The 288,358-nt window shown below is 44.8% G+C and overlaps 1 protein-coding gene and 1 pseudogene across 1 annotated transcript; both read left to right on the top strand.

The window, feature by feature from the left end:
* The first annotated feature begins 31,110 nt into the window (after positions 1–31,110).
* Positions 31,111–242,515, top strand: MMRN1 (multimerin 1). Its single transcript, XM_040327875.1, has 8 exons — positions 31,111–32,137; positions 150,838–150,957; positions 152,741–152,847; positions 195,208–195,309; positions 197,667–197,843; positions 198,914–200,878; positions 203,608–203,754; positions 241,783–242,515. The coding sequence occupies exons 1-8, from the start codon at positions 31,287–31,289 to the stop codon at positions 242,202–242,204; spliced, it is 3,891 nt and encodes a 1,296-aa protein (XP_040183809.1). The 5' UTR covers positions 31,111–31,286; the 3' UTR covers positions 242,205–242,515.
* Positions 242,516–287,926: 45,411 nt separating this feature from the next.
* Positions 287,927–288,358, top strand: part of LOC120932263 — a 2,707-nt pseudogene continuing 2,275 nt past the window's right edge.

A 288,358-nucleotide genomic window follows, 5' to 3' on the forward strand; every position in this document is an offset into this window, starting at 1 on the left:
ACTCCTAATGTTCGACCGCCTGCTCCAACAAGAAAAAGCTGTCAACGAGTATTTGTATGACTGGGGTGCTAGGACAGCCTCTGCGCAGCTGGGAATTTTTTTGCCACGTTACTGGACGCTCATGCGCAATGCCTGTAGGCTCATGCGTCCTTTTGAGGAGGTGACAAACCTAGTCAGTCGCACTGAAGGCAGCATCAGCGACATCATCCCATTTGTTTTCTTCCTGGAACGTGCACTGCGAAGAGTGCTGGATCAGGCCGTAGATGAGCGAGAGGAAGAGGAAGAGTTGTGGTCACCATCACCACCACCAGAAACAGCCTTATCAGCATCGCTTGCTGGACCTGCAGAAATGCTGGAAGGGGAGTGTGAGGAAGAGGATTCAGAGGAGGAATGTGGCTTTGAGGAGGAGGAAGACCAACCACAGCAGGCATCCCAGGGTGCTCATTGTCACCTATCTGGTACCCGTGGTGTTGTACGTGGCTGGGAGGAAGAACAGACCTTCAGTGAGATCAGTGAGGACGAGGAACGGGACATGAGTAGCTCGGCATGCAACCTTGTGCAAATGGGGTCTTTCATGCTGTCGTGCCTGTTGAGGGACCCTCGTATAAAAAGGCTGAAGGAGAACGACCTGTACTGGGTGGCCACGCTACTAGACCCCCGGTATAAGCAGAAAGTGCCTGAAATGTTACCGAATTACCGGAAGTCGGAAAGGATGCAGCAGTTCCAAAATAAATGAAAAAGTATGCTTTACACAGCATACAAGGGTGATGTCGCAGCACAACGGGAATCTAACAGGGGAAGAGGTGAAAGTAATCCTCCTCCTACCATGACCACGCCGGCAAGGACAGGATGCTTTACAGACGTGTTGTTGATGGAGGACATGTGGAGCTTTTTCAGCCCTACGCGTCGCCACAGCCCTTCGGGGTCCACCCTCAGAGAACGAATCGACCGACAGGTAGCAGACTACCTCGCCTTAACTGCAGATATCGACACTCTGAGGAGCGATGAACCCCTTGACTACTGGGTGTGCAGGCTTGACCTGTGGCCTGAGCTACCCCAATTTGCGATAGAACTTCTGTCCCGCCCCGCTTCAAGTGTCCTTTCAGAAAGGACCTTCAGTGCAGCAGGAGGTATTGTCACTGAGAAGAGAAGTCGCCTAGGTCAAAAAAGTCTAGATTACCTCACCTTTATTAAGATGAATGAGGCATGGATCCCGAAGGGACTGACAGTGGGCGATACATTTGACTAAAGGCCTGATGAGATGAGCTTCCTTGGGCTACAAATGGTCCACACGCTGCTGTATTTTATCTCTGCCGGATGACTTGCGTGGCTTATCCGCCACCAACTAGGGTTCAAGCCTCAATGTTTTAGTGCACTTTCTGCCTGGAAAACGTCAATTTTTCTGGCAGCTGCTACAGCAGCAGCTGCAACAATACCTGATTTTTTTAGACATGTGTACATGCCTCATTTTTCTGGCCTCTGGTGCTGCACTGTGGCTGCAAAAACAAAACAAAAAAAAAGGCACAAACATGTGTCAATTCCCCTTCGTGATCGCTACCTTGTTGTGGTGAAGGGGCTTGCGTATCACAATGAAGTGACCACCTCTATGAGTGTGTTGGCAATGACAATGCTGGCACACCCAAGATGATAAGGTCGTTGCTTCATTGTGATCAGATCAAAAGTGATCAGCTGGATAATTTTGCATAGAAAAACCATTAAATTTCTTTGTGATCATCTAAGGTGATCATTAAAGCCTACTAGGCCAACAATGGGCCCACACTGCAGAATCATTGTTTTCTGGGTCACTTAACCACTAGCCGACCAGCCGCCGTCATTGTACGGCGGCAGGTCGGCTCTCCTGGGCGAGACCACGTCATTCTACGTCGGCTCTTTGAGCCGCCACTAGGGGCGCGCCCGCGCGCCCCCCGCTCGCCCCCGACTCCCGTGCGTGTGCCCGGCGGGCGCGATCGACGCCGGGCACACGCGATCGCTCGTTACAGAGCGGGGACCGGGAGCTGTGTGTGTAAACACACAGCTCCCGGTCCTGTCAGCGGGGGAAACGCTGATCTTCTGTTCATACAATGTATGAACAGAAGATCAGTGTTTGCCCTAGTGAGGCCACCCCCCCCCCCCACAGTAAGAACACACAAGGGACATACTTAACCCCTTCCCCGCCCCCTAGTGTTAACCCCTTCACTGCCAGTGGCATTTTTATAGCAATACAATGCATTTTTATAGTACTGATCGCTATAAAAATGCCAATGGTCCCAAAAATGTGTCAAAAGTGTCCGAAGTGTCCGCCATAACGTCGCAGTACCGAAAAAAAACGCTGATCGCCGCCATTACTAGTAAAAAAAAGATATTAATAAAAAATTACATAAAAATACCCCCTATTTTGTAAACGCTATAACTTTTGCGCAAACCAATCAATAAACGCTTATTGCGATTTTTTTTAACGAAAAATAGGTAGAAGAATACGTATCAGCCTAAACTGAGGAAAAAAAATGTTTTTTTATATATTTTTGGGGAATATTTATTATGGCAAAAAGTAAAAAATATTCATTTTTTTCCAAATTTTCGCTCTATTTTTGTTTATAGCGCAAACAATAAAAACCGCAGAGGTGATCAAATACCACCAAAAGAAAGCTCTATTTGTGGGAAAAAAAGGACGCCAATTTTGTTTGGGAGCCACGTCGCACGACCGCGCAATTGTCTGTTAAAGCGACGCAGTCCCGAATCGCAAAAAGTACTCTGGTCTTTGGGCAGCAATATGGTCCGGGGGTTAAGTTGTTAACTGTCACTGAACTACCTCAGAACGACCATAGGCTTTGAAAAACCCCCATCGCCTGCAATCTCAAAAACGTTCATTGACGTCAGTGAGGACAAGGAACGGGACATGGCTAGCTTGGTATCCAACCTTGTGTAAATGGGGAGTTTGCGGTTGTGCAAATGGACTGTTTGCAGGTGTTTGCGGTGCGTTAAACGGGGAGTTTGATCTGTCAGTGTTTGGTCTGTCACTGTGAACCCTAACCCTATTACAGACAGGGTTAGGGTTACAGATAGGGTTAGGGTTACAGATAGGGTTTGGGTTAGGGTTACAGATAGGGTTAGGGTTACAGATAGGGTTAGGGTTATGGTTACAGATGGGGTTAGGGTTAGGGTTACAGATAGGGTTAGGGTTACAGATAGGGTTAGGGTTAGGGTTACAGATAGGGTTAGGGTTACAGATAGGGTTAGGGTTAAAGATAGGGTTAGGGTTACAGATAGGGTTAGCCTGGAGTTGCAGCCTAAGATCCAACGGTGTAACACAGTTACACCTGTCAGATCTTAAGGATATCTATGCGTAACTGATTCTATGAATCAGTCACATAGATACGACCGGCAGAACTACATATACACCGTCGTATCTCTTTGTGAATCTGGCCCATTATATATAAATAAAACACTAAAGTAAGGCCCCTTTCAGATGTGCGGACCGTATGTCCGCTTTTTCATCCATCCGTTTGTGGATGAAAAAGGAGAAAACATTGGTCCCTATGAGATTGCGGATGTCAGCAGATAAACATCCGCTGACACCCGTAATCACCCGCCTCTGCAAAGATCAGATTTTGCGGACGGAAGAAAACCCTATTTTTTCTTCCGTCTGCAGATCGGATCAGATGAACACGGACACACGGTCCGTGTTCATCCGATCCCCCCATAGGGAAGAGCGGAGAAAAGACAGGGTGGTCCCTGCACAGTGTGTGGGGACCGCCCTGTCAGCCGCCGGCTCAGCAGGGATATACGGAGCGATCCCCGCTGAGCTTACGGACACACGGAGGCGGATCATTACTGATCCGCCCCATGTGAAAGGGCCCTTAGCACGATTTTTTTTGTATACTAAGCCAGTGGCCATCAACCCTGTCCTCAGGGCCCACTAACATGCCAGGTTTTATGTATTACCTTGGGGAGATGCAGACTAGAATGCTGCAATCACTGAGCAGCAAAATATATGACCTGTGATGTATTTCAGTTATCTTGCAAACCTGGCCTGTTAGTGGGCCCTGAGGACAGGGTTAATGACCAGTGTCCTAAGCGATGCTTTAATTTTTTTTACAGGTTACATGTTTAGAGTTATAGAGGAGGTCTAGTGCTAGAATTATTGCTCTCGCTCTAACGATCGTAGCGTATGTAACCTGTGTGTATCTGGCTCTGATACTAGCCAGGGCCTTCTCAGGACCTGCTAACCTGTGGATGGGGGAATTACTCCTGCAGTGTTATTGTATTCTGTCTGTGAATACAATGATCAGTGTTGCTAACTATAGCTGGCAGCACTGATTGTTTTGGGAAAAACCTGACAGGCTGGTTGTACTCAAGTCAGATAATAGATTGACTTGTGTAAAACCAGCTAGCCCATACATAGATCGACTATGGCTGGTCTCTGCCTAATTGGCGTAATTTCAATCCATGTATGTACCGCTTAACCATTACGCATTTCCTAAACATTCTTCCACAAACCTTTAAATTTTTCCTTCCCAGATTCCTTCATCCTCCTCACCTGTACATACTCTCCACACTCCTCTCCTATACATAGTGCCCACTGTCATACCCTGCACACTCCTCTCCTATACAAAGTGCCCACCATCATACCCTCCACACTCCTCTCCTGTACATACTGTTCACTGTCATACCCTCCAAACTTCTCTCCTATACATAGTGCCCACTGTCATACCCTCTACACTTCTCTTCTATACATAGGGCCCACTGTCATGCCCTCCACATGTCTCTCCTGTACATACTGCTCATTGTCTTACCCTCCACACTCATCTCATGTACATACTGCTCAGTATCAGACCATCCACACTCCTCTCATGTACATACTGCTCGCTCTCATACCCTCCACATTCCTCTCCTGTACATACTGCCTATTGTCATACCCGCCACACTCCTCTCCTGTACATACTGCTCATTGTCTTACCCTCCACACGCATTTAATGTACATACTGCTCAGTATCATACTGTCTACACTTCTCTACTGTACATACTGCTAACTGTCATACCCTCCACACTTCTCTCCTGTACACACATTCATAAACTCCTCAATTGTACATAGTGCCGGCTGTCATACCCCCCACACTAGTATCCTGTAGATACTGCCCCATCATACCCTCCACACTCCTCTCCAGTGCATACTGCCCACTATCATACCATCCACACTCCTCTCCTGTACATACCACCCACTGTGATACCCTCCACACTCTGCTCCTGTACATACTGCTCACTGTCATACCCTGAACACTCCTCTCCTATACATACTGTAACCCAACCTTACCCTTCACACTCTACATATTGCCAACAATCTTTCTCTCCACATTCCTCTCCTGTACATACTGCCCCCCATCATACCCTGCACACTCCTCTCCTGTACATACTGCCCACTGTCATACTCTCCACATTCCTCTCCTGTACATACTGCCCACTTTCATACCCTCCACACTCCTCTCCGGTACATACCACCCTCTGTCATACCCTCCACACTCCTCTGCTGTGCATACTGCCCACTGTCATACCCTCCACACTCCTCTCCTGTACATAGTGCCCACTGTTAGACCCTCCACATTCCTCTCCATCACCCGCACATACTTCCCAGTTTTATACCATCCATATTCCTCTCCTACGCCTCTTACTCACAAAAACAGTTCTTTAAAATTATACAGAATATCCTTAATATTACCAGCTCTAGAATGGGCACACTTTTGTTAGTTCAACTAAAGGAAATCTTCTCAGTCCTCATATTTGTTTTTTCCCATTATTAGTACTTATTTAATTTTGTGATGACTACTGTGATGTATAGAGGAACATCTCAGCTACTCTAAATATAGCACTTGTAAAAAAAAGTGTCCCTTAAAAATATTTTTGAAATGTTGGCAACTATGCACTTAGGTACTGCCCAAGGGCCACCGGGTCAGTTGGGGGCCCCATGAGAGGCTCCAGGGGATCCTGTGATAATAAAGCGGTAGTAAAGTTCGCTAACATTACTACTTTTTAGAGGCCCTGAGGTAGGTTATGCCATAGTGTACAAATATGCACAGCATATTAGCACATTAGGGTACACTTAAATTGTCAGACTGAGCCCTCCAGTGCTGCGATCTGTCTGGTGGGTCCCGGGCGCTTCCATCTTCACCTGGTCTTCCTTCTGGACTCTGTGCCTTCGGTCACTTGCCTTGGCTGCGTTGAGATCTCTCTCTCTCTCTCTCTCTCTCTCTCTCTCTCTCTCTCTCTCTCTCTCTCTATCATTGTTTGTATATTTATTTTTTATAAAAGGCCCACCAAAATCCTCAGCACCAGGCCCATGATCTTCTTAATCTGGCCCTGGAGTAACACACAAGTTACTCTGCTCAGTTATCACAGGACACACAGCGATCGGTAATGAACGCTCTCTGTGTCCAATTCAGAAAAGAAAGGGGCTGGTAATTGGCCCCTTCCTCCGCTCTCCATCCTGACAGATTCGCCCCTCCCCCTTCCCCGCAGGGGAGGAGAGGGAAGCAATCAGCTGCGAGGGGGGGTGGAGGGGGAAGACACAGCAGGCGGATGAGGTGGAGGCTAGAGAAGAAGAAGGGGGCTCTGGAGGAGGCAGACACGGAGGACAGTCGGGGATGATCTGTGCAGCAGGGACAGCTGTGAACACCGCGATCCCCCATGCATGGCTTTTCAGGTGAAAGCCAAAGGGAGAGAAGGAGAAGCGGCTGATGAAAACCATGCATGGGGGACCATGGTGTTCACAGCTGTCCCTGCTGCACCGATCATCCCCTGACTGTCCCTGGACATACACATGTGTGCAGAAGTGACAGGGGCCGTGAGCGCGCTCTGCTTTTTCACAGAATGTGCTCTGTCACTCCTGCACATGCACGCCAGTCTCAAGGCTCGTTCTCGTAAACACTGGTTGGGAGTGTAGTGATGGGCGGAGGAGTCCTCTGACGTCATGACTTCACCCACCGAGGGCCAGAAAATAACACGCCCACAGATTCTGCAATATTGCGGGGCTCCAGGCAGGTGTGGGGGGGACTTTTTGAATATAAGGGTACATACATTCGGCATGTATAGCATTATAGATTTGAAATGTGCTAATGATATAAATTTGATGACATCCATTTTAATGTGAGATAATAAATTAAAAACCCTTTTCTGTCTACAGTATAGTTTGTAATCACCCAAGCACATAGAGGCAGCCTTATTTGCCAATAAGAAATAATACCCCCTATGCACTAAACTGATAAATACGTAGTATATATTTATGCATATAAATCCCTAATGAACCAGATAATATTCATAAAATATGTAAAACACCAACAACCAAAATCGCTTTGGTATATACAGTAATAACCCCAAAAAGTAAAACATTAAGTCTATAATGCCTCATATAATAATAATAAAAAAAAAACACTTAAAGTAATCCGAATAACATTGTGTCAATGAAAACATAAATAAAGATAAAATAATACAGTGGTGTCCTGTGCTTCCATAAAATAACAAATAACAATAATCAAATAAAAAAATATAAAAATGTCATTTGGGTACAGTGTTACGTGACTGTGCCAATGTCAATGTCATTCAAAGTGTGGCAGTGCTGAAAGCTCAAAATTGGCCCTGGCAGGAAGGGGGTAAAAATGCTTGGTATTGAAGCTGTTAAACTGAGTGTTTTACAAGATAAGGGTTCACATATACTTTAACAGCATGATACATACTCGGGATGAGCTTCGTATTCGAGTCAAACTCATGTTCGACTCGAACATCGTATGTTCGATCGTTCGTCGAATTACGAACGTTTTGGGCCGTTCGCGCCAAATTCGAGTTCCGTTTGATGGCCCATAATTTACTGCAGCATCGCAGTGCATTTCTGGCTGATGATTGGCCAAGCATACACTATGACCCGCATGCTTGGCCAATCACAGCTTCCAAAAATGGAGAGCCATAATTGCCCAAAGCCAGGGTGGCTTTGGCCAATTATGTCTCAGGGGGTTTAGTACATGCCCCACACTATAAAAGGCAGCCTGCAGGTGTCATGAATATGCATCAAGCCTGTCTGCCTACCTGATCTCCATGTGTTCATTAGAGGCAGATCCTGCTCTGGTTCCCCTTTTTATCACTTCCTCTTCCTGTATGGCTCCACCCTAGTCCATCCCAGGAAGCCTATATTAACCGTTGCTCTACAGGTCTGCAGTGCTGTTCAACAGTGTTCCATGCTTAGTTCCTGTCTGCAGTGTATTGCTAGTTCCTGTTTGCAGAGTGCTACGATCATCTTCCGTGTACCGTTTTGGCTTGTCCCCGACTTCCCTGTCTGCCTGTGCCCCTGACTATTTGCATGTTCCACGGTTATCCTTGTCTGCCTGTTGCCCTGACCTCGGCCTGTCCATCACCACTGTTTGGTCTGCTGGCTGCTTCCCCCTTCTCCCTGCGGAGTGTGACTTGAGGAATCTCGGGGATGCGACCTGGACCCAGTAGCGGCCAAGACCATCCTTACCATCAAAGGCTCTGGTGAATACAATACTGGGTCTTAGACTCCGCGCCCTGGGTGATCTTAGGTTCACGCTTCGTCTCCGCTAGCAGCAGTCGGCCATAGGATTCACCACCCTGTGGTGCATCCCTGACCCCTACGGGGTGCACTTGTCACCTGGCTACGGGTGACCTGACAGCAGGTCAGCCTTGTGTAGTGTGTTGCAGTAGTTAAAAGAGAGAAGACAGAGAGAGAGTGTCATTTTTAGTAGGTAGATAGAGCAGGCAGGCAGGCAGGCTAGTCAGTTAAAGTTACAGTGTGTAAAGGATATATATGCATCCCAGGTGTTGTATACATATTTATACACTGTATAGTTTAGCTAGATCAGCTCTTCCTAATTTACTGGCAGGCAGGTGATTGTGCTAGCTGCAGTATTCTCATGTGGTGTATTGCCTCTGTCCTCTGCAGTGTGCACTATAAAGCTACTTGGTGTGTACTGCCTTTGTCCTCTGTAGTTTGCACCTAAAGCTACTTGGTGTGTACTGCCCATGTCCTCTGTAGTTTGCACCTAAAGCTACATGGTGTGTACTGCCCGTGTCCTCTGCAGTTTGCACCTAAAGCTACGTAGTGTGTGTACTGCCTTTGTCCTCTGCAGTTTGCACCTAAAGCTACTTGGTGTGTACTGTCCGTGTCCTCTGCAGATTGCATCTAAAGCTACGTGGTGTGTGTACTGTCTGCGTCTGTGCTATTTTTCTCAATATTGCAGGGACCAGACATTACATTAAAGCCGCAAGCAGTTTTAAATTACTTTTTCCTTCTAGTAATGTCATTTTGTGCAGGGACAGTTCTAAACACGTGCCACTTCACAGGCATACTATAGACACCCAGCAGGTACGATATTTAAAATAATTTTTCATATTTATTTTTTTAAGCATCATTAAAATCACTGCTCCAGAAAAAACAACCGTTTTTAAAACTTTTTTCCATTGATACATGTTCCCTGGGGCAAGACCTGGGTTCTCAAAGACGTTTTCCGTCAATAACTTGCATATTAGGCTTTAAAATTAGCACTTTTGAATTCGAACGTTCGAGTCCCATAGACGTCAATGGGGTTCTAAATGTTTGCGCGAACAGTCGGTCTGTTCGAAGGTTCTGGTGCGAACCGAACAGGGGGGGCGTTCGGCTCATCCCTAATACATACTAACAAACAATCTAAACAAGATTTGCTTGCATGAAAGCCCATTTGTTTTACATTGATCTTCAAATGTCTTCAGATTTCGACAAAACAAAGAGAAATATTTATCATGCAGAAATAGAAACCTCCATTAAACAAATTAAATAGGGCTGCGGAAATTAACGATTAATTGTTCGATTAATCGTTAATTTCTTTGATCGACTAAAAATATTTTGATCGATCACGATCCGCGGAGTGAGCTCCGCGGTCTCGCCCATAGGAAAGACCGCGGCTTCAGCCTAGCTCCGGAGCCGCGGCCATCTTGGTCCACCCGGCGTCAGCCGAGTAGCGGCGCACTGACATCATCGTCACCTGCCCGCCTGCTCGTATCATCTTCCCTTTCGCACGTGTCAGCTACTCTGCGGATGGGTCTGCCGCCTGATGTAGGTAAGAGAGCACAACCATCCATATTAAAGCATGGGGGCAGATGTGTCTATTAAAGCATGGGGGCAGATGTGTCTATAAAAGCATGGGGGCAGATGTGTATATAAAAGCATGGGGGCAGATGTGTATATAAAAGCATGGGGGCAGATGTGTATATAAAAGCATGGGGGCAGATGTGTATATTAAAGCATGGGGGCAGATGTGTATATAAAAGCATGGGGGCAGATGTGTATATTAAAGCATGGGGGCAGATGTGTATATAAAAGCATGGGGGCAGATGTGTATATAAAAGCATGGGGGCAGATGTGTATATTAAAGCATGGGGGCAGATGCTGTAATATACAAATCTGCCCCCATGCTGTAATATACACATCTGCCCCCGTGCTGTAATATACACATCTGCCCCCGTGCTGTAATATACACATCTGCCCCCGTGCTGTAATATACACATCTGCCCCCGTGCTGTAATATACACATCTGCCCCCGTGCTGTAATATACACATCTGCCCCCATGCTGTAATATACACATCTGTCCCCGTGCTGTAATATACACATCTGCCCCCATGCTGTAATATATACATCTGTCCCCGTGCTGTAATATACACATCTGACCCCATGCTGTAATATACACATCTGTCCCCGTGCTGTAATATACACATCTGCCCCCATGCTGTAATATACACATCTGCCCCCGTGCTGTAATATACACATCTGCCCCCGTGCTGTAATATACACATCTGCCCCCATGCTGTAATATACACATCTGTCCCCGTGCTGTAATATACACATCTGCCCCCATGCTGTAATATACACATCTGTCCCCGTGCTGTAATATACACATCTGTCCCCGTGCTGTAATATACACATCTGTCCCCGTGCTGTAATATACACATCTGCCCCCATGCTGTAATATACACATCTGCCCCCATGCTGTAATGTACACATGGGGGCAAATGTGTATATTCTTGCAGCATGGGGGCAGATGTGTATATTCTTGCAGCATAGGGGCAGATGTGTATATTAAAGCATGGGGGCAAATGTGTATATTCTTGCAGTATGGGGGCAAATGTGCATATTCTTGCAGTATGGGGGCAGATGTGTATATTACAGCATGGGGGCAGATGTGTATATTACAGCATGGGGGCAGATGTGTATATTACAGCATGGGGGCAGATGTGTATATTACAGCATGGGGCAGATGTGTATATTACAGCATGGGGGCAGATGTGTATATTACAGCATGGGGGCAGATGCTGTAATATACACATCTGCCCCCATACTGCAAGAATATACACATCTGCCCCCATGCTGCCCCAACCACATTTACCACTGGCCAATGCAGAGTTACAATGCAAGGAGATCAGCTAAAAGTAGTTGTATCTGTATGTGCGTTAATTAATCGAAATTAGTCGATTAATCGATTAAAAAACAAAACGATTAATCGAACACAAAAATTTTAATCAGTCACAGCCCTAAAATTAAATATAATAAATGTAAATACACTTATTAAAGTTCTTTACATTTGAAAAGTTTTTCTAAAAGGACAGACAGTAGTCAATTAAAGAATGCTCATTGCAGACACCAGTGAATATATATATAAATATTTTTAATAAAAGAACAAAATATAGAGACAGGGCTACATCTTATTCAGATCCCCTACAATTTAGAGATATGTATATATTTTTTTAATTAGCAGGGGTTTTTTTTGTACAAAGCTGTTCCATACTCGAAAAGAAGGATGATTCGCTCACAGAAAGGAAATTCTCACATTGCGTAATAAATTACTATAAAGTCATGTATTAACTATTATACTCACAAGAAACAAGTGAATAAAAGCAGGCATTAAGACATAAGTCTGGTCCGGACCCTAGTAAACTAAAAGTGCTGTATACACAGGAAAGCACAGTCAGTTCACTCTGTGTGTACTGGGACTCCTAGACAGCGGCTCTGGATAATTCCACTCACACTGTCTCAACGCGTTTCGTCACTATGGCAACTTCATCAAGATGATGACCCGACAGTGTGTAATTTTTACCAAAAACCACCTAGACTCTCAGAGCAAATACATTGTAATACAGCCAGGCAGCATGTGCAGCACCAGATGCTGCATAAGTACAGCTTTCATTAACTCAGGATGTAGATAACATTTTTTACAATTACATGTTTTTATAAATATCCAAACATAAAACCAAATAAAAGTAAAAGACCCGAAAAAAGACCCATCTGAAAACGACATACTGAACAGAGGCTCTCATGATGCAATTTAAAGCGGGGGTTCACCCGAATTTTTTTTTTAACATTAGATTGAGGCTAATTACGGGAAGCAGAATTGTGTGTTTTTATTCAAATCGATGCAGTACTTACCGTTTTAGAGATAGATGTTCTCCGCCGCTTCCGGGTATGGTCTTCGGGACTGGGCGTTCCTATTTGATTGACAGCCTTCCGACGGTCGCATACAGCGCGTCACGAGTTGCTGAACGTGGGTGCGGCTCTATACGGCGCCTGCGCACCGACGTTCGGCTACTTTCGGAAACTGGTGACGCGCTGTATGTGACGTTTGGAAGGCTGTCAATCAAATAGGAACGCCCAGTCCCGCAGCCCATACCCGGAAGCGGCAGAGAACATCTATCTCTAAAACGGTAAGTACTGCATCAATTTTAATAAAAACACCCGATTCTGCTTCCCGTAATTAGCCTCAATCTAATGTTAAAAATTGATTTTTTGGGTGAACCTCCACTTTAAAAACAATAAAATGCATAAATATCTGAACAGCATATGCAGCACCAGAGACTGTAAGAAAACAACTCACATGATGCAAATTAATAACCGATTTTGCAATGATAAATATTTGCATATATCAGTGCAAAAAAGCTGGTTATGCTTCCATGTGCAAAGTATAAACTGAAAGGTTCACTACAACCTTTCTTGCCTGGGTATAAGCCCAGTTTTCTAGCTTTTTTCACTTGCTACATGCTACCAAACCAACGCTGAGCATTATTATTTTCGATCTCTTACATTTTTCTCCTTTCAGTAGCAGAATCTTCAAAAGGAAAAGATGACAGCTTTCCTTAGTCTGAAGCTCACATGTCTACCGTCACATTTGCTATCACAATGTAGTGAGACTAACATGACACTGCTGCTATTTTAGTGCTGGAATTACAAGTAAATCAGCTGAGATTCACTCGATACATTTTTTTTTCTCGATAATACATTTCGCTATATCATTATCATTTTTCAAGTGTCACAGTGTGGTATGATCAGTGCAAAATATAGTTTAGTGCTCAGGTAATATCCTAGATGTAGTACAACAATATGCCTGTAAGAAGCCATATCCAGAATAGCTTGCAACAATTGTAAAAGGTCAGCAATCCTGAGGCTCTATTTATAGCATCTCTAAGTTAATACTTTCGTATCTCTCTTGGCCTCAAATACGAATAGCTTTCCCTACGGATTACATGCAGTTACACTGTCACAGACCTTTAAAGGTAACCCTTGAAGCGCCACTTGCAATCATGTAAGAACAAGTGTTGCTTTGCTAAAATGCTATCGCTTTGCTAGAGCCTAAATTAATAAAATACACCCGTTAGGAAAGAATTGACAATAAATATTTTAAGTACCCCCCTAGTGGGACTTTAGAGGCAACAGTGAAAACACAGATAGATATGAATATCAGAAATTAATTACAAATATAAAACAGGTGTATACATCACCAATAAAAACGTGAATAAATGAACATTTGCAAGATGACTGTTATGACAATCTTGATCTTGCTCCTATGCATCCGACGCGTTTCGGGACAAGGTGAGACCCTTCATTAGGGTGTATATGCATAGAAGATAATAAACGGTTCTATAAGAGAGCATTCAAATACATTAGGACATATAACAGAGAAAAACAGGAAGCAGATTAGAATGTAACAGAAGACAGCGAAAAAAGGACAGCATACCAATAAAACAGCCAGCAAGGGGTAAATGTGATCTGACAGTGAAAAAACGCTGTGCCAATTAGAAAGAATCCTGCATTTATGTATGGACAGGCTGAATGTACCAAGTTGATCTATCAACTTGGGTACAACTAGCATGCTGCGGTTTTACCTGTGATTACCTGTCTTCTCCTGGTGGGGAGGACTTCCCCCACATTCCCCTGCCGGGAGAAGACAATGGCCTGGCAGGAGAGATTCTGTCTGTGTTGATGGGGGAATCAAGCTAATTTCTTTCCTTGCGTTTCTATTTGAACCTCCTTCCGCCTGCCGTATAGACAAATTACGTGGGCGGATCCCCTCTCATTCTGGGTGGGCATGCCACGCGGCGATCATGAGCATGACATGTTCCCCAGGACACGGCACAACCCTAAACTCGGTAAAGAGAAAAATGTGACGTGGCTCTTTACCCATGTGATCGGCTGTGTCCGATCACAGCTGATCACATGCAAACACGGAAGTGCCATTTATCGACTCTTCTTGCCTCACACTGACAGAGTGTGAGGAGAGAAGAGCCGATCAGCGACGTCTCCCCACAGGGGAAACCTGTACAGATAATCAGTGCAGCCCCAACAGTGCACAGCAGTAATGTCAGTCAGTGACCATTGGTGATACCAATCTGTGCCCATCAGTAGGACATATAACAGAGAAAAACAAGAACCAGATTAGAATGTAACAGAAGACAGCGAAAAAAGGACAGCATACCAATAAAACAGCCAGCAAGGGGTAAATGTGATCTGAGAGAGAAAAAACGCTGTGCCAATTAGAAAGAATCCTGCATTTATGTATGGACAGGCTGAATGTACCAAGTTGATCTATCAACTTGGGTGCAACTAGCATGTTGTACCCGCGTGGCATGCCCACCCAGAATAAGAGGGGATCTGCCCACGTCATTTGTCTATACGGCAGGCGGGAGGAGGTTAAAATAGAAACGCAAGGAAAGAAATTACCGTATTTATCTTCATATAGCGCGCCCCGGCGTATAGCGCGCACCCCCAACCTGAAAGGGAAATTTCAGGAAAAAAAGAAAATACTTACAGTTTGAATGCCCCTCGTCGGTGTCTTGCCCGGCGTCCATCGGTGGCCTTGTCCGGTCGGCTCGGCTCCTCTCGCATAAAGGCTAGGAGGCGGCACAGGACGTGACCGCCAGGGGAGCTGAGCCTGGCCGAGTGTACCCAAGTGTACTGCGCTTGGTATATGTCTGCGGCGGCATTCAAACACAGCGCGGGAAGCGGGGATCGGCGTATATCACGCACCCACGATTTTCCCCTGATTTTAAGGGGAAAAAAGTGCGCGGTATATGCCGATAAATATGGTAGCTTGATTCCAAACTGTTCCCATCAGTGATGTCACTTTGTGTCCATCAGTGATGCCAATCAGTGTCCATCAGAAATGCCAGACAGTGCTGCCTTTCAGCGAACATCAGTGCCTGATCACCAATGCTGCCCATCAGTGCTGCCCATTAGTGCCGATCATCAGTACCTATCGATGCCACCTATCATTGCCCATAAGTGCCACCTATCAGTGCTCATCAGTGCTGCATATTACTGCCTCCTTATCAGTGTCACCTCATCAGTGACCTTCAGTGCCATCTCATCAGTGCAGCTTATCAGTGGCCATCAGTGCAGCCTCATCAGCACACACATCAGTGAAGGAGAAAAATTACTTATTTACAAATTGTTCTGACAGGAAAAAAATCACACGTATTAGCCTTTTTTTTGTTCTTTTAGCAAAACAATAAAAAACAGAGCAGTGATTAAATACCACCAAAAACAAAGCTCTATTTGTGTGAAAAAAATATAAAAATGTCATTTGGGTACAGTGTTACGTGACTGTGTCAATGTCATTCAAAGTGTGACAGTGCTGAAAGCTCAAAATTGGCTCGGGCAGGAAGGGGATACAATATACAGTTTTCTTACAGGTAGGCAAGTAGAAATTATATATCAAAGTTCTTCACCATACAGAATCAAAATCATGTTTTAAGAAGGAGCATATAGGATATTAACAATGAAACATATCTCCATGTATTTCACCAATTTCACTGTTATTGCCCCCTAATCACCTGAACTCTAGGTAATCCTAAAATGTTCACAAACAATTATCATCTATCTCATCTCCCCATGACACTTCTAGCCACCTTGACCATGCAAAAGTCCGCTGTGAGTCCGTCGGAAGTCCATAGGTAAGAAAGAAAACAGGTTCTCTATCTAAGGTCAGTCGGACTTCCGACATAAAAAGTCAGATGGAGTCTACACACAGCAGGACTTTCTGAGAAAAAAAGCCCGTCTGACTTTTTTTCCTCGGAAAGTCCGGCCGTGTGTACGAGGCATTAATTGCTTGACCTCCAGAAGATTTTAGCAGCTTCATGACCAGACCATTTTTTACTATTAAGCACTGTGCTACTTTAACTGACCATTGCTTGCTCATGCAACACTGTACCTAAATGAAATGTATATACATCTTTCACACAAATAGAGCTTTCTTTTGGTGGTATTTAATCACCACAGGTTTTTTTTGTTTTGTTTTTTTATCATATAAATGAAAAAAATACCAAAAATGTGGAAAAAGAAAAAGGTGGCAAAAATGAGGTGACACCAATGAGGTGGCACTGATGGGTACTGATGGGCACTGGCAGGCGGCACTAATGGGTGGCACTGATATCCAGCACTGATGGGCATTGATAGGCAGCACTGATGGGCACTCATGGGTGACACTGATGGGCACGAAAAGGCTGCAATGATGGGTACTTATGGGTGGCACTGATAGGCAGCACTGCTGCGCACTGATGGACATTGATAGGTGGCACTGCCTGGCACTGATGGGCATCGATACTTGGCTCTGATGGACACTGAAATTGCGGCACTGATATGCAGCACTAATATGCATCCCTGGTGGCACTGGTAGGCATTGTGGGTGGGCACTGATTGGCAGCTGCCTGGGCATTGTTTGGCAGCTGCCTGGGCACCGATTGCCATTTCCCTGGTGGTCTAGGGGGGCATACCTGGTGGTCCAGTGTGGTAGCCATCCTGGTGGTCCTTGGGGGGGCTGTGCTTAAAAAAACAATCAGCACAGACCCCCCTGTCAGGAGAGCAGCCAATCAGCTCTCCTCTACTCGTGTCTGTCAGACGCAAGTGAGAAAAATCCAATCCATGGCTCTTTCTGTTTACATCGTGATCAGCCGTGATTGGACACAGCTGATAATGTGGTAAAGAGCCTCCGTCGGATAACTGAACCACCGCCCGGCCGTTATTTTGCTATAGGTCGGGCGGGAAGTGGTTAAAGTGGTACTAATATTCAAAACCATATGTCATCACTAGTGCCATAATAAAAAAAAAAAAGCTGATGATCCTAGACAAAGATGACATGGTTTGTAGCTATAAAAAATAAACAAATAAAAAAAACAAACACAAGAAGGCACCTCATCTTGGTGTAGCAATTTATTAAAAAAAAAAAGTATAAAAGACAATAAAAATGCACTCACTAGATAAAAGTGTATCAAGGCCATCGTATGGCCCCGGTAAATGCCAGTTGGTTTCCAGTGAGCGCAATAGCTTATTAATTTTCAATGGTTTGTGGCTACCTTGTGCATTGTGGGTGAATGACATCATTACAGATTACACACAGTCCTTATCAGTGAAATAACAGAATACATAGTTAGTGGAGCCTGCAGGGCCGTCTTTAATATGGTTTGGGCCCTGGGCAAACATTTTTTTTGGGCCCCCCTCCAGCTTTTTTTGGGCCTGGCTGGTTCACATGTATGTTTTGGCGGTCTTCATTTGTGCAGGTACAGCAGCCCATTGATTTGAATGGGCTGCCATGCCTTTATTTCCTGCAGAAAAAAGGTGCATTCAGCATTTTAAAAATACAGTTGCCTTGAAATCCATTCTGCTTTTGCACCATGCTACTTACCTGCAGTTCTTGCACACACAAACGCACTGTGTTTTTAAAAGCGTGACCTAAACGTCTAAAAATGCAGCAAGTTTGACAGTGCGGGAACTGCAGATAAGTCACAGCAGACAGCAGAATGGACAGACAGTGCTGTATTTCAGTGCTTAATGGGCATAGGCGTGCCGTGTGCGCAGCCTATTACATGAGGCATGCGCTTTTCTTTGCAGGAAACACAGGCATGGCGGCAAATTCAAATGAATGGGCTGCTGTGCCTGCGCAAATGTGGGCCGCCAAAACACATACATGTGAACCAGCCAGGCCCAAAATAAGCCCATCAAGCAGTTAAATACAGACAGTAATGCCATGTACTCTGAGGCTTTACTGTGATTTAAAGAGTTCCTCTATTTTACACATGGCATGGGGTCCCATGGTGCTAAAGCAGAATGGACAGACGGTGCTGTGACCCCATGCCATGCCATGTGTAAAATAGAGGAACTTTTTAAAACACTGACCAGACCTGCAGTGAATCATCAAATATTATAAAGACTTTGGGCACACTCTACAGAAAACTTCTATTTACAATACAGATTAGCAAACAGTGACATACCTTGAGGAGCAGGACATGAAGAAGTCAGCCTCGGGAAGAGCAAACTGGGGATGTTATAAAATCACATTCTAATTCACTTTTATATACAAGCAGCACCCAGTGGCAGGAATGGAGAAGTGCACGTCTAAAGGGAAGCCAGGGGTGCTGTACATTTTAAAACACTGGGAAGGGAAGCAGTACTGTCACTGGCTGCGTGCCGCTGATGATTTTCAGCCTGATTTGTGGGCAGCACAGGGGCTAAGGCTAGGTTCACATCACGATTTTTACATCCGATAATCGGACCGTTAAATCGAATGGAATCGTATATGACAAAATCGAAAGTAATCGTATGTCAAAATGTATTTTTTAAATCGGATTCATAAATCGCACAGCTAAATTTTCCATCCGATTTTCACAAAAAAATCGGATCCTGATTTTAAATAATGTCTGGCAATGGCCATAAAGTATTATGTAGAGAAGTGCTTTCTGGGAAAAAGAAGATTCTTGAAGTTTCTAGCTCGTTCCAGTGTCTAGTGCGCATGCGTAATAAAAAATCGGGTACGATTTATCGGATAAAAACGCACAGTCATCCGATTTATTACGATTTAGATTGACCACAATATAAAACAAATCGGACACGATTTTAATACGATTTCAAATCAGGACCAAAAATCGTGGTCAAACACGATTTTTGATGCGATTTTAAATCGTATCAAATCTGATGCGGATCAAATCGGATTCACTTGGGGACCTACATTAATATATAAAAAAATATTTTTTTATAAACAAAAGGGGGGTTGTCATCCGGGGCCCTGGGGAACTACGGGCCCCTGGGGACCCCCAAACCTCTAAAAAAAAAATTGGCCCTTTAATAAAAAATGAAAAAAAAAATATATTAAAATTTTTTTTTTTTTTATTTAAAAATAAATAAAAAGGGGGGGTTGCCATCTGGGGCCCTGGGGGCCTCCGGGCCCTTGGGGACCCCTAAAAAAAATTGTCCCTTTAATAAAAAATAAAAATATATTAAAAAAAAAAATTTTTTTTATTTAAAAAATTAAAAATAAATATTTTTTTAAATTTAAAAATAAATAAAAAAAAGGGGGGTTGCCATCTGGGGCCCTAGGGGCCTCCGGGCCCCTCCGGACCCCTAAAAAAAAAAAAAAAAAAAAAAAAAAAATTTTTTTTTTTTTTTTTTTCAAAGGGGTTTGCTTTGGGCCCCCAACAGTGACAGGGCCCAGGGCACCTGCCCCATTTGCCCTGCGGTAAAGACGGCCCTGGGAGCCTGTACAGTATATTGGATGCCCCTGTACATATATATTTACCAGCTATGTATAAATGGTTTGTAAAACAGTAAGATCTTTGTTAAAAGCATTTACATTTGGCTAATCATTTTTACTAATTAAAATGACTACAGGACATCTTTAATGGTAATTAATTGGTGCAATAAGGGAAAAAGATGGACATTCTTCACTCAGAAATAAACCCTAAAGAGGCTTCTATCATAACATTGCTGTAATAGGCAGCTCTATAGACTTTAGCTAACATTAAACAAATATCTATGATTTTTATTTCATTTGGGGAATCGGGATGCACGTTTTTACTTTTTTATTGCAATGAATTGTCCCCTATCTTTATTTCAGATAAAGGGAAAGTGTCTCCACCTATTTTCAAGGTCACTTTTAAAATGTATATTTAATCCATAACAAATAGATTACATTTAGTTGACCTGCAAGGAAATATCCATCTTACGTTTAAGAATTGTTAGTGACAATAGCACTACAGCACTACAGAACATCCATGGTTAGGCAATGTCAGCCTGAATGATTTTTTTTTTTAATTCAGTACTTTATTTTTTATTTTTTTCAGCCTGAATGAGTTGATGTGAAGGTCATTGATCCACCTCTGTACACCCATATTGTAGAAAGAAATGGAGAGGTGGATGTGTATTTCTGGGGTGCCATTTACGAACACATTCAGGCTGCCAGTGCACCTGTGAATGTTCTACAGAAGTGGTAGAGGGGTAAGGCCATATGTAGGAAACATTACAATTCAAAAATGCTTCAACTGACAATGAATTAGAATAGACTCATATTTTTTGTAGGGGGGGTTTTGGAGGTATTTATATGGTCAGTTTATTTAACCACCTCAACCTACCCATATACAGTATATACTGCTAAGATGCAAACATAGAGGGCCAGATTCTCGTAGGAGCGCATAACTTTGTGCGGGCGTAATGTATCTGATTTACGTTACGCCTCCGCAACTTAGACGGGCAAGTGCAGTATTCTCAAAGCACTTGCTCCGTAAGTTACGGCGGCGTAGCGTAAATCGGCCGGCGTAAGCCTGCCTAATTCAAATGTGGGACAGGGGGGTGTGTTTTATGTTAATGTTCTGTGACCTGACGTGATTGACATTTTTCACGAACGGTGCATGCGCCGTCCGTGGAAATCTCCCAGTGTGCATTGCTCCTAATACGCCGCAAGGACGTATTGGTTTTGACGTGAACGTAAATTTAGTCGCGGGAACGGCGGCCATACTTAACATTGGTACGCCGCACTTACGCCACCATATAGCAGGGGTAACTTTACGCCGGGAAAAGCCTAATGTAAACGGCGTAACTGTACTGCGTCGGCCGGGCGTACGTTCGTGAATTTGCGTATCTAGCTGATTTACATATTTCGACGCGTAAATCAGCGTACACGCCCCTAGCGGCCAGCGTAAATATGCAGTTACGATCTGACCGCGTAAGAGACTTACGCCTGTCGGATCTAAGGGAAATCTATGCGTAACTGATTCTATGAATCAGGTGCATAGATACGACGGCGCAACTCAGAGATACGACGGCGTATCTGGAGATACGCCGTCGTATCTCTTTTGAGAATCTGGCCCAGAGTATTTTTTAACTTGCAAGTAAATTACCAGGTCTTACTTGCTTCCTCTGGTTATTTACTGGCAATCATTTAAAGTAGGATTTTTTTTTTTATATATCATGTTGCCATTGTAGGGCTTGCCAATGAATGGGATTTACCCAAGAGTGTTAGTCAGTTTAATACAAATTTTGTATATGGAATACAATTTTACTTTTCTATACAGCAGGTATTTCAGCATGCAGCAGTGTGTGCATTTATCTGCATTTTAAACACATATTAATGCACATATTTATGCACATCTTCTGCATTTAATATGCCTGTTTCTGATCTTGCATTATGCCAGTGTTTCTCAATTCCAGTCCTCAGGCCCCCCCAACAGGTCAGGTTTTCAGGATTTCCATTATTTTGCACAGGTGATTTGATCAGTTTCACTGCCTTAGTAATCACCACAGCCTTTTCATCTGAGGGAAATCCTGAAAACCTGACCTGTTGGGGGGGCCTGAGGACTGGAATTGAGAAACACTGCATTATGCAAAGTGAGGAAGAAACATTTAGAATATAATTTTTGCATATGTGTGTAAAATGAAAAAAATAAAAATAAAAAAAATGTACACGTATAATTTCTTTTACTACTCCTAATTAAATGTCCTAGATGTTAAAGTAAACCTGTCATGGGAATATTTGAGGCTGCTACTGCTAACCGCTTATTTTGAGAATGCTAAGCTGGCCATACATGGGTACGTTTTTTTGCATACTAGCTCATTATGCCTTTTGCCTTTCAGGTGTAAAAACAAAAAAAAACTTGTTGCAGGTATACAACCGCTTTAAGCTCTTCAAATGACTACCAACTCCCAAGGGTTCTCTTCAAACTACAGACAATGGGAGCACTAGGCAGACATCTCTAACCTCTGTCAAGCTCTCACCAAACAGCAAGACTAGGTGTGTGCTGGACCAAATAGCTCAGTTCACACAACAATAGTTGGAGTTTTAGTGCAGGATGACAGCGCAAACATTATATGTAGACTTTGCACTGTGGCTGCCTATTGCTTTAATTGCTTCTCCCACTGGACGTAATTAACCGGTAGAACACTGCCTAAAAAGCAAAGTACCTACAGACACATAGCAGGTACCCTTCAATCTCACATCATATGTATCGTCATCCCCAGTACAATGCTGAGGCTTATTAATGATCTTATGCAAATACGGACAAAAGGTAATTTTCAAAAGGCTAGGCGCACCCTCATGCAGCAGTTTTCAGCCCTGGCAAATGGTAGCTCAGGCATACAACTTTCCATTGTGAGATTGGGATGGGATGGGAGCTGGGCCGGACTTACCATTGGGCTTGACTGGGCTCAAGCCCATGGGCCCCGCCCAATAGGGGGCCCCGTCCGTTTACGTTTATTTTTTTTCAATAATATGCCAGTCATTTAATTTTTCATTTAAAGTGTGTTGATTGGTATAACATTTTTACCTGTTCTAGGGACATTGATCATTTTTCCCCTCCGTCCGAGTAGACAAACTGTCTTTCTTTTAGTATTACCCTTGTGAAGCTATTTTTGCAATATTATGCCCGGGGACTGTTGCTGGATGTGGCATGTTACTTTGGCTCCAATTGCTGGATTTGCCCTTTGAATACATTGCACTCTGACTTGTGTCAATGCTTTTTTGTGCCCATGTGCAGTATATATCATGTCCTTTGGGACAACGCTATGTTTACTATTGATGACTAGGCGTCATCATTATGCGACGCGATCGCAATGATGTCATTATGCCCGGTCATTCTTCTGCGCATGTGCGGGCATCCGAATGACACTATTTATAGCTGCGGCAACTACCGATGGACAGACGTGACGGCTCGTACGGCGGAATTATATGATCCCTCTCCATCTGATAGGTACAGCGGAAGCTCTTTCCTTGTCAGGCTCTTTGTGCTGATATTGGGTTATTTATCCCCATACACACATTCATTTTATGCTGTTTTGCTTCCCTAGGCACACCCCTTTGAAGTGGGAGAATACATAGCTTGTGTATGTATCATTTTGTTCTATTTAAAGTAATGTATAGAAGGTAGGGCCCGAAAGTGACTTAAGCCCAGGGGCCCCCACCACCCTAAGTCCTGCCCTGGATAGGAGCATAAACATTTGCCCCATACCTAGGGGCTTTATTTAAGCATTGAGGTTGTGGATATGAACATTAAAAGGTACAATATGTCATCATGTGGTGTCTTCTATGCACCTTTGGGTGCAGTATCCCAGTTCTGCAGTTTCCTTTACCTGCCTACCTAGTGGATTATGAAAGCTTGTGAAATTGTCTAAGTCTTCGCTATGTTTTTAACATCTTGAATGTTACCTGAAGTACTCCCCATCCATCTCCAAGTGCCGAAAGGTTTGTTAGAATGGCTAAAATGTACACCGCAATACAGCCTGACTAGCTCCCCTTGCTGATCGTCTCACTTCTTGTTAAGCCCCGTACACACGATCCGAATTTCAGATGAAAAAAGTCCGACTGACTTTTTCCATCGGAAATTCCGACCGCGTGTATGCCCCATCGGAGGAATTCCATCGGAGTTTAGATAGAGAACATGTTCTCTTTTACTCAGATGAAAATCCGTTGGAGTTCCGATGTGAGTTTGGCCGGGCAAAAGCCTGATCGTGTGTACGGGGCTTTAGTCTCGCTATGAAGGAAATTTGGGAAAGTAATATGAAGACAGATTTCAAAATCAGTTAGAAAATGACAGAGACCACACTAAAAAAATTTTTTTTAAATACATTGAATTGCAAAATGACAAGAAGAAATTATATATAGTATGTTACATTATTTTGTGTGTGTGTGTGTGTGTTAAAAAAAAAAGATTTTTATATAAAGCAAAAAAAAAAACATGAATAAAGTAATATTCATATGCGGTTCCATTTTAAAACACTCACACACTAAGCAGTGCAAACAGTGGTAGACTTTTTAGCATATGTACTCACAATTAATTGTTACTTTGTGGCTCCAGTAGAGAAAGAATGCTTTTTTTAACATCTGCATACGTTTCCCATAAGCTATTGTTTGATTATATAAAAAAAAAACCTGTCTTTCTTTTTTTTATGCTCCACATCTATGACTATTAACTACCAGTAATTATGTAACCATTAATATTATGTAATTATTATTGAAAGAAATTAAATGTGTAAGGAACAAAACTATGAAAAAAGAAGCTATGCGTAAGGAAAAAAAAACTAGACAGCATAACTTTCTTGCAAAGATCAGTCCTCAAGGGAAACACCATGGCTCATACAGCTTCAGGTACAAATAACAGCCCTCAAGGGAAACAGCATGGCTCATACAGCTTTGGATACAAAAAAGTTAACTTATGTTGCCTGAAAATGAAAGCGGTTGTAAACCGATGGATGTCTTTTTTTATCCTGCAAGGTAAAGCCATAATGTGCTAGTGCGCATCGAATACTAGCACATTATGTTAAACTTACCTTAAAACAAAGCTCTCCCATGCCAAAATGTCAGAGCTGGAGGCCGCTTCCATCTTCACCCATCTTGCTTCCAGGTTCGCAGACTTGGACACTGTGACTGGCCAGAGCCACAGTGACGTCACTACCACGGATGCATGCGGGAGCCGCTGTTTACCACACAGGGCTCTGAAGGAACCGCACGGGTGGCCGTTCCTTCAGAGTGCATGCGTCAGTGATGTTACTGGCTGCATGTACAGTAAATATCTCCTAAACAGTGCATGTTTAGGAGATATTTACACTACCTATAGGTAAGCCTTGTTATAGGCTTACCTATAGGTAAAAATCAATAATGGAAGTTAACTTCCACTTTAAAACAAGTAAAACATTTGACACTCGTGATAACATAACATCATCTCAATGTAGGAGGAAACAGAGAAAGGCACTCGAAGAGTTACCATAGGCCGGACTTTAAAGGCATAGGCAAACAATGGGGAAGTAGAAAAAAATAACTATTTTATTGAAAAAAGTACATATGTTCAAAAAGTGTTCAGAATGAAAACTCATGTATAATGATACAGTGTAGTCCCTCTTTAGACCTCGGATCTCTCGACAGGGTCACTTATTGTATGCTCTGCAATACTAGACGCTCTCATGTCTCTGCCTAATAATTCCTGAATTCCAGTGCAAAATTAACCATTTGCGGTCCCTGCAGTCCTTTAGAACCACTCCACATATTGGATCAGGTTGTTATAAACACCCCAGCCACTGGATATCTTTCAAATGAGACGTAGACAGTAGGACTCTTTCTCTCTCTTTGTTACATCTTTGAACCTTGGTTTTGTCCTGAAGAAGCCAAACGGTGAAACGCGTCGATGCACATGGGTTCACTGTACAACTTGTATCATTCTACATGATTTTTAATTCTGATTTTTTTTTGAACATATTATGTACTTTTTTTCAATAAAATTGCTATTTTTTCCCTCTTTCCCCATTGTTTTCCTATGCCTTTAAAGTCTGGCCTATGGTAACTCTTCGAGTGCCTTTCTCTGTTTCCTCTCATGTTTACGGATGTGGCAATGTGAGTGCTCCCTCTTTCTATATTTCATCATCTCAATGTAGTTTTAGTGAAGAAAATAAAATTATGGTGTTATTCATTTCCAAACATGCTACTTTTGGTCACTTTTCTTTCTCAGCTTACAATAACTCAGCGAGGAAGAGGCATAGATGTTGCATGGCTTCCATTTACTCTAAGGCCTTGTACACATGACCGAACATGTCCGCTGAAACTGGTCCGTCGGACCAGTTTCCGCGGACATGTCCGACCGTGTGTACGGCCGACCGGACAGTTTTCCGGCCTAGCGGAAGAGGTTTCCAGCGGACAAATGTTTCTTAGCATGTCCGATGGTCAGTACGACTCATCGGACATGTCCGCTGGCCCGAGAACCCGCGCATGACGTCGAAGTGATTCGACGCATGCGTGGAAGCATTGAATTTCCGGGTTTGCGCACGTCGCCGCATCATCGTCGCCGCCGCCACGTCGCCGCCATGTCACCGCGTCGTCTATCCGCGGGGAATTTGGTCTGATGGTGTGTACAGCCATCAGACCAAATGATCCCAGCAGACATGTCCGATAAAAACGGTCCGCGGACCGTTTTCATCGGACAGGTCCGCTCGTCTGTACGAGGCCTAAGAAGAAATGAGCCAATGTAGGCAAATACACCTTGTTGAATATTTGAGGAAATGTGCATGAAATTAAGAGTGAATGCTTGCACAAGTAATACAGTTGTATATACATAACTTTGTTCTAGTTAATAATTATATACTGTAAGTATGTTTTTCACTATATAGAAGCACAGGGATTATACAGATACCACTTTAAAATATTCTTCTAAAAAATCTACAGGCTTACATTTAACTAAGTAAAAAATGAAACATGTGTTTGCCTTTAGTCATAACTGTTAAGTTTCAATAGCTAAAGACTAACGGTGTCTTCAAACAATAACATTTGGCAAAGAACAGAATTTTTACAGCATATACCTCAAGCATCAATGTGATTGAGCAAATATTGATTTTGCTGCTGACTGTAGGCCCTGCAACTTTAAACACAGTAACGATGATAGAACATCTGAGAATCACTGGATTGTATGTAGGCATGTTTTATAAAAACAGATGTAGTGCTCACCCCCGAAGGAGCCGCTGGTTATTGAATGGGATGGCCTGTTACCTCTGTCACTCCGCTGTCTAGGGTAGTTGATGAGAGCCGTAGTAATAGAATGTCCACACAGCAGGTGTATTTCTCTTGCATTTTTATTTACCCAACAAGGTAAAACAATACAACTTTCTCCTTAATATGCTTTGGGCCTGTATCTCCCTCAGGTAGTTTTGCAGTGAGGTACCGACTGACAGGTGACTAACGTCCACCCTCCCAGTGTCCGGATACCTTGATCCCCAGTGGATTGTCAAGGCCCTATTGGAAGGCCAGCCTCTCTTGGCTCTCCTCAGGCGGACTCCCCACCGAACAGCTTCCCCTTAAAGGAACAACGCTTGGGATCTTCTCAGAATTTGGGGACCCAGTCGATTACTGGGGCCCCGTCACACCATAAACGTTCCAAACCATCATGGTCACGGAACCAGGAGCACCGTGTGGCACGCGCACCCCAGCCTGGTAGGCCATTCCGCCGCGGGCCGTGATGTGTGGACACCCTAAAGGTGGGTGCCACACCGGAAGAAGACCCCACCTCAATGGCGTCTGTTCCAGAAGTACCCTCTCCCAGCATGCCCCGCAAGAGAACCTCTCTCCTCATTGACTGCTGGCAAACGGCACCCAAGCCTCGACTCCACTGCCGCCACCTGTCGCCCCAGGGTGGTATGACACCCCAGCCACAACAGAATGGGCACACAGCACAGCCAAGCCGAAACAGAGACCCTTTTCAGAATTCAAATTGAAATCAGAGTCACTTACACTCTGATCACCCCTTAAATTTTGTCAGCACCGGTACTTAGAAGTAACCCAGCGCTACACAGATATCCCCAGCACATTCTTACTTTTTCCTAGCACATGTTTTTCTTATTATTATTCCATATCAAATACACATATATTCAGAAAACACAGTTTTTGTATTTTGGAAGAGATAATGGCAGTAAAGAAAAGGGGAAACAAACAGACAGTTCAAAACCTGCATTTGTTTTTCACATATTGTACAGAATACATTTTGGACCTCACCCTTTTTCAGGTGTTATTTGCTGTGGTTTTGCACATTTTCTAAAAATAAATCAAAACATTCAAACCTCTCTGTGAAAAAAATACATGTCTCTACATACAAAAACAGTCTGAATCTCCAGGCATCTGGTACTGGTAAATAAACAACACTCAAAGCATGTGAACTTTTGCAGACTTTTTTGGGGATTCTGGCTGGAACTGTAGTGCAAGGCATTTATAAGTCTCCTGAGTGATGGTGGAGACGTTGCAAAGAATACCAAAAGGGAGAGAGAGGCCTAGGAACACCCCAGACCACAGAACACCATGTAGAAATGTATGGTCCCAAAACACCATCCACCAGGAGTACTTACGCTTCGTACACACGACCAGTTTTCCCGGCAGGAAAACTGCCAGGAGAGCTTTTGGCCGTGAATCCCGGCCGTGTATATAAAAATATAGAGAACCTGCTCTCTATTTTCCCCTAGGGATTCCCGGCAGAGTGTGTATGCTTACCTGAAGAGGAAATAAACCGCTCATGCTCGATAACAATTTGACGCATGCGCGGGAGCATAGAATGTAATTTAGCCTTTGACGTCACTGCGCTCTTGCCATTCAAAAGAACGACGGGTCTTTTGTGTGACCATATGTATACATGGAATCCCTTTGGGAAAACTGACGGCTTTCAAACAGACGGGATTCCTGGCCGTGTGTACAGGGCTTTATACTTTTATTTTGATTTATTTTGAAGTCTGTAAATAGGCTTCATCCGACCGACGTAAGTTTCTTGCGCTGTCGTATCGTGGGCGCATATTTACGATTCGAATATGCAAATGAGTGAGATACGGCGATTCACGAACGTACTTGCGCCCGGCGCATTAATATACGCGGTTTACGTAAGTCGTACGTCCGGCGTAAAGTTAAGCCTCATAAAGCAGGTGTAAGTCATGTTAAGGTATGGACCAGAGAACAGCCGTCGTGTTTTACGTAGTTTACGGTAGTAGTACGTGAATAGGGCTGGGCGTTGGTTACGTTCACGTCGTAGGCAGTGATTCGACGTATCTTAGGCATTCGTTCCGACGTGATTCTGAGCATGCGCATTGGGAAGCGTCCACGGTAAGGCCCCGTACACACAACCGGATTGATCCGCTGAAACTGGTCTGCCGGACCAGTTCCAGCGGACAGATCCGGTCGTGTGTAGGCCTGAGCGGACAATTGTCCGGCGGATCGGACAATTTCCAGCAAGTAAAAATTTCTTAGCATGCTAAGAAATCTGTCCGCTGGAAACCTGTCCGTCGTTTTCGGTCGTCTGTACAGACTCACCGGACACGTCCGACCGACCGCCATCCCTCGCATGCATCGTACTGATTCGACGCATGCGTGGAAGCATTGAACTTCCAGGTCGCTGCGTCATCGGCGCGGCAACGGCGCGGCCACGCCCTGCGTATTGTTTAAGCGTGGATTTCTGTCTGATGGTGTGTACAACCATCAGACAGAAATCTCCGGGCGGACATGTCCGCCGAAAACGGTCCGACGGACCGTTTTCAGCGGATTATCCGTCCGTGTGTACGGGGCCTAAGGCGCATGCGCCGTTCGCTCGGCCCATCATTTGCATGGGGTCACGGTTCATTTAAATAGATCACGCTTACTTCCACCTACTTTGAATTAGGCCGGCTTATGCCGAAGAATTTACGTTCCGCTGGCGCAAAGTTGGGAGCAAGTGCTTTGTGAATACTCTGCTTGCCTCTCTGTGTATCAGAATCCGGCCCTATATATATATATATATATATATATATATATATATATATATGGGGCAGACTTGATGATGGACCACTTACTATTTTTTCTGCCATCACTCTTATATGTTTATATATGAATGCTAGAAAATACTAAGTGGCTTAAAAGGGGTTACAATGATTTAGACCACTGTCTACCAGTAAATGCACAGAGCTGTAATAGAGTGTCACGTATCAGATGTGATGTGTGTACGGCACAAAGTGAACCAGACGTATGTAGGTGAAGAAAGTAATAATGTATTAAGAAACGTGAATAATATATAAATGCAACCACCTCCAATATCACACAGTGCACAGCAAACCAATATTAGACAAAACCCCAAAATAACAGTAATCAGACACTTATATAGAGCCAAAAGGGAATACCAGAATCGTAGTCTCAGCCAGGCCAGGGTCATAACAGGAGATCAGCAGATGGGGTAAAAGGAGCAAGACGGACAGGGAGAGGGTGGAAGGGATCAGACAGCGGGGCAGGGATTCAGGGATACAGGACTGACAGGAACAGGTACAAAATAGGTTTGGGATTAGAGTTAGAGTCAGGTTCAGGATACAAGAAACAGGTTCAGAATCAAAGCTAACAGGTCAGGGCACAAAACGAAACCAAGGCAGGGTGTGTGTGAACTTGCCAGGTTTTTATACCATTACCTTCTATAAGGTTCAGGTGATGCTGGACTGCAGGAGGAGATATCTGCTCCACACTGACAGGATCCACCTGCTGGTGGATGCCAGTACTGCAGCCCAAAGATCACATAACACCAGCATGGAAAGGCTCTCCAAACTGCCGGGAGACACCTGCTGGTGGACATCAATACTGCACGCCAAATATCAGATAGTATTACCAGCGGGTGGAACCTTTCCTGACATAGAGGCTCATCCTTGATACTACATAAATGTGTCTAGATTAATGATAATAATCGCAAATACACCAATTTCTAGTAGCAACTGGACATTCGAGAGAAATGTCACAAAGTCAGGAGTCAAAAACTGATATCTTTTCCTTACAGAGTAATAATATGCCAGTGAACATGAAGCTTGCATTATGCACTGGATTTCAAGTGCTTACTTATGGTTTAGATTTTTCCTGTAGTAAATGTTGCTTGCAGGTGGTGGTTGTTGTGACAGCTTTTCATACAAAGGCCAATAATGTTCCACTTTCTCTTCTGTCATTATTTCCTTTTCCAGTCATCTTTCATGCCTTCCATGTAGCTATAATCACAGGGGCGAAAGGTCCAGAGGATTTCACAGTAACAGGAAGTTAAACTTCCTCAATCCTGTAAATGACAAGTTACAACCTGTTTCCTTTTTATCCTGAACGTTAACTGGCATGCAAATTTCAAGCAGGGTGAGAGAAAGAACTAGAGCAATGAGAACATAAACATACAAGAGCAGAACCAGAGGCAAAGTGGGAACTCTAACTGTCTAATCCCCAAGATGAAATTATTATTGCTCTTGGGTATTTTTCTGTATATTGATGAATGCAAAGCGAGAGAATTCGGGGATTCCATAGATATTACTGAGGACCCATGGACAGAACCAGAGGACACCAATATAAGGAGGCTACTTTCTGAGCTTAATCCAGAAATATCCATCCCTAAAAGCCATGACATACCATTTCAAGAAGGGACCACAACTCTACAAACTTCAACTACTACACCTGCTAGTTTACCAAAAGCTAAAAGGAAAGAATATAAAATTTTTGAAAAGATCATAAGAATGCCACTTAGAGCACGACCACCCACAAAGGCTACGAGAGAAGAAGCCACTAAGCCTATTGATGAACAGCTAGAGACCACAAGGAAGACACCACCACCCACAGAGGCTACAAGAGAAGAAGCCACTAAGGCTATTGATGAACAGCTAGAGACCACAAGGAAGACACCATCACCCACAGAGGCTACCAGAGAAGAAGCCACTAAGGCTATTGATGAACAGCTAGAGACCACAAGGAAGACACCACCACCCACAGAGGCTACAAGAGAAGAAGCCACTAAGGCTATTGATGAACAGCTAGAGACCACAAGGAAGACACCATCACCCACAGAGGCTACCAGAGAAGAAGCCACTAAGGCTATTGATGAACAGCTAGAGACCACAAGGAAGACACCACCACCCACAAAGGCTACAAGAGAAGAACCCACTAAGGCTATAAATGAACAGCTAGAGACCACAAAGAAGACACCACCACAAACAGAGAATATCCAATCAGGAACTAACCGATCACCAAGGCAGAATTACAACAAAAATAACAGCCAGAAATCCAGCTTTGAAACGGCGAGAGGAAAGTAAGAGCAGATATTTTTTCTTTATACCTAGTAAAAGATGTTCTGGTCATACAGTGGTATCTGCATTTAACTCCATAAGACAGGAATGTATGACTTAGTAATTCACACTGCAGCATTTCATATTCTAAGAAATTGCTTTGCTTTATTCAAGAGCCAGCTTTATGCAATTGAAACGGCTTAAATGAAATTCCTTTGCAAAGTTTTAGATCCTTTACAATATAACAGAATTTATCTATGTGATGAAAGGCTTTACTGTATATTTATTTAGGGCAGGAGATGTGAAAAGAAGAGAACAGCTCACACCATTCATTTTTATTTATGTGATATGTAAAAAGCAACAGAAAAGGGCTAGTGTAGGTTTATGCAGCATAGATTTATTTGTATGAAGTGAATGCATTCTGGTTATTGCTGTATGATCTTATATATATATACATATTGTATGATCTTATATAGCACTGACAATTAATGCAGCACTTTAAATATTGTAAACTGTACATTCACATTAATCCCTGCCACTAAGGAGTTTGAAATATAAGATGCCTACCCAGCATGCAATATAGACAAGATTCAATAAACCTACCAACAAATCTTTTGGCGTTTGAGAGGAAGCCAGAGTACCTGGGGGAAACCCACGCAAGGACAGGAACAACATTCAAACTCTATAACGGTATTGTCTGGGTGGGGGTGGGGATATAATCCAAGGACCCCAGTGTTGCAAGGCAAACGTACTTACCACTAAGCCAGCCATAGGCAGAGCAAATTTCTTTCCTGCAATCACAGCTTGATTTTCCCATCAACACAGTAAGTACTGATGGGGGAATCCCTCCTTCTGAGCCATTGTGTTTTCCCGGCTGGGGGGGGGGGGAGGGGTTGCCGTCCCTGACAGGAGAACACAGTGAATAATCACATATAAATCTGACAGGCTGGTTTTACCCAAGTTGATAGATCGATCAACTTGGGTAAATTTAGCCTGCCCGTAGATGGTTTGAATCTTGGCTGGTTCCTGCTAAACCAGCTGAGATTTGAGCCGTCTATGGCTGGCTTAAGCCATTGCACTGTTCAATCATCACAACTAAAACTAATATAGTGGGGGTGTTGTGTTTATAACCAGAATGCGTGGGGTGTCTATTGATGGGGGGCGCTTAATTCAATAAAATAAATTGTATAGTAAGCTAAATTTCATACATAAACAAATAAAGTGCATAGTGCTCAATAGATAATTGATATTCTTATGTAGACATTACAATGCCTAAAGCCTTGTACACACGATCGAAATATCCAATGAAAAAAGTCGGACGGAATTTTGTTTATTGATTTAAGCGCCCCCAATGAATACACACCTCACACTCTACAAAGTTTGCAACTAGCACTTTTGAGGGGAGCAGCTTTCAATTTGTTTCCTTAAGCTGGCCATACACCTATACATTTTTCTGTGTATGCTAAACTGTGTGGATGGAGGAATCTCCCACTGGGCCAAGCTTCAGTATCTTGCTAGTCGGCCCCGCTGACTCTCAACCTAAACAATGCCTGCACCCAATCAGAATGTTCAGGTATTGTGAGAGCCAGCGGGGCCGACTAGCAAGATATGGAAGCTTGGGTCAGTAAGAGATTCTCCCATCCACACAATTCAGCGTATATGGAGCAATCTGTTCCATTTTACCATAGAAAATCTGCAGATAATCTATAGGTGTATGGCCAGCTTAAGTAAAATTAATTACAGTTCAATTATAGCACGGGGTTCTTTTATTTGTCACGTTTATAACCAGAATGTCTATACATCTTTCTATCCCTGTTTAAAATAAGCTACTGATCCTTACAAAAACATTTTTTGTAATGATCAGTAGCGTAAGTATGCACAATTAATTTTCCAAATTTTACTGTCATGAGCTGAGCCGGGGTTCATCTAATAAAGTGAAATTAAGTTGTCCTGGGAGGACAATATTGCTGACTTGCAAATAGCTTCAGGAGACACTCTGCACTGCTCTGTCCACAGAGCTGGCACTGCCCTGGTTGAATGTGCTCCTAGATCCTCCCTGGAACAGGAAAGTCTTGTGAAGAGTAGGCTCTTTTAATTGTCTTAACAATCTAGGAGGTGACAGTACGTGTTGATGCTCACTGACCCTGCCTTAAGCCATGCCGGAACCAAGCACAGATTTCATCTTTCCCGAATGAAAAGGTAGCTGCCAAGCAGGCCATCAGAGTTAGATAAACATCCAGGGGATGTAGTTCTCTTGCTTCACATAGAAATATGGTAAGTTGATTTCCTGGTTTACCACTTGCTGACCGCCCAAAAAATGGCTGCAGGGCGGTCGGATAACTCTGGGAGGGTGTACTATACCATCCTTCAGGAATCGCTCACCCAGGAATATCCGTGCCCGGCTGACCGCCAGGTCCGGAGGACCCGGGACATCACAGATCACAATCAGTTGTCAGAGCGATCAGTTGTAAACAAAACGGCGCATACCTGGTTCATCTCTCCCCCCTCTGTACCATTCTGTAAAGTGTGAGAGGGGGAGAGATTGGGTGCAGCAACGCTGTGGGCTGGATCTGTAGTGCCCACAGCACTGCTCTGTGCCCATTCCAGCCTCAGTCATCCCATCCATACTCAGCCATGCCATACATACTCAGCAATCCCATCCATACTCAGCCATCCCAATCCATACTCAGCTGTCCACATCAGGGCCGTCTTAATAGCATCATGGACCCCTGGGCAAAGTAATGCTTTGGGGCCCCTACAATGATGACAGTGCAGGTAAACAGACATCAAGTAGGTAGGAGGCAGACTGCCTCCCCTGTGTATCTCAGTACTCTCAGTACCATCATGGGGCCCCCAATTTCGGGGCAGCGTGGGCTCAAGGACCAGCTGCTTTGGGGAAAGTGCAGGGGCCCCATGCATCTGGGGCCTCTGGGCAGTGCCCAGGTGTGCCCTCTCATTAAGACAGCCCTGATCCACATTCATACACAGCCATCCCATCCATGCTCAGCTATCCCCATCAATGCTCAGCCATCTCATCCATACTCAGCTATCCCCATCCATGCTCAGCCATCCCATCAATACTCAGCCATCACCATCCATGCTCAGCCATCCCCATCCATGCTCAGCCATCCTCATCAATAGTCAGACATCCATATCCATGCTCAACCATCCCATCAATGCTTAGCCATCTCCATCCATGCTCAGCCATCCCTATCCATGCTCAGACCTCTTCATCCATGCTCGGCCATCCCCATCAATGCTCTACCATCCCCATCCATGCTCAGCCACCCCCACTCATGCTCAGCCATCCCCATCCATGGCTCATGCATACCTCATTCATGCTCATCCATGTCACATTCGTTTTCATCTGTGCCACATCCATGCCAATACAGTGCCTCACAAAAGTGTAATAGGTAGTCAAATTCGATTTGAAATTTATGCCCCTAGAACATCCGATGTTGCTCCCTGCACATTGGGCCTCTGTATGTGGCCAGGCTGTGGAAAAGCCTCACACATGTGGTATTATTATACTCGGGAGGAGTAGCAGAATATTTTTTGGGGTGTAATTTGGGCTATGTACATGCTATGTGTTAGAAATATTGTATAAATGAACAACTGTGTGTAAAAAAATAAATAATTTTCTTTCCACATTTTCCAAAAACTTGTGAAAAAAATGACATGTTCAAAAGACTCATAGAATATACAATAGGGAGTTTTCTTTCCAAAATGGGGTAATTTTTTCATCGTTTCCATTGTCCTGGTGCTCCAGGGCCTTCAAAATTGCAAGAGGTAGTCAAGAAATTATATGTGTAATTTATGTAATCCCTGCATGTTGGACCATTCTATGTGGCCACGCTGTGTAAAAGTCTCACACAAGTGATATCGCCATACTCAGGAGGAGTAATAGAATGTATTTTGGGGATGTAATTTGTGGTATGCATATGCTGTGTGTGAGAAATAACCTGTTAATATGACAATTTTATGGGGGGAAAAAAAGAAAAAAAATCTTAATTTTTAAAATTTTCAAAGAATTGTGGGAAGAAATTACAACTTCAAAAAAACTCAATATGCCTCTTACTAAATACTTTGAAATGTCTACTTTCCAAAAAGGGGTCAATTGGGGGATATTTATACTTTCCTGGCTTGTTATGGTATCAAGAAAAGAGGTCGTCAGTGCATCTGGTGTGATCAATTTTTAATAATTGGCACCAGGCCCGGACTGGGACAAAAAATAGGCCCGGGCATTTTAGACTGAGCAGCCCGAGGGGGGGGGGGGGGTTTGGGGCAAGGTGGGGTTAATGATGGGATGTGGGGTGAGATAAAGAAATATAGATAGACAGAGAAAGAGAGAGAGAGAGAGAGAGAGAGAGAAAGAAAGAAAGAAAGAAAGAAAGAAAGAAAGAAAGAAAGAAAGAAAGAAAGAAAGAAAGAAAGAAAGAAAGAAAGAAAGAAAGAAAGAAAAATAGATATAGATAGAAAGATAAAGATAGAAAGAAAAGGAAGATAGATAGATAGATAGATAGATAGATAGATAGATAGATAGATAGATAAAGAAAGAAACATAGGGCCAAATCCACAAAAGGGATACGACGGCGTAATTGCTGTTACGCCGTCGTATCCCTGTTCTTAACTATGGAACTGATCCACAGAATCAGTTAGGCAGAAGATCCGGCATGTGTAAGGGACTTACATTGCCGGATCTTAGGATGCAGTACCCCATCCGCCGCTGGGGGCATTTTGTGTCGAAATGCCGCCTCGGGTATGCAAATTAGCACTTACGGAGATCCACAAAGCTTTTCAGCTTCGTTTTTTCTCCGTAAGTTTTAGTTTGCATACGCAAAATTAGGGCTGCTTTTACAAGGTGTAAAGTTAGTACACCATGTAAAAGCAGACCTTTCTGTCCAGCGACGCGATTTTTTTTTTATTTTTAATTTTTTTTTTCCGGTGTATCTTTTTTTTTTCCCGACGCAACTTTATTGACCCGTCGCAATCCACAAAGCTCGTTGTAACGTAATTTCGCGCTATGCACGTCGGGAAAATGACGTCACGAGCATGCGCAGTACGGCCGGCACGGGAGCGCGCCTAATATAAATGGGAATCGCCCCCATGACAATAAGAACGCCTTGCGCCAGCGGAATTTAAGTTACACAGCCCAAATTTCTAGGTAAGTGCTTTGTGGATCGGGCACTTAGGTAGAAATTTTAAGGCAGTGTAACTTAAATGGAAAAAAATAAGTTACGCCGGATCTTTGTGGATTTGGCCCATAGATAAAGATAGAAAGAAAGAAAGAAAGAAGGGAAGGAAGATAGATAGATAGATAGATAGATAGATAGATAGATAATAGAGAGAGAGAAAGAAAGGTGAAGAGAGAGAAGGGAATGAAGGGCCCCCCTACATCAGTGTACAGTACTCACAGTACTCACTCAGAGGCAGAAGGAACTGGATGGATGGATATCAGACTCCATCTTTTCTTTTCTGTTTGGCTTTAGCTTGAATCTTCCCGCCCACATCCCTTAGGCAGAAGAACAGTGTCTGTCGGGAGAGTGGGGCAGAGTGGGGCAGATACAGGAGGAGAGGAGGGGAGGAGTAGAAGCAGCTCCTCTCCTCTAACTGGTCGTGCGGGCAGCAGGGGGAGGGGAGAAATGTCAGAGCTGGCTGTGATACGCCCAGCTCATCTCTCTCTGGAGGATCTCTGCTATTAGGTAAACTGGGTGTCCCCTCTTGGCCTGCAACCCCTTGGTACACCGGCCAAGGGCGTATGCAGGCCGCAATACCTTTAATACCTTTCTGGGTTCTTTGGTCTTTTGGAGGGTTCTTCTCTGGGACCAGCCCACTAATCCTGTGATATATAATAATGATAAAGTGCAGTATGAGGAAGCTGGCAAAGCCTGCAATATATTCTATAGGGGTTCCCCCAAAGAGCTGGAGCTCAGAAGTGCGGATGCCAGAGCTCCTGGTGGAGCCAGCTAAGGCCAGTTTGGGTTCAATTTATCTCTAACAGCATGTTCCTGACAAGGGTCTAGTAAAGAGCTAAGGCCGGGGCTTGTAAGAGAAGGAGACAGCGAATGAAACCTGCGAGGAGAAGAACAATGCTGTTCATCACCCTCAGGATGTAAAGTCGTCAGAACCTGGGGTTTGCCCGAAGACCCCAGCCCTGGAGGAATGCCTTTAATGGATTTGTGTTACATGATCACTACCTATGCAGGTATGCCTGGGCAACTCACAGTCTGTAATTAGAGTTAGGGAATAGGGAAGTATTATACCTTTTAATGTTGGACTCTGTAATTGCCTTTGCACTTTTCCAAGTAAAGCATGTGAAACGTTGTCCCAGCCTGGTCTGAAGTTACCAGACAGTACAGCCAGATTCGCCACCTCCAATGCAGAGGCAACACAGCTTGGGAAAGACCACATGACCAGCCTTGCTGATTGGACTGTGTACTGGCAGCAGAATACTGTAGTGTCATCAGCTCTACCCACACTGCCTTCTTCTCCTATCAGCACATACTTTTATATGTTTTTAAGAGCAGTTTTTTTTTTGGGCAGAAAAAACACTGAATACTCCTAAACTCTTCTAAAAGCTTATCTTCTAAACTCTCCCAAACTCCTATACAAAAACGCTTTATATGAGTACTTTTTTTCTGCCAAGGAAACTGGCTTTTTTAAGCCCAGCATGCATGGACCCTCAGGGGTTACAAGTGGCTGGTATCAGAGATACTCAGGAACTCACACTAGTTCTATGGAAAGTTACATTGAATTATTTTTTCTTGAATATTAAACCGCATTAACGTGTGTTTTAAAATGAGTCGGTAAACCACAGGCAAGGCAATATTAGCCGCAACAATTGAAAAAAAGCAGATACACCCTGAAATGATTGTGGATGGGTTTTTCCACTCTAATGCAATTGAGGATGATCATATAGGAACCTTGGTAAAAGGAAGGGCTTAAAATGCTCATTTATTTTTTTATTTTTAAATCACCACTAAAACTGCTTTGATAAACATAAATACAATTATTACAGTAAGAAAATATGCTTGTTCAACAAAATAAAAAAAGTTTAAGTATTACCAAGAAATGGTAGCCTGTACCAATACCCAATGTTAGCTGGTAACTCAAAAGGTTTATATAGCCAGAGCTTGGAAGTCCCCTCATTACCCATTGCAGAAGTCAAGCACTCGGTTTATCAGGTCATATTTAATAAAATAAAAAAAAGGGAATGGCTATAAGGAATGACTATGAAAAGATTCCAAATGATCTGGGAACTGTGGGTCACATCCTACCTTCCTTCTACCTTGCATGAGGATACTCTGAAACTAGAATACCTAGGCATTGCATTGAGATTGACATTTTGCAAAACTCTGCCCAATACTCCCCCCCCCCCCCCAATTCTACTTTACCCATCCTCTCTCATCCTTTCTTCCTTAATGTCCTTCTACTCCCCTTCCCTTTGTTGAGTACAGAAGTTTTTGGTTGTATACAGGGGTCAAGTCCTGGGGAAAAAAGTGTGGGAACTCCCACCCAAGATCCACTCCCCCACCAAAAAAAAATGATACGCTCATATGCATAATTACTAAACCGCAAGTTCTTTCTAAATCCCGAGATAACTCGCAGCAGACCTCCGCAATGTCTCCTGGGAACAATGACAAAAGCTCTCAGGAGACATTGCTGCATCGAGGAAGTGACGGAATATCTGCACACTACACGATGAATCCATATAAAGGAAGCGGCCAGTAACATAAAGAATTACTAAGGTTCGCCTGCCCCTGACAGTAACTCGAGCTGGCCATCGCCGCTTAGTGAAGAATTGGCTCGGGCGGCTCGGCTGCTCTAGTCCTGCAAAGGGAACTGCGTTCCTGCTGTGAAAAAAGTGCAGGAACTCCGTTCCCATGCATTCCCGCAGGACTTGAGCCCTGTATATAGCTCTATATCAGTGGTCTCCAAACTGCAGCCTGGGTGCTGGATGTGGCCCTTTGCTTGCTTTTCGCTGGCCCCTGGGCAGGGGCAGACTGACAACTCATGGGTCCCCCGGGCAATAAGAGATTATGGGGCCCCCGGGCAATAGGAGATTATGGGGCGCCCGTGCAATAGGAGATTATGGGGCCCCCAGGCAATAGGTTATGGGGCCACACAGTATACACACAATATACACACACAGCATACACACACAGCATACACACACAGTGTACATACACACAGAATACACATACACACACTGAAAAAGGTACTGGAGAGGCGGGGCAGCTATAATCTTGGGATGTTTTTTTTTAAAACACAGATTTTTACATACTGTCCATGATTTTACTGAAGCTGGCAACCCTGATGGGGCGCCCTAGTGGCATGGGGCCCTCTGGCAGTGCCGAGTGCCTGAATGGTCAGTCCGCCCCTGCCCCTGGGTCACTATTTCATTTACTCACACCAACAATGGGGCACAACAATGGGGCCCAAAGACACTAATGATGGGACACAATTCCTCCCAATAACATCAATGATTAGCACAATTCCTCCCAATAATGCCACGGGTGGGACACAATTCCTCCTAATGACACTTGCACAAACTCTACCCACCCTGGGTTGGGACAAGATTTTTTTATTTATCTAAATGTTGTGTCTACCCTGGTTAAGCTGTCCTCAACTTTACTCAAAATAATCTTACATGTTCTCGTACTAGATTGTTTAAATTTTGGGGGAGGGAAACAAAAATGTATTAAAAAAAATTGAAATTGTAAGATGCATTAATCTGACCTTAGAAAACTACATACAATAAGATGCTCATGGGCTGTATCACATCATCATGGATTTTTATAAAACCTTACTAACAGTCAAAAGGAATTTGTAGTGGACGTTCTTATTTTCCTTTTGTTTGAACATTTCATTACTACATTTAGAAACACTTTAGAGCGATGCCCTCTAGCTCACCTTAGATGAAAATATTTTTATGGAAAGGTACTCTCTTTTATCTTTATATCTCAGCTGCAATTGTTCAAGGCTGTGAGCTTAGACCTGTCCAGAAATAGCTACTCAGGGGATAAAAAACAAACAGCACTTATGCCAGGAAAGTGGGGGACACAATGGGACATCTGGGAATGAGGCAGATACAAGACAGCTTTGTCTTTGTCTATTTTGATGTGTGATCTCACATTGGAAAGGTTTTCAGTTACTATAAGCATAAACATAAATCATTCAAAACTGCAAATTAGCCAGCACATTACAGAAAAACCTTGTAAGCTGTTTAGTGTATTTACAATAGAATGTCGATTTTTATTTGTTATATTGGAGATTATAGTGGTGAGCCAGTGTGAGTGAATTGATTTGCTGAATCGGAGAATTATGGGATGTCAGACTGATTTATCACTGCATGAATAATCATGATAGCACCAATGTATCCAGGCAGTTATGTACATCTTTATCACTTTCAGACCTTTGCAGAGAGACCACTGTTTGCACACAAAGGAGTAACGGCTTTATATGGCTCCTAAGGGTAATGAAAGCTGCTTTATAACTTTACTGCACCGTTTGTTCTAGGCAGTACACAAAGAACAAGCAGATACACCAATACACAGAGCACTAAATAAAATAAGCTAAACTACCCTAATGGGCCCTGTAGTCTTTTTGTCTAAAGCCCTGGATAGTTTTTTTCTACATATTGAAGTGATCACATATATATTTTCAGATCCTCACTCCACTAGAGGTGTATTGTACCATGGAATCGTGGTTGTATTGAAGGCGATTTAAACGAAATCAACTGCACTTATAGCTGGATTTAGGTAGGGCGACTTACTTTTGAGGCGGCGTAGCGTATATGCCGTAAGTCAGAGAGGCAAGTGCTGTATTCACAAAGCACTTGCCTCCTAAGTTACGGCGGCGTAGTGTAAATGGGCCGGCCTAAGCGCGCCTAATTCAAATGAGGAACAGGGGGGCGTGTTTTATGTAAATGATTCGTGACCTGACGTGATTGACGTTTTTTACGAACGGCGCATGCGCCGTCCGTGGACATATCCCAGTGTGCATTGCTCCAAAGTACGCCACAAGGACGTAATGGTTTCGACGTGAACGTAAATTACGTCCAGTCCCATTCACGGACGACTTATGCAAACAACGTAAAATTTTCAAATTTCGACGCGGGAACGACGGCCATACTTAACATTGGCTAGGCCAGCTATTTGTTCGACTAACTTTACACCGGAAAAAGCCTTACGTAAACTACGTAAAAAAAAATGCGCCGGGCGCACGTATGTTTCTGAATCGGCGTATCTAGTTATTTGCATATTCTACGCCAAACTCAACGGAAGCGCCACCTAGCGGCCAGCGTAAATATGCACCCTAAGATACGACGGCGTAGGAGACTTACGCCGCTCGTATCTTAGCCTAATTTAAGCGTATCTGGTTTCCAGAATACGCTTAAATTTACGACGGCGTAGATTCAGAGTTACAACGGCGTATCTACTGATACGCCGGCGTAAACCTATCTGAATCTAGCTATTAGTGTCCTCATCATTAAAACATTTGTTACCCCCAACACTTTATGTTCCTGATATGTGCCTGTGGTACCCCATACTTGTATGAGAAAGTATCCTGTTCTCTTTGTATTGCTTCCTTCATGGTGTTCCTGCCAGTCCCTCTGCTTTCTTATTAAAAACTGACCACAATAAGCAGGAGAACACACTGTGGTCAGTTCTCTAGCTGTGCTGAGAACTCAGCCTGCTCTCCACCAAAATCAGACTTACAAGCCCACTATGAAGGTCCATCAACCACAATATGAGGTGTGTCTAAAAAGTTTGATGAATGGTATCAGAAAACAAACATAACAGAAGATACAAACAAATTACATTAATTGGCCTTCAAAATAATTGCCTACCTTCACAACCCACTTTTGGTAACGTTCATAAATCTTCTGGATGCTGTCAGTAAAGGCCTCTTTAGGAATCGATCGCAGAACCGCTGTCACATTCTTGGATTGCTGCCATATGCGAAAATGGCGCACAGTGACTACGTTTGACTGCCAGCAGCGGGTTTACCATGACAGTTACATGTACTCCACACAAGGTGGTACTTCTTCTGGATGTGCGTACACCTGGCCCATTTTGCCGATGAGATATTGGACCATTCACCAAACTTTTTAGACACGCCTTATATGTTCATTTAGAAATCCTTGTGCCCTCCCAGGTGAGTACCACCACCACTGTAACACTCTGCCTTTTACCGATAGATGAGACCTCCAAATTATAGGTAGGTCTTAACTCACTTTCCAAGCTCATCTAAAGCTAAATCGTTTTTTGTAACCATCTTCAATGATATCTATTGGGTAGTTCTGGCAGAATATTTATTTTGCCTATTAATCATAGTCTATGAAATTGGTACCATTTCAGTATCTCTCAAACTGCCCAAGATGTACATTTCCTAACCAGATTCTGTGTTATAAAAGTCAAGGGAACCATTACTATCAACCTTCGTGAAACAGAAAAATGTATAATGATTATGCTTCCCATATACCAAAAGGGAATAACAATACATTGAGGTACACAATTGTATGTGGTGTGGGTTAATGAGAGCCCTCACCTGTTGTCATTTACTGTACATATTTTATGAAGGAGGATATTAACCACTTAACCCCCGGACCAGATTGCTGGTCAAAGACCAGAGCACTTTTTGCGATTCGGCACTGCGTCGCTTTAACTGACAATTGCACGGTCGTGCGACGTGGCTCCCAAACAAAATTGGCTTGCTTTTTTTCCCACAAATAGAGCTTTCTTTTTGTGGTATTTGATCACCTCTGTGTTTTTTTAGTTTTTGCGCTATAAACAAAAATAGAGCGACAATTTTGTAAAAAATTTACATTTTTTACTTTTTGCTATAATAAATATCCCCCAAAAATATATATAAAGTTTTTTTTTTTCCCTCAGTTTAGGCCGATACGTATTCTTCTACATATTTTTCGTTAAAAAAAAATTGTAATAAACGTTTATTGATTGGTTTGCGCAAAAGTTATAGCGTTTACAAAATAGGGGGTAGTTTTATGGCATTTTTATTAATACTTTTTTTTTACCAGTAATGGTGGCGATCAGCGATTTTTTTTTCGGTACTGCGACATTATGGCGGACACTTCGGACACTTTTGACACATTTTTGCGACCACTGGCATTTTTATAGCGATCAGTGCTATAAAAATGCATTGGATTATTATAAAAATGCCACTGGCAGGAAAGGGGTTAACACTAGGGGGCGGGGAAGGGGTTAAGTATGTTCCCTGGGTGTGTTCTAACTGTAGGGGGGGGACTGACATGGGGAAATGACTGATCACTGTTCATACATTGTATGAACAGACGGTCAGGCATTTCTCCCCCTGACAGGACCAGGAGCTGTGTGTTTACACACACAGCTCCCGGTTCTCGCTCTGTAACGATTGCACCCGCCGGGCACGGGATCAGGGACGAGCAGGGGGCGTGCCCCTAGTGCCCGCTTCGCGAGGTGACGTAGAGCTACGTGCTCTCGCGCAGGGGAGCCGACCTCTGGTGGCTGGTCGGCAAGTAGTTAAATGGGAGTCACCTTCCCTAATGATAAGCAGATCATTTATCATTATTTCTAGAACTTTGCTTTCTTGTTAAAAGGGTTTCAGGAGAAAAAATAAATCTGTTTAAAATTACCCTCATATACAGTTGTGCTCATTAGTTTACATACCCTGGCAGAATTTATGATTTTTTTGGCCATTTTTCAGAGAACATGAATGAAAACACAAAAACTTTTCTTTCACTCATGGTTAGTGTTTGGCTGAAGCCATTTATTATCAATCAACAGTGTTTACTCTTTTTAACCTGATTAAACGTTTATATACTCTTTTTAAATCATAATCACAACAGAAACTACCCAAATGACCCTGATCAAAAGTTTACATACCCCAGTTCTTAATACTGTGTATTGCCCCCTTTCACATCAATGACAGCTTGGAGTCTTTTGTGATATTTGTGGATGATGCTCTTTATCTTCTCAGATGGTAAAGCTGCCCATTCTTCTTGGAAAAAAGCCTCCAATTCCTGTAAATTCTTGGGATGTCTTGCATGAACTACACATTTGAGATCTCCCCAGAGCGGTTCAATGTCATTAAGGTTAGGAGACTGAGATGACCCCTCTAGAACCTTCACTTTATTTTGCTGTAGCCAATAGCAGATCGGCTTGGCCTTGTGTTTTGGATCATTGTCATGTTGGAATGTCCAAATACGTCCCATGCGCAGCTTCCTGGCTGAATGCAAATGTGCCTCTAATATTTTTTGATAACATACTGCATTCATCTTGCCATCGATTTTGACCCATTATCCTGTGCCTTTGTAGCTCACACATCCACAAAACATCAACGATACACCTTCGTGTTTCACAGTAGGAATGGTGTACCTTTCATCATAGGCCTTGTTGACTCCTCTCCAAATGAAGCGTTTATGCTTGTGGCCAAAAAGCAAAATGTTGGTCTTATCACTCCAAATGACTTTGTGCCAGAAGGTTTGAGGCTTGTCTCAGTGCTGTTTGGTGTATTGTAAGAGGGATACTTTGTGACATTTGCGTATTAATGGCTTTCTTCTGGAAACTCAACAATGCAGCCCATTTTTCTTCAAGTGCCACCTTATTGTGCATCTTAAAACAGCCACACCACATGTTTTCAGAGAGTCCTGTATCTCACTTGAAGTTATTTGTGGGTTTTTCTTTGCATCCAAACAATTTTCCTGGCAATTATGGCTGAAATATTAGTTGGTCTACCTGACCGTGGTTTGGTTTCAACAGAACCCCTCATTTTCAAATTCTTGATTAGAGTTTAAACACTGCTGATTGGCATTCTCAATTTCTTGGATATCTTTTTATAAACCTTTCCTGTTTTATACAGTTCAACCACCCTTTTTCCACAATTCCTTCGACAATTATTTTACTTTCCCCATGACTCAGAATCCAGAAACATCAGTGCAGCACTGGATGAAAGATGCAAGGGTCTGTCAGTAGTCCAGAATTCAAAGGCCTTTTATACACACAAACTAATTACAAGCAAACAGATCACAGGTAAGGATGGGTACCTTTAATAGCCATTCAACCCCCTTTGTGTCAACATGTATGCATGTTATCAGGCGAAAATCACCAGGGTATGTAAACTTTTGATCAGGGTCATTCGGGTAGTTTCTGTTGTCATTATGATTTAAAAAGAGTAAAAACAGTTGATAAACACTAAAAACACTAACGATCAGTGAAAGAAAAGTTTTTGTGTTATCATTCATATTCTCTGTAACATGGCCAAGAAATGATCAATTCTGCCAGGGTGTGTAAACTTATAAGCACAACTGTACAAATTGGCTTGGACCAGTTTGTAAATAAACTGTCCAAAAAGACAAAATAGTGTTTTTAAAAAGATGGAATTGTTTCCAAAAAAAAAAAAATAGCTTGGTGTTTGGGCATGAGGTGATCCGATTATATGTATTGGCTTACTGCCTCTGTGTGCATATCAGGTTGATTTTTTTTATTACAGTGATGATACATCTACAGGCAACCAATGACACTGATCTGTCCATATAACATCTTCATGCATTTCATCATAGTTGTATTCTTTAGAAAGGAACATAGATTTTTTTTTCTAATTTCTGAAGATGATAGTCATCACAATGGTAAAGGTGGAATGTTAGAAATTCAATACTTGAAATGATAAGCCTCCCTGGAGGGTTCAACAGACATCTAGGATTTTTTAGAAAGGTGATAAAAGAAAGACAGATTACATTTTTTTTTTGGTGCTTGTTCACATACTGTATAGCGCGGTGGCCAGCATTTTTCTTCATTGGAAGAATGCTAGTCATTGCTAGGACACACAGTAGACAATTGTTTTCTGTGTGTTCTATTCACACTGCAATGCAGCCTGGAGTTGTGGTGCTGTGAACTGTGATAAAATGCAGACATGCTGCATTTTATTGCAGCATACAGAAGGGATCACATATCACTGTACAGCAGCACTGTGAGGCTGTATGGTGACACAAATGAAGCATAACTTTGCGAACTTCACATAAAGTTCATACAGAATAAATAAAAAGGGAGTTGTGTAATGTGCTAATATGTGCTCCACACCGCCTCTTCTGCTGCCTCACTGCAACAGGAATGGCCCACTGCCGTTTAGTGTGTGGGTGATGTAAACTGGTCCATATTCTTAAAATTATTATTTTTGTTTTGTAAGCAAACCTTTCCTACATGCCTCCACTTGCTGCCAAACGATGTACCGATACATTGCTTGAGTTAAAGTGGCTGTACCGGAATGATGCCTGCAGTCGACTCACTTGTAATAGCAGTCAGAGTGGCTAACTAGCCACTCCAGCAGTGGCGGCCCGTCCATAGGGGGCGTCCTGGGCCGCCCCCCCCCCCTCCTGTAGTCATAAAAAAAAACAAAAAACAGGTCTTTAAGGCTTTTAAAATGTCGTTCTGCGGTGCCGCGCAAATAACATACATTCATGCATTGCATGAATGTATGTTAATGTGGCCAGCTGCCGCTGGTCTATTCAGATAGCCGGACATAGGGCGCCGGCTAACTGAATAACGGTAGCTGGTTGGCTGTGCAGAAGTGCCTATCAGAGCCAGCTGCTCTGATAGGCTTTCCAAGTACAGCCCTTCGGCTCCTTGGAACGTACGGGGGCTGCGTCCCTTGGATAAGACTGACGACCGTCTGAGCCAACCAGGTTCACCGATTCTGGTTATCGGTAACCTGATTGGCTGAAGCGTCATTGAGGGCGGCAGAAGACATTGAGGGACCGTGGAAGGAGGATGGCTAACCCCAGAAAGGTAAGTGCCGGGCGGGGGGGGGGCAATCTGACTGGCAGCATTTTACAGGGCACAGTGGGGACAATTGATGTGGGAACAGTGGCTACAATTGATGTGGGCACAGTGGGGACAATTGATGTGTGCACAGTGGGGACAATTGATGTGGGGACAATTGATGTGGGCACAGTGGGGAAAATTGATGTGGGCACAGTGGCTACAATTGATGTGGGCACAATTGATGTGGGTACAGTGGCGACAATTGATGTGGGCACAGTGGCGACAATTGATGTGGGTACAGTGGCGACAATTGATGTGGGCACAGTGGCGACAATTGATGTGGGCACAGTGGCGACAATTGATGGCATGGCACAGTGGCTGCATTTGATGGCACAGTGGCTGCATTTGGCATGGCACAGTGGTGACAATTGATGGGCACAGTGGTGACAATTGATGGGCACAGTGGTGACAATTGATGGCACAGTGGCTGCGTTTGATGGCATGGCACAGTGGCTGTGTTTGATGGCATGGCACAGTGGCTACGTTTGGCATGGCACAGTGGCAACGATTGATGGCACAGTGGTGATAATTGATGGCACAGTGGCGACAATTGATGGCACAGTGGCGACAATTGATGGCATGGCACAGTGGCAGCATTTGATGGGTACAGTGGCTGCCTTTGATGGGCACAGTGAGGCTGCAATTGTCTTTCTTTTTTTTTTCCATTTATTTGCGCCCCCCCCCCAAAAAAAATTTGAGCACCAGCCGCCACTGCACTCCAGTGCTGTTACAAGCAGTGGAAGAGGACCCCCCTTCTCGTCGCCTTCTGCGGCTCTCTCAGGGCTCTCCCGTCCCACCAGGAGACCCAAGTAACCAGCCGGCTGAACACCTGAACAAAGCCAGGATTGGCTTTAACTGGGTCTCCATAGCAGTAACCCGGAAACGATGAGCTGATATCACCTTAAAAAATAAATAAAAAATAAAAGCATTAAAAAAATGCAGATTTTGGTGTTTTGAATGCTTATAAGTGCAGAGGAGGGATTTAAGTTCTTTTTAACTCCAGATCCCTTTATATAGAGACCCTGCCATGTGTCTATTGCTGTCACAAGGAATGTTTACATCCTTTGTGACAGCAATAAATGTGATTAAAAAGCAGCAGTTAAAAAAATTAATAATAAAATAAAAAATTGAAAAACCACTGCCCAATTACCTTTGTGACATGTAAAATTGCAAAACCTACCAATTTATTTTCTAGGTCCTTTGCTTTAAAAAATATATAATGTTTGGGGTTCTAAGACATTTTCTAGCAAAAATATGATTGTTACATGTAAACAAAAAGTGACAGAATTGGCCTGGAGCTGAAGTGGCTAATAAAAGTGATGAAAGCATTGGAGAAAGGGTCTGTTTGGATGTAATACACCAGTTGGTAGTAAGATTGGTCTCCTAGAAAGTGTTTTGCTTCTTTCATATAATCATCCTATATTTCTTATGAAAATATTAGAGCAGTTGTTTTTTTTTTATCTCTGAAACAAGTCATACGTAGGGTCTGAATCAGGGTTAGAAGTTGCCTTTGTATTGGGCTGGATTAACCTCACATAGGCTGGCCATTAGGGATGGGGCGAACACTCCCATGTTCAGTTCGCAGAAGAAATCTCAAACAGGGGAAAAGTTCCAACCCAAACAGCGAATCCCATTGAAGTCCGAACAGGAAAAATCAAAAGTACCCATTTTTAAAGCTTACCATATTTTCTGGCGTATAAGATGACCTTTTGCATGTAAAATAATGGGGGGAGTCTTATACACCGGTACCTGACGGTCAGACGGCGGCCATCCATTATTCAAAAGCCGCGCCTCCTCCTCAGACTGTTCTGTGATAGGCGGGACACTAATTTTCCCAGCAGAGCCTCTGTTCAGTATTCCGCCTATCACGGATGCCTTCTCATCCTCGGCCTCGGACGAGAGGACACCCGTAATAGGCGGAACACTGAACAGAGGCTCTGCTGGGAAAATTAGTGTTCCACCTATCACGGAACAGCCTGAGGTACAGTGAGGTCGGGAATTGCACAGTGAGGCATGTAATAATGGCACAGTAAGGCATGTAATAATGGCACAGTGAGGCATGTAATAATGGCACAGTGAGGCATGTAATAATGGCACAGAGAGACTTTTATAACGGCACAGTGATGTGTCGTCTTATACGGCGTGTATATCCCAAAACCAACATTTTAGCTGGAAAATTAGGGGGTCGTCTTATACGCCCAGTCGTCTTATACACCGGCAAATACAGTATATGCAAATAATTGTCCATAAAAATGGTATGGGGGCCTGAGTACTGCCACGGGGAACATGTATCAAGAATTATTATTTTTATATCGTTTTTTTTTCAGGAGTAGTGATTTTAATGATGCTTAAGGTGCAACAATGAAAATGAAATATTCCTTTAAATATTGTGCCTGGGGGCCCCCCCTTAATGTGCCTGTAAAGTGGGACATTTGTAGCATATACAGCCAAACTGACATTTCTAAAGAAAAAAATCCCATTTAAATGACTTGCGGTTACAATTGCGGGCACCTGTGTCCCCCCAAAATTCATACCAGACCCTTATCCGAGCATGCAGCCTGGCATGTCAGGAAAAGATGAGCGAGTACCCCATCCCTCCTGAACCATACCAGGCCACATGCCCTCAACATGGGAGGATGGATGCTTTGGGGTGGGGGGCTCTCCCCCCACCCCAAAGCACCTTGTCCCGATGTTAATGGGGACAAGGGCTTCTTCCCGACAACCCTGGCCTGTGTACCAGTACCCATTCATTGTACCAGTACCCATTCACCAAAAAAGTGTCAGAAAGTACGAAAAAAGGAGACAATTTATGACAAATCCTTTTATTCAAAAAGAAGTGTTGCGCAATGTAAATCCATCGCCAATCAGGGACCCGAAAAATAAAGAAAAAAAAGTGCAGGGCGAGCAGTCGGTGTGAGGCCTCCCAGAAGACCGAAGCATTTTTTTTCTCTCTATTTTTTGAGGTAAGTCGGGCGTCGTGATTGATGGTGGATTTACATCCTTTAATAAAGGATTTGTGAAAAACTGGGGGGGGGGGGGCGGGTTAAAGGGGGCTTCCAGATTCCGTTAAGCCCCCCCACCCGCAGACCCCGACAACCACAGGCCAAGGTTGTTGGTTGTTGAGGGCATGTGGCCTGGGATGGTTCAGGAAGGTGCTCACTCCCCCCCCCCTTTTTCTTGACCTGCCAGGCTGCATGCTCAGATAATCGTAACACTCTTTATTTAATGCCATTAATGAGATAAAGAAATAAGATAAATAAATCATATGTCAGTCACAGCAGTGGGGGAAGTGGCAACACAAACTTATCTGTGTATCCTTTTTTTATCTTACTACAAAAAGACAAGAGGATTGCTCAGAGCTGGATTAACTCTTTGTGGCAAGACTGGGCACAGATGACTTGACATCCTCTATTGTAGCAGGTAGAAGTCTTCATTAAAACTTTTTTTTCAGGTTTACATCCACTTGTCAACGGGGAAACCAATTGACAGCTAATTATGACAAATCGGTTCCTAAGGACGCGGCAGACGGTTTCCCGGCCTTGTTCCTTAAAAAGCGGCTTACACTGTGCCCTGATTGGGCAAAGCTTTTAGGGCACAGAATGCACTGCGCATTGCAGGGTGTTTATTGGAGCGAACACCCTGCAAATTTGGGTATTCGGCGAACGGCCAACCAGGCAAATGTTCTGCCTGAACTCGCCCATTCCTACCGGCCATACAGTGAGAGAATTCCTTTCCTGCAACCACAGGTTGCAGGAAATAAATTTAATCACTTCCCCCATCAACACAGACAGTGTTGATGTGGAAATCCCTCCTGCTGGGCCATAGTGGTCACTATATATCCTTATCACCTTTTGCATGTCATATCTACGTCTTCTAATTAACAATAATCTTCTAGCATCTTCTAACAAAAATAATATTTTTAACAATAAGGACCAGTTCACACTGTAATAAAATCAATACTGTCACTCCACCATTCACATTTTTTATTCCCACCAACCTTTCTTTTCACCTTATATTTTATAGTGACAGTTTCAAAATGATGAATAGATCAAAGTGCTTTTATACCATTGCTATTATGATCCTCAATATTTTTATACTCTTTTATATATGACTTTTAGTTTTATATTATAGACACGTATATTATTTTGTTATATAGGATAGACTTTATATTTTAAACAGAACCCCCACATAATATTGCTAATGTAGCATCATGTGTGTCCACACACTATTAGGTAGATTCACAAAGAGTTAGGCCGGCTTATCTACAGATAAGCCGACCTAACTCTGAATCTAAGCCGGCCTATGTTTAAGTGTATTCTCTAACAGAGATACACTTAAAGCGGGGGTTCACCCTTAGAGGGCACTTTTCCCCCTTAGATTCCTGCTCGTTTTTACTAGGGGAATCGGCTATTTATTTTAAAATATGTGCAGTACTTACCCGTTTACGAGATGCATCCTCTCCGTCGCTTCCGGGTATGGGCTTTGGGAATTGGCGTTCCTTCTTGATTGACAGGCTTCCGAGAGGCTTCCGACGGTCGCATCCATCGCGTCACGATTTTCCGAAAGAAGCCGAACGTCGGTGCGCAGGCGCAGTATAGAGCCGCACCGACGTTCGGCTTCTTTCGGCTACGAGTGACGCGATGGATGCGACCATCGGAAGCCTCTCGGAAGGCTGTCAATCAAGAAGGAACGCCCGCTCCCGAAGACCCATACCCGGAAGCGACGGAAGAAGATGCAGCTCGAAAACGGGTAAGTACTGCTCATATTTTAATACAAATAGCCGATTCCCCTAGACCGAACGAGCAGGAAGCTAAGGGGAGAATTTTTTTTTTTTTACAAATGGGTGAACTCCCGCTTTAAACATAACTAAGATAGGCTGGCTTGCGCCATTCTATCTTAGGCTGCAATGTTTCTTTTGCCCGCTAGATGGCGCTGCCATTGCGGCCGGCCTAGATTATGTAAATGAGGGACTACACCGATTCCCGACGATTTGCGAGCGTACGCCGGGCCTACACCGTCGAGTTACGTTGTAGGCCGCCTAAAGTTAGTCCACCTATGAGGTGGAATAACAATGTTAAGTATGGCCGCCGTTCCCGCCGTGAGGTTTGAATTTTTTCGTCGTTTGCACAAGTCATCCGTGAATCGGGATTTACGTTGTTTACGTACGCGTCGAAATCAATAGGCCCGTACGGCCTACTTAGCCGCAATGCGCACTGGCAAATGTAGTCGCCCGGCGCATGTGCAGTGTAAAAAACGTCAAAAAACGTGAGGTCAAGCCTCATTTCAATAATACACGCCCCCCTCCCAGTCATTTGAATTAGGCGCGCTTACGCATGCTCGTTTTAGGCTACACCGCCTAAAATTTGAAGGTAAGTGGTTTGAGAATCACTTTTAACCTAAATAATTTAAGGCGGTGTAGCCTAAAAAAAGTAGGCTAGGCCGTCCTAATTTTAGGCGCCCGTATGTGAATCTACCCCTATATATATATAACTGAGGAAATGTACTTGAAGCTTTGTACTCTAGGCAGAAATAACAGTTCATACCCTCTCTACAGGTATGTGGTAAATTGCTATGCAAGAGATGGGACACAGCAGGAAAGGTGAACGTGACACTGAAGGTACTAATGCCAGAAGGTCATAACAGTCATTCAATGTGCATCTCCAGAAATAGGTCATCAATAGCAACCAGCCTCACATTTTTGTGTTTTTTGTCTTGGCAAGTTTACTTGTCTATATTGGAAGGATGAGTGTGCTATGGAGGGTTGCTTTTAGGCCGCGTACACATGACCGGTCCAAACCGATGAAAACGGACCGAAGTCCAGTTTCATTGGTCCAAACCGACAGTGTGTACCGCCCATCGGACTTTTGTCCTTCAGACCAAAATTTTAGAACTTGCTTTAAAATCGAACCGATGGACGGCTGACCATCGGTCAAAACCGATGGTTAGTACACAAAAGCATCGGTTCAAAACCCGCGCATGCTCAGAATCAAGTCGACGCATGCTTGGAAGCATTGAACTTCGTTTTTTTCAGCACGTCGTGTGTTTTACGTCACCGCGTTCTGACCCAATCGGGTTTTGAACTGATGGTGTGTATGCACATCAGACCATCGGTCTCCTTCAGCGGTGAACCGATGAAAACGGTCCGTCGGACCATTCTCATCGGATGGATCGACCGTGTGTACGCGGCCTTACACACCAGCTTCTGCATTCACATTGTTTTCAACTAAAACACCTTCCTTTTCATAAAAATGTAGGTAAAAAAAAAGAAGTGACAGGTGAAACACAATAAGGACATTTTGTTCTGATTTTACCTTAGCATAAATAAAAATAAAAGCCTATACTATAAATATAAAAGCCTATACTAGGAAAATCCACAAACACACAGTCAGCGCAAATTGGACCAAAATTCCATGGCTCATCTTGCAAGCCAGCAATGAAAATTCCCTGCATCACAGCAGTTAGAACACAGAAATGTACTGTATATACTGTAAATTTGGACCCCTTTCACACTGAAGCGCTGCAAAAACTGCTGATCGTTTTTGTGGCACTGTTGAGGCGCTAGCGGTGCGCTTTTTTAAGGTCACATGACAACGTAACCTTAGAAAAAAAATGTAAAAGAGCCATTATATGAGGCTTTTAAAGCGCTTTTAAGGCTTTTTGGTGCTGCCCATTCATTGCAATCGTCAGGGACATTTTTTAGGTGCTTTTTAAAGCACTCCAAGCATGCCCCAAAGATACTGCTTGCAGGATTCCCCCCCCCCGCAAGTGCACCCCCCCCCCAGTGTGAAAGCATCCATTGAACTTGATGGGAGGCACTTTTCAGGCACTTTTGACACTTTTTAGCGCCAAGGCACCTGAAAACCACCTCAATGTGAGAGGGGTTTTAGACCCCTTTCACACTGGGGCACTTTTCCAGCATTTTTGCACGGGCGGCCTGTCCATTATGGCCACGCTGCCCCCTCTCTCACACCACCCCCCTATATTACAGGAAGGGTGAGTCTAATACCCATCACCTGAATGGCTGAAGGCACAGGTGCCACTATTGGACACCTAGCAGAATGAACGAGAGATGCATGGAGGACACAGAAACCGCCCCACAGCTCGCGGTCACCCACTGCCTGACCCGCCACCAAGATGGGGTAAGTGCCAGGCAGACAGTGGGCAGGCAGGGGCCACAGTGGCAGCATTTGATGGGCACACGTGGCTGCCTATGATGGGGCACAATTGGCTACATTTGATGGGGCACAAGTGGCGGCATTTGATGAGCACAAGTGGCTGCATATGATGGGCACAAGTGGCTGCATATGATGGGGCGTAGGTGCCTGCATTTGATGGGGCACAAGTGGCTGCATATGATGGGCACAAGTGGCTGCATATGATAGGACACAAGTGACTGCATATTATGGGCACAAGTGGCTGCATATGATGGGACACAAGTGACTGCATATTATGGGCACAAGTGGCTGCATTTGATGGGCACAATAGCTGCAATTGATGGCACAGTGGTTGCATTAGATGGGGCACACGTGGCGAGCATTTGACAAACACAAGTGGCTCATATTATGGGCACAAGTGGCTGCATAAGATGGGCACAAGTGGCTGCATATGATGGGCTCAAGTGGCTGCATATGATGGGCTCAAGTGGCTGCATATGATGGGGCACAAGTGGCTGTACCTTATGGGCACAAGTGGTGGCATTTGATGGGGCACAAGTGGCTGCATATGATGGGAAACAGTGGCTGCATTTGATGGGGCACAGTGGCTGCATTTGATGGCACAGTGGCTGCATTTGATGGGCACAATAGCTGCAATTGATGGCACAGTGGCTGCATTTGATGGGCACAATATCTGCAATTGATGGCACAGTGGCTGCATTTTATGGGCACAGTGGTTGCATTTGATGGGCACAGTGAGGCTGCATTTGATTTATTTTCCGTATTTTTCAGTTTGTTTGCGCCCCCCCCCCCCAAACAAAATTGAGCACCAGCCGCCACTGAATTTTAGTGCTAAAAATAGCACCTGTAAAAGTGCCTGAAAAGCGCCTCTCAAGACACCCCCGTGTGAAGCCCGAGTGCTTTCACACTAGGGCGGTGCACTTGTAGGACGGGAAAAAAAGCAGCATCTTTGGGGAGGTGCGGGAGCCGTGTATACAACGCTTCCAAAATGCCCCTGCCCATTGAAATGATTGGGCAGCGCTGCTTAAGTGCCTGCAAAGCATCGCAGACACTATTAACCCTTTCTTTGGCCGCTAGTGGGAGTAAAAAGCGGCCGAAAAGTGCTGCTATACCAGTGGTAAAGCTACACTAAAACTAATGGCACTTTACCACTAACTCCCGCACCTCACCAGTGTTAAAGGGGTCTTATAGTTGTACGCACATTTGTAAAGAAGCTAGCTAGCAGAATTCAGTCATTGAATTCATGTTTTTTCTTTAACAAATAAACCAGTGTTAAGTGGAACAATATAATGGAAGCAATAAATGCAGAAACTTTAATGGTTTAGGCCGGGATTTCCGTATAGAAAGTACTATATACTAACAAGCTAATTTTTTTTTGTTTGCCATTTGCCACCAAGCTGCTTCCAATTATCATTTCTGAAGTTTGAATTGTGACAAGGTGACATAAGGAATATAAAATGGTCTTGTTAACACACTTTTTTTTTTTTTTTAATCTCAATACACAACACTGAAATACATATACTGTATGTTTACAGTTTCACCTGTCAAAGTTAATGGTTCAGTGAAGCAAAATCTTATCATTTGCATGACTGCTCCATGGTGCATAGGCAAGCAGGTGACACACTTAAAGTGGTATTAAACCCAAAATCAAAAATGTAATATGTTTTCACCTGGTGATTTGGCCACACTCTGGATGAAGGAGCACACAGGGCACCTTTGCACAACAGCATTGTCAATCTGGGGTGGGGGGGGGGGGTGAGTGCTTAATGGACTAGCAGATGTAAATACACTAACAAATTGAAGTAAAACTCCAGCTCAATAGGAAGTTACAGCATACAGTTATTTTTCCTTTTGGGATAAAGATTTACATACTGTAGGTAAATAAAAGCTGATCATTGTAAGCACCCACTGCTAGTGTTAAATAGTTTGTATCATCTCTGTAACTGATATATTCTGCTGGAGAGCTTGATCTTTTGAAAAACAACAGACTTATTGGGTGAATTAAAAGATATAAATAGAAGAAAAAAGCCCACAAAAAATGAATGCAGGCATCACATCTAAGAATTGGTAAACGGCAATATAATAAATGTTTGTCTTTGAGTTTAATACTGCTTGAACCACTTCAGCCCCGGATCATATTGCTGGTCAATGACCAGGCCACTTTTTGCGATTCGGCACTGCGTCACTTTAACTGACAATTGCGAGGTCGTGCGACGTGGCTCCTAAACAAAATTGGCGTCCTTTTTTTCCCACAAATAGAGCTTTCTTTTGGTGGTATTTGATCACCTCTGCGGTTTTTATTTTTTGCGCTATAAACAAAAATAGAGTCTGTCTCAGCTTGGCTGTGCTGTGGGCTCATTCTGTTGTACTGAGGTGTTCTTCCCACCCCAGTGCAGTAGATGGCAGCAGTGGAGTCAAGGTTTGGGTGCTTTTCCCCAGCAGCCAATCAGGAGGGTTGAGCCTCGCTGTGCATGCTGGGGGAGGGTATTTATGGGGCAGACTCCATTGGTTCTGGGTTTTCTTCGTCCAGTGTGGCACCCACCTTTAGGGTGACCACATCACGGCGCCCCGGCGTTATGGCCTACCTGGCGTGCGTGCCACACAGTATCCCTGGCTCCGGGACCATGTTGGTCCGGAGCATTTGAACAGCGACAGGGACCCAGTGATCGACTGGGTTCCCACCTCTGAGGATCCCAAGCGGTATAGCTGTACGGTGGGGAGTCCGTCTGAGGAGCGCCAATGAGAGGCTGGCGGTCCAAAAGGATTTCAACAAACCACCGGGGATCAAGGTTGCCGGACACTGAAGGATTGATCACCTGTCAGTCGGTACCTGGGCGACATTGAGAAGGAGATCCAGACGTAATTCACCTAAGGAGGATTGTAAAGCGTGGGTAATCTGCGCTTCCTCCCAACCAGTGATCAGTGCAACAAATGCTACAAAGTGTTTCAGGTGAGGTCTAATGAGTTAACACAAGAAGACAAGAACTGTGTGTCCTTCCTCACATTAAATGTGCTACTAGGCGTTTCCAACCTGGCGGAAGGAAAAGGGTGTGGTTTCAATAAAAATTGATAGGTGCTGCAATACTACAAAAAGCTGGAATACACAGCTAAACAAATATGGCAGAAATAGGTATAAAAATGCGCAACCCCAAAAAAATATATATACAAATAAAACTAAACAAACAAAGTGTCCTGTGTTAAGAAAGTGTTACATATATATATATATATATATATATATATATATATATATATATATATATATATATAAATAACCAGAAGATGTAACAATATAATGCAACACCCAGATAAAAAAAGTGCTAGTGAAAATAATACAAAGAAAATAGTCCACTGCAGATGATATGGATTAGATGTAAATTCATCAAACACAGATATCCATAAGATTTTCAGCCGTTGGTGTATATTCAGACAGAGAGGCCGCTTACCAGATTTGATGGACCTCTATTACGGAGGTCATGTAGGCTCATCAGAAACCAGGGGTCACTCAAGGGATCCTCTATGGCTGCACTCCAGTGTGTGATCGTATCTGTCTTAAACTTCCAAGGGCTGTGCTGGATTCTGTACCAAGCACTTTCAACTTCCAATATCAGGTTCTAATATCAGGTTCCAATGGGATGGCGTGGTAATCAGATATATTTTAGAGGAAAAGCAAAAAAAGCTTCATGGTGCAGTATAGCTTTGGGTATTCCAAAAACCCCTTTATTGAAAAAGTAGGTTCAACCGACATCAATTAAAAGCTTGTTTAAGCAGATAAGTTTAAAAGCAAGATAAAAAAACTTCCAGCAATGGCTTCAGCCGATCAGCTGGGGCGTGGTGACGTCAAATGGTCGTTGCTCCGCCCGACGCTGCGTTTCTCCTCAACAGGCATCAACAGGCATAGGAGGCAATACAGCGGACGTCACACACCATGCTATTTGTAGCTATTAGCAGGAGAGTGACACCGGAAACACAGGCAGTAGGGAAGTGTTTCATAATTGCCAAAAAGCAAATGCTCCTATTAAGAACTAGTCAGCCGCATAGCTACAACCACTGCTCAGAAGCAAGTTATGAGACGGGAGCGCTCGTTCTGGTAAAACTACAGTTCATAATGGAGTAAGCACATTCATCACGCTGTAACAGACAAAAAAGCGTGAATTGTCTTTTACTAACACGGAATCAGCTAAAGCAGCCCAAAGGCGAATGGAACTTCCCCTTTATAGTGCCGTTGTACGTCACCGCGCTTTGCTAGATCATTTTTTTAAAACTATGGTGTGTAGGCAACATCGTTTTAATGATGAAGTTGGAAAACGTAGTTTTTTCGACATGCTGAAAAACAAAGTTTTTTTTTTCATGCTGAAAAATGATCGTGTGTATGCGGCATTACACTTGGGAGCAGGACTGTTTCCCTATTGCTACGCCTGAATTTGCTATTCTCCTTCCTTCTTTCAACTCTACTTTCCTCACCACAAGTTATTTGTTTTTACCCGGCTGGGTAATAAAGAGCACAGCAAGAGACACCTGTTGCGGACATTCCTTTACTTCTGCTATATGCACCATTCATCCCTAGGAATTCGGAAGAGCCACGAGGTAAATGTGCCACCCAAAACAATCCAGCAGCTCTTCTGGGGGTAGTTCTACATTTTGGGCTGTATAGCTTCTATTCATTGGAAGTTCTATTTTATGCTATATATGGAGGTTTTCTATTTGTGTTTTTCTTTTTTTTATTGGTTGAACTGGATGGACTAGTGTCTTTTCAAACTGATTATGTAATTCCCCCCAATGTAATGTGGCCTGCTGACCCCTCAAGCATAATACAGGGTATTTGAACCACTGTTAATGGGACCAGAGGCTGAAAACATATATATTAAACTTTTAATAATAAATAAATACACACAAACTGTAGTATGGATAAAAATGTCTGTGGTCCTTTTTTATTGGCATAATAATAAACCAATTTATCAATAAAATATTTTCATATAACCATCGTACTAAATTTACACCAACATAACAATAGTTCAGCCATCACAGCTCGAACTATATTAAACCATTAATAACCAATAGTTCAGCCATTAAAGCTCGAACTATATATAAAATTAATATAACAGCAATCCCCAAACGCCAGGCTAAACTTACATAGCCTGGCACCACACCCGGACCACGGCCAATTCCACACAAGTCTGCTAATCCAAGTGTAGTATATCAAGTCCAATATCTGAAAGATGGACCATATCAGGGCAGTAAAAAAAAAAAAAAAAAAAAAAAAAAAACATACAATCCACCTTCCAAATCAACATGCCTATATGAAAAACCCTGAACAGAGGGCATCAATTTTGAAATAATCCTGTTCACCCTCTTTCTGATATTTTCAATATATAATAGATCAGGATTAACTAACCACTTCAATCATGGAATGATCTCAGAAAAAAATAGAACAGAGGCAGGAAAGATAGAATGTAAATACAAAAATTCTGATTCAATTTGCAAAATCAAATCTAATGTATTATGAACCCCTAAAGCATTACCCCCTAAGTGGATAATAATAATATTGGGATGTGAAGAAGAAAGTAATGTAGTCAACAATGGATGGAAATCAAACCAAGACATGCCGCGGTAGCCGTGCCAATTAATAGAAAATTCTGAATCGTCCAAATTCAAATTATGTCCAGAAACTCTTTCAGAGGCCCGAACGTTAGCCCAGTAAATGAACGAATGTCCTTTTAGTGGACCTAAAATTCAGAAAAAATAAAAAAATAAAACATTAGGCCTCACATAAAAACGAAAACAATTGGACTTCCAACCTCCCAAATTTTAAATATCAGATTTAGAAAACCCCTTCATGGCAGCCTCCGTCGCTACGCCAATACGAAAAGAGTGGCTGGTAACATGTAAATGACTTAAATTCAGGTAATTAGGACACCTATTAATTGTGTCAAGCCAAAAGTCTGTGATGGTAAAAATTTGGACAACCAGGAAAAGGCACATATAGATGAGTTAGGTTATCAATATATAACAATCCACCGGCCCTTACCCAATTGATCAGTCTTGCTGGACCTCAAAAATATCCTGATAAAATCAGGACCCATAGAAACGTCAGAAAATAATAAACCGTCCTATGAGGCTGAAGACCTAGGCAGAAGTTCGGAAATATGGAATGCCCCAAAAAAGAGTAAACTAAAAGAAACCTTAAAAAGTAATTCTTCAGAAGGTGTATAACAAACAAAGGAAGAAGCTGATATTAAATGTTGCAAAAGATGTAAAGTAACTGGAACACGGGTATCACTGCGGAAACAACGCTTATGGTAACCCTTGAGGGCCTGCTTCACCAAGAAAAAGGAAGAACAGGGAGGAAAACCTCGACATTTGAGAAAGAAGGAAATCCCTGCAAAAATTTTCACAAGATGGGAATTGAATAAGAGCGGTGCATTAAATCATCCAAAAAACGAAGGACTAAAGATTCAGAGAAACAATCATAAGAAACATACAAAGAGCTCAGAAAGGCCAGCAGGACCACGCAGCGTTGTAATTCGCACACGGGGAAGGAGCCAAAGAGTTGATCATCGCAGCATTCACAGATTGCAAACCAGTGACCACAAGTGCTCTGTACAAGGTAAACCAAGGATATCCGCCTCTGGGGCCAACAAACTAAATCGATCTAGCTGAAAACGTGAAAGAGGAACAGCAATAACTTTTGTATATCCTGGAATGTATTTAACCTTAATCTACAAATTAAGTTCTAAACATTTAAAAACAATACAACATAACACAGCCAAAACAGGCAATGATTTAGAAGACAAACAATTAATTGCATATGCAACCTGTTTGTCTTCAAAATGAAACAACAAACGAGAATCGTGGAGTCAAGTACCCCAAAGTTCCAAAGAAACTAAAATCAGAAACAATTCAAGGAGAACTATGTTCTTGGTATAACCCAAGGAAATCCAACACTCAGGCCAAGATGAAGCCGACCAATGGCCTTGATAAAAGGCACCATAACCCGAATAACCAGCTGTATCTTTGAACAAAGAAAAAACCAAAGCATTCTGGAAAGGGTTTCTGCCAAAAAGGACGCTCATTGAAAAACGTAAAGAAATCATTCCAAACCAGCAAGTCAGAGACCAAAGAAGAAGTGATATGCACAAAACTATTCTGGGACTTATAGCCAGAAATGGCTTTGTACAATCTCTTAGAAAAAAACATGGCCAATGGGAATAATATGGGTATCAAAGGCAAGTAAACCCAGCTAAGATGGTAACGTGCGAACTGTGACCTTAGGTTTAGAAAGTACAAAATAAATCATAAACCGCAGACGGTCCAATTTAGCCTGAGGTAAACAAAATCCCATCCTGTCCGTGTCTATGGTACCACCCAAGAATTCAATACAAGTAGTTGGCCAAACCAATTTTTCAAGGGCCAAAGGGACACCAAAACGTTGACAGGTCAAACGAAACTCAGTAAACAAATACAAGCATTCAGTGGTGTTAGATGACTTAAAAATTTTAATTATCAAGATAATGCAATATATTAAGGGAACCAGTCAAGAAAGTAACCACCACATCAAAAAAGATGAAAATGACACAAAGTACGTGCAGGACAACGAACAGCCCATGGGGAGGCATTTGTCATAATAATAAAAAACATTATGATGAAAACCCAAGGATTTAAAAGCTGAAGGGTGTGTGGGTAACAAGCGGAAGGCCGACTTAATATCAGCCTTGGCCAAAAAGGCAGATTTACCCAAGAGGTGAAATTTAGAAACTGCTACATCAAAAGATGCACATGAAACAGAACTCAAATTAGGGTCAATTTCATCATTAAGGGAAAAACCAGCAGAAAATGACAAATGGTGTATAAGACGGTAACTATTGGGTTCTTTTTTAGGTGCCAAACCTAAAGGAGAAACCCGAAAAAAAGGGGAGACATACAAATGGGCCTGCAACCCTGCCTTCAGAAACTTCCTTAAAAAAAAATTCAGAGACAACATCAGGGAAACGTTGAACAGAAGCAAGGTTATCACAACAAAGACAACCAGGTCCTGAAAATTGAGGCAAACGAAAGCCAGAGGAAAAACCATCAATGAGAATGTCTGCCATCTGACTGTTTGGCCAAATGAGGAGGAATGGAAACATTGTGGACAGCTTTAACAGTGTGATTCCCAGCACGAAAATTATCTTGGAATGAGAACCTACGTTGGAATGTAATTTTTTAAAAACAACGTGAGGCTCGGTTATTTCCGGAACACGTAGCCCATACATGCTTATAACGACACAAATACTGAAATTTGCATTGCCCCTCATCTAATCTAAAGCAAAAACCTTTCCTAAATTGGTAAGGTTGGGGGGATGGCAATGGTAAAGAAGCCTTATGTGGTATGAGAAGATTTAACCACAGGCCTACATCTTTAGTACCCCATATTCAGATTTTTATGCACAGCCAGTTTTTGACGAAAAGATTCGTCATAGAAAAACCAAGCCAATCCTGGAAAATATTTGCATGCTTCAAGGATAATTTTAAGATGCCTGAACAAACCACTGCATAATTCCAGGTGTCGTTCACCCAAAAGGAATAAATACAAAAGGCATGAAGCCAATTGTTAAGTGCGAGGAGCAGATTTCTTCTTATCATCATCATTCTTGTCCAAATCCTTATTATCCATGCAATTGTCTTTAAATGAAGAGAAACGAGAAAGAAATTCAACATATTGGCCTCTCCAAATTTAGTTTTTGATAGATGGTGACAAATAGAAACCAAGTGGTGAAATCTCACAGGCCATAGCTTCTTTAAGACAATATTCAGGCACTGTAGCAGTCTGTGCAGTAGGCAAAGAATCAGAAGGGGGCGCTGTAGGAAAATAAAGTCACTAACAGTATCATGACGCAAAGAAGACTGCATAAAAGGTGACAATAAATTATCAATCATACCGTACTTATCAGCGTATACCGCACACTTTTTTCCCCTTAAAATAAGGGGAAAATCGTGGGTGCGCGATATACACCGATACCCGCTTCCCGCGCTGTGTTTGAACCTTGCCGCTGACATATACCGAGCGCAGTACACTCGGGTACACTCGGCCAGGCTCGGCTCCCCTCGCGGTCATGCCCTGTGCCGCCTCCTATGCGAGAGGAGCCGAGCGTGCCCGAGTGTACTGCGCTCGGTATATGTCGGCGGCGGTGTTCAAACACAGCACGGGAAACAGGGATCGGCTCAGAAACAGCACGGGAGAAGCAGGGAGGACACCACCGAGGCCGCAGACAGACGACAAGGCCGCCGATGGACGCCGGGCAAGACACCGACAAGGGGCATTCAAACTGTAAGTATTTTCTTTTGCCTCAAATTTCCCTTCTAGGTTGCGGGTGCGCGCTATACGGCGGTGCGCGCTTTACCCCGATAAATACGGTAATTATCATGCAAGTCAGAAATCACTGAAGAGCAAGGCAAATTCAAATTGACTGCCAGACCCATCCGCAAGAGACTGAGATGTGACAGGCAACATAGAAGTGACTTCTGGGGAAGCTCGCTTACCATTACCTTTTTTCTTATATTTCTTGCTAGGCGGAGGTCCCCGGGATTCGATCTGGAGGACCGACTTTCGAGTCACTAACCGAGTGATGCCAGTGTCAACTGCGCATGCGCCGGTCTCCGTCGAATGTTCCGGGCCAGAAACCGAGGAGAATGCATGCTCAGACAACATCATCAAAAGAGGATTCGATGAGCTGTCAATCACAGAGTAGCCTCGGAAACCGAAGGAGGACGAACTGGAGTAGGGGCTCTAGGAGGAAGTGACACACTGGAGGGGCCCGGAAGAGAAGACAGAGCCGAATGATGCTGAGGGAAAGGGAGAGGAGGAGGAGGAGGGGGAAAAAAGTGGAAGGAACAGGGGGATAATAGCAGAAAGGCAGAAACGCATAAAGGAATCCCTGTCTGAAGCAGAGGCCTGGTCCATTATCTGACGCAGATTTTTCATGGTGAGGAGACTAACACAGGAGATGCTTCTTCTTGAAATGCTGCCGTTGGTCTGACAACTGTTGAAATTCATCTGTCTTCCTGTAAGTTCTTCTGGTCACCTGACCTTTTGAGACTTCCAGACTTTTTAATAAAGTTTATTGATAACGGTAGGTAAATAATTATTAATTTACATTAACTGCTTATCTTTTTGTTTCAGTCCCTGTTCCCATAGGCAGGGGTCGCTATTGAGCTTCTCCTGCCTTTCATTCCAACCAACAAAAATACATACAGGTACATGTACATAGGTAAAGTGAGCACCACTAAGTCATACAGCGGTTGATGTTTGAAAAACACATACAGGAATTCAGTACCCAAAATTGAATAATGAGAAGAATAGCTGAGCCAGAACATGGTGTGTACCTATGCTTTTCTGTGCTTGATGTGATATGACGTACATAGATATTTGTACCTATTTTATATTTGTATGTGTATGCCTAATACAACTTTATTACTGATGTATTTTTGTTGTGTGGTTTGTATCTCTATATATTTAAAACTATCAGTTATGACACCAGCCATTTGATAGCTTCAGGGCTCATTTACACTTGCTTTGGCTTTAACACACATTAACAGATAGTTTACACTAGCTTCAAATCAAGGTTTCGGACAGGCTTTGTTAAGGCTCTCTAAATGCTAGTCAAAGCTTCTGTCACTAAATCAAATGGTTAGCTTACAGTCCTGTTTACTCCTGCTTTTACTTTGCTTTGGCTTTGCTTCAAAAATTATACCTCATGTAGCTTTAGTGGTGCTTCAAAGCGTCTTCAAACCCTCCATAAAAGTCTATGGCAAAGCTAGTTCGAAAGCCCCACGAAGCGTCACAGAAGCCCTACCAAAGCCCCACCAAAGGCTCATCAAAGCTCCATTGAAGCTCCACCAAAGCCCCATTGAAGCTCCACCAAAGCCTCATCGAAGCTCCACCAAAGCCTCATCAAAGCTACACCAAAGCCTCATCGAAGCTCCACCAAAGCCTCATCAAAGCCACACCAAAGCCTCATCGAAGCCACACCAAAGCCTCATCGAAGCACCAAGCAAAATCAAGGTGTAAACAGGCCTGTAAGTTAACCATTTTATTTAGTGACAGGAGAGTTGACTGGCATTCCAAGAGCTTTGACAAAGCTTGTCCCAAGCCTTGTTTTGTGTAAACTAGCCCTTATAGTAATTTTTATTTTACATTCATATCACAGAACGTATTATCTGACCCTGATTATTATTTGCTGGGTATCTGCTGATATGCTGCAGCTCAATGCTACTATGAGAATGTTATTGTTATACTACAATGATAGTTAATTCAGTTTCCATGGTGACAAGGCTCTAAGGAGACACAAAGCAGAGGTTTGCTGCTGACAGTCATTCAGATTATAAATGTACTCTGCTGAGAATGTAACTTGCTGTGTTCTCACCCTTTTTTGTGTATTAAAGTTCATACCTTCGGCCTTCTGTTTACACAGATCTTCACTACACATGCAGCAGATTTAATGTTTACCTTGCCTTAAGAAATACACATTGAACTCCCAGCATGCACACATGAAGCAATACATTGAACAATGTCTGCATTAGCACCTCTAACCTATTAGTCTGAATGCTACACTAGATGTTACAGGGTGAAGCACACAGAAAAAGAACTTTCTGTTTGCCAACTATATTTCTAACACTAAAGCCCCGTACACACGGTCGGACCTTTGTCCGACCAAAATCACATCGGAATTCTGACGGAATTCCATCGGAGTAAAAGAGAACATGTTCTCTATCTAAACTCCGACGGAATTCCTCGGAAATTCCGATGGAAATAATCCGATGGGTCATACACACAGTCGGAATGTCCATCTGACTTTTTCCATCGGAAATTACGATCGTGTGTACGGGGCATAAAGCTGAACTCCAGGAATTAGTTAGCCTAGTCTAGATTAGTCTAGATTATCACAATGTAGGCATGCAATTTAGACATGTGCAGAATGGAAAAAAATGTTTCATTTCACTTTGGATAGATGTGTTATGTTACAAATTTTGTTTCGTTGATTCGTTTCAAAATTTGTTTAGTTTAGTTAAATTTTGTTTTGTTTACAAATTTTCTAATGAATTCCAAGTTTTCAGAGTGATATGAAGAATAGCTGGGTGTTAAGGATCGGGCCTGGAAGCCAGCTACTGCGTCAGCAGGCTTCCTCGCTGAGAGCTAAAATGTACACAAAAAAAATGCCGGCAATAGAAAAGTCAAAAATAAGTGTGGGGTTCCCCTCCCAATCCATACCAGTCCCTTTGGTCTGGTATGGATTCTAAGGGTAAAACTACGGCAAAATAAAAAATAAAATAAACAGCGTGGGGTCCCCTAAAATCCATACTAGATCCTCATCTGAGCATGCAGCCCGGCAGGCCAGGAAAGGGGGAGGGGGGTGAGTGCCCCACCCCCTCTCCTGAACCATACCAGGCCACATGCCCGCAACATAGGGGGGTGCTTTGGGGGATGTTGATGGGGACAAGGGCCTCTTCCCCACAACCCTGGGGCGGTGGTTGTGGGGGTTTGCGGGCGCTGGGCTTATCGGAATCTGGAAGCACCCTTTTTTCAAAATTTTCTATTGCCAGCATTATTTTGTTTACATTTCAGCTCTCAGTGGTACCCCGCTGACAGCTGATGAGTCATTGGTTGTTAAAGACGCTACAGCCAGCTTTCTGGGCCGTTTTTTAAAAACCAACTTTTCTTCACACAGAATTCGAATCGTTCCAAAAATTTGGAATTTGTTAGAAAACGAGTGGATGAAACGAATTTCAATGAAATTTGTTATTATTTCATTTGGAGATTTGGATAAATCCAGATCTCTGAATACCCCAAAAAGAGGCTGAATTTACATTTGGACCGAAACTAATTGTACATATCTAGCATGGGCCTCTGGGGAGGCTGGAAATCATTGCAGTAGTCAGGGCTACTACAGTCATATCTGCAATCTTCCGGGGCCTGCTGGTGTTCTGCATGACCCGATTCTCCTCTGCACACTGACCTTCAGAGGGATGCTTACGCAGCACCGCTGTCATTTCTAAAAAGGCTTGAATTTTGTTTAAATGAAAACAAGGCAGTCTCCAATTGGACAAAGTGGAGAGGAAGTGCTGAGACATCACAATTTCCACGTCTCCAATCAGAGAACTCCTTGAATTCCCTTGATAGGGAGAGTTCTCATTCTAATTTGGAAACAGAGATTTTCTTCCCTTATTTAGAAAAACTCATCTGTTACATGCTGACAAACTTTTGTCATAGAAAGATTTCAAGATCCCTTCTATTACCTGCTTGGAGCCAAATGTGTCACTTAGCTATAAGTACCTTCAGTATTTGCGGGGCATTTGAGTAGCAAATGCAGAATATAGTGTAAAAATACCATTTAAAGAGTATTTCCAGGTACGGATATTTCCAAAAATGTCTTCCAGAACAGCTACATGGGAGATGATCAGCTCTACTCTCAACAGGAAACACAATCATGCAATCAGATAAAATGCCCCTCCTTCCGTCTTATCTTTAGTTTATATTGTGTTTCTAAAGCCTCAGGAATTCACATTATAAAGTTTTTTGTTTTCCTAGGTGAGTGATTGTGGTTACTTGCTCTCTCAGGCAGACAGGTTTTCCTGTGGGTAATTATGATACTTGAGCATTGCTTCTGGCAGTGGTGGCATTGCATCTCAGTTGTGGGCTCGTATGCACCTCTGGGACCTACATGCAGAGGATGCCTCAGCATGGAGGGAGGGGAGACTGTGTGGGCTAAGTGGACCATCCCACAGGGAAATCCAGTACATCCTTTGCTGAGACTAGGACTTTTTCATCTGAAGTAAGATGGACTGTTAAAAAGGCGTTATTTTTTTGTGTTTACCTTTTTGGCATAGTTTCTTTCGGTATGTCTCCATAGGCTAATCCAGCAGAGCAACCAGTAAGCCTAAGAGCCGGTTCACACAGGGGCAACACGACTTCCAGCACGACTTTGGGAGGCAACTTGGACACGACTTGAGTATGAATCATCAGGCAACTTCAAGTCGCCTCCAGGACAGGAGGCTTTCCAGTGGCCAATCAAACAACAATAAGCTCTGTGGGAGGGAGGGGGGAGGGAGGGGTTTGCCTGAGAAATGTATGTTATCTTTCTGTATTGTTGCTTCAGTTAAGACAGTGATCAGACTTCTGAGGCAACTTCCATTGAAATCAATGGGTACAAGTTGCCTACAAGTTGCCTACAAGTCGGTTAGAAGTAGTACAGGAACCTTTTCTGAAGTCGGAGCAACTTCAGTAGTGTGTATTTTTTTTTTATAATTGTATTATTTATTGGGTTATATAAAAAAAAAACAAGTAAGACATCACAGTATCATAAAGTACAAAGCATTGAAAAGTTCAACACAATGACGATACAGAAATCGTATAAAGAACAAAAAAAACATGAAAGTAAATGACATATACATAGTGTCCAAGGACGCAGAACACAGAAGTGGTCTGCATGAATTTACAGGCTCATATTAAAACAAACAACTCTTAGGTATATATTAGAGGTGCAATCAGAGAGAAAAAAAAAAAAAAAAAACACAAGGGGAAAACCATATACTAAGGTGAGGGCAACGACACAGGGGTCCCGTATCTCGAGAGATCCCAAGGTTCCCAGACTTTATCAAATTTTGGTATGGAATCGTTAACAGAGGCCGTCAAATATTCCATCCTCCGAATTTCAGCTACCAGGTGTAGAAATCTGGGCCATGGGGGCGGGGAACTAGACAGCCAACATAACGGTACCAGCCTCCTGGCTGCCAGTAAAATATAAGCGGCCAAGCGGTTAGTTTTTCTGTTTAGACCTGGGAATGGGAGGCCCAAAAGGAAGTTCAGTGGGTCAAATGGAAGGGAAACTTCTATCACCTCTTGTACCAGCTGTCTCACCTCCTGCCAAAAGGGTTGAACCAGGGGACACCTCCAAAAAATATGAAATAGAGAGCCAATATCTTTTCCACAACGCCAACATTGCGGCATAACTGAGGGGACATATGTGTGGATAACATCAGGAGTTTTATACCAAAACATGAGAATTTTAATAGACGTTTCCCGATGGATCACACATTTAGAGGATTTAAAGGTGGAAGACCAAATCTTATCCCAGGTTTGGACCGTAATAGGCTTACCCAATATGTGGGACCATTTTCTCATGTAAAGGTGTGTGGTTTCAGAAAGAGGGGTTGACCCATGGAGGATACGGTGAATAGAGGATATTAGGTGCAATTGGTGGGGGCCCTGGGCACATAGAAACTCAAAAGCCGTCGGTTTGTCGAGAGTCAGGGTAGAAGATTTGGATTGAAAGAAATGTCTCACCTGCAGGTAGAAATAAAAAAGATGATTGGGTATATTGAATTTTTTGCGTAAGACATCAAAGCTATACAATCTCCGTGTCACAGGATGCACTAAGTTTCGGAGTTGAAATAGAGGTACGTCGAGCCACGGAGAAATCCTACCCAATGAGATGCTGTCAGGTATAACTGGGTTAAACAGAACATTCGCCAGTGGAGGGCAGGGTGAGGCAAGGGAGTGGCTTTTGAGGCATTTATGCCAGATAGCTAAAGTGAAAGCCATTGGGGCCGTACATTGACGTTTAAAAATAGGATCTAGGGATAAAGGGGCACCCCAAATCAACGAGCAAGGGTGGGCTGGATACAGCACCCCTTTTTCAATGGCGGCCCATTGATTCGGAGCGTGTAGAGAGGACCAGGAAACAACCGCTCTCAAGTGTGAGGCATAATAATATTTGACAATATCCGGTGCTCCCAGACCACCCCTACATGTGGGAGCGAATACCACTGAGCTTGCTATACGATGAGCCCCGCCTCCCCATATAAACCTTAAGAAACTCTGTCGAAGTGCTTTCAGTTGGGGAGAAGGTATAGCGACCGGAAGCGTTTCAAAGTGGTAAAGCAATCTGGGTAGGACGGACATTTTTAAAACGTTAATTCTTCCAAGAAGGGAGAGAGGATATTTTGTCCAGGTCAGCAGAGATTTATTAATGTCTAAAACCAAGGAGGGATAATTAACAGAGTAAAGGGATGAATAGGAGGGAGTAAGGAGAATACCTAGGTATTTAAGGGACTCAGTACACCACCTGTAGGGATATGATCCCTTAAGTTGGGACAGCAATGCGGTTGGGATATGTATAGGGAGCGCTTCAGTTTTGGAAGTGTTAACCTTATAACCTGAGATGGCACCAAAGGAAGATAATAATTTATGTAGAGAAGGGAGAGAAATCAGTGGATTGGTAATAGTGAGCAGAATGTCGTCCGCAAAAAGCGAAAGTTTATATTCCCCCTGTCGCATCACCACCCCACGAATGTCTGGGTGGGATCGAATAGACTCAGCAAGGGGCTCCAAACATAGAATGAAAAGCAATGGGGATAGGGGGCACCCCTGCCGAGTCCCATTAGTCATGGGAAAGCGAGGCGACAGGAAGGACGACATCTGCACTTGGGCTGTGACCGTTGAATACAGGGCCTCTAAAGCTTTCAAAAAAGGGCCCTTAAAACCATACAATTTCAGAGTGGCAAACATATACGGCCAGCTCAACCTATCAAAGGCCTTTTGAGCATCTAAACTTAAAACTAGTGCCGAACGAGTGGTTCTGTCCAGGAGATCAATCAGATCTACGGTACGTCGGGTGTTGTCCCCCGCATGCCTGCCAGGGACAAATCCCACCTGATCCCTATGGACTAGCTTGGAAATTAGCCTAGACAATCTGGAAGCGAGGATCTTGGTAAAGATTTTATAATCTGAATTTAAAAGGGCTATGGGTCTATAGTTATCTGGAATGGAGGGGTCTTTACCGGGCTTCGGGATAACCGAAATGTGAGAGTGAGAGAAGTGAGAATGCGGGGGGGTGCCTTTAAACAAAGAGCTGTAAAGGGTCAGCATATGGGGGGATAAAATATCTATAAAAGTTTTATAATAGAAATAAGATAGACCATCAGGGCCAGGAGATTTATGTAGGGGAAGATCCTTAATTATAGTTGAAAGTTCCTCAGCTGATATCGCCACATTCAATCCGGCAAGATCTGCTAAAGATAACTTTGGGAGTTTAATGTCAGAGAAAAAGGACTCAAACTTATCTTGGGTAAAAGTAAATTGATGCTCTGGAGTCAGACAATTATACAACTTACTGTAGAAGTTGCCAAAAATATCTGACATCTCACGGGGGCAATGTGTTCTAGAACCGTCCGGTTGGAGGAGAAAGTCAGGGAATGAATGAAATGGGCGCGGGTGTAGTTTGTTGACTAACATTCTATGTGGTTTGTTCGAGAACTCGTAAAATTTCTGTTTTGACCAAAGCAAGGACCTAGCCGCCCTACCCATTTTTAAGGACTTGATTTGTTCCCTAAGGGAGGTGACTTTACGTAACTTCGCCACCGTGGGCGCGCACAACAGCCTCTGCTCAGCGAGAACCAGAGCAGACGTCAAGGACCGAAGGAGGCCATCACGATCTTTTTTAAGTCGAGAGCTTTCAGCAATGCAATTGCCACGAAATACGGCCTTGTGCGCCTCCCACAGTGTAGAAAAATCGGAAACTGACCCCACATTGAGTTGGAAAAAATCCTCCAAACCCTTGGCTAAAATTGAACGTGAAGCTTCAGATTGTAACAGATGATCATTGAGACGCCAGTGACAGGATTTGGCGTGGGCCTGGGAAAGCATGAGATCCAACACAATGGGAGCATGATCAGACCATGTGATGGGTGAAATATCAGATCCGACCACATAGGGAATAGTCGGAGCCGAAATGAGAAAATGGTCAAGACGAGAATACATTTTATGAACCGGAGAGTAAAAGGTAAACTGTTTGGAAAGCGGGTGTTTGATCCTCCATGAGTCAAAAAGTTGGTGGGCTCTAACACACCTACGGAAAGCATTGGCTTGGGACGAGACTTTTTTAGATGGAGAGACATTGAGAAGAGTTTGTCTATCTCTGGCGGGAGACATAACCAAATTGAAATCCCCACCCACAATCATAAATGGTTGCGCATGATATTGGGGGGAGTCAAAAAGTTTGTTGAGGAAGGCTATCTGGCCAGTGTTGGGGGCATAGAGATTGACTAGGGTGAACGATGTAGTCAGAAACTCACAGTCCAAAATGAGGAATCTTCCGTGGGGATCAGCATACGAGCTCTTTACCTTAATAGGACATGACCTTTTCACCAGGACAGCCACACCCGCCCTGCCCGTGGAGTCAGAGGCAAGAAAAGAGGTGGGGAAAAATTTAGAGGCAAATTTAAACGAACCTCCCTCACGGAAGTGGGTCTCCTGGATCATTATCACATCTGCGCCAGAGGCCCTGAAGTCCTTCAGGGCCATCCAACGCTTGTGCACAGAACCTAAACCCTTCACATTATATGACAAAATCCTTAAGGCCATGGAAATAGTCTAAATAAACAGGCTTGCGTGAATATAATGAAAACAGATATTAGCACAAAATAAAGGGCATGAACATAATAAAAGGCATAGCGAAATATATAAACATTTCTAGAAAAGACGTCACCTCGAGATCTGCAAGGTATTAAGTAATTCCTGCTAAGGAACTTTAGTGAATCTATACAACAGAAATAATGCAAGTTCAACCTACAGAGTTGATTTACAGACGTGGACACAGTGAACGAAAATAAGGAGAATAAAAATATTGAAAAGAAAAAAATCATAAAAAATAAAAAATAAAATAAACTTTGAGATCCTGAGTTGTAAACATTACTCAGGAGGCCCTGGGCAAAGCCCAGGGTCAGGTAGGGACATAAACGGACTTCCATCAGGAGACTCCGGGTAAGGAGACAGGGAAGGGTCATCTGCACATCTTATGAACTAGGTAGTTACCAAAATGCGTGGAGAAGTCAGTGATCCATGACTAATGAAGGAGGCAGAAAAAAAAAAAAATGTCAGCGCATAGACATGGATGACCAACAACATGAGTAAAACAACCTGAAGAAAAACAAAACCGTTAGTTAGAACTTATCCCATGGGTTGGGAAAGATCCACCCCAAACCAGGAACAGGGTGGATACAACATCTTGTAAATAAAAGAAGGCCAGGAAAAAACTAGTTTCTCATAAAAAAAATAGAAAAAAACAGAGAAACCAAAATGTAGGGTACATGGAGCACCAAGGTATGGATCCAAAAAGGAAACACAAGAAAAGAGACAAAATAAATGGGGGGGGTTAGGGGTGTTCAAGGAGGTTGATTGGAGAAACGTGGACGCTGCGGAGTAGAGAGATGTTTCCTAGATTTTCCCCTCACGGGGGTCCAGATGCGGTTAGGAGTGTTGGGTAGAGGCCGTACTGAAGCGAAAGGAGGATTCAAGTCGTCTTCCGGAAGAGGAGGTAGGCCAAGATTTTTCAGAAATGCTTCGCCCTCCTGCAAGTCACGCAGGGTGTGCTGAACTCCATCTTTGGATACAACGAGGCGAAAGGGGAATCCCCAATAATATGGGACCTTGTGATGTTGAAGGTGAGATGTGATTGGGCGCAGCGATCTGCGTTTAGCAAGGGTGATGGGAGATAGGTCGCTGAAAATCTGCAGTTTTGCCCCTTTATATGTAATTTGGGACTTGTTGCGCGTGGCCAGGGTCAGCGCCTCTTTGCTTTCAAAAAAATGAAACCTCACTATGACATCTCTAGGCCTAGCTCCAGCCGGAGGTTTAGGGCCCAGAGATCGGTGTGCCCTGTCTAGACGCCAATCTATATCCACCACAGTGGGGGCCATAGTGTTGAAGAGACCCAGGAGATATACACGTAATTCAGAGTCACCCACTGTTTCTGGGATACCCCTGAAGCGTAGGTTTTGCCGTCTTTCCCTGTTCTCCAGGTCCTCCTGTTGCAGTTGTAGCTGTGAGACCGAAAGGCGGAGATTGTGGTTTTCCTCCTCTACAGCCTTTACGTAATTAATCATCTCATCAAATTTGTTTTCAAGAGTGTCCGTACGTTCTCCAATTTGATTAATTTCTCCTCTGAGTTCTGAAGCCAGCTTGCTCACCTCAGCTGAAACGTTATTCGTAATCTGTCGGAGCAATAGTTGCAATTTGGCATCAAGCTTAGCGTCTAGGATATCTGGGGTGAGGACTTCGTGTGGAGAGATAGGACCGAAGTCTAGACCCTGGGTGGTGGATGGCGGGGAGTTGTTAACAGACTCCAAATCCAGGGATGGATCCATTGTGGCAAAGGGATCTGTGGTAGGATTAGAGGTCGCAGATTGCGACCTAGTAACAAAGCGTTCCATGTTTGATCCCTTACAGTGTCCAAACAGAGGTTTATAATATCGCTGCTGCTGGCCAACTTTGCCCATGGGGTGACAAAGAAGCGGAGTAAAGGGATAAGCTTACCCCCGGGGCTATAGATATCTAGGGTAGCATTGCGGGGGTCTTGATGTACAGATGGATCCCTGAGCTCACCTAGACGACAGATCACATAGCAAGTGGGATAGGTGTCAGTCTATCAACAAATGAGACAGGTAGTAGCATATAAATGAGTCTAGCAAGGCATCGAGTACACTAAAGGCAAGAATGTGGATTGGTAGGATTGATGAAAGAGGCTGGGAGTATCTGGAGCAGCAAGATGGCCGCCGACTTCCAGAGGTAGGCCGAAGCCGCGGACTTTCCTGAGAGAGGGGGCCGGCCAAACGAGCACTAAGTCCGTGTACCCCCGAGCAGCGATTGAGATCCCACAACCCGCCGCCAGCTGGGCACAGTCGGTGAGGTAGTCCGGATGGATGAGAGGCTTGGGCTCGAGTACTCACTGCGTCCTGGGGGTGGAAGTGATCCGGTCCGTAGGCCCGCAAGATGGCGCCGCGATGTTCCGCAATCCACGGCAAGGCCCCCGGGAGTTCACCCCCCAGCAGAACGGGCAGACCTCGTCCTCCGGGAGTATAATGGCCAGCGGATTCAGCAGCGGATCGCTCCCGAAGCCCGGATCACGGGAGGCAGGAACGGAGGGCCCTGGAGAAAGTACAGGCCGCAAGATGGCGTCGGTGGCGGCGCGGAGCGGACCCCACTGGAGGCCTCAGGGAGGTAAGTTCTGGCCAAAGGTGCCCAAAAAACGTCCGTGGTAAGAGCCGAAAGTGTCCTATAGTCGATGCCGCAAAAACGGGGTTTGATAGACTTGAAAAGGGGGTAGGATGGCACTGGATGTAATTCTGCCTGTGTGGAGCTCAGCATCCACACGTCCTCCCTGCTGTACGTCCGGACACGCCCCCCCCAGTAGTGTGTATTAAGACGGCTCTATTCACTTCCATTGATTTTCTCAACCACACGACTTGGGACAACTTGGGGCGACTTTAAATCGTTTCCAGGTCGCCCCTGTGTGAACCGGCTCTTAGAAGAGATGAGGAAACTGTAGCACCAAGCTTATACCAAGGTTTTATATAAAATATGTATTTTGTTAGTTGCAGGACCAGAGTCTGCTTCTTTGATGAAGGACTTCATGAATTCTATATGGGGTGAGATGGTCTTTACCTTTTGCTCTTTTAGGTAAGCTATTTTAGACTTAGGGCCCCTCAAATCACAGCCTACTCACCCCACAGAACCTAGTCCCATGGCCCTTCCGTCTTTGGATTTACAGACCTTTCTATTATTAAGTTTCTATTATTGAGCAGGGAGAGGATTCCTCATGGGAAGTGAGTTCAGAGGATGAGGAGGCAGTATAAGATTATCCTTATAGTTTCCTTTTTCCTGTGGAAGAATGTAGTGACATGTTGAAAGCCATATATGCATCAGAACAAATAGGAGGATGCACAGCCTGTTCAGTCAGCTCAGGACATTATGTACGCATGCATAAATAAATGAGAGACATGATGTTGATGGAATAGAAAGATCCTGAGAGGAAATTATTTCCAGAGCTCATAAGCATAGGTTTATTTTTAATTAGAAGAATAAATATTTTTTAAATGTCCTAAATTAGATGTTCTCATATCACAAGTTTCTAAGGACACTGATCTCTCTTTTGGGAATTCAGGACTGATTAAGGACCAGATGGATAGGAACGCTGAATACCTAATATAGAGAGCTTGGGATTTTTTTGCTTTTTCCTTGGGCCCGGCTTCGGCATCTACCTGTTTGGCTAGGAATATAAATGTGTGGGTTGGAAGAGTAGGTAATCTTCTTTCATCTGATACCCCTGTGGACCAGATTCAGGAGTTTTTGCCTTTGGTGGCCCAGTCAGTGACATTTCTGGCCGATACATAGTAACATAGTTAGTCAGGTTGAAACAAGACACAAGTCCATCTAGTTCAACAAAAAAATAAATCATACAATCCCATATACACAATCCTTCACCCACAGTTGATCCAGAGGAAAGCAAAAACCCCAGCAGCGTATGCTCCAATTTGCTACAGCGGAGGGAAAAAATCCTTCTTGATCCCCCGAGAGGCAATCAGATTTTCCCTGGATCAACTTTACCTATAAATGTTAGTACCCAGTTATATTATGTAAATTTTGGAAAGAATCCAGGCTTTTTAAAGCAATCTATTGAGCTGGCCAGAACCACCTCTGCAGGGAGTCTATTCCACATTTTCACAGCTCTTACTATGAAGAAACCTTTCTGTATTTGGAGATGAAATCTTTTTTCCTCTAGACGTAAAGAGTGCCCCCCTGTCCTCTGTGATGACCTTAAAGTGAACACCTCAACAATAAGTTCACTATATGGACCACTTATGTGTATGTACATGTTGATCATATCCCCCCTAATTCTCCTCTTCTCAAGAGAGAACAAATTCAGTTCCTCTAATCTTTCCTCATAGCTGAGCTCCTTCATGCCTCTTATCAGTTTGGTTGCCCTTCTCTGCACTTTCTCCAATTCCCCGATATCCTTTTTCAGAACTGGTACCAAAACAGAACTGTATTTTCCAGATGAGGTCTTACTAATGATTTGTACAGGGGCAATATTATATCTCTCTCTCTGCAGTGCATGCCTCTCTTAATAGAAGAAATAACTTTGCTCGCTTTGGAAATCGCAGCTTGGCATTGCATGCTATTATTGAGCTTATGATCTACCAAAACCCCCAGATCCTTCTCCACTATGGATACTCCAGTTGTACTCCCCCTAGTATGCATGATGCATGCATATTTTTAGCCCCCAAGTGCATAACTTTAAACTTATCAACATTAAACCTCATTTGCCATTTAGTTGTCCAATTAGACACTGCATTGAGGTCGGCTTGTAAATTGGAGACATCTTGTAAGGACGTTAATCCACTGTGTAGTTTGGTGTCATCTGCAAACACAGAAATGGTACTTTTAATGCCAGGCCCTATATCATTTATAAAGATTTTAAAAAAACAGGGTCCCAACACTGAACTTTGGGGTACACCACTGATAACCTTAGACCATTCAGAGTAAGAATCATTAACCACTACTCTGAATTCATTTTTTTTTTGACAGTTTTCTATCCATTTACAAATTGATCTTTCCAAACCTGCATACTTTACCTTACACATTAGTCATGTGCAGTGGCGGCTGGTGGTCAAAATTTTTGGGGGGGCGCAAACAAACAAACAAAAACAAAACAATTGTAGCCTCACTGTGCCCATCAAACGCAGCTTCTGTGGCCATCAATTGCAGCCACTGTGCCCATCAAACGCAGCCACTGTGCCCATCAATTGCAGCCACTGTGCCCATCAAACGCAGTCACTGTGCCATCAAATGCAGCCACTGTGCCATCAATTGTCGCCACTGTGCCATGCCATCAATTGTCGCCACTGTGCCAACAATTGTCACCACTGTGCCATCAATTGTCGCCCCTGTGCCATCAATTTTTGCCACTGTGCCATGCCATCAAATGCAGCCACTGTACCATGCCATCAAATGCAGCCACTGTGCCATCATTTATCGCTACTATGCCCATCAATTGTCACCACTGTGCCATGCCATCAAACGCAGCCACTGTGACATCAATTGTCGCCACTATGCCCATTAATTGTCACCACTGTGCCATCAATTGTTGTCACTGTGCCCATCAATTGTCACCACTGTGCCATGCCGAACGAAGCTACTGTGCCATCAAACGCAGCCACTGTGCCATCAATTGTTACCACTGTGCCATCAATTGTCGCCACTGTGCCATCAATTGTCACCACTGTGCCCATCAATTGTTACCACTGTGCCAAGCCAAACGCACCCACTGTGCCATCAATTGTCGCCACTGTTCCCATCAATTGTCACCACTGTGACCATCAATTGTCGCCACTGTGCCCTGTAAAATGCTGCCAGATTGCCCCCCCGCCCGGCACTTACTTTTCTGGGGTCAGCCATCCTCCTTCCACCGTCCCTCGATGTCTTCTCCCGCCCTCGATGATGCTTCAGCCAATCAGGTTACCGGTAACCAGAACCAGTGTACCTGATTGGCTGAGACGCCTGTCAGTGTTAACCAGGGAACGCACACTCCGCGTGTCCCCTGGTTAACTATTTGGAAGCCGATTACAGCCCTTCCAAAGCCAACCAGCTGCCGTTATTCAAATGGCCGGCGCTCACCAGGGGGGCGGCCATCTAAATAGTGGGCGGCAGCGACAATACATGGATTCATCCAATGCATAAATCTATTTATTGTATTCAGTGGCAGTGCAGGAGCGAGAGGGGGCGGCGCTCCTGCGCCCTCTATGGACGCACTGCCACTGGTCATGTGGGGGAACTGTGTCAAATGGTTTTGCAAAATCCGCAGGCAATTGCAACAGAGGATAAGCTTTGTCATGTATTTCTGCTGCAGAAAAGTTTGACTAAGTACAGGATGATAATCACCATAAGGGAACTCAAAAATATCTTATGTAGAAGATAATTTGAATGGAGAGCATTTACTACTAGTGATAAATCTGTTGCTATAAGTAACCTTCATGATTACCCTGGATCTTCAGAGCCGGTTCACACTGGGGCGGCACGACTTCGGGGGCGACTCGGCAAGGCGTCCTGAAGACGACTTCAGAGGCGACTTGCAAAATGACTTTTGTATAGAAGTCAATGCAAGTCGCTCCCAAAGTCGTACAAGAATCTTTTTCTAAGTCGCTCCTATTAGAACGGTTCTATTGACTAGAATGGGACGCGACTTGTCAGTCGCCCCAGTGTGAAACGGCTCTTAAGATGCTTACCTCAATGTTCCCATTCACCAGTTTTATTAGAATCATCTGAGATTTGCCATTCGTACCAGAGAGGGTCTGCCGCTTTGGCAGTTTTAAGCTCTTCGTCTCATCCTGTCCAGAGCACCACAGGTGTTCACCAAGATCCTTTCCAAAGTCAAGGCTTTCCTTTGTATTTACTGGTTTTCCATTGTCCCTTATTTAGATGACTTTCTGATATGTTCACAGGAAGAAAAAAAATTGGACCAATGTAACTATATATGAAATATCCATACCTGGAATTCAACTTTGGCTGAGATGCATAGACAGCATTTAGTATGTGCTATAAATTAGTACAGTACAAATTGTAGGAAGAATAAAGGCAGAATGTTCTTCGCCTCTCTGAGGCCCCGTACACACGACCGGTTTTCTCGGCAGAATCCAGCAAGAAACTCGATGGGAGACGTATTCTGCCGAGAAAACCGGTCGTGTGTACACTTTTCGCCGAGAAACCCGTCGGGAAACTCGTCGAGCCAAATAGAGAGCATGTTCTCCTTTTTCCTCGTTGGGCAATGGGAAAATTTGGCTCGACGAGTTTTTTGACATCCGAACAAGGAACTCGACGAGCAAAATGATGTGTTTTGCCCGTCGAGTTTCTCGGTCGTGTGTACGGGGCCTTAAACTTACATGGCATTTTGACACTGGAAATCTGGTTAAAGTGGATCTAAATATAATTACTAAGGGCCAGATTCACATAGAAGTGCGGCGGCGTAACGTATGTCATTTACGTTACACCGCCGCAAGTTTTACGGGCAAGTGCTTGATTCACAAAGCACTTGCCTATTAACTTGTGGCGGCGTAGCGTAAATCCGTCCAGCGCAAGCCCGCCTAATTCAAATGGGGCGTGTATCATTTAAATTAGGCGCGTTCCCGCGCCGAACGTACTGCGCATGCTCCGTTTTGAAATTTCCTGCCGTGCTTTGCCGCGAAATGACGTCGCACCGACGTAATTTTTTGAACGGCGACGTGCGTTACGTCCTTTCCTATTCACGGACGACTTACGCAAAAAAAATAATAATTTAAATTTGACGCGGGAACGACGGCCATACTTTAACATGGCAAGTCTAAATATAAGCCACGAAATAGCAGCTGTAACTTTACGCCGGGAAAAGCCGACTAGCGACGACGTAAGAGAATGCGACAAACGCGCGTACCTTCGTGGATCGCCATAACAGCTAATTAGCATACCCGACGCGGAAAACTACGCAAACTCCACCCAGCGGGCGCCAAAGTATTACACCTACGATCCGAAGGCGTACGAAGCCGTACGCCTGTCGGATCGAAGCCAAAAGCCGTCGTATCTTGGTTTGAGGATTCAAACTAAAGATACGACGCGGCAAACTTGAAAATACGCCGGAGTATCAGTAGATAAGCAGGCGTATTTCTACTGTGAATCTGGCCCTCAGACTTCATGTGAGCTGTAAAAAGTTGATGTAAATTTTAAAGTTCTTTTTAACGATTTTAAATCTGCAGGTTAGATTAAAAGAAAAACTGGCGATCATGCCATGGAGGATTGTTTTAGGCATTTTCTATTATAGGGTGAGAACTCTGTTTAGATTGTGCTCCTGTGTTATCACCCTGTCACAGGCACCCCTGGGAAACACTGCAGGCAGCTATGGCAACACACATTACAAACACATAGTCAACGTTTATCATTATATAGAAGCTGATGGTGTTTTGTGAAAAAAAGCAATGGTATATTATATAACATGATTTAACAAACTAAATGTCACTCAGTAAGGGTTTAGATCTAAAATAAACTGAACCAAACAAACTAGCTATAATAGTCTTGCATTGTTCAATGCATTAATCGTTATTATCAAAAGCAGTCATTACTCAGATTGGATTTTATTCCAAATTGTGTTCTGTGAAAACAACATGTTCCTATTTGGCCAACTTAGTTGCTATTCTAAAGGGATACAGTATTGTGAAAACCACCCCACATAGGTATCCTTCCCTTGGTGCCCCTTTTCCAGCCTTAAAGGAGAAGTCTGGGATTGTAAAAAACAAAAAAAACATCCTTACTTACCTGATGCAGCATTGGTCTGACACTGCAGTTGTCCCCTGCCTCCTCTAATCCGAAGAACTGAGTGATCATGTGACCACTAATCACTCAGTTCTCAGGTCCACTCTGAGCAGAAAGAAGTGACTGTCAATCACTGCTCTCTGCCCTGCCCCTCACTGGAGCGCCTGGTAGGAGAGGGGGCAGGAGTGTCTGGCTCAGGCTCTTAGTGGCACACTGAGAGGCTCAGTCAGCCTAGTCTGAAATCTGAGTGAATCCCAACATTATTATTGGGATTCACACATGAGAAGCTTTGGGCATAATTCTCTTGTAAAGCTGAACACTAGGGACAAACAACACACATTATTGCAGCTCTGTGTTTATTAAATCCTTAAAGAATATGTCAACCAAGAATTACATATTCCTAAAATGCCTGCTGTACAATGTACTTGTATGAAAAAAAAGTAGCCTGTTCTATGTGCATTGCATCCTTTTTGCCAAATACCTGGCGTTCCTGCCAGCTCTCTGATTTTCTTTTAAAAACTGACCACACTGGGCATGAGAACACAGTGTGGGTAGTTTCCTAGCTGTGCTGAGAACTTAGCCTGCTCTTTCCATGCTGACATGCCCCCCCTTCCCCGCGCAGCAAATTCACTGGGAAAATCAGTGTGCTGCTGCTTTTCCTCCCCCAGCTCTATGAGCTCCTTATGCAGCTGAGAACAGAGGGTATGTAATCAATAATAAAAGTGGGGGAAAAAAAGGTATTTTTTAGAATATATACACACATTTTTTGCCTTTTTATTTCTATTTTACACTGAAGGGGTTGTTTTACAAGGTAAGGGTTCACATATACATTAAGGCCTCCTACACACGATAGGTTAACCAGAGGACAACGGTCTGAAGGATAGTTTTCATCGGTCCAAGTGAGGAGGAGACCTGTACATTTACTACACTACAGCAGAAAAAAATGAGGTCTCCACTCCTGCCAGAGAGGGTCGCGTGGTGTGGCAGAGCTGTGTAAATTTCAGAGCCGGATGAACAAACTCAAATCCTTTTCCGTTAAAACAGCGCACTTACTTGTATTTCTTCTGTCTATTAATCTATTTTCCTGCACTTTAGCTGTAACCGGTTCTAAAGAAAGTGTTATTGGTTATGGAAAGATGGATGGATGGATGGATGAATGAATGAATGGAGTACTGTAGAGATAAATGCAATACTTAGGAGATATTGTGCAAAGCTAAAATATTGGTAACTGTAAGGCCTCGTACACACGACCGAGGAACTCGTCGTAAATGAAACATCATCTTCCTCGACGAGTTCCTTGTCAGGCTTGTGGAGAAACTTGACAAGCTTTCTTTGCGTACACACTGTCAAGACCAAATCTCCTTGTTCTCAACCGCGGTGATGTACAACACATACGACAGCAGGGGAAGTTCGATTCCACTGGCACAACCCTTGGGGCTGCTTTTGCTAATCTCATGTTACTGCGTGTTAAGTAAAGGTTTGGTAAGAGACAATTTGCACTTTTCAGACTGTTAAAGCGTGACAAATGTACTATCTCTATTACAAACGCTGCTTTTACCGAAGGTGCGCTCCCATCTCATACTTTATTCTGAGCATGCGCGGGTTTCTTACCAGGGCTGTGGAGTCGGAGTCGAGGAGTCGGAGTCGGGGGAAATTTTGGGTACCTGGAGTCGGAGTCGGCAAACAATGCACCGACTCCGACTCCGAATCCTACTAAATTTAGATTGGAATAAAAAAAAAAAAAGCAAGTTTAAATGTCCCAATTCACAAAAAGTTATAATTAATGACTTCTCTACTGTAAGAATAAAGACCAATGCATGCAGTGCCTCACGTAACCGCAAAACGAACACGTTAAGTGACCGTGAAGAAGCATGCTTTTCATGTGCTTCACTATATGGCACGCAACGCACAATTAGGAGCTGCAATACTTATACTTTCCATAGTGTTGTGTTCTGCTTTTACAGGGAACGCATGTTAGAGAACCAGTAAGTGTCCAAATAAAAAAATTCCAACAGGAGTTTTATAAAGCACTAAAAGAAGTTGAAAAGTATGATCGCTCATCAAAACTTACTGTTGAAGAAGCCATCCTTGTTTATCCAGAGATCGTTAGTGATGTGGCCAGAATAGTTACTGCAATGCCACCCACCCAAGTCAGTCCTAAAAATAATAAAGTCTGACTTAAGAGCCTCTATGAAAGAGGCAATTCTCTTCCTTAGAACTCTACATTGAATTGATTTGCATTTGCTAAGCCTATAACTACATTTCAAGATTAATATAAACCATTTCTAGGTTTTACAGATTTTGTTTTTGGTTCATTATAGATAAGCTTTGTTTTTGTTCTAAAACAACCAAATAATGTGGTTTGTATTTTTGAACTGGTAAAGATCCTGTTCCTGATGTTTATGCCTGCTGCTACTATCCAGCCACTTGATTGTTTGTTTTCATTGTGTTTGCCTTTTGCTTAAACTGTGCAATACAGTAGACTGTTGGCTTCCCAGCCCGTAGTCCTGTGGTAGGTTGCGTTTCTTTCCCTCAAGGAATGTATAAAATACATTTGCATATTAATACAGAGGAGTCGGAGTCGGGGGGAGTCGGAGTCGGAGTCGGAAGTACATAAAACTGAGGAGTCGGAGTCAGAACATTTATCTACCGACTCCACAGCCCTGATACACATGAACGTGTTTCTCGTCGAAAACCAGCCCGACAAGGAACACGACGAGGAAATTGAGACTCCCGTCGAGGAAAAAGAGAACTTGTTTCTCGTCGAGTTCCTCAACAGTTTCCTAGATGAAAAACATATACACGGCCGTTTTCCTCGGCAAAAAAACTCTGCCACCAAGTTTCTTGATGAATTTTGTCGAGGAAAACGGTCGTGTGTACGAGGCCTCAGTGTTAGGGCTGTTGGAAGTGCTAGTGAGCAAACTGGTTTACAGTTTAGTCTCTTTAGAGAGATTTCCTCTTCCTATTGTATCTACAGGACCCAATGTGAAGGGTAATATCTACAACAAAACACAGATAGAATACAAACTGACAGGGTTTTTACTATTCCCTAAACTATCTAAAAGAAAAACAAATAGGTTTGGCTTTAGATATATTTTATGGAAGATATACCTTGCTGAGATAACATATGTAATGCTGCATACACACGACCGTTTTTAATGTAATGGAAAAAACAATGTTTTTCTCGACGTGATTCTTGTCAAGCTTGCCTTGCCTACACACAATCGTGAAAAAAAATGCTTGAGCAAAGCGCGGTGATGTACAACACGTAAAACGGCACTATAAAGGGGAAGTTACGTTCGATTGGCGACACCTTTTGGGCTGATTATGCAAATTTCCCTTCTCATAACCTGCTTCTGAGCATGAGTGTTTTTTTCCCTGTCGTTAAAGCCTACATGCGACCAAGAAAAATAAGAGCATGTTCTAAATTTTTAATGCCCATTTTTCACGTCGAGAAAAATGCTCTGGAGCCTACACACGGTCGTTTTTAATGACCAATTAAAAAAATAAAAAAATTCTCGTCATGAAAAACGGTCAGGTGTACGCGGCATAAGAGGTGACGCCTCTGATTTTAGATATGTGTTAGGCTTTGGTTTTTAAAAAACAAATATGAAACATTTCACTCATCAGATTTGTAAAGTTCTCTAAATAGCCCATTTTCACCATTTTAATTATTTTGTGCTTGTATAAAATGTTATGTATAATCAGTTTTTTTTGTTTTGGTCAGTGCATAAATCATAATTATAATCATAACCTGAGATACCTGGTACAAAAGTTCCACGACACAATGAGGATACAAGTAGGAATTGTATAAAAATAACTCATAACACAATAGAGTTGTAGTTTTTTTTTCTCGTATCTGTCACATATATTCCCAATTACAACTTGTCTTTGGATAAATCTGTGCTCGAAAAATACTCACTGTTTCATTTTACAGGAAGGGATATGGTATCTCAGGTGACAGTTTCATTATTATATCTATACTTGTACCTGGAACATAAGGAGAAGAATAGAGTATAGGAAAGGCAAGGCATGAAAGGAAAAAAGAAAAAACATAAAAGTAAAAGACTAAAGGGGTAGAGAGAAGTGTAATAAATGGTAAGCAGTAGTAAGAAGAAATAGTGAATTTCTTGAATTTCTACATACTCCATGAGAATTCTTCCCAATCCTGCCTAAAACTCGATCCAGATAATTATAAGTAGGAAGGAAACCCTACGGATGATTTAAAGTAGTCCCATTGGAGCCACACAATTGGATATGGTTCAGATCTGTTCTCCGCTCTATAAATCACGTTTCTATTGATTTAATCTTGTTCATCTCACATTACCAATCCTCTATTGCTGGTATAGTTTCTGCTTGGCAATGCCTTGCTTTAATGGTGCAGGATGTGGATATCAGATGGCAGAAAAGATATTTTATTGTATAATATTTTATAAATATTTCTAAATTATTTAGTTTTCTTTTATGAATAATATAACCCTTTATTTACAAAATAGTTCTGTATATAACACAACCTTCTACATAACAGTTACATCTCAGATAAATATGCAATTTGTTTTGGATTGTTTATGTCAGGGGTGTCCAAACTTTTTTCAAAGAGGGCCAGATTTGATGAAGTGAACATGCGTGAGGGCCGACTATTTTGCCTGACATTCTTTGAACCCATAAAATTCGGTCTAAGGGTGTTCCTCCGAGCACTAATACACTGCCCAACAAGAATTCTGTTTTCTCTGTGGCTGTGTGTGGTGAAGAGGTGAGCTCGGGCGTGTTTTTTGGATATACTGTATATATTTCTTTTGTGTCCCCAACAAATCCCAGAGCGCTGCTCAGGACTAAGGATGCCGTATTTATCGGCGTATAACACGCACAAGCTTACCATTGCCACAAATGCAGCCTCACTATTGCCACGAATGCAGCCTCACTATTGCCACGAATGCAGCCTTACCATTGCCACGAATGCAGCCTTACCATTGCCATGAATGAAGCCTTACATGTGCCATGAATGCAGCCTCACATGTGCCATGAATGCAGCCTTACCATTGCAATCAATGCAGCCTCACATGTGACATGATTGCAGCCTCACATGTGCCATGAATGCAGCCTTACCATTGCCATCAGTGCAGCCTGATTGATGCCCATCTGCAGCCTCGAAGGGCAGAGGGAGGGGGTCGGGACGAGTGCCGACAGTTTACAAACAGGAGAATCTCTTTTTTACTCTGTGGCCTCTTTAATACAAAGTCGCGTCTCCTACGATAGACAGAGCAGTCGTCCAATGGCATCCCAGGAGACAGGACTTCCAATACAGACGCTGCTGAGTAAACAGGGAATTCTCTTCATGTAATCTGACGGCACTCGTCCTGCCCCCTCCCTGTCCCCTCCAAGGCAGCGCCGATAAATACGGTATATATCTTTTGTGGCCCTGGGGGCCACAAACAATATATATATATATATATATCCAAATCCCCAGGGGGGGCCATATTAAATCAACAGGGGGCCGCATTTGGCCTGCGGGCCGGACGTAGGACATGCCTGGTTTATGTCATTGGTGCAAAGGGAATTTTTATTTCTAATGCAGTACCCATTACTGTACAAAGAGTCATGAGAACATTACCTTAAAAAATAATTCTGTCAGCATAAAATATTCTAGAAATTCAGAATCTTGTTAAATAGTTTCAGGGCAGTTTTTACTGCTGAACGGTCTCATTACAAAACCTCCTGAAGCTCAGTTTAATTTAACTGTATTAAATTTAGCAGCATCACTTGTACTGAGAGTTCATCTTTTTCTTTGCAGTTAAAGGAAAGTACATACTGTAGTTATGATCATAGGTAATAATGTACAGTATGCAACTGTCTGCCAAAAAAGTCAGTCAGATCTTCTCAATTATTTTTTTTAGACTTAATCAACAGGGGGCTACTCACCTTCAGTGCATAGTAGTAAATATAACAATGTTTGTGCATAAATACATTTTTGCACGTTCTAAAAGAAATGTTATTTAAAAAAAAAAATATGTACACTTGAATGCATTTATTCAAAAACAATTTGCCCCCAGAAGAAGACCAAAACCGAACAGGTCGAAACGCGTGTAATAAAAAAAAAGTGTAATAATTTAGAAGATAATATCCACACATGTAGTACAGTGATTGGAGAGTACGATTGATTAGGTCGCAATGTAAGAGAGAGAGAGAGAGAGAGGCAGACGAGACAAGTTTTATTTTGAAATTAAAGGGGTTGTAAAGGTACAATTTTTTTTCCTAAATAGCTTTCTTTACCTTAGTGCAGTCCTCCTTCACTTACCTCATCCTTCCATTTTGCTTTTAAATGTCCTTATTTCTTATGAGAAATCCTCACTTTCTGTTCTTCTGTCTGTAACTACACACCGTAATGCAAGGCTTTCTCCCTGGTGTGGAGTGTCATGCTCGCGCCCAGGGCCGGCCTTTGCGGTGTGCGGGGTTTGCGGTCGCACAGGGCGCCATACCAACATGGGCGCCTGGCGACCTGCACAGATTCGGACTGACCGGCACAGATTCGGCGCCCCCCAGGACAAGATAGGACTTAGCGCCGTTAGCGGGCACTGGGTGGCATGCCGTGTGTGGTGACAGGAAGGCAGCCGCACCCGAGCGAGCCGTCAGCACACCAGGGACCCGGCCACAATGATCCCCCTTCCCTGTGCAGCGCCGCGGGTCTGATGAGTCTTCGGCTGCCTGTGACTGTATCACAGTATCACAGTCACACAGCCGAGCAGTGCAGCTGCCTCCCCCTTTTCCGTCCTGTGCTGTGTGTGCAGCATGTGGCTCAGATGACCAGCTTACCAGGTGCCAGGTTTGAAGGGGGGGTCCTGTATTGTGGAGGGGTCTGTATTTTAAGGGGGAGGGGGTTCTGTATTGGGGGTCCTGTATTGTGGGGGTCTGTATTTTAAGGGGGAGGGGGTTCTGTATTGGGGAGGTCCTGTATTGTGGGGGGGTCTGCATTGTGGGGGGTGTCTGTGTTGTAGGGGGGAGGGGGTCCTGTATTGTGGGGGGGTCCTGTATTGTGGGGGGTCTGTATTTTAAGGGGGAGGGGGTTCTGTATTGGGGGGGTCCTGTATTGTGGAGGGGTCTGTATTTTAAGGGGGAGGGGGTTCTGTATTGGGGGGGTCCTGTATTGTGGAGGGGTCTGTATTTTAAGGGGGAGGGGGTTCTGTATTGGGGAGGTCCTGTATTGTGGGGGGTCTGTATTTTAAGGGGGAGGGGGTTCTGTATTGGGGAGGTCCTGTATTGTGGGGGGGTCTGTATTGTGGGGGGGTGTCTGTGTTGTAGGGGGGAGGGGGTCCTGTATTGTGGGGGGGGTGTATTTTAAGGGGGAGGGGGTTCTGTATTGGGGGGGTCCTGTATTGTGGGGGGGTCTGTATTGTGGGGGGGGTGTCTGTGTTGTAGGGGGGAGGGGGTCCTGTATTGTGGGGGGGGGGTCCTGTATTGTGGGGGGGTCTGTATTTTAAGGGAGGGTTCTGTATTGGGGGGTCCTGTATTGTGGGGGGGTCTGCACTGTAGGGGGATGGGTCTGCACTGTAGGGGGAGACTGTAGGGGGTCTGTGTAACATGCAGGGGGTCCAGAACTGTTAGGGGGTGTCTGTGTAACATATAGGTGTCTAGAGCTGTGGGGGGCTGTGTAATGTAAAGTGATGCAGGGTGCTGTGTAATATAAAGGGGTCCAGTGGTGCAGTTGTGGAGAGGGGTACACAGTAGTAACAGAGATATTGAAGGATGCAGGGGGCACAGTAGGGTTTTTAAATTTTACCGTGGGGGGGCAGATATAGGATCCACCCCGGGTGCCAAAAACTTTTTTCTGTAAGTAAATTATTTTTTTATAAATGCAGTGTACTGCTTAATGTCTGTTTTGTATTTTATTATTTAAATAGGGTGTTTCTTAAAGGAACAGTAAATACAAAAGTAAAAAAATACTTTATTGTAATTATGTTTGATATTTGATTGTAAATTTACAGGTAGTGGTATTATACCATGTAATTTACTTTATGTGGCAGTATAGGTGGCGTTATTATACCGTGTGATTTGCAGTAAAGGTGGAGTTATTATGTGAATAAAAGTTGTATTTTTATCATAGCTTGTAATCTGTTTTTTGGGAACTTAACGGAATGGAAGGCTTTAAATGGAGCCGGTATTGGAGAAATGGGTGTGGACACTGAAAGGGCGTGGTTACTGAGGGGCGTGGTTACGGAGGGTGTGGTTACATAGGGGTGTGGCTATGGAGGGCGTGGTCACTAGGGGGCGCTGTAAAGCTTTCTCGCACAGGGCGCCTAAAGGCCTAAGGCCGGCCCTGCTCGCGCCCTCCCTTGGACTACAGGAGAGTCAGGATGCCCACTAACACACAGCTCCTTTCTCTATCTGCAACATAGAGAGCGTCCTGACTCTCTTGTAGTCCAAGGGAGGGGGCGAGCACGACACAGTTGTACAGTGGCTGGAAAGTATGTAAGCAACTTGATTAGGCCACAATGTTAGTGTTAAAAAAAAAACAGGTTCTAGGTCAAAATAATGCTAGGGTTGCACTGAAGCAATCATTACAAATTTAGCGGCTGAGGTCCAGCTGCAAAAACATTATGTATGGTACCTTTACAGTGCTGGAGCACCGCAAAAGTTAGGAGAGGAATAGGGAGGAGCTGGTAATGGTGGCAGACTAGGATAGGTTGCAGGAGCTGGTAATGAAGGCAGACCAAGACCCCTTAAACACTGGGGTGGTTTAAGGTGCTTTGGCGCTGGAAATAGTCTCTGCTAAGTGCCTGAAAATCGCCTCCCATTCATTCAAGTGTGTATTTTCACACTGGGGCGGTACGCTTGTGGGACCTTCCAAAACCTCCTGCAAGCAGCATCTTTGGGGCAGTTTGGGAGCACTGTATTTTGCGCTCTCAAAACACCCTGCTTATTGCAATGAATGGGCAGCATTTCTGAAGCACCTGAAATCGTCACAACACGGGAGTATTTAACCTCTTCTTTGGGGTTGAAAGCGCCCCGCTAGAGGCCGAAAAGCTCTGCGTAAACATCACTAAAGTGCCCAGCGTTAAAGAAGTCTAAGATAGGTTGCAAGAAGTGGTAATGGTGGCATACCAGGGGAGGTGGCAGAATGTGGTATCAGTGGAAGGAGCTGGTAATGGTTGCGGGCAAGGAGAGGTGTTAGGAGCTGATAATGGTGGCAAGCCAGGATTGATGGCAAAATCTGGTACTAGTGGGAGGAGTTGGTAATAGTGGAAGGCTAGGAGAGGTGGCAGGATTTGATAATGGCAACTGTCACTGTTAAAATGTATGGGGCTCATCCTTAACAGCCACATCATTTATTCACAGAGATCTGTGAGTTGGACTTGTGGCTCTTAAAAGAACAGTCCATTGAATCACATATACAGTATGTGCATTTATTATTGGTTTGTAAAAGGTGGAAAAAATGTCACTGATGCAGCCGCAACCAACTCTACTCCTACTTTCAAGGGTATGAGGATCAGAGGCATGTTGAACATTAGAGGGAATACTGCCCCTGGACTGTTATCTGTTAGCATTGTTCCCTGTTATCTTTGTGCCCTACAAAAAAAAAAATGTTCCCTATTATTATTATCTATATTATGGAGAAGAGAGAGAGAGATATTATGTAGACCTAACACACTCCCTGTCCTAGGGTGACGATGCTGCCCAGTGCAGGCGTCACCCTAGGACAGAAAATGAGCTAATGAAAGGCTTACCAGGTTAACATAAAGAAAAAAAAAAAAAGAAAAATTGTGTGAAAAAATAAAACTAATGCCGCCACAACATCTAAGGCCCCGTACAGACGAGCAAACATGTACGATGAAAACGGTCCACCGGACCGTTTTCAGCGTACATGTCTGCCCGGAGATTTCTGTATGATGGCTGTACACACCATCATACAGAAATCCGCGCGTACTCGATACGCGGCAACGAGGCCGCGCCGTCGCCACGACGATGACGCGGCGACGTGCGCGGCCCTGGCAGTTCAATGCTTCCACGCATGCGTCGAAGTCATTCGACGCATGCGAGGGATGGCGGCCGCTCGGACATGTACGATAGGTCTGTACAGACGACCGAACATGTCCGACGGACAGGATTCCAGCGGGCATGTTTCTAAACATGTTTAGAAATATTTGCCCGCTCGAAAAAGGCCCGGCGGGCAAATGTACGGTGGAATCCTGTCCGCTCGGCTGTACAGACGACCGAACATGTCTGCTGAAACTGGTCCGCGGACCAGTTTCAGCAGACATGTTCGGTCGTCTGTACGGGGCCTAAGAAGCAGTAAGCTGCAATACTATCAATTTTTGTTCTCTGCTCCATTAACCACTTAAGCCCCGGACCATTTTGCAGCTAAATGCCCAGGCCAGGTTTTGCGATTTGGCACTGCGTCGCTTTAACAGACAATTGCGCGGTCGTGCGACGTGGCTCCCAAACAAAATTGGCGTCCTTTTTCCCCCACAAATAGAGCTTTCTTTTGGTGGTATTTGATCACCTCTGCGGTTTTTATTTTTTGCGCTATAAACAAAAATAGAGCGACAATTTTGAAAAAAAATGCAATATTTTTTACTTTTTGCTATAATAAATATCCCCCAAAAACATATATAAAAAAAATTTTTTCCTCAGTTTAGGCCGATTCCGTATTCTTCTACCGATTTTTGGTAAAAAAAAAAATCGCAATAAGCGTTTATCGATTGGTTTGCGCAAAATTTATAGCGTTTACAAAATAGGGGATAGTTTTATTGCATTTTTATAATTTTTTTTTTTTTTACTACTATTGGCGGCGATCATCGATTTTTTTCGTGACTGCGACATTATGGCGGACTCTTCGGACAATTTTGACACATTTTTGGGACCATTGTCATTTTCACAGCAAAAAATGCATTTAAATTGCATTGTTTATTGTGAAAATTACAGTTGCAGTTTGGGAGTTAACCACAGGGGGCGCTGTAGGGGTTAGTGTTCACTTAGTGTGTGTTTACAACTGTAGGGGGGTGTGGCTGTAGGACTGACGTCATCGATCGAGTCTCCCTTATAAAAGGGATCACTCGATCGATACGCCGCCACAGTGAAGCACGGGGAAGCTGTGTTTACATACGGCTCTCCCCGTGCTTCAGCCTCGGGAAGCGATCGCGACGGAGCGGCTATAAACGAATAGCCGCGCCGTCGTCCCGGATCGCTCCCCGAGGGAACCCGCCCGCCGCACGCAGCAGGGGGGTTCCCGATCGGACCCCCCACCCGCTAGAAGGCAAGGACGTATATATACGTCCTTCTGCCTGTTCGTGCCATTCTGCGGACGTAAATAGTCGTGCGGCGGGCGTTAGGGGGTTAAACAGCTGACACGGTTATTGTGTAATTATTGAGCCCCCAAGCAGCTGCATGAGCTGTCATGGCTGTAGTTAAATCTAAATAGCTAACTATAGCTAACTACCTCATGGAAGCTGGGCTGGTTTTGTCCATACCAACTAAATTGGAAAAATTGTATACTTTATTTCCAAGAAGCCTACAGGCACACACAGATGACTTTAGGTGCTATTTCACAGAAGCCAGTATTTTCTATCCAGAGCAACCAGGAGCAATGCTGAACAAGAGGAACCTTTGACAAGGAGTTTTCCAACACTATCATTTGCTCTACATATCATCTAACAGGAGTTTATTCAGTGCCAAAATGTATGTACTTCATTTCAGCCCTTGTAGCATTCTGCTGTACCTAGTCTTGCGCAGTAAAGGTACACATCATCTCTGACCACTTCCCAAACAATGAAACTCTCTGCACCACTCCTGACATACGGTGATTAGAAAGATGGCCAACCTCCCCACCACCTATGGTTGCTACCTCATCCCTTTAAACCCAAACACATGTAGCAGGTAATTCTCCAGACTGATCTAATCTGTTAGGAGACAGCTGTCTGCTGCATCAGCGTTGGCTTTTTCACCCCCCTTCTCTCTTCACACACAGACACTCAGGACTGCTTGTTTGGAAACTTCCTATTGGAGGTTGTCTGTAAACTCTCTATTGGAAGAGCCTGAGCCAATCATGAGCCAGCAGCAAAGGACTGTGGGAGAGGATATAAAAAGCCAGAGGAACTAGGTCAGAGCCTTTTTTTGCCTGCACCCCATCAGGAGAGCATCTGCACTCTATGTGTGTGTGGAATAGAGGCCTACCAAGGGGCACACAGCCTGCAACTCCAGCCCAGAGGAACAGATTGTGCATGCAGCTCCAGCCCAGAGAAAACTAATTGTTCATGCAGCTTCAGCCCAGAGGAACAGATTGTTCATGCAGCTTCAGCCCAGAGGAACAGATTGTTCATGCAGCTCCAGCCCAGAGGAACAGATTGTTCATGCAGCTCCAGCCCAGAGGAACAGATTGACAGATTGTTCATGAAGCTCCAGCCCAGAGGAACAGACTGTCCATGCTAAAGGACACCCTGAAACAGTGCAAGGACTGAATGTCACTGCGATACACCTGCATCTAAGATCGATCACTCAGGAGAGGGCCGCTGACTGTGTACAGGATTTGGTGAGGGGGCTTTGCCCAGGAACCTTTAATGCTTTTCATAGAATACCACATCCAAGTATTGTCTACAGAGCTCCTACATTGCCTGTAAAGATAATAAAACGCAAAGCTTTTCCTCCAGGACATTACCGCGGTTGCTATTAAGGGGGACACACCACGGGTATGGATTTCATTTCACTGGCTGGGTACTGGAGGTATCATAGGCCAGCCTGGGGTTCCCCTTTAGCCACAGCATCCCACACACACCAAAAGTTATTGGGGAGTCTATTTAATCTGTACATATTGTTACCTATTGCTTTTGATGTTTGCATAGTGTTCCTGACTGTTTTCTTTAAACTGTTTCAACCAAGTCCTGGGTACTTACACAGGTCCTGGCTGACTAATGTTAACCTGAATTTTACTTTTCTTCAAGTAAACTACAAGAAGAACTGTGTTGTGTATTCCTGCTGATTTATTCCATTAATCACATTGCTAGGTGTGCCAGAGGGGCTGGGACAGTTCATGCAGAGTAGGCAGAGTAACGGACTGAACAAACAAAAGCAGCTCCCTCGGGGGTTTGCTACACACATATGAATCACACAGGTTCTGAGGCTAATTTAATGCAGATAAGGCACCAAGTGAGTTTAACCAGTTACCGACCGCCCACTGTATATGTACGTCCTATTTTTAAAGATTGATATCTCGGTAATGGCAGCAGCTGCTGCCACAACCGAGGTATTCATCTTTTCAGTGGGCGGCCGTGTAAACGATAGCGGCGGTCTCCGTGGCGGATTCGCCGCGAGATCGTCGTTATCGGTGGCGGGAGAGGGCCCCCCTCCTGCCGCTCTCCCGCGCCCTCCGCCGCTTACCGGAGCCGTCGGTAGCGGCGGAGGAGATCGGGTGCTGCTGCCTGATCAGTGAGGACTCGAGTGAGGGCAAGATGGCCTCCACCCATCCTCATAGCTTTGCTGGGCGGAAGTGACGTCAAAACGTCAGTCCCGCCCAGCGTCTTAAAGAGACAATTTTTTTGTTGTCATTTTTTTAAATGACAAATTTTCCATTTTTTTTTTCTTGCATTTTAGTCTAAATATGAGATCTGAGGTCTTTTTGACCCCCAGATCTCATATTTAAGAGGACCTGTCATGCTTTTTTCTAGCGCCCCGTCCTGACGAGCTCGCGCGCAGAAGTGAACGCATACGCGAGTAGCGCCCGCATATGAAAACGGTGTTCAAACCACACAAGTGAGGTATCACCGCGATCGTTAGAGCGAGAGCAATAATTCTAGCCCTAGACCAACTCTGTAGCTCAAAAAATGCAACCTATAGAATTTTTTAAACGTCGCCTATCGAGATTTTTATGGGTAAAAGTTTAACGCCATGCCACGAGCGGGCGCAATTTTGAAGCGTGACATGTTGGGTATCATTTTACTCGGCGTAACATTATATTTCACAATATATAAAAAAATTGGGCCAAATTTATTGTTGTCTTATTTTTTAATTCAAAAAAGTGAATTTTTTCCAAAAAAAGTGCGCTTGTAAGACCGCTGCGCAAATACGGTGTGACAAAAAGTATTGCAATGACCGCCATTTTATTCTCTAGGGTTTTAAGTAATTTTCTAGCAAAAAAAATGTTTTAGTCTTGTAAACGCCGAATCTGAAAAACACCTTCTGTCCTTAAGTGGTTAATTACCAACTAAATCAGCCACAGAACCTATGTGTTTGGTTTTAAAGGCATGAGATGGCAACCCTACATACCACCGCCACCACTCCACCTGCGTTATATATAACAAATGCATTTATATTTAGAGCACTGGTTCAGTTTAGAATAAAAAGGGTCTATCGCTCTTACTTTATTTGTTACTGAAATTATACTAAAATTGCAGGCATCTTTATAAAGTGAACATAAATGTTATGTCTGATACAATACAATCAAGTTCTTATCACCCAATAATTTGGTGATTAAATTGAAATTGTATTTTCATTTGTGAAAAACTGCCTTCAGTCTTAAATTATAGTGTTGATTTGAGAACTTGCTGCTGCAGCAGTGATATGTTGCCATCTTGTGGAGAGCAAAAAAACATCACGCATAGTTTCATTTGATGAAATACAGAAAATAATTCATAATAAACATGGTATAAACCTAACAAGGCAAATCATTTTTTTTTTTAAGAAAAGGAAATGGTGAAGTTTTATGTAATCCCAATCACTAAAATCTCACATAATCTTTAAAATATAGAATTTTCTAAAGTAGTTTTCAATCTACTTAAATATGCAACTTTCATTGAAATTGTGCTTTTCTGTGTAGGCACCTCCCATTACAGGGCGAAAACGTTCTGCTTTATCACATAGGTTTCCAATTGAGACTGCAAGTCAACAATTCTAACACACGGGTATGGTCCTCTGTTGCCACCAGCAAGAGACCCACCCTGAGAAATGCCATATAGCTATTACTGGAGTGAGTGTGTGTTGCTGCAAAGAGGTAGCAGGAGATGAACAGCGCTGAGATGCAACAAAAGTAAAAAAAAAGGTTAAAGTAACAGTTGTACAGTATTTAAGAAATGGCAATATTTTATGGCACACAGTTCCATAGGTGCGCACCCCAAAGCTCAAACACACGTGTGTGAATATATATATTATATATACACTGTACACACACATATATACACATACAGTACATACAAACACACACAAATATACACGCACACTCTTGTAAATAAATGTAAAAAAAAAATGTATTATAACATTTTAAATGAAACACTTTTCAATATAAACACATACTTAATTTTTTTTTAATTAATTAACCACTTAAGCCCCGGACCATTTTGTTGCTAAATGCCCAGGCCAGGTTTTGCGATTCGGCACTGCGTCGCTTTAACAGACAATTGCGCGGTCGTGCGACGTGGCTCCCAAACAAAATTGGCGTCCTTTTTTCCCCACAAATAGAGCTTTCCTTTGGTGGTATTTGATCACCTCTGCGGTTTTTATTTTTTGCGCTATAAACAAAAATAGAGCGACAATTTTGAAAAAAATGCAATATTTTTTACTTTTTGCTATAATAAATATCCCCCAAAAACATATATATAAAAAAAAAATTTCATCAGTTTAGGCCGATACGTATTCTTCTACCTATTTTTGGTAAAAAAAATCGCAATAAGTGTTTATCGATTGGTTTGCGCAAAATCTATAGCATTTACAAAATAGGGGATAGTTTTATTGCATTTTTATTAATTATTTGGTTTATTATTGGTTTGCTCAAAATCTATAGTGTTTACAAAATAGGGGATAGTTTTATTGCATTTTTATTATTTTTTTTTTTTTTTACTACTATTGGCGGCGATCAGCGATTTTTTTCATGACTGCGACATTATGACGGACACTTCGGACAATTTTGACACATTTTTGGGACCATTGTCATTTTCACAGCAAAAAAATGCATTTAAATTGCATTGTTTATTGTGAAAATGACAGTTGCAGTTTGGATGTTAACCACAGGGGGCGCTGTAGGAGTTAGGGTTCACCTAGTGTGTGTTTACAACTGTAGGGGGGTGTGGCTGTAGGACTGACGTCATCGATCGAGTCTCCCTATAAAAGGGATCACTCGATCGATGTAGCCGCCACAGTGAAGCACGGGGAAGCCGTGTTTACATACGGCTCTCCCCGTTCTTCAGCTCCGGGGAGCGATCGCGACGGAGCGGCTATAAACGAATTGCTGCGCCGTCGTCCCGGATCGCTCCCCGAGGTAAGCCGCCCGCCGCACGCAGCGGAGGGGGTCCCGAACGGACCCCCAAACCGCGGAAAGGCGGGGACGTTAATATACGCCCATCTGCCTGTCCGTGCCATTTTGCGGACGTAAATAGTCGTGCGGCAGGCGTTAAGTGGTTAAAGAGGAAGTAAACCCCACCCCCAAAAAAAGGGGGGGAAAATAACATGCAAGAGAAAGGCATAATGAGCTAGTATGCATAGCATACTAGCTCATTATGTGGCACTTACCTGAGATAGAAGCCCCCAAAGTCCTCCTCGTTCCCCTCCGCCGCCGCCGCCATGTCTCCTTGCATCTTCTTCCTGTTATTGGCCGGAGCGGAGATGACCTCACTCCCGCTCATGCGATGACAAAAATGGCTTACAACCTCTTTAACCACTTGAGGACTGGAAGGATTTTTCCCCTTAAAGACCAGGCCATTTTTTGCAATACGGCAATACGTAGCTTTAACTGACAATTGCGCGGTCATCAACTTATTTGTACACAAACAACATTTATTTCCTTTTTATCCCACAAATAGAGCTTTCATTTGGTGGTGATTCATCAACTCTGCGGATTTTATTTTTTGCACTATAAACAAAAAAAGAGCAACAATTTTGAAAACAAAACAAAACATTATTTTTTACCTTTTGCTATAATCAATATCCCCAAAAAAATTAAGAAAACTTATTTCTTCATCAGTTTAGGCCAATATTTATTCTTTGATTGGTTTGTGCAAAAGTTATAGCGTCTACAAAATAGGGGATATACTGTATTTATGGCATTTTTATTATTATTTTTTTAATAGTAATGGAGGGGATCAGCGATTTTTAGCGGGACTGCAACATTGCGGCGGACAGATTGAACACTTTTGACACGTTTTTGGGACCACTGACATTTATACAGCAATAAGAGCTAAAAATAGCCACTGATTACTGTATGAATGTCACTGGCAGAAAAGGGGTTAACACTAGTGGTGATCAAGGGGTTAAGTGCTCCCTAGGGAGGTGTTTCTAACTGTGGGGGGAGTGGACTGACAGAAAATAGAGCTTTATTTTGGTGGTACTTGATCACCACTGGGTTTTTTTATTATAAAAAACGAAAAAAAGACCAAACATTTTGATGAAATATATATATTTTCTACTTTGTTATTAAACCTATTCAGTACAATTGAATTTCTTCATTAATTTAGGCCAAAATGTATTCTGCTACATGTCGCAAGTGCTGGCAGTAATCGGGTTAGATCCTGTAAACACTGCATTTTTGGGGACACTGATATAGTTCTGATCAAGATACTGATCTGTACAGATGCTATACTAGTAATGGTGGTGATCAGCAACATATAGGGGGTTATTTACGAAAAGGCAAATCCACTTTGCACTACAAGTGCAAACTACACTTGAAAATGCACTAAAAGTGCACCTGGAAGCGCAGTCGCTGTAGATCCGAGGGGGACATGCAAGGAAAATAAAAAATCTGTATTTTAGCTTGCACATAATTGGATGATAAAATCAGCAGAGCTTCCTCTCATTTCAGATCTACTCCTCAGATTTACAGCAACTGCACTTCCAAGTGCACTTTGCACTTGTAGTTTGCACTTGTAGTGCAAAGTGGATTTGCCTTTAGTAAATAACCCCCATAGTGTGACTGTGATAGCGTGGCAGACATTCTGGCGTTGACTGACACTGGCTAGGAGGGACACTAATTACGTCACTAGTGATACTGATAAAGTGATTAGTGATAATACTGTACCAATGTCACTAGCTGGGTGACAGGAGGCAATCAAGGGGTTAACATTGTGCCTAACAAGAGTATGGAAGTGTACAGTACATGTGCTGTTTTTACTCACAGATCATCTAGCTGGGTCTCTCCTTGCTTTTAGTTCTGAACGGTAACTGACAGAAGGGAGAAATTCAGTCAGATCTCTGTGCTGTGATTGGCCACCGCCGATCCGAAGGTATACAGCCAAAATGATTGGCTGTAACCTGCTGACAAACTCCAGCTGTGTCCTATCTCAGCCCAGATCAGCAAGGGGCACACACAGGACCACCTCTAAACCAGGAAGCACATTGCAACATATGGGTATGTCGTGGTGCATGGGGCTGCTGGTGGTCATCAAGAGGTTAACCCCTTTGCCACTAAGGGTAAAACAAATGCCTGAACACAATTTTGCAACGTTGATATGGGTTAATAAAACTGTACAACTACCTTGTGTGTCCAGGTGAATTATATATTTTGTTTTTCAGGATGAATTGGGCTTTCTTTTGGTGGTAAATGGTAATGAATTTCTCTTGATTTAATGTTTTTCTTATCAAGGGCAACCTGGCCCAACATTTAGCTGTTTTTTTTTTTATTTTTTTTTATAGCTATTACAAGTGCAAAGATTACTAAAGTGCATTCAGTGCAAGCAATAGTGTATGAACAATATAGGAAATCAATTGCAAAATAATGCATACAAAATAAATAAAAAAATTTATAAAACATGTACTAATTAAAGTGCAATAAGTACCATCAATTGTGCAAAATCTAAAATTTAGCTAGAGATTAGTTTCAAACATAAATACCAGTGTAATATATAAAAAGGGTGCAGATCTCTGCAAAAATCATCACACATGCAGCCCAGTGAGGTTTGACCAGCTGCTGGGAAACTGTCCAACTAGTGGTGTGTCATCGGGCAAGTTTATTCAACTTATATGGCTGTGATGTGTGTACACCTTTATTAGACGCCTTGGCTGCCATCTTGTGGACATACAGGCTCCCTGCATGATTTCCAACGCAGATGTAAGAAAATGGCATGTTTGTGTCAGGGACCGGTGTGACCAGAAATGTGTGGACTGCAACAGAGTGTATCAAACACAGATAGCTGATCTACTGATGGTTTTTGCCACTACTTCCTGGTCTGTTGAGAGCCTTCTGGTTTACCAATTAAGGACACCTGGGAGAGCACCTGGGCTTTTCCTCAGTGGGTCAGAGATCCAGTCAAGCGCTGTATGACCTCCCTGAGTAAGACCCCTTTCACACTGGTGGTGTTTTCCAGGCGCTTTAGCGCTAAATATAGCACCTGTAAAGCGACTGAAAAAAACCTCAGCTGCAATCCCAGTGTGAAAGCCTGAGTGCTTTCACACTGGCTGTGCTGCGCTGGCAGGTCATCAAAAAAAGTCCTGCCAACAGCTTCTTTGAATACACTGCTCCTAAAATACCCCTGCCCATTGAAATCTATGGGCAATGCCGCCGAACTACAGGCAAAACCAAGCTAGAGGCTGAAAAGTGCCGCAAAAATGAGGGTAAAGCGCCACTAAAAATAGCGGCACTTTACTGCCGATGCCTGGGCTTTCTGGTGGTTACCATTAAGGATGAGCTCTGGCGTGTTTGCAGAGCCCACATGCAGAGCCCGCCAGGAAGTCGGTGCTGCGCTAATCATAGGCAGTGAGACATTGTCCTGATCTGCAGCTGCAGAGATCGGGAAATGTTTCACTGCCTGTGATTAGCGCAGCACAGTGCCGACTTCCTGGCGGGCTCTGCGAACACGCCGGAGCTCCTCCTTAGTTACCATTTTTACTTTGGTGATGGGTGTCACACAGCTCAATGTTTGACCATCATTTCAACACAGTTTAGCAATAGACTTTAGTTCTACATGATTTTTTTTGCAGAGACTTGCAGCCTTGTCATATATTGCAATGGTATTTATGTTTGAAATGAATCTTTAGCTGAATTTTAGGTTTTGCACAATAGATGGCACTTATTGCACTTTAATTAGTACATATTTTATTTTATTATTTGCATATTTATTTTTTATGCAATATTTTGCTATTGATTTCCTCTATTGTTCATTAACTATTGATTATATGCATTGTGTTATATATATTATATATTGCAAGTATTTTTAGCGCTGCACTTCTTATTGTGCCTGGTATCTGGGTTATAGTGCACAGCTGCTGTTTTGTTTTAGTTTCTAAGTGTGGATACAATTTTTACACGTATTTTTAGCTATTATCACTAAATCACAACCCAAATACATTTTTTCTGCTCCTGACCATTGCAGCAATACCACATATGTATATATTAAATGTGGTCTGTACCCCAATAGTGCGCATTTTCCTTTTTTTTTTTCTAAAACACACTGACTAAAGCTGGTGCACACAGAATCTGGTGCAGCTGTGCATAGCAACCAGCTTCTAGGTCTTAGTGCCAAAGCTTAAAGTATTTGTAAAGGCTGAAGGTTTTTTACCTTCTTCATGTATTCTATGCATGAAGGTAAATTATCTTCAGTGTTTAGCCTCCCCCTCAGCCCCACTTAATACTTACCTAAGCTCGATCTAGCGATGTGCTAGTCCCCAGGCTCTCCTGGGTCTCCCCTTCCTGAGTGGCTGAGATGCAGCAGCAGGAGCCATTGGCTATCAATCACAGCCAGTGAGGCAGGGGCAGGGCTGAGCCGCACGCTCTGTGTCTTATGGACATGCCCCCCCACCCATAGAAAGCACTCGGCTAGGGGGAAGGGCCCAGATTGCTGGCAGGGGATGACCCTAACATTAAACCTGGTACTGACCTAGATCAAACCTTGATCTAGTCTTTTCTTCCTTTTTTTTTTTTTACACACTTTAGTTTGATTACACCTTTCTCTCAATTCAGGAGAGAAAGAAAACACAGGGGCAACTGCACAGTGACTGATCACTGTTATAGCCAATCAGAGACTATCATAGCGATCAGGTTACTGGGTACTGGGAGTCCCGGGTCCCGATCGTTAGTACGAGACCTAGGGTAAGAGCCCCATCTCTGTGCTCCCAGTAAAAAGGAGTAATAATGGTAATGCGCACGGGGTGATTGGGTGTGACCAGGTACACCCCATATACGCGTCTAGGGTCAGGTGTGTAATGTATAGAATTTGGAAGTGTGTGTACCATACTCAGTTACAGGAATTGGAATTACCGTATTTATCGGCGTATACCGCGCACTTTTTTGCCCTGAAAATCAGGGCAAAATCGTGGGTGCGCGGTATACGCCAATACCCGCTTTCCCGCGCCGAGTTTGAATACTGCGCCGACATATACCGAGCGCAGTACACTTGTGTATTGTCGAGCAGTCTCGGCTCCTCTCAGGAATTCGGGGCAACTTTAGGGGTGCGCACTATACACGGGAGCGCGTTATACCCCAATAAATACGGTATATACAGCTGAGCGCACGGTACTCACTTTGATTACTTTTCCACCCACCCTCTAAACATTGCACCTCTGTACACACATACTCCATACATACACATAAATGTAACATACATACACATACATACACAATAAAACACTTGCCTCTTTAGTAGCATCTTCAGTTCCCTGTGTCCTCGCTCCTGCCAGTGACACTTGTCCACAGGCACAGTCCCAGCCAGGGTTCCTCTTCCGATTTCTACCTCCTCCTCATGTAGCAGACACAGTTCCTCCCAGTCTACTCCCTTCCATTTCATGGTACAAGGCCTAGTACAAGGCTTTCTCTGATTGACTGGTTTGGAGAGTGTAACATCATCTACCCATCTCTCCACCTCAGCCAATCAAAGGAAGCCTTCATTCAGAAAATATGAAGCTTCCCATTAAAGGATAAGCAGCGCTGAGCCCAAACAGGAAGTCCCTATCCTGCTGGCAGAAAACAATGCTGAATACTGTATGTAGTTGATGCTCACAGCTGTTGGTACAGGTGATACTCAAAAAATTTGAATATCGTGCGAAAGTTCATTTATTTAACAAATGCAACTTAAAAGGTGAAACTAACATATGAAATAGACTCAGCTCCTCTGCATTGTTCAGTCTCATGTCTCTCATCTTTCTCATGGCAATGCCCCATAGATTCTCTATGGGATTCAGGTCAGGCGAGTTTGCTGGCCAATCCAGCACAGTAATCCCACGGTCATTGAACCAGGTTTTGGTGCTTTTGGCAGTGTGGACAGGTGCCAAGTCCTCCTGGAAAATTAAGTCAGCATCCCCATAGAGCTTGTCTGCAAAAGGAGAAGTGCTCAAAATTCTCCCGATAGACAGCTGCGTTGATCCTGGACTTCATGAAGCACAGTGGACCAACACCAGCAGTTGACATGGCTCCCCAAATCAACACAGACAGTGGAAACTTCACACTGGACTTCAAGCATCTTGCAGTGTGTGCCTCTCCATTCTTCATCCATACTCTGGGTCCTTGGTTTCCAAATGAGATGCAAAATTGCTCTCATCAGAAAAGAGGACTTTGGACCACTGAGCAACAGACCAGGTCTGTTTTTCTTTAGCCCAGGTAAGGGCTTCTGACATTGTTTGTTGTTCAGGAGTGGCTTGACAAGAGGATCACGACATTTGAAGCCCATGTCCAGGATCCGGATGTCTGTGTGTGGTGGCTCTTGATGCACTGACTCCAGCCTCAATCCACTCCTCGTAAAAGTCCCCAATACTTTTGAATGGCCCTTTCCTGACAATCTGTCAGGGTTAAGTTCATCTGCTGGTGGCACTGGGGTTCACGTTACAGATGGCTGCAGTTCAAGTGTCCACCAGCAGGTGTCTCCCAGAAGCCAGCAGGTTCTGATCAGTCACACCTGGCTTCAGCTGCCAGGTGGATATTTAAGGCTGCTCCTCCCTTCCCCCAGGGTGTCACTATCCTGTCTGATTGCCTCCTTGCTGCCAGATTGTGCCTGATAATCTTCTCTTGTCCTGATCCATCCTGCACCCTTCTGCCTTGTTCCATGCTCTTGTTCCCAGTCATGTTCACCTTCCTTGCATCCCTGTTACCTTTGTCCCTTATGTTGTAGATATTGTATATAGATAGCAGTTAGGTTCATTAGTTATTCTTGTTCTTGTTTGCTGGAGTGGTTTATGCTTTCACTGGTATCTGTGTATGTTTATTGGTGTGTGTTCACTGTAAATAAATATCACTTTAATGATAAATACTTTGTTTGGTCTCAGTTCCTCTGTGTAGCTACGTGTCTGGGGGTCTTAGCTGCTGATCCTGACACAATCCTCTTCAGTCTGCGGTCATCCCTGCTGCTTGTGCACCTTTTTCTTCTACACTTTTTCCTTCCACATAACTTTCTATTAATGTGCTCTCGGACTTACAAAAGAAAAAAAAAAACAGGAGACAGGTTTTTGACAAATCTTTTATTAAAAATAAAATATAAGATTAAACTTCACATATAAAACCATATTATTTGACAATGGTATACATCTTGTTTTGTTTCTAGAAACAAAGGCATTTGCATTGTACATCTTCTCTCAAACAAACATATATTTGGAATTACATTGTGAGCGTCTTTAGAAATTAACGATATATACTAATTTAAATAGCGCCTAAAGCTTAGCCATTTTTTTTGAGTAAAGCAGGGTTAAAACAGGGTTCCCCAAAGTGGTCAATAATGACCTACAAGCATATGACTGGGTGTCAACATGTGGTTGGTTCATAAATGATGGCAGGTCCATTGGGGTCAGTCTTTCAAGCTCTCTGTCAAACTTCATACCAGTCCCTAGTCTTGAAGGCGATAAGTGGCAGGACAATGTTTCTTAGGGTCGGATTGTCAGCAGACAGTAAGAGCAGCCTTGATTTCTTGTTGTGTCTTGGTGAGAGGAAGTAAAGAAAAACCTCCCTAAGGGAGCGTGTGCAGGGCTCTGTGGATGGCTGCCTGAGCCAAGAGCTCTGCTCCACCTGTGAACAGCGGCGCCCATATCTCAAAGCCCAGTGAACGGTTTGTCACCAGATTTGCTGTGGGGGTACCTGAGAGACTGGGGAACAACCCCATCAACTTTTTATAATTTTTGGGGGGCTTATTTAGCGGCAATTAAGCCCTAATTCGCGGCCGAAAATCCAAAATGGCCGCCAGAGCATGGATTACAGTTCCCAATGCAGTTTCCCTCACAGAGCACAGAAATGTCATTGACTCAGCAGAGCAAAATCTTGCCTCAGAAATCCAGACTAGTATACCACAAGTAATTCTCCCCTCACAAATCCCCGCTGTATCCCATGTTACTATGGATGTATCTGGCTCTAAACTCCCCAATAGAGGGACTATCTCTGCTGCTCCAAACAGTGCATTTATGTCAGATATTCACCTCAGAGAACATTCTCTCCAAACAGAAGACCTTTTCCAAAGGTTCTCTGAATTACTGGATAAGGGACTGGCTCAAACAGCCACTAAAATCACCAGGGACCTAAAATCTGATTTTAAAAATCTAGGAGCAAGAATAGATACAATTGAGCATAAACTTGAAGAAACAGTCTCGGTTTCAAATCAACATTCCATGCAATTATCTACAATCCAGGAACAACTTGATTACGCCAATTCCAGAATTGACGACTTTGAAAATAGATCCAGAAGGTATAACATCAGAATAAGAGGTTTACCTGAAACAGCGCTAGATGTTAATTCTGCAGTTCAGGATCTAATCAAGTCATTATTACCTACCATCCCCCAGCAGCGTCTTGAACTAGACAGAGCTCATAGAGCCCTTGGACCCCCCAGAAAGGATGGTAAACCTAGAGACATTATTGAAAAGCCTCATTACTATTCCATAAAGGAAGAAGTTATGAAACAAGCTAGATCTGCCACCCAAATTCTGTGCCAGGGTCACCCTGTCCAGTTATTTGCAGATATTTCGCCCTCCACAATCCAACGAAGAAGATCAGTAAAACCACTATTACTTATTTTGACGCAGAAAGATATAAAATACCGATGGTGTAACGGAATGTCCCGGGACAAACAGAGACTTTGGAAAGATGAGGGGTACTCCTGTGCCAGTGTCATTAATAACTCTTATGTCTAGGGTCACCTTATGTCCGATAGGGCCATAGGGTGACTGAGAAATGATATCATAAATTACAGGACAGGGGACATTACTGATAGCTCATATTGCAATTGGAGATATTGCAAAGTGTTGGTTTATTCTATGACTCATCTCTCTGTGTAGACTGTTGACATGTTAAATAAGGCTGGCTCTTGAAAGGCCTTTCATTGTGTGATAACACTGTTTAAAGCCTATTGATGCTCAGATGTGTGAATACCTTTCATGCGGAGACAGAACGTCTGTCTAAAGATGTGGATTGAGAGGGATTTATTGTGTGATGGTGTTTTGTTTGAATTCTGTTAATGAAGGAATGTGACTTCTCAGGTGCAGAATGTTTAGCAATTAGCCATCCGAAGGTGTATTGAAGCCCCCCAGGGTGTGATGTGTGGGTGGAGAGTTTGATGGTTCCTTTCATGCTTGAACTGTATATAAACTTAAGAGCTAACCATTAAAGTTGTCTTGCATTTGAAACCAGAACAGAGCTGTGTGTCTCGTGTCTGGGGGGAATTCTTATGGGTCGTGTTCGTTTGCCTGATTGTGGAGTGTCGATAAGCTGTCGTGGGTTGATGGAAGGTCGTAAACGGTGGTGACCGTTACAGATGGAATTTCCCTTTTGCAGTCAAGTTTTCTCTAAATGAAAGATCTTATTCCTTCACTAACCTTCAAGAAGGCGAACGTATTCTTCTCCACCTTAAACTCATCTCTCAAGAAGAGAAAATGGACTCCTCTACACCCAGCACTGGTTCAACCAAAAGACCTACCCCAAGAAGCCCACAATCTCCTATTTGGAACAAAGGAAAGATGAAAAAACTCAAGGACAATGGTCACACCTGACTGTACAGTAGGTGAACCCGATTTTGTGTCAATCTCGCTCTCTTTCTCAGCGAGATTGAGCACCTACGAGCCCCATCGCGGGAGCCAGCGCCGAGCTGGCTTGCCGCGATGGAGACAGAGCCGTCATAGAAGCGACGGGAGATCCGACTTGGATTCCCGCCAATTCTACACGTGTGCGGCGTTTGTTATGAATCCTGAAGGGGAAGTCCCCGCCGGATTTTAAATAAAAATCCGGCATGGGTCCCCCCTCAGGAGCATACCGGGCCCTTAGGTCTGTTATGGGTTGTAAGGAGAGCCCCCCTACGCCGGAAAAAACGGCGTAGGGGGTCCCCCTACAATCCATACCAGACCAGTATCCAAAGCACGCTACCCGGCCAGCCAGGAAGGGAGTGGGGACGAGCGAGCGCCCCCCCCCCTCCTGAGCCGTACCAGGCTGCATGCCCTCAACATGGGGGGGTTGGGTGCTCTGGGGCAGGGGGGCGCACTGCGGCCCCCCCCACCTCAGAGCACCCTGTCCCCATGTTGATGAGGACAGGGCCCCTTCCCGACAACCCTGGCCGTTGGTTGTCGGGGTATGCGGGCGGGAGGCTTATCGGAATCTGGGAGCCCCCTTTAATAAGGGGGCCCCCAGATACCGGCCCCCCACCCTAAGTGAATGAGTATGGGGTACATCGTACCCCTACCCATTCACCTGCAAGAAAAGTGGTAAAAACACAAATAAACCACACAGTGTATTAAAATATTTTATTTTTCTGCTCCGGAGGCCGCCCCCTGTCTTCTTTATTAGCTCTTTTACCAGGGGGGGCTTCTTCTTTGACGTCTTCGGGTGGGTGGGGGCCGCCGTCTGGTTCTCTTCCACCGCCGGGGGGGGGTGGCTTTTAAAAAAGCCCCCACCCCCCCGGCGGGTTTCCTCCGGCGTCTTCGGCGGGGCTCTTCTTCTTCCGCTATCCCGACGGGTCTTCTCAACTCTCCGGGGTTCTCCTTCTGTCTTCGCCGCTCTCCGTTGTTGACTCGACGCACCCCGGTTCTTCGTCTCGCTGTCCGGTGTCTTCTTCCGTGCTGTACGTCTTCTCCTTCCGTGCTGTGATGAGTTCTTCTTCCGTGCTGTGACGTCATGTTCTTCACTTCTCTCCTTCTCCCGATGTTGACACGCCGGTCCTCCTCGCTGAAATGACGGATGCGCGCCTTGCATCGGACCTATATAGGCCTCACAGTCCCATCATGCTCTGTACCTACCCATGTGATACCTACCACGTAGGTAACAACGGAGAGCGGCGAAGACAGAAGGAGAACCCCGGAGAGTTGAGAAGACCCGTCGGGATAGCGGAAGAAGAAGAGCCCCGCCGAAGACGCCGGAGGAAACCCGCCGGGGGGGTGGGGGCTTTTTTAAAAGCCACCCCCCCCGGCGGTGGAAGAGAACCAGACGGCGGCCCCCACCCACCCGAAGACGTCAAAGAAGAAGCCCCCCCTGGTAAAAGAGCTAATAAAGAAGACAGGGGGCGGCCTCCGGAGCAGAAAAATAAAATATTTTAATACACTGTGTGGTTTATTTGTGTTTTTACCACTTTTCTTGCAGGTGAATGGGTAGGGGTACGATGTACCCCATACTCATTCACTTAGGGTGGGGGGCCGGTATCTGGGGGCCCCCTTATTAAAGGGGGCTCCCAGATTCCGATAAGCCTCCCGCCCGCATACCCCGACAACCAACGGCCAGGGTTGTCGGGAAGGGGCCCTGTCCTCATCAACATGGGGACAGGGTGCTCTGAGGTGGGGGGGGCCGCAGTGCGCCCCCCTGCCCCAGAGCACCCAACCCCCCATGTTGAGGGCTACGCATTTTTTCGGCGTAGGGGGGCTCTCCTTACAACCCATAACAGACCTAAGGGCCCGGTATGCTTCTGAGGGGGGGACCCATGCCGGATTTTTATTTAAAATCCGGCGGGGACTTCCCCCTCAGGATTCATAACAAACGCCGCACACGTGTAGAATTGGCGGGAATCCAAGTCGGATCTCCCGTCGCTTCTATGACGCGCTTGCTGGGATGTGCTGTCACTATTCCAGTGAGTGTGAGATGTCGGCGAGATCTCGGCACCCTGTCGCCGAGTATCAGCGCGACGCTGTCGTGCTAAAAGCACAATATCACAAACACCTACTGTAATTTTTTCCTATTTTTTTTTCTTTTCCACGTGTCCATTTTTTTATATATATCTCAGACTCAGAGTCTGACCTCAGACCTGTCTGGGTTCCTTTTTTGGGGTTCACCCCATTCACAAATTCATCCTGTATTTATTGTAAGCTCTGCAGTTTCTCAGGCTTGCTTGAATTAACATAACTTTTTTCTCCCTTATTTTTTTTTTTTTTTCAATTTTGTCTTTTTAGATTTGCATAAACAATCGTTTTGCTGTGCTCAAGATGTAGTTTCCTGTTTTACTATGGGTGCCCTGTTCGGGGGTGGTTCACATGTACCTCCTCCTATTCCTTGGTGGCATACGGGCCTCCGAGGGTTAGGTTGTCTGATCCTTTTGGGACCGACCTCTTTTTGTGATTAGTGTATGGAATCAGGAGGTGTCTCCCCTCCTGGTTCTTGGTCGTATATGCTGGGAGACTTCTCTCACACTTCTCTTCTTTTTCCCCTCTCTTTTCTTTGTTATTTTATTTTCCATTTTCCTTCGATTGAGGAACTTCTAAGGGTGAGTGGGGACGTTTTATGTATATGTACCTTTCCGAACTCCCATGGCTAGTTCACAGACACATCTTAAAATTGCATCTCATAATGCCCAAGGTTTGAATTCCCAAATAAAACGGAGAAAAATTCTAGATTATTACAAATCTCCCAAATTAGATGTCATCATGCTCCAGGAGACACACTTTCCTACACAATATAATCCCAAGTATATACATCCTTATTTTCCTCAATTCCACCTCGCTAATGCAGATAATAAAACTAAAGGGGTAGCCACAGTGATTTTTGGGGGAGACTCTAATGTAGCATTTGATCAAGCACTTGATAAATCCAAACCGCTGAAAGACCAGTTAACTCGCCCAACCTGAGAAAGCCAAAACATTTCCAAAATTCTCTCTGCCCATAACCTCTCGGATATTTGGAGGGAGTTAAACCCATCTAAAAGGGACTATACGCATTATCCTCATCCCCATAACACATATGCTAGGATAGACCATATTTTTACTCTTTCACCCATGCTTCCTTTTATAATCAATGCTCACATCAAAGGTATGGCACTGTCTGACCAGAGCTGTGACAAATCCTTTATTAATAAAAAAAATAAAAAAATACAGCGATGTGAATCCACTCCCGGCCCGGCTCCCCGCTCCAACGTGGTCTTCTATCCAGCGACGGATGATCTCTCCAGCGACGAGTGATCAGTGGCCCGGTCCAGCGATGAGAAGATCCATCCGTCCAGAGCGCAGCAGGCAGCTCCTCTCTCCGCTGGACACAGCCCAGCGGAATGACGCGCTGGAGCTGTGACATTTCTTATATAGGGGAAGCGGCCACCCGTCACGTGACTCCGCCCCCTCTGACGCACCCTCGTACGTCACTGGGAAAGACCGTGCTTTCCCAGTGACGTACGAGGGTGTGTCAGAGGGGGCGGGGTCACGTGACGGGTGGCCGCTTCCCTATATAAGAAATGTCACAGCTCCAGCGCGTCATTCCGCTGGGCTGTGTCCAGCGGAGAGAGGAGCTGCCTGCTGCGCTCTGGAAGGATGGATCTTCTAATCGCTGGACCGAGCCGCTGATCACCCGTCGCTGGAGAGATCATCCGTCGCTGGATAGAAGACCACGTTGGAGCGGGGGGCCGGGCCGGTAGTGGATTCACATCGCTGTATTTTTTTATTTTTTTATTAATAAAGGATTTTTTTCTACGATGTCTGTGTGTTTTTTTTTTACTATTTACACTTCCTTTGTGAAATGGTGGAGGTACAGTGTACCCCATTACCAATTCACATAGGGGGGGCCAGGATCTGGGGGTCCCCTTTGTTAAAGGGGTCTTCCAGATTCTGATAAGCCCCCCGCCCGCAGACCCCCACAACCACCGGGCAAGGGTTGTGGGGATGAGGCCCTTGTCCCCATCAACATGGGGACATCCTCCCCATGTTGAGGGCATGTGGCCTGGTGCGGTTCAGGAGAGGGGGGGGGCCGCACTCTGTCCCCCCCTCTTTTCTGCGGCCGGCCAGGTTAACGTGCTCGGATAAGGGTCTGGTATGGATATTTGGGGGGAACCCCACGTAATTTTTTTTTAAATTGACAGCGGGGTTCCCCTTAATATCCATATCAGACCTGAAGGGCCTGTTATTGGAATTTGGGGGGACCCCCAGCTTTTTTTTTTTTATTTTTTATGAATGAATCATCTCTGAATTGCCAGAGCCGACAATTCATTAGAGCCGCAAAGCCGGTTTTAAATGCCTTTTTTTCTTTCAGAAATGACACTTTGTGCAGGGACAGTTCTATGTACGGGAAACATGCGCTTTTTCACATGCTGACTTTACACCCCCCCTAGGTACGAAATTAAAGTAATATTACACTTTTATTGTTTCACTTTTAGCATTATTAAATGCACTGCTCCTGAAAAAACATCAGTTTTTAAAACTTTTTTTTGCATTGATACATGTTTCCTGGGACAGGACCCAGGTCCCCAAACACTTTTTAGGCCAATAAATTGCATATTAGCCTTTAAAATTAACACTTTAGATTTCTCCCATAGACTTTAACAGGGTGTTCCGCGGCTTTTCGAATTTGCCGCGAACACCCCTAATTGTTCGTTGTTCGCCGAACAGGCGAATAGGCAATGTTCGAGTCGAACATGAGTTCGACTCGAACTCGAAGCTCATCCCTACTGACTAGTCACCTCGGGCAACCCAGAGTGAGTGAACGTCCAGCCAGAGGGATCACTGTTGCGGTTTCGCTGGATCTGGTAAGAGGGCCTGTTGGCCATTATCCATTACTGTTCCCAGGGACTGAGCCATTAGGAAGGGCCTAACCTTCTATCCTCTAGGCCTTATTGACTGCCACAACGTCCCCCTCTGTCTTCTTCCCCTGGCGTCCCTCTGTCCTCTTCCCACCCCGTCCCTCTGTCCTCTTCCCACCCCGTCCCTCTGTTCTCTTCCCACCACATCCCTCTGTCCTCTTCCCCACCTGTCCCTCTGTCCTCTTCCCACCCCATCCCTCTGTCCTCTTCCCACCCCTTCCCTCTGTCCTCTTCCCACCCCATCCCTCTGTCCTCTTCCCACCCCGTCCCTCTGTCCTCTTCCCACCCCGTCCCTCTGTCTTCCTCCCATGAAGATGACAGGGCAGGTCTTAAAAAAGGAAGGGGTGTGGCCTTGACACAAAGGGGTGGGTCATATTTAAATTAGGGGGTGCGCAAGTTTAGTCAGGCCTAGGGCAGCACAAAACCTAAATACACCTCTGAGTAAACCTGCACAAAAAAAACCACTGCAAGGCAAAGGCATAATGAGCTAGTATGCAGTGCATACTAGCTCATTATGAAATACTTACCTCAGAATGAAGCCCCGCTTCAGAGCCCGGTCCACGCAGAGGGAGCCGACATCTTGACCTTGGCGTGTCTTCTGGGTTTGCGGCTCCGGCGCTGTGAGTGGCCGGAGCCGCGATGACGTCACTCTTGCGCACTAGAGTTTTCTTCCTGGCAAGGTCCAGCAGCGCTGCCGGACCTTAAGCTGGGGAAATTCAGAGCGTGTGCTTCTCTTTTAAGATCCTTGTGTTGCTTCCCTGGTGTCCTTACCAGTGGTCTTTTTGTTTTTGTTCTGTATGGTTTGTTTTGGTTACAGTGATAATGCCTGAAATGTTGAGTGATCTATGAGTGTATACTATTATTGTGGACTTGTCTCTTTTGAACCCGTTTCTTCATTTTTTTTGTAGTAAGGGACAGCATGGCCCCAACGAACTATGTAAATTGTGTGAAAACCTGAAGCGTAAAAATGTCAGAATCACTAGGTGAAAGTAAAATAAAAAAAATAAATGAAAGTAATGCAGGCAACACATCTAAGGACTGGTACACTGCAATATAATATATTTTTGTTTATGGGTTTAGATACAATCTACATTCTTACATGATTGAGTCAAGCTTCTTGTGACTGTACCCATTGTTGGGGCCACAAATTAGTTCTAGAGAAGGCATGTCATAGTCAGTGAAGCTAGACAGGAGCCAAGGGCCCTAAATTGTATGGTACTAAAGTTATTTGAATTATGCAAGTAAGAGGAAAGGTGACAGTATAATTTAAACTTCTCTTTAAAAGTAAGTTTTCAACTAGTGTGACAAGAGGCAAGTACATTGAAGACAAAGAACTGTCTTGATTCCCAGTGATATAGGACGTAGCAGTAACATGATTTGTTATTAATGAATGTAATGATATTGTCTACCAAGTGATAAGACAGTATGCCAAATTAGAGTGCAATTATTATATCAAGGGGTTTGATGATGCCCTCTTGAATAATTTAACAGAGTTAATGGAATTAATTTTACAAAGCCTTAGGGTGTCTTTGTAACAGAGACCATTCACAAGAAGAAAATTACTTTCATACTTGAATTGAGATTTCATTCCGTTGAAACTTTTTATAGTTCATTTGTCTATGTGTCATGATAATGGTTGCACTTCTGTTCCGCGTCTACCTTTCATCCGCTGCAAAGTGTCTAAATGCCAAGTGTAGGAGCATCTCTTTGGAGAGATCACATTGAAGAACCATGGTGACTCAACGGCATTGCTACTACAAAGCTAAAGTGAAGGTTTTCTGTTTTGAGAACCAAGTTATTTTTGGGAAGTTCTTAGAATCTCAAACATATGTTAGCGTATTTATTAACATTTTCCAGAAAAAGCTTGATAGAAGACTTGAAAATATTCTATGAAATATTTCATAATGTTTTCACAAAAAAAAGAGAAAATATATGTGATAAAGGCCTTTTTTGGTGAAACACTGAGGCCGCGTACACACGGTCAGTCAAAAACAGATGAAAACTGACTGAAGGACAGTTTCATCGGTCCAAACCGATCGTGTGTGGGCCCCATCGGTCAGTTATCCTTCGGTCAAAAAAAAGAGAACTTGCTTTAAAATTTAACAGATGGACTGATAACCGATAGGTCAAAACTGATGGTTAGTATGCAAAAGCATCGGTTAAAAACCCGCGCATGCTCAGAATCAAGTCGACGCATGCTTGGAAGCATTGAACGTCGTTTTTTTCTGCACGTCGTTGTGTTTTACGTCACCGCGTTCTGACACGATCGTTTTGTTAACTGATGGTGTGTAGGCACATCAGACCATCAGTCAGCTTCATCGGTTAACCGATGACAACGGTCCTTCAGACTGTTCTCATCGGATGGACCGACCGTGTGTATGCGGCCTCAGAGAAAAGCCAGGAAGTTAACCTTTTCCACATCAAGCATAACTGTAGGATTAATTGTGTTGAAAGTATTCAACAGAGCATTTTGCAACACATACAGTACAAAGTTTGGACACACCTTCTCATTCAAAAAGTTTTCTTTATTTTCATTACTATGAAAATTGTAGATTCACACTGAAGGCATCAAAACTATGAATTAACACATGTGGAATTATACATAACCAAAAAGTGTGAAACAACTGAAAATATATTTCATATTCTAGGTTCTTCAAAGTAGCCACCTTTTAGCAGCAGAACTGTTAAGAGGAGACTGTGTGAATCAGGCCTTCATGGTAGATTGTAGACATTAAGGAATGCAGAAGTTCCCTAGTTATGTGCAAATAGGGGTAGGTAAAGTTAGTTAGTTTTGGGCTTCACTGTAATCAGTGAATTTGGATATGATTGTTGCAGGCTGTTCTGGGTTCTGCAGCTACAGGCTTGCCTGCTTTCCCCTATATTCCAGTAAGTTCTGGAACATGGTGGGCTGGAAGCGGCAGACACTTGGCTGACTATGCATACAGCCTCAATCAATCCCTGGTTGGGAGAGTGACCAGAAGGGGGCTGGGGTGGGTATAAACGGCCCGCAGGAGGTTCTGTGGGGTCCAATTTTAGGGAGAGCTGGAGGCCCGACCACAAAAGCTGCAGGAACAGTTTGGAGAAAAGTCTCCTGAAGATTTGGCCAGGATTTGGCAGAGAAGTTCACAATACAGGGTCTGGCTGATACTGGAAAGAGGCATCCCTGTATACAGGGGCACAGTAAGTGGAGGCCTGAGAGTTTCTGAAGAGAGACTGTGGCTGAATTGTGCTCTTTTGTGAAGAGACTGTTTTAGATTTGCGGGTAGTTAACTGTTGCTAAATAGTGTCACCCAAATTGTGCATTATCCTATGGGTAACCTTAGGCTCACTCCAATCCCTATCCCAATTCTTTATACAAATAAAAACCACAAAAATGCATCTGCTTGGTTACTGTGTGGAGAGACTGGCTGCTATGTACAAAAGAGGCAACATAGGCTGCGGACATGACACATGTGAGGGACAGTTCCTGCGGACATGACACATGAGAGGGACAGAGGCTGCGGACATGACACATGAGGGGGACAGAGGCTGCGGACATGACACATGAGAGGGACAGAGGCTGCGGACATGACACAGGAGGTGGACAGAGGCTGCGGACATGACACATGAGAGGGACAGAGGCTGCGGACATGACACATGAGGGGGACAGAGGCTGCGGACATGACACATGAGAGGGACAGAGGCTGCGGACATGACACAGGAGGTGGACAGAGGCTGCGGACATGACACATGAGAGGGACAGAGGCTGCGGACATGACACAGGAGGTGGACAGAGGCTGCGGACATGACATCCCCTCTACTGCGCCGGCAGTCCCGGGCCGACCCCTCTACTGCGCTGGCGGTCCCTGGGTGTCTCTCCTAGTATTACATGTAATATTGTGACCCCCTTGATGACACAGAAGACTGACGCCAAGTCCCATGTAATTTAACAATCGACCTTGTTAACTAAACAAAAAATAAAGTCTACAAACCATGACACAAATCTGATTTTGGAGACATTCAATGTTAACAGTCAGACAATGTGTACAGGTGTTAGTGGCTGGTGCACATGGCTGGTGAGGTGATCAATGTGCAGGGATCACACAATCTCTGAGCAGATCTATGGGTCATGTGATTCTCTGCCAATTAAGTAAATCCTCATACTCATCAGATTAAATAATAATCATTAAATGCGCCCAGCAATAAAACAGTGATGTGTACAGATGAGATGAGGGAGGACAGACCCCCTCCCCGCCACCATTCATTATCATACACAGATCTCCCTCGCAATGTCAGCCCGGACTGGGGGTTCTGTGACGTCGGCTCTCACCTCTCGCTGGACCACAGCAGGACGGGCACTTGCTGGGAGGAAGACACCTTCCATAGCAACCCCACCAGCAGCAGAGTGGAGAGCTGCAACACAACCTGACCAGCCGCCATCTTCCTGCCTCTGACACTCACAGCTCTATCATGTGACTAGTGACGATCAGGTGGCATCGCCCGCGGCCATTGGAAGCCGACTCTGTCAATCACAAGTAGCCGGGTAGCGGCACGTAGGACCTGATTGGCTGTGGGGCGGGCAGAACGGTGATGGTCGGGCGGGCGGCAATTTGCCACTCCCCGAATGTGTCGCCTGGTACATTGGTACCATCTGGTCCCATGGTAGGGCCGGCTCTGGGAGGAACTCAATTCTAATTGGGTTAACCAGTATCCAATCACCTGTGGTGACTACATAACCCATTAAGTAATTAAGGCTCTGTGTCCCGTGATGTATGATCAAAAAATATAATTTACAGCTTTCTCAAATACCCAGTTAAAGAACAAATAGTAAACAAAAAAAATCCCCCACCTCGGTCGGACACCATCATTCTTGGTGATACAGAACAATTGACTTTTCAGGACCTCTCTAAGTTTAAGCTTGATAGATGCAGACACAGGGGTTGATTTACTAAAGGCAAATCCACTTTTCACTACAAGGTGCACTTGGAAGTGCAGTCACTGTAGATCTGAGGAGAAGCTCTGCTGATTTTATTTTAGTATTTCAGTATAATTATTAAAGTAGCAATACAGAGAAAGTACCCTCCAGCAGGCCAACATAGCCTGACAAGAGTGCAAACATGGTCAAATATCCAACATTAAGTATTTGGCACATTGCTGAGTATACATCTCTATATGTAATTCAGTAATCGTAGATACTCTATTAATATGATGTTCATCATCTTAGTATGAATATTATCTATTGGAAACATATAATAGTAGTAACAATGGTAACATGTTGACTTAAAAAGTGTAGGTCCCATGGGGGGCCAGTAGCACCTATAAACATATGGCATGTAACTTTTATTTGGTTTAGACAGTATATTTGGCTCATCTTTCTTTAGGATTGTCACTTATCTAGGTATAATGGGGCAGATCCACAAAGATCTGCCCCGGCGCAGCGAATCTGAGATACGCTACGCCGCCGTGACTTACTTGTCCTCGGTTCGAATCCTGAAAGAATTTGCGCCGTAAGTCACGGCGGCGTAGTCTATCTCTGGCAGCGTAATGGTGCGTAATTCAAATCGGCGATTAGGGGGCGTGTTTCATTTAAATGAAGCGCGTCCCAGCGCCGAATGAACCGCGCATGCGCGGTCCCTAAATTTCCCACCGTGCATTCTGCTAAATGACGTCGCAAGGACGTCATTTTTTTTAACATAGACGTGAATTACGTCCATCCCGATTCACGGACGACTTACGCAAATAAATAAATAAATAAATAAACGCGGGAACGACGGCCATACTTAACATGGCAAGTCTAACTATACGCAACGAAATACCAGCTTTAACTATGCGCCGGAAAAAGCCAAATAGAGACGGCGTAAGAGAATGCGATGGCCGCGCGTACGTTCGTGGATCGTCGGAAATAGCTAATTTGCATACCCGACGCGGAAAACAACATGAACGCCACCCAGCGGACGCCAACGTATTGCATCTAAGATCCGAAGGCGTACGAAGCCGTACGCCTGTCGGATCTAACCCAGATGCCGTCGTATCTTGGTTTGAGGATTCAAACCAAAGATACAACGCGGGAAATTTGAAAGTACGCCGGCGTATCAGTAGATACGCCGGCGTACTTCCTTTGTGGATCTGCCCCAATGTGTTTACCTAGACCTATATAACCATATTGTATATAGGCAAGCTGGTTAATTGTATCCACTGTGGAGAGTGATCCTGATGTATTAAAGTCAGTTAGTGTCACACTGCGCCGGGGCCTGCAGGGTAATCACCCCACCCTTATGGGTTTACACTGTGGAGTGACAGAGCCTGCGGTCCCAGCTCAATGACAAACCCTGACTGTCACCTCTCTCTCCTCCCAGGGGATGCCAACCCTGACAGTCTTCCTGGTCACAACAGTCTCCAGATTAGGGAGAGCTCTGTTGATTTTATCATCCAATTATGTACAAGCAAAGATGTTGTTTTTTTTCCTTGCATGTCCCCCTCAGATCTGCAGCGACTGCACTTCCAAGTGCACTTGTAGTGCAAAGTGAATTTGCCTTTAGTGAATAAACCCCACAGTCTACCTTTTGAAAACATACTGGGAGAGATATGATTGGAGAACACCACACCATACTCACATCACAGTATTTCATTCACTATTATTATTATTATTATACAGGATTTATATAGCGCCAACAGTTTGCGCAGCGCTTTACAAAATTAAGCTAGGCATTACAGTTGCATTACAATTTGGTACACGAGGAATCAGAGGGCCCTGCTCAATAGAGCTTACAATCTAAAATTAAACAAACACAATCTCTTTCTTGGGGCATTCAATCCCAAGACAGTTTTTCTACCTTGCTGAAAGAAAACGAATGGGATACCGGGTAATTCAGAAATAATAATAATAAAAAAAAAAAGGTCCAGTTCACTTCTACTGTTATGTCTAAGTGCATTTTAAATACATTTTTGGTGCATCACTCTTGAGCCCTCTATATTGTGCATTTTGATCAAGAAGTATGAAAGTTGCACCAAATAGGATATTTCAAATGCACTGCACCTACAGCACAGATAAAATGCACAGGTGTTAACAGGTGTTAAGAGAAATCTTCCACCTTAAAAATAACTCAGAATGATATAACTGATAAAATTGCCTGTTTTATTCTAACTATACCAATCCTGGTCTTGACCTGCACTTGTTCAAACTACTGACTTTGTAATAGCATAGATTTCCACCCTCTAAAAACAAATATTCTAAAAAAGAATCTTCTTATTTATTCATTTACATTTAACTTATTTTTCAGTGCATCTAAAAAGCATTTCTAAGAAATGACCACTAGAGGCCCTCAAAACATACAAGATTATTTTTATTCTCATCTTCTTTGCCTGGAAAAAAAAAACAGATAATCTCTACTTGAGAAAACTAAGAAAGTCTTAAATCTAAAGACCCTGTAAGGAATAATGTTAACTTTATAAATGTTTCCTTTGTGTATATACTTTTTTTTTTTTAATATGCTGACAAAAAAATCAGGTATATAAAATAATCTTGTATACATGGTGCGAATTGGTATCAGTCTAACCGTCCATTATTTACCCTGTTACTGTTTTGGTTTATTATACCATTTCTTCCTATTTTAAATGTTCCTGTGGGATTTTACGTAACAATTTACTGGCATTAATATTGTTTCATATAACAAGAGAAGTTTCATTCCTCTGAAAAAGTGGTCAAGCTTGAGTGGCTGAACCACTCGTTGCTAATTATTCTTGATATTTCTTTAACTATGGATGTCAGATGTTTACAATGCCTAATGGGGAACATACTGTATATGAGATTCTTTCACGGTTGGGAAATTCATGTTGCAGTTTTTGCGCTACTCGTTTCTTGAAAGTGGACCTTTATTTTGAATGTCTATTTTGTTGATTGATAAAATGTATAAATAAACGATTAAAAAAAGGATAAAGCAGTCAACAATACTAAATGACTGTTGGAAAAAGTTAACACAATTTATCTCCAAGAAACACATTTTGAGACAACATACACAACACACAAGATAAAACAAAAACAAAAAAAACAAACACACACTACAATAAATAACAGTACCAAGAGACATATCCACAGCCTTTCAGAAAAACACCCATGCTTGTGCTTGTAAGAGGAAAGTAAAGATCATCATATATCTAGTTGCTAACATACAGTTAAGAACTTAGGGCCAGATTCACAAAAGGGATACGACGGTGTTTCTCCTGATACGCCGTCATATCCCTGTTTCTATCTATGCGACTGATTCATAGAATCAGTTACGCATAGATATCCCTAAGATCCGCAAAGCACGTTGATGGGGACAAGGGTCTCATCCCCACAACCCTTGCCCGGTGGTTGTGGGGGAATGCGGGCGGGAGGCTTATCAGAATCTGGAAGACCCCTTTAACAAAGGGGACCCCCAGATCCTGACCCTCCCCCTGTGTGAAATGGTAATGGTGTACACTGTACCCCTACCATTTCACAAAGGAAGTGTAAAGTCTTGTAAAAAAAAAAACACACACACCGTGGAATAAAGTCCTTTATTAATAAAAAAAACTCCAGCGGTGATAATCCACTCGTTCCCGGCTTCCTGCTCCAACGTTTTCCTGATCCAGCGACGGGTGATCTCCAGCAATGAGAAGATCCATCCATCCAGAGCGCAGCATCGCCGCCCTCCTCTCACCGCTGGACACAGCCCAGCGAATGACGCGCTGAAGCTGTGACATTACTTATATAGGGGAGGCAGGGCCACCCGCACCCTCTGACGCACCCTCTGCTACGTCACTGGGGAAGCCCAGGAAGAGGGAAGAGGAAAGAATAAAGGACTTTATTCTAAGGTGTGTGTGTTTTTTTTTTTTTTAATAATGCTTAACCACTAACCACCGGACCATTATGCAGGTAAAGGACCTGGCCAGTTTTTGCGATTCGGCACTGCGTCGCTTTAACTGACAATTGCGCGGTCGTGCGATGTGGCTCCCAAACAAAATTGGCGTCCTTTTTTTCCACACCGCTGGAGAATCTTCCAAATTCTGATAAGCCTCCTGCCCGCATACCCCCACAACCACCGGGCAAGGGTTGTGGGGATGAGACTCTTGTCCCCATCAACATTGGGATAAGGTGCTTTGGGGGGCACCCCAAAGCACCCTCCCAATGTTGAGGGCATGTGGCCTGGTGCGGTTCAGGAGAGGGGGGGGCCGCACTCTGTCCCCCCCTCTTTTCTGCGGCCGGCCAGGTCAACGTGCTCTTTTTTTTTTTCTAAAAGTCCGTGTCCCATTGACTACAATGGGGTTCGGAGTTCGGGTTTGGGTTCGGGTTCCTGAACCCGAACTTTTTTTTTAAAGTTCGGGTTCGGACCCGAACCCGAACATCCAGGTGTCCGCTTAACTCTACTCACAAGCCTTTATTGAAATAATTTTAGAAATAAAATAGGCCAGTTCAACCTATCAGACTGCACACCAATTTACTTGGAAATTCATTGCAATAAGGGAAAATACTTAACATACAAGTGGCAATTGAATGAAACTTCATTAGGAAAAATAAAAATAAAAAATAGAAATGAAATAAGATTAACAATATTAGACTTCTTCAATTTCAATGAAAGCATTGGGGGTTATTTACAAAAGGTGAATCCACTTTGCACTACAAGTGCAAAGTGCACTTGAAATTGCACTGAAAGTGCACTTGGAAGTGCAGTCGCAGTAAATCTGAGGGGTAGATCTGAAATGAGGGGGAGTTCTGTTGATTTTATTATCCAATCATGTGCAAGCTAAAATGCTGTTTTTTATTTTCCTTGCATGTCCCCCTCGGATTTAGAGCGACTGCACTTCCAAGTGCACTTTCAGTGCAATTTCAAGTGCACTTTGCATTTGTAGTTTGCACTTGTAGTGCAAAGTGGATTTGCCTTTCACAAATAACCCCCATTGTGTTCTTCCCAGCCATTTAATGGGAGGCTCAAACAGCTTTTTTTTTTGTGATGCAAGCTAATAGAAATAGTATCCAGAACAAAAAAAAAAAAAATTAAATTAATTTGCTGCTATAAGAAGTAACAAAAATGGAACAAGTACATGACAGTTCGCTCTCCAGTGAAACACAAACAATTTCTTACCCTGAGATCTACATTCAAAGATATACTTTATGCTTGAATAAATACATATTAGTATTGTACAACAAAAAAAACTATGGGGTAGATTCGGGTAAGAGATACGATGGCGTATCTCCAGATACGCCGTCGTATCTCTGAGTGTGCGGTGTCGTGTCTATGCGCCTGATTCATAGAATCAGTTACACATTGATTTGACTAAGATCCGACCGGCGTAAGTCTCTTACGCCGTCGTATTTTAGTTGCAATTTTAGGCTGGCCGCTAGGTGGCGCTTCCGTATATTTACGCGTCGAATAAGCAAATTTGGTAGATACGCCGATTCAGAAATGTACGTTTGCCCGGCGCATTTTTTTACGTCGTTTACGTTAGGCTTTTTCCGGCGTAAAGTTACCCCTGCTATATGAGGCGTATCCTATGTTAAGTATGGACGTCGTTCCTGCGTCGAATTTTGAAAATGTTATGTCGTTTGCGTAAGACGTTTGCGAATAGGGATTTGCGTAATTTACGTTCACGTCGAAAGCATTGGCTTTTTGCGGGTTAATTTGGAGCATGCGCACTGGGTTACATTCACGGACGGCGCATGCGCCGTTAGTTAAAAACGTCATTTACGTGGGGTCATGTTTTATTTACATAAAACACGCCCACCTCTTCACAATTTGAATTAGGCGCGATTACGCCGGCAGATTTACGCTACGCCACCGTAACTTAGGGCGCAGGTTCTTGGTGAATACAGAACCTGCCTCACTAAGTTACGGAGGCATAGCGTATCTGAGATACGCTACGCCCGCACAAAAATAAGCAATTCTACCTGAATCTACCCCTATGTGTGCACTATTTCCCAAACTTTCATCCCTCAAATAAAAGATAAAAAAGGTATTATAAATTCCAAACACTTCTTTCCCTCTCGCCTTCCTCCACTTCTTTTTTAAACATCTTATAGCCCACTATCTCCCTGGAGTATTCTAGAAACTGTGTCAGATGCCCCATCAATCTACATTATATATAACTTTGAATTCTCATTATATTCATAGCATCATATATTTCTAATATACTTTTGGATTTTTTTACAATTTCTCAATGTATGTAAGATATTTTCACTTTAACATGTATACAGGTGGATCGAAATATGACCAATTCAGCAGAGATTTCGAATTTCGCTTCATATGTTGTCACTGCAGTTGAACAGAAGTTGATCTACCGATCGACATCTGTTCAACCATCCTATCGGATAAAAGCCACTTGTGTTTTCACAGCGGGGGAATATCTCCCTCTGTCAGAATACAGTAGCCGAGCAGGGAAAATTCCACCTCAAATGTGTGGATGGGAGAATCAGCTTAGTTTTTTTTTGTTCAACCTGAAGGAAAAAACTGAACCACGAATGGCCAGCTTAACTGTTTCTGTATGTGTCACTTTGAGTCTTTTGTATTCCTTTGGATCGATAACCTTTAATATACAATTAAGCCAAAAAATACAAAATAGAAGAAATACAAAAAGGTTTTGTAAAATATTACAAAGACATATAATTATAATAAGATAGACTCAGCAGAGCAAAAAAAAAATAATCAAGAAAGTAAAGAGTATTTAAGAGTATTTCAGTACTGTTAACTACCAACTTACCTCCTCGCAAAGGAAAAATTGGAAGAAGCTATCGCATTACTAGTAGATTTGCGCGAACACCCCCCCCCCCCCCCAGTTCGGTTCACACAAGAACTCCTAAACATGGGAAAAGTTTGAGCCCGAGCCACAAACTCTATTAAAGTCTATGAGACTCTAAAAGTTCCCATTGTGGAGGTGTATATGCAAGTTATTGGTCATTAAAAGGGTATGGAGGCCTGGCTACTGCCCTGGGGGACATGTATCAATGCAATTTTTTTTTAAAAAAAAGATTGTTTTTACAGGAGCAGTGATTTTAATGATGCATGAAGTTTAACAAGAAAAATGAAAATCTACTTTAAATATAGTGCATGGGGATCCCCTTAGTCTGCCTTTAAAGTGGCACATCTGTACCGTGTATAAAACCTGCTGCAGCAAAACGGACATTTATAAAGAAAAAAATGCCATTAAAAATTTCCGGCAATACAATACCATTGCCAGCAATACAAAAATATATATAACAAAACTGAGTTTGACAATTCCTTTATCAAAAAAAAAAAGCGTCCACCGGTGAATATCCATCATCAATCATGACACCCGCCGTCACCCTCAGACCCCAAAAAAAAAGCTCTGCCCCGTGTGATGTCACCAATTGGTGCATGCTGGGTCAGTGATGTCACATGGGGCAAAGCCATCTGCCAACATCACTTACCTATTTAATCATGTCCTTGATTTTCATGCTAAAAAAGGATACACGTTTTCTAATAGTTTGGGGGGGATCTATGCAGGGGTAGAGGTAATGGCTTGTATTAGCATTATGATCATTATGATCTCAAGTTGCTATAATTCTTCTCTGATCTCCGATCTCCACACTTCCTGGTTGTCTGTTTCCTGTTAACAACAGTACTGGGAGCTTTCTCTCTGTGGTCACTAATCAAGGAGGTGTGATTACTGTGTGTCTAAAACCCCTCAGCACCAAACAGTTTCGTTTCCAAACCATCACTGCCCTGTATTGGCTCTGTGGCTCTGTACAGCAGAGAAGCAGGAAACATGCAACAACGAAACAAGAAACTACAGGTACATTATATGATTGATTTTTATCTATTTTTTATCGTTTTTAAAAGGAATCAGTTAACTATTATGGGCCAGATCCACAAAGCAGTTACGCTGGTGTATCTATTGATACGCCGCGTAACTTCTAGGTTGCTCCGGCGTATCTTTGATTTGTGTCCACAAAACAAGATACGCCTGAAGCTGGGCTAGATCCGACTGGCGTACGTCTTAGTACGCCGTCGGATCTAAGGTGCATATTTACGCTGGCCGCTAGGTGGCGCTTCCGTCGATTTCCGCGTCGAGTATGCAAATCAGCTAGATACGCCAATCCACAAACGTATTTTTTACGTTGTTTCCGTAAGGCTTTTTTCAGAGTAAAGTTACCCCTGCTATGTGAGGCATAGCCAACGTTTAGTATGGACGTCGGGCCAGCGTCGAATTTTCTGTTGTTTCCGTCGTTTGCATAAAACGTTCGTGAATAGGGCTTTGCGTAAAATTACGTTCACGTCGAAAGCATTGGCTTGTTGCGGGTTAATTTGAAGCATGCGCACTAGAATACCCCCACGGACGGCGCATTTAAAAAAAAAAGTCATTTACGTGGGGTCAAGACGTATTGACATAAAACACCGACAACTTAGTGATTTGAATTGCGCGCCCTTACGCCGACACATTTACACTACGCCGCCGTAACTTACAGCGCAAATTCTTTGTGGATACGGGAAATACGCTGTAAGTTACGGCGGCGTAGTGTATCTGAGATACACTACGCCGGACTTACAAATGCGCCGGGCTACATGAATCTGGGCCTATGTCTCTATACCCTGTAAACAGTAATTTCAGCAAAAAAAGGTACGTGCCTGTGCCCAGCCTTGTCATTTTGCCGACGTAAATGTGCAGGAGGCGGTCCTTAATGGTTAAAGTGAAACAATAAAAATGAAATATGTCTTTAAATATCCTGCCAGGGGCCCCCTTAGTGTGCCTGTAAAGTAGCGCCCTCTTTCCCATGTTTATAACAGTGCCACAGCAGAATTAAATTTCTAAAGTTAAAAATGTCATTTCAAATTGCTCGCAGCTGTAATGTATTGTCAAATCCCGGCAATATACATAAAAAAAATTGAAAAAAAACGGCGTGGGTTCCCCCCCATAATATTATCAGGCCCTTCTGGCCTGGTATAGATATAAGGGGAATTCCATGCCATAATTAAAGAAAAATGGCATGGGGGTCCCACCAAAACCCATACGAGGCCCTTCATGTCCATTATGGATTTTAAGGGGACCCTTATCTGAGCATGCAACCTGGCAGGCCACAGGAAAAGGGGGGACGATGATCAAATACCACCAAACGAAAGCTCTATTTGTGGGGGGGGAAACACATAAAGATTTCATTTGGGTACAGTGTTGCATGACTGCGCAATTGTCATTCAAAGTGCAACAGCGCTGAAAACTAAAAATTGGTCTGGGCAGGAAGGGGGTGAAAATGCCCTGTATGGAAGGGGTTAATAAAGTCACCAGGCCTATCCTGAGACATAAGCCTTCCACTTGGTCTCCTCCAGGGCAGGTCCTCCCCCGGTTTCCTTCATTAAGTGTAGCTTCCTTCACTTAAATGGACAGCTTAGGATCCCTCTTGATTCGTAGACCCCAGCCAGCATAGCAGGGCCTACTAGCATAGATGCCCGCCTCAGGCCAACGTGGTTCCGGGGCTGGAAACCACACAACACATACCTCGCTCCAGGAGCGAAGACCCCCAAAACATGGCATCTGCCCCTTAAGTATTCCTTCTTGGCATGCACAGCGGGGCACAACTCCCACTGGGCTGCTCCCGAGAAAAGACACTCAATGACCTATGGCTTACCCGGGTTCCAACACTGACCTGTGGGGGTATCGCTACCTACAGGTAACAGTGGGAAAATGCTATCAGGCACAGCCACTGCCAGAACAGAGGCTAATTTAGAATAAAACATACAGTCTGAGCCACATTATCGGCTCAGACACCCACTAAATTCCACATAGCGCCCAGTCAATTGGAAGCAGAGCGCTACATATATATGTATGTGTATATATATATATATATATATATATATATATATACACACACACACACACTTGACTGTTCTCCTTTGTCCCTTTTATCTCGGCTAAACTAAGTATTGTGACAGCTGTCACCTGCTCTTAGTCTGATATTAAAGGATAGGTTCACCTTTTGTATATTCAGAGAGTAACATGTTCCAGTTGTATCGGCCCCCACTCCCCTGTTTTGATGTGGCTATTTTCTCCCCTTGCTCGCTGTCACAATCTAAAGACAGAGTTCTGTGAATGAATGAATGAATGAATGACAAATTTGTGGCTTTCAGCTTCTAGTTCTCAATGAATCCATCTGGGTTTTGCCGCCTCAGCCCCCATGGCGGACGATCTCCGATGCTCACCTCCTGTGCAGGGCTGCCAGAAGTGCCCCTCCCTCTTTCCCATTGCGCTGGTATGTAAGTATTAGGGGTCTGCCCCTACAATACCTTTTCTGAAAATTGCCCACTATATATATGAATTATTTTAGTTTTTAGATTTATTACTTTTAGACTAGACTTTTAGACTGCATCTACACCTGAAGACATGGAGATCAATCCACAAAACATGTAGAGTTATAAGATGCTTAGGAAAAATGTTGGATTGTCCTGCTGTTATGAAATTTGGTGTTTGGTTTTATCAATGAAATGTTATTAATATTTACATAGTGTTATAAGAGAGACTGTTGTCTCATGACTCCAACTTTCTCACCGTGACCCCCTCTTGCTTGTTCATAAGGGATTGCACAACCGGTGACCTGATTGTGGTCAAACATGTTTGTACTGTCGTTTTAATGTTATGTTGTTTATTCTGTTTGATGTATTTATGTGAATAAAAATTTTCTTACAATTTAACTAATGTGATTCATCCTGGTTGTTTCACAACCAAATCTTTACCGTACCGGTATAGTCCTCCCTGCCCATTTCTCTCTGTAGGAGCCTCGGGGACTGTGGGGAATCCCTGGGACCCCTTATTCTTTATTTGAATACTAGCTGAATACCTGGCGTTGCCCGGTCTTCCTATCTTAACCTTTTGGGGAGGAAAATCATAGTAATATAAATATACCAATCTTTTATATAAGGGTGTAGGTAAGGGTTAATTTAACTGTCATATATTTTTATTTGGCATATAAGTAATATGTGTACCAGGTATTATTGAAATATCTCCAGGCGTACAGAAGTTATGTGGGAACATACATTTCCCATTGATTTGCATGGGACTTTAAACAAAAACCCCGACCCTCACAAATGGGGGTAGTTAAGGGATAAATTAACTATCCTATAGTTTATGTGGACATATAAGTAACATGTGACCAAGTGTTATCGAAATATGTACAGCCGTTTGGAAGTTATGAAGTAACATGTATTTCCCATAGAGTTGAATGTGACTTTAAAGAAAAACCCCGACCATGGCAAATGGGGGTGGGTAAGGGTTAAACCACCTATCCTATGTTTGTTGCTGACATATAAGTAACATGTGTGCCAAGTTTCATGTTAATATCTTTAGCCGTTTGGACGTGATGCTGGAACATACATACATACATACATACACACGTTGAGTTTTATATATATAGATTTAGGACGATGGTACATCTTTTATCTAATTATATTTTTCTAATGATAAAAGGTTAAATTATACATAGTGTTATGGTACTGTGATGACTTAGTCAATATGACTATAAATTGTATATTGTACAGTATTTTGTTATCATGCAATAAAACCACAATTATGTGTATATCCTGATTTCTCAGATGATTAGCCTCATTTAAAGTCCCCTAGACCTATGCTTCTTTTTTCAATATACAATTGGGATTGAGGCCTATTCTATACCCCTCCCCCTTTTTCTCTAGTTCTAAATGAACTACCACGGTGCTGTTGAGCACTCTTGTAGTTGAGTCTTCCTGTCAGAGTTTAACTGCCTACCCGTATCAGAGGTATGGGCAGACAGCTACACAGACAGTCTGCAGAACTGTGGCATTACACCCATGAGCTGCTGATCGTGGGTGCAATACTTTAAAGGGTGAACTTATCCTTCAACTGGTTCTACATCAAATAACCCTACATCATAATTATTTTTCTGAATAAATTGTACTCCTGCAGAATCATTGTTTTTCTGAACCAGTAGTAATATGTCTGCCCCTAATAAATTGATCAGTGCTGAGACTTGAGTGACAATTTCAGTTTCTAATTTTAATTGCTTAGGTAATCTCTCTTTAAAGGAGGAGAATTTACCTCCTAATTACATTTTCTCTTTTTAAGTGCAAAATTTTGAAAATCAAAGATGTTTAATGAGCTCTTGCCCATTAAGTACCATGTGAACTCTAAGCTTAAATTAAACATGGCATTCCTGTTAAAGGCCACCCATAAAAATGCATCAGTTTTACTACGATTAAAAACATTTTCAACAAAACTGATCACATTGTTTATCACCCTAGTAGGGCAGCACATTACACAATTGTCTTTTTAAAAGAAACAAAAAGGAAAGAATAGCTTTCAGGAATAGATCAGTTAATTACTTGCAATAATACATTGCACCCTGTGCATTCCTTATTTTAAAAAATAGCAATAGGGAGGCAAGTGGGCACATGTAGCTGCAACTCCATGATACTCTGTTAGACAGTTTAGGTTTCTATAATCAGACAGGCTGCTTCAACCTTCCTTCTTCTCTGGCAATGCAAATATTTGGGCCAGAGCAAAAATATTCTGTTATTCCTTGTTTAGATATACAGTATTTCATTTCTTCATACTTTAGCTGTTTCCCATGTTTTAGAGTCTACTTTTACACAAGCACCTCCGCTTAGCGCAATCTGCTTGCTCAGCAGGGGATTGCTCTGCTAATCCTTGCTGAGCACAGAGGAGCAGACACGGACACAGTCCTGCTCTCCTCTATTGGGAAATCAGATGGAAACAGACCGTCTATCCGTTTCCATCTGATCCTTTACATCACAGGTGGCAAACACAAGGCCCGCGGGCCGAATCCGGCCCTCCAGACCATTTCATGTGGCTCTCACACCTCTCCTGCAGCTGCAATTGAGCTCCAGCCCTCCTCTGGTCCCCCTCCAGACCACTAATGTCTGCTTTCAAGCAATGCATCCAGATTCTTCTCAGCAGCAGCATAAGGAAAGGGGGTGCACTGAGATGTAAGGGAGAGTGTGGGACTCAACTTCTGATGGTGGGGTGGCTCTTGACATTTAATATAAGGGGAGGGGATGCGCTGGACATCTAATCTAAGGCCTCGTACACATGACCGAGAAACTCGACGGGCGAAACACATCGTTTTGCTCGTCGAGTTCCTTGTGAAGCCGTCGAGAAACTCCCGTCAAGGAAATAGAGAACATGCTTTCTTTTTGGCTCGTCGAGTTTCTCGACAGTTTCCTTGACGAAAATGTACACACGACCGCTTTCCTCGGCAAAAAAATATCTCCCAGCAAGTTTCTTGCTGGTTTTTGCCGAGAAACTCGGTCGTGTGTACGAGGCCTTACAGATACAACCGGCCCTTTGGAGGACAATCATAATGCTGATGCGGCCCACGATGAAATTGAGTTTGACACCCCTGCTTTAGATGGATGGAAAATAGGACCACCATCCATCTGTTTTTGGCAGACAGGATCAGTACGGATGTCGGCGGGTGTCAGCGGACATGTGTCTGCTGACATCCACCGCTCCATAGATGACAATGTAATGTCCGATCAAGTCTACCTGAAAAACTCACAGGCGGACCTGATCGGACAGCCCATGTGAAAGGAAGGGCCCTAAATTTTTCCCACAACATAAAGTCAAAGCACCATTTAGGTCTCATAGTATATTGTCTGTCACCTTTTGTCTAGCCTGCTCAGATTGTAAAAGGTTATGTAATCCAGCCACTGTGACTGTTTTTCATATACTCTTCTGTAGTTAATCTGCTTCTTTTATCAGTGTAACCCTGTGTCCACATTGCTTTTTAATCCTGATACTCATAATAAAACAAGCTTTTCGTTGGTATCCCTGTTACCTATTGTGGATCCCTATCTGCATTTCTGTTTAACAAGTGGCAATTACAACATATACAAGAAAAACTACTGTTCAAGGGGAGCTAGTTTCCTTTGTTTCAAAAAGCCTGTCACACAGGGCACTAGACAAACTAGGCAGTCGCTGCTGCCTAGGGCGCCGACCACTAGTGTTCCTACTTTCTTCTTTCTGCAGCAAGCGACTAAGTCTCAGCATCAGCAAACAGTCGCTGCTCCATTCGCACATAGTGTCAGAGGCACAGCGGCGGCGTAGGACTGTGTCTGTGTACCGACTCCCGAATGAATGGAAGCAAGCAATCCTTCATTGATGGGAACTGGTAGGCTGCATTGATGGGCACTGGTGAGGCTGCATTTGATGGGCACTGGTGAGGCTGCATTTGATGGGCGCTGGTGAGGCTGCATTATTGGGCCCACCTTGCCGGTCGAGTGTCAGGAGTTTCTCGGGTGTGTTTGGTCCTTTTCTGGCTGGCTTGCTAAGTTTCTTTTGTATAATTTAGCTCTTTGCAAAATTCTGTTAAAGAGTTGATTAGTAGCTTCTAATTTCTCTTATCAATATTGCTGCAGCAAGTGAACAGACACAAAAATACTGTACACTGGGCATATTTCCAAAACTGTTCTAAAGTTATTATGGCGCATTTGGATTTTAAACACATACTTATGTAAAAACTAAGCAATGTCAAAAACGTACTTTGATATACCATTCACACTTGGCAATTTGGAATGATGAGCGATTCTGCCCGCTATTCCAAATCATGTGTCAAATGCTGCAAAACATGTGATGCACGTTTGAGTGTCATTCAATCTAAATTGGAGAATCACACTGCAATCAGAGCAAAATGTGAAGCTTGTCAGCCAAATACCAAGCAGGAGCTTCTTTTGGCTGACAAAGGCGCAATAAGCAGCCAATTGAAGTGAATGGGCTGCCCTATGTGTAACACGAAGAATCGCGTGAAAATCACACACACAAAACTGCAAGCAGGAACGCGAGTTACCGCTATGCAAAGTGTAAATGGGGCCTTAAAGTAAAGCCGCGTACACACGATCAATCCATTCAATGAGACCGGTCTGATTGACCGTTTTCATCAGTTAACCGATGAAGCTGACTGATGGTCCGTCGCGCCTACACACCATTGGTTAAAAAAAAAACGATCGTGTCAGAACGCGGTGACGTAAAACACAACGACGTGCTGAAAAAAACAAAGTTCAATGCTTCCAAGCATGCGTCGACTTGATTTTGAGCATGCGTGGATTTTTAACCGATGGTTGTGCATACTAACGATCGTTTTTAACCTATCGGTTAGGAATCCATCGGTTAAATTTAAAGCAAGTTGGCTTTTTTTTAACCAATGGTCTGATGGACCGATGAAAACGGTCCATCAGACCGTTGTCCTCTGTTTAACCTATCGTGTGTACGAGGCCTTAAAGGGAGTAAAGTTGCAACCAAGCAATACAATTCATACAATACATACAATAGATGGGCCAATTTCAGGAAAATGTAAGCTCCTGGCAGGGACTGATGTAAACGTACAATATATATGTAAAGTACTCTGTAAATTCTCAGAGCTATAAAAGTACCTACAGTCAGGCCCGGATTTTCCACAAGGCCACTGAGGCCAGGCCTTGGGTAGTGGCATGGAGTCCCCCGACGCCCGGAAGATACAGTTAAGGGCGGTAAGTTATGGGGGAATCCACTCGCTCGTTAACAAGTAATTGCGGCGATGTCGCCGAAATCACTTGTAAAATATGTGCTCCGGTCCGTCCTCCCCTCTCCCCGCCACCCCACATACCTCTCTCTGCTGGCTCTATCTTCGGGACTCCGTCCTCCCCCCGCCCACCGAGTCTGTCTCCTGTCCCTGCTGCCGATGTACACAGTGAGAGGGGAGAGCTGTGCTCTTCCCATCTCAGCTGTGACAGGAGTTCTAGCACAGTGCTAAAAAGTTAAGTGAAAAAAAAATGATAAAAAATAAATAAATAATAAGAAATAATAACTAAATTAATAAAATAAAAAAGTAAAGAATAAGAAAAATAATAAGAAAATTATACAAAAATTTAAGAAAGTAAGCGACAAGCTACAAATAAAAAAAAGTGATAAAAAAGTAAAAAAACAAACAAAACATATTTGATCTAACCGTGCCGCACATTCTCCGTTGATTTGGGGGGGGGGGGGCTGGCGGGGTGGGGGTGCATTGTGGAACCTGGCCTTGGGGTGGCAGGGAGAGAAAATCCGGCCCTGCCTACAGTATAATAAATAAATGTGCCTATGTCAGAAAGAGTTGCATTCATATTCAAAGATGATTAGTATAGGGTAAAATCTGAAAAAAATTGTTGTAAGCTATATAAATATATACACAATTTGGAGGTTAAAAATGACTCACAAACACTAAACATCTATTAACAGTTAGGAACCAGTTTACATTTCTGTAGTGTTTCAGGCTACCCAGCTACTCCAAACGCCTTCATTGTTGCAGATTATCTGGTGTTCTGATAAAACCATACTTCTTTCAGCTCCATTAAGCAGCCTAGGTGTTCCCCAATAACTAAGTGTCAGTGAAGGTCACTGCAAGCTGTGTCATTGCATTGATGCATTGTATGTTATAATTCTAGATTTTCCTAGTATGGGACGGAAAATATTGATTATATGAAGACAGGAGGCGAGTATCTTGCATTAATCTTTCCATTTTAATGCTCATAGCAGAAACATTTTTACATTTAAATGAACTTAAAAACTACATTTCCCATCAGTCCCAGCGTCCGTATAGCCCCCCCCCCCCTTAGGGGTCCAAGCCTATAACTAGGACTGTCCTACTGTAAATCCTCCTCTTTCTGTAAGCGAATGCCCAACACCGGACCACTTCGAGGAATAAACAGTACCACGACTCTTCGACCAGCCGGTCAAACCTGCGACGACGTCAACATAGGCAAACTGGAGATCAACATGTAGTCAACAGGACTCCAACCGGGAAACTTAACCACGATTTCGTTCCAACGGGGAACACAGGAATCGCTCCAACAACTGCTCCAAGGATCTGGGGTGATATTCAGTATCCTGAAAAGAAAAGATAAATAACCGTAATAGGGCGGGTAGGGAGGGAAGATACTCGCCTCCTGTCTTCATATAATCAATATTTTCCGTCCCATACTAGGAAAATCTAGAATTATATATCAGACAGGAGGCTCATATCTTGCAAGTTCAAAGCTATACATGTGTGAACCTCCTGAAATACTCATATATTTATCATATATACAATATTTTTCAGAGAAAAAACCTAAAGTATGGTAACAGTGATCCATAAGCTAAGCGGTGAGAACAGATAATGAGACATGATCTTCCGGTCTGAAGTAGAAACGACGAAAGGTCACCTCTGAAGACCAATCAGCCGCCAACAAAAGATCTGATAGAGATCCCCCTGATGTAACCACCCTAGTGGCCATGGCACCTCTGGTGGAATGAGCTCCAAAAAGAGATATATCTATACCTGCTATCTTCATAACTGACTTTACCCATCTAGCTAGAGTTGCTGAAGATACCGGCCGATGTGGTTGCACAAAGGATATCAACAATTGGGAAGAATCTGGAGCACGAAGCGCCAAAGTGAGGGACTCGTACGTCTGTAGACAACGGACCACACAAAGACGCGGATACGCTGGAAAAAAGGGGTAAAAAACTGTGTGTAGATTGGTTTTTGTCCTGCGAACCACCGAAAACCTAACCCCTTCCGGCGAGAATTGTCGTCTAGAAACGTCTAGGGCCCTGACATCGGATACACGTTTAATAGAAATTAAACATAACAAGGTGGTGAGTTTTAGGGATAGGTCTTTCAAGGATAATTGATCATTGTCCTCCCATGAAGAAAACAATTGAAGTATTTTGGACACATCCCAAGTAGAATGGTATCGTGGACGAGGAGGGCGTTTGTACTTGACGCCGCGGAGTAAACGACACACAAGAGGGTGTCTGCCTATAGGAACTGTGTCTACCGGACAGTGGTAAGCCGATATAGCCGACCTATAGACGTTCAGGGAACTGTATGATCTTCCCAGCTCGTAAAATTCCGCAAGGAAATTTACAACTGAGGGAACAGGGGCATGAATGGGATCAATCTGTCGTTGATCACACCAACGGACCCACAACCCCCAGGCAGATCGATATGCCGATCTAGTCCCTGGGGCCCAGGCCACGGCGAGAAGATCTCTAGCCGATTGCGAAAGGTCTGAACCTGTCTCTGACATCCCGAGACCAACCAGGCCAGGAGTGGCAGCCTGTTTTCCAACAGCAAAGGGTGTGGACCTTTGGACGGGTTCGTCAATAAATTAATTGAGTGTGGGAGGAGTCTGGGGTAGTCTATCGACATACCCAGAACTAGCGGGAACCATGGTTGCGTTGGCCACCAGGGAGTGATCAACGCCACCGTCGCAGATTGATTCATGATGTGAAGGAGAAGTCTGGTTATCAGTGAAAAGGGGGGAAACGCATAGTTCACTCCCTTTGGCCATACTTGGAGGAATGCGTCCACCGCTGTTGCCTCTGGATCTGGCCGCCAACTGAAGAAGTGGATCAGTTGTCGATTGATCCTGGAAGCGAAAAGGTCTGTGTGGAACGGACCCCAAAGTTCCTGTATTGTTAGGAAGGTCGATCTGTCCAGCGTCCAATCGCTGGCGTCTGACAGATAACGGGAATTCCAATCTGCCACATAATTGGAAACCCCGGGGATGTATTCCGCCACTGGCAGGATGTCCCTGGAGAGACAGAAATTCCAGAAGTCGGACGCGATGTCCGCCAGCATCTTGGATTTCGCGCCTCCTAAGTGGTTGATGTATTGCACCGCCGCCACGTTGTCCATGCGTAAAAGAACGCAACATCTGGACCTCCGGGAGAGAAAACTCTTGACGGCAAAGAATGCCGCCAAGAGTTCCAGTGCATTGATGTGAAGGGATGACTCGTCGTTGGACCAAGTCCCCCCTGTGGAGGCTTGCCCGCAACGGGCACCCCAACCCTGTCTGCTCGCATCGGATTCTAGTATGACATCCGGTCGAGAACTGAAAATAGTTTTGCCATTCCATTCTATGGCGTGATGGAGCCACCATCGTAACTCCTTTTCTGATTCCGCACAAAGAGAGAATATGTCCGAATAACCTAGACCCTGTCTCAGGTGTAACGTTTTGAGGCGCTGAAGGGCCCGGTAATGCAGGGGAGCTGGAAAAATAGCCTGAATGGAGGCTGACAAAAGTCCGACAATGCGTGCCAGGGTTCTCAACGATATCTGGCCTTTGCTCAAAACTGACCTGATTTCCTTCCGAATCAGGGACAATTTCGACTGAGGCAAGCGTAAGACTGCCTGTCTGGTGTCTATCGTGAAACCTAAAAACTCCATCTCCTGAGCTGGGGACAGTACGGACTTCTTGAGGTTGATGAGGAAACCTAGTTCCTCTAAAAGTGACACTGCCCATCGCTTGTGTAGGTCTGCCTGTGATTTCGAATGGGCCATGATCAAGAGGTCGTCTAGATATATTATCAGACGCACTCCTCTGCATCGAAGGGCAGCTACCACGGGCTTCATTATCTTGGTGAAGCACCATGGAGCCGAGGAAAGGCCGAAGGGGAGACAGGTAAACTGCCACATACGGCCCCACCATAGGAATCTTAGAAAGGTTTGTGAAGACAGGTGCATGGGAACCGTCAGGTAAGCATCCTTCAAGTCTATCTTGACTAGCCAATCCCCCTGAGCGAGTAGGTCTCTTAGTAGATGAATACCTTCCATCTTGAAGTGACGATACGCCACAAATTGGTTTAATCCTTTTAAATTTATAATTGGGCGATGCCCTCCGCCTTTCTTCTTCACCAAGAATAGGCTGCTGACAAACCCGGGTGATAAGGGGTCTACTTCCACTATGGCCTGCTTTGCTGCCAGGTCCTGGATCTCCTCGTCTATGAGACGAGTACATTGTTCTGAAAACTGAGCGGGGTGTGGAAGCCCCAACATGGTTGGCTGCGAGATGAAGTCTATGTTGAAACCCGCTACTGTCGATAATATCCAAGCGTCTGCCGTAATCGTGTGCCAGACGTGGATTAAATGCTTCAGTCTGCCCCCTACCGGTATGTGAGAAGAAAACTGAGGAACACTTACCAGTGGAAGGGCGTGATCTGGGAAAACCTCTGCCCCCGCGTCCTCTCCATGGGCGTCCTCTGGGAGGAAAGAATGGCGCCGGCTGTGCCACTGGTAGGGAGTATTGCTGATGCATGGGCGTATAAGATTGAGCGGCTGCTCTAGGGTAGGCCCTGAAGTAATTGTTTCGACCGGCAGATCGGCCTCTCCCTCTGCCGGCCCTACCAAAAACCTTGGATCCGGAGCCCGCTTTCTTTAAAGAAGTCTGGGCCTTGTCAAGGCTATTAAACAGGCCAACAAACCTGTTAATATTTTTCATAAGATCCTCTCCGAAGAGAAGACCTTCTGCAGAGGGGCCCGGTTCTGATTCTGCCAAATGGGAGAGTTGCGGGTCCAATTTCATTAAGATCGACCTGCGACGTTCTACAGCGCAGGCCGTATTAGCCGAGCCTAGCAGGCAAATGGCCCTTTGTGCCCAACCTCGTAATTGACCTAAGTCTACTGGGCCCTCAGTGGAGGCTGCTTGTTCCGAGAGGTTTAGGATTTTCGTTAAGGGGCCTAGCATATCTAGGATACGATCCTGGATCGATTTAAACGATCGTTCAATGCCCTTTTTGGCTTGTTTGCCAGCTTTAGTTAAATATTTTAATAGCACTGGATCGATCTCGGGAGTAATAGCCACTTTCTTTGGAATAACGGGTCTCGGGCATTCTGCCCTCAGTTTATTCCTATTGACTCTATCCAAACCCTTCCGAGTCCAGTGTTCTACATACTGGGCTACCTGAGGAAGAGGTGTCCAGTCCCCCGATCTGGGGTGAGAAATGCCCTCTGGGTTGAAAAAGGGTTCGCCTAGCGAGTCTAGAATTGTCTCAGATGGTAAATCTGAGTTAGCCCCAAGGTCTGTGAACTCTTGCCCAGAGTCTCCCATGTCGGAGTCATAATCTTCTGATGCGGCGATCAGAGATCCCTCAGAGGCGTTATCATCTGAGTCCTCGTTAAAAGAATCCGGTTTGGACCGGTGGGAAGACTTAAACTTTTTCTTTGAAGACTCCTTAATTAGTAAGGGTCGTTCACCCTCAGGGTGATTGGGGCGGCAGGCCGTGGGGGGTCCTGCGTCGAGCATAAATTGTACTTCCCCTGCCGGGGAGTCAGAACAAGCGGTCAAATTTTTACGCTTGTAAAGGGCCTTGCCCTTTTTCACTACCTCCTGATGAGTAGTAGACGGATTGGGATGAGAGGCTAGGGCTGCTTGAATAGAGCAGTTGATAAGCTCCTGTATTTGAGCAGCAGTTAAAAGCTGCGGGACCTCAGGGGTTAAACCTGTAGAGGTATTATTTGCCATATTAATATCATCCGTCATGATGAGAAGAGAAACAGCCTGACAATAGGGTGAAATATTATGTTAATGGTAAGGCTATAGAAACTATTTCTGCAGAAGCACAGTGTACAACTAATGAAGGCTTCTAACTTTTCCTGCAGAGTTTAACTAATAGGGTTAATCAATAAGTTTCAGTGCAGCAAAGATCTAAATTAGTGACAAATATTGCAGGGATAGCAGACCACTCCTCGAGTGCTCCGCTCTGAGAGAAAGTGAATAGGAAAAATAGCACAGAGTTACCGCTCTCCTCACCGCCCAGCAGCAGACTGGCGTGCGGTGAGGAAGCGGTGAATACAGCTTACAGCGCCGCCCGAGATCTCGCGAGATCTCGGCTGCGGGCCGTGATTGGCTGGAGAGCGCTGAGGAGAGAGCGCGCCTGGAATCGCCCCCCTTCCTCTGCCCACAGCCCGGGAAACTCGGGCTAGTGACAGGGAGGAGGAGGGGGGGGCGAGGAGGACAATGGAGGACAGAGCCTGCCTTTGTCCAAGAGAGAGCACACCGCAGAGGCAGCGGTTAGCTGAACCATGACGCCCTAGGAGCAAGGGCAAGAATACCAGCAGAAAATTCCATATACAGTAAAAATTCAATTAATTCAATAGAAAAATAAAATAATAATAATAATAATATAATAAATTAAAATAATACTAGAATAATAAAATAGAATAATACAATAAAGAAATCGATAAACTGACTCACAATGGAGTGCTCTATGTACAAGCTGCTAACAGCACATATATATACATCAAAGAAATATCAAAGCAAAATGAATATACTTATCTCTGCCATGAGCAGAAAGAAAGAGGAGGATTTACAGTAGGACAGTCCTAGTTATAGGCTTGGACCCCTAAGGGGGGGGGGGCTATACGGACGCTGGGACTGATGGGAAATGTAGTTTTTAAGTTCATTTAAATGTAAAAATGTTTCTGCTATGAGCATTAAAATGGAAAGATTAATGCAAGATATGAGCCTCCTGTCTGATATATAATTCAATAAAACATAAAATATTAATTATACATGGCATCTATGAATTATCCCTTCTAGAGTGCCATTACTTTTAAAGACTACAAAGAAAAAAGATACCTTGGGACATAAGTCCAAAAAGATAAATCTTGCACAAAAGAAAAAATAGTATAAAAACGTTTACATTGTATTAATAAATCAACATAAAACCTTAAATAAAAAGACTGGTACATATTTCATTATCTATTCATCATAAATACCGTCCCAATATTTACATAAAATATGATCTTGAATATAATCAAAGTTATATGATTTGGATCATGAATGATAATATTATCAACCAAAAAAGTGATTTCATTAGGTGGATTCATAAGTAACCCAGGCTATTTAATTAAAATTATTCCTATCATTCACGTACCGGTATGTAAAACATTTCCAGGAGGAGAAGCACACAGAGGATACCATAGAAACTATGCTCCAATCCTGTGGATAATATAACAGTAATCAGCATTAGGGATAATATAACCATCCCAAAGAAATCATAGTAACTTCTCAGGCTGGATTCACGCTATCGTCATATTCGGCTCACAGCAGGGGTCCGGTGCATCCCTGTTCACCATTTCAGGTCTGATTTTAGCCCAAATTCTGGGCTGAATTCTGTCCTGAAACAGACCAAAAGTCGGAGAGGACACCTGTGCAAATTCGAACCAGAGCTGCAGCGGAGATGTGTGAACCGGCTCCATAGAGAGCGGGTCAAAATCTCCTGCTATTGCAAATTGGATGCATCTATTCTTCTATGTACAAATTAAAAGGGGTGCGGCCGGAAAAAAGTAAATAAATACAGCCCAGCAGGTGCAGGCCTTTAATGAGCCAGTTATGACTGTAGAATGAGTCCATTTAAAACCCTGCCTCCATGGCGAATTACAAGGGGCACCACCAGAAAGGAAGAAGAGCACACAAAAGAAGGCCTTATTAAAGACTCGCTTCTTGGCTCACTTCTTTTCTGGGGGTGCCCCTCCTAATTCACTATGGAAGTGAGGTTTGAAATCACCTCATTCAAACCTCACCTACTTGGTGATTGTGAACATGCTCACACTACATGTGCAGCAAGCCACTATTACCAAAACTTTGAAATTACTAATATATATATATATATGTGTGTGTGTATATATGCAGTATATATGTAGCACTTACCCCCGAAGGAGCTGCTGGTTTGATTTGGGTGGCATGTTACCTCGTGTTTCTCCGCCGTCTAGGGTACTTGATGAGAGTTGTAGTAAATGGAATGTCCACACAACAGGTGTCTTTTCTGTGGTTTTATTACCCAGCCGGGTAAAAACAGTAGAACTTGGTGAAGAATGAAAGAATAGTAGAAATGAGGAATAACAGATTCAGGTGTATGTAGATGCAAAACAGTCCTGCTTCCAATGACAACTTCCACTTTACCACTCCAGCCAGAGTGGGTACAGCGCACCTGGACAGGCCTCTCTCACCAGCCTGGCAGCCAGAATGTCACTCGAACTTGGGGTTAAGTCTCTGCCACAGACCCTCCCAATGGTTGAAAAAAATAGTGGAGACAATAATGGTCCGGAATCCTCCCTAACAGATTCAGCACCCGGATCTCCTTCAGGTAGTTTTATCTAGGTTACTGACTGATAGACGACCAACGTCCAGCCTCTCAGCAACCGGTTTCCCTGGTCCCTGGTGGATGGTCAGGACCCTCTTGGAACACCAGCCTCTCTTGGCACTCCTCAGGCAGACTCTCCACTAAACAGCTTCCTCTAACATGGCTGACAGCTTAGGACCTCATCAGATTGGGGACCCAGTCGCATCACTGGGCCCCAGCCGCAGATCAATTGTTCCGGACCAACATGGTCCCGGAACCAGGAACACTGCGTAGTATGCACTCCCCGGCCCGGAAGGCCATTTTGCCGGGGTTCCGTGGTATGGCTACCCTGAAGGTGGGCGCCACATGGGAAGAAGACCCAAGAAGATGGCGTCTGCCTCATAAATACCCCTCCCCAGCATGCGCAGCGAGGAAACCTTCTCCTGATGGGCTGCTGGGAATAAATATCCAAATCCTTGACTTCACTGCTGCCACCTGTCGGCCTGGGGTGTTATCAGCACCCCAGAAACAACAGCATGAACCCACAGCACAGCCAAAGAGACAGGGGCTTCAAATTTGAACTGATTAACATGGTCAGAGTCACTTAACTCTCTGACCCCCTCTAAATTTACACTAGCACAGATTCTGAAAAGTAACCAGGTGCTACACACATTTTTTCAAAGAGGGCCAGATTTGATGAAGTGAACATGCGTGAGGGCTGACCATTTTGCCTGACATTCTGTGAACCATTAAAATTTGGTCTAAGTGTGTTCATCCGAGCACTAATACACGGCCCAACAAGAATTCTCCTGCCTTGGTGGCTGTGTGTGGTGAAGAGATGAGCTCAGGCGTGTTATTTGGATATACCGTATTTATAGGCGTACAACACACACCTTCATTTTAAGAGGGAAGTTTCAGGAAAAAATCTTAAATTTTACATAAAGAACTGTTAAGCAAAATAAGGGTCAGTGCCCATCAATGCAGCCTGACAAGTGCCAAAAAATGCAGCCTCACCATTGCCCTGAATGCAGCACCCCCGTTGCCCTGAATGCAGACTTATCATTGCCATCAGTGCAGCCTGATTCATACCCATCTGCAGCCTTGGAGGAGACAGGCAGGGGGCGGGACGAGTACCGACAGACATACAAGAGAAACTCCTGTTTTATCAGCGGCCTCTTTAATAGAAAGTCCTGTTTCCTACGATGTACAGAACAGTCATCCAATGGCAGCACAGGAGATGGGACTTCCTTTTACATAGGTCGCTGTGTAAACAGGAAATACTCCTGTATGCACGGCACTCGTCCCGCCAGCCAGCATGTATTTCTTTTGTGGCCCCCAAGGATTCGTTGGGGGACACAAAAGATATACATGTCAAAATGACCAGGCGGGCCATCCGAACCCGGAATACAGGCCGCGATTGGCCCACGGGCCAGACTTTGGACATGCCTGCCTTAGACCAATTAACATATGGCTTGTGTGGTCTGGTGCTACTGCATTTCTATTCTATCAATCTTGAGACATTTTCTTTTAATGTGTAAATGCAGGTTGAGCTGTAACTATAATTCTATCAGTCTGTAAATTAAAAAAATTATATATATTTATATATATATATATTCCGTATATCCTAAATTCATGATATGTATTGCAGTATTACTGTAGTTCCGTTTAATAATATATTTATAAACTGTGTGACTTTGATTATACATATTTTATGGTGTGGCTTCTGTGAAGGTATTAATGTATTAATGTTATGGAGCGTACTATGAAGTACGTACAGTCTTTTTATATAAGGGTTTATGATCATTTATTATTAAAATGTGAGTTTTAATACTATTTTTACATTTTCTGCGACATAAAAAATGTAATAAAAAAATTGTAATTTTAAAGTTAGTTTTAAGAATGAGGTTTTTCGTATAATTGAGAAGGGTCTAAAAGGTGCATTGCTTCTAATTCGTAGAAATATACAATTTTCATAACAACTCTCTAATGAGGATTACATCCAGTTTAAAATTCTGTCCAGCAAAGCATTTTTGCCTAGAGATAAAAGAACTGAGTAGCTCTGATAACAGACATTAAGCAGTTATATTGACATATGCATAATAAACACAATGATTTATGAGGGTAAACAACTGCCAATCAATGCAGATTTCCACTTGTTTAATTCATCATGACTTTGGAAAAGTTAAATATTTGGCTAAAGAAAGAAAACAGCAACATATCAGTTTTTTAACACATGCAGTAACTAAAGGATCAGGAAGCAAACTGTACACTGGCATATTTGGTGGTCTTCGTATTCATAGTATACGTATATTCACTACACCATTTATAATTATATCTACAGAATATTAATGTTCATACATTATGCATGAACATTGATGTTCTGTACATATTAAGCAATTTAAAAAAAAAACTCTAACCAACTCAGGAGTTGGTAGTCCTGGGGGAACCTGGGGTTTCAGGTAAGTAATTATAGCTTTTTGGATACTTTTTTTCTGATAAATATGAAAAGTTAGGTACAAGGAGTGATACAGAGATCAGCTGTACAGTATACTTCCACATTTGCAGTCAGATTTGTGAAAATCCCACTATATTTTTATTTGTTTATATTTTTTACCTTTTAGATGTTGCTTAACCACTTCCCTACCGAGTCATAGTAAAATGACGTCAGCAGGGACCTTTCGTCCTTCAGACTGGACGTCATATGACGTCCTTTCTTTCCCGGCAGTTAGGGGGCGCGCGCGCCCCTGCTGCATTGCTCGGGACCCGGTGCGCGTGCCCGGCAGCCGCGATGTCCGCCGGGCACCCGCGATTGCCTGCAATCACGGCAGAACCATGGATCTGTGTGTGTAAACACACGGATCCATGTCCTTTCAGCAGTGAGGAGACTGATGTGTGTTCCCATTACAGAGGAACACACATCGATCTCCTCCCCTTGTGAGTCCCCCTCCCCCTACAGTTAGAACACACTTTAGGGAACATATTTAACGCCTTCAGCTCCCCCTAGTGTTAACCCCTTCCCTGCCAGTAACATTTACACAGTAATCAGTGCAGTTTTATAGCACTAATCGCTGTGTAAATGTGAATGGTTCCAAAAATGTGTCAAAAGTGTCCGATATGTCCGGTCACAATAAAAATCGTAGATCGCCGCCATTACTAGTAAAAAAAAAAAAAAGCCATAATTCTATTCCCTATTTTGTAGACGCTAGAACTTTTGCGCAAACCGATCAAATACGATTATTGCGATTTTTTTTTTTAACCAAAAATATGTAGAAGAATACGTATCGATCTAAACTGAGGAAAATTTATATATTTTTTTAAATTATGATATTTATTAAATCAAAAAGTAAAAGATGACGGGGCAGATCCACAGAGAGAGTACGCCGGCGTATCTACTGATACGCCGGCGTACTTTCAAATTTCCCGCGTCGTATCGTTGTTTTGAATCCTCAAAACAAGATACAACGGCATCTGGGTTAGATCCGACAGGCGTACGTCTTCGTACGCCTTCGGATCTAAGATGCAATTCTTCGGCGTCCGCTGGGTGGCGTTCCCTTCGTTTTCCGCGTCAAGTATGCAAATTAGCAATTTCCGACGATCCACGAATGTACGAGCAGCCGGCGCATTCCTTTGCGTCGTCTCTAGTCGGCATTTAAATGACATTTAAATGAAACACGCCCCCTACCCACCCAATATGAATTCCGCGCCGTTACGCCGCTTGAGATACACTATGCCGCCGTAACTTACGGCGCAAAATCTTTATGGATTAGAACCAAAGCCAGGTAAGGTACGGCAGCGTAGCGTATCTCAGATACGATGCGCCGGGGCAGATCTTTGTGGATCTGCCCCATTGTCTTTTTTTCAAAATTGTCGCTCTTTTTTTGTTTATAGCGCAAAAAAATAAAAACCGCAGAGGTGATCAAATACCCCCAGAAGAAAGCTCTATTTGTGGGAAAAAAAGTGTGTCAATTTTGTTTGGGAGCCACGTCGCAATTGTCATTCAAAGTGCGACAGCGCTGAAAACGAAATATTGGTCTGGGCAGGAAGGGGGTGAAAATGCCCTGTATTGAAATGGTTAAAGTGGTTGTTAACCCACTTTTGTTACATGCCGCCATCTTCTTTGCAGCATTATACTAATTGTCTATGTGCCTGTGTTCTGTAAAGGGGGGCGGGCATTGGTAGAGCAGAGACAGACAGACAGGGAGGGGGGAGAAGGACACAGGAGACAGATAGCAGGGCTGTGGCTTGTGGCTTACGGAATCACGCAAATAGACCACAATGACAGCGGCTCAGCATCCATGATTATCGTTGTCTGTTTGCAGAGGGGAGGGCATAGCTAGGTCAGATCAGCCAGGTATTTCAGGTGATACTAGGGTCCAAATGACACAGCACAAGCACTGTGCTGTATAACATGCTTTAGGGGAACAGGATCTTTAATTATATATTTTTGGGGGTTAACAAACGCTTTGAGTGTCATGGCAACCTGCAAACATTTCTAAACAAGTTCAGAGTGAGTCTGTCCCAATAGAAACACTTAGGACAGACTTAGTTTCTCCCAATAACATACAATACAGCTTCTAAATCTTTAAGGTTTTGTCAGAACATTGTGGCGTTGATTTACCCTAGGCAAATAGACTGTGCACTTTGCAAGAGCAGTTGCTCCAGAGCTTAGTAAAAGACCAAAAGCGCTGCTCAATTCAACCATTCAACCAAGTACAAGCAAAAAAGTGAAGCTTTACCTCGTTTACTAAGCTCTGGAGCAACTGCACAGTCTGTTTGCCTTTAGTAAATCAACCCCACAGTCTAAAATCTAGTTAACAAATGATCATTAAATCTGCCAGCACAGTACAGACAAGGGCTAATTATGGCAAATGATGGAAATTAATTATGGCAATTATGGCAAATATAACCCCTTAGCCTCTGCTAATCGTGAGTGCAATACTTTGCAGGCACCTAAAGAAAAAATTACAAAGGCAAATTTTGCAATATGATATTATTATATAGTAGAAAAAAAATAATAGCTCCAAAACAAATCTAATGTTAGTTACTCAACATTTTTTTTCATAGACAGGTTTTGGTTTTTGTGCCTCTCCTAGCAACAATATTCTTCACTGTGTATTTTCCAGAATATTGAAAATCGATGTTTTACCAGGGGCGGACTGGGCCGGGGTGCAAGGTGGAGATTTCCCCCCAGGCCGTCCCGACTTATATGCAAAACGGACGCATGCTGTGGCATGATTCTGGGACTTAAACACAACAGTAGGCGGCAGGCCACACAAACGCCCTTTGATTGGCCTAACATGGTCATGTGCGGCCGCACGCTGTGGAATTCTGGGACTTGTAGTCATGATGTGAGGCTTGCATCATGACTACAAGTCCCGTTTTGTCTCTGCTTTGCAGGGCCAATTGGGAGCAGGTGCACATCGAGATGGGGCAGTGAGAGAGCACCCAGGGTCTGTGCCCATTGGTCTGCCTTGGAGGGGGAGCGCCACCAGATTTCACAGAGCGGGCATCTCCCACTTACCTGGCGTCCACTGTCATACGAAGTCCCGCCTCCTGGACTGGCTCCTATGATAGACAGCACACTGATGATGTCCATCACGAGAGCGGCAACGCTGCCACGCTGGGTAAGTGGGAGATCTCCGCTCTGTGTAACCCAGCTGCTCTCCTCTCTCATCCCCATGCACTGGTGAGGCTGCACTGATGGGCACTGGTGAGGCTGTGCTGATGGACACTGGGGATGGTGAGCTTATTCGGTGGTTCAAAGGGCCTTTTGACTGGACTTGCCCCCCAGGCCTAAGGCTGCCAGCCCTCCCCTGGTTTTTACCAATTACAAACACCAATTACAATCTTGCCAATTTGGCATCTATACATATAGTACATACAGTAGATGTCATATGTATATTGCATATTAAAACACAAATTTATCCACAATGACCAAAGCATTCCTGAGACTATATATACTGTATATACAGACAGGGGTGGACTGGGACAAAAATTTGGCCCTGGACTTCATCCAGACCGGCCCACTTAATTTTTGCACACACACAAAAACTATACGCAATTGTCGGCGGTAAAAATAGCGGCGTTTTACCGCCGACGCTATGGGCGGCTCAGTGTGAAAGGGTCTAATAAATCAGTTACTATGACCAGCGGCAGTGCATTTACCCCCCCCCCCCCCCGCTGCATATTAAAAAAAAAATCAGACACATACACTGACCCCCCCTCCTTACACAAACACTCCCCCCCCCCTCCTTAGACAAACACTGACCCCCCTCCTTACACAAACACTGACCCCCCCCCTCCTTACACAAACACTGACCCCCCCCCCCCTCCTCACACAAACACTGACCCCCCTCCTTACACAAACACTGACCCCCCCCCTCCTCACACAAACACTGACCCCCCCTCCTTACACAAACACTGACCCCCCTCCTTACACAAACACTGACCCCCCTCCTTACACAAACACTGACCCCCCCTCCTTACACAAACACTGACCCCCCCTCCTTACACAAACACTGACCCCCCCCCCCCCTCCTCACACAAACACTGACCCCCCCTCCTTACACAAACACTGACCCCCCCCTCCTTACACAAACACTGACCCCCCTCCTTACACATACACTGACCCCCCCTCCTTACACAAACACTGCCCCCCCCCTCCTTAGACAAACACTGACCCCCCTCCTTACACAAACACTGACCCCCCCTCCTTACACAAACACTGACCCCCCCCCTCCTCACACAAACACTGACCCCCCTCCTTACACAAACACTGACCCCCCCCCCCTCCTCACACAAACACTGACCCCCCCTCCTTACACAAACACTGACCCCCCTCCTTACACAAACACTGACCCCCCTCCTTACACAAACACTGACCCCCCCTCCTTACACAAACACTGACCCCCCCTCCTTACACAAACACTGACCCCCCCCCTCCTCACACAAACACTGACCCCCCCCTCCTTACACAAACACTGACCCCCCCCTCCTTACACAAACACTGACCCCCCCCTCCTTACACAAACACTGACCCCCCCTCCTTACACAAACACTGACCCCCCCTCCTTACACAAACACTGCCCCCCCCCTCCTTACACAAACACTGACCCCCCCTCCTTACACAAACACTGACCCCCCCCTCCTTACACAAACACTGACCCCCCCTCCTTACACAAACACTGACCCCCCCTCCTTACACAAACACTGACCCCCCCCCTCCTTACACAAACACTGACCCCCCCCTCCTTACACAAACACTGACCCCCCCTCCTTACACAAACACTGACCCCCCTCCTTACACAAACACTGACCCCCCTCCTTACACAAACACTGACCCCCCCCTCCTTACACAAACACTGACCCCCCCCTCCTTACACAAACACTGACCCCCCCCCTCCTTACACAAACACTGACCCCCCTCCTTACACAAACACTGACCCCCCCCTCCTTACACAAACACTGACCCCCCCTCCTTACACAAACACTGACCCCCCCCCTCCTTACACAAACACTGACCCCCCTCCTCACACAAACACTGACCCCCCTCCCCTCCTCACACAAACACTGACCCCCCCCTCCTTACACAAACACTGACCCCCCTCCCCTCCTCACACAAACACTGACCCCCCTCCTCACACAAACACTGACCCCCCTCCTTACACAAACACTGACCCCCCCCCCTCCTTACACAAACACTGTCCCCCCTCCTTACACAAACACTGACCCCCCCCCTCCTTACACAAACACTGACCCCCCCTCCTTACACAAACACTGTCCCCCCTCCTTACACAAACAATGCCCCCCCCCCTCCTTACACAGTCCCCTTCTTTTTGGTATCCTTTGCAACAAAACACAGCTCCCTTTATGTCAGTGCCCCCTCCCTTACCTTACACAGCAGGGAGAAGACACTCAGAGGATGCGAAGCGTCCAAGCAGAAGGCGGGAGCTGTTCAACTTTTACAGACAGACGATTGGTTGCTAGGACTGCCCCTAGCAACCAATCGCAGGCTTTTTAACTTTTTAACAGCAACTTCTGCTCGGACAGTCTTCTATTGTATGGATGAGAGTGGCTGTGGGGGGGAAGGAGGAGGAGTTACACGGGAGAGGACACACAGGCAGGATGTTCAACAGGTTCACTGTTGTCACCCTGCACAGTGCACTCCACCCTACTTGCAGTAGTGGCAACGGGTGCGGCCACCACCTTCCTCCCCAGCCAGCAGTCAGACTCTGCAGCCGCACGACCCGATACCAATGTGCGGGGCCCCCTTCGTCCAGTACATAGCAAACACTGCCTGTATACATTCTGACTGTCAGAGTGTATACAGGCAGTGTTTGCAAATGTACTGGAGGAAAGGGGCCCCGCACATTGGTATCGGGCTTGCTGCTGCAGTGAGGGTGGAGCTGTCACATCTAAGCACTAATGATGGGGGTGCCCCCGCATATTGGCCCCGCCCATCCCCGACATCGTTTTGACAGCTCCACTCTCACTGCGGCCGCACGCCCCCGCTTGCCCACCAATCATCACTGGTCTGGATGTTTACACTCAGGGCGGACTCCGGGCTTTTTGGGGACCCATTCGGGGCTTTAGCCACCCCCTCCCGACGCCCCTGAGTGACAACTGGCCCACTGAGCCATCGGCCCACCGGGAAACTCCCGGTAGTCCCGATGGCCAGTCCAACCCTGTATACAGAGATATCTAGATAGAAAGAAAGATTTTTTTTAACTGGTGCTGTAGGGACATTGCACAAAACAGCAGGGTCGGCTGGAAGCTGTGACTGGTACAATATGCTCATGAGTTGTACAATATGCTCTATGGTAAATATTCTACAGTAGCTATCAATATGAATTACTTCACTCAAAAAGACTATTTTATGTCATATACATTTTAATTTTGTTACAGGAATTGGTGTGCATATGTCCATACAAGGCTCTTTCCAACTGTTGCAATGGAAAATGTGGGAACATATGTGTCTGCAGGAACAAATCCTTGTACATGGAGCATTGGAACCTGTTCAACGAGGTCTGTACTTCTAAATGTTTGAGATGTGTGTCTTTGTTTTCTCAGTCATTGGGGTTTACAGTAGGTTTACTGTGCTTCGAGCACAAACTGTATACAGAGCAATAACATCTATGATTATGTAGCACTACCCCCGAAAGAGCTGCTGGTTTAGATTTGGGCCTGCCGTTACCTTACTGTTGCATACGCTCGTTTTAGGGGTTGTCCTTGAAGAGTTGTTCAGAAGAATGTCTGCACCAACACAAAGGGGGTTATTTACTAAAGGCAAATAGACTGTGCACTTTGAAAAGTGCAGATGCACTCTGCAAGTGCAGTTCTTGAAGAGCTTAGTAAATTAGGTAAAGCTTCACTTTGCAAAGAATACCCAATCACATGCAAGGAAAATAAAAAAATGCATTTTTGCTTTCACATGATTGGATGATGGAAGTCAGCAGAGCTTCTGCTCATTTACTAAGCTCTGGAGCAACTGCTCTTGCAGAGTGCAATTGCACTTTTCAAAGTGCACAGTCTATTTGCCTTTAGTAAATCAACCCCTTTGTGTCCTTCTATTGCACAGAGTAGCCCTGGTCCTCCCTATCTGGGGTCTCGCACTGGCACTCTAGTTTGCTCCTCTTCTTGGTGCACCCCCCATACGAAGTCACATTTTTCTATGGTTCCCAGTGGTGTTCTATGGTGTGCAACTTAGCATGGTATGATTTTGAAAAAGGGTCCTGTGCTATTTTAGTGTGAAGCAGCAACATTTTGTACATGTATTTGTGTATTGGTGTGTTTTTACATGTGAGTTGTGTTGTTTGTTAGGAGCCAGCACCTTGTCCCCATGTTGATGAGTAAAAGGACTGCTTCCCCACAACCCTAGCCCGGTGGGGGGGGTTTTGGGAATCCGAAAGCCCCGTTTAACAATTAGGGGCCCCCCGGATCTCACCCCGCCTTATTTGAATGAATGTATGACTATGGGGACATGTCCATATATGGTCAATGATATCACACCAGGTGACCTCACCCCATTATGACATCATTGACTCCATACTTATTCACATAAAAGGAGGCAAGATTTGGGGGCCTCCTTATTGTTAAAGGGGGCTTCCAGATTCTTATAACCCCCCACCCACAGACCCCTATAACCACTGGGCCAGAGTTGTTGAGAAAGGGCCCTTGTCCTCATCAGCATGAGGATAAGATGATTTGCGAGGGGGGATCCCCCCTTTCAAGGTATTCTCCCATCCCTTCCATGCTGTTATGCCTCAGAAGGACAGGGTGGCACCCCCAACTTTCCTGACTAAAGACCTGGTATGGATTTGGGGGGGCACACTTTTTTTTTTGAGGTGAGGTCCCTCTGAAAATATAGATTAGATCTGAAGGGCCTCGTATGAATTTGGAGGGGACCCCACGTCATTTTATTTTTCATTGGTTGTTAGGACACTGGCATGGAGGAGTCAAAATGCAGTAGTATCAAAAACACATCAAAACACAATCAATGCACTACATAATCACACTGAAAATGGGATCTAATCACAGCTTCACTAGGGTGAACCTAGCCTGAAGAAATCCTGTTTTCTGTGTAGAAAACTTTAGATGATTTATACATGAACAAAGACTCACTATTGTTCTAAGCTAACCCCTATGTTCACAACTGTTTGCTATATGGTCATAAACTGTTTGTAAATGTGACAGTGTATCGCCAGTCATAAATTATGCTGCATGCCAGTTATGTTCTACCTCACTTGTGCTATTAATCTAGAACACATAAATTGTATTATTGTTACCATATGTGCTTGCCATCCTCCAGGAGTCGTATTATCACTCAACCAGTTTACAGAATGAAGCATAAAATAGTGACATCTTTGGAATGGAAGTGCTGCCCAGGATACAGTGGAGAACAGTGTGTGGTCTCAGGTTTGTTTCCAGATCTCTCCAGATTTGTATTTTTACTTGTTGCCATCTCATCCTCTATTCAAAACTAGAGATGAGCTGTGAGTTCAGATCACATTTTGCTTGTTTGTTGGTTATGCAAATAGATTATCATACAAAGTAGGCTGTATTAACCACTTAAGCCCCGGACCATTTTGTTGCTAAATGACCCGGCCACTTTTTGCGATTCGGCACTGCGTTGCTTTAACTGACAATTGTGCAGTCGTGCAACGTGGCTCCCAAACAAAATTGATGTCCTTTTTTTCCCATAAATAGAGCTTTCTTTTGATGGTATTTGATCACCTCTACGGTTTTTATTTTTTGCGCTATAAACTAAAATAGCGATAATTTTGAAAAAAATTCAATATTTTTTACTTTTTGTGGTAATAAATATCCCCCAAAAAGATATAAAAAAAATGTTTTCCTTAGTTTAGGCCGATACATATTCTTCTACATATTTTTGGTAAAAAATCGCAATAAGCGTTTATTGATTGGTTTGCGCAAAAGTTATAGCATCTACAACATAGGTGATAGTTTTATAGCATTTTTATTAATATTTTTTTACTAGTAATGGGGGCGATCTGCGATTGTTAGCACATCGGACACTTTTGACACATTTCTGGGACCATTGTAATTTTTACAGTGATCAGTGCTATAACAATGCACTGGTTACTGTGAAAATGACACTGGCAGTGAAGGGGTTAACCACTAGGTGGCGCTGTAGGGGTTAAATGATTCTTACCGATGACAGGGAACACGATCAGAGACAGTGTGACTAGGCAGAACGGGTTGTGTTTACACTAACATCTCCCCATTCTATCTTTCCGTGAGACGATCGTGGGTATGCCCGCGGTGATCGAGTCCGCGGGACCCGCTGGCTCGCTCATGGAGATTGCGGCGCGCGCCCGCAACAACCGCTTCTTAGAGGGGACGTCCTTTTGCCTGCCCGTGCCATGCTGCAGACGTATATCTGTGTGCGGCGGGCGGCAAGAGGTTAAACTTTTAGCTAAAATACTGGATGTCATCATAAAATATGTCTTTTTGCAGATGACTCTTCATGTCATCTCCCCATCTCACAGCACCTAATCTCCTCTCTGTCCTAAACCTTTTTGCAAACATTTAAAGGGTCACTAAAGGAATTTTTTTTTTAAATAACAAACATGTTCTACTTACCTCCACTGTGCAGTTCGAGTGCTCCCAATCCATGCCTTCTGGGGTCCCTCGGCGGCTGTCTCTGGTCCTCCCCACAATTGGTCACCACAGTCACGCGAGAGCTCGCATGGTGGTCACTAATTGCGGGCGCGCTCCCGTGATACAGCGAGCGGCAATAGCCGCTCACTGTATCACTCGACCCCGCCTCTCGACGTGCCGCCTCACTGGATGTGATTGACAGCAGCGCCAGCCAATGGTTGCGCTGCTCTCAATCCATCCGCTCTAGCCAATCAGCGGCCAGGCTGAGAGGCAAAGAGGATATCGGGACCACGTGGGACTTTCGAGGGGTCCAGTAAGTATAACGGGGGCTCGGGGGGGGGGGGGGGGGCGGCAGCATCAGATGTTTTTTCTATCAAAAAACAGTTTACTATCAAAAATAGACTGCACTCAACATTTCTGTGCCTCTTTCAGACCTTCAGCTTGCTAAAGATTCACTTCCCTTCTCTTGGACACCTCATACACTTCCATGCCTAGGAATACCTAGGAATACAACTCACTCCTAAGATAACTGACTTATACTCGGCTAACTTCCCTCCATTACTAAAATATGTTACTGAATTATTATCACAATGGTCCTGTATCCCTCTATCCTGGATAGGCAAAATTAATCTAATTAAGATGGCTATATTGCCCAAGTTTTTATATCTTTTTGGAGTCTTGCCCATCTCAGTTCCATTTCATTTTTACAGCTTATACAGCGCAGAATTATCTCCTTTATCTGGGGTAAAACAAAACCTTGAACCTCTAAATCCACTCGCTGTCTCCCACAATGCTGCAGAGGTTTAGGTCTCCCAAATATTTCTGCTTTCTATCATGCTGCACACCTTGCACATTTACCAAAATACCTCGCAATCAAAGAAATTCCTTTATGAATAACAATTGAATCTATTGACTGTGACCCCATGTCTACCATGTTATGGTTAAGACCAACTAATCGTACCTTTATTCATAATCCTATCACAAAACATTCTTTATCCATCTGGGACAGATTCAAAACTCCTCTTGGCCTTCACTCTCCTCATTAACCGCCCCTTTCTTTTGTTAAAAATCCCGCTTTTTACCCTGCCTGGATTTTAAAACCCTTACAAAGCATGGAATACAGCTAATTTTTTTTTCCGTTTATATAATTTGGTATCTGCCTCCTCCATACATTCTTTTCCTACTTTGTGTGATACATTTGGACTTCCTCAATCGAAACTTTTCCGATATTTGCAAATCAAACATTTTTTACAACCTTATCTCTATTCCAACTCCCATCTATCCCAGATGTCACATTTTGAACACATATGTATTTCTGACCCTCAATAATAATAGTAGACAATTGATAAAAGCAGCAATTCTCCTGTAAATAACAAAACAATAGAGCACAAATATAAAAAATGTAATTGCGCTAAAAACTCAGCATAGTCATAGCTCAGCAGTTCATAAAGTCCACCAGTGTTCATAACTAAGGGCTTAATCATAGTATCCATACACCAATTCCACCACCACATGAAAATAGATGTCTCCTTACCAGATGGATATGACCACCCGTTACAGAGGGTCATAAAATGCCAGTAACACTTAGGGCTAGATTCTGGTACATCCGCGTATCTTTGCGGCGGCGTAACGTATCCGATTTATGTTACGCCTCCGCAACTTAGATGGGCAAGTGCTGTATTCTCAAAGCACTTGCTCCGTAAGTTGTGGCGGCGTAGCGTAAATCGGCCGGTGTAAGCCCGCCTAATTCAAATTTGGAACAGGGGGACGTGTTTTATGTAAATATTGTGTGACCCGACGTGATTGACGTTTTTCACGAACGGCGCATGCGCCGTCCGTGGAAATCTCCCAGTGTGCATTGCTCCTAATACGCCGCAAGGACGTATTGGTTTTGACGTGAACGTAAATTACGTCCAGCCCCATTCACGGACGAGTTACGCAAATGACGTAAAATTTACAAATTTACATTGGTATGCCGCACTTACGCCACCATATAGCAGGGGTAACTATACGCCGGGAAAAGCCTAACGTAAACGGCGTAAATGTACTGCATCGGCCGGGCGTACGTTCGTAAATTCGCTTATCTAGCTAATTTGCATACTCAACGCGTAATTCGACGGAAGCGCCACCTAGCTGCCAGCGTAAATATGCATTTACGATACGACGGTGTAAGGGAAATCTATGCGTAACTGATTCTAAGAATCAGGCACATAGATACAACGGCGCAACTCAGAGATACGACGGCGTATCTAGAGATACGCCGTCGTATCTCGGTTGTAAATCTGGCCCTCAGTCTTTAGCCAGAACTCAAATCGTGCATCTAGCATCCAATCAGCTTACACCCGATGGATTCTACTTGAACCAGTGTACAGGTAGTGCATAAAAGATAAAGGCTCCATATAGTGTAAAAACCTTAAAAACTTTTATTCAAATAAATTAAATTGCACTTACAGCATCCAAAAAGATAGACAGCCTTAAGTCCGGTGTCCCGGCCGACGCACATCCAGACAGACTCGCCCTTCCATGGTACGATGGCGATACAGCACGAGGTGACGTCAGGACGTCGCTCTGCACTATGCGTTTCTTGATAATTCACGTCATCCAGGGGCACGGGAGGCGCGCTGCGTCACCTCTTAAATAACAAACATAATGAGGCCAAGCCTCTGTCTGAGCCGCAAGCCCGCCAAACCAACCGGGACCAAGCCTCGGTCTGAGCCGCAAGCCTGCCAAACCAACTGGGACCAAGCCTCGATCTGGATTGCGAGTTCGTCTCTCAAAACAATACCAAGCCTCGACTGAGTCATGAATCCCTTCATGAGTCATGAATCATCACAGTGGACTCACATTATAGGAACAATCTAACTATAAGATTACTTTTTGGTTCGGGGTCTAAAATGGTAATTATTTATGACTCTAACGATAGTATTAGTTAAACACGAGAATCAGACTTTCCCCCTGGGACGCCCTATTGTAAGTCAAAAATCACGTCCCGGGTGGGAAAGTATATTGATTATTATTTGCAGCCTCTGGTGCAAAGAATGCCCCCCTATATCAAAGATACCCGGCAGGTTATTAAATTACTATCAGGGATTAATCCTAGGAAGGGCATGTGGCTGGTTATGGCAGATGTAACCTCGCTGTACACAATTATCCCCCACCATTTGGGTTTGGATGCAGTGAGGTTACACCTTACTAAAGACTCTTGTCTACTGACCCCACAATTAGAGTTTATTATGGAATTACTAGAGTATGCCGCAACCCACAATTACTTCTGGTTTAACCATCAATTTTTTAGTCGAGAGAGGGGGTATCAATGGGGGGCTAAATACGCCCCAAGTTTGGCCAATTTGTTTATGGCCAAATGGGAGGAGATCGTCATCTATGCCCAGCACCGACCGCAGGTTGTGCTGTGGGCCAGATATATAGATGACATCCTCCTACTATGGTATGGTGAAGCCTCTGACCTCCAAAATTTATGGAGATGCTTAACTGTAAAGACAAGGGCATCAAGCTCAACTTTGAATCAAGTTTGGAGGAAATACATTTCCTGGATTGGAAAATGTCAGTTAGGGATGAAAGGTTTGTAACATTTAACCTTTTTCAAACCTACCGATAGGAATTCATACATTCTTTCGGACAGCTGCCACCACAAGCCTTGGTTGAGATCAGTGCCCAGGAGCCAATTCATTCGCCAAGTAATTGTACTGTGGTGCATGAGTTTGATCAACAGACTTCTGTGCTTTTTAGTAGATTTGTGGAGAAGGGGTATGACCCTAAGTCATTGCAGGGTATGTTGGTGTCTGTATGAGAGATGGATAGAACACAATTGTTGGAGGTTAGATCACCCAATTTAGACAATATTAAGATGTTAATTCCATTTATAAATACCTTCTCCGTACAACATCAGAGTATAAAAAAGTTGATCCAAAAGCATTGGCTCATACTGAGTAGTGACCAAATTTTGAATAGGGTCTTACCCAGTAAAGCACAAGTAGTGTTTAAAGGTGCTTTGTCGATAAGAGATAGAATAGCACCCACTATTCAGGATCCCCCAAAAGAGCAGCAATGTTTTTTCCAAAATCTGACAGGCTATTACCGTTGTAAAAAATGTCAGGTGTGTTCCTTAAATAGATGTAGAGATAAGAAAATCTGTAGCTTTTTTCAACAAGCACATCACAGTCTTTTGAGGTTGAATTGTTCATTACATGTTCATCGGTATCCAAACTTTGATTTATATATTTGGACTTTTATTTTTGGATTTATTATCAGTTTTGGGTTATTTCACTAATTTTGAATTCACTGCATATCTTTATTGATTGTTATCAGTCCCCTATGGACTGTCTTTATATTCACTTTTAGATTTTCAGTTTGCGCTCATCATTCTTTATTCAGACCTTTATTTGTTGTTAGCACATTTTAGATTTGAGCAGCATTTTGTTTTTCACTGGTCACTTTTAATTTTAATTTTCACTGTTGGCTAGCGCTTTAGTCACCCACTTGTCTATTCCATCGGTAGGGGTCGTTTACCTCATATAATGCCGTGTGGGCTTCATTATGAGGGGAGGACCAAAAGGAAATTTCAGGTCAGACTCAATGAACATATAAATAATATTAGGAAGGGTTTTAACCACTTCCATACAGGGCTGTTATACACACATCCATACCAGGCCTATTCTGGCACTTCTCTCCGACATGTACAAATCATAATTTTTTTGCTAGAAAATTACGCAGAACCCCCAAACATGATATATGTTTTTTTAGCAGACACCCTAGGGAATAAAACGACGGTCATTGAAACATTTTATCTTGCACGGTATTTGCGCAAAATATTTTTTCAAACGCCTTTTTTTTAAAAAAAAAATGTTTCATGACTTAAAAAAATAACAAAACAGTAAAGTTAGCCCAATTTTTTTGTAAAATATGAAAGATGATGTTACACCGAGTAAATAGATACCTAACATGTCACGCTTTAAAATTGCACACACTCATGGAATGGCGCCAAACTTTGGTACTTAAAAATCTCCATAGGCAACGCTTTGAATTTTTTTACAGGTTACCAGTTTAGATTTACAGAGGAGATCTAGTGCTAGAATTGTTGCTGGCACTCTAACGCACGCGGCGATACCTCACATATGTGGGTTAGGATGAAGGAAAAAAGCTGACGTTTCGCACTATGCCTAAGGCCGAGTACTCACGAGCAAACATGTCCGTTCGAAATGTCCGACGGGCTGTTTCCGGCGTACAAGGCTGTTTTTTCATTTGGCCCGCTGGCTTGTACACACCAGCGGACGATATTTCCCTGCGGACCTGAACGCGTGCACGTAATCCACGTTTGACGTCACTATAAAGGGAAAGGCCAAAGTCAATGGCGACGCCCTCTGTTCCGCTTTTGCTAGTTACGGCTTTGCTCGTGTTAGTGAAGGTTTGGTTAGAGCTGATTCGCGCTTCTCGGTCTCCAGGCTTTAGCAGGTAGTATTTTCTCGTTCAGTGCGTGTGCTTGTGGGTACGTAGTTGGCATTCGGGTACAGGCGTGCAGTTCGTTCTGCTTAGCAGATTCGTACTGTGCGTTCGTATCTGTGTGTCGTGCGTTCTTTGCAGGTAACGCTGGATTTGATTGTGCTTTCTGTTGGAGTGTGTTCTTGACTGACCAGCCGGCCGGTTTGAAGCCATGATGGAGCAGCAGCGTCAATTTTCGCGAGTTGGTGCTGTTTATGGGATGGCTGCTGGATATGTTCATTATTCCAGTACTTTGGCCAGAAACAGGGGGCGGAGGCGTTTCTGGACCAAGAATTGGTTGCGCCAGCGTGACCAGTTCTCACATATGCCTCTGCTTAGGGAACTCCAGGAGAATAATCCTAATGACTATAGGAATTTTCTCCGCATGACGGACCCCGTATTCAACAGTCTGCTGGAACTTCTGTCCCCCTATATCACGAGGCAGGACACTGTGATGCGCCAAGCCATCACGGCCGAGCAGAGGCTTATTGCCACGTTGCGGTACCTGGCGACTGGGAGGAGCCTGCAGGACCTCAAGTTCTCAACAGGCATCTCTCCGCAGGCGCTTGGGGTCATCATACCGGACACGTGTGCTGCCATCATTAAAGTTATGCACGAGGAGTATATGAAGGTAAGTTTCCTCATTTTAACCTCACAATGTGTCTATAATAATGTTGCAAACTAACTTTTAATTTTATTTCCCAGATATGCTGTGTGTTTAACTAACGTTCCCTTTTCTCACTATGCATGTTGATATCAGCTTTTACATGTTCTTTTTATTTTGGCCTACCTGCATATTTTGATCTTACCCAATATTAACCTGTCCAGCATGCTATCTTCGGGCCAACCCCCACCATGCCACTTTTTTTTTTGTTTTTTTGTTTTCTAAAAACAGTTTAAACACCCCCCACCCCCCCTTCAAAGTGTTTTTGTCCCCATCAGAGGGCTGTGGAGTCTCTTATTAATTAAGTGGGCCTATATATTTGGGCCCCGAAATTCTCCCTTCATAATTTGCAAATGCTATTTAAAAAATGTAAAGTTGCACAAGGATGCTTGTAGGATTATGTTTGCAATGTTTATGTGCCAAAGTACTAAATCTCTTTTTTTGTTTGTCCCCACAGCTACCCTCCACACCACAGGAATGGCAGTCTGTGGCTTCCCAATTTGCCGAGCGGTGGGATTTTCCTAACTGCGGTGGAGCAATAGATGGGAAACACGTCCGCATTGTGCCCCCACCCCACTCGGGGTCCTACTATTATAATTACAAGGGTTATCATAGTATCGTGTTGATGGCGGTGGTGTCGGCACAGTATGAGTTTCTATATGTGGACGTGGGGAAGAACGGCCGGATGTCAGATGGGGGAGTGTTCGCACGGACTGATTTCTATGATCGTCTCCAAACTGGTGGTCTGGCATTGCCACCAGATGAAGATAATGTGGAAGGACTTCCGTTTGTGTTCCTAGCGGACGAGGCTTTCGGCCTTGGACCTCACCTAATGCGGCCTTTTCCCCAGAGGACCCTCACCTCAGAGAGGAGTGTGTTCAATCTTCGGTTGTCCAGGGCTCGGAGGGTAGTCGAGAATGCCTTTGGGATCCTCAGCAACCGGTTCCGCCTGTTCCTGACATCGATACATTTGGCGGAATATAAATTGAACACCGTTATATTTGCCTGCTGCATTTTGCACAATTTTCTACGCAGGCACTCCCAGACGTACCTAGCCTCCATGGGCTCTGAGGCAGGACTACCCTCAGAGAACATTCCTGGCCTGGACACTGGTCGCGCTGGCTTGGCCCCCCAATCTGCTCGTGAGGTACGCGACAAATATGTTGAGTACTTCATGGGTCGGGGGGCCATTGCTATGCCAGATCATATTTCTTTCTAATTCGGCCCCCCAAAGAAAGGAATATTCTCACAAATAATAAATAATTAGACCATTGGACTTTATACAGTTGTTTGTCATTACTGCTTTTTCTCTATTTTTCTGTCTTCCAGGTTCTCTCCAAAAATAGTGCACTTCTAGTGCCAAATTTACTTACTCAGATGTATTAACTAACCACATTTGCACATTATTCACTCATCTACTAACTGGGTATTCAGTCTAGAAATAAGAAGCCACTCATTTTTCTGATTTTGATGTCTCATTATTTTTTTTTTATTTTAGTCATTTTTTAACAAGAAATGTGTATTTTTAGGCAGAAAACATTTCCTGCAAATTCTTCAGACAAAATATTGGCTTTTAATTATTTATTTTTTTGTCTTTATTGACAGTGATTAGCAATAATAATGATCGAAACACAATGTAAGAATAATTTCACTGAAACTATACGCAAGAATTTTTGGCCTTGTCTCCTATATATCTATCTCTAGATATATATATATATATATATATATATATATATATATATATATATATATATATATATATATATATATATATATATATATATATATATATATATATATATATATACACACTTCTAAACAGAATTTTTTTAGACTTTGGTTAAAAATTTAAGTTCTTATTTAGTTTGGTTTCCAATAACCCAGACTAATTTATGTAGACATTTTTTGGCTTATTTTTTATTTTTTTTTTTTTTTTTGGGTATTTGTTTCTAAGACATTTATTTACATTTATAAATTGTTGTGTATTTTTTTTATACCAAAAAGTTTTTGGCTTTGTATTTGTTTGTGTCTAATTTTTTAAACAAGATTTTAACACAACACAAAAATTTTTGGTTTATTTACAAAAATTAGTTAACTTCTTTCTTTAGGTGAGATTTCTTGTTCGTTTTGTGATCTGAAACTGGAAACATTTACAAACCAAAAAAGATCAACACCAAACAAAAATTTAAAAAAAGAACAGCAGTCAGTCATATGGATGGTGTGCTTTCACACTGGAACACGCCAAAATTTCTAAATGCACACATTCAGTGAAAACTCGCCAAATGTCATTGGTTAAACAGACAAATGGCCACATGTGCTATCTGACATCATGGGTGATCAATGTCTGTGTTTTGTGGGAGCAAACCCTTCCTCTCAACTACTTGAGGATCGAGGAGGGGTTTGTACCCACAAAGCACAGACAATAGATAGTCTGTGATGGCAGATAGCACATATTGGCACACTGTGTGTGCATTTAGAAATTTTGGCGTATTATAAAGTACTAAAATTAAAAAGGGTTTTGTGGGCGGGGGATGGGCTTCTGTGGTTCAGTCTTTGACACGGCCCATCATGTCAATGATATTTTTGTAATTTTGTTCGATGACTAGCATCCTTTGTCGCATGTTCTCCATTTCCGTGCTACACTCTGAAATGACATTTCGCACATTCTGCTCCATGACTAGCATCCTTTCCCGCATAATGTCCATTTCCGTGCTGCACTCCATTAGTTGCTGTACAATTATAGAAGCACTTGCACGTGAAAAATGTGCTACTCCATCTTCATCCCCTAAAAATAAACAAATTGGCATTCAAAATATGTAAATAATTTCCAGCCTATCTGCATATGTTTGGCCCTATTAATATAGGGGTGACACTGACCTGATGGCCTGATAATTTCCACATCCCCAATTTCTTCATCTTCTATCACTCCTCCTTCTTCCACCACCTCCCCATCATCTTCTATCACTCCTCCTTCTTCCACCACCTCCCCATCATCTTCGACTCCTCCTTCATCCATCAATCCACCTTCTTGCAATTCACCAAATTGTTCTTCCGCCACTTGCCCTTCATCTGATATAAATTCTAAGTCCAAAATAACTTCTTCCTCCTCTCTTCCTTCCTCCTTTCTTCCTTCCTCTTCTCCTTCCACATCCTCTTCTCCTTCCACATCCTCTTCTCCTTCCACATCCTCTTCTCCTTCCACATCCTCTTCTCCTTCCACATCCTCCTCTCTTCCTTCCCCAGCCTCCTCCTGCTCAACATGTGGAGGTGTTTGATTTTCCGGGTGTCTGGCCCTCTCTGCCTCCTCCAATTGCTGGCGTCTTCTTTCCCCTATAAGAAATAATAAAAAACAAAAGGGATACTCATCAGCACACAGATATTGGATATCATAAATCGCACACATTGCATAGACGATACATTTATGATGATTTTTGGTTGTTTATTCTTTCAGCAATCCTCCATTTTTGGCGTAGTTCTAGGCCAAGCTCTGATCCTGCCCCTTTTTTGCAAAGAAGTGACACAAATGGATGTCCCCCCAAAACATTAATTCTCGTCGACCCTCCAAATAAATATACTTTGATTTTTGAGACACAGGTGCTTTGCATTTCAAGATGTTAAAACATCAACTTTATTTGCATTTTGGAGAATGAATCTTGTTTGCCTGTCACATTCACTCAATTTAATTTCTGTGATTTTGCTATTCAACAATGTTGGAAAACCAAGTTTGGGGCCAGTCAGCCATGTCCAGGTGTGTTGTTCCTGGAGTAACGTCACATTTTTGCTAAACAATGTCATATTACGCGTGTTTACTATTTCACAAAATTTGTTTAAGGTTGTTATTTGACATAAACACAATACAGTATCTACACGTGTTCAAAAGTACAAGCAGGCCAAGGAGGCAGATGTGAAAAAATACATGTCAACACATTATTGCAGACATTCCCCCCCCCCTTAAATAATATGGACTTACTTTTACGCAGAATTTTGAGTATCTTCTTCATGTGATGTGGCTCCCTCAATTTTAAATCGGACCAACGCTTCCGTAGTTGCTCCTTTGACCTGGTGACACCAAACATTCTCCTCATTCTCCTTGCCACCTTGTCCATTATGTGTGACTTCCTACGGTTCGGTGTTTTGTAGGGCCCACATTCACCATCATAATCCTTCCTCCTCATGATGTAAACCAACTCCACCATTTCTTCGAACGACATATTAGTGGCTTTATATCTTTTAGGCCTGGATCGGGACGGTCCTGCCTCTGTCCCTTCACTTGCGCCATGAGAGCTCCGTGCCCGCTCGTGTGACATCGCCATCTTTCCTTCCCACAGAGATTAGGGGCGTGGAAACGAGGAAATGTCCCGTCAGGGGCGGAGATGAGGGCGGGGATTATTGCATATGCGGAGTGTCGCGAATGCCAACAACGTATTGACGTAGGTTACGCGGAGAATATTCGCGCGATTCCAGAACCTACACAGTTAACGCCATATTTACTTTTTCAATTGATTAGGGGCATGGCAAAGGTGACGAGGGCGGCGTTTCATACATACGCGGAGTGGATAAAAGGCGCTTGACGTGATTACGTAGGTTACGTGTTAATTCAGCGAGCGGAAGAAACGAGGATTGTGAGAGAGGCAGGTAAGAAATTTAAACATGGGATCAGCAGCGGGCTCTAAAATGTAGAGCAATGGGATGGGGGTTTGGTCTGTTGGTTGCACAGTTTTATTAAGCTATTATGTCTCTTGGATACCAGAATGTGATTTTCGTACCCAAATGCTTTTGTAGACATCACAAAATAGAGAGGTCAAAAATGCTGTGACTCATTATCAATTATGTAGGGTGTATTCAGATCAGGCCAAGTATTGTTCTGTGTTGGTTGGACAGAGGTCATTAGGAAGTTTCTTTCATGTAATCAATGCTGAGGGGCAGGATATCTACACATGCAATAGTGCCTTGATGAATGCTGTCATTTCTAATAATTGTGTATGGTTGTAGATTTATATTATTTCCTGCAATGTAACCAAAGGGGCGGCATGTATAAAAAAAATGTTAGCTAAAACCAACCAATGGGGCAGAGCTGGCCAGCATTTTCTAAACAAGAGACACTGTGTTTGTATTTCTATATAGGTACTACTTTTTAAACAACATATTCTATCAATGTAAATGCTGAGGCTTTTTTTAATAGTGTTTTTGGTTTCTTTTTATTTTTTCAATCTAGAAAAAAAAAGAGTAAATCCTAATTTCCCAATGGATCTCCTGCAGAGCCAAGAGATTATCCAGCACTTGCTGGATAAATTTAGGGAAATGCCCATCCTGTGGGATTCAAAGCAGGACCATTACCACAATAAGGACGTACGAGCGGCAGCACTTGAACAGCTAGCAGCATACATGAGGACATGGGTGCCAGAATGCAGTGCCAACATGGTGAAGGATAAACTTGCCAACCTCAGGGGCACATATAGGAGAGCATACAAAGCTCACCAAAAGCAGCTAAGATCTGGAGCAGCAGCAAGACCACCAAAGGAACCCAAGCTGTGGTATTACAACCAGATGTCATTTTTGCGGGATCAACTGGAAGGCAGGCCATCAATGTCAAGTCTGAATCCCAACCTTTCCTCCACGCTACCTCCCAGCGGGACTTCCCCAGATCACCACAGCCCTGCAGAGTCGGATGAAGAGGGCCTGGCTGACAGAGAGGCAGATCTGCGCCTCTACGATGATGAGGTATAGTAGTTTCATAACTATTTATGTAATAATCTTAATTATTGTTTGATTCTTGACTTGATATTGGTTAATAAAATACAAGCTGGGAAGTAAAAATCTAAAATCGTGGGCAAACAAATAGGTGTCAGGGATGACAACTGCAGGGGTCAGAGGGTGAGTCTGTTTTCAAGTTTAAATTCAAGGCAAAAAATAAGATTCAAGCATGAAAATGTGAGTGAGTATATTCCTAAATATATTACAACATGTCCCTTTTTTTTACACAGGAAGAAGAGACCAGCCAGGAGGTGGCAGATCCTCTCCTCACTGTCAGCCAGGACGAAGGGGTCAGTGGCAGCCAGGAGGAGGCCGGGCCCAGTGGCGTTCAGCAGCTCCCCAGGACAAGCACCACCAGCCAGGCTCCTCCCCTTTATATTAGGCCACCAGGCCGTAAGAAGAAATTGGGGGCAGTGGAGGAAGCCAGCCTGAAAATGATTCAGGAGGCGAGTGCCATCATGAGGGCCCCCCTCAACCCCACTGAGGCCTACAGTGCCTCCGTGGCACATGACCTCAATAAAGGCACGGAGGAGCAGAGGCAATTGGCCAAGGGCATCATCAACCAGGCCCTTTGGTGGATGCAGAGGGAGCTGCTGACCCCAGACACTGGGCTATGTGACCCGGCCCGGCTTGCTGAACACCATTCTCCTGCTGCCACATCATCCCCACCTGCAAGGGCCCAGGGAAGACCCGCTGGAAGGCAGCCTGGAAGGAAGGTTGCAAGGAAGAGGAGACGTTGATGCCCTGCCTTCCATTTGATCCCCCACAAATGGCATCTTGTTTGGACTACCACAGCTTGGGTTCCTTTGGTTATGTGCTGCTGCTTCAGATTTTATTTTGTGTGCTTCCTGAGGTTGGCTAGTTTATCCTTCACCATGTTTCAAATGCAAGTTTGCATGTATGTTGCTAGCTGTTCAAGTGCTGCCATTCTGTTTTTGATCCTTTTTATAATTTGCTCAAATAAAAGCCTTTTTGTTGATTTGAAAAACGTGCCTATTGTTTGTAATACTGTGGGTATTATTTTAGGCATCAAACATTACAAACAAATAAAATGATTAATCTAAAATATTCACTAACTCATGTGGGGGGGGGGGGGGGGGTCATTTGGTGTGCCAACATGGTAGACAATTTAAACAACCTTCAAAAAAATCCTGTTAAATATACAAACAAAAGCTAAATCAAAACTATTTCCTATTAAAATATTCTAAATGGTGACATAACTATAAACACCTAAAGAAAGTGGGAAAGATAACCATTAAACATTAAAAGCAAAAAATTTGAAATGTGGAGGACCACTAAAAATATGATACGTCGGGCCAATAAAAGTTTGCAAAAATCTTACTACATCACAGCTAACAAATGTCACTTTTCAGTATGGAACAACTCAGTTGAAATAACATGAGCTAAATAACTGATTAGTTATAGCAAGAGAAGAATGAAGAAAACGACGGCATCAAGCGTTGGTTATTGTGTGTTTTGCTTCAGTGTTCTATTGCTAGAATTAATCTTTCTATTGACGAATGTGCCATATCCCAAACAAACGTGAGTTTTACCTGAACGAGCGCTCCCGTGGCCTCATTTTGTCTGAGCATCTGCGGGGTTTTTGTACGTTGGTTTTGTGTACTCACCACCAAACATGTACGTTCGGACAGGATTTGAGCGGACGGTTTTAAAACAAGTTTGGAAATAAATGTCTGCTGAAAAACGGCCCGGCGGGCAAATGTACGGTGAAATTCTGTACGCTCGTAACTACACACGACCAAACATGTATGCTGAAACTGGTCCGCGGGCCACTTTCAGCAAACATGTTTGGTCGTGAGTATGGGGCCTCAGTGCTTCTTCATAGCTATGAAGAAGCACTAAGGCATAGTGCGAAACGTCAGCTTTTCTTTTGTTGTGCTGTTTTTTGCTGTGGCATGTATTTTGTGATTTTTAATTAAAGGAGGAGTTTTTTTGGAGTGCGGCTGTCCCAGCTTTTTTCCTTCATCCTAACCTGCATTTTGATTGCACTGCCTGCACCCGTGGCTCGGACAACAGGAATCAGATTACCTGGTTCTCTTTGAGCGGTTACCCACTCTCTCACCTCACATATGTGGTTTAAACGGCGTTTACATATGTCGGCGAGACTTGCGTGTGCGTTCGCTTCTGCGCGCAAGCTACTGGGGACAGGGGCGTTAAAAAAAAAATGTATTTCTTTCTCTTTTTTTACATATTTATTTTTTTTTTACAGTTTTTTTTTATTTTATTTTTTTATTATCACTTTTATTCCTATTACAAGGAATGTAAACATCCCTTGTAATAGGAATGTGTGTGACAGATACTCTTTATGGAGAGATGCGGGGTCAATAAGACCCCACATCTCTCCTCCAGGCTGGAAAGCATGAAATCGGTGAAAAAAAATTCACCGATCTCATGATTACTGTTGCTTAGCAGCCGCAATTGCGGCTTTGTTTACTTACGGGGACCCGGGTGTGACGTCATCACATCGCGCCCGGGTCCTCCGATGGTCATAGAGATGACTGGTGACCATCTGGTTACCAGTCATCTCTATGCTTCCTGCCAGCACCGGGCGATTCGTTCTCCGGGCCCCCGATGGCACGGGAGAGCCCGGGGAAGCACCGGATGGCGGCGGGAGGGGGGGATGTCCCCTCCCGACGCCTGTAAGAACGATCTAGCGGCGGAATCGCCACTATGATTGTTCTTACGTTGTGCAGAATCGCCGGCAGAAAAGAAGGATATCTGAATGATGCCTCTAGCTGCAGGCATCATTCAGATATCCCCCCACAAAGCCCAGGACGTCATATGACGTCCACCCGGATCGGTAGAGGTCCTTTGTGGACGTCATTTTACAATGGGCTGGTATTGATGTGGTTAAAAACCATTCTGTATCAAGACACTACGACCTTGTTCATGACTAGGGATGAGCTTCGTATTCGAGTCAAACTCATGTTCGACTCGAACATTGTATGTTCGATCGTTCGGCGAAATACGAACAAAACGGGTCGTTCGCAACAAATTCGAGTTACGTTTCACAGACCATAATTCACTGTGGCATCCCTGGCTGATGATTGGCCAAGCATGCACTATGACCCGCATTGCTTGGCCAATCACAGTGCTCAAAAAACGGAGAGCCATAATTGGCCAAAGCCAGGGTGGCTTTGGCCAATTATGGCTCAGGGGGTTTAGTACACACCCCACACTATAAAAGGCTGCTTGCAGGTCGGCTTTGTGTAGTGTGTTGCGGTGGTTAAGAGAGGACAGAGAGAGTGTCATTTTTTGCAGGTAGATAAAGCAGGCAGGCAGGCAGGCTAGTCAGTTAATGTTACAGTGTGTAGAGGATATATATACATCCCAGGTGTTGTACATATATTTATACACTGTATAGTTTAGCTAGATCAGTTCTTCCTAATTTACTGGCAGGCAGGTGATTGTGCTAGCTGCAGTATTCTTACGTGGCTTATTGCCTGTGTCCTCTGTAGTTTGCACCTAAAGCTACTTGGTGTGTACTGGCTGTGTGCTCTGTAGTTTGCACCTAAAGCTACTTGGTGTGTACTGGCCGTGTGCTCTGTAGTTTGCACCTAAAGATTCAGGAGCAGTGATTTTAATGATGCTTAAATAAAAAAAATAACAAATGAAAAATTACTTTAACCTTTTTCCCACCGCGCTATAGACAAAACACGTCTACAGCGCAGTCGAGCTGTTCTGGGAGGACGTCCTCCCAGAATCCTACTCCCGCGCGCCCCCTGGGTCTAGAAGACCCGGCGCATCACGGATCGCTAATTTCCCGCTGATAGCGGCCGTTTACATGTGATGACGCCGGTTCCTCCCTCCCCTCTCTGTACTGATCGGTACAGTGTGAGAGGAGAGGGGGGAAGAACGGAAGCAGCGGCAGCACTGTGGGCTGGATCTGTGACAACTGCAGTCACAGATCCAGCCATCCATCCCTGCGCAATACTCTGCAATACCACCAATACTCTGCAATACCCCCAATACTCTGCAATACCCCCAATATTCTGCAATACCCGAAATAGTCTGCAAAACGCCAATACTCTGCAATACCCCAATACTCCGCAATACCCCAATACTCTGCAATACCCCCAATATTCTGCAATACCCCAATACTCCGCAATACTCCGCAATACCTCGATACTCTGCAATACCCCAATACTCTGCAATACCCCAATACTCTGCAATACCCCAATACTCCGCAATACCTCAATACTCTGCAATACCCCCAATACTCCGCAATACCTCAATACACTGCATTACTCCAATACCTTGCAATACGTCGCCTATGGGGATTTTTAAGTAGCGAAGTTTGGCGCCATTCCACGAGTGTGTGCAATTTTGAAGGGTGACATGTTAGGTATCTATTTACTCGGCGTAACTTCATCTTTTATATTATGCAAAAACATTGGGCTAACTTTACTGGGGTTTTTTTTGTTTTTTTTAAGCACAAAACAGTTTTTTTTTTAAACACGCCTTCAAAAAATTGCTGCGAAAATACTGTGCGATATAAAAAGTTGTAATGGCCACCATTGTATTCTCTATGGTCTTTGCTAAAAAAGCATATATAATGTTTTGGGCTTCTATGTAATTTCTAGCAAATAAATTATGATTTTTACATGTAGGAGAGAAATGTCAGAATTGGCCTGGGTGCTCCAGAATGCCTGATGGTGCTCCCTGTATGTTGGGCCTCTGTATGTGGCCACTCTGTGTAAAAGTCTCACACATGAGGTATCGCCATACTCGGGAGGAATAGCAGAATGTGTTTTGGGGTGTAATTTGTGGCATGCATATGCTGTGTGTGAGAAATAACCTGCTAATATGACAGAAACGAGAATTTATTTTTTATTTTCACAGAATTTTCAGTCTTTTTTCTTTTATAGCGCAAAAAATAAAAAACCCAGAGGTGATCAAATACCACCAAAAGAAAGCTCTATTTGTGTGAAAAAAAGGACAACAATTTCAGATGGGTACAATGTTGTATGACTGAGTAATTGTCATTCAAATTGTGAGAGCACCGAAAGCTAAAAATGTATCTGGTTAGAAAGGGGGTTTAAGTGCCCAGTGGTCAAGTGGTTAAATATTGTACCTGCTGGGTGTCTATAGTATGCCTGTGAAACCGTCTTTGAGAACCCGGGTCTTGCCCGAGGGAACATGTATCAATGGAAAAAAGTTTTAAAAATGGTAGTTTTTTCAGGAGTCCTGAAAAAAAACGACCGTTTTTAAAACTTTTTTCCATTGATACATGTTCCATGGGGCAAGACTCGGGTTCTCAAAGACGTTTTACGACAATAACTTGCATATTAGGCTTTAAAATGAGCACTTTTGAATTCGAACGTTCGAGTCCCATAGACGTCAATGGGGTTCTAAATGTTCGCACGAACGTTCGGTCCGTTCGAAGGTTCTGGTGCGAACCGAACGGGGGGGTGTTCGGCTCATCCCTATTCATGACAGGGACCCCTCTAACACGCTATTTGTAGGGATAGATAAATATAAACCACACTGGAGGGGGAGTTCCCTTGTCAGGGAAATATCCAAACAGGAAATGGCCTGGGTATACAGATTGAGAACTTATGTCACTTATAGCCTTAATGTATATACAGACGTGAATGCGTTTATTAACAATGCGTAAATGTTTTAGTCTATGTTATTAACCACTTAAAGACCTTAGGTGTTTTTCAGATTTGGTGTTTGCAAGACTAAAACTGTTTTTTCTGCTTGAAAATTACTTAAAACCCCCAAACATTATATATATTTTTTTTTCTAACACCCTAGAGAATAAAATGGCGGTCATCGCAATACTTTTTGTCACACCGTATTTGCGCAGCAGTCTTACAAGCGCACTTTTTTTGGAAAAAATTCACTTTTTTGAATTAAAAAATAAGACAACAATAAATTTGGCCCAATTTTTTTATATATTGTGAAAGATAATGTTACGCCGAGTAAAATGATACCCAACATGTCACGCTTTAAAATTGCGCCCGCTAGTGGCATGGCGTCAAACTTTTACCCTTAAAAATCTAGATAGGCGACGTTTAAAAAATTCTATAAGTTGCATTTTTTGAGCTACAGAGTAGCTCTAGAGCTATAATTATTGCTCTCGCTCTAACGATCGCGGCGATACCTCACTTGTGTAATTTGAACACCGTTTTCATATGGCGGCGCTACTCGCGTATGCGTTCGCTTCTGCGCGCGAGCTCGTCAGGACGGGGCGCTTTAAAAAAAATTTTTTTTTGTTTTCTTATTTAATTTTATTGATTTTATTATTTTTTACACTAAAATATAAAAAAAAAAAAATGATCACTTTTATTCCTATTACAAGGAATGTAAACATCCCTTGTAATAGAAAAAAGCATGACAGATCCTCTTAAATATGAGATCTGGGGTCAAAAAGACCTCAGATCTCATATTTAGGCTTAAATGCCAAAAAAAAAAAAAAAAAAGGAAAATTTGTCATTTAAAAAAATGACAAAAAAAAAATTGTCTCTTTAAGAGGCTGGGCGGGACTGACGTTTTGACGTCACTTCCGCCCAGCAGAGCTATGAGGACGGGTGGGGGCCATCTTGCCCTCACTCAAGTCCTCACTCTCCAGGCGGCAGCATCGGATCTCCTCCGCCGCTACCGACGGCTCCGGTAAGCGGCGGAGGGCGCGGAAAAGCGGCGGGAGGGGGGGGGGCCCCTCTCCCGCCACCGATAACGGCGATCTCGCGGCGAATCCGCCGCGGAGACCGCCGTTATCGTTTACACGGCCGCCCGCTGAAAACATGGATATCTCAGTTGTGGCAGCAGCTGCTGCCGTTACTGAGATATCCATGTTTAAAAAGGGGACGTACATTTACAATAGGCGGGTCTTTAAGTGGTTAACTGATGAGAACTGTTTGCCAATTTGTTTTATATATAGTTACATAGTTACATAGTTAGTCAGGTTGAAAAAAGACACAAGTCCATCCAGTTCAACCACAAAAAATAAACAAACAAAATAAAAAACACAGTACAATCCCATACTCCCAACTCCATACCCACAGTTGATCCAGAGGAAGGCAAAAAAAAACAGCAGAGCATGATCCAAGCCCAGTTCTTTTTTTATTATTGGTAAAATGACATCACAAAACATTATGCATGCTGATTGGTTCACATTATACATTTTACTCCCACTCACCCACCCCCCCCTGTGTGGCTTGTCCTTGGCACGAAGCCCTCATTGGTCAGTTCATATAGGGATGGTTTCTTCTTGGAAATCCATTCTTGGGCATGCTCACACACCCTTGTGAATCCACGTGTCATAAAGAGTCCATTGTCAGCTCAGCAAGTTTCCTTCCAAGCGTCACACAAGCTTTCAGAAGATCCGAGTGAAAAGGAGGGGGAGGGGGAGGCTTTCCTGTTACAATTGAGGAATTTAGAAGGGAGGGGTGGTTTGGGAGTGAGAGTGAAGAGTGGAGAGTGGGGGGGGAATGACATCTGCTCTTAATAATAGTCCTTTTGTTTCTCCATTTCAAATGGTAACTTTTTACAATGTAATATCTGTTTCTTCATATTTTCAATGCTGGGTTCATAACTTTAAAACAATATCTGATATAAAATCCTTAAGGAAGATAAGCAATATTGTGACATACCCATACATACATATGCATAATGCGTATTAAAAACAAATAAACAGTATAAGGAATATAGGAAAGAGAAACATTTCAGTGATTCTAATAATAAAAAGAATTAGCCTAATTTGAAAATAGGAATTTTAGAATCATCCACCACAATCTGTAAGGATTTTTCCTTGTTCTGAGCCTCAGGTTGCCAGTCATCATGCAACCCTGTTTGAGCAGTTTTGATAGATTTCCCCCACTTACTTTTTAGCAACTTTCTAGTAAATGTTGTAGTCAATTTAGTTGTTTATGAGATGGGTTAGGCAACTGTTTTAGGTTTAATTAATTAAACCGACTCATGTCGAGGCTTGGTATTGTTTTGAGAGACGAACTCGCAATCCAGATCGAGGCTTGGTCCCAGTTGGTTTGGCGGGCTTGCGGCTCAGATCGAGGCTTGGTCCCAGTTGTTTGGCGGGCTTGCGGCTCAGACCGAGGCTTGGCCTCATTATGTTTGTTATTTAAGAGGTGACGCGACTAGGACGACGTGAATTATCACGAAACGCGTAGTGGCAGCGATGCGCTGACATCACCTCATGCTGTATCGCAATCGTACCTTGAAAGGACGGATCTGTCTGGATGTGCCCCGGCCGGCACACCAGACTTAAGGCTGTCTATCTTTTTGGATGCTGTAAGTGCAATTTTATTTAATTGAATAAAAGTTTTTAAGGTTTTTAAACTATATGGAGCCTTTATCTTTTATGCACTACCTATACACTGGTTCAAGTGGAATCATCAGGTGTAAGCTGATTGGATGCTAGATGCATGATTTGAGTTCTGGCTAAAGACTAAAGGTTTATGGGCATTTTATGACCATCTGTAATGGGGGGTCATCTCCATCTGGTAAGGAGACATCTATTTTCATGTGGTGGTGGAATTCAGAATTGGTGTATGGATCCTATAATTAAAGGAATTGTAAAGGAATTTTTTTTTTGCTCAAATGACTGTTTACAGGGTATAGAGACTGATTCCTTTTAAAAACGATTAAAAATAGATAAAAAAAACAATCATATAATGTACCTTTAGTTTCAGTTTCGTTTTTGCATGTTATGCTGCCTCTGGGCTGTATAGAGCCATAGAGAAGTGAGGGTTTGAAAACAAAACTAGAATCTCCCAGTACTGTGGTCCAAAGGAAACAGACAACCAGGAAGTGTCCAGAACAGAGCAGAATTACAGCAACTTCAGAGCAAAAACGAACAATGAGGACATGAAACCAGGACTGCAGTAAGGTAAAAAAAAAAAAAAATCCTTTAGTGACCCTTTAAGCCCTTAGTTATGAACACTGGTGGACTTTATTTATGAACTGCTGAGCTATGACTATGCTGAGTTTTTAGCATGATTAAATTTTTTATATCATAAATCGATATGTTTAGCTTTATTGCTATTTGAATAGTGCCACCATCCTTGTATATACTCAATTTGCCAATCTTTGTTATATTTATTAAATAATAAATGCATTAAGATAAAAAACCTTCTGCCTTTACAACTCCTTTAAGATGTGATAATAGGAGCCTCTCAAAACATTTAATGATCTTAGACGTTAGGGCAACTGGGCGATAATCATTTAAGCATGTTACTGCAGATTTCTTAGGTGTTGAGACAATAGTAGTACATTTAAAACAAGAAGGTACTGCAGCCTGCTTCAGTGACAGGTTGACCACTTAAGAACCGCCCGCCACAGATATACTGTGACAGTGCAGCTCTATTGCACAAAACAACGTATCTGTTTGTCTTTTCCTGTAATAGATACGGTGGGCGCGAGCGGGTCCGGCGGATCTGGCAACCTATGTAAACAAGGAGGATCCCTGTTCTAAAAGGGGACAACATGAAGATCTGCTGTTCCTGTGTTGTCCCAGTGAGCTCCCCCCCCCCACACACAGTTAGAACACACCCAGGGAAAACAGTTAACCCCTTGATCGCCCCCTAGTGTTAACCTCTTCCCTGCCAGTGTCATTTATACATTGATCAGTGCATTTTTTTCAGCACTGACCACTGTAATAATGTCACTAGTTCCCAAAAAAGTGTCACTTGGGGTCAGATTTGTCTGCCTCAATGTCGCAGTCTTGCTAAAAAATCACAGATCACCGCCATTACCAGTAAAAACAATATAAATAAATAAAAGTCCATAAATCTATCTTCTATTTTGTAGACACGATAATTTATGTGCAAACCAATCAATAAATGCGATTTTTTTACCCAAAAAATATGTAGAAAAAAACATATTGGCCTAAAATGATGAATACATTTGTTTTTTTTATATATATTTTATATATTTAGGATATGTATTATAGTAGGAAGTAACAAATATTGTTTTATTTTTTTTTCAAAATTGCTGGTATTATTTTATTTATAGCGCAAAAAATAAAAACCGCAGAGGTGATCAAAAACCACCAAAAGAAAGCTCTATTTGTGGGGGGGAAAAAGGACATGCCAACGCAATTGTCAGTTAAAACGATGTAGTGCCATATCACAAAAAATGGCCTGGTCATTAAGGGGGTAATTCTTTCAGGTCCTTAAGTGGTTAAATATATCAGTAAATAGACAGATGCAGATGACATACATTATTTCTGGATAATTGAATTAAACCAGCACATCTGTTTTAATTTATAACTAGATATTTTAAGTCAGACTATTTTTTGGTGATATAAAGCCTTATACCATGTATCCCAATTAAATGAAATCCTCCCTCTGGTGAGAACTGTTAATTTCTGCTAATATCCAGCATTTCATCTTATTTATTTGGCACATTATAATTAAAAATAATTTCTATTTGGTTACAATATGCTGTAATTTGTCAGAATCTATTACCAGAAAAATTGCATTACAGTTCAATAAATTTTGCCTTGCATCTATCAAAGACAGTTACGGGTTACCCAAGATTAGCTGAAGGAAGGTAAGCAGAAGGGTTTCAAGGTAATATATCAGCAGCTTATCTAAGTTAATTGTGCATATTAAAACAGCTGGATCCCCTTAAGGATGCTCACTGAAAGGCCTCACATAATTCACTTCTAAAATGTGATTTATGGTGTTATTGCTATATTAGTGTCTTTATCAAACAATAGTTTAACAAAAAGATAAAAGTAGCTAGAGTTAGTGGTGTGTATGTGTTTACATAAGTTATGACTTTCAATAAACTTTAGATATTTTTTAGCAAATATACAGTACATGTAAATATATTTTAAACAAAATGTTGTACATACAGTATCTCACAAAAATGAGTACATGCTACAATGTAAATCAGTGAGTGTACAGCTTGTATAACAGTGTAAATTTGATGTACCCTCAAAATAACTCAACACACAGCCATTAATGTCTAAACTGCTGGCAACAAAAGTGAGTACACCCCTAAGTGAAAATGCCCAAATTGGGCCCAAAGTGACAACATTTTGTGTGGCCACCATTATTTTCCAACACTGCCTTAACACTCTTGGGTATGGAGTTCACCAGAGCTTCACAGGTTGCCACTGGAGTCCTCTTTCACTCCTCCATGACGACATCACGGAGCTGGTGGATGTTAGAGTGTGTTTGGGGTTGTTATTATGTTGGAATACTGCCCTGTGGCACAGTCTCCGAAGGGAGGGGATCATGCTCCGCTTCAGTATGTCAAAGTACATGTTGGCATTCATGGTTCCCTAAATGAACTGTAGCTCACCAGTGCCAGCAACACTCATGTAGCCCCAGACCATGACATTCCCCCCACCATTCTTGACTGTAGACAAGACACCCTTGTCTTTGTATTCCTCATCTGGTTTCCGCCACACACGCTTGACACCATCTGAACCACATAAGTGTATCTTGGTCTCATCAGACCACAGGACATGCTTCCAGTAATCCATGTCCTTAGTTTGCTTGTCTTCAGCAAACTGTTTTCAGACTTTCTTGTGCATCATCTGTGACGACAGCCATGCAGACCAATTTAATGCAGTGTGCGGTGTATGGTCTGAGCACTGACAGGCTGACCCCCCACCCCTTCAACCTCTGCAGCAATGTTGGCAGCACTCATATGTCTATTTCCCAAAGACAACCTCTGGATATGAGGCTGAGAAAGTGCACTCAACTTCTTTGGTCGACTATGGCAAGTCTGTTCTGAGTGGAATCTGTTCTGTAAAACAGCTGTATCAGGGTTTTGGCATATAGCCTTGGCCCTATGCCATTTTTATGTAGAGCAACAATTCTTTTTTTTCAGATTCTCTGAGCGTTCTTTGCCATGAGGTGTCATGTGAGTGAGAGCGATAAAACCACATTTAACACACCTGCTCCCCATTCACACCTGAGACCTTGTAACACTAACGAGTCACATGACACCGGGGAGGGAAATGGCTAATTGAGCTCAATTTGGAAATTTACACTTAGGGGTGTGCTCACTTTTGTTGCCAGCAGTTTAAACATTGGCTGTGCATGAGTTATTTTGAGGGGACAGCAAATTTACACTGTTATACAAGCTGTACACTCACTACTTTACATTGTAGCAAAGTGTAATTTCTTCAGTGTTGTCATATGAAAAGATATAATAAAATATTTACAAAACTGTAAGGGGTGTACTCACTTTTGTGAGATACTGTATGTACAACATTTTGTTTAAAAGATATTTCCATGTACTGTATATTTTCTTAAAAAATATAAAGTTGATTGAAAGTCATAACTTATGTAAACACATACACACCACTAACTCTCACTTTTGTGAGATTCTGTATATATACAGCTAGGTCCATATATATTTGAACACAGGCAAAATGTTAATACTTTTGGCTTTGTATGCCACCAGAAAAAAATAAAATGAAACAATCCAAATGAATTTGAAGTGCAGACTTTCAGCTTCATTTCAAGGGGTTGAACATAAATATCCAATCCATATTTTAGGAACTGCAACCATTTTTATAAACAGACCCCCCTTTTTCAGGGGCTCAAATGTAATTGGACAAATGAATATGATCATAAATAAAATGTTAATTTCTAATATTCTGTTGATAATCCTTTGCTGGCAATGACTGCCTGAAGTCTGGAACCCATGGACATTACCAAAGACCTTTCTGATGCTTTGCCAGGCTCTAACTACAGCTGTCTTCAGTTGTTATTTGTTTGTGGGTCTTTCTGTTTTTAGTTTTGCCTTCAGAAAGTGAAATGCATGCTCTATTGGGTTGAGATCAGTTGATTGACTTGGCCATTGCAGAATATTCCACTTCTTTTACTTCAAAAACTCCTGGGTTGCTTTTGCAGTGTGTTTTGGATCATTGTCCATCTGTACTGTACTTGCAGTGGACTTGTAGTGCAGAGTGGATTTGCCTTTAGTAAATCAACCCCATAGTCTGCAAGCAAGTGTTGGGTTGAAGAGAAGAGAGGAGGTGTATATACCGGATATGTATATAGTCTCAAGTCCCTAATATTTTTTCTATAACCAACTATGCATCTCATAATTACTCTATCCCCATCCAAGTTTATTTCCCTCAATAAAAAATACAAAAACAAGTGCAAGGACGATTCCATGCCTCTTGATGCTTGACAATTGTGTGCCTGGCTGGGCAGGGTGACAGACCACAACACTCAACAGCCCTTATGAGGGTACAGCTACAGATAATCCTTAGAATTGCTGATATTCTCCATTTTAAAAGGTGTTGAATCCATGCAGTATTTTTTTTCAATTTTTTTTTGCCACTTGTGTAAGCAAGGTCCAAGCTGTATACTACAAAACGTCTGTTCCATATTCAGGAGGTAAATGCATTGTCCTTTTCTGTGTGATAAGCACACTAGCCAACACTACAGGCTTTTCCATGGTAATTTTATTTCCAATTCCCGGACTACATGCACACATCCTTAAATGTCTGATGGCTCTCATGTGTTTTCATGTAGTTGCTACTTTATTTATCATAGTCAGGGCAGTCACCCACAGCAGTTAGCTCTGGTACTTTACTATATTTCTGTCATTGCCTCTGATTAACTACTGCAGCACAATCATCATGCTATTGCCTAACTGCTACAGTGTGCAAATACATCGATATTCATATTTAAAATACTCTAATGCCGCGTACACACGGTCGTTTTTTGTGATGAAAAAAAACGACATTTTTAAAAACGTCATTTAAAATGACCGTGTGTGGGGAAAACATCGTTTTATGTCTTCTGAAAACAGACAAAAAAAAATTCAAACAAGCTTCAATTTTTTATGTAGTTTTTCAAAACGTCGTTTTTTGTGTCATAAAAAATGATTGTGTGTAGGCTAAAACGACATTTAAAACAACGTTTTTAAACCCACGCATGCTCAGAAGCAAGTTATGACGCGAGCTTGAATGGAACAGTGCCGCCGTACGTGCTGAACGTAACCGCGCTTTGCTAGAGCATTTTGAAAAAACGATGGTGTGTAGGCAACGTCGTTTTTTAAAATGAAGTTTGAAAAACGTCGTTTTTTTTCATGAGAAAAAACAACGTTTTTTTTCATCACAAAAAACGACCGTGTGTACGCGGCATAAAGGTCAATTCTATTCCTATTTCTTTGCTGTCAGTTTTCCTGCCTAATGATACTACTGCTTCTGGTTCAGCAAAAGCTGTAAGCTCCCCTGCTCACAAAATGCTGGCACTGCTTCTGCTGTACGCAAAACCAAAATATCACAAAAAGACAGATTCTATTTTCTTTTTAAACAATAAATCTAATTTAGTACTTCCACTGTATTAGCATACATTATAGATTACAAAATATAAAAAAAAAAATTATTCAAACTTGTAAAAGTCCAAATTTTAACTTTTCTAGTTGAGTCCAAGTGTAACACCCATGTGCTTCAACACAATACAGCAGTGACCTCCGGGCAGGCCCATCACCGAATCTGATTAAGAGGCTTACCAAAGAAGAAACCTCACACACAGAGGTATATTGCACTCCGCATGTATTAGCCTGGGGCCATATCAAAGCACTTCTTCTTTCTCTCTGACAGCCAGGATACAAATGGAGGAACAGCGTCTCACAAGTGAATCTCACAAACACCAGCAGATCTTGGCTTTGACACCCCTAATCCTCTCATCTGCATTAGGCATCCCCAATATAATACAGCAGGGCTCAAAATTTCAAGTCCTGAGCTACTAGCCAGGTCATAAGGGTTACTCGCCACCAGTTGCCCCACTCAACTCCTACCATGCCCGTCCCTAATCCCGCCCCTAAACACGCCCTCATAAATTATCTCATGAAATTACACTTAAATGTTGTGTGGCAGGAGGGGGGGTGTTATGTATCACGTACCTGGTAGCCAGAGCCCGATGGTAGGAGGAGGCCTCTCTTACAGCTCCGGCTCGTGAGCTGCCGGATTGGGGACAGCAGACTCAGGAGCCTGGCGGGGTAGGAGTGCCGGCGTGCTGGGTAGGTGAAGCAGGTGCTGACTTCCTCTGGAAGGGTAGGCTGGAAGATGATTAGATCAATGACAGCAGACGGAAGCAGAGTCAGGTAAGCCGGGTCACAACAGATGGTTCAGGTAATCAGATGCAGCAGGCAGAAGAGTAATCAGGGTACAAGCAGGAAGGTCTAGGTCAATCTGAAGAGGTGGTCAATGGAAGCCGGGGTCAGGATCGGAGAGGTACGGATGGTCAAACAAGCCGGGTCACAAAGTTCAATCAGAAGTTCAATCAGGTAAACAGGTTCTCAGGTTCAAGTTCAATCAGGGACTGCAGATCAGACAGCAACTTGCAGGAAGCAAGGACTGAGCTTTTAAAGGCGTTTTGGCGCCAAGGAGGGTTCACGTGCACGCGCGCGCTCCCGCTGCGCACGTGCGCCGCTGACGCACGCGCACGTCCCGCTGATGCACGCCGCTGTCTCAGCCCAATGCTGGGCTGACGATTTTGGAAGGTAAGTCCCTGACATTGCCCCCCCCCCAAGGGGCAACCTCCGGATGCCCAGTCGGGCCACTTTGTCAGGGTGAGCGAGAAAAAATGCACGTATTAGTCTTTTGGCATGGATATTACCTTCGGGTTCCCAGGAATTGTCTTCTGGTCCATAACCTTTCCACTTGATCAGGAATTGGTTTTGTCCTTGTCTTTTCCTACAATCCAGGACAGTCTCTACCACGAATTCCTCGTTGCCATCGACATGGATCGGTTCGGGAGGTTTGGACCCCCTATTAGGAAAAGGATCTGGAACTGCGGGTTTTAACAAAGAGACATGGAACACAGGATGCACTTTAAGAGAATCAGATAAGGACAGTTCATATGAAACTGTATTGATCTTTCTCTTGACCGGAAAGGGTCCCAAAAATTTTGGTCCCAATTTCTTGGACGGACAGGCTAGTCTAAGATTGTTTGTAGAAAGCCATACCTGGTCTCCTGGTCTCAGATCCAGCTCACCTTTCCTTTTTCTGTCAAAGAACCTCTTACTGTCAGCCTGGGCCTTGGTCACCGTCTCCCGTAACAGTTGGTTATTGCGGTTGAGGAACTCCATAGTGCTCTGTACAGCCGGAACTGAGGACTCTGAAAGAAAGTCTGGTAAAAAGGTTAAGTTGAAACCATAATTGGCAAAAAAGGGAGATTGCCCCGTAGCAGAATGACTGGCGTTATTGTACGCAAATTCTGCTAGGGGTAACAGAGACACCCAGTCATCTTGGGAGAACGTTGTATAACACCTGATGTACTGTTCCAAAGTCTGATTGGTTCTTTCAGTTTGCCCATTGGTCTGAGGATGATAGGCCGAGGATAGAGCAAGTTCAATCTGTAGCGTCTTGCAGAGAGCTTTCCAGAACCGAGAGGTAAATTGAACTCCTCTATCTGACACGATGTTGGAGGGCACCCCATGTAGTCTGACGATTTCTTTAATGAATACACGAGCAGTCTCAATGGCAGAAGGTGTATTCTTTAAAGGAAGAAAATGGGCCATTTTGGTCAAACGGTCCACAATCACAAAAATGACAGAACAACCCTCAGAGCAGGGAAGTTCTACAATAAAATCCATGGCGATCATTTTCCATGGTCGATCGGGCACAGGTAGTGGTTTCAGTAGCCCCCAAGCTTGGTTTCGGGGTGTCTTGTTCCGTTTACAGATAGGGCAAGATCTGATATAGGACTTGCAAAAATCCTCCAAGCCGGGCCACCAGAAGGTGCGGCGTACTAGTTCCAGAGTTTTGCGAACCCCAAAATGTCCTGCCAGTGGGTGATCGTGCAGATGCTTTAAAACTTCGACTCGGGTCTTTTCGGGTACAAAAATCTGGCTTCCTTTCCAAAATAATCCATCTCTGGACTCTAGAGGGATATTGGGAGGTTTTGAAGATTCAGAAGACGCTCCTCTAAGTAATGATATAAGATCGGCATGTAATAGCAGAAAGCTGTTTTCTGGAAGAATGGTGTCAGGGGTAGAGGTGTCCTTTGGGTTGTCAAACATTCGGGACAGAGCATCTGGCTTGACATTCTTTGATCCAGGACGATAGGTGATGTGGAAACAGAAACGGGAGAAGAAGAGAGCCCAGCGGGCCTGTCGAGGTTTCAATCGTTTAGCAGTTCTTAAATATTCTAAGTTTTTATGGTCCGTATAAATTAGCACGGGATGTGCAGCACCTTCCAACAGGTATCTCCACTCTTCTAATGCGGCCTTGATGGCCAATAATTCACGATCACCTACGTCGTAATTTCTCTCCGCAGGGGAGAGTTTTCGGGAGAAGAAGCCCACCGGGTGTACTAAGTCCTTGTTCCCAAGTCGTTGAGATATCACAGCCCCTACAGCGACTTCAGAAGCATCCACCTCAAGGAGAAAAGGTAGAACCGGGTTGGGGTGACTGAGGATCGGAGCAGAAGTGAAGAGTCCCTTCAAGGTGTCAAAGGCCTTCTGAGCCTCGGGGGTTCCAGTGGAAACGGAAATTTTGTCTGGTAAGCTGTGTAATGGGAGCAACGATGGAAGAAAAACCTTTAATAAAGCGTCTATAGAAATTTGCGAATCCTATAAATCTTTGTACCCCCTTTTTATCTAGAGGTACTGGCCAGTCCAGAATGGCAGACACTTTCTTTGGGTCCATCTCGATTCCCGTCGGGGAGATCACCAGACCCAGGAACTGAATGGTGTGTAGCTCAAATTCGCATTTTTCTGCCTTTGCGTATAAGCCATGCAGGCGGAGCCGGTTTAAAACTCTGCAGACATGCTCCCGATGTTTGTCTAACGAGCCAGAGAAAACCAGTATATCATCCAGGTAGACGATGACGAAGATGTCTAAAAAGTCTCTAAACACGTCGTTGACAAAATGCTGAAAGGTAGCGGGAGCGTTGCATAACCCAAAAGGCATGACGAGGTACTCGAAGTGGCCATACCGAGTGCGAAAGGCAGTTTTCCACTCATCACCGTCTCTGATGCGAATTAAATTATAAGCCCCCCTCAGATCCAGCTTGGTGAAGATAGTGGCGGATCTTAGTTTTTGAAATAATTCAGGTATTAGGGGCAACGGGTATCGTTTTTTAACCGTGATGTTGTTGAGTTCCCGATAGTCGATGCATGGGCAAAGGGTCTGATCCTTTTTGGCAACAAAAAATATTCCAGCACCCGCCGGTGAGGTGAGCGGCAGAATGAACCCCTTGTTTAGGTTTTCGTCAATATAAATTTTCAGAGCATCTTGTTCTTTCTCGGATAATGGAAAGATGCGCCCAAAAGGGATCTCAGCCCCAGGAAGCAGTTCTATCGGGCAGTCATAAGGACGGTGAGGTGGTAGGGAGTCGGCCCCCTTTTTGCTGAACACATCGAGGAACTCGTGATAATGTTCCGGGACGGACTGGAGCAAACTGGGATCGGTGTTCAGGCATAGCAGAGTGGGAGAAAAGCTAGGTACTTTAGGTAAGCAATATTCTTGACAGTAACGGGAAGGAAATCGTAAAGTTCCAGAGGACCAATCAACCTGAGGGTTATGAATCCGGAGCCAGGGAATGCCAAGAATCACAGGGAATAGAGGAGAGGAGATCACATCCAAAATTAATAATTCTTTATGATCAGCGGAAGTAGTTGCAGGGAGAGGAAGGGTTTCTTGTGTTACTTGTCCTGATTTAATGTGGGATCCATCAGCTAGAAAAACGGAAAGTCTGAAGTTCTTTCTTCGAAGAGGAATATTGTGTAGGTTGGCAAAGGCAGCATCAATGAAGCAGCTGCAGGCCCCGGAGTCAATAATTGCGTTGACCGGAATCGTTCTTCCTTGGAGCTGTAAAGACAGAGAGAGAGCAAGGTGGGTTGTATTGACTGGGAGAGCGGAAACGTTGAGAGAAACGGCACTTACGCATCTTGATGGGGCAGTTGGCGACATAATGACCGGGCTCACCGCAGTATAGGCATAGATTCAGTTGACGACGGCGTGCTCGTTCTTCTGGAGGCAATGTGGGCCGCATGACTCCAAGTTGCATAGGCTCAGAAGTATCTGGAGGAGAGCTGGCAGGACTTGGGCAGACAGGTGGTTGATATCGGGATGCAGGCATGGGTGCTTTGGTAGTGACCCAAACTGGACGACTCAGATGAGAAGAACGTTCAGCCCGTCGTTCTCGTAGACGTCGATCAATCTGAATAGCCTTGTCGATCAAATCTTCTAAGGTATCAGGAACCCCGATGCGAGCCAATTCATCTTTTAAGGCCTCTGAAAGTCCCAGGCGGAACTGGTGTCGCAGAGCTGCGCTGTTCCACTGGGTGTCCGCACTCCAGCGGCGAAAGTCCGTGACATAATCCTCCACTGCTCGGCGGCCTTGTTGAAGTGCGAGCAGGGCAGCCTCCGCAGTGGTAGTCCGCTGAGGATCATCATACATTTGTGCCATGACCCGAAAGAAAGCTAGTAAAGTCTCTGTGTTGGTGCCATTTTCTTACAATAATCGGTGTGCCCAGGCTAGGGGCTCTCCTTGAAGAAGAGAAACCACAAATCCCACTTTAGTGGCTTCTAGGGAAAAAGTCCTTGGTTGAAGGGCAAAATATAATTGACAGGCATTACGGAAATCCCGGAATTTGGAACGATCCCCGGTGAATCGCTCAGGCATCGGAACTCTGGGTTCGGGCGGTAGCATTACTACGGATGGAGCAGCGGCCGATGGAGATGATCTGGCAGCGGATGTAGGAGCTGCGTCTCCGGATAGGTTCTGTATTTGACCTTCCAGTCGCATGTAGCCGTCCTGTAGGTTCTTTACAGCTTGTGTGAGAGATGCGAGGTGTTTACAAATCTCCTCCATGGCCGGGGCCACTCCTGAAGGCTCTGTCATGGCTGTCTGATACTGTTATGTATCACGTACCTGGTAGCCAGAGCCCGATGGTAGGAGGAGGCCTCTCTTACAGCTCCGGCTCGTGAGCTGCCGGATTGGGGACAGCAGACTCAGGAGCCTGGCGGGGTAGGAGTGCCGGCGTGCTGGGTAGGTGAAGCAGGTGCTGACTTCCTCTGGAAGGGTAGGCTGGAAGATGATTAGATCAATGACAGCAGACGGAAGCAGAGTCAGGTAAGCCGGGTCACAACAGATGGTTCAGGTAATCAGATGCAGCAGGCAGAAGAGTAATCAGGGTACAAGCAGGAAGGTCTGGCAACGGTAGGTCAATCTGAAGAGGTGGTCAATGGAAGCCGGGGTCAGGATCGGAGCGGTACGGATGGTCAAACAAGCCGGGTCACAAAGTTCAATCAGAAGTTCAATCAGGTAAACAGGTTCTCAGGTTCAAGTTCAATCAGGGACTGCAGATCAGACAGCAACTTGCAGGAAGCAAGGACTGAGCTTTTAAAGGCGTTTTGGCGCCAAGGAGGGTTCACGTGCACACGCGCGCTCCCGCTGCGCATGTGCGCGCGCCACTGACACACGCGCACGTCCCGCTGATGCACGCCGCTGTCTCAGCCCAATGCTGGGCTGACGATTTTGGAAGGTAAGTCCCTGACAGGGGGTACATCAATGTAACGTGAATTGTGCCCATTAATGTAGCTTGATCTGTGCCCATCAATGAACCGTGACCAGTGACCATCAATGAACCGTAACCAGTGCCCATCAATGAACCGTAACCAGTGCCCAATCAATGAACTGTAACCAGTGCCCATTAAGGCATAGGTATGATACAGACATCATATCTATGCCTCCAATTACTCCCCCCCCCAATCCAGCACATCTATGCTCGTCTTATTCCCCTCCCCACTTCTTCCCAGCACACAATGCCTTCAGCACACTGTCATATTTACCATTCTCCTGCAGCCACGAGGGTGCACACTGAGGGCGGACTGAGAGGGTTTGAGCCTGCCCACTTAGGACTGCCTTGTAGAGACATTTACCGGGCGTCTCTTACTCTTTTATGAAAAGGCACTCTATGTGCCTGTGTGGGCAGGGATGTCTGGCAGGTGGAAGGTGGAGAGGGGCGGTCTCGGGCGACTCTTACACTTCTATGGAAGTGCTTGCTATGTGAATGTGTGGGCGGGGATGTCCGGCGGGTGGGAGGGGATGTCCGGCAGGTGGGAGGGCGGAGAGGGGCGGTCTCGGGCGTCTTACAATTCTATGGAAGTGCGCTCTATGTGCCTGTGTGGGCGGGGATGTCTGGCAGGTGGGAGGGCAGAGAGGGGCGGTCCTGGGCGTCTTACACTTCTATGGAAGTGCACTCTATGTGCCTGTGTGGGCGGGGATGTATGGCAGGAGGGAGGTGGAGAGGGGCGGTCCCGGGCATCTCTTATACTTCTATGGAAGTGCACGCTATGTGAATGTGTGGGCAGGGATGTCCAGCGGGTGGGAGGGGATGTTCGGCAGGTGGGAGGGCGGAGAGGGGCGCTCCCGGGCGTCCTACACTTCTATGGAAGTGTACTCTATGTGCCTGTGTGGGCGGGGATGTCTGGCAGGAGGGAGGTGGAGAGGGGCGGTCCCGGGCAGCTGACTGCTCGTATTGAAATGGCCACGCTGAGAGGCTCGTAGCGTAGCGGGGGGCACTGTCCATACTCGCCCTGCAAATTTTTTCACTCGCCAAATGCGAGCAGGCGAGCGCAAATTTTGAGGGCTGATACAGTGTTGTAAATCCAAGCATTTAATTTATAGAAACCATGTAAAACCAAGTATAAAAACAAGCCAGCAAAAGACACTTGCATGCAAGTTGTTGTTCTCCAAGAGACAGCAGCCACAGACATCAGTGCATGCAACAAACTTCACACAACATGTTTTGTTTAAGAGGACATCTTTAGGGGTTGAGACTGAAAGCCAGAATGTACATATGCTGGTATCCACTCCTCATCCTGCAGTCTGATCCCATTCTATTACTCCCATTAAAAGTACTTACTGACTTGCTGAGAAATAAGTACATAATACAGTATATAATTAAAACAAACATATAAAAGAAGGCTTTGGTGCTGCGGATCATCGCATAACCCAAACCAAGATATCACTATTACACTGTCAGAAACCGTGAATTAGACCGAGACAGAAGTACAGTTAAATCACACTTGTTTAATAATAAAAGTAAATAGAACAAACGTAGTCCAAACTTAGCCAAATTTCAGGAACTGGAAAAAATAGTCAGTCATTGTATTCCTCTAGACATTTGCATTTTGATTTTATAAATGGCCTTATATGTTTTTATATACTGTATATGTATATGGATGTGTATAATTGTTATGCATATGTATGTACTGTATATGAGGGTTATATATTACTGTTAGGCCTCGTACACACGACCGGACATGTCCGCTGACACTGGTCCGCCGACCAGTGTCAGCGGACAGATCCGATCGTGTGTACAGGCTAGCGGACAGATTTCCAGCGGACAAATGTTTCTTAGCATGCTAAGAAACATGTCCGCTGGGAAGCTGTCCGGCGGACATGTCCGCTGGTTAGTACGTCTAACCAGCGGACAGAAATCCTGCGCATGCGTCAAATTGATTCGACGCATGCGTGGAAGCATTGAACTTGCGCGATAGAGAACGTCGGTGTCGTCTACGTCACCGCTTTCTCTGTCCGCGCGGATTTTGGTTTGATGGTGTGTACAGCCATCAGACCGAAATCTCCCAGTGGACATGTCCGCTCGTCTGTACGGGGCCTTACAGTATGTTGACGCAGTTATAGATCATTTAATGCCAGTTAGGATGTTAGAAATATGCAAGGACACACTGCCCCCTTTTTCCCATGTTAACTATAGGTTTTTAGATTTGAATTGCACACTGTGTCATCTTTTGATCTATATTAATTGGACAGTGTATGGGCTTTCAAGCTTGAGTTGCACACCATTTTTGTGTGCCATAGCCAATGTCTGCTGGTGTGTGAGATACAATTGTCAGATACTGTTCCTCCATTTGTGTCCTGGCTGCCAGAGGGAAAGGAGAAGTGCTTTTATATGGCCCCAGACCAATACACGCTGAGTACAATATATCTCTGTTTTTAAGGTTTATTCTTTAGCAGAGGCGGCTCTAGGCTTTGTGAGGACTTAGGCAAAATTTAGACACGAGGCCCCACTCATGCCCATAATGAATAAAGTTGGTAACGGTGAGCGGTGTGGGCTGAAGAAGCAGCCCAGCTGCTTTAGGGCCCTGCATGGACTTGCGGCCTGCCCGGTGTGCCCTATGGCTTCCCGCACAGCTTTTACAGGTGGCACCTGGAGCCTGTTGGTTAGTCCAGTGATCGAGCAGAGGCAAATTAGGTGGCCGTAAGGCTCCTGTGAGAGCGAAGCCTTAAGCGGCCACCTAATTAGAGAGCCGCCTCTGTTCTTTAGTAAGCTTTTAATTATCAATATAATCAGTATATTAAGTGGAACCCTATGCCGTTTTTTTTTTTTTGGGCATGGGGTTCCACTTAAAATCCATACCAGACCTGAAGGGTCCACGTCATTTTTTACTTTCGTTTTTTTTTTTTCAATAGCCAGGTGCTGGTAATTGCAAACGTGAGTCAATTTAAATGTTACTCCTTTTTTTTCTTTAGAAATTGTATTTCTGTCATATAGGGCAGGGGAATGGCCTTATCCTTGCATAACTCTAAAACCCTGTACACACGATCGGATATCTGATGGAATCTAATCCGATGGATTTTTTTTTAAGCTGACTTTCATCAGTCTTGCCTACACACCATCAGTCAAAAATCCGATCGTGTCAAAACGCGGTGATGTACAGCACTATGACGAGCCGAAAACAATGAAGTTCAATGCTTCCAAGCATGCGTCGACTTGATTCTGAGCATGCGTGGATTTTTGACCGATGGAGTTCCATACAGACGATCGGATTTTTCTATTGTTTTTTTATCCATAGGAAAAATTTAAAACATGTTCACTATTTTTTTACACCAATGGAAATAAAACCGATGGGGCCCACACACGATCGGTTTGTCCGATGAAAACAGTCCATCGGTCTGACCTATCAGCCCGAGATCCGCTCTGTCATCCCCATGATCTGTAACTATCCCGATCTGCAATAATGGGCACTGATAAGGCACTGGTGTTACTGCACTGGTGGGCACTGATAAGGCACTGGTCTCACCGCACTAATGGGCACTCATAATCTGCACTGGTGGTCCCTGACATGTGGCACTGGTGATCTCTGACATGCAGCACTGGTGGTCCCTGACATGCGCCACTGGTGGTCCCTGACATGCGCAACTGGTGGTCCCTGACATTCAGCACCGGTGGTCCCTGACATTCAGCACCGGTGGTCCCTGACATTCAGCACCGGTGGTCCCTGAGATTCGGCACTGGTAGTGGTCCCTGAGATTAGGCACTGGTAGTGGTCCCTGACATTTGGCTCTGGTGGTCCCTGACATTCCACTCTGGTGGTCCCTGACATTTGGCTCTGGTGGTCCCTGACATTTGGCTCTGGTGGTCCTGACATTTGGCTCAGGTGGTCCCTGACATTCGACTCTGACAGCCAGTATGATGCTTGTGACTAAAGCATCTTAGTCAGAGCCTCACCTGCTGTGAACATAAAAAAAAATGTAAAAAAAACGTTTGACTTAAAGGAACTTAGCTCGGCAACCTGAGGTCACTGGTCACAATTTGGGCCTCCTATCATCTATGGTTCCAGAGATACAGGTCTCCTTGCACGGCCTGTCAGAAGCTACATACAAAACAAAAAAACTGTTTAAATACAAGCTGGCACACTTTGCTGCAGACTGAGAGCTCACAGTGCCTCTCCACACTTCTTGTCAGAAGCACTGAACTTAATGAACAGCTTGGAGACTTGGACCAATAGTAAAGCACCATTGGCCCAAGCTGTCCAATAAAAATGCTGCAGTGGAGTCACGGCTCTTACTGCAGTGTCATAGAAGGGGGCATGTGTCTAAAAGATAAATGCTCCCTTCCAGCCCTCTTAACTACAAGGAAAAAACATTGGTTTATGGGCATAAGATTTACCCACAATCCCATGTTTTTCTCACACAGTTAAGAGGGAGAATGAGAATCTGCTGCTGCTGCTGAAAAGGTACACGCTAAATCATATATTATTATGCCATATGTTATAAGATAATAATTTATTTTTTAAAGGTTAAGCCACCTGCTTTAGTACAGTTTTTGAAAATATAGTAAATTACCTCAAAAATAGTATATAATTAATTATTTGTATATTACTTACTTATAGTAATTAACCCCCGTGCCACCCAGGCCAATTCTGACACTTCTCTCCTACATGTAAAAATCATATTTTTTTGCTAGAAAATTACTCAGAACCCCTAAACATTATGGGCCAGATTCACAGAGATCTGCGTATCTCTGTGTGGGCGTAGCGCATCTCATATGCGCTACGCCAACATAACATAGAGATGTAATTCAAAGTAGGCTGGTAGTGGGCGTGTTGTATTATAATGAATCGTGACCCCATGTAAATGAAGCGCCGTACGAATGGTGCATGCGCGCGCATGCTCAGAATCACGTCGAATTTACGCCCTAAGATACGCCGGCTCAATGGCAACGACGTGAACATAACCTACACCCAGCCCCATTCACGTACGACTTACGTAAACAACGTAAAAATATACGCTTGTTCTGACATCCATACTTTGCATTACCTGCGCCTCATATAGCAGGGGTAACTTTACGCCGGACGTAAGCCTGTGAATCTGGCCCTATATATATTGTTTTAGCAACGCATTTTTTTTGGAAAGAAACTTTCATGAATAACTAAAAAAAAAAACACACTAAAGTCAGTCTGATTTTTTTGTATACTATGAAAGATGATATTACGCCTAGTAAATAAATACCTATCATATCATGCTTTAAAATTGCACACACTTGTGGAATGGTGCCAAACTTCAGTACTTAAAAACCTCTATAGGCAACTCTTTCATTTTTTTTTTACAGGTTACTAGACGTGCACTAATTTCGTTTTCGTCCGAAAAATAAATGTATTTAGTTACTCCCGAAATTTGTTTTTATTTATTTTCTTTTGTTAAAAAATTAATTTGTCCAAAAATCTGAAAGAATTAAGGTCGAATCTGTCATTGAAAGCTTATGGTGTCTGTCAAACGTTTTAAGGAGATTCGACGAAGCAGCTAAACTGTACGACGCCGCAATCGTACATTTCCGGTCGAATGTTCGGCCTACAAGCTATAGAAGAATTCTAATGTTTTATGACTAGTAATAATTATATTTATAAATTATTATTACGAGTCAACCAACATTTGAATTCTTCTATAGCCTATGGGCCGAGAACTTGGCCCGGAAATGTACGATTGCGGTGTCGTACAGTTTAGCTGCTTGTAGAATCTTCTTAGAACTTTTGACAGACACCATAAGCCTTCAAAGACAGATTCAACGTTTGTATGTTTTTCGCCACTTTGTCGAATCTTCGTCGTTCATGTCGAATGTTCTACTCCAATACTGTCTCTATAATGTCGAATCTTTTCTCTCTATGTTAAATCTTTCCTCTCTATGTAGAATAATCTTGGACTAATAGAGTTAAGGTTAGGCACATTCGACCACAGGTTCGATAGACACAGATTGCTATTGTCAGCATCATGTCGAATCTCCTATCTATATCAAACTGTTGTAGCAATGAAAACGGAAATAAAGCATTTTTTTATGTCGGATCTTTCAGATTCTGTGCGTACATTTTCGTTTTTTAAAACGATAACGAAAATACTTGAAATGTGGGCGAAAATGCATTCGGACGAAAACGAATGCACATGTCTACAGGTTACATGTTTAGAGCGAGAGCAATAATTCTAGCACTAGACCTTCTCTGTAACTCTAATGTTTGTGGCATATGTAACCTGTGTGTATCTGGGTCTGATGCTAGCCAGTGCTTTACCAGTCACTGTCCTCACTACACGTCCCTGGTGTTTACCACTTCTGTCTAGTAACATCAGGGCCGTCTATAAGGCAAGGCAAAAGGGGCAGCTGCCCTGGGCCCTGTCATTGTTGTGGGGCCCAAAGCAGCTGCCCCATACTTGCCAACTATACTGGTTTGAATTCCCTTGTCCCTTGAAGTTTTAGTCCTTTGTTGTGTCCCGATATCTCAGTGTAAAGTGCTGCTACTAATGCTGCCAAGCTCTGCCCTATTGTTGTGTACAGATTACTCACCTGCAGACCCTGTGTTTACTTGTAAATAACCGTCATTCATATGTAAATAGCTTAGGCCGGCAGCATTCATATGTAAATAAAGGCGACATTCGTATGTATATCATGCCGCTCTGCAGTGAAGAAATCACCTGCTGTAACTTCTAGCAACTAATCAGTGAGTCGTAAAGTGTGCTGTAACTTCTAGAAACCAGTAAGTAAGTGGTAATGATATGCTGTATCCTCTGGCAAACAATCACAATACCTGCCTGATCTGATACAGTAAACTGATTTTAAGTCTAGCCGATATTTATTGTATGTCTCAGAACAGGTGGAGAGCAAAATTTCATGGGGGGGGGGGGGGGGGGGGGCAAGAAATGTTTTGCCCAGGGTCCAATCAACATTAAAGACGGCCCTGAGTAACATAAGAAAACGAAGGATGGGCAACATCTTCCAAATCATTGTCTACCAGGAAAACCATTTAAAGTCAGCATTTCCTATAGCCCAGTTTTGTCTTTGTTATCAGTCCAGCACATGATTCTAATTCCCTGTACACATGAGTGGAATTTCCAGCGGAAAAAAGTTTTTCCGACGGAATTCTGCTCAAGCTTGGATCGCATACAAAAGTTCTCTGAACTTTCGAGCGTTAAGTACGCAGTGATGTACAACACTATGATGAGGTGAGAAAAACGAGGCCTCCTAACATGTGTCAAATTGTTTCCGAGCATGCATGTTTTTTTTCCTGTCAGAATTCCATACAGACGAACACATTTTCTGATAGGAATTTTTTCCGTCGGAAAAATAGAGAACCTGCTCTCTATCTAAGTCCATTAGAAATTCCAACAGAAAAAGTCAGATGGGGCATATACATGGTCGGAATATCCAACGAAAAGCTCCCATCTGACTTTTTCCATCGGAAATTCCAACCGTGTGTACGCGGGATAACAATTGTGATTTGAGTGTCAAAGACAAGCCCCATATTCATAAAGCAATGACTGATTCTTCAAACTCCATTTCCATTACTTAAAATTTTCCCACTCCTGACAACCTATTATAAGATCCATCACATTTATAAAGGACATTCATTGCCCACATCCACCCATTTGTTCCCATTTATAAAGTGGTAATTGATGTATTTCCCCACACCAATCATTTTTAAAACATTCTCCGTTTTTGAATGGCGAGTCCTAGATTAGTTTGGGGACCCATGACCCTGGATTGCTTTCTTATACCTGTACGCACTTGTTTCACATTAAACAAATCTAGGGATTATGGGCCTAATCCTCAAAAACCCGGCGCAACGTAACTTTTGGCATTTAAGTTACACCGCCGCAAAATCTCTACCTAAGTGCCCGATCCACAAAGCACTTACCTAGAAATTTTGAGCGGTGTAACTTAAATCCGTGCAAGGCGTTCCTAATTTAATGGGGCGAGTCCCATTTAAATTAGGCGCGCTCCCGCGCCGGACGTACTGCGCATGCTCCCGACGTCATTTTCCTGACGTGCTTTGCGCGGTTTTACGTTGCGCCGGGTTTTGAGAATCGTGACGGGCGTAAAAAAAAAACAAACGAGTTGCGGCGGGAAAATAAAAAAGACAGCGACGCGGGATAGAAGGGTCTACTTTTACAAGGTGTAAACAGTTTAGGCCTTGTAAAAGCAGCCCTAATATTGCGACGGCAAACTAATACTTACGGAGAAAAAACTAAGCTGAAAAGCTTCGTGGATCTCCGTAAGTGCTAATTTGCATACCCGAAGCGGCATTTCGACGAGAAATGCCCCCAGCGGCGGCTGCGGTACTGCATCCTAAGATCCGACAGTGTAAGTCCCTTACACATGTCGGATCTTCTGTCTATCTATGTGAAACTGATTCTGTGGATCAGTTCCATAGATAGAAACAGGGATACGACGGCGTATCAGTAGATACGCCGGCGTATCCCTTTTGTGGATTACCCCCTTTGTTCTTATTTTGTGAAGACTTTTAACACTCTCCATCCACCTCCAAAGCATATTATGAGTACGGTAACTTAAATCAAAGGGTAAATTGCAAAACTAATTCCTGTAAACATATTTTTAATAAAATGTTCCAAGGACATCTTTTACAATGACTTTATACACTTTTTACAGATTATTGAAAAAGATATTCTGAATGAAAAGCTAAAATGTTTACACTTGAATCAAGGTTAATGTAGTGATGTTTTGTTTTTTAGCTCAACAGCTTCCACGGAAGAAACATGAAAGCCAGGCGGAAAGCAGCTTATCCGTTAATACAGTAGATTCTGGAGACAGAAAGACAGAAACATATGACCAAGGTTAGTCATCTCTTAAAAACATTAATGGTAACAATAGTAAGGGTAAAGATGCCAGGGGCATAATTACACGATATGAGCACTTCTAATTTATTTTGCTTGAAAGGAAGCTGAAGGAGTATATAACTGGAGGTTTTTCACAGATAAGTGCATGTTCCTACTGAATGGTTACAAGTGGCTATGACCACATGAAAGCAATATCTGTAGCAGAAAGGCAGTATTTCTTGTTATAGGCCAAGCATTTTGAACAGCATTGTTTTTTCTTCCAAACTGCATACAGAAATTTAAAGTACAATAAATCACCTTTCACATAACATTATTGATTGCTGAATTTTGTGTCTCGTCTGTAAATTTCCTGCAGCTTTTGTTTTAAACATTTGGGGAATTGAAGTGTAAGGCCGTGTGTACGTGGCATAACAATTGTGATTTGAGTGTCAAATGGTCGGTCCAAACCGATGAAAACGGCCTTAAGTCCAGTTTCATCGGTCAAAACCGACCATGTTTATGGCCCATTGGTCCGTTGTCCTTCGGTTCAAAATTTTAAAACATGCTTTAAAATCGAACCGATGCCCAATCGGTCAAAACCGATGGTTAGTACAGAAAGCATCGGTTCAAAACCCGCGCATGCTCAGAATCAAGTCGACGCATGCTTGGAAGCATTGAACTTCGTTTTATTCAGCACGTCGTGTGTTTGACGTCACCGCGTTTTAACCCGATCGGTTTTTGGAACGATGGTGTGTACGCACATCAGACCATCAGGCCACTTCAGCGGTGAACCGATGGAAATGCCCCGTCGGACCATTCTCATCGGTTTGGAACGACCGTGTGTACGCGGCCTAAGGTGTAATTAATACTTATCTCCCTGGCTGCATTGAAGAGCTTTGGTGTTTTCAGAATGAAACCTCGGGCAGCACTTATCACAGCATACTTCCCCGAACCCTGCCCTGCATGCTGATCATAGTAGTTGGCCCCATAGACTTCCCAAGGTGGTCTGCCCATCAATGAAGAGTATGGAAGTGTGATGGGAGAAGGGTAAGTGAAAGAAAGCCAAATTGCCAAGTGCCTCAGTCTAACAATTGTAGTAAGTGCATACATTTAAATTACAACTCAAGTGCTGTAAAGAACTTTCAAGTATAAGTGTAAACACAGTGGGCCAGATTCACAAAGAGATACGACGGCGGATCTCCTGATCCGCCGTCGTATCTCTGAGATCCGACGGTCGGATCTATGCGACTGATTCATAAGAATCAGTTCCGCATAGATCTCCCTTAGATCCGACTGGTGTAAGTGACTTACACCGTCGGATCTTAGGCTGCAATCTCCCGCCGGCCGCTAGGTGTCGCCTCGGTCTTTTACGCGTCGGATATGCAAATGAGGAGAACCGCCAATTCAGAAACGAACGCCCGCCCGTCGCTTTTTTTTTACGTCGTTTGTGTTCGGCTTTTTCCGGCGGATAGTTACCCCTGCTATATGAGGGGTAGCTAATGTTAAGTATGGCCGTCGTTCCCGCGCCGAGTTTCAAATTTTTACGTCGTTTGCGTAAGTCGGTCTGGAATACAGATGGCCGCAATTGACGTTGCCGCCGAAAACAATGACGTCCTAGCGACGTCATTTGGAGCATGCGCACTGGGAAATTTCGCCGGCGGCCCATGAGCAGTTAAATCGGCGCGGGAACGCGCCTGATTTAAATTGTACACTCCCCCTAGCCGCGGAATTTGAATTCCGCTGGGGGAGTTACGATCCGACGATGCAATTTTCGAGGTAAGTGCTGCTATATGAGGCGTATCCTATGTTAAGTATGGCTGTCGTTCCCGCGTCGAATTTTGAATTTTTTACGTTGTTTGCGTAAGTCGTTCCGCGAATAGGGCTTTGCGTAGAATGACGTTCACGTCGTAAGCATTGGCTTGTTGCGGGTTAATTTCGATCATGCGCACTGGGATACCACCACGGACGGCGCATGCGCAGTTCAGAAAAAACGTCATTAACGTCGGGTCATGAAAAATTACCTTAAAACACGCCCACATCTTTAACATTTGAATTCCGCGCCCTTACGCCGGCAGAATTACGCTACGCCGCCGTAACTTTAGAGGCAAGTGCTTTGTGAATACAGCACTTGCCTCTCAAAGTTGCGGCGGCGTAGCGTTATTACGATCCGCTACACCGGAATAAAAATATGATCCGCTACGTGGATCTGCCCCAGTGTCTTCCACACAGAGAAACAAAGATACAGACAAATAATTATCAATGATTCTTTAGGAGTACCTTGATCTATCACCCCAGACTATTATATCTACATTGAGCTGTTATACCCTGACAGAAGGCTTATTTATTTATTTTTTTCACATAATGCCAATTTGAAGCATTGCAGCAAAAACTGACAGATCAGATTTACAGCCAAGAAATGAAGCTGACTCTTCTTCATCGAAATGTGGAGAACATTTCCTCTAGTCTGAACAACATGCACAGAACACTTTATTCCTTGGAGGAGAAGATCAATGATGCTGATAAAGGGACAAATCTGCAATCACTCCTCAAAGGTAAAAATATACCACATTGTAAGATGCTGGCCTGTGTCCTAGAAGGCTTTTATGTGCACTTGGAACCAATTGGCAGGGGTGCATGTAAAAACATGTATCTAAGGGTTTAGGCGCATGTAAAAGAGGTACATGTACCCAAGTGATTAAGTGCAGGCAGACATGAGATCTGGCCATTTTCAGTGAGTGGTCCACAACGCTACCAGCCAACCGCTGTCCATGTAAATTAAGTTTACCCACTACTAACAGCTTATCAGGTGAGCTGGTTGTGATCTTTTTAGAGCCGGTTCACACTGGGGCGGCACGACTTCAGGGGCGACTCGGCAAGTCGTCCTGAAGACAACTTCAGAGGCGACTTGCAAAATGACTTCTGTATAGAAGTTAATGCAAGTCGCCCTGAGTAGCCCCCGAAGTCATACAAGAACCTTTTTCTAAGTCGGAGCGACTTGCGTCGCTCCTATTAGAACGGTTCTGGTGAATAGAATGGGACGCGACTTGTCAAGTGGCTGAGTCGTCAGGTGAGTCGCCCCAGTGTGAAGCGGCTCTTAGTGTGCAAATAACACTAAGCTCTGTGATCCATTTCAGACATCAAACAATTAAAATTTCTACTCCAAGATACTTTCGTAACTGATACATTGCACATTCCTGTTGCTCCTCATCCCCACAGTCTTTGTGTCCCTATAAGTTTGAGGAATCAGCAATGTCCAGCATGATAAAGAATTAAGCCACGGCTTAGCTGAATTAATTTTAGAATGATCAGAACCTATATCAAGCCCTAACGTTATATATTGGAGCATAATCTCCTTCTCTCTTGACCCTTTTTAGTAGGACCAGAAATATATAGAACATGAATTTAAATATGTTTTTGATTTTAGTAAGGATTTGTAATGTCTAACCACAATTATGGATTGCACTTAAAGGTTTAGCTGAAAGTGAAATATAACTGCACATATCAAGAGGGAAGGACTTGTTACTACAACAAACTGGGCTTTTACAGTAATCCCATGAAGTCATCTACTGTATATCTGTCTTACAAAATGCAATATATTTCACATTATATCTTTTAATTTCAGACCCAATGGCCAAAACCCTTACGGAGCTCATCAAAAATATTGTTAAAGATCAGTTTACCATTTTGCAAATGGACATGAAAGAAACTATTGCCCAGATCTACAAAAGTATGTCTGAAACATCTCTTGAAGTTGAAAAAATCAAGGAATCCGTAAAACATTTAAATAACACAATAACTTCTGCTCATCAAAAGTGTGCAGAAGAAGAGGAAAACAAGGCAAGCAATGAAGATGTATTGGAACTAAAGAATCGAATAGAGCATATAAAAAATACTGCTTTTATTTGTACCTCCTCCTTTAAAGAGATGGAAGAAAAGCATACTACTCTGGAAGAAGACTTAAACCATGAGAAAACTAGGAACAGAGATTATTTTGAAACTCTCAACAATACACTGAGCAAAATGAAGGAAATTCATGATCAGTTATTGACTGAAGAACATGCTAAAGAACAAAGTGTACTGCCACCAAATAACTCCAATGATGATAATGTAACAGAATATATTTTGGCTCTACAAGAGAGGATGAAAAAACAGAATATAATGATGCTTCAACTCTATGATGATATTTATGCACAAGACAGCAAAATCAATAACCTTACCATTACTTTGGATCTTCAGAAACAATCAATCGAAAAGGAATGTGAAGACAAATTTTCAACCTGTAAAAATTACCTTCAGAAACAGTTAAAGGACACTGAAAACAATATGCATGTTCTAAACAAAACAGTCTCTGATGTTGTCATTCCCTTGGATAATAAAATTGATAAGATGAATGAGCAGATTAACGATCTATGTTATGACATGGAAACACTTCAACCTTTGATTGAAAAAGGGGCTCCGTTTAGCATGACAACTGATTTTGACCACAAAAAAGATGTAAGTGAAGTTAATAAGCAGATTCAAAACATTACAGAGTTTCTGAATACCCTGAATTCAATAGTACACAATCTTACGAAAGGTCAAGAAGAACTTCAAATCAAAGCTGAAGATCACAAAGAACTCTTTGAAAGGCACTTTAACGAATGCATCATGGAAGTTGAAGATGGCCTTAATAATACCATGGACATAATGAATGATGCTTTTGACTCTATCCATGATGAATTTGTGAAAAAGTCAGAGATTTCTGATATGCAAAGCAAAGCTGAACTTTCCACTAATGCTACTATTGAGAAACTTGAAAGTGCTGTGTTAGCCATCTCAATGCTGAATGAAACTCTGCAAAACCTGACTGCTGCACCTAGAATCCATAAAGATGACAACACATCTGTAAATGATACTGTTGTTTCAAGTCAAGATGATAGCGGCATGTCCCCTTATTTTCTTGACTTGTCACAGAAGATAAATAATTTACAGTCTAGATTGCTTCAGTGTCAAATAAACATTACTCATATCGAGGAAAAAGTAGAAATTTCTGTTACTAATGTGCAGAACTGTGAATCTCGGGTACAAACTATAGAATCCCAAGTAAATATGATCCTGGCAAATCCTACCACTTTACCAAAAGCAAAAACTTTTGAAGTTCTTACCAATCAAAAAAATGTCCAGCAGGAAGTATATTCTAGAATCAAAGCTCTTGAATTTAAATCCGTCCGGCTTTCAACAAGCCTACCGCAGCTGAATAAAACTGCAAATGAGGCAAAATTCCTATGTCAAACTGTATTCCTCACGGTTAAGAAAGTCAATGAAAGTGTGCCGAAACTAGTTAAAGCAGCTCAGCCAAACATAGCAAGTTTACAGAGAGGCTTTGAGGAGCTCATAAATTCATTAATACAGATGAAGATGTCGACTGTTTTGTCAAACTTAACTGGTTATGTAGATAAATCCCTAACTGATATCACAACCAATATGGCCAAACTTCAAAAACAGATGAAGGCTCCTGTGAAGAAAGCACCTGTCCCGAAGAAGCCTGTCAATGCCACAATTTCTGTTATTGGGCGAAGCCAACGAAATTCTGATATTACAGATCAAGGTGAGTTTTTCTTGTTAACAGCATAAGCTTTAATTTTGTAGATCTAATAGAGAGGTAGGCAGTTATTTGAGTGGAAATTAATTCAGAAATCTGCTGTAAATCCTTCTCATAGGTGCACTAATTTTAGTATGAAAATCATCATCATCTTAATTCATGTTTCCCCAAAGCAATTTTTCAATATGTACAATATAATGAGAAAAAAGTATTGGAGCTTCCATTGCCAACAAATAGAAAAGCATTTGCTCTCTAGGGGTTTTTAAAAGGGTTGTAAAGGTTTAATTTTTTAAATAACAAACATACCATATTACCTTCAAGAGGGTTAGCTTGCGGGCGCGCTCCCGTGTGATACACTCGGCGGCCAGAGCCGCTGAGTGTATCACTCGGCCCTGTACCCGGCGCGCCGCGTCATTCTAGCTAACTGCCCATGTGGTGTGTTTTTTTTTAATTGTGACAGCGGTTGTAGGGAGAAGATCCCTGTCCCACTGTCACAATGGGGGCTGGGGGGGGGGGGGGTTGAGGACTCTGCTCAGTTAGTAACATGATGCACCTTAAATATGGGTGGAACATGTTACAAAAGGTAAATAGCCTTTAAACATGTCACCAGAAAAAGAGGTGAGGGAAAAATCCTTAAATGGGTTCTAGGTATGAGGTTTGGAATAAAGATGAATTCAGTCCAAACTTTTTTTTTCACAAGAAAGAATTCAGTCCAAACTTTGACTGCTCAGCTAATTGGCAGGCTAAATGTGATGTTGGCCCACCACCTGCCTGCCAAGCCTACATTTAACAGTAATATTACTACTGTTGCTAAATGTGACAGACATGCAGCTGTCAACCAGAGATTCCCAGATGACAGCTTTTTGTCAACAATGGAGTGGGGATAGTAGCTGACATCACTGGTCATTTGGCCATAATTGTTCTGTAACATCAGCCTCCATATCCTTCCCATTGCTTAAAAAACAGCTTTCAGCCAAGAGTCTGTCCAGATTTCAATAAGCCCTCTGTCTGCAGGTCCCTACATCCACTGGCCAGATGTGTAGGGAACAGATCCCTGTCCTAATCAACATGTGGAACAGGTGCTTTGCTAGGAGGCTCTCCCTGGCAAGGTACCCTTCCCATGTTGAGGGTATGTGGCCTGGTATAGTTAAGGGGGTACGCTCATCCCACCCTTTTCTGGCCAGCCAGGTTTCATGATGAGTTTGGTATGGATTTTAGGGGTCACCCTATGCAATTACTTTTTTTTTTTTGCATGAAGTACTTCCCTTAAAATAGATTTTTGAGAAAAGCAACAGTAATTTTTTGTCTTGTTCCCAATTAGAATCCATAAAAGTCTTTCATAACAGATACCCATCAAGGACAAGGGTTCTGACAATAATTTTGGGAGGACCCCATAATTTTTGGTATTTTATGCTGTAGGATGTACTATAGCATAAATTATATTTGAGAAAGAAGAAACATTTGATTGCAATTTACCTTTTTCTGTCAGCTTTTATGTCTGTAGAAAATAGTATGGGTACTTCCCAAAGGTCCCCCAAAAAGACATACCAGACTCTTAATGTATTTTGGAGAGCGGGGGCTATGTTTTTTTTTTGTTTTTGTTTTAAAAATAATACCAAGCTGACAGGAAAATGTCCTTTACCGGCAATTTAAATGGTATGGTTGTTTTTTTTTTCATATGCATTTTACTGCACATTAGTGCATGTCTCCCAGGACAGTGCGCCCAATGTCATTTGTTTCACAAACTCTTACCTATTAAGCCTCGTACACATGCTCGGTTTACTCTGCAAGAACCAGCAAGAAAACTGCAGGCAGAGCTTTCTTGCCGAGTATATCGTGCGTGTGTACGAGGCTTTCAGGTTTTTCGTCAAGAAAACTGCCTAAAATCTCGACGAGAAAAATAGACAACCTGCTCTCTATTTTCTCATCGTAATTCTCGGCAGTGTTTTCCTGCCGAGAAACCCAAGAGTGTGTATAATTACCTGTCACCGTGGAAACCCACGCATGCTCAAAATGACTTTGACGCAGGCGCGGTAGCTTCCTAGGCATAGGTAGGGTGCAGCAAGATGGCGGCGACGGCATCGAATGTGACAAGCGAATGCTTGTCACTGCGTTCTTGCCATTCAAAAGAACAGTGGCTCTTTTGAATGGAGTGTCCGTACACTCGGGCGGCAAGAGATTCTTGCCAAGAATCTCGTCAGGAAAAAACAGATTCTGGCCCATGTGTACAGGGCTTCAGTCCTAAAAATGGTCATGATTCATTCTGGTGACAGCTGTCTAAGGATCAACATCAATGTATTTGGTATGCAAATACAACCTGCATTTGACATAAGTTTGACATACAGTACTTCTGAATTTGTTCAAAATTTATTGACAGGTGCACTTAACGTGCAGTTGACCTCTTCCTCACCTGCATTTCACCTATTTCAAACTGATTTTGAAATTCCATAGATTTGTATGGAGGGAAAAGCAGTCCTTACATGAACAAAGGCCAACAACACAGACCCCCATAGGAAAATTCCAAACACTTTTTTGATAGTTCCTCAAACTTTTTTCTGTTGGGTCCCCAGAATAAGGTGTGAAGGCAAATCTCCCAAACAAAACACAGACACAAATACATTTCAGGTTTAAAGACTTTAAAAAAGGTTTGGCTATACATACACAAGCAGTTTACTGTATGCAATGCAGCCCAAGCTGTAGTTTAAAACTAATTATGATGGTGTCTTTCTTGGCAGATGACTACTCCAGCTGCAGCAGCTCTCCTTGCTTTAATGGTGGTACTTGCATCAATGACCTGAAAGGTTTCGTGTGTGCCTGCCGACATCCTTTTGGAGGACTGAACTGTAGCATAAAGATGACAGATGACAACACTGCATCACTAGGCAAGTCATGTTGTGTGTTTTGTCAACTATGTACCTCAATTCAGTAAAACTAGAATACTTTATGCGACTATATACAATACATTTGATCATTGCAAAAGGCATAACGGCACATAATACAGGGCACAAGTAGGAAATTAGGTTAAAGTTGTACTTTCCTAAGCCCTGTGAGTAAGCATAGTGAAAAATATTATTTTTGTAGTCTCTAAGATTCAGAAAAAAAGAATTGGTTTGCTCCCTTACCCAATAACTGGAGACTGGGAGCAGGCTGAATGCCATAAATAGACTATTTGATATCTTTCAGGTAGCACCAATATTACAGATAGATCTGAAGCAAAATGTAGAATAATAAAATAAGTGCAGGTAGCTTAAAGGTACATTGGCAAATAAGCAGGTTAAAGAGAGGTAATTTCCTGGTTGGTTGACTGTAAGTAGGCTGGGAGAGGTTCTATAGGTGGTCTGTAGGGAGGGGTGAGGTGAGTGCAGAAAGATCTTTGGACATCTTCTGCTTGTTTCCTAAAAAAGCAAACAACATGAGTGAGTAAAAGCATATTTTAATATATATTTGTGTGGCTGCTGGCACCAATATGACAGATTGGTTGCCGAGGAAGGTGTCCTCTTTGATGCATTCATGCAGTGGGTTTGACATGATCCTACATGCCTCATCTAATGTATTTACAGTGTTTTAATGAGAAAAATGCAGGGTTTCCATCCCTTTAGAAGAAGTGATTAACCCCTGAGACATCTCAGGTGTGACTTTTTTGTTCAGTAGGAAAAAAACGATGGCGCTGCTGTAGCCAAACCAGTTATGCAGCGGGGTTGATATGAGGGATGAAAAGGGGGAAGCCGTTGGGCAGAAACAGAGAGGAGCGCTGTGGCTGGGGAACCTTAACAGCGTGTAACACTGTAGAGCTGTGGCTTCTCTGTGTCATTGGCTTGCTCTGCAATCTACTCTAAGATGAGGTGATGATAGCACTCCATAAGGGGGCGTGGTTATGCATTTCTGAGCTCCACCCCTGTGTCAAACCGTTTTTCAATCCTTGGGTTTTAAATTGTGTCGTCCACATCTTTTGATGTGGTTATCATATAGATTTGGCACTATTTCCAAGGTTCCCTTCTTGCAAAGACTGATGGTGAGATGGTGAAATGGTGAAAAGAGAAAGTACGCAAAAATAAAATGTTTCACTTATGTAGCACTTCCCCAGAAGGAGCTGCTGGTTTGATTTGGGTCTACGCTCTGGCTATCAACCCCTGAAATTGTCTCAAACCCTACCTTGGCACAACTGGTATCAGTAAGGATTGTGGACCCCAATGGTTGTTGGGGAGCACAATATTTTATCACACCACAATAAATATGTAAACAAATTGTTACCTTGTGTTGCACTGGTCCCCCAGTAAGACAGACGGACTGCACACAGATTTAACTTAACCAATGGAACTTTACTGGGTAAGCCTAAAAGCAAAGGAACAAAGGTAAGACGACAGTGGACTGCTTACAGGGCCCTGTAAGAGTCAGAAATATTAGTAACAAATAAATGCAAGTTAAATTATAATTATGATTTATGAGGACCTATGTAAGTGCACAGCAAAGAGATTCCTTCAGCAAGATGTTCACACTGAAGCACCTCTCAGCCAGGCCTTACCCAGTTCTCTCTGATAACAATGCTGTTCAGCTTAATATAATCAATTGCTTAGTTAAAGAGTAAATAAATAGATATTAACAGTCTACTTTACCTATCAGGCAGTCTTTAAATAATACAGGCCGTTCTCAAAAAATTAGCATATTGTGATAAAGTTCATTATTTTCTGTAATGTACTGATAAACATTAGACTTTCATATATTTTAGATTCATTACACACAACTGAAGTAGTTCAAGCCTTTTTATTGTTTTAATATTGATGATTTTGGCATACAGCTCATGAAAACCCAAAATTCCTATCTCCAAAAATTAGCATATAATGAAAAGGTTCTCTAAACGAGCTCTTAACCTAATCATCTGAATCAAATAATTAACTCTAAACACCTGCAAAAGATTCCTGAGGCTTTTAAAAACTCCCAGCCTGGTTCATTACTCCAAACAGCAATCATGGGTAAGACTGCCGACCTGACTGCTGTCCAGAAGGCCATCATTGACACCCTCAAGCAAGAGGGTAAGACACAGAAAGAAATTTCTGAACGAATAGGCTGTTCCCAGAGTGCTGTATCAAGGCACCTCAGTGGGAAGTCTGTGGGAAGGAAAAAGTGTGGCAGAAAATGCTGCACAACGAGAAGAGGTGACCGGACCCTGAGGAAGATTGTGGAGAAGGACCGATTCCAGACCTTGGGGGACCTGCGGAAGCAGTGGACTGAGTCTGGAGTAGAAACATCCAGAGCCACCGTGTACAGGCGTGTGCAGGAAATGGGCTACAGGTGCCGCATTCCCCAGGTCAAGCCACTTTTGAACCAGAAACAGCAGCAGAAGCGCCTGACCTGGGCTACAGAGAAGCAACACTGGACTGTTGCTCAGTGGTCCAAAGTACTTTTTTCGGATGAAAGCAAATTTTGCATGTCATTTGGTAATCAAGGTGCCAGAGTCTGGAGGAAGACTGGGGAGAGGGAAATGCCAAAATGCCTGAAGTCCAGTGTCAAGTACCCACAGTCAGTGATGGTCTGGGGTGCCATGTCAGCTGCTGGTGTTGGTCCACTGTGTTTTATCAAGGGCAGGGTGAATGCAGCTAGATATCAGAAGATTTTGGAGCACTTCATGCTTCCATCTGCTGAAAAGCTTTATGGAGATGAAGATTTCATTTTTCAGCACGACCTGGCACCTGCTCACAGTGCCAAAACCACTGGTAAATGGTTTACTGACCATGGTATTACTGTGCTCAATTGGCCTGCCAACTCTCCTGACCTGAACCCCATAGAGAATCTGTGGGATATTGGGAAGACCCAACACTCTGGATGAGCTTAAGGCCGCTACCGAAGCATCCTGGGCTTCCATAACACCTCAGCAGTGCCACAGGCTGATTGCCTCCATGCCACGCCACATTGAAGCAGTCATTTCTGCAAAAGGATTTCTGACCAAGTATTGAGTGCATAACTGAACATAATTATTTGAAGGTTGACTTTTTTTTAATTAAAAACACTTTTCTTTTATTGGTCGGATGAAATATGCTAATTTTTGGAGATAGGAATTTTGGGTTTTCATGAGCTGTATGCCAAAATCATGAATATTAAAACAATAAAAAGGCTTGAACTACTTCAGTTGTGTGTAATGAATCTAAAATATATGAAAGTCTAATGTTTATCAGTACATTACAGAAAATAATGAACTTTATCACAATATGCTAATTTTTTGAGAACGACCTGTATACTCCACTAAGGTAGTTTGGTTGACCAGACCAAACGTTAATATGATCGTTCTTAATTGTTCACACGTGTTTTAGTTGCATGCATTGGTGCACTATGGTTAATTTGTAATCCAAAACGGGGAACCAATAACTGATAAAAGAAACCAGGTAGTAAAACCGCAATGGCAAGTCTAACGATCCCCCCTCCTGCAATACAGTCAGTATGTTAGGGCAGGTGCCCGTCTCATCTGCAAACTCTGATCCGCAGTCCTTCCGGCACCGACAGTCTCTGGTCCTCAACAGGTCACTGTTACACTGGGACACCGTCCGATCACAGCGTCAGAGATCCTCTGTCCAATGATGGCGATCCGCACAGGCGTGGATAGGCCTCAAGACTCTGGCCTAGATTTCTGGAGAGACACCTCACACAGGCGTCCTCCTGGGTTGAAGAGGCGGTCCAGAGAGAGTGTGCCAAACATGTCCTCCTCCCCCAGTAGGCTGTGCGGAGTGCAAAGCATTCTGGGATTGCACAGTTGCTGTCTGGGTATAGTAGTTTATCAACTAACCAGGGCAATTGAGTCTCTCTCCCTGTACTCCGTTTCCCAACATTCCTTGCTGTACCAGTGCAAAACTGAATAGAGGGTGGCTATTCAACAATTGGCCACCGGAGGGAGCGAGTTCCTTCAAAAATCTGCAAATGGTAGTCCTTGAATCACATAGAAAGTGATACCTTGCTACACACTCCCCCCCCACTCAAAAATATTTGGTCCTCCAAAGATAGTAACAGTTCATAACCTGGTACATGCTTTCTTGATACACGTAGAGAAACTTAGGTTAATGCATACATGACAGTAAACTATTTGCATTTTCATAAGAGGAGCCCAAACTCAGGCAGCTCATATTATAACACAAAGTTAACAGAGGAACCTCCCACCAATTGTCACAGGAAGGGGGGTTGTTCTGTCCACAGGCCACCTGTACTGGTACGGCCCTACCAGATGTGCCAGGGGGTGAGTCAGGGTTGCCCTCCACTAAATTTACAGTGGGTGGACCAGACATATCAACTGTCCTTCTGGAGATGAATACCTCCTCTTCAGAGCATTCACCCAGTTGGCTGTAAGTCAGTTTTTTAGGAGGGTGAAGGCTCTTCTCTCTTTTTCTCCTTGTTCAGGCACACAAAGTCCCACTTCTTCTGAAGCAACTACTTCTCCTTCTGGAACTTCTTCTGGAGCTTCTGCGTCTTATTCTGGAACTTCTTCTCCTGGAGTTTCTTCTCCTTCTTCTGGAACTTCTTCTTCTTCCTCTGAGGCATCTGCTTCTTCTGGAACTTCTTCTGGAACTTCTTCTTCCTCTGAGGCATCTTCTTCTTCTGGAACTTCTTCAGAAAGATATGAAGTTTCTTCAGAGTCCCCCATTGACAGGGAATTCCAAGTCCTCAGAGAGCATAGCACGAGGCACAAACTCAGGAGCCTCTGGCCGGAGGGCCCCATTGTCAGTCATCTCAGGAGGAGATAGAGAAGGGCCGGTTGCCTCTTGGTTTTAAGACAGCCATAGCCAATCTGGTTCTATCCCTTCTTCTTCTTCTGAGTCTTCATCCTCCTTATCTTGAGGAGATGACTGGGATCTGGTGACTGGCTGTGACTCTTCAGAGGTTAAGGGGGTCACCTGTGGATCTGACATGGGAGGCAGGTGGACTGATTTAGAGAGAGGCAATAAATGATTCCGGTGCCATGTCTTTAGTGGTCCGGTGCTCCCTTTCCGGCCTAACCTGGTATACTGGGAGACCCAATAGCTGCTTGCAGATAACATATGGCTGAGATTTCCAGCGATCTGACAACTTGTGCTTTCCAGGAATGCCCAAATTCCTCAGCAATACTCTATCCCCTGGCTGCAAGTCTTGTATTTTGAACTTCGAGTCATAGTTCCGTTTATTTCTCAGTCCTCTTTGGTCTGATATGGCTTGGGCTTTTTCATAGGCTGTTTTCAGACTTCAGTCGATCCACATATCCCTTGTGTGAAGTGGCTGAAGTATGGTCAAGGAAGATGCCAAAGGCCAGATCCACTGGAAGCCGAGCTTCTCTTCCAAACATCAGCCAGTAAGGGGAGTACCCTGTTGCCTCACTTGTGGTACTATCGTAGGCATGCACAATGGCAGCTAAATGCTTACTCCACTGCTGTTTCTTCTCTGTGCTCAAGGTCCCCAGCATGTCTAGGAGAGTACGATTAAAACGCTCCGACTGAGCATCCCCCTGAGGGTAATAAGGAGTGGTTCTGGACTTTTTTATGCTCAATAAATCCAACCGTTTTCATATGAGATTACTCTCAGAGTCTCTTCCCTGGTCTGAGTGTAAACGTTGGGGCAGCCCATAATGGACGAAAACATTTTCTACTAATACTTTTGCCACTGTGGAAGCTTGCTGGTCCTTGGTTGGGAATGCTTGGGCATACCAGGTAAAGTGATCAATTACAGTTCCCTGTCCACTCAGATCAGGCTCTAGGCAAAGGAAATCAATGCACACCAGTTCCATAGGTCCCTGACTTTGAAGATGGCCCATTGTGGCAGCTTGATGTGGCAGGGTCTTCCTCTGGATGCACCGCATGCAGGAGTAACAGTAACCTTCAACTTCAGCCCGCATGTAAGGCCAGTAAAACCTGTCCCTTACTAACTGGAAAGTTTTTTCAGGCCCTAGATGACCATGGTTGTCATGAAGGGCGGTTAAGGCCATCTCCCTGTGCTTGGCGGGCAGGAACAGTTGCCATTTTTCTTCCAAACCATCAGAGGGGCCCCTTCGGTAGACCACCCCTTGATGTAACTGCAACCAGTACCATTCTTAATGCAACAGTCGAGCCTCTTTCGGAGAGTCTGTAAGAAGCACATCTGGGCATTGTTCTTCCAAAGCCTTCAGTACCAGTCTTCCCAGGGCGTCTTCCTGCTGGTCTCTCCTCGTCCTTCGACAGATTTGGTAGGCTTTCTTCTCCCACCTGGGTTACGTTACAGTAACATTTGGGTACCCCAGCAGCCGAGACTCCAACCTCTCCAGCCTTGGACCCTCCTCTGGCTTGAAGTTCAGCCCCATGGTATAGGTCTCACACTCCTTCTGGGGTCAGCTGAGTCCACCCTTCGATGGGGTCACCAAGACCATGTGGCCTTCTGGATAGGGCATCGGCATCCCTATTCCCAACACCTGGTTGATATTTCAGGCTGAAAGTAAATCCTGAAAGGGCAGCTAATCATTGATGTCCTGTGGCATCCAGCTTGGCAGTAGTGAGAAGCAGGCCCGGACTGGCCATCGGGCGAACCGGGCATTCGCCCGGTGGGCCGCGGCCACCGAGAGGCCGCCAGGCTGCAAGTCGCGGGGCACAGGTCTCTTTAAACCCGCGCCGCTCATCAAGCCTCTCCGCGACTTCCGGGTGGATGTAAACACAGGGGGGAGGAGCTAGATGAGAAGCCTTCGGCCTCTTCACGGCCGGGGGGCGTGACTGCGAGGGGGAGGAGCCAGAGCGGACACCTGTTGCTCCTTACACCGGCCCGGTTATAGCAGAAAACGTGAGTGCAGCCCCCCCCCCTCCCTCCTGTAACCTGGATAGGAGGAGCGGTGGGGGCGGCTGCATATAAAAAATCTTTTTCTCTGTCTCCCTTCTGCTGTATTGGAATGCCTGAGGCTGCGGGAGGTAGAGGAGAAGCAGGCATTCCAATACTGCAGAAGGGAGATGGAGAAAATGATTTTTATATGCAGCCGCCCCCACTGCTCCTTATACACCTCTCATACACTTTGCCTCCTCGTGATCTCCCCAGTGCTCTCTGCCACCCCTCCCCCCCAGTGATTCTGCCACCCCCTCCCAGTGCTCTCTGCCACCCCCCCCCAGTGATTTCTGCCACCCCCTCACAGTGCTCTCTGCCACCCCCTCCCAGTGCTCTCTGCCACCCCCTCCCAGTGCTCTCTGCCACCCCCCCAGTGATTTCTGCCACCCCCTCCCAGTGCTCTCTGCCACCCCCCAGTGATTTCTGCCACCCCCTCCCAGTGCTCTCTGCCACCCCCCCCAGTGATTTCTGCCACCCCCTCCCAGTGCTCTCTGCCACCCCCCCCCCAGTGATTTCTGCCACCCCCCCCCCCAGTGATTTCTGCCACCCCCTCCCAGTGCTCTCTGCCACCCCCCCCAGTGCTCTCTGCCACCCCCTCCCAGTGCTCTCTGCCACCCCCTCCCAGTGATTTCTGCCACCCCCTCCCAGTGCTCTCTGCCACCCCCCCCCAGTGATTTCTGCCACCCCCTCCCAGTGCTCTCTGCCACCCCCCCCAGTGATTTCTGCCACCCCCCCCAGTGATTTATGCCACCCCCTCCCAGTGCTCTCTGCCACCCCCCCCCCAGTGATTTCTGCCACCCCCTCCCAGTGCTCTCTGCCACTCCCCCCAGTGATTCTGCCACCCCTCCCAGTGCTCTCTGCCACCCCCCCCCAGTGATTTCTGCCACCCCCTCCCAGTGCTCTCTGCCACCCCCCCCAGTGATTTCTGCCACCCCCCCAGTGCTCTCTGCCACCCCCCCCAGTGATTTCTGCCACCCCCTCCCAGTGCTCTCTGCCACCCCCCCCCAGTGATTCTGCCACCCCCTCCCAGTGCTCTCTGCCACCCCCCAGTGATTTCTGCCACCCCCTCCCAGTGCTCTCTGCCACCCCCCCCAGTGATTTCTGCCACCCCCTCCCAGTGCTCTCTGCCACCCCCCCCAGTGATTTCTGCCACCCCCTCCCAGTGCGCTCTGCCACCCCCCCCAGTGATTTCTGCCACCCCCCCCAGTGATTTCTGCCACCCCCCCCAGTGATTTCTGCCACCCCCTCCCAGTGCTCTCTGCCACCCCCCCCCAGTGATTCTGCCACCCCCTCCCAGTGCTCTCTGCCACCCCCCAGTGATTTCTGCCACCCCCTCCCAGTGCTCTCTGCCACCCCCCCCCAGTGATTTCTGCCACCCCCTCCCAGTGCTCTCTGCCACCCCCCCCAGTGATTTCTGCCACCCCCTCCCAGTGCGCTCTGCCACCCCCCCAGTGATTTCTGCCACCCCCCCCAGTGATTTCTGCCACCCCACCCAGTGATTTCTGCCACCCCCTCCCAGTGCTCTCTGCCACCCCCCCCCAGTGATTTCTGCCACCCCCTGGCAGAGAGCACTGGGGGTGGCAGAGAGCACTGGGGGTGGCAGAGAGCACTGCGGGGATTGGCAGAGAGCACTGCAGGGGTGGAGGAGAGCACTGCGGGGGTGGAGGAGAGCCCTGGTTGGAGGTTGAGAGCACTGAGGGGTGGCAGAGAGCATGGAGGGAGGTGGAGAACACTGTGGGGTGACAGAGAACCCTGAGGGGAGGTTGAGAGCACTGGGGGGTGGTAAAGAGCACTGGGGGTGGCGGAGAGTACTGGGAGGTGGCGGAGAGCACTGGGGGGGTGGCAGAGAGCACTGGGGAGGGTGGCAGAGAGCACCGGGGGTGGCAGAGAGCACCGGAGGGGGTGGAGAGCACGGGGGTGGCAGAGAGCACGGGGGGGGTGGCAGAGAGCACGGGGGGGTGGCAGAGAGCACGGGGGGGTGGCAGAGAGCACTGGGGGGGTGGCAGAAATCACTGGGGGGGTGGCAGAGAGCACTGGGGGGGGTGGCAGAGAGCACTGGGAGGGGGTGGCAGAGAGCACTGGGAGGGGGTGGCAGAGAGCACTGGGGGGGGTGGCAGAAATCACGGGGGGGGTGGCAGAGAGCACTGGGAGGGGGTGGCAGAGAGCAATGGGGGGCTCTCTGCCACCACCCCAGTACTCTCTGCCACCCCCCAGTGCTCTCAACCTTCCCACCAGTGCTCTCCACCTCCCTTAGTGCTCTCCACCTCCCTTAGTGCTCTCAACCTTCCCCCCAGTGCTCTCTGCCACCCCCAGTGCTCTCTGCCACCCCCCAGTGCTCTCTGCCACCCCCCAGGGCTCTCCGCCTCTCCCCATGGTCTCTGCCACCCCCCAGTGCTCTCCACCACCCTCCCTGTGCTCTCCACCTCCCCTATGTTCTCTGCCGGAGGTGTCGGTTAGCATGTCATGGGCTGCTTAATCCAAAATGCCTGGGCCTATTTTTTGTCCCAGTCCGGGCCTGGTGAGAAGATAGGTGAGTGGGTTGTTGTCAGTTCTCACCACAAACTCAGCCCCATATAGGTAGTCCCCTAACTTGTCCACAACAGCCCACTTTAGGGCCAGGAATTCAAGCTTGTGTGTTGGATAATTCTTTTCAGCGGGGACCAGACTACTGCTCACATAGGCGATAGGCCGCAGATGGCCATCATGCTCCTGATACAGCACCCCGCCTAATTTATCTCGACTGGCATCCACATGTAGCTCATAGGATTTCTTGGGGTCCGCATAGGCCAAGACAGGGGCAGTGGTTAAGCTCTTCTTCAACTGAGTAAATGCTCCACTGATCCTGCATAGACTCCTTATGTTTCCAGGGCCCCAGAGTGAGCTTCACAGGCTTGACCGGTTCTGGGACATCATCTTCTCCTTCACTCCTCAGCAACTCATTAAGGGGTCGGGCAATCTTGGCAAATCCCCCCACAAACCTCCTATAATAGGAGCAGAAACCAAGGAATAAACAGGGCTCAGTCACGTTGGTAGGTCTCGGCCAGGAGGTAACAGCATCCAACTTCTCCGGATCTGTAGCCACCCCTTCTGCCGAGACGATGTGACCCAGAGAGTGGACCGAGGACTGGTAAAATGTACACTTCTCTGGAGAAAGCTTCAGGCCCTCTTTATGGAGTCTCTTTAGGACCTTCTCCAACCTTTCCTCGTGTTCTTCTAGGGTTCTGCCAAACACGATAACATCATCCAGATATACTAGTACTTCTATCAGGTTCATGTCCCCTACTGTTCTCTCCATCAGTCTTTGGAAAGTAGCCAGGGCTCCTGACAGACCATGAGGCATGCGGTTGAACAGGAAGAACCCCACTGGAGTAATAAAAGCTGTTTTTTCCCTGTCTTCAGGGTGCATGGGAATCTGATAGTACCCACTCCATCACACTGAACCATTTGGTCCCTGATAGACTCTGTAGGGCATCTTCTATCCAAGGGGTAGTATACTGATCAGGAGTGGTTCTTCGGTTCAAGGTTCGGTAGTCAATTCATAGCCTCTGTCATAGACGTGTTCGGCCACTAGGTGGCGCTAGCGGGAGCGCACGTTCGTGGCAGATCGGCGCGCACGGGCACGCGCAATCGCGGCAACGGCGCGCGGGCACATGCTGATGCCATTTTGGCGCCAGTTCAGGCTATTTAAAGCGGGAGTTCACCCATAAAACAATTTTTCCCCTTAGATGGATGCTAGATGGATGCTTGTTTTGTCTAGGGGAATCGGCTAGTTGTTTTAAAATATGAGCTGTACTTACCGTTTTCGAGATGCATCTTCTCCGTCGCTTCCGGGTATGGGTCTTCGGGAGCGGGCGTTCCTTCTTGATTGACAGTCTTCCGAGAGGCTTCCGACGGTCGCATCCATCGCGTCACTAGTAGCCGAAAGAAGCCGAGCGTCGGTGCGGCTCTATACTGCGCCTGCGCACCGACGTTCGGCTTCTTTCGGAAAATCGTGACGCGATGGATGCGACCGTCGGAAGCATCTCGGAAGACTGTCAATCAAAATAGGAACGCCCAGTCCCGCAGCCCATACCCGGAAGCGGCGGAGAAGTTGCATCTCGTAAACGGTAAGTACAGCTCATATTTTAAAACAACTAGCCGATTCCCCTAGACAAAACGAGCATCCATCTAAGGGGAAAAAGTGTTATGTACGGGTGAACCCCCGCTTTAATGGGGCTCATCCCATAGCCTCTTGCTGCTCGGTCTTCAGCGTTCCTGTTACCCACCTGATACCTGTTACTTGATTGACTACTGTTCCTGCGTACCCGGCTTGTCTCTGATACTTCTGACCTCCGCCTGCCCTGACCTCTGGCTAGTCTGACGCTGCTCCTGCCTTATCCATCAAACTGGTTGCTGCCCGCCCGTTACTCATCCGGCTTGAACCACGACTCCGCTACTGCTTCCTCCTTGTACCAGATCCGCCTGCCTGTGTCCGACCCAGCTTGCCTGACCCTGCCTGTACCAGTACTACAGTACACCTCCCTCCCACTGACTGTTTCCAGTTACCTGCACCACACTCCTGCTGCCTGTCACCTGGCTGATTCTGGTTACCTGCACCAAGCTCCAGCTGTCTACTGTCCTGCTGTCCCAGCATTACCGACATCTTCCTGGAGTCTACAGGAGACCACCGCAGTTCCTGCACAGCATCCTTGCCAGGCGCTCGTGCGACTCTGAACTCTAGGGCTCCCTGTCTACTCTACCAGGGGTTCCGGAGTTAGAGGAGTAAGGGAGGCCGCTTCCTGCACGTCAGGCTCTGCTCTGTACCAGGTACGTGACAGTACCGAGCAGCCATGTCTGAGCCTGCGCAGGGACTGGACCCTATGACGGAACTTTGTCGCCATCTCGACGGCCTAACCCAAGCAGTCAGGGCCCTGCAGGAAGGCTATACCCGACTTGAGAACCGCGTCCAGGCCTTGTCCGCCCCATCCACTTCTTCTGCTTCTGGCACATCCACTTCACCTTCAGTTATCATGTTGCCACCGGAACCCAAGGTGCCCATGCCAGAGAGATTCTCAGGGGAGCGAAGCAAGTATAGAGCGTTCCGGAATGCTTGTGAGCTCTATTTCGCACTCCAGCCACAGACTTTTTCATTAGAGGCCACCAAAGTTGGCTTCGTTATTTCCCTTTTATCTGGTGAACCGCAGGCGTGGGCCCACCGCCTCATGGAGCAAAAGGACTTGTCCCTTGATCGTCTGGACACCTTCTTTCAGGCCATGTCCTTGCTGTACGAGGACCCCCACCTGGCCGCTACCACAGAGGCCGCCTTGCATGCTCTCCAGCAAGGTCGTAGACCCGAGGAGGACTATGTATCCGAGTTTAGAAGGTGGAGTGCGGACACTAATTGGAATAATGCGGCTCTCTGTTACCAGTTCCGTTTAGGCCTCTCAGAGACACTTAAAGACGAACTTGCTCAAGTGGGGGTCCCCGAAACCCTGGAGGCCCTCATTAACCTGACTATTCAGATTGACAGACACCTAAGAGAGCGCAGGACTGAACGTGCCACTGGTCTGACTCGCCCAGCGTGGATGCTGCCTCGGGTACCTACCTTTCCTATCCCGACTCCTCCAGCTCCGATCACTACCTCTAGAGACATTCCAGAACCCATGCAGCTGGGTCTGATCCGCCCTTCTCTCACATCTGAGGAACGACTCCGTCGCCGAACTAACAACCTGTGCCTTTACTGCGGTGAGCCCGGCCACTATGTGAGGACCTGCCCAGCAAAATTTCGTAAGTCCACTTCCTTGTTATCTGTCCATACCCCCGTTGTCTTCAACAATTCCACTCATCTGGCTGTCCCTGTTCTATTGCAGCTTCCAGGAAGGGCTATCCGGACCAGCGCCATACTTGATTCCGGGGCTTGCAGCTGCTTTCTGGATTCTTCCTTTGCCATTCAGCACCATATTCCGTTGCGCCCGAGGGCTATTGGACTGTCTGTGCACTTGGCCGATGGGTCTGTTCTAAAATCCGGACCAGTTACCCAAGAAACATTGCCCATCGCCACCACTATCTCGGACATTCATCGAGAACTCCTGTGTCTGGACGTTATTGAGTCCCCCATATTCCCTATAATCCTGGGCATACCCTGGCTCCAGGCTCACAACCCTCAAATAAATTGGACTACCGTGAGATCCGCTTCAGTTCTACCTACTGCCAACAACACTGCCTGCAAGTCATCTCATGTCCCCCCTCTTTGCTTTGCATGGACTCTGACTTCGAAACTCGCCAATCCGTCCCCGAGGTGTACCATGAATTCCTGGATGTCTTTAGCAAAAAGGGGGCTGACACCCTTCCTCCGCACAGGCCCTACGACTGCCCGATCGAGCTTCTCCCTGGGGCTGAAATTCCCTTCGGCAGAATTTTTCCCTTGACAGAACTGGAGCTGGAAAACCTGAAAACCTATGTCGACGATAATCTCAAGAAGGGGTTTATTCGCCCCTCCACCTCACCAGCAGGAGCGGGAATCTTCTTCGTTGAAAAGAAGGACCATACTCTCCGCCCCTGCGTGGATTACCGCGCGCTTAACAAGGTGACGATCAAAAATCGGTATCCCCTTCCTCTGGTGCCGGAACTGTTCCAAAGACTAGGAGCAGCAGTCATTTTCACGAAACTAGATCTGTGGGGGGCCTACAATTTGTTGCGCATCCGGGACGGCGACGAGTGGAAGACTGCCTTCCGCACCCGCTTCGGCCACTTCGAGTATCTGGTGATGCCCTTCGGGCTCTGTAACGCCCCTGCAACATTTCAGCACTTTGTGAATGACATCTTTAAAGACTATCTTGACCTTTTTGTTGTTGTATATCTCGATGACATCCTCATTTTTTCTCCCTCTATTGACAGACATCGGGAACACGTCAAAAACGTGCTTAAGCGACTCCGAATTCACGGATTATACGCCAAGCCTGAGAAGTGTGAATTCGAGCGCAAAAGCATACAGTTTCTGGGACTTATTATTTCCGTAAACGGCATCGAGATGGACCCACAAAAGATTACGGCAATTCTTGACTGGCCTGCGCCTGTGGATAAGAAGGGCATGCAGCGGTTTGTCGGGTTCGCAAACTTCTACAGGAAGTTCATCAGGGGGTTCTCCTACATCATCGCCCCCATAACCAGCCTGACCAAACAAACTGTCCGGTTCCATTGGTCTCCTGAAGCCCAAAGAGCTTTTGAAGCCTTAAAGAAGTTGTTCACATCGGCATCTGTTCTTAAACACCCTGACCCCAGCCTGCCCTACATCCTGGAGGTGGACGCTTCGGAGACGGCAGTGGGAGCAGTCCTCTCCCAGAGACAAGGGCCAAAAGCTCTTCTGCACCCGGTTGCTTTCTTTTCCCATAAATTATCTGACGCAGAAAAGAATTACGATGTGGGTGACCGAGAACTCTTATCGATCAAGGCCGCATTGGAGGAGTGGCGGTACTTATTGGAAGGCGCAGCTCATCCGATCCTGATTTACACAGATCACAAGAACTTAGAATACCTGAAAATAGCCAAAAGACTGAGACCACGACAGGCCAGATGGGCGCTTTTTTTTACTAGGTTCACCTTCCATATAACGTACAGGCCAGGGTCTAAGAACATCAAGCCCGATGCTCTTTCACGGATGTTCTGCGATTCTGAAACTCCTGCTCCTTCGGACACTATCCTATCCGCTGGGAATTTTCTGTTGTTACAAGACGATCTACTGTCTCGGATCAAGCAAGCCTCTGCATGAATTTCCTTCCTTCCGGATACAAATTTGCAACCTTGGGACGGCCTGTTGTGGCATGAGAACAGGATCTTTGTGCCGGAAGACTTACGGGTCAGTGTCCTGAGTCTCTGTCACGATCATGAACTGGCTGGTCATTTCGGGGTACAGAAAACCTCGGAACTTCTGCAATGCACATTTTGGTGGCCCCAGCTTGTGAAGGACTGTAGAAGTTATGTGGAGTCGTGCACCACGTGCATCCGAAATAAAGGGAGCAGATCCAGAGCCTGGGGACTGTTGAAACCATGGAGGATGATCAAAATGGATTTTATTGCTGAGCTTCCCCCTTCTGAGGGTTTCACCACCATCTTTGTGACGGTGGACAGACTGTCTAAGATGGCACACTTTCTGCCCATGAAGGGTACACCCTCTGCACCCAAAACTGCCAAAATCTTTATTAAGGAAATTGTGCGGCTCCACGGCATCCCCGCAAACATCGTGTCAGATCGTGGGGTGCAATTCACCTCCAGGTTTTGGAAAGCGCTCTGCGAGTCTCTCAAGATTGAGCTGTCGTTTTCATCTGCTTATCATTCGCAGTCAAATGGCCAAACGGAGAGGACAAACCAAACATTGGAACAATACCTGCGTTGCTTCTCTTCGTTCTCCCAGGAAGATTGGGTCTCTCTATTACCACTGGCTGAATTTGCATACAATAATTCAATTCACTCTGCTACCAAACAATCCCCATTTTATGCAAATTACGGCTACCACCCGCTATTCTTGTCTAACTGTGTCCCGGAATGTACAGTGCCTGCTGTCCAAGAGACATTAGACTTCTTTAGCGCTAACAACAAGCTACTTCAAGAAACCATGGCAAAGACTCAGGAGTATAATAAAGAGGTCTTTGATAAAAAGCGTAGAGGAGAACTCAATCTGGAACCAGGAGACCTGGTGTGGTTGTCTACCGTCAACTTAAGACTTGCCTGCCCGTCCAAGAAATTGGGGCCTAAGTTTATGGGTCCGTTTCCAATCAAAAGAAGGATTAATAGTGTTGCCTATGAACTTGAATTGCCAGATTCATTCCGCATCCATCCGGTCTTTAATGTCACCCTCCTTAAGCCTGATGTCGCTAACCCCTTTCCGGGGCGAAGCACTGATCCACCCGAACCTGTCTTGGTCAACGGCGAGGAAGAATTTGAGGTCGAGTCTATCTTAGATTGCAGAAGGAGGCGCAATCAGGTTCAGTTCTTGGTGAAATGGAAGGTCTACGGCTCTGAAGAAAACTCGTGGGAACCTGAACGCAACATCCACGCTAAGAGATTGATTCTGTCCTTCAAGGACTCTCATCCACTCAAGATGACTCGGTTGGGCATCCGGAGGCTGCCCATTGGAGGGGGGCAATGTCAGACGTGTTCGGCCACTAGGTGGCGCTAGCGGCGCAGTGGCGCGCACGGGTGCGCACAATAGCGGCAATGGTGCACCAGCACGCACAGGAGCGCGCGTTCGTGGCAGATCGGCGGGCACGCGCAATCGCGGCAACGGCGCGCGGGCACGTGCTGACGCCATTTTGGCAAGTTCAGGCTATTTTTTTGTAAAATCTTTATTTGTGGACGGCATGATATTACATCACAACATGTGTTGTCATAAGCATCTCACAGCAGACAATAGGCCATCCATTTTTCATATTTACCAACACAACAGAAATGCAGAAAGAAACAAGAAACAATAAAAAAGAAAAAAAGAAAAAGAAAAACAGGGGGGGCACATAGTCTCCCCAGGACTTGGTGGCTTTACATTTATCACCAACTAACTGGGGAACCAGGTAGCGGTCCCAAGACGAGGGCCACCTTCCCCATACAGTACCCATAAGTTTGTGGCTTAGAATATAGAGGTGGCACGCAATCATCTAACCATATAATACAAGAGGGGGGGTTCCCCGGCAGCCCAGGGAGGGGCCAGGGACCGGAGGCTGACCCGACCGATCCGACGGACAACAATTAAACCACTTACACTGTGCAAGTTATGGGGGAGAGCCGGCCGGGCGCGCACGAAAGAAGGGGGGCCTCCAAGGGCCTCCAACTTACCTTCCTCCCCGCAGCAACCCACACCGACCCCCACCGCAATCGACAGGCCAGCCCCGGGGCGGCAAAACAAGTGCCCAACCTCAGGGGAGGTCAGGCTGCCCCCCGGGGGCCGGTCGCCGAGTCCGTCCGACCAGCCAGGGCCCCCAGCACCCGCCCCCCCAGCCCACCAGCCACCAGGGCCCCCAGTGTCAACACAACGTCCCTAGGACCCAAGGGGGGGACCAGAGGGGAAAAAGGGGAGATAAGGGGAAAAACAGGGAGCCAAGGCAGGGAAAGGAAAAGAGAAAAGAAAAAGAAGTAGAATTAGAAGGAACGTACCTGAGACCAGACGTCCAGCTCCTCCCCCGCGCCACTAGCCACCTCCTCTACGTACTGATGACAACTAAAAAATAAACGACACTCAAGAAGTGCAAAGCAGCTCAGCCAAAGGCAGGGCTGCAGGTTATGGGGCCCGAGGTCTTTGCTTAAGGGAGGGGTCTGCTAACTCCAACAATGCCACGTCCAAGCTGGAGGAGACAAGTCTTGAGTCCAAGAAATACGTCGTCCAGGCTGACCAAGTGCTCGAGTAGCGCTCCCGGGTTTTCCTACATGTGGCAATCCAGTCCTCCGCCTCCCTTATCTCATCAACCTTGCGAACCCATTCCTCCCTGCTGGGAACCTGTGGGCGCTTCCAATAAATTGGAAGTAGCCGTTTTGCTGCGTTCAAAAGATGGGGCAGCAAACTGCGTTTATACTGGCTCGCCGGCATGGGAGGAATGTGCAACAGAAAGTGAGTCGGGGAGAAGGGGACGTCCAGATCCAGTATGTCCTTGATCTGGGACTGTACATCCAACCAGAAAGGCCTTATCACTGGACAGTCCCACCAGATGTGTAAGAGCGTACCCCTATGGCCGCAGCCCCTCCAGCACCTGTCAGACACTGAAGGGTAAATCCTAGCCAAGACCGCAGGCACCCGGTACCAACGCGACAGCAGTTTATAGTTTGTTTCTTGGGTCTTGGAGTCAATGGAGCTAGATCGGGTGAATTGGTATAATTGCGTCAGCTGGCCGGGGGTAAAAGTCGTGTCCAAGTCTCGTTCCCAGATCCGGACAAAAGTGGGCTTCCGCGCGGGGGTCGCAAAGCTAAGCAGGCGGTAGAGTTCAGAGATCATGTGGGGAATCGGCTCCTCTTCAATAAAGAGGCGTTCAAAAGCTGTGAGTGTAGAGGTGTCCCTGATCAAGTCCCCGTGGGTCTCAAAAAAGTGGTGAAGCTGTCTGTAGCGCCAGAAGTCCATGGGAAAGGACCCATGCCTCCCCCTAAGCGTCTCTAGGGGCAGAAGCTTACCATCTCGTAACAATTTACCACAGCTAGCATTACTGTCGTCCACCCATGACCCGAAGAAACCCGCCTGCTCCCCCGGTGGGAACCACAGGAAACCGCCCAATGGGGCCAGAGAGGACACGGGAGGGGCCAACGCCAACCTAGCATTGAGCCGGTCCCAGATCCTCAAAGTCTGGGCCGTCAGTGGGGAGACCGCGTCCGACAATCCCCTATCCCCCCGGGACAGCCAAGGGGCGTAAGAGAGGTTCCTACCCGCCATGCACTTTTCCATGGGAACCCAAACCTTGGTGGCAGCGTGAAAACGCCAATTGAGTATTCGCTGTAGAATAATCGCCCTGTGGTATCTCTGAATATCAGGGAGTCCTAGGCCCCCTACCTCCCTCGGGCGTGTAAGCAACCGAAGCGCAATTCTCGGCTTCCGGTCATTCCAAATAAATTTAGAAATCAGGCTGGACACCTGAGTGAAAAAAACCTTAGGAAGGGACATGGGCAGCATCTGCATAAAAAACAGGATACGCGGTAGGACATTCATCTTCACTACAGCCAACCTCCCCAGCCAGGTAAAGGCCGTCTTAGTCCAAGTGGCCAGGTCATTTTTCACTGTGGCTAACAAGGGGGGGGAAGTTGGCTGCGTAAAGGGTATCCCACCTATCCGTCAAATGGACCCCTAAATATTTCAGGGAGGACTTTGCCCAAGAGAACGGGAAAGCAGTCCGTAGCCGGTCAGCTAGTGAGGACGAGATCTGGATAGGGAGTATTTCAGACTTTGAATAATTGACCTTAAAATTTGAAAGGGATCCAAAATGGTTGATTTCACGTAGCAGATTTGGCAACGAGATCAGGGGCTCCGTCAAGTGAAACAGCACATCGTCAGCATACGCCGATAGCTTATGCTCAGTGTGGCCCACCGTCAGTCCTTTGATGTCGACATTTGCCCGAACGGTGCGCAAGAAAGGCTCAAGCACCAGGGCAAACAAGATGGGTGACAGCGGACACCCCTGCCTCGTGCCATTTCTGATCGGGAATCTTTGGGAAAGGAATCCATTAACCTTCACCTGGGCACTTGGGTCCGAGTACAGCGCCATAATCCAAGTCAGCATATGTGTACGGAGACCCATAGTCTCCAGCACAGCCTGAAGATAGCTCCAATCCACCCGATCGAAAGCCTTCTCCGCATCTGTGGAGAGGATAAGATATGGGGGAGAATCGGTGGTGACACGTGCCCAGTGGATGAGCTGAATTGCTCTGACAGAGTTGTCCCGGGCCTCCCGGCCCGCGACAAACCCCGTCTGGTCAAGGTGAACAATTAACGGGATCAGGTGTTTCAGTCTGGTGGCGAGAATCTTTGCTAGGATTTTAACATCCACATTCAGGAGGGATATGGGTCTGTAACTTTGGGGCTGAGTCGGGTCCTTCCCCTCCTTAGGGATGACTGAAATATGGGCTAACAACGCTTCACTGGGGATGGCACTGCCTTCTGCTATGGAGTTGAAATAAACACACATCGACCCAGACAGCAGTGGCAGGAATCTTTTATAGTAGGCTTTGGAGAATCCGTCGGGGCCGGGGCTCTTGCCATTGGGCAGAGACTTCACCGTAGCCTCTATCTCCGCTGGGGTGATAGGGGATTCTAACTGGGTGGCCTGTTCGTCCGTCAGCGAGGGGAGGCCAGACGCCGTCAGGTAGTCACGTACGTCAGCGAGTCTCGAGTCATCTGTCCCGGGGGGGCGCGTCGAACCCAAGTCATACAGGGAGGCATAATATTCACGGAACCCAGAGGCTATTTGGGAGGACCTGACCACCAGCTGCCCAGAGGGTAGGCATAGCTTATGTATCAACATTTGTGCACGCTTCTTCCTGAGCGCCCTGGCGAGCATACGGCCACATTTATTACCGTGCTCGTAATATTTATGCGACATATAACGCATTTGTTTACGTGCCTGTCGGTCTAACAGGCGCAAAAACAATTCCCTCAGGTCAGTCAGCTCCCGCAGAGCCCCTGGGTCGCCGGTATGCTTATGCCTAAGTTCAGCCGTTTGGAGGGCCTGTAGCACCCTGTTAAAGTCCGCCTGCTGGGCCTTTTTTAGTCTAGATCCCTGGGAGATCAATTCACCCCTCACTACCGCCTTATGGCCCTCCCATATAATGCCCTTACTCATTCCTTCCGTGGTGTTTTCACGAAAATAGTTAGTCAAAACATCCTTCACCCCCGCGACAGCCACCTCATCGTCCAATAAGGATTCGTTTAATCGCCACGACCAAGCCCGACGGGCGTCCGGTTGGAAGGCCAATGTGGCCGACACAGGGGCATGGTCTGATATAGTAAGGTTCCCAATAGAAGCAGCCTGCAAAACCTCTAGAGCCAGGTGGTCTACACAAATGAGGTCTATACGGGTGTAAACGTCGTGAACCTTTGAATAATAACTGTAATCTCTGTCAGCTGGGTGTAATACACGCCAGCTATCATACAGTCGGTGGGACTGAAGGGACCGGCGAAAGTGTCTAAGGAAAGCATGCGAGTGGGAGGGTGGGTTGCGGGAAGTGTCAAGCTGTGGGTCAGGACTAACATTAAAATCACCGCCCAGTACTAAGGCACCCTCTCTAAAGTCAGCCAGGGCATCCAGCGTGCTGTCAAGAAATGAGAGTTGACCCGAATTAGGGGCATATATCGTGGCGACGGTGAGCTTCTGGCCTAAAACCGAGCCTTTTAAAAAAACATAGCGTCCCAGGGTATCTAATTTACTGTCAGTGACCTGGAAGGGGCAAGATTTATGTATGGCAATGGCCGTACCCTTTGATTTGGCGTCCGGGGAGTTACTCAGGAACCATTGGTTGTATAAATGGGTCGGGAGCTTGGGCAGGGACCGGGGAGTAAAATGTGTTTCCTGCAGTAAAACCACCTGTGCCCCAGACCTCTTCAATTCCCACCACAATTTGCTACGCTTACACGGGGAGCAAAGACCTCGGGCATTGTACGAAATTACCTTAAGTGACGCCATCAGACGATCCGGACGCGGGGAGGCATTCTATCCCTGGGGTGGGTGTAGCGCGGAGGGCGGAGCCGGAGGCTGTTCCTGTGGGAAATAAGTAAGCAAGGAAAAGAAAAGAGAAAGAGGAAAAAGAGAGAGAGAGACAGTGATTAGCAAGAGGACAAATACACATAACATACAGTTGCGTGGGGGTATAGACCCCCCGCAATAACAACAAGGGGATGAACCCCGGGTTCAACCCTCCAAGGGAGAGGTCCCCGAAGCCCATTCCCATTTCCTAAAAGGAAAAAATACCTAATAAGGTACGGCCTACGGGGGGAACGTGGACCCACAAGAAAGGGCAGGGTGCGAGGATCAGTCCCCGCACACCACCGCCTGGCTAGCATGAAGCATTCTATTAGGAGAGGCAATCAACTCAGCAAAATTCGCTATAAAATTAAAAAAAAATGAAAAATAATTATACAATAAGGGATCAAACAGAACCGGGACCCCAATGAGTCAGGGATAAACTATCAGAGGGAGGTCACTCAAACTCGGGTGTCAAGGGGGTCAGTTCACGGGGCATAGTCTGGTTGGGGCCAGACCGCAGCTAAAGTTCAGCAATACGGTCGGGGGTAGGAAGTCCAGGTCCGACCCCCGGCATCAACAGAGGCCCTGGACCCTGCAGCAGGCCCTTTAAAGGCGTTTCACGCCACTATACCTGAGCCCTCCCACACGGAACTAAACATCCCCACTGAGTCCAGGCATAGAAGGGGGTTACACAGGTAGCAAATGGTGAGGACAGGGGGGGAGTGCAAACAGCCACTAGGGTGCGGCCAGAAGGGGCAAATGGCAGTAGACCCATCAGTGCCCCGGGGAGTCCGGACCCCGAGGTGAGGTGGCAGAAGGGCGTCTGCGGTCGCGTCTGCGGCTCCTGCGATTCACCGACATCCACGGCTGAGGAGGCTGCAAATGGGGGTGGTCAGACAGTCCCCTCCAGTCAGGAAAGTCCACCGGATCCAATCCCAGGGTGTCCAGAAAATGCGGGAGGTCGTCTTTATTGCGTAGTGTCGCCTGCCGGCCGTCTCTGGATGCCTGGAGGTAAAAAGGGAACCCCCAGCGATATGTCAGCCCTGCCTTTTGCATAGCTTCAAGCAACGGTCGCAGGGCTCTGCGCTGCATAAGTGTGCGCCGCGAAATATCCTGGTAAAAGGAAAGTTTAGCCCCATCAAAATCAAAGTATTGTTTCCCTCTTATCTTCTGCATAATTCTGTCCTTCAAGGTATACTTGTGGAGTTTGCATATTATGTCTCTGGGATTATCCACATCCTGAGAGGGAGGTCTAAGGGCCCTGTGTGCACGGTCGATCTCAATGGTTGCTGTGGCAGGCAGGCCCAGTATCTCCCTAAATACATCCTCCAGTGTAGGGACAATGTCTTTGGGAGCAGTCGCCTCCGGCAGGCCGCGTATGCGGATATTAGCCCTCCTGCTGCGATTTTCAAAATCGTCAAGTTGGCAAAGTAATGCTTCAATTTTCTGGTCCTGGGCTATGCATCTGTCCTGTAACATGGAGATGGCCGGCAAGGCCTCATCCAGCCTCTGTTCCACTGATTCCATTCTGGCCCCCAGATGATTAGTGTCTGCCTTTAGCTGAGCTATATCCGCGGTGAAGGCCTTCTCTACCCTGGCAGTGAAGCGTTCTAGGTCAGCACGTGTGGGGAGAGACCAAATATGGCGCTTCAGATCCCCATCACTCAGAACGTCTGCCATGTCAGGGCCTTGTCCATGGGAGGTGTAGGATCCCGGGGAGTGAGGGGGGGCAGTATCACTCACCAACTCCGGAGAGGGGATCTGTCAGCCACCTCCTGTTGTTGCTGCAGCTGCTGGAACGCTGCTTTCTGCGCCGCCTTGGACGCTTTAGTTGTTTTAGGCGTCGGCGCCATCTTGGAGGTTTCTGGGCCCGGTCCCCGGGCTCCGCCAAAGAAAGCCTCCAGCTGTTCCTGTCGGGTCCCCTCTGTTCTCGCCTGCTGGGAGAGCGCCCGCCGTCCCTGGGACATCGTGCAGGTCGATTGGGCAGCAAGTCTCCCCTCCGTGCTGATGTTAATGCCGCGGTGTGCGAGGAGCTGAGGCAACGCACGTCCTCACTCCTCCATAGCCAAGCCACGCCCCCAGTTCAGGCTATTTAATGGGGCTCATCCCATAGCCTCTTGCTGCTCGGTCTTCAGCGTTCCTGTTACCCACCTGATACCTGTTACTTGATTGACTACTGTTCCTGCGTACCCGGCTTGTCTCTGATACTTCTGACCTCCACCTGCCCTGACCTCTGGCTTGTCTGACGCTGCTCCTGCCTTATCCTTCAAACTGGTTGCTGCCCGCCCGTTACTGATCCGGCTTGAACCACGACTCCGCTACTGCTTCCTCCTTGTACCAGATCCGCCCGCCTGTGTCCGACCCGGCTTGCCTGACCCTGCCTGTACCAGTACTACAGTACACCTCCCTCCCGCTGACTGTTTCCAGTTACCTGCACCACGCTCCTGCTGCCTGTCACCTGGCTGATTCCGGTTACCTGCACCAAGCTCCAGCTGTCTACTGTCCTGCTGTCCCAGCATTACCGACATCTTCCTGGAGTCTACAGGAGACCACCGCAGTTCCTGCACAGCATCCTTGCCAGGCGCTCGTGTGACTCTGAACTCTAGCGCTCCCTGTCTACTCAGGGGTTCCGGAGTCAGAGGAGTAAGGGAGGCCGATTCCTGCACGTCAGGCTCTGCTCTGTACCAGGTACGTGACAGCCTCAAAGACCCATTCTTCTTTCGAACTACCACGATTGGAGAGGCATAGGGACTCCTAGACTCTCGAATGATTCTAGTCCTCTTGAGCTCCGTCAGCTGCTCACACAAATCCTCTAAGTCGCCCAGAGGGACCCGTTTTACTCTCTCTCTGAAGGGTTTGTCCTCCTCTAAGGGGATCTTGTGAGTAGCACTTCTCGCACACCCCACGTCATATTCATCCTTGGAGAATATCTTCTGCCAATTGGGCTTTGGCCCTCTCCTTCCATTTGGGTGGGAGAGCTGCGTCTCCTGTACAGAGCTTCTCCATTGTGGCTTCAGCCCCCTCTTCCTTCTTCCAATCAGATGGGCCCACTGGGGTGGCAGGGTTCACCTGGCCTAACAGCATTCTGGCCGGCACCTTCACAGGTGTGGTCATAGTGTTTCTGATGCTCACGGAGACCTTCCCGTGGTTTCTTTGCAGGGCCTTCAATGGGACCACTTCAGGGATCACTTCTATCCCCTTATCTTTCTTCCGAGGATCCGCTTCCAGAACAAAGGGACCTGGCTGTTTCCAGGTGAGTTTGACAGAGGCCGTCAAGCAGGTCACTTCTCCTGGCTCTAGTATCCTCTCCGTTTTGTCCAGTCGCCAGATCTTACCGTCTCAACATTGTGTGCACTCTTGTAGATGGGGTACCCTGTTCTTGGACCAGAGGTGTCAGGAGTCTCCTGACTAAGTCTGTGTTAGTCCCAATGATGAGGGAATATCTCAGCTCCTGGTGGACGAGGACAGACTATGGCCAAAGTGTCAAAAGTTTCTGTCCCTCCTGCTACTGAGGGGTCAAAGGTTAGCTTGATGGGCAGGTAACCATCGTAAGGGAAGTTTTGAGTCCCAATTCCCCATATCTCCAGCTCTTCCAGCTTGCGCAGCGGCAGGTGTTTTAGATGTCTATCATAAAAGTCTCTATATAGAAGAGTCACTTGGGCTCCAGTGTCAAGGAGGCCCTTGATGTAGATTCCTTCTACTTGGATTGAAACTGAAGGGGAGGGCCCCACTAACTTGTCAGGAAATTTCTTTTGAGGGACCTTCTTGTTTGGTTCTGCTGTCTGTACTGTTACTCCTCTCTTTCTTTGATTTTTATTGAGCCTGGAACCTTGTTGGGCCTGGTATGCACGATCTCCTGCCGTTTGGCAGTTTGGGTCGTGGGACAGGAAGCATTGGGTCGCTCAGAGGCAACAACGGGGACGTTTGGCAAAGATTTGTACCCCAGGTGTTGCCTTCCTGCATCGTTGAATGTCTTGGACTCAGCTGAGACTGGTGGACACCCGGTTGACTCCTTCACCGGAGCCCTCTGAAGTTTTCACACTTCCCTAACATGCCCGACTCTTCCACAGTTGAAGCAGGTCAGTAATCTCCTGGACTTCTTTGGTGAGTCGGTGTTGGAACTGAAAGGTTTCTTGGACTCTCCTGAAGTGTTTCTGCTGGGTTGCATAGCTGCCTGGCTTGTCAGGGTGGACACAATTTCTATCAACTGAGACACCTGAGCCTTCAAAAGTTCCACCTGGGTGTCATCCTCAGTACCGATCGTTCTGACTCTAGCAGTGGGTTCAGACTTCTGGGTGCACATTTTATTGTCCAGCATGACTTCTTCCCTTACCAGTCAGATTAAGTTACGATATTCTAGAGCACACCCACCCTGACGGGTCCGTAGTATAAGGGCAATGGGGTCTAGAAGTTGGGCACCCCGTAAAACTTGTTGTGTACGGGCTCCATCAACCTTTTGAGGATCCATTCCTTTCTTCAGCAGGATTTGATGTATGATCCTGTCCAAACGTCTTATGAACTCAGACATTTTCTCTCCTTCTTTCTGGTAACAGTACTCCAATTGATAAAGGAGTTCAGTAACTTTCTCAGCGCGACCATGCACATCTTGGAGGGCGCTCAGGTAGTCTTGTGCAGTACAATCCTTTTTACTGAGCTTTAGGTTACGTATGATCTCTAAGGCAGGGCCCCTCAAGCTCTCTGTGATCTCCCATTCTTCCAAAGCCTGAGTGGCACAATCCAACCACTCTTCGAACCCATCTTCTGCTGAAGGCACTGGCTGTCTTCCTGAGAAGACTCTGAGCTTCCGGTATCCAGCCATCACATAGTCTGAAAGGTCCTTCTTGCATTTGGCGATAATTTCACCAAGAACAGCACATAGTTCAGGACTAATGGTGGTTAGTGGTGAGAGTTTTCATCTCACACTTTGACTAGCCTCACTTGAACTGGGGGCAGCTGGACTAGTGGATGTAGGACCACCTCCTGATAAGTCTGGATGTATCAGGAAAAACTCTGTCTGATCAGCTGTTCTCACACTGGGGCCCTTGAAATGGTCAGGAATTCCTTTCTTCCATTCACACAAAGCATAAGTGTGTGGGGCTACTGTGTTCGTTTTCACGTCAATCACCCATGGCTTCCTATCTGGGGATAGTACTCTCAGAACTGGAGCTAATTTCTCTTCTGTCCAAGCTTCCCCTTTTATCTCGATCACTAAAAAGGCGTCAGGAGAGGTGTTCTCTTCCCTACACCATTTGGTGGCAGCAGCAGGATCCATTGTGGTGTTGGCAAGGGTTCCGTCTAGGGTGAGGTTGATTGCAAAGCTGTAGAAATCCCCGACGAGCCCCCATGTGTAGCACTACCCCCGAAGGAGCTGCTGGTTTGATTTGGGAGGCACGTTACCTCTATCTTTCCGCTGTCCAGGGTGCTGGATGAGAGCTGCAATAAATTCAATGGGCTAGATTCAGATAGGTTAGCGGAACTTTCGATTTGCGTAACCTATCTGATTTACGTTACGCCGCCGCAATTTTTTGAGGCAAGTGCTTTATTCAGAAAGCACTTGCCTCTAAAGTTGCGGCGGCGTATAGTAAATCCCCCGGCAGAATTCAAATTCCGCGGCTATGGGGCGTGTACTATTTAAATCAGGCGCGTCCCCGCGCCAATCGAACAGCGCATGCGCCGTCCGCAAATTTTCCCAGCGTGTATTGCTCCAAATGACGTCGCGAGGATGTCATTGGTTTTGACGTTAACGTAAATTACGTCCGGTCGTATTCGCGAACGACTTATGCCAACGAAGTAACAAATTCAAAACTCGGCGCGAGAACGACGGCCATACTTAACATAGGATACGCCGCACTTACCCCTGCTATAGCAGGGGTAACTTTCTGCCGGAAAAAGCCGAACGCAAACGACGTATAAAAAAAGCGTCGGGCGGTCGTTCGTTTCTGAATGAATGAATGAATGAAAAATTTATATAGCGCGGCACATGCGAACTGAATCGCCTCTGGGCGCTTGTTGATTAAGTCTCATGCCTTTCAAAAAAGCAGGGTTTTGATCTGCCTTCTGAAAGACAGGTGGTTTTGCTCCAACCGAATGCTGGTTGGTAAGGCATTCCAAAGCCTGGGGCCCTGGAAAGCAAACCTTCTTTCTCCTTTGGACTTGTATTTGGTTATAGGAACCTTGACCAGATTTTGGTCGGTGGAACGCAAAATGCGACTGCAATTGTGCAGTTTGATCTTGTCGCATAGATATCTAGGAGCCTTCCCATGGATGCACTTATGTGTCAGGCAGAGTGCTTTGAATGCAATTCTGTCCTTCACTGGCAGCCAGTGAAGGGATCTCAGTGAAGGTGAGATTGATTCCCAAGATTTTTTCCCAGTCACCAGTCTGGCGGCCGTATTCTGTACGACTTGGAGACGAGCGATTTGGTACTTGGGTAGCCCGAGGTAAAGGGCATTTGCATAGTCCAGTCTGGAATTCACGATTGTTCCCACCACGACTGCTACGTCTTCTTTAGGAATAAATGGAATCAGTCTGCGTAGTAGGCGCATCAAATGGTGCGCCCCGCTGACTACGGACCCTATTTGTGCGTCCATTGTCATGAAGGTGTCAAACGTGACTCCCAGACTTTTGACTTTGGAGCTAGGTGCGATGATTTGTCCCAGAATGGGAGATGGTGTCCAGTTTGTTGTCGGTGGTTTCTTCCGCCTGGCATCAAAGATAAAGAGTTCTGTTTTAGCATTATTGAGTTTGAGATAACTCTTAGACATCCAGTTTTCTATTGAAGAGAGACATTTCTCTAATCTTAGATGATGATCCTTTTTGTGGCAGATGCGAAAATACAACTGCGTGTCGTCTGCATAAGAGTGATAAAGTAGTTCATGGCTACTGATTATATCAAAGAGAGGACGAAGATAGATATTAAACAGCACTGGAGACAAGGGGGATCCTTGGGGGACCCCACATGTCACCGTGCGTTTTTCAGATGTGAAGGATCCCAGTTTCACTGTTTGTGATCGGTTTCCAAGAAACGAGGAGAACCATGGTAAGGCATCTTCTGAGACTCCGGCGACTTCTGTTAGTCGTCTCAGTAGCAATTTGTGGTCTACTGTGTCAAAAGCAGCGCTTAGGTCCAGCAGAACCAGGAGACATGATTCTCCTTCGTCTGCGGCCTCAAGCGCATCGTCCCATATTTTCAGTAAGGCCGTTTCTGTCCCGTGTCCGGGACGGAACCCGGATTGAAATGGATCGAGTAGATTGTGGGTGTCCAGATGCTGTTGCAGCTGATTTACCACCACTTTCTCCATTATCTTGGACAGAGCATTTAGACCTGTTATGGGACGGCGGTGAGTTGGGTCCATAGGATCCAAATTAGGTTTTTTCAAGATCGGCAGAATTGTGCCCTCTTTCAGCAGGGAAGGCACTATGCCTTCCTTAAATGACTGATTAATAAGCTGCGTGATCGGAGGCGCCAGGATGTCGGCACATTCCTTCAGTAGCTTGGTGGGAATGATGTCATTCGGTGCTGTGCTGTTGCGCAGCAGGCCAATAAATTTTTTTGTTGTATCGATGGAGATGGGTTCCAAAGTGAACTTAGTTGATTGTAGAGGCGTTCGGTCGTTGTTTTGATTGAAGACGGGGCTGAGTGGAGAATTGTTTTGCCGAATACTTACCCGAATTTTCTCGATTTTGTCGATGAAGAAATCCGATAGTTCATTGCAGAACTCTTGGGTGTCTGAAGTGGGGACTTCTAGACATCCCGGATTCATGGTCTGGGTGACCATCCTGAAGAGTTCGCGAGGGCGATTCATTGCGCTGTTAATCACCCTGGAGAAGTGAAATTTTTTGGCTTTGAAAATTTCCTTGTGGTAGCGCGTAGTTACTGCTTTGTAGATGTTGAGATGGTCTTCTGACGGACTTCTTTTCCAGGAGGCTTCCGCTCTCCTGCGCTCTTGCTTCAATAGCGACAGTTGGTTATTGAACCAGCTGGACTTTTTTTCCCGGCTGCGGAGTTTGCGCTTTGGTGCTGCTAAGTCGGCTGACTGTAGCAGAGCTGCATTAATGGCATCCAAAGTATCTGAGGCTGCTAATTGAGGAGGAATAGCCCCAATTCGGTTTCCCAGGGTAGATCTGAAGAGTTCCGAGTGGAGCTTCCTCTGAGATCTAGCCCAGTGTATTGTCACCGGCTTGGGTACTTTCCTGACTAATGGAGTTCTGGGGATTATGAAGCTGATTGCATGGTGGTCTGTCCATGGCAAAGGTTCATTTCCCACAATGTTAATTTTCAGATTTTGTCTGAAAATTAGGTCGAGTGTGTGACCTGAAACATGCGTTGGTCCGTGTATAAGTTGTTGAAGTCCAAATCCTTCCAGGTGGTTGATGCAGGCATCCGCGATGGGATCCTGTGCGGAGTTAGCCCACAGATTAAAATCCCCGAGCAGCAAAAGGTGCTTACCGCTAAGGGTGTAGGTGGAAATGAACTCCGTTAATGCTGATATCAACTGCGATTTTGGCCCAGGGGGCCTATAGCAGAGGAGAATATGAACAGTCTCCTGAGAGTGAGCTTGAATTTGAAGCGTAAGGGTTTCCATAAAAGGTAGAGGATTTTGGAGGACCGGTTTAATGATTGCAATATGCGACTTATGAATCACCGCCAGTCCTCCTCCCCTTTGCCCTATTCTATTTTCCGTTAAGATGCGATAGTTTGCAGGCACCATTTCTCCGAGAATGGTGTTGCAATCGTCCGATAGCCAACTTTCCGTAATAAAGAGGCAGTCTAGATCGTATTGAAGTAAGAAATCATGGATTTCTGATCGGTGTTTAACTGCTGATCTAGTGTTAAGCAAAGCACATGATATGTGCTTGAGCTGTGTTGAATGATTGAAATATTTGATGATCGATCGATGATCGAACCTCAAAAGTTGATCTGATTTTAAAGCTATTGTGGTGGCGGCAGGCAATGTAGTAGCGAATTGTCTCAGACCCCAAATGGTTTCTGGAGAGTAACGCAACTTAACCATTGCTGCCAGTCACCAAGGGCTGGGGTGCGGGCGTAGGGTGAGAGAGGATTCGAGAATCCTAGCTCAAGGGGATTGGGATTTGGTTTTTGGTCCAGAGGAAGGCAAAAAAACCCTGGGCAAGCTGGCCAATGTGCTGCGGCAGGGAAAAAAATTCCTTCCTGATCCCTGACGGCGATCGGCACAAAACCCTGGATCAAAAAACTAACGGCTTGTGGAGGGGAAAAAAAGGGGGGGGGATGCTGGGTGTCACTGCTGCTGGGGTGTACCAAAATAATGGCTACCAGGCAAAGCACAGGACCCGGGCTGGGGGGGGGCTGTCAGCGTGGTAAAAAAGCTATTTACCGATAAAGTTGCTGAACAGGGGGCCTCTGGGGATGTGGGGGTGAATAGCCAAAGCAAACTGTGCTTAGGAATTAAGGGTAAGGTAAAAACGAGCGGTGCGCCGGTAGGCCGCGGCTGAAGCCGCGGACTTTCCTAAGGTGCGGCGGCCGCGAGATGAAGCAGGCTGGCGCGGGGGTGAAAAAACACCCAAAAAACGCCGGAAATACACCCAGGGGGGGTGATTTGGGACCACCAGAAAGCGGGTGGCCGTGCGGGCGATGGATGCCGGCGAAAAGTAGTCTAGAAAGCCGCAGTGTGGGGTCTGTGTGACGGCTGCCCTGATAAGGACGGCCGTCAGAGGATCCCCAGGATATCAGGCCCTGAGAGGCAGGGTCTTACCTGCGGAGGAGAGGAGTCCTTGTGGAGAGCGAGATGCTGATTCCAGGTTCCAGGGAGCTTGTATCATGGAGCGTCTAGCCTAGCAGCTGCCTGGTCTCTGACTGCCAGGTCTGGGTGGAAGCAGGCTCGTAAGCGGAAGGTCCGAAGCGCCCTACTCCACCGCTGACACTGACTGACTGATCTGATCTGACTGACTGATTTCTGAATCGGCGTAAATGCTCATTTGCATATTCAACGCGTAAAAGACACGGAAGCACCACCTAGTGGCCGGCCTGGAATTGCAGCCTAAGATCCGACGGTGTAAGTCACTTACACCTGTCGGATCTTAGGGATATCTATGCGTAACTGATTCTATGAATCAGTCGCATAGATACGACCGGCCGGCCTTAGAGATACGACGGCGTATCAGGAGATACGACGGCATATCTCCTATCTGAATCTGGCCCAATGTCAACACAACAGGTGTCTTTTCTGTGCTTTATTACCCAGCTGGGTAAAAACAGTAAAAAGGTAGTTGTAGGTGAAGGGATAAAAGGAATGGAAGATGGCGGATTCAGGGTTAACTGGCTACTGGAAACAGTCCTGCTTCCAACGACAATTCTTTTTGCCACTCTAGCCAGAGTGGGTATAGTGCATCTGGATAGGCCTCTCTCACCAGCCTAGCAGCCAGAGTGTCACTCGGAAGCTTTAGGGTGAAGTCTCTGCCACAGACCCTCCTAAAGGTGGAGATTGTCTTGTCTTGGTCCAAAATCCTTCTCAACTGGATTCAGCACCCGGATCTCCTTCAAACAGCTTTAGTTATGTCAGGAACTGATAGGCGACCATCGTCCAGCCTCTCAGATACGAAGTGTCCTTCGATGAGCAAGTAGGCCTCTCCTACACCAGCCTCGTGCTCGGTATCCCCAGACAGGTTCCTCATCGGTCGGCTTCCTCCCACTTTGGACAGACAGTGCAGGACCAAAGGTGATCAACCCTCCTGATTGGCTGCTGAGAAGAAGCATCCACATGACCCTGACCTCACTGCTGCCACCTGCCGTCTGGGGGGCCTGAGTCCCCAGACAACAGCCGTGGGCGCACAGTACAGCCAGAGCTGGAACAGAGGCTCTTAAATTTAGCCAAATAAGCATGGTCAGAGGCAACTAACTCTCTGAACCCCTCTAAATTTACAGCAGCACCTGCTATGAAAGTAGCCAGCGCTACACTTACAACTTTCATAGTTGGTAAAAGAACCCCCGAATTATATATTTTCTGAAAGCACATGACCAGTAGAATAAAAAAAAGTTGCCACTGATTGCCTCTGAAGCCCAATCCGGATCGTGCTCCAGTGGCTACTGACATGCGGTAAGGAAGCAATACGGCGCCTCCTCACTGCCTGTTTTAGCCCCATTTACGAACAAATGCACCACAGTTGCATGCATTGCACGAGGTTGTGGGGGTTTTTGGTGTTTCCCCATTGACATGAATGTGTAGTGTTCGCCAGATGGCATTGCTACAAGTTCAGCACCCTACCCACTGCCTATTGCTGCTTTGGGGGGGGGGGGGGGGGGGCGTTTGCGTTTTTGCTGCCTGCCAATCGCCCCTCTTTTAGACAGTCCCTATCTCTGCAGCCTGAGTTACACTGCATATGAATGGATAATAGTGTAGAGTAGGGTTGCACAGTCCAATACGTGAAAATCAATAAACCACCAATAAAACAATAAACAATATATTTTGTGCAAGTATCAATACTTCATAAAAGTCCAATATAAAGTGCAAGTGCTAATAGTGACTAAAGTGAGATCATACACTGCTCAAGAAAATTAAAGGAACACTTTTGAATCAGAACTCCTGGGAGAGGGGGAGGCGGTGTATACAGAGGGGGTTGTTAATCAGTTTCAGCTGCTTTGCTGTTAACTGAAATTAACAACAGGTGCACTAGATGGGCAACAATGAGACAACCTCCAAAACAGGAATGTGAACGCTGTGAACGTTCACATTGTCTCCCCGCAGGGATGTAGTCCCAAGGGAGGGGGCGAGCAAGCTGACTAACCCCCAGCCAGAACAGGTCAGATGATTGGGGCAAGCTTACTGAGAAGGGACAGGAAGTGAGAATTTCAGACAAAGAAAAAAAACATTTAGAAGGGAAATCGGAAGGAAAAGGTAAGTGAACCAACAATGCACTAGCTTAACCACTTAACCCCCGGACCATATTGCTGGTCAAAGACCAGAGCACTTTTTGCGATTCGGCACTGTGTCGCTTTAACTGACAATTGCGTGGTCGTGCGACGTGGCTCCCAAACAAAATTGGCGTCCTTTTCTCCCCACAAATAGAGCTTTCTTTTGGTGGTATTTGATCACCTCTGCGGTTTTTAGTTTTTGCGCTATAAACAAAAATAGAGCGACAATTTTGAAAAAAATTTATATTTTTTACTTTTTGCTATAATAAATATCTATAGACAGAAAGCAGTGCAGCGCGAACCAACAATAAATGTGTATAAAGTAAAATGAACAAAAAATTGCAAAAATTAATATAAGTGCACAAGTCCATATAAGATGAGAAAGTCCACTATAAGGAAATCCACAATAGAAAAATACACATAAAGAGCAGATCCAGTGATCAAAACTTTAGAGATCTTCACCATGTGAAAAGGACAAATGGACACCCAAAACTGAAATGTGTTCCTCCACCAGTGTGATTGGGTACTCTCACCTTGTTATAAGACCACCGTTTTACCAGATGGTCATAAAAGCATATAAAACCCAGGAAGCTGTTGTTGTAATCGAATCCTTTGGGGGGGGAGGGGGGGGCGTTTGCGTTTTTGCTGCCTGCCAATCGCCCCTCTTTTAGACAGTCCCTATCTCTGCAGCCTGAGTTACACTGCATATGAATGGATAATAGTGTAGAGTAGGGTTGCACAGTCCAATACGTGAAAATCAATAAACCACCAATAAAACAATAAACAATATATTTTGTGCAAGTATCAATACTTCATAAAAGTCCAATATAAAGCGCAAGTGCTAATAGTGACTAAAGTGAGATCATACACTGCTCAAGAAAATTAAAGGAACACTTTTAAATCAGAACTCCTGGGATATTGATCTGGTCAGTTAAGTAGCAGAGGGGGAGGGGGTGTATACAGAGGAGTCCGCCCTTGCTGAGGAAGTGTCTTTCACGCAACGCGTCCAGGGGGTCAGGAGTCATCATACGTCGCTCGGCGCTGTGTCCCAGAAACTCTTCCATCCGCCTATTATTTGTTTACACGTCTGTTTGAACCGTGGAAATTGTGAGTAGCCTGTATACCTTTGAAATTAAAAGTTTTATGAATTTCTCTCCATATGTTCCTGACCATTATTGTGGCTGCATAATGAGGATTCGATTACAACAACAGCTTCCTGGGTTTTACATGCTTTTATGACCATCTGGTAAAACAGTGGTCTTATAACAAGGTGAGAGTACCCAATCACACTGGTGGAGGAACACATTTCAGTTTTGGGTGTCCATTTGTCCTTTTCACATGGTGAAGATCTCTAAAGTTTCGATCACTGGATCTGCTCTTTATGTGGATTTTTCTATTGTGGATTTCCTTACAGTGGACTTTCTCATCTTATATGGACTTGTGCACTTATATAAATTTTTTTTTTTTGTGCACTTATATAAATTTTACATTGTATGAACATAAGATCAGAATTTCTCTCCCTGACAGACCCGGGAGCTGTGTGTTTACACACACAGCTCCCGGTCCCCGCTCTGTAATGAGCGATCACGTGTGCCCGGCGGCGATTGTTCCCACCGGGCAGAGGCACAGGAGTCGGGGGGCGAGCGTGGGGCGCGCGAGCCAACGTATAGCTACGGGCTCTCGCACAGGGGAGCCGACCTTACATAAGAAAGCCTCTTACATCAATAAAAGTAAAAACTCATGTCATCTGGTGTATACTCAGATTGCATGGTATCTCACATCACTTCCAGATTTGGGGCCCTACACTTTGCGTCACACCCTTGTGACTTCATTAGTCCCCTGAGAAAGTGACATATGTGTGACGCAACACGTAGGGCCCTGAAATGATGCAAAAAAACATTCTGCCTTTACACTATGACATATTGGGGGTAACATATTCTTAAGTTTATAGCATTTCTGTTACCTATTTTTGTCTATCTAAGGGGTATGCACACTGTGATACTACACATCTTTCAGTTTTTTTATAACCATCCCACTGGCTGCAGGTGGTGTTATACATAAACAAAAATTTTGATGACTTCAGACTGTCAATGATGAGTGGCTAATCAGTGATCTGCCAATATATTTGATTAGGTATTTGTCAAACAGTACTACACAGAACATTTGTTCTCAATGCTTCCCTATGCTTTGCAAACAGATTCCAATAGGGTAACAGTTTTTTAGATACAGATACTGCTTTGCGGTCAGTGTGCTCTGTCTGCTAGACAGGCAATCATAGATTTAATTATGATAGTATCTATTCTTTCATAGCATTGACAGTTCTGGTCAGCACTTTTCACAGGATTTTTAACTTATAATCTAATATAAGGTGTCTGAAAAAACAGGAAGATTGGATAGCTGCTTATTCAAGGTCACACATAAGGTTTTTAAAGAACATACATTGAGATCTGAAAATAGGATATCCTTGCATTTATTCTATAAAATTTTAGTGTATAAAAATGTGTATTTACATTTCATTAATTACATAATGATGGACATCTTTAACAGATGTCTCTGTAAATATGTAGAATATATTTGACACTCTTATCCTGAAGGTTCCTAGACTTGTGATCACTGCTGCCAGGCACTGGAGCTGACTGAGGCCTTAAAGCCCAGTTGAACCCTGCTTTTAAATAAAGTAAAGAGTAACTCCATTTTTGTTGAGGAAAAAACAACATTCCACCTGGGTGATCTATGTACATTGCAAGGATTTTAACAAACTTTATTGCAGATTCCTACCTTTTGTTATTCTGAAGAAATAGCTGCTTGTTTGGGTTCATGTGCAAAGTGAATGGGAATGGGAGTGACTTTATAATTATCAATCAGCTGCTGCACTTGGGTTCTAGGGTTCTAATGAGGAAAGTGGGAGGGTCTGAATCCCTTTTTCACATGATGCACCTTTGTGATGTATTTCACCAAAAACAATATTTTTGTTGCAGGGGATGCCTAAAATCTGACTTGTATTCGTGTAGACTTGTTGAAAAATCAGTTAGCCAATCACATAAGCAGGAAATTACATTTCTAGGGGAGGGCGTTCCATACACCATGTGTATACAGAACACCTCCAGGTAGCCATATTGTATTGCATTTTACAAAAAATTACAGCACTGCAGATTAAATAGGAAAAGTAATTTTTCATAACAGTCGTTGACTATGATTTGAGTAGCAATAGATATGCTATATTATTTAGTTTTATTTGCTATTTTTTCCCTACAAAGGAGTTAGCCTGTAAATACATTTGGGATGCACCAGAACAAAAGATATGCAAAATCTTACGGTTTGTTCTCCTTAAACCCAGCCACAATGTGGATTAAAATAAGCCTGTCCCCTGCCAGCACGCTACAGAGCAGGATCCATGCTCTCAGTGTGAAAGCAGTGATTTTTTTGCAGAGATTCAACACACCCCCTTCTCAGTCAGAGCCAGAGCTCTCCATTAAGTGAGGAACATGAACCTTGCTAATTGCAAAGATATATAGTATGTCTGAGTGGGTGGGGGGGCTTTTTTTCCCCATTCATTATGCAAAGTGTGGTAGCAACATTCAGAACAGTGATGGTGGAGATACAGTATAGTTATATAGTTGGCAACGTTGAATAACGTTGAATCCAGTTCAACAACGTTGAATCCAGTTCAACCTGAGAATTTATGTGTATGTGTGTGACAAATCCCTCAGTAGAGAAACCCCCCAGTACAGACACCACCTCCATTACCACCCATTATGCCTCGTACACACGGCCGAATTTTCAGAGAAAAAAGTCCGACCTTCTTTTTTCTAGGAAAGTCCGGCCGTGTGTAGTTTCCATCTGACTTTTTTTTTAGGAAGTCCGACGGACCTTAGATAGAGAACCTGTTCTCTTTCTTTCCGTCGGACTTTCGACTGACTCACGGCGGACTTTTGCACGGTCAAAAGTCTGACTGTGTGTGTACAGGGCATTACAGACCCCTCAGTACAGAAACCACTCCCCAGTACAGACACCATCACCCCCCCCCCCCCCCCCAGGACAGACCTCTCACTACAGACACCTCCCCCCAGTATAGGCCCGTAAGTACAGACATGTCCCCCCCAGTAGAGATCCCTCATTATAGTCACCTACTACCCTTGTAGTAAAGATCCCTAAGTACAGGCACTCCTCCCTAGTACAGACGTACAAACACCTCAGTACACATACTGTCACCCCCTTCTAGTACAGAAACCTCAGTACAGACACTATCACCCCCTCCAATACAGACAACCCCCCACAGTACCGATACCATCACCCGCATTCTAGTACAGAAACCTCAGTACAGACATTATAACTCCCTCCAGTACAGACCCCTCTCTACAGACCCCCCCCCAGTATAGGCTCCTAAGTACAGACCCGTCCCCCCCCAGTAGAGATCCCTCATTATAGTGACCTTCAACCCTCATAGTAGGGATCCCTAGTACAGACCTTAGTACAGACATACAAACACCTCGGTACAGCTACCATCACCCCCTTCTAGTACAGAAACCTCAGTACAGACACTATCACCCCTCCAATACAGACAACCCCCCACAGTACAGATCTCCCCCTTCCTAAACTCACTTACCAGCCAAGATGCAGCAGAAGCAGTTCAGGGTGAGGGGAAATGCGCTCTAACTTTATCATATGACGGGAGCAGGAAAGGAGCTTTCCGATGGCTCTGAACTGCTGCTGTCAGGGGAGCAGCAGGTGCCGACTATCTGGGGGTGCTGTGGTCACCTTATTTTGTGTGTGTGTATTGTCTGGATCTGTGGTGCAGCACTGTGCAACACAAAAATAAAAATGTTGGGAGGCCAAATATCTCCAGAAAGTCAGCACTCGGCGTAGACTGCCCTCCCCCATCCACCGAAGTGTGCCACTGGTGCACATATGAAATGATATACACTATAGATAGGTAATTGTATAAGTCATTGAATATTAATATATGATTAGGAATACATACATGATATAACTACTTAAAACTGTGACTTTAAGGCTGATTATCTTTTTCCTTTGTTTTAATGCAGATTTCTCCAAAGGATCTTACCGATACGCACCAATGGTGGCCTTTTCTGTCTCTCACACATATGGAATGACATCTCCTGGACCAATCCGATTTAACAATCTATATGTAAATTATGGATCTTCCTATACTCCCAGCACTGGAAAATTTAATGTGCCCTATCTAGGGGTATATGTGTTTAAGTTTACCATTGAGTCATATAGCCCTCGAGTCTCTGGCTATTTAGTGGTTGACGGAACGGATAAAATTGCATTCCAGTCTGAAAATATTAACAGCAGCATGTACAGTGACAGAATGGTGACAGGGGACGCTTTATTAGAACTAAACTATGGGCAACAAGTCTGGCTCAGGTTATCCTCGGGGTCAATCCCTGGACAATATCCACCTGTCACAACATTTAGTGGCTACTTGTTATATCGGACATAATATATACAGTATTATATGCATACAGGATGTTATATATTTCTGTGTACAGATAATCAAGCATCAGAGCTCCTAATATATTTAAGTATTTTTAAACCCCAAGGTCAATGTTACACTAGGGATCTTATCCATGGAAAGAAATGGCCAGCAGTATGACCGCAATGCAAGACATGACAGGGAATAGAAATACTTACCTGCTTTTGTGTCACTGCCTCACCAGCTGGATGTGAAAATTATCACTCTTATGCCTCGTACATGCGTCCAAGTTTCCCGACGTGAAAACTGCGAGGAGAGCTTTTGGCCGGGAATCCCGGCTGTGTGTATGCTCCTCACAGTTTTTCCGATAGGAAAACTGCCCAAAAACCGCCAGACAAAAAAAGAGAACCTGCTCTCTTTTTTCCCGCCGGGATTCCCGACCAAAGCTCTCATCTGAGTTTTCCAGACGGGAAAACCTCTTGTGTGTATGGGGGAAAAGTTACCGAGCAAGTTCTCAGTTTTCCCTCCGGGATTTCCGACGGATCTTTTGCCGTCGGGAATCCCGGTCGTGTGCACAAGGCATTACTGGACACTTACCTTCTGCAGAAGCTTTGTCAAGAACTGAGCAATGCCTCTGTGCCGGTTCACACAAGGAATCGCAGAGAAATGTGCTGCACGTTACCATGTGATTCACATGCGGTGCAAGTTCTCATGCGATTTGAGCCAATTCATTTTGAAATGGCTGAATCACACTGCACCACACCAAAAGTAAAAAATATTAAAATCGCACTGCAATTAAATCGCATGGTATTTCTTTACCGGGTGACCCAGTGCAGACAAACACACTGCATTTGTGACCTGCATTTGGGATGTGGTTACCTTAACATTAATACCTGCTGCAGATCCCAACTGCATTGCATTTGGAACATGGTGCAGGAAACCCGCAAGGAGAGTGGGATTCCTGCACCATGTTCTGTTGTCAACAGGTGCTTTTATGATCTTTGTATGGAGGTAATTGTAAAAAGTGAGGGTCATCCAGCCAGTGAGGGATTCACAATCAACCAGGTGAGTGTTTTCCTTGCACATTTTAGCAATCCTGAGGTGGTATATAAACAACAACCAGTGGCGGCCGGTCAGTAGCACTTACCCCATCGCTTCACCTGCTCCATGGCTTACCCCATGGCTTCCCCTGCTCGGCGGCGGCCTCCCGTTCCCCTGATTTCCATGGGTCATCACGGGGGTGGCCTCCCATTCCCCTGCTCTCGACAGGTAATCACAGCAGTGGCTTCCGTTTCCTCCCTTCTTCTGGACGGCCAATCGTGAGCCTTCTCTTTTCAGCCAATTGGAAAAGGGTCTCACACCCGCCTCTTATTGGCTGGATTGGGGATCAGTGTTTCAACAGCAAATGTTCATTCGCTGTTGTAACACCTGGGTGGGCTCATGGCGCAATGCTCTGCGCCGCAAGCCCACCCTATTTGGAAGCCTATTAGAGCCTATAGCTCTAATCAGGTGCATTAAAAAACACCCCTGACGCTGTAATTCAGGTCCCCGTCATCCTGAAAGGGGGTGGAAGCATAAATAGGGGGTGTCGACCGTGGATAGATTCATGCTATGCATGAATCTATTATACATATAGAGGGTGGCGTGGAGTGGGCAGCTCCCGGGCGCCAGTGTTGCCAACCGCCAGTATTTTTACTGGCAGACAGTAAAAAATTGGCACTTTTCTCCTGCCAGCAAATACCAGTGAAAGGAAAAGGGGGACAGTAAAAAATATGGCTGTGGCGTTTGGCCAAAACGATCCGAGTGCCTGCTACAGTGTGTCATGTGAAGTCCTGGTGAGAACGGAGCAGCTGGAGCAGCTGGAGCCTCATGTGAAGTCTGCGGAATGGGAGGAAGGCAAGCCGGAGTGGACTGAAGGGACCACCTGGCACGGATAGAGAGGGTCACTGTGACTAAGGAGGGGACGTGTCATGTTGGTGAGGTGCCATCATCATCTGTGCTGCTGCACATTGCTGTCACTGTGAGTGTCAATGTCTGTGTGCCACCCATTTCTTGCCCTCTCGCTTCCTGTTCCTGAGCTACTTATTTACTATATCGAAAATAAAGTAAGAAATATATTTTTGCCCTAATATCTACCTTAAATCACTTTTTTAATTGCATATTGTACTTGTTTGTAGCCTAAATACTGAAATTTTGTAACTTTTTGATATGCCAGTAAAAACTTCACGGTGTCAGTACATTTTGGGTGTCGTGTCAGTAAATTTTCATCTGGTAGGTTGACAACACTGCCGGGTGCCCCTAATGGACGGGCTGGCACTGCCAACAACATGATCACTAGTGTGACATCAGCCTAACTGAACTCATTTAGTTTGCTTAAGCACTCTGTATTAAATTTATTTAAAAAAAATGAAAAATTAGAAACTTGATTTAATCGTCATCCCTTGTTGCATGTCACTGCTGCTAATGTCCTGCAGCCTCTTTGCAGCCATGCCATGTCTACATTCATGTGCTGAAGAAGGCTGAATGGCATTTGTCAGGAGGGAAAACAACAGTGGTCTTTGCCTCAGTGCATCAGCACAGCCATTTATAATCTCTATTGGGAGAACTCATCACAAGGTGACAACACAGAATAGTTGGGAGACAAGGACACCGCCATGTCACCTTATAACAGGAAAAGCCTGAATAAAGATCTTCATAGCAAAATCACAGGATAGTTACAGATATCTAAAGTGGAACTTCAGTCTACCTCCCAAGGGTCTCACCTTGAGTGCCATCATTATGGTGCTTGTGCAGATGTACCCATGGACTCTGCTCAGCCTTCGGGTCCTGGCAGAGCTCGTTGACACATCTGCACACACGCAGGGGATTTTCTGCACATGCACACAAACAGGGGAGGTTTTGAGCTTGAAACTCTGCTTGTGTGCAGATGGCAGGGGAAACTAGCACATGCACAGATGTACAGATGGCTGTCTCAGAACTCGAGCCCTGCGGCACATCGGGCAAAAGCTCAGGGGGTGGTGGGAAAGTCTCGCCTAGGTGAGAAATGCAGAAGTTACTGCTACTTACTGTTATATTTTATATATTATGCATATACATAGAATGCTTGTAGACATTTACAGATAAAAAAATTCTAAAAATGTGCAACTTAAATGCAACATTTTCTGCTCTAAAAACACTGGCAGATAATGTTACCTACTAGCCTATGATGTTGTAAATGATTTTCTACAAATTTCATGACAGGTGTTGTCAACAGCTATTGTATGTACATTAAAATCAAGTGTACTTTATCTGACTAGAAAAAAAAAAGCTGAAGCATATGAAACCCATTAGCATAGGTGTATACACACAGGGGCAGATCCACAGACCTTGGCGCTTCTCTCCGCCGGGCGCAGCGTATCTAAGATACACTACGCCGCCGTAACTTTTTTTTTTCGAATCCTCAAAGAATTTGCGCCGTAAGTTACGGCGGTGTAGTGTATCTTTGGCGGCGTAAGGGCGCGGAATTCAAATGGCTGTGATGGGGGCGTGTTTTATGTAAATACGTCGTGACCCGACGCAAACAACGTTTTTTTGGAACGGCGCATGCGCCGTCCGTGGGGGTATCCCAGTGCGCATGCTCGAAATTAAATGGAACAAGCCAATGCTTACGACGGTGACGTCATTCTACGCAAATCCCTATTCGCGAACGACTTACGCAAATGACGTAAAAAATGTAAATTTTGACGCGGGAACAACGGCCATACTTAACATTGAGTACACCACCATATAGCAGCTTTAACTATACGCCAGAAAAAGCCGACCGCAAACAACGTAAAAAAATGCGCCGGCCGGACGTACGTTCGTGGATCGCCGTAACTAGCTAATTTGCATACTCGATGCGGAATTCGACGGAAATGCCACCTAGCGGCCGGCGGAAAAAATGCACCTAAGACGTATCAATAGATATGCCGGCGTAATTCTTTTGTGGATCTGCCCCACAGTGTATGCCAGGTGTGCCTGGGCACACCCTAATCACCCTGTGTGGCGAAAATTTCCCCTGTTTATACCCCTTATATTTCACAATAGCCCCCAAACAGGGGGCCAGATTCACAGCGGAGATACGACGGAGTATCTCAGATACTCCGTCGTATCTCTCAGAGTATCTATGCGACTGATTCATAGAATCAGTTACGCATAGATATCCCTAAGATCCGACAGGTGTAATTGTTTTACACTGTCGGATCTTAGGATGCAGTACTGCGGCCGCCACTGGGGGGAGTTTGCGTCGTATTCCAGTGTCGGGTATGCAAATTAGCAGTTACGGCGATCCACAACGGATTTTCGCGTTTGGTACGTCGTCGCTAGTATAGTTTCCCGTCGCAATTTTAGGCGTCGTTTGACCTGCCCTAACTTTAGACAGCACGCGTATGTGCTGTTTAAAGTATGGCCGTCGTTCCCGCGTCGAAATTAAAAAAAAAATTGTTTTGCGTAAAACGTCCGGGAATACGAAAGTTCGCTACGCACGTCGCACGTCGTCGCCGTTCGAAAAAATGACGTCACTTCGCGCAAAGCACGGCGGGAATTTCGAAACGGAGCATGCGCAGTAGGTCCGGCGCGGGAGCGCGCCTAATTTAAATGGCACACGCCCATTTGAATTACGCGGGCTTACGCCGGGGGCCGCCAGCGTAGGTTTTCATTGCAAGTGCTTTGTGAATCAGGCACTTGCGATGAAAACTTGCGGCGGTGTAACGTATCTACGATATGTTACGCCCCCGCTAGTCTACGTGAATCTGACCCACAGCTCCTAAAAAAAAGAAAAAAACAAAACAAAAATTGTAAATAATACTTTAAAAATAATATAATAAAAATAAAAACTACTGACACGGTCCACTGCCCTATTGACACCAATCTATTTGGGGTGCACACCGTATTGCACATCAGCATATCTGCACATCAGCATATCTTTAGTTTAATGATTGATCAAAATTCCAATCAAACGTTTGACTTCTGTTGAGCATGTTGAGCAGGGACAGCCACACACTGTTTAAAATGAAGCTGTGGCTCACATGCAGTGCAGTATTACACTCCGGCTCGATTGTCAGCATCTGTACGATGTCCAGTATTGAGCTGGATTGTCAAAAGTAACTATTGCTTGTATAGGTTTTACAATGCTTATGTTCTGATGTTATAAAATGAAAGTGTATGCTGTGACATAAATTTCCTTTAAAGTGGTAGCAAAAACTCTCCATATGTATTTTAACCTACAAGTAAGCTTATGATAAAGCTTACCTGTAGGTAAATGAATATCCCCTAAACGTGCACCGTTTAGGGGATATTCTAGTAAGCAGCAGCCAGTGACATCAACTGCGCATAAAAGACATGCCTGTGCCATTCCTTCGGAGCCCTGTGCTTCGGGGATGACATATCTAGGCTCGGTCATTCAAGAGGCCGCAGCCTATGAACCTGGAAGTAAGACGAGGTGAAGATGGAAGCCTCTTCAGTGGTGACAGCATGCCGTTGAAGTGCTTTCTATCTAGTTAAAGCGGAGGTCCACCCTTAAAAAAAAATAGCCAAAAAGACAACAAATAAATATATATATATATATATATATATATATATATATATATATATATATATATATATATATATATATATATACCTATACCAGAAGTGGCTGTTACTAGGCAGATCTCCTAATCTGACACTTCCTTGTCCGCAGAGGGTCTTTTTTCTTCTCCTCGTCGCGCTGCCTCCTGGGAAATGTGGAGCGGTGTCTTCTGGGACCTTGTGTGTGTCCCAGGAGACATCCGCCCATTCACATAGCGCTGCACGGCTCGCGCATGCGCAGTAAGGAATCGGGCAGTGAAGCCGAATGCTTCACTTCCTGATTCCCTCACTGAGGATGGCGGCGGAGGCAGCCGAGAATGGAGCGATTGCTCGGCTTTGGCTGCCGACATCGCGGGCACCCTGGACAGGTAAGTGTCCTTATTAAAAGTCAGCATCTACAGTGTTTGTAGCTGCTGACTTTTTTTTTTAAGCAGGACCTCCGCTTTAAATCTTTTCATAATGTGTTAGTATTGGTGCATTTTAGCACACTATGGCCCGGATTCAGAAAGGACTTACGATGGCGTATCTCCAGATACGCCGTCGTAAGTCCAAATCTGCGCCGTCGTATCTATGCGCTTATTCAGGAACTGAGATACGCCTGAATTTTGCAAGATACGACCGACGTAAGTCTCCTTACGCCGTCGTATCTTGGGTGCATATTTACGCTGGCCGCAAGGGGCGCTTCCGTAGATTTACGTGTCGAATATGCAAATGACCTAGATGCGCCGATTCACGAACGTACTTGCGCCCGTCGGATTTAGCTACGCCGTTTACGTAAGGCTTACGTCCGGCGTAAGTTTACCCCTCATAAACCAGGGGTAAGTCATGTTAAGGTATGGACGTCGGAAACGCGTCGTATTTTACGTCGTTTGCGTAAGTCGTACGTGAATGGGGCTGGGCGTATTCACGTTCACGTCGAAAGCATTGAGCCGACGTATCTTAGGGAGTATTTGCAAAATTATTCTGAGCAGGCGCGCGCATGCGCCGTTCGATCGGCCATGCTTTTACATGGGGTCACGCTTCATTATAATACAACACGCCCACTGCCTTGCTACTTGGAATTACGTGGGCTTACGCAGGCCCATTTACGTTACGCCGGCGTACATATGGGAGCAAGTGCTTCGTGAACACAGTACTTGCCTCTCTACGTTACGTCGGCGTAGCACATATGAGATGCGCTACGCCCGCTCAAAGATAAGATGGGAAAGCCAGAGAAAGGGGACATTTAGTATGCAGTTTATGTTTTATCGTCCCAATTTTTTTTTTCATTCTGTGTTGAGGTATTTTATACAACTTTGTTATGCTGAATGAGAAAAACATTTCGAATTGCCAAGGAAAAATTATTACAGTCAATACTTTTATGAAATAATGTATAACAATGATTTTAAGGCAAATTTAAAGTTTAAATATTTACCATTTACGCTTATTTGTATAGTTATATTAATAAATCATGAATTGCTTTGAAACATATTTATCTTTGCTCATGTTACCTTGTTTATTTTGAAACCTAAATAAAATTTAAAGATGTGATTTTTTTTTTTCTATTGTATATCATGTATTATAATCTTAATGTCTGTGTCATCTTATTTGATGAAGTCCACATGACCTCCTGTAATCTAAAATGTTAAAATATTATTTGTAGATTTAATTCTCACAAATATGTTTCTCTAAGGCCCCGTACTCACGACCAAACATGTCTGCTGAAACTGGTCCGCAGGCCAGTTTCAGCAGACATGTTTGGTCGTGTGTGGGCGCGAGCGGGCCGAATTCCAGCAAACATTTGCCCGCCGGGCCTTTTCCCAGCGGACAAATATTCCTGGACTTGTTTTAAAACAGTCCGCTGGAATCCTGCCCGCTCGGACATGTACGGTCGTCAGTACAGACCTACCGTACATGTCCAGGCGCCCGCCGTCCCTCGCATGCGTCGAATGACTTCGACGCATGCGTGGAAGCATTTTAAAGGCGGGCCGCCCACGTCGCTGCGTCATTGTCGCGGCGACACCGCGTCATCGACGCGGCGACACCGCGGACACGCCCCGCGTATTGTTTACGCGCGGACTTCTGTACGATGGTGTGTACAACCATCGTACAGAAGCCCTCTGGCAGACATGTATGGTGAAAACGGTCCGACGGACCGCTTTCACCATACATGTTTGGTCGTGAGTACCCGGCCTAAGGGGTCACTTTGTTAAGCCTGTTTAGTTGAGTGTACAATGCTTTGTGTTGGCATACAGTATATACGGTATACAGTGCCAGTAGGTGGCAGCATTTGCTGCTTTCGTTAGGATTGCATTGTGTGAAAGTAAATAAGAGTGCATCAAGCAATACATGTGTGGGGGATAACTGTAAAAGGGAATACTCTGCCCAGGAAATGGTGGGAACTGTTTTCAGAAAAGTTAAGAATTTACTACTACAAAGTTCCTTGTCAAGAATATCTTTTTTAAATGCAAGAATAAATTGTACATGAAGCATACATTCGTTACAATAATCAGGTGGTTATTATAACATAAGATTGACTAACAGTATCATCTTTCTTAAACAACAATAAACGGGAATATTTTAGCCATGTTCTGTGTACTATCGCAGGAAGAGTTTAAGTAGTTAACATAGCCAAATATGTAATCCTTACAACTTGTCCTAGTGGCTAGTGGATAATATATCAAAGATAATACGTCCTTATTTAATGTAACCTTACTACCTATCAACTTTAAATTTCTAAAATGTGCTACCTTTTCAAAGTTAACGGTAGATACACGAGGGTACTACCTTATGCAGTATCAGATCAGGAAAAGGAAGAAGGGAAGAAAAGGAAGGAAAATGGGGGGGGTCAGGTAAGGAAGTCTGCAGGGATGGGCTAGGATCCGTCATCAAAGCATGAAATGTACAACGGTTATTTTCGTATAGGAAAGCTACCATGACATCATTACACCTTTATTAAAATTTTCTGGTATAGCATATTGTATCCAAGGGTTCCATATTTTTTCAAAGTTGGCGATCGTGTCCGTTTCTAACGCTTCCATTTTGGCGTGCGTCATAGCAATATTCATTCTATTTTTTGTTTCCGTCGTTGATAAAATTGGAGTTTTCCAAGCTTTTGCTATGGTTTGTTTGGCAGCCGTAAAGAGTTGTGTTAGTAGCTTGAAGTGCGTGTGTGTTAGATTGATGGGCTTTAAATTCAGTAGTGCCAATTTAGGGTCTGGAAGTATTCTCAATTTAGTCACCGCATTTACCATCTTGAAAATCTTATCCCAGAATTACTACTACAAAGTTCATTTAAATTATTATTATTTTTTTTAAAAGCTGACTCCAAACAAGAAGCTACATACATAAATTGAAAGCACGGCAGATGTTTACTTGCCAAGGTATTTGTATTTCTGTCCATTTTGTTTTTTACAGCTCTTCCACACAGCACAGCCCTGTCTGGCAGGGCAGGGAACCTGTTTTTTTACCTGTGGCAGTTTCACTTTTACTTACAGCTCGCCTCCACCCTGTGAATGGAAAATGAAAGAAGCAGCAACACACTGATGAGCACATCTCTCTCTACACCTATCAGCATGCTCCTTACACTTCGGCACACCTTATCGCTCCTTCTCCTTCCCCCTCTAAGCTCTTCTGTACAGTAGACTGCAAGTTAAATGTAACTTCTTACACTGCTTGAATTAAAAAAAAAAAAAAATATATATATATATATATATACAGTGATACCTCGGTTCACGAACGCTTCTGTTCACGAACAACTCGGTTCACGAACAGAAAAGTTTATAAAAATATGCTCCGGTTCACGAACTCCGCCTCGGTTCACGAACAGGAGCCGCGGCCATTTTAATGCTATTTCCAGGCTGTCACATGGTCGTGACTTCCTGTAGGAAGACCGTGGAGAGAAGAAGACACACAGAAAGAAGTACTGTGAGTACTCTGCAAACATTTTAAGTGATTTTTGGATTGTTGGTGTGCTTTTTAGCACATACAGTACTGTCCTTGCTGTATTGTACAGTTCACTGGACACCCAATATGGCTCCCAAGAAGCATAGTGGAAAGAAGAAAGTGCGGAGCAGCAATGAAGGTGACAAGAACAGCAATGCAGGTGACAATGTGCAAAGTGGAAATGCAAGTGACAATGTGCAAAGTGGAAATGCAGGTGACAAGAATGTGCAGCGCAAGCATGGTGGCAAAAAGAAAGTGCAGAGCAGTAGTAAAGGTGACAGCAAGGTTGTGAAGAAAATATACATTACTATACTGTACTAATGTGTATTGTAATTTGTTTCATATTTTTGTGCTTCAAAAACCCCCAAAAAAAGGTCAGCACGGATTAACTGGATTTACATTGAACCCTATGGGAAAATGTGCCTCGGTTCGCGACCAATTCGGTTCGCGACCAGAGTCAGTTCACGAATTAAGTTCGTGAACCGAGGTATCACTGTATATATATTAAAATGTACATAGAGAATTGTTTTTGTCTTTTTTTTTTTTTTTTTTATCTGGCTGGAGTTAGGCTTTAGTGAAAAATAGCATTCTAGAACATGCAATGACATAAGCAGCATTCTATTTGTCAAGCGTGATTGTTTTTCAGAATGAAATGTAATGACTATCCCTGTGCTCCCCTAACCCAAATGTAATGAACTATATTACCAAAAGTATTGGCCTTACACGCACATGAACTTTAATAGCTCCCAGTCTTAGTCTGTAGGGTTCAGTATTGAGTTGGAGCAGCTATAACAGCTCCACCTTTTCTGGGAAGGCTGTCCACAAGGTTTTTATATACTTTATATATACTTTTATTATTGGGATGCCTGCCTTTACATGCACAATAACTGTAATGGCATCCCAGTCTTAGTCCATAGGGTTCAATATTGACTTGGTCCACCCATTGCAGCTATAACAGCTCATCTGGGAAGGCTGTCCACAAGGTTTAGGAGTGTGTCTATGGGAATTTTGGACCATTCTTCCAGAAGCGCATTTGTGAGGTCCGGCACTGATGTTGGATGAGAAGGCCTGGCTCGCAGTCTCTGCTCTAATTCATCCCAAAGGTGTTCTTTCAGGTTGAGGTCAGGACTCTGTGCAGGCCAGTAAAGTTCCTCCACCTCAAACTCGATCATCCATGTCTTTATGGACCTTGCTTTGTGCACTGTTGAGCTGTCATGTTGGAACAGGAAAGGGCCGTCCCCAAACTGTTTCCACAAAGTTGGGAGCATGAAATTGTCCAAAATGTCTTGGTATGCTGATGCCTTAAGAGTTCCCTTCACTGGAACTAAGGGGCCAAACCCAACCCCTAAAAAAAAAAAAAAAAAACCCACACCATAATTCCCCCTCCACCAAATGATTTGGACCAGTGTACAAAGCAAGGTCCATAAAGACATGGATGAGCGAGTTTGGGGTGAAGGAACTTGACTGGTCTGCACAGAGTCCTGACCTCAACCCGATAGAACACCATTGAGATGAATTAGAGCGGAGACTATGGGCCACGCCTTCTCATCCACATCAGCGGCTGACCTCACAGTTGCGCTTCTGGAAGAATGGTCAAACATTCCCATAGACACACTCCTAAACCTTGTGGACAGCCTTCCCAGATGAGCTGTTATATCTGCAATGGGTGGACTAATTCAATATTTAACTCTACGTATTAAGACTGGGATGTGATTAAAGTTTATGTGCGTGTAAAGGCAGGTGTCACAATACTTTTGGTAATAAAGGGCCAAATTCTCAAAAAAGCTGCCTAACTTAACTTTCAGCAGTTAAGTTACACTGACTTAAAATCTCTACCTAAGTGCCCGATCTTCAAAGCACTTACCTAGAAATTTCAGGCCGTGTAACTTAAGTGCCGCCGTCGCAAGGCGGTCCTCCTCTCCTGGGGGCGTTTAAAATTTAAATGAGGCGCGCTCCCGCGCCGGCCGTACTGCGCATGCATGTGACGTCATTTTCCTGACGTGCAGCGCGCGAACGTAATTAACGCCGGGCGGCTTTGAGAATTTCGACGGGACACTAAAGTTGCGACGGGTGAAAAAAAAAGACGCGCCGGGAAAACAAATAATTATAAAAAAAAATTACAGCGTCGCTCAGCATGCATTCCTGAGAGGGAGAACTCCATGCCAATTTTCAAAGAAAAAAACGGCATGGGTTCCCCCCCCCCAGGAGCATACCAGGCCCTTAGGTCTGGTATGGGTTGTAAGGAGGCCCCCCACGCCGAAAAATCGACGTAGGGGATCCCCCTACAATCCATACCAGACCCGTATCCAAAGCACGCTACCCGGCCGGTCAGGAAGGGAGTGGGGACGAGCGAGCGCCCCCCCTCCTGAGCCGTGCCAGGCCGCATGCCCTCAACATGGGGGGGTTGGGTGCTCTGGGGCAGGGGGGCGCACTGCGGGCCCCCCCACCCCAGAGCACCCTGTCCCCATGTTGATGAGGACAGGACCTCTTCCCGACAACCCTTGCCGTTGGTTGTCGGGGTCTGCGGGCGGGGGCTTATCGGAATCTGGGAGTCCCCTCAAATAAGGGGGCCCCCAGATACCGGCCCCCCACCCTAAGTGAATGGATATGGGGTACATCGTACCCCTACCCATTCACCTGGAGGCAAAAAGTAAAAGTTAGTAAACACACAACACAAGGGTTTTTAAAATAATTTATTATTCTGCTCCGGAGGCCCCCCCTGTGTTCTTTATTAGCTCTATTACCAGGGGGGGCTTCTTCTTCCACTCTCCGGGGGTCTTCTTCCACTCTCCGGGGGTCTTCTCCGCTCTCCGGGGGGGGCTTCTTCTTCCGCTCTCTGGGGGGGGGCTTCTCCGCTCTCCGGGGGACTTCATCTCTCTTCGCCGCTCACCGCTGTTGACTCGGCGAACCCCGGTTCTTCTGCAGATGTCCGGTGCCTTCTTCTTCAGCGCTGGCTGCCTGCTATCTTTGTGTGTTAGCTCAATTAGTAACAGGCAGCCGGCACGGTCTTCTGTGACGTCAGGGTCTTCTGTTCTTCTCCCCTCTTCCGATGTTGACTCGTCGCCTGTTGTCGCTGTAATGATGGAAGCGCGCCTTGCATCCCATTTATATAGGCATCACCGTCCCATCATGCTCCGGTAGGTACCCACGTGGTGGGTGCACGTGGGTAGGCACCCACCACGTGGGTACCTGCCGGAGCATGATGGGACGGTGATGCCTATATAAATGGGATGCAAGGCGCGCTTCCATCATTACAGCGACAAGAGGCGACGAGGCAACATCGGAAGAAGGGAAGAGAAGAACCTGACGTCACAGAAGACCGCGCTGGCTGCCTGTTACTAATTGAGCTAACACACAAAGATAGCAGGCAGCCAGCGCTGAAGAAGAAGGCACCGGACATCTGCAGAAGAACCGGGGTCAACAGCGGAGAGCGGCGAAGAGAGATGAAGACCCCCGGAGAGCGGAGAAGCCCCCCCCCGGAGAGCGGAAGAAGAAACCCCCCCCGGAGAGTGGAAGAAGACCCCCGGAGAGTGGAAGAAGACCCCCGGGGTGAATGGATAGGGGTACGATGTACCCCATATCCATTCACTTAGGGTGGGGGGCCGGTATCTGGGGGCCCCCTTATTTGAGGGGACTCCCAGATTCCGATAAGCCCCCGCCCGCAGACCCCGACAACCAACGGCAAGGGTTGTCGGGAAGAGGTCCTGTCCTCATCAACATGGGGACAGGGTGCTCTGGGGTGGGGGGGCCCGCAGTGCGCCCCCCTGCCCCAGAGCACCCAACCCCCCCATGTTGAGGGCATGCGGCCTGGCACGGCTCAGGAGGGGGGGGGGCGCTCGCTCGTCCCCACTCCCTTCCTGACCGGCCGGGTAGCGTGCTTTGGATACGGGTCTGGTATGGATTGTAGGGGGACCCCTACGTCGATTTTTCGGCGTAGGGGGGGTCTCCTTACAACCCATACCAGACCTAAGGGCCTGGTATGCTCCTGGGGGGGGAACCCATGCCGGTTTTGAATTTAAAAATTGCCGTGGAGTTCTCCCTCAGGAATGCATACCAAATGCCGTCGCTTGAATGGGCCTTTACAAGGTGTGACTAACTTTCCACATTGTAAAACCAGCCCTAGTTTTGCGCAGGCAAATTCGGAACTTACGCAGAAATCACAATGATGAAATGCTTTGAGAATCTGCTTAAGTCCTCATTTGCATACGCAAAGCTGCATTTCAATGAGAAATGCCCCCAGTGGCGGATGCGGTACTGCATCCTAAGATCTGACCGTGTAAGTGTCTTACACATGTCAGATTTTCTGCCTAACTTTGGAAAAAGCCTTTTGAGAATCGTTTCCAAAGTTAGGCACAGACTGAACAGCAGTTAAGTCTGCGTATCTCTTTTGGGAATCAGGCCCAAAGTGTATATATTAAAAAACTTTTTTTTAAAGATTTACTCTTCATAATTGTTGTAATTGCATACAAATGAAATCTATTCATCATATAAACTCTTATGCCGCGTACACACGATCGTTTTTCGGGTTGTAAAAAATTACGTTTTTAATGGTCTAGAAAAAACAAAGGGCCAGATCCTCAAAAGAGATACTCCGACTTAACTGCTGTTCAGTCTGGGCCATATTCTCGTAGATCGGCGCATCATAGTTGCGCTACGCCGGCTTAACTTGGAGAGAGCTCTCCCATATTCCCGTACCACATGCGTCCTACGTTGCGCTCGCGGAGCTGAAATGTGTCGGCGTAAGTAGGCGCAAGTGACGGTAGGAGGGATGTGGGCGTGAAGAATGCTAATGAACCGTGACCCCATGCAAATGATGTCCAGACCGAACGGAGCATGCGCCGGACGTGCCCCGCCCTCTGCGCATGCGCAAAACAACAGTAGTCGTAAATCCCTGCTGAGTTGGGCCGGCCCAGTGCATAAAAGCGTCACCACATGCGCCCAACGAGTGCAAAGTGACTCCATTTATTCTGTTGGTGGTGTCCGTGAGATTTTGCTCTTTAGCTTTGCAATGCCTGGACCCAGGAAGGAAAGGAGAAAAAAAAAATTCAGCCAAGATGAGAGGGCCATCGTAGTCTCTGCCATGGAGAAATACGATTCAAGACTCCATGGTGCTGACAGTGGCAGCACAAGTAAAACCAAAAAGGAGGAGATCCTTAGGAAAGTGACTGCCCAGGTCAATGCCTTAGGCCATGAGGCAAGGACCCCCCAGGAAATTCTGAAAAAAATGAATGACCTGCGTGGTGTGGTCAGGAACAAGATGGCCATTGTTGCAGAATTATTCAGCTGCCTGTACAGCAAATTACTCTTGCAATCCTGAAAAGGCACAGAGGAGTTTTACCCTCAGGCAAAAGCTGCACAGCAGGGGGGCTGGCTTAGTGTAAGACAATACTCTACAAACCAGCTGGAGAAGGGGGCTGCCTGATGAAGAGTGATTGGTCCAAGCCAAGTGGGAGGAAGTTTTGAATGAATTGAGTTGTTGTAAAAGGGAGTGTTGGCTATACAGAGGTCTCTATTATCATCAAAGCAAGGTTGAGTCAAGAGCTCAGCAGGAGGAAGGCCTAGGCTAGAACCACATGGACTGGGCCTTATGGAAGCCTTAAGCCTGGCTTGTAGTTTGGAGACCCAGCCATGTGGGGCAATGCCGAAGCCTTCTCTCTCTTTATCATCTAGAGCAGGCCAGAAGAACATATCATCTTTCAGAGGGTTGAGTATACGCCATGTTATTTGCCAGTGTTATAGTTAGACATTTTGTTAGAGTATTATCCTATGTGTAATAGATATTTCTGTTAAAGCATTGTTTATGATGTAAGGGACGTCATTTGTTAGAATAAACATAACAATTTGATTCAAAGGTGTCTGCCTTTAACTAACTTCAGGCTTCAGGCCTTGAGCACATGGTGGTTCATATATGCACTCGCAAGCGAATGGCTCATACACAGTAATACAGATGCAATAGTTTACATACATATTATAGGTTGCAGTACGCATACAAGTAATAGTAATTATTGCAAAAAGTTCACTTCTAATATTTGGCACCCTTCAGATGTTTGGACATAGAGTTCACAAATCCTAATGTATTTTTGTTTTGAGTCCATTAAGCTAAAACCCTCTAAATAACCCAGAACTGAAATCGTCTCTAGCGTGGATAAGAAATTGGCGCTGGCTCGCGAATCTTGAAACCCTGCTTGGATGATCGAGGAAGTTCTGTAAAATTTCAACAGGATTGTAGACGTACATGAACTGGTGAGAGTTATTTATTTATTTTTTGGCCGATATGTTTGTGTTTTTTTAAACGTCCTTTTTTTTTTTTTTTGTTTGTTTGTTTTACTGATGTTGTAATGTTCATGTGTGTTAGGCCTGTAACCAGTCAAGTGTACTGGTGAGTAAAGGGGATTGATCACCCCTGGATGTAGCCTGTAGATTGACAGGATAAACCACACATCTTTGCGGAAAAAGTGGGAGAAATATAGATTTTTGTTTATTTTATTTATTTTTTTATTAAATTTGAATTTTTTTTATTATTTCATTTCTACCCATGTGAAATTGGAAAGAGATTTCTGTTCCCAGTTGCGGAAAAAGTGGGAGAAATATTGTTTTTAAGTTTTTTGGAAAAAAAAAATTTTTTTTTTAATTTGAAGTTTTATTTTTTATTTTATTTTTACCCATGTGAAATTGAAAAGAGATTTCTGTTCCCATTCGTGGAAAAAGTGGGAGAAATATTGTTTTTATTATTATTTTTTTATAATATTTAAATTTTTTTTTAAAAAATTTGAAGTTTTTATTTTTATTTCATTTGTACCCATGTGAATGTGGAAAGAGCGTTCTGTTCTTAAAGAGGATCAATGTGGCCTGCGTTCTGACAGAGCGAGCGTTGACTTAGAGTGCGCTCGGTAGGACTACAAAAATAGTCCAGTTTTTTATTTTAGTGTTGGTTCATGTGAAGCTGTATATGTGTTGATTTGTGTAGATTCAGGTGTGTAGTGTCTAAGCAACTGGTCAAACAGGTTTTCAGTGAAGCTAATTGCAGATTAACGTAACAATGGACCTTCTTGGAAGACTACTTAACGAGTATGGTTTTAATACTGTACAAAAGAATGCTATAAGACATGAAATTATGGATATCTTTGGCAATATAATGAATATAGCTAAACAGTGTGATGCAGATGCATGTAAACGTATGGAACAATTAATAAATGAGAAGTGTGTATTGGAAAAGAGGGTTAGTATGTTAGAGAAGTCTTGTAGGCAAAAAGATAATTGCATTGCCTACTTAAAGCAGAGAGAATGCGCTAATGAGCATATTAAAGAATTAGCGGAAAGTACAGTAGTGGTGACACCCTCCGCAAATGCCCAGTGCGCAATAAAGATACAGATTAAGCAAGATGCAGGAAAACCATATGCTATGGTTAATGCAAGTAATAATAATATGATAGAAATCAAGGTTGAAAATTTAAATGGAAATGCGGTAAGCGCATTAGAAAATGATTCTGGTATTGAATCAGTGGAGACATCTGATGAATCCATCGCTAGGGATTACTCCTCGGGCGATGAAAGTATTAAGTCTGTTCAGAGTAATGTTATGCAACAATGTGGGGTTCCATCGCCTTATACTCAGAGAAGGGCCCAGGCAGGGAGACCGACCCTTAAGTGTTTTTTATGTAAAAAGGGGGGTCACATTGCCAGATATTGTTGGGCGGCGGCGAATAATATCAAAATAGGATCTCAACACCCCAAAATTGCCCCAAAGCGTTATGAAGTGTATTCGGTGAGATGGGGTAACCATAGGCATAGGGTCCATAATAATCAATTAAGACAGGGCAGTCACTATTATGATAAAGGGGAGGAGCCACATGTTCATTCAAATTTAGCAAGGGGAGGAAACAATGGGAGCAGCCCTTAAAGAGCTGCAGGGATGGTGAGAATTTTCGGGCTAACGTTTCTTTGCTATGAATAAGGATTTAGATGTGTGGAACAGAGATTTGCCGGTCGTGTATGGAAAATTATAGGGGACCTTGATATATGCATATTTCGAGGATAAGCCTCTTAGTTTCAGTTTTCTTTTACATCATTTTTTTTTTATTATTGTTATTAGTAATTTTCATATTTTTTTTCTATCCATTTTTCAATTTTTTTCATTTTTCTTTATTTTTTTTTTATTAATTTTTCATTTTTCAATTTTTTTTTTATTATTATTTTTTTTTCTTTATTTTTCAAAATTGTTTTTCCTTCATTTGTTGGTCACTAGTGTTTCATCTATTTTATTTTTGTTTCATTCAGGTGGAAAGAATTCCAATATTTTGTGATTTATCCACCTGAAAGGGGGAGTAGTGCATAGATCTTAAAATACAGATAATGCATTGTTCCTTTTAATGCTTAAAATTTTGAGTTTTTGAGAAGCAACGTTCACATTTATTATTTTAGATTTTTGCTTGTACCATGGGGATCCATTTTAGAATGGCTCATCCGAGAGGAATCATGGTTGTTTTGATAATTTGTTCAGAAGTCAGGAACACTAAATTACTATGTTATGAGATGTTATCGATAAGAATTTGATTCTGCCCTTGTTCTTTAATTCCAGAATCTTGGTGGAGCGAAATTGGAGAGGATTCTGGAACAGAGATGAAGAATGTTCATCTGGTTGGCAGTTCGTCTATGCCACACCACACCAAAATGTTTTTCTGATAAATGTTCAGGAGAGAAAAGATTCAGAGTAATACTTGAAATATAAGGTTTCTTTTTCTTAAGGACAATTTTTGCACTAATACTGAATCTGAAAGACTTTGCCCAACAACGAGACGCGTGAAACATTTTGCCAAAGTCTCTCCTGTCATTTATGGATGCAAACGGACTTGAATACAAATGCAATGGGTTGGAGGTTGGGGAAGGAATATAACTTTTCCAATCCTTCAGAACAAGAGATGTAAAATATGTTTTTTGATTATGAAAGAAGGAAATGTTTTTTTTTTTGTTTAGATGTATTGACGTAACTGAATATGGTGCAGGTACCTAGGAGGCTGGCACTTATGCATAATACAGTGTCTGTTGGCCAGACTAGAAGGTGGCAGGTGATACATCAATGGGGTGAAAACGTCCTCGTAGAGGCGGTGTCTCAATCTTAGCAGTCCTATAGAGAAGCTCTCGGTTACTGGACATGTGGGAGATACACCTAATTGATGTCTTACCTGAGAGGTAGAAACCCTGCATGGGTAATGCCAGTGACAGCAATAAACGCTGGCTACCAGGGTACAGTATGCCGTCATCACATGGTAATTCAGCATCTCGCAGTGGTTGATAGAATCCTAGTACCCTATATGTGCTGAATTTACTCTGAATCAAAGGCAATATATTTGTGGCTTGCTCACAGAGATGTGCGGACGCAGAGTGAGGTTCAGGGCGCTTATCTCTGAGGAGTAACCAGAAGAGGAGGGATGTATTCAGCACTATGTTGGGGGGAATGGGACCCAGTGTAAAGTGGCTCAGGATTTTGTCAACCAGGGTGAGAGGTTGGTAAAGAGTGTGAGATGGTATAGGATAGATATGTCAGTGGCTCTGGCGTGCACGCAGCGGCAGGCGGAGTTATAGACCACCATCAAGCTGATTGTACAGTCTCTCTATGAGGGGCAGTGGCCTGATGAGTTAGCATCACCGCTCAGTGAGACTTTGCAAAACACATCTCTTTCACTAATCCAAAGAGGTAGTCGAATGCCTGGATGGGCTGTACTGGTTTGGATTGTGAAAGGGTGTGCTGTATGATCCATGTACAGAAGTACAGACTCGGTCTGTAGATTTTGTGGCGTCAATGGGCTTACTGACTGGGGATTCTATCTTGTTGCATGTGTGGCTAAATGACCCACATGTGGTCAGAGGGTACGGAAGCTGGGGGCAGGTTTGTATTTCCCTCTGTCGAAAGCATGACCATGATCTCCTCTGCATACCAGGTCAATACACGGTACTCTGTGTTCTGGATGGAGAGATCATTGCTGGGAAGGAAGCACCTGGGTATTATTTAGGACGTAGACAAGTTTTCCTTGTCCTAGATGATACCAATGTAACGTCAGTCATGAAACAAGGGTATTTCTTGAGCCTAACAGTAGGTAGGGGTGCAGGATATGCCCTGGGCATGGTCACTGGAATCCAGTCACAGGGATAGAATTGTGTGGGTTTTTGTTTCTCATTGTTTGAGTTTTATATGTGTTGTTAGACTCAAAACTTATATGGAAAGCTCTCCTGCTTATCTATGCAAGTTGAGGGACGAATTGATGGTGGGGTATCTTCATACAAATGAGAGACTTTGCTACCAATTTAGATCCCTGAGGTACCGCAGACAGGCCAAGTTGCAGTAGGAAAAACCACTGTGAACAAGCCTGCATAATCCCGACCCGTATTTACAGTAAAGAGTTATAGAAGGTTGGGAGCGGGATATGTAGTTTGATGGGTCATATGCATATATGTAGATACTATGGTAATGGGTTGATTTATGTCATGGTGTAGTGTGATAATGGTATATTTTAGGCTAGTAAGATGGGCAAGAAAGGCCCTCCTCGAGACTCTGTATCTGAAAGCTGGTTAATATACTGCTCTGAGTGTGTGCTGGTGAATGATGAGTGAATGGACACCCCTTGCCTTGCCTGTACTACACCCCTTTCATGAAGATGTCAGAAAGAAGAAGAAGATACGGAATGGTGACATGGAAGCCGTCGCGGAAGTTGGTGTGTCACTCAGTAGCAAAGCGGCACGTGTTGGGAAGCACAGCACGTTAAAACCATTATGGACTGTTCCAAAGAGCTGTTTCGGAAGCACATGTTGGAAGATAGTTAAGAACTGTTCCGGAGGTACTGGTTCTGAAACACATGTTGGAAAACAGTTGAGGACTGTTCCAGAGGTCACATGTTGGAAGTAATTTATGGACTGTTTCATAGGAGCCGGTTCTGAGGCCTATGTTGAGAGGCACAGCACGGTAAAATCATTAAGGGCTGCTCTATAGGTACTGGTCCGGAAAAACAGGTGGGAAAGCCACACGCGTTGAGACCTTTATGGACTGTTCCAAAGGAGCTGTTTCACATGTTGAAAAATGCAACACGTTCCAGGGGTACTGGTTTGGAGACACATGTTGGGCGTTAAGACCATATGGACTGTTCAATGGGACCCATGTCTGAAGAAGGAGGTTATGCGCCTTGTTAGGCGCAAAGCGGCATATGTTGCAGAATTATTCAGCTGCCTGTACAGCAAATTACTCTTGCAATCCTGAAAAGGCACAGAGGAGTTTTACCCTCAGGCAAAAGCTGCACAGCAGGGGGGCTGGCTTAGTGTAAGACAATACTCTACAAACCAGCTGGAGAAGGGGGCTGCCTGATGAAGAGTGATTGGTCCAAGCCAAGTGGGAGGAAGTTTTGAATGAATTGAGTTGTTGTAAAAGGGAGTGTTGGCTATACAGAGGTCTCTATTATCATCAAAGCAAGGTTGAGTCAAGAGCTCAGCAGGAGGAAGGCCTAGGCTAGAACCACATGGACTGGGCCTTATGGAAGCCTTAAGCCTGGCTTGTAGTTTGGAGACCCAGCCATGTGGGGCAATGCCGAAGCCTTCTCTCTCTTTATCATCTAGAGCAGGCCAGAAGAACATATCATCTTTCAGAGGGTTGAGTATACGCCATGTTATTTGCCAGTGTTATAGTTAGACATTTTGTTAGAGTATTATCCTATGTGTAATAGATATTTCTGTTAAAGCATTGTTTATGATGTAAGGGACGTCATTTGTTAGAATAAACATAACAATTTGATTCAAAGGTGTCTGCCTTTAACTAACTTCAGGCTTCAGGCCTTGAGCACATGGTGGTTCATATATGCACTCGCAAGCGAATGGCTCATACACAGTAATACAGATGCAATAGTTTACATACATATTATAGGTTGCAGTACGCATACAAGTAATAGTAATTATTGCAAAAAGTTCACTTCTAATAGCCATCATTGCAAAGCATGCCAGGGGCACAGGAGGGGGGCCACCCTGTTCTACCCGGCTCACTCAAGAGGAGGAAGTGATTGCCCACTGCCTTCGGAGGGAGCAGGTGGAGGGCCTGGAGGGCCATGACTCAAGTGAGCCACCCATGAGGACAGGTAAGTGTGTTTTATCTTCTGGTGTGTTGCATGTGTGGTGGGGGTGGTGGGTTATGTGACAAGTGTGTGGGTCCACCAACATGTGAATGTTTTGTGTCATCCACAGGTGAGCAGGATGAAGCGGGGCCATCCAATGCTGCCAGTGGCCGTCACAGACCATCATCCACTGAGCAGTCTGCTTCTGTGACTGACCTCCTGGGAAGCCAACAGGCCTTGGTGGAGGGGAGTGGTCAGTCCTCCGCGCAGGAGGTTGTTGAGGAGGAGGTCCATGAAGAGGAGGTCCAGGAAGAGGTGGTCCAGGAAGAGGTGGTCCACAGCGAGCAGGAGGTCTTCATTTATTTGGAGGAGTCGCATGTGGTGGCAGGACCATCACAAAGCCCCCGCATCTCCAGCCCCTCAGGGTCCTCCAACACCCTCTCCAGTCCCTCCCGTCCCATCCCCCTCATCTCCAGCCCCTCCAGGTCCTCACTCTATGCAAGGGGCCCAGCCACTCCTGTCCCCAGGAGGGCTACCCACAGGACAAGGGGTGCGGCAGAAATGCTGCATGAGAATCTGGCCAGGCAGCAGGACCAGCAAACCCGTCATATGGGGGAAATCTTGGTGGAGTTGAGGCGCCTGTCCGACAGCTTGGCCTCCTCGGGAGCAGTACCAGATGCTCTCCAAGATGTGGCTGGAAACTGCGCAGCCACAATCACCAGCCTGGGTGAGCTGCAGACTACAACTGCCGAACTTGTGGGGGAGGTCAGGTGCCTGCGAAGGGCTGTTCAGGCCCAGACAGCTACCCAGGAGTCATTGCTCACCCGCATAGCACTAGCTTTGGAGGGCAGACAGGCAGGCAGGGAGGCACCTGGGAATGTTCCTCCACCTGGAGATGTTCCTCCACCTGATGCCCCAGCTCCCCCCAGGCAAGTGAGGGCCAGGAACCTGGGCACCAGGCGTAGCCCGCGCCGGGGCAAGTGATTATTTATTCTTCATTTGCTCTGGTTAAGAGCTTATTTTATTATTTGCTCTGGTTAAGAGCTTATTTTATTATTTGCTCTGGTTAAGAGCTTTTTTTTTAATTTTGGGTGCTGCACACAGGCAGTGTTGCAGAGTACAGTGTGAATGGTGTGTGAATGTGGGGTGGTGATATTCCTGCCAGTAAGGGGTGTCACCCTCGGGCGCTGGTGATAAGTTCTCCCCAGGTCCGTATGAATGACGTATGAATGGACAGCAACATCATTGGGGCCTTGACGCGGCGTTGCTGCTCCTTAGTACCGTGCGGTGTACTTCGGTCTAATCCAATGTTCTGTGCATGTGGGGTGTGTGTTAGGGACCACAGTGGTGTGCATGCGTGCATTTTCTGTGTGCCATGTTTAATGTTTGTGTTTAACGTTCAAAGATTCGCTCCACGAGACATCTCCTGACTGCTGTACCATCAGCAGACGGGGTAGCCTCGGTTAGGGGGGGACATGGTGGTTGGGGGGTCAGGTCATCACGTAGGTCAATCTGCAGGCCCTTTCTCACTGCGAAGTTGTGCAGCACGCAACATGCAGCGATGATTTGGCACACGAAGTTGGGGGAATACAGCAGGGTACCCCCAGTCTTATCCAGGCATCGAAAGCGTGACTTAAGGAGGCCAAATGTTCGCTCAACCACTGCACGGGTGCGTGCGTGTGCTTCGTTATATCTTCTCTCTCCTGGTGTTTGCGGATTGCGGAATGGAGTCATGAGATGAGGTCCCAGGGCATATGCAGAGTCACCTGGAAGGGAAAAGACAGGAGGATGTTAGTAATGCATGTGCCCCTCGTGATGTCTGCATCATGGGGGGGGACAGTCATACCTGACACCCATGTCACTCACCAACCAGCCAACTGTCCCCATACACATTCTGCTCAAATTGTCTTGGGATGTCACTTTGCCTGAATATAAAGCTGTCATGGCTGGATCCGGGGTGTTTTGCACGGACGTGCCATATGAGGCCATGTGCATCCACGATCACTTGGACATTGATAGAATGCCAATGTTTTCTGTTGCGGTATATGTGCTCGGTCTCGTGGGGGGGCTGTATTGCCACATGGGTACAATCAATTGCACCCACAGTGCGTGGGAAACCATCAATTAGGCAGAAATCTGTCATTGCCTTCAGCCGCATGTCCTCCTGGGTGGGTCTGATTATGTGGTGCGACATGCGTCGGAGTATTGCGGGGACAACTTGGTGCACGCATCTACTCATGCTGGTTTGGGATATCCCAACCACGTCTCCACTGGTTCTTTGAAAAGAGCCTGTGGCAAGAAAATGCAATGTTGCCAGGACCTTCACCAGTGGCTGCACTGCATGGGATCGTTGTGTTGGGCTGCTGATGTCATTCTTCAGGGCTCTGGTAATTTCAAGGATGGCATCAGGGCTGAATCTATAACGGTGATACACATCCACATCAGCCATGCCAAAGAGGCTAATGCGCTGTGGGTAGATCCTCTCACGTGCCCTCCTCCGTGCCCTCCTCCTTCTAAGTGCCTCTTCCTCCTCACACACTAGCAGTGCTAAGACCACGCCTGCCCCTGGCATGTTGGCATACGAATGTGTTGTCCGCAAAATTTGGTTGCTCAGCTCGTCCGGGATGGTGCTGCTGTATTTGCTTTTTTCAAGCTAACTTACTCAGGTCTGGAGCAAAGTTAACCGAGCTTTATAAGGGGTAACTTTCAGCCGGACAATCGTCTTACGCGCACAGCGCGTAGCCTAAGCCGATCGCGCGTAGGTTCGGGAATCAGCGCATCTACATCATTTGCATATTTGAATACAAATTCTATGGCAGCCTAGGATGCCATCAGCTGAAATATACGCCTACGCTGCGTAAACTTAAACTAGTTAAGACGGACAGGAGTAGCCTGATTTCTGGCGGATCTGGTTCTGTGACTATGGCGCATAGATAGGACGGCGCATCTTTACACGCACGCCGCGCATCTCCATATACGCCGGTGTAACTTGTTTGAGAATATGGCCCTCTGTGTGTAACTTTGGAAACGATCCTCAAAAGGCTTTTTCCAAAGTTAGACAGAAGATCCGGCATGTGTAATTGAATTACACTGCCGAATCTTAGGATGCAGTACCGCATCCGCCGCTGGGGGCATTTCGAGTCGAAATGCCGTTGCTAGTATGCAAATTAGCACTTAAGGCGATCCACAAAGCTTTCTAGCTTCGTTTTTGCGCCGTAAGTGTTATTTTGCAAGTGTAAAATTAGGGCTGGTTCTACAAAGTGTAAACTAGTCACACCTTGTAAAAGCCCATTCCAGCGACGGCATTTGGTATGCTTTCCAGAGGGAGAACTCCACGGCAATTTGTAAAAAACAAAACCGGCATGGGTTCCCCCCCAGGAGCATACCAGGCCCTTAGGTCTGGTATGGGTTGTAAGGGGACCCCCCCTACGCCGAAAAATCGACGTAGGGGTCCCCCTACAATCCATACCAGACCCGTATCCAAAGCACGCTACCCGGCCGGCCAGGAATGGGAGTGGGGACGAGCGAGCGCCCCCCCCCCCCTCCTGAGCCGTGCCAGGCCGCATGCCCTCAACATGGGGGGGTTGGGTGCTCTGCGGCAGGGGGGCGCACTGCGGGCCCCCCCACCCCAGAGCACCCTGTCCCCATGTTGATGAGGACAGGACCTCTTCCCGACAACCCTTGCCATTGGTTGTCTGCGGGCGGAGGCTTATCGGAATCTGGGAGTCCCCTTTAATAAGGGGGCCCCCAGATACCGGCCCCCCACCCTAAGTGAATGGATATGGGGTACATCGTACCCCTATCCATTCACCTGGAGGCAAAAAGTAAAAGTTAATAAACACACAACACAAGGCTTTTTAAAATATTTTATTATTCTGCTCCGGACATCACCGTCCCATCATGCTCCGGCAGGTACCCACGTGGTGGGTGCCTACCCACGTGCACCCACCACGTGGGTACCTACCGGAGCATGATGGGACGGTGATGCCTATATAAATGGGATGCAAGGCGCGCTTCCATCATTACAGCAACAACAGGCGACGAGGCAACATCGGAAGAAAGGAAGAGAAGACCCTGACGCCACAGAAGACCGCGCTGGCTGCCTGTTTGAAATCGAGCTAACACACAAACATAGCAGGCAGCCAGCGCTGAAGAAGAAGGCACCGGAGAGCTGCAGAAGAACCGGGGTTCGCCGAGTCAAGAGCGGAAGAGGGGAGAAGATGGAAGAAGCCCCCCGGAGTCCGGAGAAGCCCCCCCCCGGAGAGCGGAAGAAGAAACCCCCCCCGGAGAGCGGAGAAGACCCCCGGAGAGCGGAAGAAGAAGCCCCCCCTGGTAATTGAGCTAATAACGAAGACAGGGGGGGCGTCCGGAGCAGAATAATAAAATATTTTAAAAAGCCTTGTGTTGTGTGTTTATTAACTTTTACTTTTTGCCTCCAGGTGAATGGATAGGGGTACGATGTACCCCATATCCATTCACTTAGGGTGGGGGGCCGGTATCTGGGGGCCCCCTTATTAAAGGGGACTCCCAGATTCCGATAAGCCTCCGCCCGCAGACCCCGACAACCAATGGCAAGGGTTGTCGGGAAGAGGTCCTGTCCTCATCAACATGGGGACAGGGTGCTCTGGGGTGGGGGGGCCCGCAGTGCGCCCCCCTGCCCCAGAGCACCCAACCCCCCCATGTTGAGGGCACGCGGCCTGGCACGGCTCAGGAGGGGGGGGGGCGCTCGCTCGTCCCCACTCCTTTCCTGGCCGGCCGGGTAGCGTGCTTTGGATACGGGTCTGGTATGGATTGTAGGGGGACCCCCTACGTCAATTTTTCGGCGTGGGGGGGGTCTCCTTACAACCCATGCCAGACCTAAGGGCCTGGTATGCTCCTGGGGGGGGAACCCATGCCGGTTTTTTCTTTGAAAATTGGCATGGAGTTCTCCCTCAGGAATGCATGCCGCTGTCATTTTTTTTTTTCCCGACGCAACTTTTTTAAGCCGTCGCGATCCTCAAAACTCGGCGTAACGTAACTTCGCGCATGCGCAGTACGGCCGGCGCGGGAGCGCGCCTCATTTAAATGGGACTCGCCCCATTTGAATAGGAACGCCTTGCGCCGGCGGAATTTTAGTTACACAGCCTGAAATTTCTAGATAAGTGCTTTGTGGATCAGGCACTTAGGTAGAAACTTTAAGGCAGTGTAACTTAAATTGGATTTTTTAAGTTACGTCAGGTTTTTGTGGATCTGGCCCAAAGGGCCAGATCCACAGCCAGCCGCCGTAACTTATCTTTTCCCATTTAAGTTACACTGCCTGAAAATTTCTACCTAAGTGCCCGATCCACAAAGCACTTACCTAGAAATTTTCGGGTGTGTAACTTAAATTCCGCCGGCGCAAGGCGTTCCTATTCAAATGGGGGCGAGTCCCATTTAAATTAGGTGCGCTCCCGCGCCGGACGTACTGCGCATGCTCGTGACATCATTTTCCTGACGTGCATAACGCGAAATTACGTTACGCCGAGCTTCGTGAATCGCGCCGGGTCAAAAAAGTTAAGTCGGGAAAAAAAAAAGATACGGCGGGAAAAAAAAAAATAAAAAAAAAAAAATAACAGCGTCGCGGGTAAGAAGGGTCTACTTTTACAAGGTGTAAACAGTTTACACTTTGTAAAAGCAGCCCTAATTTTACACATGCAACTTAATACTTACGGAGAAAAAACGAAGCGTAAAAGCTTTGTGGATCTCCGTAAGTGCTAATTTGCATACCCGAGGCAGATGCGGTACTGCATCCTAAGATCCGACAGTGTAAGTCCCTTACACATGTCGGATCTTCTGCCTATCTATTGGAAACTGATTCTGTGGATCAGTTCCAAAGATAGAAACAGGGATACGACGGCGTATCAGTAGATACGCCGGCGTATCCCTTTTGAGGATCTGGCCCATACCTCGCAATAAGCTATTATGATTGTTCATCTTTGATTGCCCTGTCATCGGTATTTATTCTAAATGATGATTTGGCTCCTCGTGGACCTGCAGATTGCTCACAATACCAAAAATTGGATCCATATTCAGTGTACCTAATATTTTAAAAAAGGCGATAAAGAATGGCAACAACTTAAAACAAAATTAAAATAAACACTGCGCAGCTGTCCGATTAAGTGTCAGCAACACTTTGAATAAATACATGACAAAAATAGGCACTACTCTTCACCAAGGACCCTAGTACTGCAACTGTCAGGAATCAGCAGCGGGGAGACCAGATATATGCAGCTACACAAAGAAACCTGGGTCCCTACCATGTACAGTATGTACCGGTATATCCTTAAAGTGAGATTTATTTACAGTGAATGAAAGATAAATAACACACCAGCAAACAATAAACATGAGAATGTATGAGAATAAAATCTAAATGACAAAATGCCTAATGCCGTGTACACACAATCGTTTTTTCCGATGAAAAAAAGTCAGATGGACCTTTTTCATCGTAAAAAAACGATCGTGTGTGGGCCCCATCGGACTTTTTTCCATCGTGTAAAAAAAAAAATAGAACATGTTTTAAATGTTTCCACGCATGCTCAGAATTAAGTAGACGCATGCTCGGAAGCATTGAACTTAATTTTTATGGGCTCGTCGTAGTGTTTTACGTCACTGCGTTTTGGACAGTCGTAATTTAGTCTGATAGTGTGTAGGCAAGACTGATGAAAGTCAGCTTCATCGGAAATTCCGATAAAAAATTAAATCGGATTTTATTCCACCAGAAATCCGATCGTGTGTACACAGCATTAGGCTCGGTTCACACTGTTGCGACTTGGGATCCGTAAGGAAATACATTCTGACTTTGTGAACGAGTGTTCCCCCCCCCCCTGTATACTGTCGTTTCTATCGTCTTGGAATAATCCTAACAACTTGCTACATGGGGCATCTGAGCTAATAGTTGGATCCCTGAATACCCAGAATATTTGATATACCATCTAAATTCTATGGGTAAGCCTCTTTCCCACGACTTCTCTCTGCCACAAGACAGTGAGACCCGTTTTTCCTTTTCCAATGATCTCTGAATGTGTCCTGACGAAGCTTAACGGCGATAATGTGTTGACGTACAGGGGCTCACTTCTTATTGTATATTTTATATATATGCTATTTTTAATTCTCCAAAAGTTCTTTTTGTACCATGTACTTACTGTATTTAATAAATATTATTTCAACAAGTTTGTATATTCTCCACTGCTCATTGTGCCTTTAAAGGGGTTGTAAAGGTAAACAAAAAATCCCCTAAATAGCTTCCTTTACCTTAGTGCAGTCCTCCTTCACTTACCTCATCCTTCCATTTTGCTTTTAAATGTCCTTCTGAGAAATCCTCCTGTTCTTCTGTCTGTAACTACACACAGTAATGCAAGGGTTTCTACCTGGTGTGGAGTGTCGTGCTCGCCCCCTCCCTTGAGGGGGGAGGGGACGAGCAGGAGAGTCAGGACGCTCTCTACATTGCAGATAGAGAAAGGAGCTGTGTGTTAGTGGGAGTCCTGTGTCTCCTGCTCTCCCCCTCAAGAGGCTTTCTCCACACCAGGGTGAAAGCATTGCATTACTGTGTGGAGTTACAGACAGAAGAAAAGGAAGTGAGGATTTCTCAGAAGAAATAAGGACATTTAAAAGCAAAATTGAAGGATGAGGTAAGTGAAGGAGGACTGCACTAAGGTAAAGGAAGCTATTTAGGGGATTTTTTGTTTACCTTTACAACCCCTTTAAAGTCAGACATTGGGTTATGTTTGCCCTTTTTTATACACATCCTTTCATACGGATGTGGCCATAGGAGTGCTTTTCTTCTATTTTTCTTACTGTGTATATGGTTGCTCACATGCACAGAAGTTCAAGTTTTAGCCAGTATATGAAATTCCATTGTAGCCAGCATATGACAATCTATATTTTCCCTATTCTTTAAAATACAGATTCTAATGAAAAATGCTTGTTCATACACTTTTTTTAATCATTGACAGCATACCCTATGAGGACATACCATTTAGTATGGTGCATTTTTTTTTTTGCTTAGAGAGGTGGTCACTTAAGATTTTTCTTTTTTATTAAATACATTTTTTGTATAAAAATGTAGGTATTTTTTTGTATGCCTTATAGTAACAGAAGGTAGAAAAGAAGCATTAAGTAGGCCCAGCAAACTAGGATAGCAACATATGCATTGAACATCAGTATATGGGGCCAGATCCACAAAAACCTGGCGTAACTTAAAAAATCCCATTTAAGTTACACTGCCTTAAAATTTCTACCTAAGTGCCCGATCCACAAAGCACTTATCTAGAAATTTCAGGCCGTGTAACTAGAATTCCGCCCGTGCAAGGCGTTCCTATTCAAATGGGGCGAGTCCCATTTAAATGAGGCGCGCTCCCGTGCCGGCCGTACTGCGCATGCGCGAAGTTACGTTACGCCGAGTTTTGAGGATCGCGCCGGCTTAAAAAAGTTGCGTCGGGAAAAAAAAAAAAATGACAGCGTCGCTCGGCATGCATTCCTGAGGGAGAACTCCATGCCAATTTTCAAAGAAAAAAACGGCATGGGTTCACCCCCAGGAGCATACCAGGCCCTTAGGTCTGGTATGGGTTGTAAGGAGACCCCCCTATGCCGAAAAATCGACGTAGGGGGTCCCCCTACAATCCATACCAGACCCGTATCCAAAGCACGCTACCCGGCCGGTCAGGAAAGGAGTGGGGATGAGCGAGCGTCCCCCCCCCTCCTGAGCCGTGCCAGGCCGCATGCCCTCAACATGGGGGGGTTGGGTGCTCTGGGGCAGGGGGGCGCGCTGCGGGCCCCCCCCACCCCAGAGCACCCTGTCCCCATGTTGATGAGGACAGGACCTCTTCCCGACAACCCCTGCCGTTGGTTGTCGGGGTCTGAGGGCGGGGGCTTATAGGAATCCGGGAGTCCCCTCAAATAAGGGGGCCCCCAGATACCGGCCCCCCACCCTAAGTGAATGGATATGGGGTACATCGTACCCCTATCCATTCACCTGAAGGCAAAAAGTTAAAGTTAGTAAACACACAACACAAGGCTTTTTAAAATAATTTATTATTCTGCTCCGGAGGCCCCCCCTGTCTTCTTTATTAGCTCTATTACCAGGGGGGGCTTCTTCTTCCACTCTCCGGGGGTCTTCTTCCGCTCTCCGGGGGGGGTTTCTTCTTCCGCTCTCCGGGGGGGGCTTCTCCGCTCTCCGGGGGTCTTCTTCCATCTTCTCCCCTCTTCCGCTGTTGACTCGGCGAACCCCGGTTCTTCTGCAGATGTCCGGTGCCTTCTTCTTCAGCGCTGGCTGCCTGCTATCTTTGTGTGTTAGCTCAATTTCTAACAGGCAGCCGGCGCGGTCTTCTGTGACGTCATCTTCTTCTCTTCTGTTCTTCTCCCCTCTTCCGATGTTGCCTCGTCGCCTCTTGTCGCTGTAATGATGGAAGCGCGCCTTGCATCCCATTTATATAGGCGTCACCGTCCCATCATGCTCCGGTAGGTACCCACGTGGTGGGTGCACGTGGGTAGGCACCCACCACGTGGGTACCTGCCGGAGCATGATGGGACGGTGATGCCTATATAAATGGGATGCAAGGCGCGCTTCCATCATTACAGCGACAAGAGGCGACGAGGCAACATCGGAAGAGGGGAGAAGAACAGAAAAGAAGAAGATGACGTCACAGAAGACCGCGCCGGCTGCCTGTTAGAAATTGAGCTAACACACAAAGATAGCAGGCAGCCAGCGCTGAAGAAGAAGGCACCGGACATCTGCAGAAGAACCGGGGTTCGCCGAGTCAACAGCGGAAGAGGGGAGAAGATGGAAGAAGACCCCCGGAGAGCGGAGAAGCCCCCCCCGGAGAGCGGAAGAAGAAACCCCCCCGGAGAGCGGAAGAAGACCCCTGGAGAGTGGAAGAAGAAGCCCCCCCTGGTAATAGAGCTAATAAAGAAGACAGGGGGGGCCTCCGGAGCAGAATAATACATTATTTTAAAAAGCCTTGTGTTGTGTGTTTACTAACTTTAACTTTTTGCCTACAGGTGAATGGATAGGGGTACGATGTACCCCATATCCATTCACTTAGGGTGGGGGGCCGGTATCTGGGGGCCCCCTTATTTGAGGGGACTCCCAGATTCCTATAAGCCCCCGCCCGCAGACCCCGACAACCAACGGCAAGGGTTGTCGGGAAGAGGTCCTGTCCTCATCAACATGGGGACAGGGTGCTCTGGGGTGGGGGGGCCCGCAGCACGCCCCCCTGCCCCAGAGCACCCAACCCCCCCATGTTGAGGGCATGCGGCCTGGCACGGCTCAGGAGGGGGGGGGACGCTCGCTCGTCCCCACTCCTTTCCTGGCCGGCCGGGTAGCGTGCTTTGGATACGGGTCTGGTATGGATTGTAGGGGGACCCCCTACGTCGATTTTTCGGCGTAGGGGGGGTCTCCTTACAACCCATACCAGACCTAAGGGCCTGGTATGCTCCTGGGGGGGGAACCCATGCCGGTTTTGTTTTTACAAATTGCCGTGGAGTTCTCCCTCGGGAATGCATACCAAATGCCGTCGCTGGAATGGGCTTTTACATGGTGTGACTAGTTTACACTTTGTAACATCAGCCCTAGTTTTACACTTGCAAACTAAAACTTACGGCGAAAAAACGAAGCTGGAAAGCTTTGTGGATCGCCTTAAGTGCTAATTTGCATACTAGAAACGGCATTTCGACTCGAAATGCCCCCAGCGGCGGATGCGGTACTGCATCCTAAGATTCGGCAGTGTAATTCAATTACACATGCCGGATCTTCTGCCTAACTTTGGAAAACTGCTTCTGTGGATCAGTTCCAAAGTTAGGACAAGGGATACGATGGAGTAACAGCAGTTACTCCGTTGTATCTCTTTTGTGGATCTGGCCCATGATCTGCAAGACAGGTTTTAGAAATTGTGATTGCTACGCACACATTTATTCTGCAGGTGTATGCATGTTTACAAAGCAACAGTACCATAATGATTTATCTCTGCTCTGGCTCGTTTGTTTTAGTAGATTAGGCCCACTGTTTTATGAAGCTTTCATGAAGTATATTAAATAGAGAAGATGACGAAACTTCTGGCCAAGAGCTATTTTTACATATACTCAGCATGTATGTTCAAAGAAGTTGGATCATTGAATTGTCCTAACAATGCATGCTGAGTTAATGAGAAACAGACAATATTTTTGCCTTTCTTATGTATTTTCCAGTGGTATTACCATTGAAGTAAACCGATTCCTTATAAAAGATAAAACAGAGTACAGGACAAGTTTTCTTCAATATTGTGTGTAAAGTGTACGTAGATCACTGGCTGCCATTAACACATTAAGAAGTGTAAATCCCAGAAATGTCACGCCTGCCAATTTGTACTATTTTGGAAAAGAACATAGCTTTTCCCAGTTTTATGTATTTTGTATTTATTTTTTATCCATTATACTAACAATTAGCTTTGTAACAGCCTGACTATCAGACTAATTTCCTTTCAATAGTAGAGCTTAAAAAGCCAATATCTTGTTTGTGTACTTTGCACTGTATAGTATGTCTGCTTCATTTGCTATATGCTGTACATCTAATTACAATGTAATTACTGCTCAGCAGTTTCTGTAGTAATAAAAGTCCTTAAAATGCAATTTCTTATTTTTTTACCTGATTTGATCCAGACTCTCCCACTGTGTGTAAATTCTTTAGATCTCTTCTACTTAATTAAGCAATCACTAGAGTCAATGCCAGCTGATGTACAAACAGTATGTGCGTAATTCTGCAAATAGAAAGGCATTTAATAATAAAAGGAGCACTCCATTAAAAAAAAAAAAAACTCACTTAAAGTCTTGGCCAACTTGAGGTTAGAGGGTTCACCATCAACAGTCTAAGAATCTGCTTAAAATTAATAATGTGTTAAACCATGAAAACCATTAACCTTAAATTACAGAGTGTCTCGTATAAAAGGAAAAAAAACAGCATTCATTTCAATCTCATTCACAGCAACATCATTGTTTTCTCAATTTTTTTTAAAATCAGCCAGCTTTATTGCAGTGGAAATCCATCATACAAAAACAGAATGCTTAAAGAAATTGTTTAATATTTTTGGGTTTGACTAGCCAACTTTAATCTTCTTAGAACGAAATGCCAACTTTGTTGAGAAGAAAAAAAAAATCTGTTTTAAATGTCGGTTAATTCAATGACATACCTCCCTAGACCCAGTCTGTAGAGACAATGGGGCATATTCTTATAGATCTGAGGCGGCGGCAGGGATGGACTGGCCATAGGGACTACAGGGAGTTTCCCGGTGGGCCGATGGCTCAGTGGGCCGTTTTTTAAAACAGCGATGCTGCTTGGAGGACTTTTTTTTAACGCCCTGGCAGCACCCCAGTGTAAAAGCACTCAGGCTTTCACACTGGGACTGCAGTGGAAGTGTTTTTCAGTCGCTTTACAGGTGCTATTTTTAGCCCAAAAGCGCCTATAAAACGCCTTTTATTGAATTAAAGTGGGCCGGTCTGGATGAAGTCCAGGGCCAAATTTTTGTCCCAGTCCAGCCCTGGGCGGCGGAACGTATGTCCTTTACGTTACGCCGCCGCAAGTTTAAGTGGCAAGTGCCTGATTCCCAAACCACTTACCTGTAAACTTGCGGCGGCGTCAAATGATCCTGGTAGGGGGCGTGGATAATTTAAATTAGGCGCGCTCCCGCACCGATCGTAATGCGCATGCTCCGTCGGGTAAATTACCCGACGTGCATTGCGCTAAATGACGTCTCACGGACGTCATTTGTTTTGACTGTAACATAAATGGCGTCCAGCGCCATTCACGGACGACTTAAGCAAACGACGTTAAATTTTCAAATTTCGACACGGGATCGACGGCCATACTTAACATTGAGTACGCCACCTAGGGGGCATCTTTATCTTTACGCCGCGTATCGCTTACGGAAACGACGTTAAAACACTACGGCGGGCAAGCGTAGGTTAGAGAATCGGCGTGACTAGTCATTTGCATATTCTACGCTGACCGCCACCTAGCGGTCAGCGTAAATATTGCAGCCTACGATACAACGGCGCAGGCCGTCGTATCTTAGGCATGTTTAAGTGTATCTCATTTTGAGAATACACTTAAACATAGGATCGGACTTACGTCGGCGTATCTGCTGATACGCCTGCATAAATTATTTGAGAATATGGCCCAATATGGCCAGAATCCACAAGGCAGCTCTTCAATAAGACAAGCCAAATATAAACATAATTTCTTTTATTTTTTTATTTTAATTTTTGTTGCAAGAAGATCACAAAAACAGAGCTGCGATGAAGAGGTACGCTTCCATACCATTGCCCCTGTACAAATCATTAGTAAGACCTCATCTGGAATATGCAGTTCAGTTTTGGGCACCAGTTCTCAAAAAGGACATCGGAGAACTGGAGAAAGTGCAGAGAAGGGCAACCAAACTGATAAGAGGCATGGAGGAGCTCAGCTATGAGGAAAGATTAGAGGAACTGAATTAATTCTCTCTTAAGAAGAAGAGAATAAGGGGGGATATGATCAACATGTACAAATATATAAGGGGTCCATATAGTGAACTTGGTGTTGAGTTATTCACTTTACGGTCAACACTGAGGACAAGGGGGAACTCTTTACGCCTAGAAGAAAAGAGATTTCATCTCCAAATACGGAAAGGTTTCTTCACAGTAATGCCTCGTACACACAACCGTTTTTTTTCAGACGGGAAAACTGCTATGGAGCTTTTCGTCAGGAATCCCGGCCGCGTGTATGCTCCATCGCAGACGGGAAAACTTCCGGACAAAAAAAGCCTGACTCAAAGCCTGCACCAAAAACGCAACAGCGGGTGCATTTTTGATGCATTTTTGCCGCATTGTGGTGCGTTTTTCATTCATTTCAGTGGGGAGGTGCATGGTGTTTGGTGCAATTTTTTTTTTATACTGCATTAAACAAATGCACCAAAAACTGGAAGGAAAACTGATCAGTGTGACAGGGCCTTAATACTGCTTTAATGTTAGAAAACACATGTATGTGTGTATGTTAGAAAACGCATTCAAATGCTTTCCAATTCCTAGTGTGTATCCCTGTAATTTAAAGCGGGAGTTCACCCAATTAAGTATTTTTTTCTCTTTTCCCCTTAGATTCCTGCTTGTTTTGTCTAGGGGAATCGGCTAGTTGTTTTAAAATATGAGCCGTACTTACCGTTTTCGAGATGCATCTTCTCCGTCGCTTCCGGGTATGGGTCTTCGGGAGCGGGCGTTCCTTCTTGATTGACAGTCTTCCGAGAGGCTTCCGACGGTCGCATCCATCGCGTCACTAGTAGCCGAAAGATGCCGAACGTTCGGCTTCTTTCGGAAAATCGTGACGCGATGGATGTGACCGTCGGAAGCCTCTCGGAAGACTGTCAATCAAAATAGGAACGCCCAGTCCATACCCGGAAGCGGCGGAGAAGATGCATCTCGTAAACGGTAAGTACGGCTCATATTTTAAAACAACTAGCCGATTCCCCTAGACAAAACGAGCATCCATCTAGGGGGAAATAGTGTCATGTGCGGGTGAACCTCCGCTTTAATGTATATTAGGTACCCAGGTAGTTCGCTGACAAGCATTTGAAATGAAAGTACAAAATTTGGTCCCATCATGTAGTTTAATTTAAATTATCAATAGTGCATCTGTCAAATGTGGCATAGTGTATTTAACGTCTTTTGAATGCATTTGAAATACAGTGCAATTACAGTTAATTTCCAAGGAATTCTATGAATGCCATCACAGAATTGTTTTTTATTGTAACAATATAAATAGCTGTGGCAAGCTGAAAGAATTCAACACTTGAACACAAAAAACAGCTTTGAAATTTTTTCATAATGTTGTATTGTTTTTTTATACTTTAGATAAAAAATACTTGCCAGTGTTAGATGAGTGACATTTAATACCTGTGATTTTGGCAGGATGGACCAACAGTGACTATGACATAACCATGTCTACAGCAGGCACCATTGGTTGAGCGATGCTTGGAGCAAGTAATGTGATGGTCTTTTTGCCTATAGCATATGGTCTCCCAAAATAGGAACTGTCTTCAGGGCCTAGAAGATGTTTTTCTAGGGCTTCAACATGTAAATGCTAATGTATGCCAAGTGTTGGTCTACATACAACAACATGGAGAAGGTGACATGGGGCCAAATTCTCAAAAGAGATACGCAGGCGGAACTGCTGTTCAGCCTGCGTATCTCTGTGCCTAATCTTGGAAACGATCCTCAAAAGGCTTTTTCCAAAGTTAGGCAGAAGATCTGACATCTGTAAGACACTTACACTGTCAGATCTTAGGATGCAGTACCGCATCCGCCGCTGGGGGCATTTCTCATTGAAATGCCACTTTGAGTATGCAAATGAGGACTTAAGCAGATCCACAAAGCTTTTAAGCATTGTGATTTCTGCGTAAGTTCCGATTTGCTTGCGCAAAACTAGGGCTGGTTTTACAATGTGGAAAGTTAGTAACACCATGTAAAAGCCCATTCAAGCGACGGCATTTGCTATGCATTCCTGAGGGAGAACTCCACGGCAATTTGTAAAATCAAAACCGGCATGGGTTCCCCCCCAGGAGCATACCAGGCCCTTAGGTCTGGTATGGGTTGTAAGGAGACCCCCCCTACGCCGAAAAATCGACGTAGGGGGTCCCCCTACAATCCATACCAGACCCGTATCCAAAGCACGCTACCCGGCCGGCCAGGAATGGGAGTGGGGACGAGCGAGCGCCCCCCCCTCCTGAGCCGTGCCAGGCCGCATGCCCTCAACATGGGGGGGTTGGGTGCTCTGGGGCAGGGGGGCGCACTGTGGACCCCCCCACCCCAGAGCACCCTGTCCCCATGTTGATGAGGACAGGACCTCTTCCCGACAACCCTGGCCGTTGGTTGTCGGGGTCTGCGGGCGGGGGCTTATCGGAATCTGGGAGTCCCCTCAAATAAGGGGGCCCCCAGATACCGGCCCCCCACCCTAAGTGAATGGATATGGGGTACATCGTACCCCTACCCATTCACCTGGAGGCAAAGTGATAGATATTAAACACACAACACAAGGGTTTTTAAAATCATTTATTAGTCTGCTCCGGAGGCCCCCCTGTCTTCTTTAGCTCTAATACCAGGGAGGGCTTCTTCTTCCGCTCTCCGGGGGTCTTCTCTGCTCTCCGGGGGGGTTTCTTCTTCCGCTCTCCGGGGGGGGGGTCTTCTCCGCTCTCCGGGGGTCTTCTTCTATCTTCGCCGCTCTCCGCTGTTGACTCGGCGCACCCCGGTTCTTCTCCAGGTATCCGGTGCCTTCTCCTTCAGCGCTGGCTGCCTGCTATCTTCGTGTGTTAGCTCAATTACTAGCAGGCAGCCAGCGCGGTCTTCTGTGACGTCATCTTCTTCTCTTCTCCCTTCTTCCGATGTTGACTCGACGCCTCTTGTCACTGCAATGATGGAAGCGCGCCTTGCATCCCATTTATATTGGCCTCACCGTCCCATCATGCTCCGGTAGGTACCCACGTGGGTAGGCACCCACCACGTGGGTACCTACCGGAGCATGATGGGACGGTGAGGCCTATATAAATGGGATGCAAGGCGCGCTTCCATCATTGCAGTGACAAGAGGCGTCGAGTCAACATCGGAAGAAGGGAGAAGACAAGAAGATGACGTCACAGAAGACCGCGCTGGCTGCCTGCTAGTAATTGAGCTAACACACGAAGATAGCAGGCAGCCAGCGCTGAAGGAGAAGGCACCGGACACCTGGAGAAGAACCGGGGTGCGCCGAGTCAACAGCGGAGAGCGGCGAAGATAGAAGAAGACCCCCGGAGAGCGGAGAAGACCCCCCCGGAGAGCGGAAGAAGAACCCCCCCCCCCGGAGAGCGGAGAAGACCCCCGGAGAGCGGAAGAAGAAGCCCTCCCTGGTATTAGAGCTAAAGAAGACAGGGGGGCCTCCGGAGCAGACTAATAAATGATTTTAAAAACCCTTGTGTTGTGTGTTTAATAACTGTCACTTTGCCTCCAGGTGAATGGGTAGGGGTACGATGTACCCCATATCCATTCACTTAGGGTGGGGGGCCGGTATCTGGGGGTCCCCTTATTTGAGGGGACTCCCAGATTCCGATAAGCCCCCGCCCGCAGACCCCGACAACCAATGGCCAGGGTTGTCGGGAAGAGGTCCTGTCCTCATCAACATGGGGACAGGGTGCTCTGGGGTGGGGGGGGCCCGCAGTGCGCCCCCCTGCCCCAGAGCACCCAACCCCCCCATGTTGAGGGCATGCGGCCTGGCACGGCTCAGGAGGGGGGGCGCTCGCTCGTCCCCACTCCCATTCCTGGCCGGCCGGGTAGCGTGCTTTGGATACGGGTCTGGTATGGATTGTAGGGGGACCCCCTACGTCGATTTTTCGGCGTAGGGGGGTTCTCCTTACAACCCATACCAGACCTACTGTAAGGGCCTGGTATGCTCCTGGGGGGGAACCCATGCCGGTTTTTTAGTTGAAAATTGGCATGGAGTTCTCCCTCTCAGGAATGCATGCCGAGCGACGCTGTCAATTTTTTTTTTTTTTTTTTTTTTTCCGGCGCGTATTTTTTTTTTCCACCCGTCGCAACTTTATTGTCCCGTCGCAATCCACAAAGCCCAGCGTAAATTACGTTCGCGCGCTGCACGTCGGTAAAATTACGTCACACGCATGCGCAGTACGGCCGGCGCGGGAGCGCGCCTCATTTAAATTGTAAACGCCCCCCGGAGAGGAGGACCGCCTTGCGACGGAGGCACTTAAGTTACACGGCGTGTAATTTCTAGGTAAGTGCTTTGAAGATCGGGCACTTAGGTAGAAATTTAACGCCTGTGTAACTTAACTGCTGAAAGTTAAGTTAGGCAGCTTTTTTGAGAATTTGGCCCATTGCTCTTTTCTTACGTCCATCTCTTTATTAAGATAATGATGTTGTGTTGTATTGTATGGTTTTTGTGTATAGATGGAGTTAATAAGGTTAATATATTGAAAATCCATTACCAACAAATTATATTTAAACCTATTTTCCTATTTTTTTATTATATATATATATATATATATATATATATATATATATATATATATATATATATATATACACATACACACACACACACACACACACACACACTATATTGTCAAAAGTCTTTGGGACACCTGCCTTTATACACACGTGAACTTTAGTGGCATCCCAGTCTTAGTCTGTAGGCTTCAATATTGAGTTGGCCCACCCTTTGTAGCTATAACAGCTTCAACTCTTCTGAGAAGGCTATACACAAGGTTTAGGAGTGTGTCTGTGGGAATGTTTGACCATTCTTCCAGGAGCACATTTGCTAGGTTATGCACTGATGTTGGACGAGAAAGCCTGGATAGCAGTTTCCGCTCTAATTCATTCCAAAGGTGTTCTATCAGTTTAAAGTCAGGACTCTGTGCAGTCCAGTGAAGTTCCTCCACCCCAAACTTGCTCATCCATGTCTTTAGGGACCTTCCTTTGTGCACTGGTGCACAGTAATGTTAGAACAGGAAGGGCCATCCCCAAACTGCTCCCACATATTGTCCAAAATGTCTTGGTATGCTGAGGTCTTAAGAGTTCCCTTCACTGGAACTAAGGGGCCAAGCCCAATCACTGAAAAACAACCCCACACCATTACCCCTCCTCCAATAAATGATTTGGAAAAGTGCACAAAACAAGATCCATAAAGTGAGTTTGGGGTGGAGGAACTTGACTGGCCTGCAACCTCAACCCTATAGAACACCTTTGGGATGAATTAGAGCAAAGACTGTAAAAGAGAGAGAGAGAATGAAAATGAATGATAAAATGTAGGAACTTCTCTTCTGTGTCAACAATAATATATAGAAAAAACAATTTCAGCAACTGACACATAAGTAGTATAGCTAACTTATAACATAGATCATAGAAAAAGGGTAGTGCCCAGAAATAAAGTATCAAACTGTCCAAAATATGGATATATAGCATATAAAGATAGTAAAAAAGCAGTGCAAGTAGAGCAATCTCGGCACAGGTTTTCAGCTCCTTGTGGAGCATATTATGTCCTTTGGGATGGCTATTTGTGAATAAATTTTAATGTTCGATTTTGTACAATAAAAAATTTGTTTTTTACTATGTTTATATGACTTATTTAATTTGACACCTTTACAAGTCCCAGGGTTTGTTACCCTTTCTCCATTTTCCTCCATATATTCTATATGGGATGTGGTGTCGTGATTTGATTAGCTGTGTCCCACAAATAGTTTTATGGATATATAGCAGTCATAACAGAGAAGATCATTTGATAATAGAAAATAGTCCATAAAAGACAAATATATATATAGATAATCAACAGTACAGTGGAACCTCGGATTACGAGTAACGCGGTTAATGAGCATTTTGCAATACAGGCATTTTTTTTAATCATAACTCGGTTTGTGAGTGTTGTCACACAAAATGAGCAGGATTCAAACCTCTGCGGTGTACAGTACCGCATTTGCCCAGAGGTGCGGGGGTGCCCGTGCCGATCGGATCTGTTTGGAAATACTCTGAAAAACTTGAAAATACTTAGTTCCCGAGTGTGTCTGAGCCTTTACGGGGCTTTCCGAATGCAGCCGAACGGATTTTGAGTTTTTCCGAGTCTCTCCGGCGCCCCTCCACCTCTGGCCACATGCGGTATTGCATGCCATAGAAGTCAATGTGGAACAAATTATTTTTGTTTCCATTGATTTCTATGGGGAAACTCGCTTTGATATGTAAGTGCTTTGGATTACGAGCATTCTCCTGGAATGCATTATGCTCGTAATCCAAGGTTCCACTATATATAAACAATAATAACTGTGAATAAAGTTTGAAGACACATATGCTAAATTATATCACTGTAAATAAAGTGAAATTTTACAAACAAAAAGTTCATATAAAGCTGGATTCCATCAAAGAAAGTCTCATGGAAGAAGAGAGTGTTTGGAAATGACGATCATACACCTGAAGGCCTGACACCCATCACCATAACAAAAATGGAGGCTTACCGGAAAGCCAGCAACCCCTCTTACTCAGAGAAGTTACACAGCACTTTTTACATATCTTATCTCTGCCTGGTGTCTGGGTTATGGTGCACAGCTGCTTATTAACATTAGTTCATAGCTCGGATTTAGCCTTTACATGTAGTCCATAAAAGACGTTATATTCAGCAAATAACAGTCTGTAGTGGAGGCCACCATCCCAGTAATCAATATGTAAAACTATCGTGTCCAGACGAATGAACTGTCACCAACAGTAAAATTGCACACTCATCAGACTCACCAGACCATACCCCAGGGGCAGGATGCCTGGCATTGACATCCTGCTGCTGAGCGATTCTGGGTCGCCAGCAACTTAATATGTGAGTTTTATTGTTTTTTACTTTTTCTGTTATGCACCTTAAAGGCTCATACACACGGTAGGACATCCAACAAAATTTCCCTTGGATTTTTGTCTTAATTGATTTGTCCGATCACACCCATAGCATACACACGCTCGGACTTTTCTGCAAACTTTTCTAACACTTTCCCAACATCACGTGGTTTTACTTGCTCTTTACCGCCACCCTTTGGTTAACTTCTGCTATTGTTGGTTGAGTTTAACATTGGTTCTGAGCATGCGCATTTGTACTTTGTCCAAAAGTCCGATGGTTTGCTGTACACACGGTCGCACTTTGCACAATCGGACTTTTCGGAACAGAAAGTTGGTCCGTTCACAGACCCAACTTTTTGTCCGATTGAAGCCAAAAAAGTTGGTCCGATGGAACGTACACACGGTCGGACAAATACGAAAAGTGCCGGATTTTGAAGTTGGTTGGGCAAAAGTCCGACCGTGTGTACGGGGCTTTAGGCTCCATGCACACTGAAGCTGATAAAAGCTATAAAAAAAGGGTTTTTGCAATAGCTTTAATCAGCGTTTTGAGCGTTTTTTGCGTTTTTTCCCACCAAAAAACGTCACTTTGAACTCAAATTTCGGGCGTTCAGAAAAAAAGCCTATAAACTCCAAAGCTCATTAACACTAAAAAATGCCCAGGTAGAGTTCAGTTTATGGGCTTTAAAAAAAAAAGCCAAAACGCCAATAAACTGCAGTTTATCAGCTTCAGTGTGCATGGAGCCTAACGCTTGGAGTTAAAATACTACACTATGAGGCCCCGTACACACGTCCGAGGAACTCGACGGGCAAAACACATCGTTTTGCTCGTCGAGTTCCTTGTGAAGCCGCCGAGGATCTCGGCGAGCCAAGTTTCCCCTTTGACTAACGAGGAAATAGAGAACATGTTCTCTATTTGGCCCGACGAGATCCTCATCGGTTTCCTCGGCCGAAAGTGTACACACGGCCGGGTTTCTCGGCAGAATACAGCTCCGATCGAGTTTCTGGCTGAATTCTGCCGAGAAACTCGGTCGTGTGTACGGGGCCTCAGACTTCTTCTGGGCTCTGGGTGAGCTTATTTATTCCCAGTTGGATCCTGTCCTCCTTCACTGGCATTGATGATTCACTGCCTTATTTCCAGAGATGTTTCCATGTTTTTGAGGCTCATAAGTCCGATGAGTGTGCAATTTTACTGTTGGTGACGGTTCATTTGTCTGGACACGATCGTTTTACATCTTGATGATTGGGATGGTGGCCTCCACTAGAGAATTTTATTTGAGTTGCTGAATATAACATATTTTATGGACTATTCTCTATGATCAAATGATCCTCTATGTTATGACTGCTATTTATCCGTATTTTGGACAGTTTGATACTTTATCTCTTGGCGCTACACTTTTTCTATGATCACTGAGTGACTTCCCGGATAAATCTACAGTTAGCAGGCACAGCAGGCCTTGGGGAAAACAATTTACTTGCAGAGCCTTTTTCCAAGATATACAGGCATCAAAACAAACATAAAACCACAAAATGAATTCTTGCCATGCTGGTTCGACTTTTTAACACATTGGACCCAGAATAAACATCCTGGGGCAACCTACTGCTTCCCAGTCTCCTAACAGCATTAAAGCATATGTTGTGGTGTGAATGAACCCTGAACACCACCCTGTCTACAATCTACCTTATTTCTAAGGGACCACAATTGTCATCATTAAAAGTGGTATTGCAGTCCACAACAACTGTACAAACAGCAACTGCTCCAACCTATTACTGGTCTTAAAGGGGTTTTAAAGGTTTGTTTTTTATTTTCTAAATAGGCTTCTTTAAGCTAGTGCATTGTTGGTTCACTTACCTTTTCCTTCGATTTCCATTCTAAATGTTTTTTTTTCTTTGTTTTTTTTTGTCTGAATTTCTCACTTCCTGTTCCTCCTCAGTAAACTGTTCTGGCTGACTAACCCCCAGCCAGAACATCTTGGATGATGGGGGCAAGCTTACTGGGGAGAAACAGGAAGTAAGAAATTCAGACAAAAAAAAACAAAAAAAAACTTTTACAACCCCTTTAACAGCAAGGAGCATATAGAAGGGAGACGCATGTCAAACAAAAACAAAGGAAAATTCCCAGCTCAATTTACCAGCCAGGCTGCAATAAACCAAATTGTCCTATCTAACAGTTCACGGTAAAAACAGGGGTTTCGTTTGCAACACAAGTGTAAGCTGCAGGGGCTGTGACAAGGCACCCCAGTATTATTTATTATTATTATCTATTTTGAGAGCCTCCATAGTATAAGCACATATATAATAATGGATAGATTGAGGGTAGGCATGCCTGGAGGGAGCCCACTTCTCCTTAACCACTTGACCACTGGGCACTTAACCCCCCTTAATAACCAGACCAATTTTCAGCTTTCGGTGCTTTCACATTTTGAATGACAATTACTCAGTCATACAACATTGTACCCAAATGACATTTTCATCCTTTCTTTCACACAAATAGAGCTTTCTTTTGGTGGTATTTAATCACTGTTGGGTTTTTTATTTTTTGCGCTATAAGAGAAAAAAGACTGAAAATTCTGTAAAAAACAACACATTTTTCTTTGTTTCTGTTAAAAAATTTCGCAAATTAGTATTAACTGGAGAACTGGAGGAATTTTTCTCATACTTTTGCATAATGTGAAAGATGAAGTTATGCCGAGTAAATAGATACCCAACATGTCACCCTTCAAAATTGCACATGCTCGTGGAATGGCGCCAAACTTTGCTACTTAAAAATCCCCATAGGCGACGTTTTAAATATTTTCACTGGTTATATGTTTTTAGTTTCAGAGGAAGTCTAGGGCCAAAATGATTGCTCTCGCTCTAACTTTTGCAGCGATACCTCACATGTGTGGCTTGAACACCATTTTCATTTGTGGGCGGGACTTACGTGTACGTTCGCTTCTGCATGCGAGCACATGGGGACAGGGGCGCTTTAAAAAATATATATTTTATTGTTCACTTTACTTTACTTTATTTTAGTTTGACACGTTTTTCCGCAAAAAATAAAAAATTTTGATCACTTTTATTCCTATTACAAGGAATGTAAACATACCTTGTAATAGGAATATGGCATTACAGGTCGTCTTTACAGTGGGATATGGGGTCAATAAGACCCCATATCTCACCTCTAGGCTGGGAAGCCTGAAAAAAAAACAATCCTGGGTTCGATTGTAGCGTTGAGTCGGTAGAAGCAGGAGGGGGCAGGGTATTGCAGAGTATTGTGGGGTATTGCAGAGTATTGCGGGGTATTGCGGGGTATTTCGGAGTATTGCGGGGTATTACAGAGTATTCCGGGGTATTGCGGAGAATTGCGGGGTATTGCAGAGTATTGCGGGGTATTGCGGGGTATTGCAGAGTATTGCGGGGTATTGCAGAGTATTGCGGGGTATTTCGGAATATTGCAGGGTACTTCAGAGCATTGCGGGGTATTGCAGAGTATTGCGGGGTATTGCAGAGTATTGTGGGGTATTGCAGAGTATTGTGGGGTATTGCAGAGTATTGTGGGGATTGCACAGTATGGTGCAGGGATGGCTGAGCAGAGAGGGCTGCTGCCTCCGCTCTCCCCCCTCTCCTCTCACACTGTACCGTTCGGTACAGAGAGGGGAGGGAGGAACCGGCGTCATCACATGGGAGCGCGATTCTGGGAGGACGTCCTCCCAGAGTTAAGGAACCGCCTTGTAGACGTATTTCGTCTATAAGGCGGTGATTAAGTGGTTAAAGACACAGGGGCACACTGAACACCCAGCAAATATCACAATGGCAGCGAAAATGTCCAGTGTGGCCCCTCAACAAATAGCCAATGGTATAAACAAATGGCACTTGTCCCAACCTATAACTGGCCTTAGAAGGAAGGAGCACATGGAAGAGCTACGCATGTCAAACAAAAACAAAGAAAAATTTCCAGCTCAACTTACCAGCCAGCCTGCAACAAACCAAATTGTCCTGTCTAACAGTTTACATTAAAAACAGGGGTTTTGTTTGCACATATGCATGCATAAGCTGCAGAGGCCACCTCAGTATTATCTGCAGTCCTAATTGTATACATTTTGAGAGCCTCCATAGTAGGTGTGATGGAGTTGATAAAATGATTATTTTGTGTTTATGTTCTCTTTCTCCTAACCACTCAAAAATTGCCTTACTTTCTTATATTGTTTTGTTTCTTTTATTTCTTGATATATATATATATAT

This window comes from Rana temporaria, chromosome 1 (assembly GCF_905171775.1).
Source record: "Rana temporaria chromosome 1, aRanTem1.1, whole genome shotgun sequence".
Lineage (NCBI taxonomy): Eukaryota > Metazoa > Chordata > Amphibia > Anura > Ranidae > Rana > Rana temporaria.

Coding starts and splice junctions, on each gene's coding strand:
- MMRN1 (XM_040327875.1), top strand. CDS start 31,287: ATGAAATTATTATTGCTCTTGGGTATTTTTCTGTATATTGATGAATGC. Junction 152,848..195,207: donor AGAACAGTGTGTGGTCTCAG/GTTTGTTTCCAG, acceptor TTTGTTTTTTAG/CTCAACAGCTTCCACGGAAG. Junction 195,310..197,666: donor GACAGAAACATATGACCAAG/GTTAGTCATCTC, acceptor GCCAATTTGAAG/CATTGCAGCAAAAACTGACA.